This window comes from Cygnus atratus, chromosome 5, assembly GCF_013377495.2.
Source record: "Cygnus atratus isolate AKBS03 ecotype Queensland, Australia chromosome 5, CAtr_DNAZoo_HiC_assembly, whole genome shotgun sequence".
NCBI lineage: Eukaryota > Metazoa > Chordata > Aves > Anseriformes > Anatidae > Cygnus > Cygnus atratus.
The window spans coordinates 59,438,291-59,711,081 of NC_066366.1; the positions used below are offsets into that span (position 1 = coordinate 59,438,291).

The 272,791-nt window shown below is 45.6% G+C and overlaps 6 protein-coding genes across 9 annotated transcripts; 3 read left to right on the top strand and 3 right to left on the bottom strand.

Annotated features, from left to right (window-relative positions):
- Nucleotides 1-21,342: 21,342 nt before the first annotated feature.
- Nucleotides 21,343-66,593, bottom strand: SLC38A6 (solute carrier family 38 member 6). The gene is made up of 16 exons (XM_050711139.1): nucleotides 66,399-66,593; nucleotides 66,178-66,290; nucleotides 65,392-65,465; nucleotides 61,200-61,252; nucleotides 58,114-58,153; nucleotides 47,164-47,242; nucleotides 42,203-42,285; nucleotides 41,674-41,732; nucleotides 36,792-36,857; nucleotides 36,529-36,582; nucleotides 34,717-34,796; nucleotides 33,902-34,002; nucleotides 29,440-29,564; nucleotides 28,419-28,563; nucleotides 28,206-28,300; nucleotides 21,343-27,045 (listed from the first exon to the last, which is right to left on the bottom strand). Exons 1-16 carry the CDS (start codon nucleotides 66,591-66,593, stop codon nucleotides 26,965-26,967), a joined length of 1,443 nt encoding a protein of 480 aa, XP_050567096.1. The 3' UTR covers nucleotides 21,343-26,964.
- A 105-nt stretch (nucleotides 66,594-66,698) lies between these two features.
- TRMT5 (tRNA methyltransferase 5) lies at nucleotides 66,699-71,858 on the top strand. Of its 4 annotated transcripts, none has more exons than XM_050711275.1 (5): nucleotides 66,699-66,795; nucleotides 67,888-68,537; nucleotides 68,922-69,046; nucleotides 70,564-71,218; nucleotides 71,559-71,858. In XM_050711275.1, exons 1-5 carry the CDS (start codon nucleotides 66,791-66,793, stop codon nucleotides 71,621-71,623), a joined length of 1,500 nt encoding a protein of 499 aa, XP_050567232.1. In that variant the 5' UTR covers nucleotides 66,699-66,790; the 3' UTR covers nucleotides 71,624-71,858. The 4 variants fall into 4 exon arrangements, with proteins under 4 accessions (XP_050567232.1, XP_050567233.1, XP_035406995.1 ...); XM_050711276.1 differs by having other exon boundaries at nucleotides 66,734-66,788; XM_035551102.2 differs by lacking the exon at nucleotides 66,699-66,795 and adding an exon at nucleotides 66,951-67,582.
- A 2,811-nt stretch (nucleotides 71,859-74,669) lies between these two features.
- On the bottom strand, nucleotides 74,670-198,532 carry MNAT1 (MNAT1 component of CDK activating kinase). The gene is made up of 8 exons (XM_035551101.2): nucleotides 198,380-198,532; nucleotides 162,744-162,896; nucleotides 160,988-161,061; nucleotides 151,757-151,860; nucleotides 147,429-147,569; nucleotides 141,765-141,890; nucleotides 112,349-112,470; nucleotides 74,670-75,151 (listed from the first exon to the last, which is right to left on the bottom strand). The coding sequence occupies exons 1-8, from the start codon at nucleotides 198,466-198,468 to the stop codon at nucleotides 75,031-75,033; spliced, it is 930 nt and encodes a 309-aa protein (XP_035406994.1). The 5' UTR covers nucleotides 198,469-198,532; the 3' UTR covers nucleotides 74,670-75,030.
- A 739-nt stretch (nucleotides 198,533-199,271) lies between these two features.
- SIX4 (SIX homeobox 4) lies at nucleotides 199,272-210,876 on the top strand. Its single transcript, XM_035551100.1, has 3 exons — nucleotides 199,272-200,379; nucleotides 201,862-202,553; nucleotides 205,064-210,876. Exons 1-3 carry the CDS (start codon nucleotides 199,487-199,489, stop codon nucleotides 205,858-205,860), a joined length of 2,382 nt encoding a protein of 793 aa, XP_035406993.1. The 5' UTR covers nucleotides 199,272-199,486; the 3' UTR covers nucleotides 205,861-210,876.
- Nucleotides 210,877-228,093: 17,217 nt separating this feature from the next.
- Nucleotides 228,094-231,130, top strand: SIX1 (SIX homeobox 1). The gene is made up of 2 exons (XM_035551244.2): nucleotides 228,094-228,861; nucleotides 229,855-231,130. The coding sequence occupies exons 1-2, from the start codon at nucleotides 228,302-228,304 to the stop codon at nucleotides 230,141-230,143; spliced, it is 849 nt and encodes a 282-aa protein (XP_035407137.1). The 5' UTR covers nucleotides 228,094-228,301; the 3' UTR covers nucleotides 230,144-231,130.
- Nucleotides 231,131-260,479: 29,349 nt separating this feature from the next.
- On the bottom strand, nucleotides 260,480-261,936 carry SIX6 (SIX homeobox 6). The gene is made up of 2 exons (XM_035551319.1): nucleotides 261,365-261,936; nucleotides 260,480-260,648 (listed from the first exon to the last, which is right to left on the bottom strand). Exons 1-2 carry the CDS (start codon nucleotides 261,934-261,936, stop codon nucleotides 260,480-260,482), a joined length of 741 nt encoding a protein of 246 aa, XP_035407212.1.
- Between the last annotated feature and the right edge of the window lie 10,855 nt (nucleotides 261,937-272,791).

The window sequence follows — 272,791 nt, forward strand, 5'->3', positions numbered from 1 at the left end:
GGCTCTGGGAGCGGGCTGCACTCACCAGGTCTGGTGGCTGTGCTCGGTTCTGCTTCCAGGAGGTCAGCAGCGTATCGCTTACATTTACACAGTCACCAGTAACACAAGACCTGGCAGGTTCTCAAAGATGAGCAGAGGTTTGGAAGTCAAAGCTACTTTTCATTCCCAAGCATTTCCTTCAGGCCACTGGGAGTATATGATTGTACTCTGCAAGCAGGATAAGGCAAGCAGTAGTGTGTAAAAGTGGTGGAAAAACACCCTCCCCAATTTGACATGGCTTTTTTACCATGTAATAGAGGATGGCCACACTCCCCCTTAAAATGTGCATTTATTTCATAATAGAAATACTTCATTTCTTTCCTTTAAAAGCCATTGGAATGTGGACAATGAACAATTTCACATTTAGAAGCCAATTTTTCATCAGGGCTTATCCTTTTGATTTGGAAACTGGCTCATTTATGCTGGAAAATTCTGTGCAATGTTGCAATAAAAGAGGCTCTATTTTTGCATTAGCTAAAATATGCACACACAGAAACCCAAGCAATACAAAAGCAAGCAAACAAAGAAGTGCCCAGCCCATAAGCTCCAAGCTGCCTAAAATTTCTTATTTCAAGTACAAATGCCACAAAGACCCTTGCCATCTCTAATAAGAAAGCAAGCTGCCACCCAACAGCAACATAACATTTCCACTAGGCAGTATGTTTTTCCCTGTGAAACATAACTTAGCAAATGTGGCTTCAGCTGCCTAAATGTCAGCTCAATCTGTTGCAATCTGTTGTAAACTTTGGAGATACTAATCGTATGTCATATACTCACAGCAGTTTCTGGATTTGCTTTGGGACTAAAATGTTCCTGAGCAAAACAATTCACTAAGGGAGAAATCCTACCCTTTGGTTTTTTTCCTCCTTCCCTAGAAGTAGCTTTTCACTGATTTTTCCCCTTCCTGGCCTACTTTTGTACATGCTGTTTTACTTTATAAATCAGATCCATCCCAGTTCCAGCGGACAGAAACGGGGGTATCTTGCTTTTCTATATTGCATAGCAGAGCAGTAACTTCACATACTGTTTGAGAGAAAAGGAGAATCCAGATCCAGGATAGGCTTCTGGCCAAACCAGCTCAGATTTTCCATCCCTTCTGTAACTGAGACATGAAAAGTGCAGGTTAGGACTGGGCAGCAGCCACTGACATCAGAAGCCCTATTTCTGGCAATCTTCTTTCCCAGATTTGTGTCTGATTCATGTTATGGCTTTCAGACCAAATACAGGAAAACTAGGTACCAAGATACATTCAGACACTGAATCAAAGTTTGAGGGAAGGCTAGGGTTTTCTACATTCATATTAAGCCCACATATACTTGCTGGCAGATATTTATAGAGCATGACAGTATTAATTCTCATCTGCAGTCAAGAAGTGGGATAAGTTACATGAATTCAGTGCTGCCAGTCCAGCATAATTGCCTTTCAACACCATGACCAAATTGCTGCACTTCATTGCCTTGATTTTCACACCTGTAAAATGGAGATAATACTTATGCCTTTTACAAGGGATAATGCTATAAACATTAGTTAAACTATCTGTGAAAATGCTTTGGAGAAGCACCGACTCCTTACTGTACAATGACTTTATCTGTACTGGCTGATATCAGACAGGAAGAGCTGAAATCTAAACCAGGAAAGTGAGGGGGAAAGGAAGCATAATTTCCTGTTTGCATGATATACTCTGCAAGTGCAACTGAGAATATAAGGCTGAGGGATCTTGCAAGAAAAGGCTTTTTCAGCCAGCTCCCCCAGCTTTCTCCAGGCTGTGCTCATGCAATGCCACGGTCCTCAGTGAAGGCATTCCTAATTTGCCCAGCGTGAGAGGAGGATCCAGTCCTTTCACATAAAATTGATTTTCTTTAAATTCCAGAGCAGATGTGGTGCTGTGTGCCAGTGACCCCCCCCCCCAATCTCGCATGCCCGTGCTGCACACGGTGGTACCCTCTGGTTGCATAATAAACCCGAGTAACCACCACAGTGCAGCTGAGAAAGCAATGGAAAATCCAGCCAGGCAGGAAGCTTTTTCTTCTTGATTTCTGTGAAGTTCTCCAAGTTTGGCAAGCTTTGTAAACTCAGTAGCGGGAACAGAAAAGGAAAAACCATCACGTACAATTTTTCTGTGGATTGCAGAAGTGAAATAAATCAAAAGATAAAACGGCAAGGCATCTGTGATACAAGATTTATTCTGTGAATGCTTAAAGTATTTAATCGCTGTCCCTGTGGCTTCCAATTCTGTTTGCTAGGGCCACATTATTTTGCCTATTTTGTAAGGTATAAGCACGTATATCTCAAGTGCTTTCTGGCTGCGTTCCATATTCTCCTCTTCCCTGTTGGTGTTAGTGCTTTCCCTTTTGCATGGCTTGGATAACTCTCCATAGTGCTCCCCATCTGTCCCTCTTTTCTGCCTTCTGATTTAGCATCTGATAACTTTCTATGTGACACCAGTGAAGTCCTCCTTGTCACCAGTGGGACCAGCTGTGCCATCTTGTTCCTTCCACCCGCTGTGGTGCCTCATCGGAGCTATGCCACAGGTCGCTGTCGGAGCCACTGTCCCTCTGTTGGGGCAGATGGATGTCCCCAAGCCCTCCCATCCATGGGTCAGGCATGAGGTGAGCTTACTATTGCCATCATGGTCCCATCCATCCATCCGCTGTGCCATGGTACATCTGGTACATCCCCTTTTCCATCTCTTCACCCAAAGCAATGACAAGTAGAGGGGCTCAGGTTAGCACAGGAGATGTGGGAACCACCACAACCCGAGCACGAAGTTGAGGCACCCCCAGTGGCCCCCAGCCCTGGGGTCTGCTAAGACAGGACGAGCAAAGGTAAGCAGCCCAGCATGTGTTTGCAAATTGGAAAACCTGAAAACGTCCCCGTCTGTCTTGCCTGGTTCAGTCCCACAGAGACCCCCTGTGTCCCACTGCATGTCCAGACCCAAAAGCTGCGGGGGTGACAGCGGGCCCCCTGCCCCAGCAGGGCTCTGCGGTGCCTGTTGTTAGCTCTGAGCCACGGCTGTTGAATTCCCATTAAATAGCTGAGTCTCCTTTAAACTTCATCCAGAACAAGGAGCTTAAGCCTTACGGCAGCATTTCCTAGGAACTCTCAGCTCTCCTTTGGGGACATATTTCTTTCTGTTGAAGGGAAGATTTCACAATACCTCTCTTCTGCTTCCAGGCACCGCGGTGCTGCTCTCCTACCATCTCCTAAGAGACTCGCACTCTCGACTTTCAGTTCTTCTGTCTCGTTCCAGCCTGTCTGCTAGGATTCATTCAAAGGTGTAGGAAAAAAAACCTCCTGGGACAGCCTGTCCTGCGCCGCACCCACCCCTGTAAAACCCCAGCCGGAGCACCACTGGTTCTTATCAGCCATCACACCTTAAAGTATAAAAGGTGTGCCTAATATTAGCCAGGAAACGTCGTGGTGAAGACCTGGACTTTTTCAGCTAATCGGTATTAATAACTTCCTATGCTTGAAGACAGCCCATAGGAAATGCAGCCTGACTCATCTACCCTGTAATTAGATGAACTCCTCGAAAAAGTGCAGGTGGCTGCACCGCAAAGGCACATTAGCCAAGGTGCAGAATATGCTTCTGACCAAAGGGCAGATAATAGCAGCAATAATTTCCTCCACTGATATAATACAAAAAAGCAGTATTTCTGACAGATTTGGCATCTGGCTGAGGCTGGAAAGTCAAGCAGTCATTTTCTTTCTTTCCCTCTCCCTTTTATCTCACTCAAGGGAAATCTGTAATATGCACAAAGCCTTGATTTATTTTTTACACTCTCACAAATTACTGGAATAATTATGCAGAGAAATTTCACAAAAAAAAAAAACAGAAGATATTCAGGCCTATTTGCTACTTTGGTTATACGTAGACTGCGATCCTTACCAAAGATATTTGCTTCCTGTGTTCTCTTTTTCTGCCAAGTTCAGCCGTATATCACTTTTATGTATCTGAAGGCCGCAGCGTAATGCAATATGAAGCTATGAATGGGATAAAGTTACATATTCTCCATTGATTTTCCATTGTACCCATTATCTTTAATGCTGGAACGCGGGATAGTGCGAGGGCCGGAAGCCTCCGCACCTCCACGCTGCCTGGTGCCGTATGAAAACCATCCCCTGGGGGCAGATAAAACCAGCTGCGAGCTGCAGAGAGGAGACAGGCGTTCCCTGAAGCGGCCGGCGTAATGGGGGGAGTGGGTTGCTCACCCGCCAGCAGGGGAGAGAAAGGGAGAAGCCAGGAGCAGGAAAGGGATTAGGGAGGGGGCATGCAAAGGGCCAGGAGGCAAGAGAAGGGCTGGCAGCAGGGAAAGGGAGCCAGAGGAAGGGCCCATGACAGACCTGCCTCAAGCCGTCTTGGCAGTGGACGAATACTTTTTGCTTCACAAAAGAGAAAGGGGAAAAACAATAAGAAAAAAAAGTTTTGTGGTCCGTGATGCTGCCGCTGCCCAGGAGCACAGGGATGCTCAAAAGCCTTTGCCCCACTGGTCTGGGGTCTTGTGGAAAGCAAGCTGAGGGCTCGCTGCCGTGGCTGCCCGGCCCCATGGCTGCAGGTGTGTGGGGAGAACTCAAAGGCTGAGCATTGGTGCTGGGGGGCAAGGAAGATGAGCGGGCTGGGAGGATGCAGCTGCACGGGGAGAGTGGGGCGCATGGGTGGCCTGCAGCCCAGGCAGGCCTAGTTGCGCTGGGACTAGATGTTAACACTAGCTCTCTAACAAGCTTCTCCAATCGCATTTTTTAAGGCCGTGTGTTAACAGAAAGCAACTGCGCAAATGCAGCAAGTTCCAGCACCGCTTCCACCCTCATAACGACAGACACCGCTGCGATGCGGTTGTTATTCCTCTCGCTAAGGGTCAGAGCGGGGAGCTGGGCAGATGATCGCTGCATGCGGTCTCACTCGGGTCATCCCAGTGGGGCCCCTGCCTGCCCCTCCCAGGCGGCCAGGGCTGAGGGTCCGATCCTAGCAGCAGAGCTCTCTGCCACCTCCGCTCTGCGGTCACCGCTGGTGCCCCTGTCATGTATTTTTCAGATCAGAATGCTTCTGAAGGACGAGCGACCCGCTCATCTTCGCCTGACCTTTACTGCTCTGGATACTCGTGTTGACATCTGTGACTAATTTGTGATCTACGAAACCGAGCTGTGACCAATACAAAAAATCTTTATGAGAGCCTTGCCATGTTCACCAGCAGGTTTCCTGACCTTGCTGCTCCAGAGCTTGTGCTCTGGAGAAATCCGCGGGCGACATCTCCACCTCCAGCATCCCGCCCCAACCTCTTCTCCACCACACCAGCTCTCAGCTGTGGGCACGGAGTGCAGGGACCCTCAGGTGAATTTTCCTGTGGTCAATGAGGAGCAGAGCCCACAGTGAGATCCCCCCATCCCAGTGCAAGAGAAATCTGGTGCCTCCTTTTGCGGCTCCAGTGGGGCAAGGATGTGAGCCAGGCTCCTTTGGGGCTGCCCCACCGCCACATGCGTGTGCACGTGTATGTGCTGCGCAGCAGGGCCCCGCTTCTCATTTAAACAGCCAATTAAAGCCTACTTTGGCACTTAGCACATGGCATCAGCTTGCAGTACTTAAGCTGCCTAGCACAGTGTGAATTTAATTTGATAAAGGGGCAACTAATAAAGATCTTGGAAGGCTGGTTAAAGTTCATTAAGCCCTTCCTTTCAAGGTACACTTCTCTCCCCTGCAAAAGCTTGCGTCTATTTTTTTTTTTAAAGCTGTGTTATATCCTGCCACCAGAAAAAGGTGCCTGTGTCACACTCTGACAGGGTATATTTAAAGTCTCGCTGTCAAAATCATGTCAGATCTTGATTCCTTGCCCAGAAATGTGCAGAAAGAAAAACTAAAGCCCCCTTGCTCAAGTGCGGGGAGAGGAGTGCACGACGGGTTCGTGCAGCTTCTGCGAGGGGAGCTCGGCTTCTGTCACACTGCGCTACATCCATCCTATTTCTTTTGAGCGATCCGGAATTCCAGATGGCTTTCATAAACAGGTGAGGAGGCTCCTCCGAGTTCACTGGTTTAATGAAGCCCGTATGGCTGACTCATGTAATAAGTATTTAATCATGCTGATGAAAATCATTTTAAAAACTTCCACCACACACAGTGCTGTTCCCCGAACAGCCGCGGAGCTGATAACACAACATCACAGCCAAGGAGCCTCCATTCTTCAGAGCCTCTCCAGTTGCCTGCCTCGACTTTCATTAAGGAGTTATAAATGTGTGCACGTCTGCGCATTGCCACCCTCTAACGAGGACCGGTTCGTCTTTGCAAATGCTCATCAAATCACCTATGTGAGTCCCACAGGAAGATTTTTGTTAAGCTCCACATTCCCCATGCAGCTGTTTTCAGAGGTCACTCATGGGTTAACACTTTGGTGTTTATATCTTCTCGTTAGTTTCAGTTTGTGCTCTCAAATGCCCATACTTGCTAGTTTAAGTGCTCTCCATTTGTAAACATAGGAATGCCAATACCTTGTAAATACTGAGTCATCTTAGGTGGAAATCTGTCCTCTGGTCAGCAGAAGTCCCGGACAACACCACGAAGAATGTGGACTTTCGTCATTTTCAGAGCATGGACCTAAATGAACACATGTAAGTGCATCATGTGGCCACTGGTCTCCCACACAATCTTGGTACATTTCAAGCTACCTCGTCTGTCCTCGTCTCCTCCAGAGCAAACCCAGAGCTGGAGGCCACCCTGGAGCTGCTTGCACACCGAGGGTGGCAGTGACCTCCCCAGGGCAGCGCTGGGGGGCTCGGACATATCCTGGGGTTATGTGGTCACCCAGACAGCGCCCTGTGAGGGCTGGAAGACTTGCTGGAAGATCTGAATGTATTCCTTGAGGGGGAAGGGTCCAGAAGTCACTGCCTTGCAGGGTCTGGGTAGGCTGGAAAAGCCAGTGGAGTTCTGAGAACAAGCGGGGCGCCTTGCGTGGGCTGGAGCACTGAGGAAGCTGGAGACACTCTACCAGATGCTCTTTGCTTGTGTGAAAGGCTGAAACAAGGCACGTTGACTCCTAGGTCTGGATTCTCATTGTCATGTTTGTGCTTACCTTTACAACAGGCTCATCGCTGCTCAGCAGGCCCAGGCACTTCTGGGAGCTCTGGCAAAAGGAAGAAGACAAATAACATACTGTTCTGCACAGGCTCCCAGCCACACATAGAGAGGAGTCCCTGTTTTTTTCTACAGGGAGTTTTGTGGATCAGTCCAAATTTCATAGTCAGATATTTTTTATCATCAGATGAATTAGTTTTACATGTTGGGGACAAGGCCACTTGAAGTTTCCAAATTCTAGAAATGTTGAAAGCTCAAGGCACATTTGCACTATTATCAGTTACAAATTTGCTTATATCCTGATGGGGAAAAGACTTGTTTTCTGACATGAGACCAAACAAAACCTCCACTTTCTGTCATTACAGCTAGTTCCCTTTGGTAAGCAATTTATTGTTCAAGCCACTGACGTGTAACACAGTGTTCATGGCTTGGGAAACTGGATTTGTTTTAATTTCCCTCATTTGATTTTACAATAGACGTTCTTCACTTCTATACATGTGCATATGTTGAAAACCTACTGCTACAGACTGAACAGAAAGCTGAGTGTGATCCTGTCTCTTACACTTACAAATGGTGTGCCCAGGAATTACCCCATGCTTTCTGAATGATTTAAACACCCTTAGTGCAGCGTAGGTGCTGCTTTAAATAGTTGTACCTTGGTGGCTAGCATTTAGATCTTCAAGACTGGGAAGTCTTCTGGTTAACTTTGAATCATATTGCTGCAGCACCTAGACATATGCAGCTGCAAATAACTGGGGCATTATGGTCTTTACAGGCTCAATAATGAGATCCAGAGTTCACTTTACACAAGTGCTGCATCCTCCCATGTGTGGGCTTAAGAAGTTTGGAGCAGCAGGATCAAACTCTGCAAGTAAAGGGATACTGCATCCTTTCTTGTACCCCACTTCAGAGCGCCCAATTAAGATGTCACCATGACTTTTCAGAAGAGCACCTTAAATAGAAAAAACACCGGGACAGAGGAGAGGTCTCAATTGCCGTGGTTACGACTTCAGACTCCGGAGCTAAAGGATACCAAGAAGAGAGCTTAATGCCTATAAATCTTCCAGGGTGACCTGATTCATGACTCAGCCAAAGCGCCCAAGTCCCTAAGAGCCAGGAGAACAACAACTGTAAAATACAGTTCACTACTCTTGCTGGAATCTGTAACCCACTGGTTTCACACTCAGAAGGTTTAAGCCGCAAAAGGCAGGAGAGGATTTATGTGCTCCTCTGAACAAAATACATAAGGGTAGGAAAACTTGACCCGACAATTCTGAGACATGCCTGCCGTAAATAACCAATTGATTGGCTGACTAGCAAAGCCATTAGCGGGCGTGAGGTGCCTGCTGAGATTCAGACACCGCATAAAATGCTGGAGGTGCCTGCAAAATGGACACGGCAATTGGCTACGCAGTCATCTGCTTACGAGCCGCCCACAAGGGCTCATGAAAAATGGGGTGGCTTTCATCTCACCCACTTGACACCAGGGCTCTGGAAGGGGACCGTGCGTGGGATCCAATCTGTCACGGGCAAAGGGGGAAGAACACAGAGGTAAAATGACTACCTTGTGCTTGAGTAGTAAATCATCTGGAGGAGTAAAAGTATTTCAAATTAAGTTGGAGAACCTGCCTTGACAGTTGCAGACAATGAGTCTTTTCTGCTGTAAATCACCACAGCTGCCAAATGGCACTGGTAGGTCTGAGCTAATGGGGCTTTCCACCCCATGAAAAGTGGCTGCAGCAGGTATAGGAGGGGGGAATTTGGTGTCTCTGCTGATCACAGGCTGTCAGGTGAAAGGACTAGAGGTTACATTTTACTGTCTGAGAAAGGGTCATTTTCAGCTTTTCCTTCCATCCCATTCCCTCCCAGTGAATTTATGCGGTACACCCATCTTCGCGCTCACTGTTGTGGCCAGTTTCTGGATTTGGATTGTCTTTTTGTGCCATCCCACCCGATGGCATAGGAACAGGCCAGAGCGGTGGAAGGCCCCTGAAGCTCTGCCTACCAATTCTTTCACTGAGAAGAGCAGGCCCTAGGAAGCTGAGCAGACATAATGCTGGGCAACTCCAGACACTCCTTTACACCAACTTGAGACATTTGCACTGTGCAATTAGGTAGGAATCTTGGTCTGAATGGCTAAATAAACAGCAACGTAATGACGAACCAGAGCCAGCTCCTCAGAGAGGCCATCACTTCAGGCATGAGGCTGAAGCAAAGGCTTCAGCAAGCCTTTGCTGAACAAGCAAAGACGTGGCCTTGTTCCAGTATCAAACATAAGATGAAAACTGACATCTGGGAGATAAAAGGCAGGTAGGAGAATGTAGATATGTGAAACTACATTCAGTTTGATTTCACTCAGTTTCAGATCTTTCCAAGCTTTCCTACCCAAGAAGATAGTGGCTGGCTCACAAGAACCAGCTCCCTGAGCAGGCATCACTCCCTGTGCTAGATTGCCTCTTGCACTGTTTTTTATGGGAGTGGGAAAGTCCTTGGCCCTGCCCCTGTCTCCACTCCAACAAACCAAGCTGCTTGTTCACAAGCAGAGGATTTCTCCACCACGTAGCACTCAGTTCCCCAGACAGTTTTTCATTTTATGGATTAGACTAAACAGTTGTGTCGTTTTCTTTCTCCAGAGAGTGAAGGGCTGCAAGGTAAGAATTGGTTCCAAATAACTGCATTTACACATTAGGCAAAAACACACTGGCTGAGTATTGACATGCTTCTGCCCAGGTGGTTCCTGGTGTCTCCAAACCCATCAGAAATGGTGAGTACCAGCAGAGGATTCATCTGCTTACAGGAATCTGGCCCTATTCCTACAGACTACAAGATTGTACAAGCATGACTATGCCTAATGTCTCACCAGCTAACCTCAGGTTCTATTATAGCACCCTGCTGCTATCCCAGCAATGTCTTTTGAAAGGCAAAAATATCTCACTCTCCCCACCCAGCCCTAGTCCCCCCAGTTTAATGCCACCGAGATACGTATCTGTAGGCAGTGCTGTCAGAAGTAGCATCTGCTCCAACAAACTCTCCAGCAGAGCAACCTGCAGGACAATGAACATTGTTGGAGCGAGGGCCTCATCCATGCTCCAAGCACATCCCCAGAACTCACAGCATTGCTTTAGTCAATACATTCAAAATGTTGAGGGTTGATGTTGCTGGAGACCAGTCTCCAGGACCCCAGTATTCAGGATTCCTCTTCACGCTGGTTTGGCCTGCAGTCTCTAACATCGGAAGCAAAGTAAAAGACACAGGAAAAAAGAAATCAGCTAAATATTTCCCAGCCCTGGAATACAGAAAGATGGGGGGTTCTCTCCCTGTGAAAGTTTTAGGCATCACAACATCCATCCACTAGGTGTTCTGCAGTGCCTTGAAGCCTGGTGGAATAGGGTCTCCTTTTGCTTGCCTTAAGCTTGCCATTGGGCAGTTTCATTAGGCAGCGTCTAGTTCTGTTTTTATGAGATGACAGTGAATAACAGCTCCGTGGTCATTTCACAGCTACGGAGGGATCAATCCGTATCCCCTCCATGGAAGCTTCTTTCCAAGAAGTGCATTACTCTTTGGGCTGTCCATTTTTTGGAAACCTAACAGTGCATTCGGTACAATATTTTGCTACAGGAGAGAAAGTTCTTGATTTTGGAAGTGTCATTTTAGTACACCCAGTGCAAATGTTTATAAATACATACCTGCACACAGACACAGTGCTTGTCCAAACACATTCAAAGGATACCTAGGTTCTTTCATGTATTACATACTCAGGGTGAAAATAACCAGCTATATTTAACCCAGATCCAAGCCTAGACTAAATTATTTTAAAGGTCACTTAAAGAACAAAAAATCTTGGTAGTGAAAAGATAAAAAGCTCCCATTCATTTGCCATTCCAAGAGCTTTAACAGAACCAAAGCACAGAATGAGAAATTACAATTAAGTAGGATTTTATATAAAAATCGGTGACAACTCCAAGTTCCTATACCTGCCAAGACCTGAATGCAGATGACTGAATTTGGCTGACAGCAGTTGATGGAAACTCCATCACTCACTGCGCTGATGTAGTTGTTTGGAAACCAACGGCTCTTGGCAGAGAAAACACATTTCAGCTTCTGTTGAATGACTGCACATATGATGAGCAGAAGATGAGATAGGCCAATAGCCGGTGTTCAAATCTGGATTATGTTTTGGCTAGGACTTAAAGTTCAGGTCTGGGGCCAAATGAAGGCTAGAATTTAGCCTGAAATATAATCCTGAAATCACATGGGCTCTTCTCCTCAGGTATTGGACTTGGCGGCAGGATCCTGGGGATATTTTCTCCCTTGCAATTGCTGGTCCACCCGTTTGGCAGGCGCGGCTGCGCTTGCTGCATTCCTGTTCTTTGGCCCTGTGTGAGTCGGTTCTGGAAAACTCTTATTTGACCACAACTGGAAAAGAAAAACTAAAAGGAAAAATAAAACAAACACACATGCACACAAAAACCCCAAGCCCAAACCCACAGATCAAATTTGCAAGATGGGTCGGAACCACAAAGCCCAGATTTCCGCGCCAGCAGCCTGCATGAGTTCAGCTGGGAGATCCCAGAGCAGATCCCATGAGGGCCACCAGCAGCTGGGTGGGCCATGCGGGGCCAGGACCCGTCCCGAGCCAGAGGGGCCACAGGCATCCCACGGGGAGAGCAAGTGCGGCCAGCCAAATCCCCCGAGCAGCACCAGGGTTTGTTCTCTGGCTGCCTCGAAAAGCTATTTCCAGAGCTTAACTCAACACCTTCCTTCAACCTCAGAGCACCTCCCAGAGCAAACATAATCACCTCCCAGGTTTGGGCCTTACGCAGAAAGAGATCCATCTGCACAGGAATGATATTTAGCACGGGTCACAGTTTAAAATGCCATCAAAAATACCTGGAAGGGCAGTCATGGTTCGGCTCTGCCATCAGCAGTGAGGTGAGGACACCTCGGTGTGTCTGCTGAGGTAGGTGAGTGACGTGCACCAGAAGATTTGTGCAATAAGCAGGAACAACAGCCTGGCTGCACTCCTCACCATTTCTTAATGTCTGCACTCCTTGCCATTTCTACACACTGGGAACCCGTTCGAAAAGCAGCGATGGAAATCTTGGAAAGCGAATCGAAGCGAAGAAAAGCCCTTGGTGTAATTTTACAGCGTGTGAAAGACTTAAAGCAAGAAACACAACCAGATGCCACAAGGAAACTACTTCCAATTAGTTCTGCTTTGTGTTATACCTACTGATGAAAAATAAAAACAAATTCATTCTGTCAACAGCTCTATCTATAGCATAATCCTTAAATGAACTCATCCGTCAAACCGGTCTCCTCTGGCAAAACACATTACAATCCCTGTTTCTCAGCTGTGTGAATCAATCATCTGTTTCCCAAACCCATTGGTCAACATCTTAGGAACCCAATATATTTTTATTGCGCTAAACAAGCCAGTTGCAGGGCACCGACCTCACCACACCACCGATGTACAAAGTGTCCATCTACTAGCAAACTTGGCGATTCTCGGGGAGCTGTTTCCCTGTCAAGGTTACAGGGTGAACGCACTGACCCAAACCGAGCAAACCTCAGCCATCCTGCCCCGGCAGCGTGGTCGGGCTGTGCTGCTGCTCACGGCTGGACGAGGTGAGAGAGCACCGAAGAACAGACTGGATTTTCTTCTGGGTGGACAGTTCAGATAGTGATGTTTGAAAGGGCATGGTTAGACTCTTTAGAAGATAAAGATTTTAAGACAAAGCTAATGGTTCATATTGAAGGGTAAGAAGTTACAAGTCACCTGTCACCAAGGTCTGAAACGTACCTCAGAGAAGTCCTGTTTCCCACCGACACTCAGTCGTGCTGCGAGCAGAGACGTGCGGTTGATGCTTTGGGCTTCACTGCATCAGCTGATAGAAAATCTACCAAAAGTGTGATGCGAACCTGGGAGTTTCTTGCAGATGTATTAGTTCAGACAGACAAACTACAGCGGCGGTTTTACCTGAGGCCACTTCATAAAAGTTTATTACTTAGTTGTATTTTAACTGTTAAATTGACAACCATTATGAGTTTCACTAGGGAATCCCTCAAAATAATCTACAACACAGTTACCAGGAGAGATTATCTAAGGAATATTGAGCAAAGAGACATGGCAAGGGCACCCTGGTCTTATTGTCCTTGCAATGGTACCCGCTGGTGTTACAAAAGCAGCAATATCCCCCCAGTAGCATCCTATTCAAGAGATACTTCATCATCTCCCATGGATTTCAGTTACCTGGCATATGTTTGGGATGTTTTGCTTCTGAGCTTGACATTTTTGATGTTAGCCTTTACAACGAAACAAACCTTTCAGAAAGGTCTGAGTAACACTTCCTTGAATCCTGGGGTGCACGCAGAACAGTAGAAGACCACCAACAAGAAGATCTTGTTGCTCAAGATGGCCAAACTCAAGGAATCCGTGTGCTCACTTCGGCAGACATTAAGTGTCTGCTGCAGGGGACCATTCAAGCAGCCCATCGATGTATGTAGATATAATTAAATTTCCCTGTGGATACAAAGGCAACAGGATTCATCATTTGATGTGGCTTTTGACAGCTCTGATGTGCTCCACTCAGGGCTTCCAGACCTGGCTGATCTCAGTGCTGGGCCTGGGAGCCAGAGGAGGAGGAAGAGAGGAATTCATCTGAGCTGAAACCAAGGTCAGCTTCCCTGAGGACCTAAGCCATGACTCCTGGACACTCATGTACTGGGGACTGGCAGGTTGCATGGGGCTGGATGGGGAATTCTGTCAGTTTAATGTCTCCAGCACCAACATCCTTGGGAGGAATGAAAAGTTGCCAGCAGGACTGTCTAAAAAAACAAAGCAAACGAGACACCTTTCACTGGAGAGTCAAATAATCCCAGTGCAGTGCGCAAAGGCACTGTGAAATCCACCCATGGAAAACCATCTGGTGTTCATCTTCCCTAAACCCAAACATAGCCACCCCAAATCCCGAAGCATCCCAAGGGGAAGCAGCCTCAGCCAGAAGAACCGTACGGACAGACACACAGACATGGACACAGCCCTGTACGCAGCAGGACGGATGCACCTAGCTCTGCTCAGAGCTTGCTCCCTTCTTCATCGAAGGACCTGCTGCAGTCCCCAGCCCCGTACAGTGGGCTGAGGCCATCCTCCCCTCTTGCTTTCACCAGCTCATCATTCAAATGTTTGTCTTTAAATGAAGCTGAAAGAGCCACTACAGCATGGCCAAATCCAAGCATTAGAACCCATGAGTCAGCCCCACATCCTGTTCATGAGCTGGCGTTGAACACCACAGGGGTTTTCATGATGCACTGAGCACGCCTTTGCTTCGCTTTTGTATGTCCAAGGTCTGCTCTACAGTCACAAAAAGTTTTTTCTTTTTTCTTTTCAAAGGTGTCCACCAGCATGAGCTTAGAGCCTAAAGCTCCTGCCCAAACATCAGGTACTGCTAATTCATAACGTGCCACTAATAAGTATTGAGCAGGTACTTGAATTTGGATGGACAACAATCTGTTGTGCTCAAAGAAAGGCGAAAAATAGATGTGAACCCTAGATGTTCACAGCTTTCTCAAGAAGAAAAATCATTTATTTAGACAGGGCAGAGAGAAGAACAAGCATGACACCCAGCCCCCTGGTCACTTCCCAGAACTCCCGAGGAAGGCAGCGGGTGCTGGGGCAGACGTGGGCCTGGCCGCGGGGCCGGGGCTGCTTTGGGCTTTTCCCACCGTGGCGATGCTGTGGGCAAGTGCAGCGTTTTGCTGTCTCTGACCAAACTTTGCTTAGCTGGGGGGTTTGGCATAACCCGAAAGGCCCGATCCAAAGCAAGCCGTGCAATCCTCGAAATCAGCTCATACAAACAAGAGGACAGCTTTTGAGCACACAGCTGTGCTCCTGGCCAGGAGCAGAGCTCCGCAGTGCCTGGCCAAGCCAGGGCATGGCTTTGGGGAGCACCCACCGGGGCCTGGAGCTGTGCCCCAGGCATTTCCCCCTGCTCAGCTCCCTACACACCGATGGAGGGCTCAGGGCTCACCCCATAAGGATGTGGGGCACCTCGCTGCAGAACCCTGACCCCAACATTGGGATATTTGCACTCCTGCTCCTCGCATGCCACCACCTTGGGGAGCTGCCCCGCACGCTCATGCCCTTCACCTCACTGGAGCCTCTGCTCACCCCCAGCGCTGCACCACGCTATAAATATCCCTCCCAACCCCTCCTCATCCACTGAGCCCCTGGCACCCTGGGGCAGGGAGCAGCCCCGGGGCCACCACCTGCTTCGCCCACCCTGCGGGATGGCGCGGCCGCCCTGATCCCCGGGAGCCGGGACATCCCGGCCGGCTCTCCCCGAGGCACCGGCAGATTAGCGGCTCTATTTTTCAAGCTGCCCCTCTCTCACCCCCTCCGGCTTTCATTCAACTCGCAGGAATTTAAGGCAACTTGGCAGGGCAGGCAGGGTCTATATATAAACCCTGGTGGCCATCTCATCAAGCAAAACGCGATGAGCAAATGGCCTCTGTACCTGGAATGTGGTTTTGTGCAAGTGACAGGTCAGCAAAGCAGCTGACATCTTTCCTCGCAGCACAATGGGGATAGCAGGGATGCCATCAGCACTATTTTTTTCCTACCCTGCTGTGCACTAAAAAATTTATTCTAAGAACATTAGGGAGCAGGGGAGTAAAAATAGATCTGCAGGTTCAGCAAATGGCTCTCTCCACTCCTTGCGTTTCAACCTTTTTTGCAGAGAACAGAAGCAAAAAGGGTTGTGCTGCTCTGTTGAACTCTGTGTTTGCCCAGCAGTTCCTGGTAACGACACCACTGCTTTCCGGGCTCATTTAAAAATGCTTCCAGCAACCTGGGCATTTTTGTGGTTCCGATTAAAACATTGTTGACATTAACCACATGGTAAAGAAACTTGGAAATAAGGGTGACCTCGATCCAAACCCTCTTGCCAGGCTGGGAGCAGCCTGCGGAGCCGTCCTGTGTGCACACAGCATGCACATCTCAGGGGCCTGCAGTGGCCAAATTTGCCTGGCCCCCAGAGACATGGCGGTGGTCAGATAATCTCAGAGTTAATGCTGGTGGAGACATTTCCATGGAGCAGGCTGGGAAGTGCCACGACAGCATGGGTAGGCAGCTCCTGCTCTTCCCAGCTCTGCGGGCGAGTCGCCTGTGGAGAGGTGAGCGTGTTTACGGCCAAGTCATAAGCTGCTGAGTGCAGGCTTTGACCTTGGGCTCTCCTCTGGTTTCCTTGTAGGCAGAGGATGAGGACACGAGATGGGCCACCACAGCAGGACCATCTCTGGGGTGAGGGCAGAGCAGGCAACTGTGCATGTGGGGAGGCGCAGGCTGCCAAGCCTCCGGGCGGCAGGGCCGATGTCCCCATCCCCACCCCACAGTCCCCTGCACAGCAGGGCTGGTGCTATGTGCTTTCAAACACATCCCCCAAAGCTAACGACGGCCTGGGGCTGGGCCATGGGATCTCTCTAAGGAGCTGTTTTGGTGGGGTAGATGATGCCAGCTTGACTAAGCTGAAACATCTGGTGTGAGCACACTTGGTGTCCCCTCCAGGCGCCCAGCGGGGAGCGGCACGGAGCTGTGCACCACGCTCCCATCAGGCACAGCCCAAGCCCTGGAGCAGGGTGCTGCGGTCCCTGTCCCCACAGCAGGGACACCCAGCACAGCATGGGGGGGCACTGTCCCCAGCTTCCCACCACAGATGTCACTCCAGGACCAGCCTGGCTGTGCTAGCAACCAGAAAAGGGAGTGCCTGTGAACCTTTCTGGTTCCAGCTAAACCCAACTTGGCTTCAGCTGGCTCTTGGGCCTTGATTAAGGTTTCCAAGCTATGGCAGCCTCCAGGCTGGAAGACAAACATGCACATGGCCTCCTACTTGCCCCTCACCAGCTGGTGTTAAAGGCTTGAGGGATGAAGTACCTCTTTCACTGATTTACACTAGTGAGACCCCATGCATGGGTGGCTCATGGCCAGGGGTAGTCCAGGGCAGAAATTCCTGCTAAAAGAACCACCCCACCACCCTACTCCCAACCCCTGAAATTTGCAGACACATCCAAGTGATTTAAGGGCTGGGTCCTGAAGATTCAGCTTTCATTAAAGCCCTTGGCATTTAGGCTCCTGACCATACCAGAACAGGGGACCGACCCACAGGTACACCTGTCACCCTCTGGTGCTGGGCAGCATGGGACAACCAGGAGCTGTCAACTTCTCGGGGTCCCCAGCAAAACCTCACCTGTTTGTAGAAGCAGTATCCGTGGGGCTCTGCTTTTTAGACCTTCCCGGTTAAGTGAGTTCCTTCTGCAACACAAGAAGTGACTTCAGCGCTCAGCTTCTCAAGAGCTCGTTTAACAGCGTGCTGTGGGGATTAGGGGGACGACAAGGAATTTTAATAGAAGGAAAGCACTTTATAACTCACTTCCAAGTTGATTTGTACAGCCAAAGCTGCTTTGTTATTCTTTCACAGGGGAAAGATCCCAAGAGCAAACACCTTCAAAGGAGCAATCCAACTCTCCCTGAAGGCAGGAGAGGCAAACCCTGCAAGTCAAAGCAAGGGCTGAAATGTGCCCAGAATCCCCAAGTCCCTCAAGATCTCCATTTGGCAGATTGCTGCAGCATCCCCTGAGTCTCAGAAGCTGGAGCCTCATGGGTGATGCTGAGCTATCAAAACACTGATGTAGGTGGAATTTTTTTATACCTAGAGCAACGCCATGCTTAGGATTACATCTTTAAAAGACTCTTTTCTTGGTGCTAAGGTTCATTTCAAAAGGGGAAATTTCTCTCCTAGAACCTCTAAACCCCTTGTGTTTGCACTGCACCCTCACACAGGGTCCAGGGGCAGTGGGGAAGTGCCCAGGCCAGGACTTGGCTTGGCTTGGGTTTGGACAAGTTTAGACAAGACATGGCAAATGGAAGGCCCCTGGCCCAGGAGGCCAGCCTGGGTGGCTGAAGGGAAGTCGAATATCAACCTTCAGAATACCGAAATTTGGGGGCAGAGGGATCTATCCATGATTTCCATGTATCTCGAGCCTGAGGCTTTGCATCCCTTGGGCAAGCGTCATTCCTTGGCTTCCAACCCACCGAACTGAACAGTCAGATTAAGGAATGACAAGACAGACGACATTTAATAACATTTGGCAGCCAGGCTGAGACAACGTCTCTCCACCGTCGTTCGAGTAATCTCCCCTTGGAAAAGGCCCAGATGAGTGTTCCCGCTGCTCAGATGTTTCCAGAAGAAACGACTTGTAAACAGCAGTGGAAACCGTGCCAGGAAATACCAAAAGAAAAAAAAACATGCCGTTTCAACAATGATTTCAGAGCCGGCTCCAGCAGCGATGCTCTTATGAGCATTAAACACGGCCATCCCTGCGCAGCTCCTGAGGACGGGCTCCTGTGAGGGGCCTGCTCACCTCAGTGGCGGCACCCAGGCCATCCGCACTTGCCTCCACTCTTGACCCCTTCCAACACTGATGAAACCCACAGCGCCATGGGAATGCCTCGGTCCTCAGCACCCAACAAATGTGCCGGGGCCTGCTTTTGAGTGCCACGGCCCATGGGCGGGTTTCTGCTTCTGCCTTTCCTCATCGTCAGCACCCTGCACATGGCGGTTCGCGAGCAGGGCCTGGCTGTGCTGCAGTGCTCCTGGAGAGAAACAGAGGGATCAATGTCCTGGGGATAAATACCATTTGAATTCATTGAGAGAAATCTGCCCCATGGCCCCGTACTCCATCACGTACACAGCATCAAAAAGGCAGGAAAGGCCGCAATTCCCCCCGGAGCCTGGGCAGAGGAAGGCACCTAGGGAAGTGTTGCAGCTCAGGCGCTTTCTAGCAGCCACAGCTCCCCCTCTTTGAGCAAAGTGGCTTCCAGAAAGATCTCACATTGGCGACCCTTGCCTCCCACCTGGGACTTCTCCTACAGCTCTCCATACTTCTGAGCTCCAAGCCTGAAGGACTCAGCCAGCACTTGGCCAGGGAGTAATAGAGGAGATTTCCCTGCACCTCTCCTAAAACTCGGGGTTGAGGAGCCCCCCCACACACACAGGCTCCTGTGACTGCACAATGACTGGCAATTAACAGGTACCAGAGGAAGGCGAGGCCAGTATTCTTTCAGAAGTTAGCCTCCACGCCACCAAGACAGGGCTCAAGAGGGACACTTAGCACAGATGTTGTCCAGACTGCCTCTGTCTCCATGCTTGGTGTTCACCGACACGAGGCCAGACTGCTGACTCTGCCACACGGGTCAGGCCTTTCAAATGTTAGGTCTAAAGGATCAAATAACAATTTATGCATTTGGAAAAAGAGAGGTGAACCGCAGACAATAAAAAGCATGGATTCGGTCATTTCTCTCTTTGAAAGCAGTGGAAGTTGTTCATCAAAATCCCCAAGCAAAAATCTCACTACACGTCCTGTGAGCTATCCCCAGTGCCAGATCCGTACAAAGCTGTAAAATACACAGGCTTCTTAAACCCTTCCTGCAGGGAGATCTGCAGCCACGGGCTGCACAAACCCAGCTGGGAAAACGCTGCATTAAATCCTCGCTTCCGGACCGAGGTTCAAAATGAAACAGCAGAGCCAAGCTTGAGGAGGTGAGAATAGGGCCTAAGGTTTTCATGGTCATCAACTCTAGGTTCTGTGCCGTGATAAGCATGTCCTAGGTCCCTTCTAGGTCTCCATGTGTAAATCCTGTAACCTGCCTGGGAGGGTGGCTGGCAGCGCTCCCCGCACACCTGGAAGGAGCAACCTCCAGCAACCACCCAGCTTCCAGACCTCTCAGCTCTCCTCCAACCAGACCCACGATTTGCTGCGTGACAAAATGGAGCGATCGTTTCCACCCCGGTCTCCAGAAAGGTAGTTCGGCAACCCAGGCTGATTAGCTACCACACCAGCCTTCTGTTCTTCGTATAAATCTAGTGCCTTTGATTACATCATGCCAGAAAACTGAAATGTAAATCAGATGGTTAAGGCATTAATGGCTGCACTGTAAAGACTCAACAATGCAAACCTTCCCAAAATGAACTGTCTTGACCTTCACCATGCTGACAATAAAAGTGTGACATCATGTGCAAACGAGCTTTAAATTTAAACCAGGTGCAGCAAGCTGCCTGGCGTCTTAGGGCTGCTGTGTAAACCACTAACATGCAAGCAGCTATGCTGGAGGCAAGCGAAATGCCAAGCCCGGACAGGACCCACTCAGCAACAGAAACAGGTATAAGCAGCTGGTGTGGTGCAGGACAAAATAAAGCATCACACTTGAAAAAGGCAGCTCTGGGGCTATTTGGTACCAATTCTAGTTGGGGCAAATGTTATTAAGTAAACACAAATTTGCTGATGTTCATTTCTGTGTGACGAGCACACTTGCATTCATACAGCTCTGGAATCAATGGAATCAAGCCAGTAGTACACTGATGAGGTTTGTCCATTTTTCTCTCCTATTCAATTCAAGACTCCCTTAGACTTTGCAGAGTGCTTGGGGTTGTGCTCGCAGGTTGTCAGCCTGGACAGCAATGAGAGCTCTGTGATTTACAACCCAAAACCATGGCCCTGCTCCAGAGCCCTTCCAGTGCAGCCGTCACCCCTCCTGCTACTGCTCCTTAAAGAAATGTTCTGCCTTCCCCGGCCGCCCCTCACCTTGCTGCACAAAAATGCCCTTCCCACGTGGGTTTCTATGAGCAGTTTTCCACCTGCTTTGCCCTGCCCGGCTCCCACCATCCATGCCTGGAGGCAGCGCTGGCATGGGGCACGCTGTGTGGCTGTGGCCACTCACATCTCTTCTGCTGGTTCTCGTTTCACAGAAGCAAAACAGACGCAGGGTTGCTGTGGATGAAACCAATACCTATGAGGAATCCTACTGCAATTCTCTGCACCCTTTACATTTTGGAGCATAGTTCAAAGAGTAAAATCAAACTCTGCTGAGAGCTGACAGGTCCTGGAGGAGCAATGAGCAGCAGCCTCCTGGAGCACATCTCACATTCATTGCAAGCTGGGTGCTGCAAGACATCGGTGCTCGGAATGAGGAATCACAGACGATTACACAGGAGAACACAGCGAACCAGGAATGATTTTAAGGAAATCACCCTTCCCTGGCTAGAGAAATGCTACAGCCCGAGCTGGAGCTAACAGCAACGCCATCGCACTTCAGGAACCGAGGGCAGAGAACCCAGCACCAAGTTTGCTTCGCTAAGCGGGCAGGCTACGCACACGGCATGGGGAAGGAAAGATGACAAGCAAACAAGTTATGCAAATACTGTTCTTTATTTTCTGCTTTTTCGGAACATACCCTAGCTGTTCCACAGGGAATTCAGAATAGGAAACATGTTGCACAACACACAGGTCAGACATCAGCTAGGCCTTTTTTACATACAGATGATTTTTATTTTTTATTTTCAACAGAATTTCAACTCCACATTAAGCACGGTTGAATGAGCACTACTGAAACACAAACACAAAAAACATCACCACAAACTGTAGAAGTTAGGCAGCTCTTTTTTAATACTGAAAACTGTCTGCCACTGGCAGTCATTAGGCAGTGATATGCCTCATGGTTTCTCAGTATGCAGAACAACTATAATGAATGCTTTCAACATTGAAGTCAACTGTAAAACAACAATTTTGGGTTAAGTGTTAAATCTAATTAGGAAAGGAGTTCTGCAGCAATCAATGCTACTTTAGCTCCTGGGCTGATCGAAAGTTGAATCTCTGAGAGCACATTAGGATGCCCACTACAGAGGTAACACTAATCTTCATCCCCGTAGGGACATTTGGAAACAACTTGATTATCTTCAAGCATTTGCAGTGATGCAGTGGTAAAATGTCCATCCCCTTCTGTTGTTTATACAAATATCAATGTAAGCCAAATAAAGATCCCAGGCTGCTGAATTAGCAGGATTCAGAATTTTGAACCTCACTTTGGCTCAGTAAGAGCTCGGGAGCTGGCTTACGAGAAAGGTACACATCTGCATCGATGACAAAGCAATTAATCGTATTAATTGTATCCAAAACAGGCACGATTCTGTCCTCACATATCCTATGTAATACTGAAAGAGCATCAGCTGATGCTAATGAAAATGGTTCGTGTTCTTTACGATTAATCCTAAAATTAATTTTAGGAATTTATTTTAAACAGAACTGGCCATATTGGGTCAGGCAAAAAGCCCACAGTAATCCTGCTCTACCGGTGCCCAAGGGAGACGCCAGTGGAGGTACTTGCAGCCTCCCTGCACTGCAGCTTTTGGAGCACTGACTTCCAGATCCATACCGAAGTGATTATTTGTGCAGCACCAGTAATGAACATACTGTTCATACAGTAATTAAGTACAAGCCCATATCCTCCCTCATGGAAACAATGCGTTTACAAGCTGGGCAGGATTTGGCACTTGCCCTAGCAGCTCAAGTGGACCATCACGCATTTTTCCTCATTAGGAGGATTGCAGGGGCAGGAAATATGGCACCTTGAGTACATTCCGTCTGACAAAAATGATTTAAGAACTCCAGATCAGCACAGGCTTCCCCTGTTACTAAGTTATGATATCTCCATGTTCCAAAAAGACAAATTCTTACAAGGACAGACATGACGGGCACACACCAAAAAGGCTTGCCTGCATCTAGCACTGACCTTTGGCAATGACCAGCTGTAGACACCTAGTGAAAACCAGAGCCACAAGGCATGACTAAGGGCAGACCATTCACCCACGCTGCACTCCCCATAATGACCATGTGGAGTGCTCATAGTGGCACGTTCCTGCCCAGAGCCACAGAACTGGCCTGCTCTAAGGAACCTGCTTTGGCAGGGGGGTTGGACCCGATGATCTTTCGAGGTCCCTTTCAACCCCTACAATTCCGTGATTAATGCAAAACTGAAATGGAGGGAAGGGGAAAGGAGTGACAGAGAGAGCAGGATGGTTTCAGTGTCTCAGTTTTCACTACACAGGGCCATGAAAAAATTTTAAACAAACTTACTGCAATGAAGGTGAGTATTAAGAATGCAAACTGCTTAGAAACATGGGAGTAAAACAGGAGCATTTGCCACAATACTAAGACAGGTTAAGAACACTCTTGTTTTGCAGTACTCATTTCTGTAATGCTGCTTGCACACTCTCCGCACCCAGTTTACCACAGTCCATCTGAAATGTGAGCAGCTCTTAAACTGGCAAGGTATGGAAATAGGAGAATGAGTGAAAACAAATCAAAGGCTACCAAATAATTTTCATCTCTACATTGTTCCTCTTGTTCATCTGGGGAAAGGCAACGTTGCCAAGTGAGTTCAGAAATGGTAGCTACAGATAATAAAGTAGAACCACTAAAATTTAGAAATGTGGAAATATAGCCAACAAAATCTGTACACAAGAAGAAAAATATATTTAGCAGCACATGACTCAGCAGAAAGCTCCAGAGCGGGTGTACATTCAGCTCAAAAAACCTCATGCTTGTGTACAACGGTAGTGAAACCCTTACACAGCCATAATGAACAGAAGAGTCTGTGGGAGATTCAGAGGATAAAAATAGTGTTCTTGCTTTGTTTTTTCACAGTGGAAAATGCTTGCACCTTTTTCTAAGCCCTTTCTCTTTCTGCCCCCCCCCCCCCCATTTTAAGTTATGTATCATCCAAGCTTCTTAAAAGTAGCAGTATTTCCATCTCTTTTCAAGTGGAAGATAACGCATTCTGCAAAGCCATGTGCTCCTATCCTTCCTGTACTGCAGCCAAAATGTAATAACAGAGCTCCAGCAGAGGTGCAAATTGCTTCCCTTCATCCTCACAGTGTATTAACTTCACACACTGGTATTCATCATTCCAGAGCCTACCTACCAGGACAGTTAGTTAATAGCCAGGCTTGCGTACCCACGGATTAAAAACAATTGTAGTGATTTCCATAGCATTACAGGGATCAACTGTAAAACTGACACCTTATTTCAGGTATTCTGTGAGTCCCCATTTTTTTAACATGATGTACAAAAACCCAGCTGTCTGTGTACGAGCAGAGGATTGCAGTGCAGGGCAAGACTCAGCTTTTTCAGGAGAAAGTAAGAGCAAAGGCTTAGCAAAACTTTGTCAACTTTCAGCACCTTCACAGATGATATAAATCTTCTTTGTTAAGTCCTGCTGTTTAGAGTTTAAAATAAAGTGACTGCAATGATGTCTTACAACTTCCACTCAATAGTAAACTACAAGAGCATATGATAAATGAGAAAGAATTTCCATAAAACCTCCCAATTCTAAGAAATATTCCTCCTAATTCCTAGCATCTGGAAAAAAAAAAAAACACAAACAAACCCCAAAACCAAAACATCTATACTTCATTGACACATCTCCTGTTTTCCTAAAAAGTTTTGGTTCAGTCAGAAAATAATTTCTTGATCTACTGCTATCATCGATTTCTCAAGATACACTTTAAGAAAGTAGATTTTCAGCTTCTTACACTACTGTCAAGAGAAAGCCAGTGTGGATGAACCCCTATAGTTCACCTCTATAGTGAACCCCAAAGCCCATCAAACAGCTATTAGAGGGTAGCCACAGCCAGTAAGGTGGCTATACCTGGTTATGCAGAGTTGAAAAAGAACTGCGAGAACAAAGGCAAGATGCAGAGCCTCAATCCCTAATACTCACACAATGATGAGAAGCTGTCTGACTGACCCCTCGATCCCAGGAGGCCAGAGACCTCTCGAGTTGGAGGCATGCTCTGTGTGCACAGATTGCTTCAGCAGGTCAAGTGTGAGGTTTGTGAGAAAAACACTCATCTAGTGGCTGCTGCTGCACAAAAAGGAAGTCCTACTCCCTCCACCCTAAAAGAGCTCACTCTTTTTTTTTGGCAGATAACTTGTCACATCTCCTGGTCACACAGGCTTTCTGCTAGTTAAACACACTGAGCAGGAGCCACCGCCAGTGCTGGTGCCCTAGAAGGAGTTGTGACCTTCTGGCCAAGAGTGGAATGCTGTTTCTGGAAGTGACAAACTCTTAGATGGCTCACCTTGCATCATGAAACCTCTGCTAGAAGCTTTGTGATAAAAATGACTGCAATCTTTTCCAGAATATAGTGTACCAATTCCTACAGAACGGGGATTCAACAAAACTTCTGAGTTACTGCCTGTGCCTCACCACTCAAGTCTATTTCTGTATTAAACTCTTAAGTAGAAGAAAATTCCCGAGGCACAAAGGATTCCTGAAGCAGTACCAAGCTGCACAACCAACACCACCTGGGTGCCTTCAGGCCATCTATCAGAAGTGAAAAACATCTTACAGATCCCGAGAGTTGAGTGATCTGTTTGCACTGGAGCTCAATAACACAGACCTGCTGCTAAGAAGTTAGAAATGCCAATTTACTGGGGCATCTTCCCTATCTCAAATGATAAAACATACATCAACATATTAACAGCATTGTTTCAGCAGGATTTTCCAGCTAGAGAAAGGTGTGCTAACTGTGCACCTTATGGACAGAAAGAAAATATAAATGGCACTTACTAGCTGCGTCCAAATTACATAGATAAATTACTTTGCTATGTTTTGCTTGTGTCTTATACCAATTCTCAGATGTAAAAGTGCTAACCTAAATTAAAAGAAATAAAAGTGCTAACCTAAATTAAAAGAAATACTGCATCTGGAAATGATGAAGAACTTTCCCACTCTCTAAATCAAGCCATTTGAGTCTGAGGTCTAATTTCTTAACTTTACGCAAGCCATTCCTGTGGAGGTTTAACTTCTTTAGGGCATATAGTCTCTAAAGAGATTAGGTTATTTTAAAGCCATACTGTTCCATCTGATAGTAACAAATTTAAGAAGGTTTACCATGATATTAGTAGAATGAAAGCAGTGGAAGATATGAGGAACTTTTGCGGTGGGCACCCAATACCATACATACCAGAGCCCAGTTGGTGTTGAAAATTGCAGTCACATTCCATTTAGACCAAGAATTACAGAAGTGTACATTAAATTTTAGAGATTTGGGGTAAAACTAAGGTCCCATAAATGTAAAATTTCCTTTGACTTCAACACAGGCAGAATTTCACATTTCAAGCCCAAACCTCCTCTGACACACAGCAGTACATAACATATAGATATGCTCTATTTCAAACATGAAACACTAGTAGAAATGGGAGTAAGAGAGAAAAAGAAACATTTTCCACCATCAGGAATAGTGAGGTAAATTGAATAACATTCAAAAGCAGACATTAATTGAGAGATATCTATTTTTAACTTGAAAATTGAGACTTCCTAATGCTACTAAAACCTATTAAGCTAGATGGGCAAAAGCTTCTAATTTAAAAATTACTTCAATATGATTCAAGTACACAGAGGTATAAAACTGTATTCAAGAAAACAATTACCACGATGTGCCCATTAAACTGGGCTAAGGCTCTTGGTTTCTGAATCCATATTTGGATAAATTAGGGTGAACATTTGGAATCAGGAAGTTCTTTATATGAACTGGCTGAAGTTTTGGAAATTATTCAAGCAACAGAAGTCTTTCACTGTTAGGATAATGTGTGGCATGCACATCATGATTGATATAAAATCTGTCCATATCATTCTCTCTAAAAGAAAAGTTATTTCAAGGTTCTGCTTTTGTTCACCATGTGCACTAAACTGTTTTTGCATTGCAGAAATTCTCAAGAGATCTTTTTACCTGTCATGATTACATCATTAAAAACTAATATTTTAGAATGGCAAAGACTTATTGTGCAATAACTGAAGAGAGTTCCTTCTCAAGATTAAAGAAAGAACCTTACTAATGGACTAAAAACCAGAGGATTATTTCTTCAACAGTGATTTCTTTAGGATGTTCAGCATTCATTTCAGTAGTTTTGACATATCTCTGGTTCTTGATGTCCTCCTGAAGCCCACTTCAGACAGTAACAATATGCTGTTACTGATTAATCCAATTGAAAATTATTAGAACTAAACTGAGAAGACCAACACAAATGCCAAAAATAACCAGTGCACATGCCTGTGAATAAAGAAAGAGAAAAATTAATGTTTTACTGAAGAAAGCATTTTACATTTCTAAAGCTTATGACTGATGATGAAAAAACCTGTAAGGACAGGTTTAAACAGTGTCTTTTCAAATAATCTTTTACGCTGCAATTATTCAGTCTTCAAATACAAGGTGTCTGCTTAGGGTGAAATGAAACTAAGTCTGCCCTGAGATGGTTCCTCTGGGAACTCCCAGAACAGTTTAGTTTGCTCGCAGTATCAGTATGAAAACTGCATAGATGGACATGCTTGGAAAAAAAAAAAAAAGAAGGAAAAAAAAAACATAATTAGCCCTTTAGAGCTCTGAATGAATTAAGAAACTGAATTTGTATTTTACCAAAATTTAAATGACAATGGATTCTTTATATTTCTGAACAGCCAGGTTACAATAAGGAAACCACAGTTCAAGATACAATAGATTGTGAATTTCTAACAAGGCCCCCAATTTTTTGTGCCTACTTAAGACTTTAAATGGTCAGAAGAGCCTCATCACAAAATTTTCTTTCAGGTTCTCTAATTTATCAACACAAGAGCAGCCCTGTGAATCATAGGAATAGCAGATAATCTACGTATAAGCAGTTTGTTGGCATTTTAGACACTGTCACAGAGTTGTTCTGCTGAGCAGTGGTTAAAAAGAAGCAGAGTTATAGCGCAAAAAGCAGGCTGCTGCACAAATTCCAACTAGAGCTTAAAATACTGTGCCAAAAGAGAAACCATAAAGGAAAAAAAAATCACCATGTTTTTCAGAAGGCTTACACAGAAAACAAGCATAAACACTGTTTCATTTAAATGCAGTTTGGCTTTGTCCCAGCTGCCCAAACAACATCAGAGTAATGCGTAAAAAACAAAGAGAAACTGGATTAAAAGTTGACATCTGAAAACTATAGGGAAAAGCATGTATTCAGATCAGTGGTCCAGCCCACAGACATACTGCTACTCTAAGAGGTCTTGTAAAAAAGGAGTTTCAGAAACAGCAGAGCTAACACAAACGATAAAAGAAAATGCTCACAGATTTTGCAAACTGCAATGAAAACAGGAACTTTGCCCCTTGGATTACATGCTCTACAGTGCATTAAGATGTATCTAGAATAAGCTTCTTTAAATATAATTAGCACAAGTTGAAAAAAAGCATACCCCAAGTTTCTGTGGTGATAGAAAGTCCTCTCTGCTAAGCTTCAGATAAAATAGTCCAGGATATATAAAAAGCAAACATGTTGACGTGGTTGAACCTTTAAAAAACAGAAAGTAAGATTTTACTTGGAACAAGATTAAAATATACTAGCTCATCATAATACTGAATTTCTTGAATAAAAATAAAAATAATAAAAAAAACAAACAACAACTTACCAACTACTCCAAACATGTTTTTAATGTCTGGCACATACATTGCAAACAAAACAACAATTGTATTCAGTGCTAAAGTGACAAAGATATGGCAAATCCATGACACAGGAATATGAGAGAAAAATAGCATCAATACTGCTTTCCTTGCCTGCATAAAAGGAAGAGAAACATTGCATGGCTAAATAAATGCATATATTTTAATCTTATTTCAATTTCATAAACAAGAATTGTATCATTTCAGATGTGAAAGAACATTTTAAATCAAATGCAAAAATAATTTGGTAATAGTTAAATGAAGTTTTGTCTTTCTGTAGCATGGAAATAACTAAAGTATTAAGGCAATATTTATCATGTGGGCCCTTAGTCTTAAGGAACAATTCCTTATTTGCATGGACAATAAAAGGTTTGGGGATAATCTTATGTCTCTGAGCATGCTTGTTAGGAAGTAACACTGCTGCCAACTTGTATGTAATCTATACACTACTTATATATACATAGTTTTAACTGTTGCTTTTTTATTTTTATTTTTTATTATTTTTTTGTCATAACCAAATGAATTCTCTCAAACCTACCATGGTATTGATAAGCTAACGTGTTTTTTTCTCCAGTGGTGAAATAAGTCAATATGTGTTTTCAATTTACAATGAAATTGAGTTTTCAAGTGTGAGTTTGTTTGTGTGCGTGTGCGTGCATGTAGAAAGGAAAATCCAAGTCAGCAAAACTCAATCTAAGAGGAAAAAAAAAAATCAAACTAAATAAACTTTAGAAGTTCTGAATTCTCTAAATTAAAAACAATGCTGTGGGCTAGTTTTAATCTGAAATCTGTCTCAAGAGCACAAATTAGCTTAGTGGTTAGTTGTTATTTTGGAGCTCTCATGGAACATATGCAAATATGTGGTCTTTGATCAATCACTTGACAAGTGAATAAGATACACAAGACTAGATGTGACTCAAATATTTCAGTCTGCAAAGCATTAGTGTTACCATTGCTTATGCCATCTTAAAAATGTTTAGGAGTACTTACTGGGAAGTGGATTAGAGGGACTGTCAAAAGCACAGCAAACAGTATGGCTAATTTAACAGTCAGGATGACAGTATCATGTGGCAGGTACTTGTTGTAACTTTGCAGCAATTCAGAGTCCACTTTGTCTGAAAAACAGAAAAATTAATTGTTTTCTTAATCACCTGAGACCTAACAGTGAAATAATTAGCAACGCATATTAAGCTTACATTCAAATTGATCATTTTGCTTGGAACTAATGCAGAGTGGGAGGGGGTGCACAGAAGTATCACTGATATACCAGCTCTAACTGATACATAACCCAGAGAAAACTTAAAAAAAAAATAATAATAATAATGATAATGATAAAACCTTCAAAAGGCAAGACCCTATAAAGCCTCTGCTGAATCCAAAGCCATCTAAGAGAAGATACAAATATGGAGGAGGAAGTATTAAAAAGATATTCCAACCTCATAGATACGTGTTCTGAAACTTTCAATCCACTCACTATTCAGGCAATGTTTAAACTTACCTGAATTTTGCCACATTAGCTAGGCTTAAAATAAAAGACAAGTTTTAGTGGCTTGAAACGATGAGCTAACAACACAGGTAAAGTCTAGAAACCTCCTGAAAACATCTCACACAGAACTAAAGAAAACATACAGATATTGGTATCCACAAGTCTTAAATCTTTTCTATGGGAATATTTTCAACAGATAACAAAAAGCACCATTCACAAATTAAAACGTGGGTTTAGTCAGAGTCTGGACTCCCAGTACTGACACTTGACAAAGGGCCTGAAACTTAAGCAGGGGCTTCATTTCACTAATAAAGAAAATGCAACTTGACTGATTAAGTCTTTACATAACTCTTCCAATCCTAACATGTCAGCAATACTGTAACCTCCGGATTCACTTTTCTAGGCTCCAAATACCTGCACGGAGGCTGCTAGAGTTCAATTTAGAGACTTGTCTCAGTTAGGATCTGGTTTGGTACAGATGCTGTACAAACCTGTTGACAAATACCATTTGCAGAGTAAAAAATCTTCAGTAGTGTGAAAAACAAATTGTATTATTTTTGCTGTCTGCTGTCTTGCCGAGTAAAGAAAAAGGATACATGAAACGAAGCCAAGTATACAGTACTGTAAAACTTGTTCTGTTTGTATGAAACACATAACACCAGATTCTTTTTGTTCAACTAGAAACCAGGAACAAATTCGCTTTGCTAAATTGACTGAAATGCATTTTCCCTTTTTTTTATTTTTCCAGAAACATTAAGTGATCTGTGAGGTAAAATTTCACGATTTGAAAGAAAAGCTGCAATTTAATTTAAAGGAAGAAATGTTCGGGACTATGCTTGGGTGTGTGCTTTTCTTATCCACTGCCTATATATATATATATTGGTGTATTGCTGGATGACATGGAGAAGAATATTTAGCATCAGTTATACTTCTAAAAGGTATTTCTAACAACAACAAAAAAATCTATATTGACACTTGAGACTGATTTTCCTCCACGCCAAATGGAGGCAAAGTGCAAAACAATGACACTTAAAGGCTGGCAATTTGGTTTCCTACAGCACCCAGAGAACAGAGACTGCGCTGGTAACACAACTAACCACACCAAAAGCTTTCGTATCACAGCTCTACTTTCTTCAGAGTGTGAATCTAGTGTGATCTCCATCACGTGCATATTTAGCTTTGCAAAACCCAGTCTACTGTGGAATTACTACGGTATTGTACACCGTGCGTACATCTTCACCACAAGTTACTTTTGTACTACTCAAGGCAGAAGTGGGACAGTGATGAATCAGCACCTGCATCCTTCACCTTTGTCTAAGACATCTGCCCTTTTAACCTGAAAAGCTTCACTACTGCTAAGCTGACAGCAAAAGTCAGAGTCCAGAAAACAGCCTACTCCTTTGACTATGTGTGCTTTTTTGGAGTTCAGAATGGACCACGTTTTCAAAGTCTAGTCAGTGTATGAAGTTTCAAATCCACAGAAAACAATATAAAACTTCTGAGCCACAGAAAGATGAAATATGTCTCATTTCAAAGAGGAAACTTTTTGTTTGTTTGTTTGTTTTCAATTTAAAATAAAATGGTTTGCATTTTCTTGGACTGGTGTTTTAGGAACAGAGAACAGATTCTCTCTATTTAAAGAAGTTAATTGAACAAGACAACCAAAAAGTTAAAAAAGGAGCAGAAGCTTGCAAGGGAAAGAAGTAATATCTTACAAACATTCACTGTTGGTTCTGGTGTTTTAGGCTCTTGAGTCAGTTACTAAAAGAAATCAGGCTTGCAGAACACCAGAAATGTTCACAGTGAAACGGACTAGAAATCTGCAGTCAAAAGGCCTTGCCCCAGAGAAACCATGACAGTGAAGGTGACAGGAATTGGGACTGTTTGTAGGACTCCCTTTTTTTTTTTTTTTTTTTTAATCTTCCTGTGGAGATCTCATCTGACTCTCTAACAGTGAATCTCTCATCCTGAATCTCTCACAGCGGCACTTAAAATTATATTTTCCTACAAATCACATGGAGGCAGTTAATTAAATTAGGAAACAGTAACAGCGGCCTATACGCTATTAGGGGGTTTCAAGACTCCCCATGTAATTTTTCAAAGGATTCTGAGTATCAAGGGAAGATTTTCAGACAGTTAAGGTCAGACATACACTAATACTCAGAAAACAGGTGCAAAATTTCCTAGAAATCTGGAATTGCTAGCTCCTGAAAGCCAACATTCTTGCTGCTTTGTCAAGCACTATCCCAAAGCCATGATCGAGAAATGTAAAACACTCCGAAAAGGAGAGGCAAGTCCTAATCAGAATACCTCAGTGTTATTGTCTTACTGTCCTTATAAGAATTTTTATTCATTCCAATCCAGACAGGCTAGCATGTGACCATCCCATATGAAGGGTGAGTTTTCAGAAGACATCAGAAAAATCCACGTAGATGACTGTGATGCACTTACATGATGTCATTTGTATAATACAACTGCGGAAGACAGATCACTAAGAAGAGGCAACTCAATCTGAAAACGTGTGCTACATTAAGCATAACACACCATAACAAATTTAAAGCAGGATGCTTAGAGATAAATGACATTTCCTAGAAATGGCACCACTGTGACATTATATGACAATAATGAAAACACTCTCAAACTGCTAACCATTCAGAAGATGACAAAACAGCTGCTAGCTCTGTTATATAAGACTGCTAAAATTGCTTTATGAAACAGACACACACCTACTTCTGCCAAGATTCTGATGGACCTTAAAAAGCCACTATGTAGATAAGAGTTTGGAAATCTGAGTATTTGCAAAACATGAGAATAGCAGTCACCTGCGTTTAAACTCAACTAAAAAACTGCTCCCAAAAGTATACAGGGGTCCCACGTAGGGTTATTAAATTGGTACTCAAGTACCTTGTCATGTAAGCTCTATAGCAAATGGAACTGGAAGATATCCATACAATTTAGTAGGGACAGTTTCACTGCCACTTTTCTGCTTGGTAAATAGAAAAGGTATATTTACTTTATCAGGTATTATGTCAACAACATCTCTAAGAAATGTGTGTTTCTTGCTTCAGAACATGTATCAAGCAGATACCACCTCCAGCTCAGGAACCACATGGAACACAATTTATTGAAGATTGGAAGCATGTACTAGGAAGACCAACTCAAATCTTACGCTTTGAATTTTTTTTTAATTCTTCCCTAGCCTTTTTCATTGCCCTCCACTGAAGTCAAGCCACAAAATCAGATGGACCTTTCGTCTGATTCAGCCCTTTTAATTTTCTTATCTTCCTTGCCTATTTTTTCTGGAGTCCTCTGGGTTATCTTCACCTTGTGCATGAAGAAAAGGTATCACAAAGAAGTCGCTTTGTGCAATCCTTTAAAATAAAACTTCCTGTTATTTTAGGAAAGGAACTAAACTTCCAGCAGATTTTGAGTGAAATAGCTAGTGCTAGTTCTGAAAAATTTGTAAAAAGCATAAAACAAAACAAGGAAGCAATACATGCTTTGTAGCCAAGCTGTATCAGACAAGGCAAAAATGACTGCAAAACTACATGTCTCCATGACATCAGGGCTAGCTTACTGAAGGTCACAACCCTTTCAAAAAAGGCAGCAGCCTCAGCGCTACTGAGAGACTACAAAACAAGTGGGGATATCACAGGGTTAACAGGCATGATGAATTTTGCTAGAAGATACAGCCTTAGAAGAGAGGTTTCAAACCTGCTGGACCAGCAGACTCTGCCACCAGATCTCAAAATTTCTCTCACAAACCATGACTTTCACTTACACTCTGAGAAGTCAATGAGACTGTAACACTTTGCAGTATCAGGCATATCCTTAAGTCTTCACAGGACCAAGATTTCTGAGAATTTAAGTGTATCAATGCATAAACAAGCCTGAAGTTCTCCAGACAATGCATGCATCATTTATTATTAGCCTGCATTCTAGAGAATACTTGGAGAACATACTTACCATAAAATGTCAGATACCCAAACAAAGCAGACATAAAGTAAATTAGGAAACTCAGGCCAATTCCTGTGACAGTTACATTCTGCATTCTACTTTTGGATGGACTAAAATGAAAAAAAAAAAGAGAAAAAAAGAAAATGAGTGTTGTTTAATGTGAACCATTGAACACCATGCAATCTACATTATTAAAAAAACATAGCAGCTTGCCTTTCATAAGAAAGCATATTCTTAATTTATGGCCACACTTATTTGCTGAGTCTATGTTCTCAGTAACACTTGTTTTTCTTAAAAGTATTTTTAATCTTGCAATTAAAGTGCACTTTCCATGCAGACAACAAACACTGTCCCTATGTGGTAGGGAATTTAGACATGCCAGAGTGATATATGTGAGTGTATATATATATATACATATAAATTTATTTTGTTTTTTTAAATCAAAGTTTTGATTTATAAAGGATGATAAATATCCGGACACAGGAAGGCAATCTGGGCCAAAATCCACTGAATCTAGTGAAATGCAGTTTCAGTTACAGCAATAAAAACTAACTAGTAAGTACCTTAGCAAATGACCTTTTTTTCTCCAGATGGCCAGGACAATGTACTGACATTGCTGATGGAACCATATTTTCTACTTTTCTCTCCTGTAAGAGAGGAAAAGCCAGTACAGACTAGAGCTGTACACCTCCCAAAAACATGAAGGCTACCGAGTTTGCATTGCTTGACAGCATTGACTTCGGAACATTCAGGATTAATTTAGGGAAAATATTGCAGGAAAGCTACCATAACATATTAATGTTGCCTGTGTTTTCATGTATTACCTCTGGAGCTCACAGTAAATCGGCAAAACGGAGGTATGGCAGAGAAAAGAGAAGGCCATAGTTGGTATTGCATAAGCACTCTAAAATAGAAGAAGAACATATTTTAGATTGTTTGTTATTACAGATGGTTGGAAAATTATCTGAATGAATTCAGAGTTCAGTACAAGCCTTGGAAGACAAAATCTTTCCATATTAATGCTTCAAGATAAATCTTCACAACACAAAATGGTGCCTCTGAATCGTTCCACAGAACTGGACCTTTTCAACTGGTATCTCTTCAAGTGCTGTTCCTAGCTCACTATTTCATGATCAGAAGAGGTCATCAGACAGCATGTCAATCAGCTAACAAGTCAGAGGCTAAGAACTTAAGAGTAGGATTTGCCCCAGAGTCCGTGTATCGACCATGGAATTTTCTAAGAAGTTTTCTAAATTTCAATATTCATAGCTACCTATCAAATTATTTACTCCATTAACCCTGGTTTCACTATTTTCTCATTATTTCATAAAAAATTGGATACAGCACCCAGAAAACATAACGTGCTTTAGCATCCGAAGTTTTAAGATAGTCACATAATTAAAGTTGTAACCACACAATTAGTGGTATGTTATTTCAAAAACTTCTACTAGCAGAGATGAATCATCTCCTATAGCTTACTTTAATTGCCAAGTAGCAATTAAAGTATAAAATAACCTAAACTACAACAAGGCCCATGCTGGTAAAAAAAAAAATATGCCACTTTCAATTGATAAAATTAAAAAGGCAAAATGCAGTATAGGTTCTACAAAGTACAAAAGGCCAGACCAAAAGCTGTAACATCATGGTAGATGCTTCTGGTCAAAACAAAATTTCTTCTTTGATCTACATTTACATTTGTCTGATGTTTGCATTGCCCAAGCTTTCTTTTTTTTTTTTTTTTTTTTTTTTTTTGGGGGGGTGGGGGGGGCAGATTTTGTTCTTTCAGACAAATGCAACCAACTGCAGCCCTCTTGAGTTCCAATACGCTATAGGCCTGTCCCAAACTTATTCTTCTCTTTTCCCCTTCCTCTCCACCCAGCAGAGACCAGAGTGCCAGGGGAGGTTTAGGTTGGATATTATGAAAAATTTCTCCACTGAAAGCATTGTGAATTGTTGGAACAGGCTGCCCAGGCTGAGTCACCAACCCTTGGAGGTATTTAGATGATGTGCAGATGTGGTGCTTAGGGACGTGGTTTAATGGTAGGCTTGGCAGTGCCAGATGAACGGTTGGACTTGATGATCTTAGAGGTATTTTCCAACCTAAATGATTCCATGATCCTATAATACTTCCTCTCCTGCAAGACATAGCAGGTGGTGACACAATTTAAATGCCAGATTAATTAACAAATACCTGAGCTGGCATCCAATGAAATGCACAAGATTGCATTAGGCCTGAAGAATTAGCTTCAGGTAAGCAAAAACTAAGATTAGGTCCAGGCAGTTTCAGTAAACCTGTTCTTCAAGGAACTAAAAGTGTCCATACAGTCAAGCAGCAGTGACTTCCAGCACATTAAGTTGGCTGGATCTGACTGCATCATGAGGCTGACCACCACTGGATCCGTTACACTTAATACTTCAGTCACATTTGCAAAATGTTTTCATTAAATGCTAACTTGGACACCCAGCCTTCATATAAAAAATGAAAGAGAGACTGGATAACACTTGGCAGTAGGTATAGGAAATATTTCAGCAGCCTATAACTAGTTTTACAGAAGTTTAGCTTACCCTGGATAGAGATTAAACCCCAATTCTTTAACACCCTCCCCTTTAGTTAGCTTACTGTTAGTAGAGATTACCTCTTTTGAAAGATGAAAGAGCTTTGCTTTACAATCTGCAGTAGAATTTGAAACCTGTAAGACATACATGCAAAAAACATGACATAATGAAAGAAGGAGCCCAAACCACAGACGTGAAACTTTTTGGTTTCTTGATAGTAAAACTGAGATGGCTAAGAAAAGAAGGAATTTAAATCACAAGTAATTTTGAAAGTGTTAATGTAAAAAAAAGCATTCCAGTTATTAATAAAATTAGAAGAACTTCAGAACAGCATGTACTTTACCTGTAAAGGTTCTATTGCACTCTTCAGAGGTAAAGGACAAGGGATGGACCACTTTTTTATCATAACCTGCAAAACACCACATTCAATGTATGAATGATATCCTAAAAATCAGGCTACATTTAGATATACATAGGGATAATAACGGACAGTTGGTGTACAAAGCGGGCAGCTACACCCACAGTAAATCAAGCAGTTTGACTAGTAGATAGTTGGTCTACAGAAAGGGGGACTCGACAGAAAAGCCTGTCCATGCCATTCCATCCAGCTGCTCACTAAGCACAGCTGGCAGCCTTATGGCTTGCCCGTCTGGAGGTGCTGTACTGAAATGAGCTATGACATTAACAGAAATACAACCAGTGCTCCGCATTCACTCTCTCTGTGCTCCACACTAACTGCCTCCCATACAGAATAGCTGCTGTGTTAGCTATCCCAGGCTCTTTCACTAAGTAGACAAGCCCTTAACAGAGATAGAGCAGAGCCTAGGGCTAATCTTAAAAGGCAGAAACATATGGTTTGGACTAGAAAGCAAAGGAAAAACAATAAATGCAATTATTGTCCCAGAATGTCATTGGGGCTTTAGCTACACCCTGCTGGTTTAGGGACTGCCAAGTAACAGTGCTGAAAATCAAAGGGAAATTAAAGTAAGAAACGTTACCTCTTTTTTCAGGAGGCTAGTTTGAAATGATAGTTATATTGCTCTCGTCACCCTAATTAATTTCCTATTGTAGTTGCTTGGCTTTAGAGGTTATAATTCTTTTGAAGCCTAGAGCAAATAATTAAAAACTTAATTAAAGACTCAGATTCATGAGAAGAACAACATGGAAGACAATGTTTCTTCTGGCTCAAAGAATTAACTTTTTGCTTGCAGCCAAGTGGTGCTTCCCAGAGAGAAAGGATTAGGTGCTCCCTCTTGCCACCAGTGCCAAGAGAAGCATGGGAATGCTACCTTGGGACAAACTGTGGGGCATGGAAATAGCAGGTACACAACATGCCGAGTGTTGTGGCAATAACACACAACTTAAATTGAATAAATGGATTCAAACAAATTGCAACTCAAGATATGGAACTAGGAGGCAGCTTGCACAACAGCACTCTGTAAACTTTGTGAAAAAGGATTAAAAGTGAAAATAGGATTCCTCCAACCACGTCTCTGACACTAAACTGGCAGTGCTTCGTATCAGGTCTGTTCTTCTTCGCTTCCTGACTGGCCTAACTGCCTCCCTCTGTGCCATGTCAACTGCAATGCCACCCAAGGAAAGGTGGAAGAAGGGAGATGACACTGCTGGTACATCAAGAAGCTCAACCAAAGAGTGAGCATGGGAGAGGAAGGAAAGGACCAAACACCAGAACATGACTTGGGCCTTAACACACACCTATGTATGCCTCTGCAACATCTCTTCCTTCCATGCAGTGAGCAGAAATAACGAGCTTGGACACAGATGCAGACTGCTGCACCACAGCCCTGGATGCGCGGCAGTGCTACCTCCCCAGGATGCCTAAGGCTCTTGGCTAGCTGAAGGCATTTATGAGGCTGAGCAAGAAGGCAAAGTAGTTTTTCAAGGAGATCTGTATATTTAAAAGGTACCTATGTAGGGAAAATAAGGGAGAGATTTCAAAGGCTCCAAAGTAAAAGGCTTTGTTTTTAAGTAAAGGGCTTTTAAGTAAAAGGCTTTGTTTTTTTAGCTCTGGCTAAGGCTTGAATAGGCTTCCTAAGCAATGAAAAGCTGCATGGAGCTGAGGGGGGAAATAAGCTGTGCTTGGCAGCGGTGGGCGTGGGTGCAGGGCTTCCAGCAAGCCAACAAGCAACCTTACATATATATATTGCAGAGGTCGGGGGGGACAAGAAAAACCAACCATAAAAGCTGGAGCACATTCCTCTAAAATGAAATGGATACGGATTAAGAAGAAATTGAAATGGAAACAAAAGAAGACAATGCACTAGATGCATTCCAAATCTGTAACTTTATTTGCCTACCTGCTTAATTGTTCAGATCTGTTCAGATTCCTGATTGCAGTATGCTCCTTATTTCTAACAAAGTTGCCAACAGGAAGAGATTGTTAAGCTGGCAGCACAGCTCAGTTATCTGAGCAGGCGTGCAGGCAGCACAGACAATCCTCCTCTGGAACTTCAAGCCTATTCCATATAAACATTGTCTTTTGAGTATAACAAACATTTGGTTTTAACTTAAAAAAAAAAAAAAAAAGAGGGAAAACCTAAAGACAGATTCTAATGGAAATAGGGTATTTTCAACCTACACCAAAACCACTGCTAAAAATAAAGCCAGAGGTCTCAAAATGTTCTAACATTCTCAGGGGGTGCTGCTTTTTGGTATCATATGGAGGGAGAACAGGAACCCCTTTATTTCGAAAGTACTAACAGCATTCAGCAAAGAGAAGCTCTCTGTGTATAACATCATTCATTACATATGGCAGGTTCCCAATCTGCCTCACATTTTGTTCTGGGAACGTAAACAACAGATTTAGAAAAATACCACCAGGAATCATTAACACCTTTGTTGAACAAGCTACCAATAGGGCTGTCTCCATAAAAAAAAAAAATCTGTCTTTACTCTTCACCAATATTCGATGCAGCAAGGGGGAAGGCAATAAAAAAAGTGCAATGCTCACATTTCATTCCTCTTCATTTAGGATTCACATCAGGAAAGTATTCAACAATCAGAAAATAGAGAAAGTGCTCAGGACCTCACAGAATCTGGCTTTCAATTAATAGTTACATACATACGTACTTTTTCTTCCTCATCAGTTCATCTCAGTGTTTTCATTTTTTCTAAGTGAAGACTATAAACAGTATATTAACTTTACAGGAAAAGATGCTGAAGCCCAGAGAGGAGATATGTGACCTGCCGAAGTCCCACAGCAGAGCACAAGAACAGTCTCCAGCCCTTTTATTCAGTGCACTCACCAGACCATAGTGACCAAGACGTGCTGTCTATAGCACCTACCTTTTCTGCATGCTGTATTTAAACTGTGGCTTGCTGGCAAAAAGCTTAACAGATGGTATGCACATGAAAATGCATAGAATTATTGTATATGCAAAATATGATTGTATTACTTCCATATGACTAACACAGCTTTCTTCTGGAATAAATTAAAGCATATCTGCCATACAGAAATTAACATTGTGCAAACTAAAACACCATTTCAACAGCACGTATCACCCACTTCAAAGCAATTAGATACGAAAACTAAACCACAGTTAACTCCTTTGAGTTTCAGTGTCTGAAAAAGTCAGATAAAATACTCTGTGAATAGTATTAGTTTTCTCTAAATATCCATAACAGCTTTTAATTATTTTTTTTTTTTTTACCTCAATTAGATTTTCAGTGGCTCTTTCTTTGTCATTTAACAACAAAGATTAAGCATACAATTTCTACCATTTCATAAGAAATGTGCCCTCCTTCGTTAGAACTCCCTGCATGCTTTTCTGTTACAGGGAATCAAATCTAAACCCTTGCTCGAATCATCGCAGCTTGTCACGTCTGCATGCAAGCCTTGTTTACAGACTTGCTTTCTCTGAGCCCAGAATTACTTTCAAATGCAACCATGCGCTAGAACAGCTTTCTTCAGACATCTGTGCAAATTCACAATGAAATATAGGAATCGGACTTGTTTTAAAACTCTTGCAAATAGCTTTGGCCCAAGACCTATTTCAGCATTACAGTTAGAACTTCGTTGTTGCTGTTGGTAATGGTTTTTTTTTGTTGTTGTGTTTTTTTTTTTTTTTTTTTTTTTTTTTTTAAGATAAAGTTTAGGAAAGAGGTCAAAAGTTAAAGTAATTTATAAATATTACAAATGAATTTCCATTAGCTCTGGAAAGGCCATGGCTGCTCCTCAATGCTAAACTTTGGAAGAATACTTCCCAAGGTCCTACAAACACTGCAGCTCTCCAGGGATACCCTAGGGAGATGTTTTGACAGCTTTTGAAGTTTGGTTTTATCACATGGTTTAGTTCCTAATGGATTGCCTTGGTCTCCTGGATGGCATGTTTGTTCAACTTGCCTTCAACTCTGTTTATCCCTTTGTAAAACAGGTATTAAACGCAAGTCAATGCAAGCCAGAATGACAGGCAAGAGGGGGAACATTTTTCCAGGCTCCCAAAAAAGATTCTTGATTCTATACCTAGATGACAGTGTGAGTTGCATGGTTGTACTACATATTACACGTGTGCATTAACATACTTCTTCGCTGTAAAAACGAGAAAGGGTGCAATATTTTTCCTCTTAGATCTGCCCAGTAAGTCTCACTTCAGATATCTGGAAACATCTACCTCACAGGGGCCTTGAGAGGGTGAACATCAGGGTCAAAAAACCCATATGGCTCAGAGAAAAGAACTTTTCCTTTCAGCAGGGAAGAAGAATAAGGTCATTGACGTATTAATGAATCTTGTAAACTGCCTTAATGAAGTTCTAGTTTTCCTTGCCTTTTTTTGAACTCTGTCACTCCATTGTACATGTAAATTTAATTTATTTGGAGTATATTAAATTTTCTTCTATGCTAGTTGAAGTAAGTAATAGTTAGAAGCTAAGAAAACAGAATTCTATTCCATTACTAGTAGGGAAACAAAAGTATGTGTGCCAGCTCCCTTCACTGCACTGTCAGCAAAACAAAAATATTGTTACATTTACCAGTCCAAAATATAATTATTTTAAATCTTTTCACATGCTTGAAAGTTCATACACATTTCCATGCCTCAGCAAAACAAATGTAATCTGTCCAAGCAGGCACATACTGAACTCAAAACTCTGAATTCTACATAAAATGTAACGGGGGAAGGGAAGACAATTCATTTCAAAACAGACTTACGAAAACATTTAAACAATAAGAAAAAAAAAGATAAGCTGTGCACTGATTTTTAACTTACCACAAGAGCAAAGTACGCCATAAAGAAAAATGATAAACTACTTGTGTAGCCAAGAAAGCCTGTAAAATAACAGTAAAAATAAAAGAGAATTTATAAGGAAAGTGATCCTAATGTACAGCTAAAGCTTTACATTTTAGGCATGTTTTCTATTACAGTGCTTGGTATCTGGGGCTTAGGACTCAGAATAACAACATTCCAACTGCCTGTCACAGATCATTTATGTAGTTTTGTAGGGCAGAATTAGAACTGGCTTACCACTAATGGCATGCTGTAAGTAAATGCAGCTCTTTAATGTTCTGCTGTAAAGATTTTATTTTAGTATTGCAGACAAAATACTACTGCAACCCAAGTAATAGGTTAACTAGGCAGGGCTGGAAGGCAGAACATACTACAACAACTTAAGTAGTCCCCGCCATCACCAGCCCCCTGCCAGTTAAAATAAATAAATAACCCATTAAGGTTTTAAAGTCTTCAATTGTAATTGCTACTAAAGTAGAATAATATTCGCTTCTCTCCTTTAATTACTCACCAATTTTAGGAAGAAGTGCAAGGGGAAAAACAATGCAGACCGAAGTAATGAGAAGCAGCAGTCTCCCATCAAGGTACCAGGACCTGTTGGAAAAGCTACTTAGGACTGATCCAAAGTTCATGAGTCCTAAAAAGCATGTTTACTTTAAAACTGTGAACTTAGACAAAATATTCTCTAGGATAAAAATAAATAATTTCCAGTTTCAGGGTTTTACCCCCGGTGTCTGTACTGTGATATAAAATAGAGCTCCCAGATAGTAAGGAAGCAGAGCACCATCCCATAATGAAGCAGCACGGCAGGCAATGTTCTGTAGGCAAGTGTCTGCATGAAGCAGGGGTCTGATGTGTGCAAAATTATTTCTCAGCAGCACAGTATGCAAATCCCTGCCTTTATTCAAACCAATGATCAGAGTGCCATGAATATTCCATTCTCTATGGATTTCCAATAGAAGTGATTACATAACATGCTACACATATCTCAAGTTGGATTACATCAAGTTGTCTATTTCCACTACTAGAAGAAGTGTCAACTTTAAATCCCACTTACTGAAAAATCTCCTTTCAGTTTATCACTCCTACATGACTTAGTTCCTCAACATTTCCAAGAGGTATGATGCATAAAGCTAACTAACCAAAAGTCAACCCACTGGTTTAAAAATTCCATTACATTTTCTAAACATGGCAACTTTCCCTTCTGCCCAAGTTTCATTATTCCTATCACCCACAGGGTTCAAATAATAGAGGAAAACTACAAGAAAATCAGCTTTCAGGTAATTTGAAATGTTTGCTGTCCAGAGGTAAAATGAGAAAGAGCAGCAATAAAAAAGACTTCCTTATTTTTAATTTTGCACAGTGATCCTTCATTTGTTGCAACAATTGGGGGACAAAAGAGATGGAAATTATTATAATGAAATCTGCTACAATGCTTATACATAAAAACATACATATAGAAAGCACCACAGAGGCATGTGAAGTTTTAATGCAGTAAAAATCTCATCTTCAGACAGAGGAAAGTACAGATGTGTAAGTTGTTAAGAAACAGAAACATCTTGAGGGTGGCTCCCCCAAACTTGGTAACCACCATATCCTGTACTGATAAACATCTTGCACATCAGCCTCCGACTTTACTACCTATAAACACCTTGGCCTTTGACCTTCAAGTTTATTTAGTCCAGGATATGGTTAGCACCTAATAAACAGGCAGCACCTCAAGTTATCATAAGGAAAGCAGTGTAACACCTGTGTTAAGGAAAAATTACCGCATACACGTATGAACGACCGTCATACATGGTGGCCAACCACTTGCGTCACTTGTTTAAAAAAATATAGGTAATGTAAATGAACAGAGGAATTTCAAGGCTGAGGAAATCTTGCCCGTCTCTGAATCAAAGTAACTCTTAAGTGACAATATCTATATTAAAAATAAAATATATCACTCTTCAAAAAATGTATTACTAGCCTACGCATGCTACTGCTACAGTTAAAAAGCAGCTTTGCCAAGATCAACTGTCTGCTGTAGTATTGTTAATATTGTTGAAAGTAATATTGTTGACACTTACGGGTGACGTTTTTAAACTTTTTCTTTCTTTCTAGTATGGTGGATGTTCACACTAGGAGCAACAGAAGAGCAGGCAAATCATAAAGAATGCTGCTTTATGCTTAACGGTAACTAAAATGCCTCAGATATGTACACGTGAGGCTTCTAATTTAAGTCACCCAATTCACGACATGCAGCAGATCCACACTTCCTCACGAGCTCAACAGGCCCAAGGAAAAAAATGATTTGGGTTACTTTATGGTAAATGAAAAAAAAAAAAAAAAACCAACACAAACATTTGTGGTGGAAGGGAAAGAAGAGAGTAAAATTGTAGTGAGGTGATGTGAAGGAGAAAAAAATAATTGTGTTTACTTTTAGAATATCCAATTCTTTTATTTATAAGAGCTCAACCTACTTCCCTGCCCTCTACCCCCAAAAAAAACAATGACAAAAAATCCACCCGGAACAGTGGGCCAGCTATTGGTTATCAAAATGTGTGTCTATTTTCTCCCAAAATACCATTGTAGAAATATATTTATTTTCCAAAGGCAGAATAAATGTGTTTATATTTCCTTTAAAATCAGTTTAATCTGCAGATATAATCCTACATGATAAATGCATTCCAAGTATGAAATTCAGAATATAAATCCTTGCCTCTACTGAAAATACTTTGGCATGCAGATGTTCCTTCTCCCTCCCCCATATTTTAACTAAAAGCAGACATTTATAAATTGCTTTAATTTCATTCCTGAATGCAACAGGACAAGAGATTCATATGTTCTAAATTAGGATCTTACTCTCAGTCCGTATCAATTATATAACACACAAGCAAGACAACTTAATTGCATCAATCATATCCCCCTGACAGGGTCATTAAATGTTAACAGAGGGCTCACAAATTACAACTTTTTAACACAATCCTCATTTGAAACTACGTTCATGTCATCAAAACTATGCGCAATTCTTGTTATGCAGAGAGAGTGAAATATCTCAGCTTCAATTAACAAGTGTTTATATCATATGTTTTTGTTTTTTAATTAAGACATGAAGGTATATTACACACTGGGTCTGATCCTTTCAAACACATGCACACCTGCTTACCTTTAGCTATAAAAGTAATTCAATTTGCAAAACATTCTTTAGGTGACTTTCCTGGAAGTATGCTTCGGGATGGCATATGAGTATGAAACATTTTTCATAGATAGTTTAACTGACACATCTGACAAATTCTAACTACAGTGAAAGACAAATTCTGTACCCAAAGGCATGCCTATCAGATGCCATACTGACTTAAAACCAGAGCAGTTGTGCAACCACATCTGGAAAAAAGCAGGCCAGCTAAAACAGTTTAATCAAAGCAGGCAATACTTATGCCCTTTGCATACATAAGCTGCTGCTTTGGCTTGATAACTGATTACCTATTTGTGTTGGAAAATTTCGCACAATTTAAAAATCTCTGTTAGCAAAAAGCTACTCTAATATCATGAAAATTATATTAGAATTGATATTCCATATAAAGAAAAGCATGGAAACGAAAGATTACGATCCATCATGGCAACTAATATGGCAACATAATATATGAAATATGGATGTGGGCATACATGGACGGTCGGCTATGCCCATACAGCTGGAGTACTGACTGACCACTGCATTTGAATTATTTGCTAAGGCAAAGAACAGAGGAGTCAAATTGTGTCCAAAGAACATCAATCAATGGAAGAACTCCCAGTAACAGATGCAGAGACAGCACAAGACCTTGGCTGAAAATTAACTTACCATTTGAGCTGTGGTTAGTATTCCGATGGACAATTTCAGCTCTTTCTCAATGCAAAATTGAGCTTCATTCCCAAACTGTAATTTCAGCTAAGGAAGAAGTATGGGTAGTGGTAGTGCTGACAGCGCAGCGAGAATTACTGTGGCTCACATCATTTGCAGTAACTGGCTCAGCCACTGCAACCTGTCTGCGTGTTCAACCAGTGCTCTCCTCTCAAAGATCTGCATTAGGACCCTGATAACACCAAAAGCTGATGGGAGCATTATCTAATAGGTAGTTTAATAAAAGAGTCTTTTATACTGCCTTTTTTAGACAGAACAGTATTTTGGCCAATATGTATGCACGTGGGACCTCCAAATTCTACCTGTTAAGAGTGCTCATAAGCTGTTTAAAAGTGTATTTTTGTTAGAAAAAGTCACTTTGCATTAACAGAGCTGACATTAAATTAAAGAAAGAACAGTTAAGTGATGTTTTATGCTAAAAATACGGGAATGGTCAGATGGGAACACACACCCAGCAGATAGAGTAGCAGGCTCAACATCACTCTGTATGAACAGGGGAGTTGAAAGTGCAATTTTGAAGGAGTAGGTGATAAAACCCAAATGAAATGCTGATGACTATCACAGCTGGAAAAGATACATTAACAGACTAAAAATGACATTTACATATGAAACGTAATTGTTTATTAAAGCCCTCTACTAAATATATATTATTGTGAGGGTATAAGGAAGGCAGGAAGATTACCACCACGTAATTTTTCAAGTCATATGTTATAAAATTGAAAAAATATAAATGAAACATATAATTTGAACTAAAGTAACTTTAAAAAACTAATTTCAACTTAAAAAATTCAGCATTCAAGTACAGTACAAGCATCAAACAACCTTTACAGAATTTCACCAAATTTCAATCCAGGGAAAGTTTTGAGTTCAAAACATCTGAAAATAGCAGCTTGGAAAAACTGCAGTAACACAGTGCAAGATACACTGTTATGAATGACAGCAGCACTGGAACAACTTGAACAAGGTATTTCAGTGCTGAAGCTGCAATGTTTGTTTTAGCGCAGGCACAGATTTCTTGCGACAGCTCTAATAGAAATCTGAGGGACGCACTCATTACATACAGCTTTATAGCTCAGTTGCGAAGAATAATTTCTTTACTGAGAGCCAAGTTAAGGAATTATAAACTGAGTCTGGAAACCTGGCATTTTCCCAAGGCAAGTCCAATTACTGGAGCAAGACAACAAAATATTTAAATTTAAATGTCTGCTGGATTTTGTACTGTGGTTTTGAAATATTTTAAGTGATAACATGACAGCAGTTTAAATGTTTCTCCTCCTCTCCCTCCTGTCCCCTCCTGCTTCCCCTTTTAAATTTTTACAGAAGGGAGACTTCTTTAGATGGGAGTTTTGCCACTGACTTTAAGGTCGTCTGATGGGAAATCACTATGAGGAAAGAAATACGCTCTCTGTGTGCGCGCAGCAGAAGGTCTACACATGCCAAATACTTTCTTATTCCAAGAACTCCTGTAAATGACTAATTTTTTTGGCATGTGAGATCAGAGGGAAGTGTCAGTACCCATCTCCTTCAGCAGTCCTGAACCACTTTCTTCTTCAAGGTAAATATGTAAGGTTTGAAGCATTTTTCCTTACCCGCTCTCGTCTCCACTCAAGAAGCCCGCAACAGCACCAGGAAGTTCAGACTTAACAATTAAAAGATAAGATGACATAGCTGCAAACAGAAGCAGAGCAGATTTAGTAGAGGAATACCAGTATCTCTGTTTGTAACAATTAGCATGGCTTAACCAGCATGGTCACGACTGGAACATCTCAGCCACATATTAGACACCATGGCACCAGGGTCAAAATTTATTTTCTCATGCGCTTCCTTTAAAAATAGCTGCAAATCCCTGAGTATTGTACTGGTGATAGCTAATGCCTCCAAAGAGGCTGTTACGATGTGAGCCTTGAAACAAGGAAAATAGAAGACAAGGGACTAACAAAACAACACAGAACACAGGACAGACCTTTTACCTAGGAGTACGGATCTACAAGCCAGAGACAGACTTTAAGGCTGCTGCACTTCTCCTTCTCTACTCTTTATTAGATGTTAACAATGATGAGAGTAAATCCTGAGATTTGCTTATCAATAAAATAGATTTTTCATAAAGACTCGGTTTTTATTATTGTTCAATTGCTGCTGCGTTAAAAAAAATGTATGACAAATATAAACACAAGAATGGGACTTGAAAGGTTCTGCATATACTGCATGCGTAGATTTTCAGGAACTGTGAACATGAAGAGAAATTGTTATCTACTCTTAAGGGAATGATGACTAATTGTTTATATTTCTACTCATAAGAAAGCAATGATGCATATAAATAAATCCAAAAGCTAATTCACAGTATCAATTTTCTCTTTTACTCCATAAAATGATCAAAGGCCTAAATAAGAGTTCTTACACTTTTATTACAACTGATACTAACCTGATACCTTCACATACTGCTCATGTCACTTTTTGCTTTTACATAAACATCAAGCATTTATATGACCCAGAAACCAGCAGAGAAACACTCAAAGCATCAAGTTTTACAAACAGATTCAACACATATCAAAGCCTACTTGAAACTTCCATCAGTCAGAAACAAGTAATTTTAGCAACAGGCCTACAACTGCCTTCAGTTATGTTTAAAGCTTGACAAAAATTAATCTGTTGCACTCAAATTTTACTGTTTTGCATTCAGTAATTCTTTAGCATTTTAGTGTGGCGTATTTACTAACGCATTAAAATAATAACATTTTTTTTTTAAAAGTAAGACAGCAAACTTCCATAAACTAATTTTTGAAGAGTGCATTTAAAAAAAAAAAAAGGAGTATTTTGAACCCTGGAACATATGTGGACTCTGACATGGCTGTACCACAGCAGTTAACGTTAAATCTGAAGAAAGGGACTGCAGTCCCCATAAAGTAAGGGAATTGTATTAATACAGAGTGACATCTACCTACCGCAAGGTTAAATTAAAAACAGTTGGTAGGTCACTAAATAAGGAAATATTCACTGCTTTACAATTAAAAGCTCTGATTTTTCTCTTATTTTAGTATATTCCCCTGTTGACGTGTAGCTGTTGCTTGTTGGTGGTGAGATATTTATCTGCTGTCCTGATTTTACTCTCCTATTTGCATACTGGAGAATGGAAATTCAACCACACAGATCTTTACAGCATGTGCATTTGTACATCACCAGAATTTGTAACAAAATCAGCACACTTTCTCATGCTAAAGACAGAGGCAGATGCATATTTCACCCTAAGCAAAGATGTATTTTCATAATATTGTGTGTGGAAAAGAGAAAAAATCCTCTAAATTTTAATTCAACTTTATTTATCCTTTAACCTTCTTTCTCATATTATACACTGCTTTTACACAAGCAATTCAGAACTTTGATATATTTATGTACTTCAGGAAGATTTTAAAATTAGTTCTTTTGCAGGCTCAGCTGCAGAAAGCTTCAATTTAATTTCCAGATCAGATTTCCTCCTAATATGCAATCTGTCACTCTTCCCTTGCATTCCTATTAGCCTCTGGCTAATCATTTGATCACTTATCCTTTGTTGTGCACTTACTCTTTGTTTTTAAAAGAGGAGTCCTATTTCACTGAATTCCACTCCGAAGTAGGGAACCAATCATGCACTAAGAAACTTGCACATGCTAAACATTTGTATGCATCTTTCTTCCTCTCTCTGTGCATATGGGAAACAATCTCACATAGTAGGATTTTTTTTTTGTCAGTTTATCTTCTCCTGTTTGTTCTATAAGATGAAGACGATAAATAAAAAAGTAATTTACAGCCTGATGCTCAGATAAGACATGAATCTCTTAAATAAACTGGGGCAGGATGCCCTCACTAAATACAGTTGAAAAAGTCAAATCCTTTTTTTTTTTTTATTTACAAATGCAGCTGTACCTCTCATGAGAAACAGATCCTTGAAATTTTGCTCAGCATGAAAGAAGTAAAAGACACTAACCACTGTATGACACTCTATAAACTATGAATAAATAATATATAATAAATTATAATTATAAATTATACATTTCACTACAAAGTGAGTGCAGAACACTGGTTGTTTTTGAAGTTGAAATCAAAACAGAGAAGTAACCTGAAAAAGGACGCAGCAACTGAAATATTATCTCCAGTAGGAATAAAGTGCTTATGGTATGCCAGAGAAAAAAAAATCATTTCTTCCACTGCAAAAAAGAAACTTTACGTAACTTCCCTGATGCCCACCATGACCAAAAGCATGTCAAGTTATATCGTAAAAATTAAATGTCAACTCCCCTTGGCAGTCCTGATGTAAAACGGAAGGAAGAGATTACACAGTCACAAGGCTAAACTGTGGCACAAGTGAACACAACAAAAAACCCATCTTGGGCTTTGATTTATTCCACTTTTGAAATATTGACTTCCTGTCACTTGCAAAATAGTTGTAACATTTTAAAGGCTAACTTTTAAGGCACCTTTTATCATGTAAAAAGAAAAAACAATGTTAGATCTACATTATTCTTTAGAAGTCAAGTGCTCAAAAAAAAAAAAAGCAGATGTCAGGAGTAACATTCCCTTCGGTTTGCTCCCCTTTCTCGTACGTAACGTGAGAGCAGAACTTACTGCTCTTGCATCCCATTTCATCCCCTAAACTCAAAAATAATAGTTTTTCTTCATGCTGCCTTCTCTTTGCAAGATGAGACACCTATCTTTAGCACTGAATGAGACAGGTTTCCTGCAAAATGAAAGGTGTACAGTGATGTAACTTGAGATTTTAGCAACATGCAGATGCAACGAGTACAGACTCCAACTACTTTAGCAACCTTAATGCAGTCGCTTCCTAATTTTTACGTTCTGACTTTGCATATTGCAAGTATACACCAAGAGCTATTTGATGGAAAACTATGCAGGTCTGAACTTCTGCATTCAACAGAAGCCAATATTCAGACACTAAAACATTATTCAGCAGAAATCAAAATGATATTAGTACTTTATTACTAAATAGGTTTACCAGCGTCTTGAAAGCAGTGAGAAATTACGTTCTTAAAACAGTTATCACCTTGCAATATTCCAAAAACATTGTATTGACTCTGATGAAAAAACAACAAAATAAAGGAAGTGAAATATAAAATAGGGCACTCACATTAAACTTTCATTATTATATTATAACTTGTTTTTGCCAACATCATGTCCTTTTTGTACTATAATATTGTTTCACACTAATAATATGGGCCCCCACCAGAGAGAAAAAAAAAAAACAACACCTTTAGCTGCTAGAGAAAAGAGAAGCCAAGGTTGTTTTTAAATTAGTCTCCAAAACACCTCTTATGACACAGCCTCAATTTAAAATCAAACGTGTGATTGGCTTTTTGGTCACCAGAAAAAGAATCGCAACTTTTCCTTACTATCCTACCCCAAAAATGATCAGTTGCTGAAATCCACAGTAATGATACAAGAGAATATATACATGTTTATGCATAAGTTTAATGTAAGTTATTCCTTTCTTAGAAAATGGCTGGTGATAAATCCCTTCATTTCATTGAAGGGACTGAATCTAACTCTTCTGGTTATTTTTTCCTAATCTACCTCTCTAGTTGATCGTGTTAAATCACTGCAAATATGTCTCACGCTATTAAGCACTGTGCAAAAATGGATGCAGGCTGCCCTCCAAATGCAGGAGAAGGCAAGGGGCTGGGTAAAAATAGGCTTTATCAATACAACTACACTGCCTCTTCAGCTTCTACTAAAAAAAGGTGTGCTGATCTGGGAGTTGGGACAAGCAGACAGAGCAATCTTGTTTTTCATCTTGGGGGAACACTGGGTAAGACGGAGATTCTTCACAAATGCCTACAAATCATTAAGATAAATGAAAATGCTCACCGTCTAACTCTCTGAAGAGTTCTGGCAATAAGACCCCTGCTTTTTCCCCAAATACTGAAAAGATTAGAGGCCGAGAGCCAGAAATAGCACTAGAATAAACATTATCGGTCACAGCACGCTCGAGCCAAGGAGAGCTGGATCCTTCATAGCAACCGCTTGTGACAAATCCATTTGGGCTTGTGCCTCCCTTTGTTGGTAACGGAGGCTGTTTAAACTTGAATATGCCCTGATCCAGACAGGGTGACAAAAAGGACAACAGGAAAGGATTTCAAGAAAGAAAGTGAAACTAGAGAGCAAAATACTGGATTCTGGGCAAGTTGTTCATTTTTTTTCCCTCCAGTCAAAGAATGAGAACAGAATAGCAAGGTCAGAAGCGTTTCAATATTGCATCAAGCTCCTTGTAAGTAATTCAAACTGCAAAAACATCAGGAATGATGCATGGATGCCATTTAAAACCACCAATTATTTCGGCCCCCACATCACATATCCTTAGGAGCATGCTCTTTTGTTTTTGTTTCACAGTGAATCCCCCACATATTCAATTTTAAGAAGTTTCCCAATTACTTTATGCATTGTTCTTAGGATTTCCTCTTAGCGGAAGCTTAACGTCTTTTTTTTTTTTTTTTTTTTAATAGAAGGGAAATGTAGACTTCAGTGTGTGAAAAAAGATGGGATGCTTTATCATATAGCAAGTTCTGACAACAGAAAGAGGTCGTCAACTTCTTTGCTGATCTGTACTTTATGACACCCATCCTGCTGAATTTCTTCTCCCCTACCTCCCTCTTCAAGTTTAGCTTTTATCTGAATTACACAGGAAACTTACCCATAGCAAGCTTCAAAAAAAAGAAAAAAGTTATTCTTATTCCCCAGGGAACTCATAGACAGCAGATTTATTTTAGTAAAATTTCACTAGTTTAATTGTATTTGCACAGTTATGCTAATATAACTGCCACGTAGCTCTTCATATCTCAACGTATAGCTTCAGGTTGGGATTTTTGTTATTATTTTGTTTTGTTTTTAAAGCAGGGTTAATATTCTTTACAATACCAAGCCTTTCCAACAACCATTCACTGCAATATGGAAACATAACAGCACGGGTCATTAATTGTTAAATTAGTACGGGAGCAGACAAACCTGCCCTTAATTAAGGCAGCTTTGCACTGGAAGTCCTCACTGTGAAACAGCAAGGATAATTAGGCTTTCAGGTTAAAAGCAAACTGCACTGTGAAAACAAACACTGAGTTTGTTTGAAAACAGAATTAGACTTTCCATACTTAATGGAAGCCCAGTAATTTCTTAAGGTATTAATGATACAGCTTGTTACATGCTGAGGACTGTATTTTATTCTTCATGATTTACACTTTTCAATTATTTTCAGTCCGTAGAGTACTGTACTCTGATTAGAAAAAGAAGGGTTTTCCAACATAGCCCTCATTCTCTCAAAATATTTGCTCCAGTTACATTTGGGACAAATCTTGTAAATACGTTTAAAATTAAATTGCAGAACTGAGGAACGCTGAGGAAAAAAAGCTGGCAAAACAAAAATGCCCAATTAACTTGGTAAAACAAGGTCGTTGGTTACATTTGATTTTGTTTTGGTGTTGTTTTTAAATACGTGCAGAGCACTTGCAAGTACTGACACAGGAAGCACACACATACCCCCCCCCCCCCCCCCCGACGAAACAAATTCAGGAGTCAAACACTTCAACGTCCATCTCCAAAACAGAAAAAAGGAGAAGAAGAAACAGCAAAAAGCAGCCCAGAGGGTCGGAGGCACCGGGCAAGGCCAGCAGGTGGTGGTGCGGGAGCACTGCAGGCACCCAGCACGGCCCCATGCGATGGGTATGAGCTCGCCAGACTTAAAGATGCAATATAGTTAGGATTGATTACGTTCGGAGCAGGGTTTCCATGTGCTGTCCATCATGTTGAGTGTATTAATGGGCTGTAAAATCCAGCTGAAGAACTGCGTCTCCCATCAGGACTAATCCTAGAGCTCCTATTTACCACCTGCAGCGCTCAGGCAGAGCCGCGGACACAGCAGTGCTCGAGGGGTACAGCACAAGTGCTTCTCCTCACAACTGACTATTACAAAGAAGAAAATCGTGTACCTTTGAGTACATGCTAACTGCAGAATACTGAAAGGAAATCTGGAAGCACCAGTTAGAGAAATTACACTTAATTGAACTCTGTTTATACTAGAAACCCTACAATTCTTTGTAAAATCAGGGCTGCTATCTGGAAAGCGTGTATCCAAAGAGAGGCTGCAAGGCCCATTTGGGTACAGGCCAAAGCAGGCCAGTTACTCGCACTGATCCTCAGCAGGAGAGCTCTGTGCATCTCAGCCTACTGCAAGAAATTGAAAAGAGAAAGCCCAGCGCAAAAAAAATCCTGCTACAGACCACCTATGCTACACGGCTGCACCACATGTTCTGCTGTTGCACTTAATCCTACTGCTAATAAATTTTAAATAATTAAACTCATGTTCTCAGCAGTTTCAATTTATGTTTCCATGCATCGCCAGTACCCGGCGCTCTGCGACGAGCCGCATCTCCCGACAGCGGTGACCTTCAGCTAATACCAGCCCGCAGCCCAGAGAAGTATGCTGTAAAACTCTCCACAGACTTCCTGCTAGACCTCAGCGCTGAAGATTTGTTAGTGTTGGCAATAGATTGTGAGCTGCTCTTGTGCAATGCTTTATTGTGTTTGTCTCCATTTTCCACCAGCCTCACTGAAATAATTCCTGCTCCAACTTCATTACATTATGTTTTGAGATTCCTACTGGTTTTCTCCTGGGTACGGTGGTGAGGACTGCCCTGCTTCTCAGTCAGATCAGCAGTGACAGCTCTAGGAGAAGAAACTCCTGTCCTTGCCCCTTAGGAGAGCATCCACCAAGCTCGCAGAACCTCCCCGACCAGGCCAGGGGAAGGCCTGAGTGGTGCCAGGCCAGGGCTTTGGCCCGCTGCGCCTCATCCATCACTTCCTAGAAGCACAGCGCTGTTAGGACAATAGCAGGGACTCGGTCCAAATCCAGTTGCTCCTGGGAAGGATTACATAAAAGAGGCGCAGAGCCACGTACCGGAGTGTTTTCCATGGCAGCCTCCCTTGCTCCTTCTACGCTTCCAGGCATGCAACTGCACCAAGGGCCCTCTCTGAGCTTAGGAGCCGCATGACAAGATCCAAAATCCTTCAAGATCTTCGGCATGGCAGGCAACAAGTGGATGTTTAGAAGATCACTCACAGAGCTGGGGTGAACAGGATGGGAGGAGGGGATGAACAAAGTAACAGCCTGGTAGCATGCAGTTTGGCAGTCATCATTTTAGCGTCCTATTTGTAACCCCACAGTCACACTAACCAGCTTGTAGGAGAAAAAGACAGCTCACGTAACTCATCATGTTATTTAGACAAATGAGCTGCTGGACTGGGCCAAAATACTGACAAATAGAACAATATAAAACGAGTAATTTTGGCCATCCCATTCAACCTTTCCCCTTATTAACAAATATCTGTACTGCAAGAACAAGTGCACATGGACATAAGGGAGGATAGACAAATATTCTCAAAGTTTAATCTCTCTCAACTAACTCTAAGCTAAGAATTTGTATGAATTCTGTGAAGTCTTTAAATCACAGTATTTTTGAAGATGACCTCAGTTCACATTTGGATATTGCAAAGTCAACACATTCTCTGGATACATCCTCAGTTAACCTTTGGTACTTAAATAGATTTTGGTATGTGTTATGTTTATCTAAGTAACACAAATTAAAAAGTGTTCCAGCACAGCTGAAAATCTGCATGAAAGTTGAGTGATCGTGTTAGACATACAGGTTGAAATTTCCAGGCAATGAACTTGAATTATTTAAAACAAACAAACAACAAAAAAAGAACAGAGGTATTTTACGATTTATTCTAAGTTTGGACAACTACTGCTTTCCTGTAGCTGTACGAAATTAATGTGTTTTTTTCCCCCCTTTGGCTATCCTGCTAGTAGAAAAATCAGCTTCCCTATCTACACAAAGCTGTAAGTGTGGGCAATTAGGATGTCAAATGCAAACCCGCAGCTCAAGTTTTCTTTTTCAGAAAGCAAAGATGACAAATTAGAAAGCAAATAAATGCAAATCACTTCCACACAAAAATTTTAGAAGTGATCAGACCAAACTTTAAAACTGCCAAGACTAGATGCTGCTAGTGACAATAACCCTAGTGAAGTCGTTTATTTTAATCACAAATCATCATTCATTATTTCATGTTCTCCAATCACTTTTGAAATAAGATACTATATGATTCAATGTACCCAGGTCTGATGATGGAGGAGGTAACAGAAAACAATTTTATTTTTAGCCTTACTCTGAAATTAAAGATGTTGACAGAGTCTGGAAGTCTGCCCAACAGACACAGTGCTGCTAGTTCCTTCAAACACACATAAAACAAAAAAAGAGGTGAACGCCTAATTGTGCTACGGAAAAGGCGAAGAACGTAAGTTTTATACCTAATTCCAGCGCAGCTGCCTTTCAGGACAAACTACACTCCACAATTTCACCATTCCCATTTAAAATCTGTAGAAGGAGCTAGAAGAACAAGAAAAATTTCCTTTCTTTCTATGCATTTTTTCAACAGCCCAGGCTCACTGTGAGATGAGCTCTTCATCTCTCTTATCTTTAAGAGCCTGTTACACTGGAAATGACTATTCTGCAATGATCATTCCTGCCACAGTGCTGCTCTGCTAACTTGGACTCTGCCGAAGTGAAAATGGAAGTTAAGGAGAGAAACACCATAGCTGGGAGCTCTGACCCCAGACAGAAACCTAAATACCAAACAGAAGCTGTGACAGCTCCCTGCAATGATAGCACAATAGATCTTCTGTACGGAGGAAGGCGCCAAGGAAGACAAAGTTGCACGTGAAAACCCATGTTTTCACAGGGTATGCTTCATGATAGACTTGGGCATGGTTTGGTTTTACCAACTCTAACCAGTTCAGAAAAAGGAAAGTCAGCTTTCTCTTTTCAGTGCATTTGAAACCAAGTGATTCTGCAAACAAACGCAGAGGATGCATAAAGTGCTACCATTCCCTTAAATGAAAGACACTGCCCTTAGAAACAGAAGAAGCAAAAGAGTTTTGAATGCTTCCATTAAAATGAGGTCAGTTAAAAATATCTGAAAGAGAAGTTTCAATTTGCAGCAACCTCCTTCTTAACTAGTTAAACAGAAAACCACCGGTTGGCAAAACAGGCCCTACTTGTTGGCAGAGAAGCCCACTGCAGAAGACAGAGTAAGTAGTTTGATAATATCCAGCAGACACTAGTTTGGGCCCCTGCAGTTACTGAATTTTATTAAAAATGACACCGAGAAGGTTATGAACTGCTGTGAGGAAGAAACGAGAGTCATATTTCCTTTGACCACAGTCTTGTGCATGATCCCAGAGTCTCCAGAACCTGCACTGTGTATCCCTCCTTGTCTAGTACTGTTTATTTAGAGGTCCACTCAAACAGGAAAGGAAATTAAAAAAATTTGTTCTTGCTACAGAACAACCTCTAAAACCCATATGAATAAATAATCCTTAACCTTGGAATTAGTTTGTTCACTCCTGCCTGAAGTTAACGCTAGGGTTTTAACAGCCACTTAAATTAAGCAGTTTTTATTGCTGTACAACAAAGGATTCCAGTTTTATCCTACAAGCAGTAACTTGGTCTAGTTCTAGGTCGCTATGTAGTGACAACAAATAGTGATCGCTGAATTGTCTGGACTTGACATGTAATGCCGAAGGAAAGAACAGCGCTGGAAGGCTGTTTCCTTTTGGCATGGTAGGTGAACATGTGTATCTTAGGTGTGGTGGTGGGGAATGGAAAGGAGGGAGCTTTCACACAGCTTCCTCATCTAAAAGAAAGAATCCAAAAGATCTGAAGGAAATAGCCAAGGGAATTAGAAATTGTTCTGTTAAACACTGTCAGCTTTCAGACAATTATTTTCTAAGGGCACTACTATTCAGTAACTCAAGTGTTTTATGCAAACATACCTGAGTAACAGCTCAAATGCTTAGATTATTATTTTAATGAAAACACAGCTGGTGTTATTTTATTGTTATGCACAAAGGAAGACAAAATAAGAATAGGGCTGGAGAACCCAGCATATGACGTCGTAGATTATCAGCCCACATGACAAAAGTCAGCAAACCGAAGCATGCACCTCCCCACCTCAAAAACCCAAGGTATTGAACTAACAAAAAAAGAAAGCCACTATAATAAAGCAGATTTGGAATTCCACAGCTAAGCACTCCGTTGTTACACAAATCACTAAAACGCATTAGTGCTTTCCAAAGGAAACAAACAAAACAGATGATATGAAAAAATGCAGCAACGAGATGCAAATGTACAGAAGAGAAGGGAGGAGATTATGCCTCATCAGCCCCTTCCGATTAGCAATGCCAGCTCTGATGGATATGCTCCATGTCACGCGATGCAGTCAGCACCAGGCATACAGTCCAGCCCCCATCAAGTTCCCCTTCTACCCCATGACTGCAGTGCTTGAGCTTAGCATGACCACATAAGCCTTTTCTGCAAGTCTTCCTCTTTTTAATCAAACTCTTAAAAACACTCGCATTTAATTAGTGCCTTGGACGTTTGTGGAGTTGTGCAGACTGTGGAGATTATATTCCATTCAGTTAAAATTGAGCGTATGAAGTTTCTTACCTCCTATATTCTGGATAATTATTGTAGTTGCAACAAGGACCTATAAAAAAAAAAAAGATTTCTTTAGAAAAGGTAAGGATAACTAAAGTCATATGTCTGTCGCAGTCGTAAAGCACATGTATCATCTTAAACAGACCAGATGTAGAAGCGATGACTGGTACTGAAAGGAAGGGCATCTTCTGTTTAATGAAGAGTTTATAACACACGTAAAGCAACGCAACCTAAAATGAATACAAAAGCAAAAAAAAAAAACTTCCTGAAAGACCACATTTGCATTCTAAGATGACAAAACAACAGTAGTTACAGGGTGAAGCTTGTTTTGCAGATGAGGTTTGAAATCACTGAAAACACACAAATGCACTCTAATTGATGTTCACCTCTGAAATGGCAATCAGCAGAGATTTATACAAACTACTTCCTCACTCCGAGTAACTATGAATATTTAACTGTCATGAATGTCATTATTCTTTTAAAGTTGTGAACTAGACAGACACTGCTTTTTCTTTAGTGTTTGCGATTATTCATATTGGACCGATATGGAAGTAGAAGTGACCATAGGCCATTAAAAATATTCGTCTGAATCTCTGCAATTGTCAACTCCCAACTGAAAACCCTAGAAGTAGCGTCTAAAGTTTTCCCAGTGTTGTTTTCATTTCGGTTCTAAAATAGCAGCATCATCTAGAATAGCACAGTTTTTCTTTCTGTACCCACTGTTCCTCATTATGTAACAGGACCTTCCTACACGAGTGCTACCAGAAGTCAGCTTGGAAAAAATCAAGCCACAGCTATGAGAAGAAAAACAAAATTGTTACTTTTGAATAAAATCTGAAAGGAGAATTGCCATTTTTTCAATTGATCAGTTAGAAAAACGTATCAGATTTGTAATGAATTGAAAGCTCACAAGTCAGCAAAAAAAATATAGTCTTGTCATTTGCCATAGATGGAAAGAAATACTTCATGCCTTTCGAGAGGGAGAATCAGCAATATTCCAATGACAGAAAACCTCCAGTCTCACAAAACACAGAGAAATATTTTTGACATGAAATCACCGTAAGGTTGAATAACTGCTTTACTTCAAGAGCAGTTACCAGTAGTTTACTGTCAATCTAGGATGCGAGTTCAAGCAAGGTCCTGCAGTGGTCTGGCTGTATTATTAGCAAATGACTTGGATGAGAAAAGAACAACTTTTAAAAAATAAAATCAAAAATAAAAAAAAAAATTAAAAAACCTGCCATCTGCACCCAACTAAGCTGAAGAAAGTTCAGGGTCAGGACTGGAATTCAGAATGATTGTGATAAACTAGGAGAGTCTAAAAAAAAAAAGGAAATCAATAAAGCCAGTTAAAAGCAATGCATTCGGGAAGTAGAGATCGCATATACGACTTACAGTTATTAGATTGCAAGTAGAGGGAACAGGCTGAGGTAAAACTACCAGCAGCAGCCACAGTAATGACAAATCTTGTTTTAGGATGCAGTAACAGGCATGCTTGATTTAAAATATAGGTAATTGCATTTGCTGTTGCTGTCGAGTTGTTAGCCAGCTTACTGCATTCCCTTTTGCAGTCATGTTTTAAGATAAATGTATAAACATCAAGGATATTTCAAGAGAGAAAAAACATCAGTTCATCGGGAAAGCTTGGTGAACTTTGTTTTATTATTTAATCGAAACAACAGCTTCTCAACCGAGATATATTCCAGTGATGGAATGCTCTCCATACACACTGAAAATGGAAGACCAGACGATATTTTTAGAAGAAATGACTGTAGTTCTTAAAACAGAACTACTAAACAGTAATATTGAGGAGAATAATAAAAATAATTGTCTACACAGTGAAGCTGTGAAAACTCTTTAACTGAGTAACATTGAGCATTCACGGAATAACAGATTCAACAAATGCCTGCCAAGAACAGCTTATATATGTTTAGCCCTACTTCAGAGAAGGGGCAGACTTGGTCACATTTTAATACTTCCTTAAGCTCTACATTTCTATGGCTTCTGCATCAAGCGGCTTGTGGTTAACATGTACAGAACAGACCCTCCGAAAAAAAAAATTCAATACATTGCTAATATCAAGATTTATCTTCTCTTGATGTTGATCACATCTTAATTCTGATCAATAAATATTGATCCACGCAGACTAAGCTCATTATCTGCTTATTAATGCTAATGGAAGAATTACACCTAGTAGCTCAGATTTAATTCTCTGTTACATTAAAATAGAATAAATCAAACTCTGGTTTGTTAAGCAGAACTCGTTTTTAAATTTATTTATTTTTTTTAGAAAACCATTAAAATTGCATTTCTGCATGGTAAACCTGCTTTTAGAATCATTCAACTGAAACAGACAGAATAGTAGTCTTATTATTATATGTATTGTATTCACTATTAGCATTTCCTGTGTACCCACTATTAGTGAACAACATCGTCTATTAAGAAAAACAGATCGAGTAAAACTACTAAAAAGGCTTGGCTTACATGCTGAGTACTCTTATACCAAAAACGGTTTATAATTTTTTTTAATCATAAGATAAAGTAACAAATGTTCATCTGAACAGCTTGTTAAAAAAAAAAGAAAAAAAATCAACATGCACAAAATATATTCTTGTTTATTTATTTTGTAACAACTACATGAAAGGCAAACACTTATCTTAGATCTCTATTAAACACTAAAACAACACCAGTAAATCACTTAAGTGTCTCTTAACAATTTATAGCAACAGTACAACGGGACTATAACCAACCTGAAATGGATCCCTGAGCCAACTTGATGATAAAGCCAGTGAACACGCATTTGTGAATACAATTAAAAAGTGAACGCACTCACAGGAAAGCAGCACAAAACCTTGCATTTAAGAAACATCTATTTTACAGTTAACTGATCTTCAGGCTTCCATAGACCACAAACACTAACTGAAAGGTAACAAAGAGTTGTTTTCAGGAACTAATGGATTTTTTTTATTGATACTAGACCTTCTCTAATTATACTACATATTTCACCTGTATATCTTGTCTTTGCAATGAACAGTTGTATATATTGGAAGTGTGAGAACGAAAAGAAAAATACACTGATAAAACCAGACACTTACCTTTCCAGTTGATCCAAATGCAAACAGGCCAAGGTCTTCATAAGACATGACAGCTGTTAATGAGAAAAAAAAAAAAAAAGCTAAAATATTTCTAACTCCAAAATCACCTAAGAGCTCCAGTTTTGTCTTTTTTTCCCTTTTTAAATGAACACAGTTGAGAACCAAATTTAGGGAGTATTTTATATTATTCACTAAACAGCTTTTATATACACCTGTATTCCAGCTAAAAAATACAACTAGATGTTCAATCATTCACAGATTTTCCAGAAATTCACTTTAATATTAGAAATAGTATTATTATTTTTTTACTACTACTACGCTGGCAGCAAATTACCTTCTCCCAACCCCTTTTGCAAGTGATACTACAGACGAAGAATTTTGAAATTAGTCTCAACAATTAGTTGCAAGCTATCATTTGTTAAGTATGCACTTGCTTTTAAATGAAGTCAATAACAGAAAATCTGTTTTCATCTCTCTATGAATACAAACATCAATTATCACGTTGCCAGCTTTTAAGAACTCGACACTACTCGTTTCCAAGACAGCTGAAGGCAAACACCTTCCTGTGTTGAAATCTGTTATAAAAAAACAAACAAACAAAAAAAAAAAACAAAGCACGCCAAAGCAAAGACAAAAACAGAAGAAAACAAAATGCCTGCCCTTACTTGCACCTCACTTAAATAATTACATGGAAATAGGCTGTGGTTTCCTGTACTCTTTTGTTGAGCTTTAGCTGAAGCTCACTTCTATATTGATGGTAACTCAAAACAATCCCTTCTCAGAAGGGAGGAAGTCCTGTTAAAGCCCTCTATTGTTGTTCTGCATTTTGTTATTAGGAGCTCCTGCGATAGCAAAAAGATTAAAGCTCCCCGAGAAACACCCCTCCCTTTCTCAGTATATAATAAAACGGTCCAGAGTTGTAAATGCCTCAAAGGGTAAAATTAATCCCCAAACCACATAATTGTATTGTCATAACGCTTGCTTTCCCTCCCTAGGTTCTACCTGGTACACGACCGTTCCTGCTCCCATCGCATCCTAATTGAGGGTGCAGCCCTGCAACTCGAGCTGCTCGGGGCAGACCTTCACACCTGAGCGAAGCTGCTCTGAAATAAACGAAACGAGACCTGGGAGACCCAGGCAAGGACCAGGATCAGATGGCAGGACTGGACCCTCGCACTGCCGGCCGAGGTATTGTCCCTTCGCTAGGTACTGCACACATCAGGTCAATGCGCTACCGAAAAAAAAATAAAATTTCATCTTCTCACACGACTTTGTCAAGGACGACGTTCCACATTCTGCTCTACGACTGACATTAATACGCTATGAAAAAGTAAATTAAGTGACAAAATTAAATACGCCAGAGTCTGCTCACAGCAAAAACCTGGAAAATTCTCCCACGTCTGCCGTTACACTAAGTTATATACAGATACAATTAAACAACTGATGTGTTATCAAATTTTACCCTGTGTTTTTCTTCATTTATATTTACAAAGCAGTTGACCACGAGAAAAAAAAAAAAAGGCATTTTAGAAGGCCATTCCCAATGGCATCAAATATCAGCAAACTTTTAAATGTGTTTAGTAAAGAGCTGCTTTTACCGCATGGGAACAAATACAGATAAACAGGGAGTTACCAATAAAGAGAACAAAGTTTCCAGGCGATTCCAAAACAGCAAAATGAAACCTTAGAAGAGTATTTTCTGTAGTTATTCTGTTTTTGTAATCAATTTAGTTCTGTGAACATTGAGGAAGCCTTAATCACATTACTTTTGTAATTTCAAAAATACACGGAACAAAATATTAGGCACTATGGATAGAAACACATTCTGCCTGGTTGGCTTAATTTCAAATATGTTATTAATGCCATAAAGAAATTATCCATTTAATCCCAAAGTGAAATTGGAAAGTATAACACTGGCAATATTCATGACTACCTCCAAAATGGAAAAAACAAAGCCACAAAACTTGAAAGTATATCCCACTTAAATTCCCAATTCCTCTACTTTACTGAATGGGTTTAGCTTTTGTCAGCCCAAACCCTACAACAATTTATGTAGTACTGAATTAACACAGGGAGAAAACACTGACTGATCCAAATCCAACACTTTACACGTGGCAATATTAGCTTTCTAATTCTTTTGGTCTACATAAATCATTTGACTTTGACAAAGTCACTCTAGATCAACATCATTTTCAAACTGAAGGCACTTCTTTGTTTTTAAACTACAACTAAAATGCCTGAGCTTAATAAATTTTGGTCTCTGTTTAAAATGGAATTAAGGCTTCCTTTTTGGAAGGTATTTTATATGTCAACTCTTTCCTAGGATTACTTTTATGACTTGAATACCTGAATGAATAGCTTACAAACACTCCCCAAACTGTTTTTATTTTTTTACCTTCCACCCATCAAATTTTCCAAGCTCATTTTTTATAGAAAACTATGAAAATCCCTAATTCCTTGTCATGAATTAGGCTCAATATTGTAATACTGTTCACAAACATCTGCATGTTTTACATATTAAAAAAAAAAAAGCTCTGTTATCTACTTTGGAAGCAAGCATTTATACTGATTTTACTTTGCAAAGGCACAACTGGTCATAATTCTGGAATGGTATTTAACATGAAATTAGTTCAATAATTTACAGAAATTACAGTAAAATCTCCCCCCAACCCCCCCCAAAAAAAAAAAAAACACACACACACAGAGAGGGCAATAAAGCCAGCAGATATCTCAACATAGTTCTAGTGCTAGTATGACCTGTCAACATTAAGTGATAACCAATTACTAAACATAAGGTGCTAATTTCAGGCAAAATAAATACTTTACCCTGTCATTCAGTATTATTTTTTTGGTTTTGGATATATGTGTTTCAAAAATTCTTTCTGGAGGTAGAATTTTGCCTTTGAACAATAAATGAGTTAAATCATTCTTGTGTAGCTCTCTCTAAGTTTAGTTTTCCCCCCCTCCTTCCTTTGCACTATCCCCAGCAGTTCTTTTGCAAGGATATCTTCTTTTACAAGATAACAACGCAATACTACCTAGGTGTCTATGTAATACAGAACCTCAGATCATTTTTTTGTGATATTTGTTCACCTCTTATCTCAAACTCCCTTTTTTTCAAATATATCTTTCTAGCTATTTATTTCAGGTCTTGAATCTTTTCTAATAAACAGAGCTCCAAGAGGGAAAAAAAGAATGCCAGAAACTTGGTCCCAAATCATCAAACAGCCACCGATATCACACATTAAAGTAGCCCTACCTCTGAAGACTTTTTTAAAGAATGTATGAAGAAGATCACTCAACAGGTGAAGACAGGAGCAGCAGATCTAACAAGAATCAGGAAGCAATCATCTGAGAGACCAAAGCTAGCTATAGAAAGCACAGCCAGTAAGGAAGAAATGGAAGCCTTCTCCCACCACCTTTGAAAAGAGGGGAAAACAGATGAGATGGAAACAATAACCAGGTGACTGGAAGAGATGGAGACTTCAGTAACATCTTTGCATACCAGAACTCAAGGAACCAGCCCAGTTGTTTCGGTAACAGTTTTTAAAAAGCAAGAATTAAAACATTAGCAGCAGATTAGAAATCAGATGTTAGAATCTACTCTTTAGACATTCTTAAAGCAGTACAATTTCTAACTAAGGACTGCGATATGACTTCACATTCAGTATCGAAAATGCTGTAATAACACACATCTATAGAGTGCCATGGGAATTAAAACAACTCAGTTTGATTACAAAACCTGACAGGTATCCATTTTGAACAGTGAATAGTTCTATACAAGTAGAGTAATGAAAGTTGGCTGTTTATGGATCTTACTTTGCTGAAAGCAACAGTGAGACTGTGCATAGAGACAACCACGCACTAAAATGGTGTGGTCCAACTGGCACCAAATCAATTTTGCTACAGACATACAGGATCTCTCTTTTGGAAAGATGAGAGATGTATTTTGAGAAAAAGTAAAACTGAAAATCTAGAAACCAGATAGTTTTGCACTTCCTTTTTATAATACATTTTGAAATCACAATTCTATGGCAATGAGCAATCATTAAAAACCTAACGTATTTCAACAGCAGTGAAGTAGACATGGCAATATGTTAACATGTTGTTAATTATAATAATTATATGGGTTCATGTCTTTGTACTACAGGCAAGGAAAAATTTCACTGTTAGATAAATCCTTTCCACTTACCAGTCTGAATGCACATACTGAGCAGAAGAAACACAGAGTAAGAGGCAAGGCTGGCAACTATCAGCAGCAAGATGCTAAAAATACATGAGGGTGAAATTTAAGGCATTTTTACAGGTCAATGCAGTTTCTTTTTTTTTTTTAAAAAAAAAAAGATTCCATTGCAAACAGTGTATCACAGGACACGATTTCCTCATTTTATGGGTTTTCTTTGCTGACTGCGGTTCACTTGGTCGCTGACTGTCCCAACCCCTGCTAAACCCCACTGCTTCTCGTATCGTGCACCACTGTGTAGGGTGAAGACATGAATCGCAGCGAGGACGTGACACGGAAACATGTGCACACAGAAACACAGAGACTAACTTGAAATAAAGCCAGGTTTGTGACCAGAAGGCGGTGAGAGCTGACAGCCCCGGCCCACTCCCAGCTCGGCGCACACACCCGGCGGCAGCACCAGTGGGTTCACGCATTTGGGTGGGCAGGCACCCCGCTCCCAAAGGCCCATTTCTGTAGCACGGCGGTGCTCGGACATAAATATATCGGTGCAGAGGGATGTAAATATATGGGTCCGGCGGGAGAAATGCCCAATAAATCACCACCGAGCAGCAAATATCAGTGCCTGGGCAGCGCTCGCGGTGGGCCAGACGTGAGCAACCAGAGGCATGAGAGCTCACCCAGGGATGCCCACAGCACACGGTACTCGCTGCTCCTTGGGTCCGTGCCCCTGTCCCTCTCCCTGTAATTAATCACCCCCCCCTCCCCCCCCCCGTAATTAATCCCCCCGCTCACCTGAAGCCCAGGACGCCCGTGCTGGCCATGGCGAAGGACAAGCCCAGCGCCCCGCTGCCCATGATCGCGTTCATCAGGTTCAGCACCGCGCAGCCGAAGGAGGAGCCGGGGGGCTGCTGGGGAAGGAAGGGCAGGGCGGCGTGAGGCGAGACCCCGAACCCCGACCCCAAACCCCTGCCCCGAGCCCCCCCGGCCCCTCCCGGCGCCCCCCTCTCACGCACGCTGCTGGGCGGCGGCGGCAGCAGCGGGGCGGACTCGTCCCAATCCCGGTCCTGGTCCTGGTCCTGATCCCAGTCCCAACCCCGGTCCCGGTCCCGGTCCCGGTCCCGGTCCCGGTCCCGGTCCCGCTGCCCATCCCCGGGCCCCGCGTCCCCCGCGCCCCCCTCCCAGCCCCGCGCCCCCCGCGGCTCCTCCATGGCCCCGCCCGCGCCGCGGCTCCGGGAGGGGCGGGGCCGAGCCGCACCGAGGGGGGCGTGGCTATAGGCGGATGGGGGCGCGGCCTCGACGCAAACCCCGCCCCCTCCCTCTCGGCCAGGCGGAGCGGCCTCGACGTCACGGCGCGCGCGGCGGCGATGACGTCACGGGGGCGCCGGCGCGCGCGGCGCGGCTCGGTATGAGGTGAGGGCGGGGTGGGGGGTGGCGGGCGCGCGGTTGCCATGGCTACCGCTCCCCCCAGCTGCCCCCTCCCGCCCCCGGTTGCCACGGCAACCGCGCGGCCTACCCGCGGGGCTGCCCCGGGCCGGCCTGGGCCTAGGCCGCGGCCGGGACCGGGCCCTGCTGGGGGAGCGGCTGCGGGACCCCCGCCGCCGTCTGGGGGTCGCGGCCCCCGGCGGGGCCTCGCCAGGCCCTCCCCAGGCACCCCCGGCCCTCCGCGGGGAATGCGGTGTTCGGTTGTGAGCCAGCGGGGCGGGGAGAAGCGCCCTGCCGGGAGCTGGCTCGGAGCCGGGTTGTCGCCGTCAGCCCCCGGGCGGAAAGCAAACTGCCCAGGCAGGCAGGGAACACATCGGGCTCCAACCCTACCGACCCCGTTGGTCCCCGTCAAGAGGGAAAGGCAGGGCCCCTCGGGCTGTCTGCGGCGGGGGAAGCACTTAAAGACGTGCGGAGCTACTGCTCAAGTCACCGTGCTCACGAACGAGCTGTGGAGAATGGTTCGGTCTCTGAAGAGGCATTATTAATTCTTCCCCGTACCAGCAGGAGAACTCTGCCTTTAACCCGTGGTCTTTCTGCCAGCTGATGCGGTCCGTGAAGTGAAGACACTACAGAGCGTGTAACCCCTTACGCTGGGCTACAGGAGGCAGGAATTGCTACAGACCAACAGTGACCGCTGTTGCTGATAACTGTTTTCTAGCAACCGCTCCTTGGTAATGCATCTTATCAGAAGAGATCCAACAGCAGGATCAAGATGGTAGAATTTTTTTATTTGGCTTGCTGGGATTAATACTGCATTTATTAGAATAGGGAGAGGCCACTGAGTTTTGGCAGGAGAGGCTTGTCTCACTGCTTCAAGTGAGTTAAAGTTTAAAAATATGTTTGCAGAAGGACAGAAATTCGTAGGGTATAATTCATAATAAAGAGTTTTTACAAAGCTATTGTGGGTTCTTTGGTACTAATGGAAATTCTAGTTTAAGAGACCAGCAAATCCATGTGATTTGCAGCCTTTTTAATGGAATGATTACATAATGTCTATAAAATGAATAATTTCTCTTCTAGGACGTTATGGAGATTTGGATACTCTACCAGACTACTGAAAACTAATCATTCTAGGACAGCTGCATCAAATACATCATTTCCAGCAGTTTGGATGCTATTGGCGCAACATTCTGGCAGAATACCTGGACTCTCTGCGGTAGCTCAGAAAGCCAGTTTTTGTACAATGCGTGAAACCGTGGAGGATAACGCCAACCCAGACCTGTACTCGCCGCATCCCGAAGTGCGTGGGATGACCCTGCTCAACAGAGAAGCTTTCAAAAGGACGGTCGTTGTTCCGGTTCTCAAAGTAAAGAAAGAAATCGTACATACTTTGATGAAGTCCCTGAAGCACACGGTACTACAGCGTCCTGGTCTAAAGCGAGTGATTGAGGATCCAGGAGATGAGGGCAGTAAACTTGTTATACTGGATCCTCATAAAGTACCAGAATTCTCACTGGGACAGGCAGAGCAGGAGGTATTAAAGCAGCTTAACATTCCTCCTGAGGTATCCAGGTATAACTTGGAGCTGACTTACGAGAATTTCAAGTCAGAGGAGATCCTCCGGGCAGTCCTTCCTGAAGGCCAGGATGTCGCCTCTGGTTTTAGCCGCGTTGGTCACATAGCTCATTTCAATCTTAGGGACCATCAGCTCCCTTACAGACATTTGATTGGTAGGTAAAACGACTCTGATCAGAAAAGTAATTTTCTGATATTTCTACAAGTATTCTACTGATAAATTACTACTTGTACAAAGCAAACCTCAAAGCGCTCTTCGTTGCTTTACGTTTTGGCTTTAAATAGCTTTGTGCAGATCTTTACCTGTACACAAAGGGCAGTTCTTTCCTCTTACGGTAATTGCAGTCGCACTTCACTGAGCATGGGATCAGGGTAAAGTATGTGCTTTAGTAAGATCCCGCAACATCTGCAGTCGTTAGAGGGAGGCTGTTCTAATACACACTTTTATAAACGTGACTGTAAACTGGCAAGTTTGTATCTCTTAGAACATTCACAGGCTGCAGTCCCTTAACCAGCGTATCTCGTGCCCTTTCTTTCAGGACAGGTTATAATCGACAAGAATCCAGGCATCACCTGTGTGGTGAATAAAACCAGCATTATTGACAGCACGTACAGAAACTTTCAAATGGAAGTGCTCGCTGGAGAGAGCAACCTGGTCACTAAGGTAGAGGATTTTTTCCCCTTTTATTTTAAATTTCATGTGCTGAAAGCCGAAGACGTGTACTAGAAAGCTGTGAGGAAGAGACACTGATAACACCATTTATTTGCACGGTCCCTTCCTCACACCCCTTTTGGAGTGCGAGAGTTGGCAGTTACTTCTGTCTTCTTTTGTCCTGCTCTGCCACGAGCAAACTCACAGCCGTAGGGAGCAAGAAGGTAAGCGTTCTTCCCAGCTCACAGCCTACGTTCAATAACATGTAAAAGCAGCTGAAGTAGAGGTTTCTTAGCAAGATACTAGTTACAAACTTGAAGGGGGTATTTCTCGCTCCGAGGCCGAAACATTTAGTGGATTTGATCTAAAAAATAAAAGTTTCTTAATTTTACCAGTCCTTGTACTTAAATCTGTCTGGCTTTGCAACTTAGGCAAGAGTTTGCCTGATCCTGTTTCTTTTTCTGACGGCTAGAGGACAAACCTCATCTCATTTATTTTGAGATTTTTCATGTGAAAAGCATTATTAAACTGCCAAGTATTCTTCCCTTGGGGTTCTTGTCGTTAGCTGGAACCTTGGCCGCTGGTTTGACCAAAAAATATCTTTCATAGCTGTTAGCAGTTTTATTCTTTTAGGAGAGAAAATATGAGGTTACCAAAGTAAAAAGTTGAATAGCTCGGTGGCAAAGAACAGCCTGCACATGGACACAGAAGGCATTTGAACCGGCGGGTCAGAAGGGACGATCAAATATTTTGGAGATGATATTAGCTCGTTACGCACACATCTGGCGTACCACCGGGCTGCGCGCGGGGGAATGCCAGTACACCTCAGCGTGTTCCTTCCTGGCAAAGCAAACGCTGCGGTGATTTGGGTCATAAGTTACTGCAGAGTCACACCGTGCGAGTGTGGTAGAGCAGAGTGGGTATTACCCTGCATCCCCCTCTCATCTGAACAGGCACCGTTTCTTTGTAGGTCTGTTTGTGGGATAGCGGCCATCGCAAAGGCTGGGGTTGGCTCTGTTTCCAGACTCCCGTCACCCCGAGAGATAAAACGCAGTATTTTTTCAAGCTGCACAATTGGCTCCCAGCGGCTTTGAATTTGGCTGAGTGCTGCCGTTCTCGTGCTGCAGCATTCTCAGGCACTTACTGACTGTGTAGACGCTGTGCTAAGGAGGGTTTGAGGCATCTTCCCAAGATCTGCTTTCAATAAAGGAGTTTTCAGACAGCCACAAAGCGTTTGGAAAGCCTCAGGTTTTTATTTTATGGTCATTCTAAGTTGCTGCTTTATTTCCACCTGGTGACTAAGACATGCGTAAGCCAGCCGTGTGGATTGACAGTTGGAACGTTCCTGATGGCTGCTTCTGATGAGTAGGCCTGTTTATACAAGATTTCTGTACACTATTAATGGGACAGATGTCAGTGTACACATTTTGATAAAGCACCTTGTTTTTTAGCCGTCTTAATTATTGATACTACTTTAACATGTCTGGAATTTGAACACAGAGGCTTAACCAAATGTTTTGGACTTTCAGGTCAAAGAAAATAATATCTCATATGACTTGGACTTTGCTAAGGTGTACTGGAACCCCCGTCTTTCCACAGAACATGGCCGTATCGTTGAGCTTTTAAAGCCCGGGGATGTCCTTTTCGATGTCTTTGCTGGGATCGGACCTTTTGCTATCCCAGCAGCAAAGAAAAAGTGCGTCGTATTTGCAAATGATCTCAACCCTGAATCCTACAAATGGCTTCTGCACAACTGCAAGCTAAACAAAGTAGACAACAAAATCAAAGCATTCAACCTGGATGGCAGAGACTTCCTCCTGGGGCCAGTAAGAGAAGAACTTAGTAAAGCGCTCGCGCTTGAAAAAGAGGAGCAGAAACCCGCTGTCCATATAGTCATGAATTTGCCAGCTTCGGCTCTTGAATTTCTGGATGTTTTCAGGCATCTCTTGGTCGGAGAGCCCTGCAGCGCTGCTGTCCTTCCCACGGTGCACTGCTACGGCTTCTCCAAACACGAAAACCCAGCCAAAGAGATTCAAGAACGGGCCGAGGCTTCGCTGGGAGCCTCCCTAGACGGGCGCTGTTCTACGTACCTGGTGAGGAACGTTGCCCCGAACAAGGAGATGCTGTGCATTAGCTTCCAGGTTCCAGCGGATGTGCTGTACAAGAGGCCCTGCCCTGCTGAAGGTGAGGAACAGCCCTCCCGCGTGGCATCGGGCTGTCAGGCTGCACCTTTTGCCCTTTCAGGCCAGTCCCACCTTGTCTGTCCTGTGTATCAGTGCTGTTACGGTGTGGCACCCAGACGCAGGTCAAAATGTAGCGTGGTGCAGGTCTTTTGAAAGTCCTCTTTGGCACTTGGTAAAGAAAAGACCTCCCTTACTGCTGTAACAGTTTTCTTTGTGACCATTAATCCTGATCCTAAGCCCCATCACTTCTTGTTAAATCCCTTAAGCGTTGCATGGCTTGTGGTTCAGTTCCGTCTGTTTACGGTATGTTAACTAACTGAATTTTTCTAACGTTCTTCCAGAAAAACCAGCCTCTAAGCGTCTGCGTACCAGCAAAGATTTTACTGAAGAAAATTTAGCGAGTTGAAGACCAGAGTTTGGGTAACAACCTTACCAGTTTGTGTAAGGTACACCTAGGTTACGTCTTGCCGACCGCTTGAATTGTCTGACGAACACCAGTGTTACCTGCCTGAGGTGCAGAGATGCACAGTGCATGTCGCAACTCTCCTTTGTGAGCATCGCTTCCTGCATTTACCGTTTTTAATTGTGGGATCAATAACCAGATCGATATTGTTCAAAAAAATAAAACAGCTTTTTTGTAACAGTGTTTTGGTACTCTCCTGTCTCACACCCTGTGATAACGCAGTGACACAGACTGGGGTCGTTTTTAGCAGTGCTATTTTTGAACGTGTGCAGTTTGTCGTGCAAACAGGTTTTTATATTTTGTGGGCCTGGCAAGATGACTTACATGGCCCCTGCATTTACAGTTTAGAATGGGATTCTCTTCGACAAACGGTTTTGGTGGTTAAGAGTACTGGGTTACTGTTGGCAGATGCACAAACAGCTCTTGTGTAAGCAAGATAACCTCTCAAAAACTTGACCTCAGGTAGAAAGAGGCACAAGTAGCCGTGTATACTTGCTCCTGGGCTTTTGGAGCAATAAATGCTTTTTACCGCGAAGGGATTTAGCTGGGGATTAGTTGGCTCCTAGCTTAGTGTTTGACCGCAGGTAGAGCAGGAAAGGCTCTGATGCCATTTGCACACTTGCAGGTTAGGCACACACCCGTTAAAGCACCAGACTGAAAACCAGCGCATGGCTGATCGGGCCTCTCGCCTTCAGACCTTTTCCTCCTTCGACTCCTGTGCCTCTCTTCTCCGAGCTCTGCCCCACCTCTGGCTGCTCCTCTGATCAGTCCCTGCATGATCTCGCTGCCTGGCTGCTTGCGTTCTGCAGGGAGCTGAAAAGCCTCTGCCTTTGATTTGGTTTTCTTCCCCATCCAAGCTATTGTTGGGTAATGTCAACCACAAATAATTTATTTGGCCAGAGAACTCCCATCGCCCTCAGTTTCAGATATTTTCCTTCAGCCCCAGCTCAGAGCTCCCGCCTAGCAACACTTACCACGCGCCCACCTCCCTCCCTGGCCCTGCTGCTGCCGCGCCATCGCCGGGTTCTGGGACCCGCTCTCCTGGGTCTCACCCAACGTGCGGCTGCGGCCTGTGGGTGAGGTCTGCTCAGGGGCTCTGTCACAGCCTTCCCCTTGTTTTGGGCCAGGCTTTCGTGGCTCGGTTCCTGCTGGAGCGCCTTTATCAAAGGGGGCAGGGGGATGACCGGGACTCACCCGTACGATCATGAAAGCAGCTGTACAGATTACGTCCCCGACCTGCCACTCCTGCCCGAGCATTCCTCCGCTGGCCTTTAAAATGGCATCACAACAGCTTTAACCTCTTTGTCCTTTCTGTCAGTGACGGTCACATCACATCCTACCGCTCACTGCCCCTCTGAGAGCAAGAGCTGGACTCTCGCCTCCAGCCCACGATGTGCACCCGGGAATGATGCAGCCACGCAGTGCCCTGCGCTAAGCCCCGGCCGGTAACGGAGGGGAAACGCAGCTCGCTCGGTGTCTGCAGCTTCACAGCCCGAGCTCAGGGCTTGGCACTGCTGCAGCAACAGCAGCCTGGCTTCGGTCACCGTCTTCGTGTTGTGTTTAGCGCGTCATCTCCGTAACGCCGAGCTTCTGTACGAGACTAAAATACCCCAGGGCAGGGAAGAAGGGTTTTAGTACTGGCATTTTTTGTTCGCTGAGGGATTACACGCCACTGTTGTTTTAGCAGCCTGACCTTAGTTACATGCAAGTCAATGGAATAAATTGAATTGTATTCAATAGCAGTTTTTTCCCCCGTATTTGTGCGCAGCTGCCACTTCCGCATATAAACCACATCCATGAGCAACAGCTAGCCAGTGCACAGACAAGTTGTGTATTTACACGGTAGGTGTTAATAGCGCACACAGTTCTGCACTCACCAGGCTCATCAGCTGCAGCTTTACCGGCCGAAGGGAAACCAGGTATCGGCGAGGTCTGGGTGAGCGCGGCATCCTATGGGTGAGTCGGATCCCGGAGGGGCTGCGGCCACCCTGATGCGTGCTGGGAAGAGGAGGCTGCCTGGCAGGTGTCTGGGATGGAGGCAGGGAACTCCCAAAGGTTTTCTGCCTCAGGTCAGGGTGCCTGCCCAGCAAGGAGCCACACTCTGCAGGCTACGTACGGCCCTTTACACCTCAGCCTTGTGCGCGGCGATACCTGTCAGCAGCTGTTCTGGGCACAACACAATAGGATTTCAGAGAAAGGGAAATGTAAATTTGGGCACCTCCCTCTCCCTTCCTTAATAAAAGAAGCACTGAGTCTGGAATAGAGCTTATTCTTCTCTTTATTACAACATAGCAAAAAATACATTCATTTAGTACACTCCTCAGAGCAGTATTCAACGACCATTAATGGATGACCTATAAAACGCGGCCCAGGCTTTACTCTAGCGGTGCTCATTGTCCTGAGTGGTTTCCAGCCTCCTGCAATTTATACATATTCATGGAAAAAACATCCCGAGACAGGAACCCCGCTTCTGCTGCAATCAGTATACGTTCTGCCACTAAGTGAGGCGAGGGGGTATATCAAAGCAGCAGCTCAAGTGGGAAGGATTATCCCAAAAGCCAGACAAAGGGATGCTCCTGCCAAAAGAAGATCCCAAACACTTGACAGAGAAGTTGCAAATGGAGCTAAATAGGGAGAAAATAAACCAATTTTGACTACTTTAATGAACCAGCTTTATATAAAGGCATCTTAGATTGCTTTAGAGGAACGCAGTTGGAAGACTTGCAGCTACAGGTTTTGCTCGTTTTCCAGTCAAAGGTAACAACCAAGTGACATCAAGATGGATCCTACATAACACTTGTGTCAGCACAGTTCCAGGGTTTCTCGTCTCATCCAGCTGGCAGGAGGAAAAACCCACTTGCCTGAACTGGGGAAACTAGTTTTATGGGAAGAAAATGTAGGCTTGAATATTGACACTAAATGTTATAATCAAAATGGCATTTAAATGCTTGTGCAAATAAAACCCTGCAATAAGAATGAAACCACAAACTTTAATAAAAAAGTCTGGCTTTATTTAAAAAAATTTACAAGTGTATTTTTTTAAACCTCAAACATACACAGCTGAGTTATTCACGTCTTCCATTAGATGTGGCTTATTGCTTCAGCCTCCCTCAGCAAAGTGCCACATGACTAACGAGTTTCCCCCTCCGCAAAAATGTATCTACCATTTTACAAAGCTCTCCTGTAGACTTTTTTTTTCCCTTTAACACTTAAACACAGCTGGTTTTACACAGAAAAGTGACTGCAGCTTAGCCATTGTGCAGATGGCAGCAATTTTACCCAACCTTTGCTGGCTTGACTTGCTTCCCACTCCGTTTAGTGTCCCTTCATCGCAGGCTGGCGTACGCTGGCTAACTGGGGTGCCAGAAGAGACCACTGAAAGCATCCTGTAGGGCTCGGTGACACGCCAGGGAAGAAGTGTAGCCCCCAGCAAGATCCTGCGAAGAGGCGGCTCGTACGTGGTTGAGATACCTAAAATAAAGAGAAGCATTACTTCAGCACAGAAATAAATATGTCAGACACCTGCACAGTTCCAGTACGGCAGGGCTGAGGCTGTTTTTTGGGAGAAAGCACGGAGACAGAAGCTGCGAGGCACTATGGACGTGTCAGTACTGAACTTTCCTTAGTCCCACAGAAGTGCTGGAGCTGACAGCTGACCTTCGGACGAGCTGCACAGCCATAGCACTGAAAAAACTGCGGCCTAACTTTCTGCTCCCAGGCCCATCGGTATCTGGAGTAAGTCCACCGACACCAGGCAGTTACATCAGTACGAGGCTGTCGTCAACATTTTGGCTAAAAAAAACCCTCCAAACCCCACCATTAATTCATTAAGCACCATGACCAACTCGCAGAGCCGTCTGACTTCCCCCAAACCAGCCAGACCAACGATGTGCAGCTGAAGCACGGCACCCACGCTGCTGCTCCCTCAGGCCCTCGGCTCCCCGTCGCTCCGAGGGCCCAAACGCAGTCGCTGCACACAGAGAGCTCCCTTTAAAGCTGTCTGCTCGGCGGGGCTTCAATGTTTTCATTCAATGCTGTAACCCTGCAGTTTGTGCATCCCGCATAATACAAACATAGAAAAGGATTCTCAGCTAGTTTTGCACCAAAACCCCACCGAATAATGGTTAATAACCAAAAAACACGGGCTGTGCTTAGCACTATCAACACAATGCCTCAAGCTTTGAGCACCAGAGAAAATGCCATAAATGAGAACTGCTTTTCACAGTCGCAGTGCAAGCCACTGAGCTTCAGCTAGCTGTTTTGATTCATCACTTGGTACATGTTGCTCCTGGGAAGGTTGAGTCATTCCACCTCTGGCTTGGCAATTCAAGCATAAACTTGCAAAACGCATACAGCCTTTTATAATGTTATCCCAAGAAACCTAAACCAGCTGCACTTCTGGCAGGAAAATACAGGACCACCAGTAAAATATCCAAAACAGTTGCATCTTTTAATTTATGACTATACATTGTTTCCATAAAGAGTATATAAAACAGGTCAGATTTTATAGGTAAGACATAATAAACAGTCATACCTATTGATGCCATAAATGTGTAGAAAAAGAGGTTACTTAAAAATGATTAATTACAGTTTTAAAACTATTTCATGAACCTAATAACCGCAACAGGCAGACACAAGCAGCACTTCTGAGTTACTGTGAGGAGGATGCTAAAGCTGAGACACAGTTTGCCTCCTGTGACCGAGTGTACGTGAGCCCTGCTGCCCGGTACCACCTCGTGATGGAGCACGGTCCTTACGCTGAGTGCTGGTTCCCCTCGGTGCGGACACGGACACTGGGGGAAGAAACCCGCTTCTGACAGCATTTAGTGCAAAGGGAGCTCCAAACGTAACAGCAAAGCTGTTGGCACCTCAATTTGTAAGGACAGACAGTCTGCAGAGAGCTCCTGTTCTGTGGGAGAATGCATTTAATAGATTAAAAAAAAAGAACATTCCACATTCCTGTTACTTGTCCCCTAGTATTTTAGGAGGAAAATCTCACCCTTCCCAAAGGCCTTTTACAACTGCTGTGGGAAACAGGAGCTTTTCCCCCAGCCAGGAACGATGAACGGATACTGACTATAACAAATAATTTCCTTCCAAACACTGGTGTGAAATTACCTCCACCCTCCAAGACATAGTCTTATAAAATCAATTCCCATCACAGTCCGATTTTACTCCTTTCATGTTTATTTCGTCGTACAAGCTTCATTTTCCACTCACGCGTGGAATAGCCCAGAGAAAACAGGGGATTAGTTTGTGTTTTCTATATTAACAAAGGCTGGTTGTGCGTTTTTTGCTATTTTTCTTATATATCACTAAAAGGAGGAGAAAGGCAGAGCCTATTGTTTCCCCATTTTAGGTCATCTGAAATTGAGGCATTAGGCTCGTAGTAAGGCCTGATGTGCAGATATTACAGCACCTCTAGTTACTTGCTATGTGACCTCTGAAGCAGCACAAAGTCGTTATGGCCAAAAAGGCTCAGACCAACTTCTACTACGACAACCCGCGTTAATTCTCCTCGCTCCTGCGAAACAAGCACGATGCACCGCTGGCTGTCAAGTGAGGTCTTTCTCTTCTTGTTAAGTATCTGAATTTAATGCTCCGGGCCCATTTAATGACTGTGGCACACCAGGCAATTGCAAGAATCCGCTAGGCTGAAGCCACACAACGAGAAGGGAATGAATGTTTCGGCGGCTTCTCCACGCAGCTCCCCGTCTGTGCTGCCCGACTCCTGCCATGCCATCGCTGCGGCATCTCGGAGCTGGATTCCTGGGGTTTCTGGCAGAGGTCAGCACGGCTTTTCATGTGCACCTTTAGAAGAGCACCAGGAAGAAGCGCGTGCCAAGTCTTCCTTCCAAAAGGCAGGCTCAGTTAGGTCTCGGGACCTGGAGGTAATTGCTCTGACTAGTTAGCAAATTCCAGCACACTGGGTCTGTTTTTCATAGGTTTATTTTAAGTACCTGTAAATCTTATAAGCAGAAACCAGGAAAAAGAGGTTTGCTTTTCTGGTGTACGCTCTTTTTTTAATGTGACTTGTTTTTACTGAGGGCAGACTAAACTGCAGGTAAAAAAAGCCTGCTCTATTATTTTTGAACCAGGCTGAAGAGCTGTGTGTTCCCTGCCCCACGGCTTCACGCTCCCCGACCGGCGCGGTGCCTGCGCCGCCCAGAGCAGCCCCTCTCCCTCGCTGCAGCCATTCCATGTTGATCTTCCCCATTAACCTTTCACGTGGGTTAAAACACGTCGTATTTTGTTCTTCATGAGCCTTAAGGGGGTTCATTCCGGACCTTTGGTTTCTCATCGCCGTGCGAAAGAAAGCCTCCTGTTTTCAAGGGAAGAGGTGTAATTTACCCTGGGTGCAGAGCCTCAGAACCGAGCTGGCCGTTCCTGGGGGTGGGTTTCCTTCACCTTTTCCCTTTTCCAAAGGCCGTGTCACCGTCACTTCATCAGGAATGACTGGAACTGCTGGAGAGCTCCGCGGAGGTGCAATCCCCGCGACTCCACCGCCGCACAGGTGGCCTCGGCACCGCTCAGCGCGGCCGTGTCGGAAAGCCAGGGGGCCCGGAGTCACACAGCAACACCTGAGATCACCACCAAACGCTCTCGCTGCTCAGTGGGGCAGTCCACCCCTGAAGGCAGGCGGAATGAATTTTTTTTTTAATCTGGTCAGATTTACCGAGGCTATTTCAGTAGGTCTCCTGAGACCTTGGCTCCCAAATAGGCGCTCGCTTTTCTCTTCCTCGCGCTGCCTTTCTGCCTGATGGCAGTGAAGTGGTTTCTGGAGTCTCCCAATAAGCCGGGGTCTGGCTTGACCGCCCGTTGCGTCTCCCAAGCAGCTGAGCAAGGTGCGGGGAGCCTCCAGGGACCGGCCCCGCTGGATCCAGAGCCAGGCCAAGCTCCCGGATCGCTCCCTGTCTCCCCCAGCCTCAACACTGCATCAGTCCTGGCTCCCGAGTATTAATATTCAGGATAAAATATTCTGTACCCTCCCTTTTAAAATGGAAATGCCACAAATACAGCATTCATTTCACTGTATTTGAAAGTGAGGTACAAGAAAACACGTTCTGTAACAGTTCTTAAATAAACCTGGAAGTGTAAATCAGGAGGCTCTCCCGGACACCTCCCCGAGGCTGTTTAGAAAACGCAGCCAGCAAGTGCTGACACCGGGCTCCCGGTGCTCTTCCCATCCCAATACGGCCCAGGGCCCTGCTGGGTGCTCTGCGACCCGAAGAAAGGGAAATCGTCTGGTCTTTTCAGCAGGAACCACAAAACCATCGTTACTGACCCAATATTAGGGGAGCAGGGGCTGGATAACCTCGGCTCAGCTCTCTGGGCTGGACACGGATGTGGACGCTTCCATGCAGCCCCCACGGCCCAAGGTGTAAGCTTTGGTGCTTTTTTGGGGGGTGGCACGAGAGGAAGGAAACTCAGGAAAAACTCCCAAAATCACTAAAGGAGGACCAAGACAGCGCAATCAAACAAGCAAACCAAGCTAAAAAAACATCCAAAGGACAAGCCCAAACCCCCAGCGTACTTCCCTCCACCCACACAACCAAACCCCTTTAATGTATTCAGGACCATTTCACACAATCATCCCTTATCTACCCAAGATAAACACACTCCCGGTGGTGTATCTGCTGATGCGTTACTGAAGGTACACGCGGAGCACTGTGTATTTGGCACACAGATTTCTTTTTTTTGATCTGTTAGACACTTTAAGGAGGTGAAGAAAAATCACGGACAAGTTGTTTGAGGAAGAAACGATAATGTAATTCTGTTCTACGGAGTAGATTTACTGTTCATCTGATTATCTGCAGTATCCAAGAGAGAGAGTACTGGGGCAGACATGAGATCTGGGCTGTTTTCCAGAGTGAGCATTTACATAATGCATACTGGTTGCATGAAAGCAAGCAAAATACTTCCAGCCTGGAAAAGTGTGTCAAGCATTAGTAACACAGCAGCACCCGCTGCATCCCTGTCTCTTTCTGAAGACGGCGTTTTCATTCGATTTACCAGGTCTCTGCGATAAGCTGCTGATGCATTACTCACAGAGTCCTTGCAGACGCTGGTTTTATCGGATGGGAGATGCACACCAGAAGCCGGATTTTCTCTGTGGGATTTTTGTTGGTGAGGAATGTGTGGCCTGGGTTACTCGGCAGCCTCTGAGCAGGTAAGAACCGGGCTCTCCGCTCACCTCCGCTTTGGTTTGAACCAGTTCTGTGACACGGTCGGTCCACGCAGCCCAAACAAAGCACGTTGATAAAACAAACCAAGTTCATTGCTGTTCTTTAATAAACCTGGGAAATCCGTTCAGGAACCGGCCTTTGCTAGGTGCTATTCAAACGCACCTAGGCTCTCCCTGTCTCAGAGGCTGCAGTGCCTGAGCACAAAACCACGACGCACAAAGCTGCTGCTCGAAGCAGCAGCCCACAACAGCAATTCATCCCTCCACAGACTCGCTGCAGACCTGCTCCCAAACCCTCCAGAGTCAAAAAGCAGTCTTTCATCTATTCTAACGGAGACTCTTTGGGCACCCCTGTTACATTCAGACCTTAAAAACCAAACAAGCTATTACCGGTGTCAGAAATTCCTGCTTGAACGACAGCCAGCATCGCCTGTTGCAACACACAACACAACCCGAATGCACCTACTCAACTCCAAACCTTCTGCACTCCCTGCACCATCAGCTGCTCCTCTCCTCTGCTCCCCAGCTGGAGGCACCCCCCATCATCAGCTGCTCCTCTCCTGGGTCCCCCGGGACAACAAGGACCGAAGGGCAGCGATCTGGTGTACAGCTGAACTGGGAGAATCGTGCTCTGGAGAGGAGCAGGTCCGAGGCTGTCTCAAGGAACCGCGATGTCATTTGGTTGATAAATGTGGCGTAACCGTTTTCATTGCTTCAGTTTGAATGTGACTAGGAAGTCAACAAAATGGACAACAAATTACCGTGGTGTGGGGTTTGCTGCAAGCAGCAGCAAACAGGCAGGCAGCCACCCGCTGCAGCAGCCGACGGCTTTTTCTTCTTTTTTAATGACTCTGGATAGCTCTGCGTACACAACTGCAGCACTCAGCGTGAATGTCAAAAAACTGCTGAGCACAAGGAGGTCCAAATATGACAGATCTCAGGGCAGACATTAAAAATATATATTTTTAACCAGATTATGTCACCTGTTAGTCTTGCAACAGGACAGGACCAAGTACAGCCTATAAGACAGGGCTGCAAGGAAAGGTCAATCTAAATACCAAGGAAAGTTCGGGCTACAGAAAAAAAAAAATGCCAAAGACAATAACACAGGGCTACCACAAACACCCCCCTTGCAGCCTGGAAACCCCAACAAGATTTCAGTCCCATTTGCAGGCAGCAGCTCTACCAGCTCAGATTCAGCTCAGTAAGCCAGTCTGGGTTTTGATTATTAATAACATTGTTTACCTAAGCTAGTTTTCTGCGGGCCTGGGGAGCTGAAATCGCTTATCTAGGTGTCAGATGAGTGCCAGACCCAGCACAAAGGGTGCGGAATTCACTGCTGAATGCCCTGCTCAAACTGCGGGCAAGCCATCCGGTTCCAGCAGACGTTACCTTTGATGACATTTCAAGGGGCTCCTCTGAATTGCTTTGAAATAAACAGATCTATACCTAGGCGATGATTATTTTTTATCCCCTTTACTTAGAGGGAAACTTCAAACAACTTCTGGAATAAGGAAAAGTTAGAGTCCTCATCTTGCAACAAACCCTTCAGAGTCAGATGCCTATTGACCCGAGTGTCCCCCTGTTTGTTATAAAGGAAGGTTTAAGAAAAATCCTCTCAGTTGGGAGTTTGAGTTCCTGGCTCCTAGAACTTTTATTCTTCAGTTTTTGGTCTTCAAAGAGAAGAACTCCTTTCTACCAGAAATAATTCTTCCCAGTAGAGATGCCAAAAAAAACCCACCTATCAAATCAATAAAAGAAACCTGGGTCCTCAAGTTGTTCTTTTTTCACCTCTTCCATCTGCTTTTTCTAACTATCGAATTGCTACAAATGCTGTTGGTGTTTCTGGACAGGAGCTGCACATCAACGGTGTGTGGTGAAACACGGTTCTTTAAAATTAAAATTGTATGGGTCTGCCACAGCATGCCTCAGCTAACGTGGAACAGCACAGAGGTCTGCTACCGGACACGAGCAGGGAAGGCAAAGCCTAGAAAAGTAATATTAACCGTGAAACAGCTGTCTCTGATAAAGGCGGTTCTGATTCCAAAGGTAGAAATCCTCCCTCTCTTCCTCCGCTCCCTTACATCAAAGGGCAAACATTTCGGATGCTGGCAGCCCGAAGCCATGCGCCGGCTGCAACAGCAACCCCAGCAGCCCCGTGCAGGTTCTCGGAGCTCCCTGATCCGCCGTCCTTCCCGGTCAGCTGCTGCAGCGGCCCATAAAGGGATCTCTGGAGTGTTTAACATCAGAAGTGAGGCACTTTTATTTGATGTTTCGCATAAACTGTTTCCTCTTTTAATGGTGAAGCACATATATAAACTGGAAGAGATCGCTAATTACCTCTGTCTGAGGTTTTATTGCAAATTACCTATGACACTGGTGAGTACAACTGTGAACTTCGCAGCTGAAATATCTTTAAATTCAAAGACACAAAGTCAAAGAAGCCATCCTCTTTTAGACATTGAGACACGAAAGCCTCGGGGGGGGAGAAGAGAACAGAATCAAATTTTCCCATATTACTTTCCCTGAAAACTTTCTCTTTTTATGATGAAATCCAGGCTCCACAGACCAAGCATTTCCACTGAAGAGCTAACATATGGGGGGATGGGATGGAGGAAGCATCTTCCTGTGACAGCTATCTCAGAATAAATCTGCAGTACTCATAAGAGAGTGCATCCTGATAAGGAAAAAAAAAATCACTTCTACTTGTAAAGGTTTAAAAAGAAAAATCTGAGAGAGCACCTGGTTCTCCTGCGTTTTCAGAGCGCTGCAATTGTACCGGTGCTCTGGTTTTTAAACAGATACAGGACCATAATCAGGTACTCACATTTATTTAACACCCAGATAAACATTTGCCTTTGGAGTAACTGAGAAGCCAATGCTCTTGCCTGAAGGTAAGATGAAAAACTAGGGAGAAATAAAGATCAAAGAAGCGAGGAGAAATGCCTTCTGACCCACAGAAACTATCTGATGTAGTTTTAAAAGAAGTGGATGCTTTCAAGTATAAAGACAGGAAACTAATGATGAAAAAAGGTTTATTGAATAAAGAAAGCTTTGCATTACTCTGGCCTAATATGCATTTTGTACGCTGCTGGCTGAATGACAGCCCTGGGATAGCAGGGGCAGGCTGCGCACGGAGGTTTCTGCAGGTGCTGCCCTTGCAGCTGGTTTTAGGCACCTCCAGCCCCACTGCAGGGTCCTACCAAGAAGGCAGCAGCCTCGGTGCCATTATTTCATGCAGAGAAAGACTGTAGACAGAAAGCACTACGGACTATGGACTTAAAGACCGTAGACTGAAATGGCACATAACCCCCTTATAAACAGCGCTGACCTAGTCTCACTTTCAAAAGGAACTACAAATCCAATTACACCTGTAGCAATATGTTAAAAATGTTAACAAAGTTCAGTAAAGCTCCTTTACCACCGAGGAGTTATGCAAGCTAGAGATTTACATTCAGCAAGAATTCATGTGTGTAAATCGAGAGCATGCTCGATAAACACATTTTGTACTTCATGTGAGCCCAGAAATTGCCATGGGTGTCTGCATATTTACCCTGATAACAATGAAACGCTACATTTAATCACGTTCTCTTAATATCTCTCCGGACAGCACCACTTCAGACAAAGTGCAACACAATTTTAAGTCTAGAAAATGTAAATAGCAGTACAAGTGAGCAGACATCCCTATCTTTGTCACAAACTCAGGCACCTGAGCTAATGTAAGGAATCTTGAAAGCACTTTCAAAAGTTAAAGGTATGACAGAAGCCATACCGTGTTTGTGGTTTTTTAAAGCAAACAACGAGAAAACTTGAAGCAGCCAGAGTCCACCGCCAGCATCAATTACCAAACTTTAGAGAAAGGAGCCATATTCTCACCTGGTGAAAGCTGGCATTGTTTACAGATTTCTGTGCTGTTACAGGGCAAATTCAAGGCAATTATTAAAGTTCTCCCATTTTAGCATGCAGCTACATGTTTAAAAAGAAAAATGGGAAATGGAAAGCAGAACCTAGAAACCATTAAGCCTTTGCAAAGAAAAAAAATAAAGCTTTCTCAGTTACTTTTTGTTCACATGCTTTGACTCTATAAAGGATATTTTATAGGTGTCGTATGCTAACATTTCCTTATTTAATTGTTTGGGGGCTTCCTCACATCCCACTTTCCTCTCTGTAACGTATTTAGTCATTTTTAATAGCTCTGCATGTGCTGGTCAAGAACCTGCATTGATTACGTGGTGTAAACAGTTTGCTTCTTGTTGCTCACCACCCATCCTCTGCCAGCATCCAACGCTGCCTCCAAACAACGCACAACCACGACCATTTGGATGACCATTTTTTCCCTTCAAACTGAAAGGGCTCGTGCTAAAATCCTTTCCCGAACAGCCACCTGAATTAATTACCCCCGCACACTTAGCCGGCAACAAAAGGTTACCGTTTATTTCTAGAAGCGGTGAGGCTGCTCGCAGGAAGCCTTCCTTTCGCATGAATTACTTCCGTAACCCGCGCCTGGGCGAGGGCGAGGAGCGCCCCGGGATGAGCGGGGCACCTGGTCCCCCATTTGTCATCCTCCCGAGGTCACCCGCCAGCTGTCTGTCCTCTCAACACCCAGCCTCGCCACCGCCGCCGAGGCATTCTCCCTCGCTCGGGTTTCCAGGTCTGAACTTCCAGATCCAGTAAATCAATCAGCCGTCGCAGAAACTCCTCAAACAACTGCAAGTAAGCGTTTTGACACCCTTGAGCAGCCTCGCTGCGTAACAAGGACACTGCAGCCCTCGCTGGAATCCAGCAGAGCGCTCGCTCTGCATGACTGGTGTGGATTACATGCGGGGACTGCAGGGCTGCAGCTACATTTAGGCTATGACTAAATCAGGCTCCGCTCATGCTTGACCCTGAGAAGAATGTCATTGAACGCAAGGGACTTTGCTCAGCTATCATTTCAGATTTTCCTCTTCGAAGGCTAAAAAAACCAATAAGCCGTCATTTCTGTAATCGCAAAGCCACTCGTTTTAACACGTGGAAATGTTTCGGCACGGCTCGGTCTGCAGGTTTTTCATTCCCCCCCTGCCCACCAACTCTGCTTTTTCTCCTGCAGGCTACATTTAGGACAAAGGGCACCAGAAGAACACAGATATATTTAAATAATAATTATTACTCTGAGGAAGCTAACCATTGTTTTGAAACTTGCTGCCCGAGTCAGCATTGTTTCCACAGACTTATCTTTCTTTTAAGGACAGGGTAAGTTCAGTCCAAAAAACATCACCGTGTCTTCCCCACGGCCACCTCCCTGGGTTCACCTCCTGGCAGCTCCTCTGCAGGCAAGGACAGAGAACACAGCTTTTATTCTGAAAGAAAGTTCTTTCTGGACACAAGAGTTCTCCTTTTAGGATCAAAACTCCCCGCTGTTCCTCCCTCTCTGCCTTTTTCTCTGACTTCCTCACACCCCACCGCGTGCCATAAATCCCCCCGTGCCCGACGAGCAATCCATATTGATGAACTGGGGCTTTGAGTAAGTGACATGAAAGAGATTCCTCCCGAACCAGCCCCATGCAAATTATGCAGCTATGAAGCAGACGGAGCCCTTTCCAAACAGAGGGCTCAGTCAGGAACACCTCCAGAAAGAGGATGGGGCTGCAGGGAAACTTTTTTCCTCGCCTTTCGGTGCCTTTTGCTGTCTGCGTGGTTCTGTAGCAACAGGCTGCAAGGACGGCCGTGGCTCTGCCCCAGTGCAAAGGACAGCCTGCCACAGGCAGAAGGGACAAGTTTTAGCCGAGGATTGGAAAACGGACTGGCCGGCACACTTCTAGAGCCCCTTTTCAGGCTGAAGGACTGTCCAAGTCCCAGCAGGGCAGGACAGAGCCGCTGCGTGACACAGGTGCCAGCTTTGCAAGAGAGGAGGGAAGGAAGCAAGCTGGAGCCAGGGGCCAGCAGCCTCCTCACCCCTGAGCCCTCCCTCCTGTTTGCCCCCTCCACCAACCAGTCCTGAAACGGTGCTGCAGGACACTGATCCAGTATAGGAAAGGGGAGTCTGGGCTTCAGCAGGTAAGAAACATCACCTTTTCCCCCCCCAACAACATAAGAGATGGAGTGCGTGAAAACAGCACAGGAAATGCATTTACCCCAGCCACAGGATTTGCTCCCAGATCACTTCTGATGGAAAAAAAAGAACCATCATCTGAGCAAAGAGAAAAACGTGTATAACCTCAACTTTGAAAATATTGCCTCCCTGGGTCAGCTGGTTTGTTCTGTTTTAGCTGCGATGCGGCATCCTCTGCTCTGACAGAGCAGCAGTGAATTCATGTTGCATGGTATTTCCAGCTTAATATGACTCAGAAACAAACCAGCACAAGATGCACAAGAATTTCTAGACGTTTTTCTAACCTCTGATACTAATCAGATAAGTAAGCAGCCAAACCTAATAATTATCTTGAATGAGGAACTACAAGCATAGAACAAGCTAAAGGAGAACCCAAAGTTATTTTCTTTAGGCAGTATTTAAAAAGCATAGATGTCAAAAGCAAACAGACTGTACTTTGAATGACACTATTTAAAGAAGTTGAGACCATTCAGGTCAAAACAAGGTGAGAAAGAAGAGCCCGCCTGTTATCACAGCTGACTGGTGCTCTACCGCGTTCGACCCTCTGCTTCTCGTTCTCTTTGCTGTGATCAGGTCAGAATTTCAAACTGATGGCGAGGATCAAGTTTACAGCTCCCTGCCATGCTGGCATTTGCTCCTCAGGAAGGCCTGGAAGATGTGGGAGAGAGAAAAGAGGAGAGCAGGAGCTAGTAGTGAGGGCCTATCCTCCAAACTATGGCTGGGCTAAGAATTAGATGCATCTGCCTAAGTCATGTGCACCCTTTTGGCTGAGCTCCCTGAAACGACAACCTGCAGAGGAAGCACCTAGCCCCAGCCTGGATCACACAGCACTCAAACACAGCTCACAGAGGTGGAGGGGAGAAGGGGAAGGAGCTGCTCTGTTCTCTTGGGAAGATTTCTGCAGGGAACGAAGGCGAAAAAAAATAAACCCACACTCCTTCAATCCTAAGCAGTTTCTTCCTATCTGTCAACATAGGGTAGGAGCCATTATTCTTTGGCTTAAATATAAAACTTCATTAAGCCTATTTTTCCATTTTAAGTTTGACATTTCAATTGTGAAATCTGGCTGTAATTCTCTGGATTTTATTGTCCTTTTTTATTGTGCCCTGGTGGAATTTCTAGAGGGGAAAGAGCTGTGATGATGGGAGATTTTCATTTTACTCTTCTAAAAAGACAATGAGTTAAGTGTCTAAACAAAACTGTTCTTTATTTTATATAATTTCTGTTGAATTATTTTTTATTCTCTGCTGCTATTTTCAGTCTAATACAATTTCCTGAACCAGGAGGAGCACGGACATCAAAGCAGGAGTGTGCTGAGTTAGGCAGAACCCATTAGCTTCACCTGGGGGAGAAAAGTGCTAGCGCAGTTGTTACACAGGAGTGACATTCAAAGTGACTGAAATTCTCCGTGGATTATTTGTGTAACAGTTTGACCTACCTTGCGAACTGCATCGCCCATAAACATATCAAAAGAAGTTGTGCATGGTGATCGGATTGATTTCAAAACCCTCTGGTGCAGAAACTGCATCGCTAAATGTTTGCAGGGAGCGCTTAGTAATTGTGGGGGGGATTATCATTAATAAATAATGGTATTTAATAAATTATCTAGTGATACCCCACTGAGGAAAGAACTCACATTAACACTAGGTGGCAGAAGGCTCTGTCACATTGTAGACACCTGCAAGCACATACACTCAGACCTAGGCTTAAGCTTGATAGCCAGATTTTAGAAAAGCCAAGGGAAAAACAGTTGAAAACAAAACAGCTAAAAAAGATACTATTTTCCATCCACTCTTTCAGTTCTAATTATGGCTCTGACATCTTCACTGTATATCATTTCACTGTTTAAAAGATTGCTGGCTATCCCTGAAGCTGAATACACTTTCTGAACTTGAAGCTTGAATCACATGTTATTCACTTCAGGTGAAATTCTGTACGTGACAGACAAGCTTTAATTTAAGTAAAAGAAGATTTCAATGTTTAAGGACAAACGGCTACAAGGACAACCAGACAATAAAACCATATGGCTAACTACCTTGAAAGATAACTCGAAACCAAACTTAATGCACAGCAAAATACACTTCTGCAGCTGAAAGAAAACCAACAACCTACAAAATCCATTCAAACTGCTCAAGCCTCACTGCAAAGGGGCTCTCCTAAAAATAGCAGTTGCTCATTCACGGAGAAACATTTTCAGGAGATACTTCTGTAATTACATATAATCTTCCATGGTGTAACTGGTTTCTTCTATTTTTATGTATTTGTCCCTCTGAAAAATGCTTATGCTTGATTTTCTTCTGTTCTGGCCACTTTCTTTTCATCTACTCTAAGTTTCTCTCTCTTCTAGTCTAAATCAAATTAAAATACGGAAATAAAAAGTTAGATTTCTAGTAAAAAAAAAAAAAAAAAAAAAAGACAGGCAAAGAAGCATCAGCAATCACAACTCAAAGTCAGTACATGAAGAAGAATTTACTGTGGGCTCTGGCAACCCGGATAGAAAAGAAAGCAAATGTCAGTATGAGGAGGAAGCTGTGAACACAGCAAGGCAAAGTGGAAGACGGGCAATGTCTAGATGTTCAAAACCAAAAAGAGGTGGGGGAAGAATGTTAGAAAAGTTAGAGTTGACAGCAAAGATTTGTTCCAGATCACCATGGCTCCACTGCTTTTACATTTGCCAACCAGTAACTTCCCAGGTTTACAGCGCTTGAGGAGCGGGTTCGGCAAGCGTAGCTGGTGCCCCTGAAGAGCTCGGTAGCGTTGCGGTAGGTTGTTCTGCACCTCTAGACATGGAGGCTCTTTGTGTTTAAATATAGTGTATTTTATCATTCGCAGTTGTCAGCAGTGGAAATTGTCATCTAAGCAGTAAAAGATGCTGTTGAAGAAACGGGAGGGGTTGGTTAGAAAGTAAAAATTGTTTTGGCTGTGATGACTCATCTGACTGCCCATTCCGAGGGTAAAGGATCAAGCCACCCATTGCAAATTGCTGTCTGAGAGTCAGAAAAATCAATAGTAGGTAGGAAAGCCTACTTGCCAACGCTACAGCCACTGCCAGCAGATTATTAATGCATCTGTCTGCATTCTTTAATGTTTCCTAAGAAGCAACTATGTTAACTGAAAAGGTGCGATGTGTCACCAGCCCTTCTCTTCTCTCCTCTTCATTTTCTTTCTATATTAAAACCTTGGCTACCAAAGAAAACAATCATGTTTCACCTCATCTTTTCCCAGCTTTTCTGAAGTTCAGTTTCTGCTCTATAGCAATATATACAGTCTAAGTACTGTCCCTGACAAGCTGTTTGACAACCCTAAGTTGCACATCTATTTTACTCCCCGTGCTTTGGAGTTGGTAGGGCTTAGATGGGAAATGGAGGCCAATTAAAATAAACACAGACAATATCAATGAATTCTTCAGAAACACACAAGACAAGCAAAATGAAACACTACTAGCTTTTGCCCACAATTAGAGTTCAGCACATCTTGCATGCCGAATGCTCTGGCTGAGAGCCAGAAAGACACTTAAGCACATGTCTTATTTTAAGCATGTGAGCAGTCTCATTGATTTTTCACTCATGCCAGTAAGAATATTCAATGCGCTTAAAGTTAAGCACATTGTTAAGTGCCTTCCTGGATCAAGGCCAGGCTATTTAGCCCTTGCAAGAGTTAGTCTACAGAATATTTACCATTATTTTAACTTCTCAAGTCTTTCTTTGAGATAAAGTTTTATGGTGTATGGAAATACTTCATTCATCGAGGATCGTACAAGCAATGACCGTTTTAGAGCAACCTTCAGGGAACAAGTATTCTTCTCCTTCCCACATCTTCTTAAGTAGTAACTGGAAGGGTAATCAGGACACGCGGGCAAATACACCAATAAAGAGAATTAGTTTTGAAAAGGAAGCCAGTGGTCTACATTGCTGATCTGGAAAGCAAAACTTGCCCCATACTGAAAAGCTGACAGACATCAATTTTCAGTGAAAACTAATGAAGTAATTCATCAATATCTCATTGCAATACCAAGTCCCATTAAGGATCTTTAAAGAACAAGCTAACTGTTGACTGAAATTCACTATCACAATAATCAAATATTAAATTCTGGTTTTCCTTCCTTTTATATCAAGTTGAATACAAAATTCAAGGAAAGACCAGTCAGTGCTTCATCAACATGATCTCATCACATCAGAGCACTTTGTATAGATCAAAGGCACAATGAACTCTTGCTTTTTCTACAAAGAAGCAAACACCATTTACTTTGCTACGGACAGTACAACTGGATTAATTGCCTGGTATGCATTATCCAAGTTCAGTACTGTACCTGGAACACGAACTACAGAAAGGTGCTTCAGACAAGAAGAGCTGTACTGGGTGACACCAGTGCTCCTTCCACCCCAGCAGTCCCTGTCCAGGAGCAGAGAAGGGAGCACACGGGAGCCTGACAGCTCCAGGGACACCAACAGGACATTTTACTCCCATTTTACAAGCAGATGTATCTTTTTTAGTTCAGCACTTTTTTCTCCCTGGAATGTTCAAACTCAGTAGAGAGAGTAAAAAACTGACTGCGTGGTAAATGAACAGAAAGCCAAATCAAAACTGTATTATCTCTGAAACCTCAGGTTGACTCAGCTGTATTACTCATCATGCTGTACATCTGCACAACTCCACCGGCTTCACGTCAGCAAGGCCACACCTGATGGCGACTCAAGCCTCATAGCATCCAAAATACCACTTTAGAAACTTGCGGACTTCTTCCATGGACAACCACTGAGTCCTCTGCAAAAAGTAACTAAGAAGATGCAGCTTCTCTGCTGACAGACACTTCCTGGTAGATTCCAGCTTTGAAGTCCTTGATGTGAAAGAAATATTCTCTCTTTTTTTAAATAGAGATATTTTACTTATCTTGATGCTGAGATTTGATGCTATCATTGTGCACAATCAGAACAGATGGCCATAAAGGTCACCACAGCAGAGAAGCACTGGGGCTGGAAGGCCCACCTGGAAACCCTTAAGGCCCTGCTCAGGGCAGGGTCGGCTTGAGCAGCTTGCTCAGGGCTGCGTCCAGTCAGGTTTGGAAGATCTCCACGGCAGAAGACTCCACAGCTTCTCTGGGCAACCTGTTCTAGCATTTGATCTCCTTCACAATAAAAATGTTTCTCTTTTCTTTTAATGGTATTCCCTGTATTTCAATTTGTTCCCATTGCCTCTTCTCCTCTCACTGGGCACCACTGAGAAGAATCTGACTGTCCCCTTTACTCCCTGCCCTCCGCCAGGTATTTACACACAAGATCCCCTTGAGCCTTCTCTTCTCCAGGATAAACAGGCCCAGCTCCTCTTAATCTCTCCTCATATGGTGCCTCTCCTCATCGTGCCCTAAGTCCTTGATTGCTCCAGCGCTTCCATGTCCCTCTTGAAGGGAAGGACCACCTTCCTCATCCTACTCTGCCCAACTCAATCCAGGAGGCTGCTGGCCTTCTTGCCCACAAGGACGCGTTGCCAGCTCACATCAGGTTGGTGTGCCCCAAGGTCTTCTCTGCAAAGCTGTTGTTCCTCCCCGGGTGCAGGAATTTGCATTTCCTTTGGCTGAACTTCACGAGACGGCTGCTGGCCCATTTCTCCAGCCTGGCGAGGTCCCTCTGAAGGGCAGCACAACCTCCTGATGACGAGCTACTCCCCTGAATTTCACATCATCTGCAAACTTGCTGCAGGCACGCTCGCTCCCATCGGCCAGGCAGCACTGGAGAGGCTAAGCCATGTGGGCGCTGGTATGTCCCCTGGGGTACACCTCTAGGTCCTGTTTTGAAATCCACACCACAACAGGTACGTTAACATTTATATATTGTGTTGGTTTCATTAGTCCCCATTTAAGATAGTTAAATGAGAGTGCTACTTTAATGGAGACAAGAACCAAGTCTATTTCTAAACAAATGTCTGCTGGCTTACATAATTCTTAAAGCAAACTTTATTTAAAAAAATAAAAAACTATGACTTCAGAGGCAAAAATAAACTTTTCTTTTTGAACTGCTTTGATATCTAACTAACCCAAATGATGGACTTTATTATCGAATCATTTCTGTGGACAAAATTTCACCTTCACTTGAGACGAGAGCAGCGAGAAAGCTGTATTCCAGAACTGGGATTACAGCCAGTTTATGATGGAAAAATATTGAATGCTTATGGCATAATTATAATGTTACAACATTTGCTGTCATAATTAGAAAAATTCTTAAAATTATGCCCTAAATAGAATGTTGTTTAGCTAAAGTGAAAACACATTCCAAGAAATGTGAAAAAATAAACTTACCATTATTTCAAATGTAAATTATGCATACTAAGGGGCTTGTTTTAATAAAAACACATTTAGTGGCAGAATAAAGTTCTCAAAAAATGATTTTAAAGATAATGAATGCCTGATGTCCAAAGAGTGCCACATTAAATTTCATCGCTGACTTGTGTAAACTAACCTCAAATTTAAACAAATGCAACTGTGATCAATACTGTGTCAATCTGAAAATACCTGTACTTTTAAGGCAAGAAAACCAGATGCAAGGATGAGTAAAAAGTTGGAATCCACAGAGCGAACGGAGATCCTTGCCACTGAAAGGGCTGGAACCGTTACACTGACAGGGAGAAACCAAAACATTGAAAAGCTGTGATAGTATTGCCACAGTTAGCAAGAAGAGAGTCAAGTGCAGAAAGAAAAAAGGAGCCAGTTTGAGCAGCTTGTTACTTTTACGTCGTATTTAATTTATTTCTTTTTAAAGATGGCATCCTCCACTTCTAGGCAGTTTGCAGTATGGACTGTTCTGCCATACACCCTTTAATCACCATATAGTGTCTAGTATGAAAAAAACCCAACCTCATAAAATATAAACAGAATTACCAGCATACTCAGAAAAATGCTGATCACCTAGCAACTTTAATAAATGCAACCACCCTCAGCCCTGATGACTTCAGGGGCTCACGCAGTCAGAAAGAAACCCACCCAGTGGACAGAAACCTAACACAAAGCAGACAGTCACGTATCTTCCTAGCCTGTAAGAACTTCAATTCCTGCAACAGTTTTATCTTTGTTCTGCTGCAACATGCAGCCACCTGTAGTACTAACTGGAGAGAGGGAATGCAGTCTGGTCACCCAGTCTGACTACACATGAGCTTTATATCACAGAGGCATAGACTCTTTTAATTGCACTGCAGATACCTTTTTGGATGTGCCATGTATTTGTATATAAAAGCGTGCATTGGCTTCATCATTTCTGGGCAACACCACTTATCATGAGTTGCAGTGGTAAAACCTGCTGCAGGTTTCCTCGCTCGAAAATTGAACTGAGGGAGGAAAAGGTGTCAGAGTGGAGAGAATTGGGTTTTATCCCTCAAACAATAACCCCTACCATGGCAGCCTTTCTGGCTCCTCCTCCATGGACAGGAAACTTCTGTTAAAGAATCATGTGGTGCTGTAACAGAAAAACTGCAGTTTCATATATGAGACAAACTATAGTCCTGAGCAGGGATTAAAGAGCAAAATAAACAGCCCAGTCGTCTCTCCTTTGCCTTTCAAACACTAAAAGCTCAGAATGTGACAGAAATCTGTAGCCTCTGAAGGGGTTTAAATCATACCAATGTGAAGTCAAAGAAGCAGAAGAACAACTAAAACCAGAAGAAAAACAAGAAGTCCAGGACTTCATTGCCTCACAGTGTCCTGGAAGTTTGTATCTTCACACGGAGACTGGAAATCCTAGAGGACCACAGATGGGCAAGGGGTACATGAAGCCAGAGAACCCCAAAACAAAGATGCAGTTGAGCTAGCTCATTTTATTATTTTATCCCTGAAAGCTTAAATTCAAAAATAAGTAAATAAAAAGCACAGAAAGCACCTACTGGAAAAGCACTATGTCAGTATTGTCCTTAAGGCATGTTTCTCTCCCCACCTCTGAAAGGCTGTCTGGCATTTGACATAATTGGGAGGAAGAATTTTCTCCCCTGGCTAAGTCAATTACCTTCACTGTATTTGTATAATCTGTCATAGCCGAATCTGCTATCTTTTTAGCACCTGACACAAGCTTCTACACCTACTTGAAAGATCAAACAGGTTTTAAAGAAATTGCTGTGCTTTAAAGGGAAGTTCCATGGCTACATTAGCTCAAAAAGCTGCAAGACTTTTGCAAGTGGTTATTATATTAGTATGGTACATTCCCCTAGAATATTAAAATGCACCTTTGTACTTGAGATCATTTTAACTTTTTAATGCAATTTGCTATTTCATTATGAAAATCATTTAGTCTTCAATCATCATAAACATCTGTATAAAATTAAATTAGGTAATTTCAAATAAGGTGATTTCCCTACTTCGTGCTCTCAAAGTGCTTAATTTCTCATATTGTTAGGATATAAAAACTTCTTCTTATAAGGAGGAATATAAGAAAAAGTGTGGCTCACTGCTTTGACATGCAGCCATGAACAGGTATATCCGTGCTTTTACATGAATAGGCACTGGATGGTACACCAAGCTTCTTTTTAAAAAAAAGAAGAACACATAAAATATTAGTGCTTTATGCAGCACCGTACAATGCAATGTCATTAGATTACTGGTCATACCACCCTTTGGCATTCTTAAACCAAGTGCCAGATCTCATCATATTTTATGGTCACTACTCCTCAAGTCCAGACTCATTTCCCATTAGCCCCAATTTAATGTTTGCGTTTGTCATACAGCAATGTATAAACCTCCTAATTAAAGGCAGCAGAGCAGGGGAAGGTAACACATACAGTGTGCTTACTGCATTTCTTCAGTTAAAACACAAATGAATAGATGGCAGCATGGTAGGTAAATGCAGGTGTTGAAAAAACTTACGAGGAAATGAATTTCCACTGAGAATGGGCTGTTAAAAGCAACTCGACCAGTACCTGAGCTCTCCCCAGCAGCAACTGGAAGCTCTCACTGGTATATAACTGGGAACAGCATCAGGGGCTCTGCGGACCCGTGCATTGTGGTTCTGAAGTCCCAAAGCAGAAAAGCGCCTCACCAGAGAAAAATGGTCACTTTTCTTTGAGCACACCTCTATTCTGAAATTAAAAGCTGTATTCTACTCATCAAAACCCCTCTGAAGTTCTGGTGCAACAAAAAAAAGGGATTGAATAAAGTCAGTTTACTAGCGAAAGAAAGCTAATAATTTCTAGCGAGTGGGTCAAGGTAGCGCAGACCATTGCATCTGACAGCTTGCGAACATGGTTTAAGGGAAGAGAGCAAAGGACCGCATTGATTTCCCTCATCAGGAGGACAAGCCCGCTAGTAAGTTCACTTAAAGCAGCTACATAGAAGTACTGCATTATCTGCCACACAACTGCTATGGAGGTTTTCAAAGACTTAAGTAATAGTTTGGCGCACAAACCTGCTGTAGACTAATGTGATGCTGGCACTCGATCCCACCCGTGACGAAGAATTTCTCGTACTGCATAGGTTCTGTTAGCTGGAGCCTCAGAAGAACAAAAAAACACAGCAGAGCTGGCTCTGCCAGACCACCTCTGTGTTATTCCAACATATGTAGGAGCTCAGGCAAGTCCAAGCTGCCCTGGAAGCTGTCTCGAACACAGCCCCACACTTTACCATGAGTGCGCTTTTAGACTATTTCCTTGTAACTCCTTACAGGAGGGTTTAAACCTGTATCTATGCAAATTCCTCACTTTTGCAAAAAAATATTCTTTTTTTTTTCCAAGAAAAAAAATATTTAGTAAGATTTCAACAGGAATGCTATGTCTTCTTCCTGATTTAGTTATCTTTTCACATCTGAGTTACTGTCCCTTAACCCCACTAGAGTGCAAAAGCTCCCGCTGCATGCCCTGTCCATTTAATGCACTGCTGGTGAATCTGTTCCACGCTGCCCTACAACACATTTGTTTAGCCAACACTGGTCTCAAATTTCTTCCTCCCAAGATCCAACACATCTCTCACTGACTCACCTCAATGAAAAGGAAAGATGAAGTTCACATTTAGGTTTGTAACAAAAACAGGTCAGCTTTTGTTTTTTTCTGAAAGTGCCATATTCAGAATCATTTCATAGGTGCTACACTCAAATATATTTAAGCACAGTTTGCACTGATAGATCACAAAAAACAAGTATAAATGGGCATTTGTTATCTGATGAGCTATTTTCCCTGCAGGGATCTCATTTTATCTCAGTGATACTCAACAACTTTCATCTACGATTTGAAAGAAGATATAAAAATCACTGCTTGTAAAGCGTGCAGCTGTCACAAAATCTGAGGGGGCTGGCAAAACAGATAAATTATTCAGACTAATCCGTAGCACTTACCAACACTGACTTCTTCCTACTACAGACAGCTTAATAGCAAAGGTCATGCAGCCAGGAGCAAAGAACATAGGTCACACAAGACACAGCACTACATAAATGAATTAATAATGGAAACAACAGAGATGACAGTGGCAAACTTACAAAACGAGCTCCAGTTACTTCTGCAGCCTGGGAGGTGGGTATGTACACAAAATAGTGCCAAGCAGGAGAATGGGGGGTGGAGAAAGAAGGATTTACGTATGGACTGAAGCCAAACTCCAAAGGTATTTGGTACTTAGCTGCCTTTGAGGATTTTAGCCTACCTGATTTAACAAAGGCTATATAGGAATTGTGATAAGAACAGATCTGATTCCCCTTCCTGCATGTTCCATCTATTCTACCTACTGTGCCTTTGCTGCTGTGCCCCATGCATTGATACATCCTTTTATACTAACACCTTTCCTCCTCTGCTCTTATTATCCTTAGCTAGTGTGTTTTTCAAATCAAGTTAGGGCCTAAATTTCATTAAAACTGGCAAGACAGACTCCTCATTCAACTAGCTGCCCCTGAAAATGTCACCTTCATCTACTCAGTGTTCAAACTGTTTTTCTGTAGTAAGTTGTCTGAGCAGTACCTTCTGTCTTCTAGGGCAAAACACCTATCTTAATCTGTAGCTGCTAAAACAGTCAATGCGCTGACATGCCTACAGGAACACCTAATAACACAACAGCAATAATAGCAACGAGTTATTTTGTAAATGTAAAATGATATACAGATGTACATATATGCACACACACGAATAATTCCAGCAGGAATTACAGCTTTTCTGGGTGCACAGAGCATGCCTCCAGGGCAGTCGTTCTTCATCACCCTCTTCTTGAGGGAAACCAACAGTGCCACTGCAGTTTCTTCAGCACTTTGCAAGGAAGTGGAGAGTTTTGGGGGGCTCTCATTCCCCCCCAGCATGTGGTAGCTATTCCATTGGGAGCATCCAAGCCCTTTGCCAGAGGAAAAGCAAAATTTTTAGAAACAGTTCATTAAAAGAAAATGTAAACTATTAATTTGGATGTGGGATGGGAAAAAGGGGGGAGGAAAGAAGGTGAAGGGAAGATAGGTGTACACATACTTATTTAGATGACATTTTCTCATTACTTAAAAAAGCACTAAATTTAGTGTGTCTTCCTTTTTGTTTAGCTTGTTTGTTTTTTTGTTTTGTTTCAAACATCAAAAGTATTTTAAAGCCTCTCCTTTATTTGTATTTCTTGCTTTACATACTGTTTTTGCTTTCTTAAGGAAACTGGCAGCTCAAATGCTGTTTTAAAAACAAGTCACAAACATTTAGCAGTGTTGCCATTTCAAACACCAGACTCAGCTGAAACTGCTGTGTGGCAAGACTGTGCTGTTTCAGCTGCTGGAGCCCTCAGAAAGGGCAAAAAATGCTGAATAAAAACAAAATATAAGTCATGAATCAACAAAACTCTGGGGTTTGTCACAAATAACCATCCTTCAAAGCAGGCCAAAATACAGGATGCGCTATTCTTCGAAAACACCAGTAGCCTGTTATCACCTCCACCCAGCCATTCCAGCTTATGTGGTCCCCTCTTCTGGACCGAGCACGCACTTCCCTGTGCCGAACGGTGGCATTTCAAAGCAGACATTCCTTCCCATTTTACAGATAACGAACCAAAGCACCAAGGTCCCTAAGGAGCTCAGAGGTGTAACTGCACGAGATTTTGGTGAAGATTTGACCGCACCTCGAGCACTGTGTTCAGTTTTGGGCCCTCATAACAAGAAGGACATCGAGGCCCTGGGGCATGTCTAGAGAAGGGCTATGAAGCTGGTGAAGGGCCTGGGACACAAGTCCTGTGAGGAGCAACTGAGGGCACTGGGGGTGTTCGGTCTGGGGAAGAGGAGGCTCAGGGCAAACCTTATTGCTCTCTGCAGCTACCTGAAAGGGAGGTGTGGGGAGCTGGGGGTCGGCCTCTTCTCACAGGTAACTAGCGATAGGACCAGAGGGAACGGCCTCAAGTTGTGCCAGGGGAGGTTCAGGCTGGAAATGAGGAGACATTTCTTCTCAGCAAGAGCAGTCAGGCGTTGGGACGGGTTGCCCAGGGAGGTGGTGGCGTCACCGTCCCTGGGGGTGTTCAAGGAGAGGTTGGGCCTGGTGCTTAGGGACATCGTTTAGTGGTGACATTGGTGGTAGGGGGATGGTTGGACCAGGTGATCCTGGAGGGCTTTTCCAACCGTAATGATTCTATTACTCTTGCTGCTGCTTACAGTAGCCTTCTCACGCTTTCAAAGACAGCAACAGGGGGGTGAAACCAGCTGCCTCTCCTGAGGTCTGCACCAGAGCCTCTGCTGTAAAAATGCCATTTGCATTACTGTACCCCCTCATCGCTCCCACTGAAACAAGAGGTGTGCACGTGCACGAGGAAGGTATGAAATAGTACTGGCATCTCCACATACTTGCTACCCTCATTCACAAATTATTTTTCTAGGGGGATAAAAATAGCATTAAGAGCCACTGATTTTCTTCTTAGGGACAGATTCTGATCTAAAAATCTCAGGGCAAACAGCCTGTAAATCCTGTTACCACAGTACATACGGGCAGTTGATCTTACCAGATAGCTCCAGATGGTTTTTCAGCATTTCTGTTTTGAAATGCAGGAAAATCAACTAGCAACAGCTCCCAGAAAAGCCCCGTCCCTGGTAACTTGGCCAGCCTCTTACCATGATGATCAGCCTGCAGCATTACTGCACTGCTTCGCTACACAGAGACTGCCATTCAGGCACCCGCGTCCACTTGCTCCACTTGCAAACATCCCTGAGCCATGTGGTGCCTACTGCTCGATCGCATGAAAGCACCTGGGAACACTCCTCCTGTTCACACTGCTCATCCTCTCCGCTGCCACGCAGAAGCAAGCAGGATCCAGAAACGTACTGCCCAAGGGCAGGAATGCTTCTGCAGGCCTAACTGCTCCAACCGACGCCACTACAAATGCCCTCTGCCAGACCCGTGTCAGACTTTTATTCACACAATTATTTTTAAACCTCTCACCCTCAGCACATGAGCAAGTTCAGTGCGAATTTTTCAAAATGCTGTTTTGACACCGGAGCCAAAGCCGTGCTAGGGAACACGTGAACAAGATGCACCTACATCATGGAATAAAAAAAAAAAAAAAAGGGCAAGATTTTCTTTCCCTATTTCAGATTTGCTTGCAGGCTCGGTATCTGCAGGACTTTTCATTCCAAAATTAACTGCGCACTGAAGAGCCTGGAACAGCAAAGGCTTTATGTTTCCAAGTTTTGAGATGGCCTCAGAGTCCAGATCTCCCCTTCTCTCTCATTTCTGGAATACTTTTTGACAACTAACAGAATCAGTGACCACAGAGCAAAGAAGTCTGCCCAATCGATCACGGCCTCGATGTGAAAAGAGGTGGAGGAGACAGGGAACCTTCTAACGACAGGAAGGGGAGAAGAGGTGTAGATTTTTTTTGGCTTTATGCACAAGCATTTCCTCATGAATTCTGGAAAAGCATCAGGGAATAAAGATAGCAGCCAGCACTCACCTTCTGAATCATTTTAAGGGAGAACTAAAACACAGGGGTAGCAAATAAAGGAAATAGAAATACTCTGTGCAAGGCAGATGATACCCCAGTACACAGAGCTGGCATAAAACCAAGGAAAAGAGGTTCTTTGGGAAATTCCCAGTAAGTACAAAAATATGAATATGGTAATATCCACATTTTTTCCAAAGCTGATAGAAAAATTAAAGCACAGGTTGATGCTTCTGAGAATGGAGGGATCAGTAAGATTCCCACGTCTGTGGGGGGAAAGAATGAAGAGATGGAGAAACTACCTCTTATGAGTCTCAATTAATGTTAACAGACTGCAGAGCAAAGAGAAGAGCCACCGCACTAGAGTCAGGACCACAGCTCCACTTCTATCCCTCCAGAAAGGCTCACTTACTATTTTGAAATGGGAGCAGAGGTGCCTGGAGTGGTGCCTAAGTGACCAATGCCAGCAATACCCAAGAGATGGGACCTCCTCTTTCCACAGAGTTCAAAGAATGGCTCACGTTGGAAGGCAGCTCTGGAGGCTGCCCGCTCGAACCATGCTGCTCAAGCAGGGCCACCCAGCGCAGGTTGCCCAGGGCCATGCCCAGATGGCTTCTGAAGATCTCCAAGGAGGCTCCTGACTCCTCACGTTCGTGGCTACCATCCAGCCTCTCTCCCTGCTGTGAGCGTTTCTCAGCCCCGTTCCCAGGAGGGAAAGTCACTGGCCCTTTTCCCCTAGCACACCCCTGCACAGCTCTCTGCAGCCCAGCCCCAGAGCTGCCTGCCCAAACATCCGCACTCTGGTAGATGGAGAGGAGTCAGGAGGCAAGGAGCAAGGAACGAGCATCCCTGCCTGCCAGCCTGACACCACGACATGCTGCCCACGACCCTGCTCACCTTGCGAGCCACAGCCACGCTGTGATTTAGGACAGAAGCTATTCAGGGCTGTCAACAGAGGCAGCCCGACGTGTCTGCCCTTTGCGCAGCTAACATAAATCCTAGTTAGCTGCTCTATGCCTCTCACAGAGCTGTCCGTTGTGTCAGCAGCTACCTGCAAGGGCAGAGGAGAAGGAAAGAACTGAGACTACTTCATTTCCAACAGAAGGTAATTACAAACGGGAAGAGCAGACAGAAGGCAGCAACCACCCCCTGACATCAAGAAGAGCCCAGAGGACATGCTCACCCGATGCAGCATCTTAGGAGCAGCACCACCTCTCCACCAGGACAGCTGCATATTGGATCCCTGAGCACAACACCCTATCCAGGCAAACAAATCTGAACTGCTGGGTCATTAAAAAGAATGCCTAAAATAGACTTTTTTAAAAAAAAATTTCCAGAAATATTTAAAATACAGAAAAACACAACTCATTCCAGTGCAAAAGTAACCAAGAATGTAGCAACCGTATTACATCAACTGAAATAATAAATCTAACCTGCTAATATTTTCAACACCATACTTTGTTCTCACACGCTTTTGAATTACTCTAACACTATTTCTAAATAAATCCATTCAGTGAAGAAAATATCAATATATCAAAACTATTTTTTAAACTAATGAGCTTCCTCTTTTGCAAAGCAATTATTTTAAGCACTGAAAAGGTTTCCAAGGCACCCTCCACTTCCAAAAGACAAATATCAGCAATAGCTGGCTTTAAAATAAACAAACTGAAAAACTCAAATCAGTGGCGTTTGACTCAAGGAAAAACATTAAATATTTTCAAGGCAAAGAATTGAAAAACTTATTCTTTCTTGAAGAAAAAAAGTACGCACACCTGCTGTTCTATCAATCTAAGCAGGAAACCATTTCACTGCTGCATCATAAGTAGAAGAAAAGTGCTTATTAAAACATTAATCACAGTCCATTATATTCTGACTCCATGCCAGAAGTTCCCATTACATCACTGAAAATATCTATTAACCAAAACCTGATTCTGACAAGTTACAGAAGTGTAGTGTTTAGGATTTAGTAATGTAAAAGTCAGTTTTAAAAGAACAGTTACACAATTGATTTTGCAGTGGCAAGCAAGTATAATTAATTGTTTTTGTGACATTTATTACTGCAATGGGGTTGATTTAACTGGTGTTTCTACTGTAAAATTATTCAAAAATTATTTCAAACTTCATCTACTTTTATTAAACACATTTATTGTGAAGGTATTTAATACCCAGGGCTGGCTAAACAATTTTAAAGTGTGCTGGATATACTAGTACATGTAAAACTGTATTGTCTTGTGTAAATATGGGCCTTGTTTAGAACTACGTCTCACAGGAAATTATGCCAAATGAAAACCATCTCCCCTTCTCCTCTCACTGGAAAGGATTTATGTTTTTACATTTAATACCAGTTAGGCAAAGAAACAAAAATATGGTGGCGTTGCCTTGAAGCCTGAGTAATAGTTCATCTGTGAAGCATGATTATGTTCAAGCCGCTGTTTCGTTATTACAAACATGGCCTAACACGAATACCTCAGTTTTGAAGAGCGAGAAGCGAACAACTCAGCTCTTTCTGGAAGCCTGGCACAACAGGGTTTGTTTACCTAGAACAGTTTTCAGCTTACCATTACCAAAGCTTTTAAAAACAAAATGATGAAAATCAGTTCCTAAATGTGTATATATAAACTGCAGCCAACCGACTTAATTGCGGGTACTTTCCTCAACCCACCGCAAGTAGCCCCACTCCAAAAAAAAAAAAAAAAAGTAAACAAAAATCAAAGCCACAGAGCATGACACAAAACACATAACCCTAGAGAGAAAAAGAAAAGGCATATTTCCAAAAATGCTGAGTTAATGATCACTTCTGTAGTCTATGTTTAGTGCCACCAATCTTCAGAAAGATTGCCGTGCACTTGGGGGGTCAACCCTTTCTTTTTCAGCTCGAGTGGGTGCTGCTGAATGCCCCAGGATGGCAGCAGACACCTTCACTGGCTGTGGTGTGGGGTTTGCTGGCCAAGGCAAAGCGCTGTAACTGCACCACAAGCCAGCTTTGGCATCGCCGGTGAGCTTTCTGCAAAACACTGCATACAAGTGGGTGTCGAGTAACCCAGTGACATCTCATTCATTTAATGTAATACTGATTTGAAATGAAAGCAGAAGATGCTTAGAAACGGCTAACATTTAGAGATCCCAATGATTAGATGCCCATCCTGCAAACACTGGCTTTTAAGAGACTCTGAATTAAAAGCACCTCATATCATTAGTGTCTGTGATGAATAAAAGGTCTCTGGGACACACGAAGCTACGAACAGCTGTGAGTTCTGTGTTTGGGTGGGTGGTTTTTCAAAGCCCTGGGTGCCTCTCTTCTGTCCCTTTGCCCCCAACACACTCAAGTCTCTACATACAAAACATGCCTGAGCTAATAACCTTCTACCTGTCCTTGGACAGCTTCCAATTTCAAAGATCCAAAGAGCTTCAGTTTTCCTCTTCTTTCTTTTTAAGTAGTGCCATACACAACTAATTTGGCCTGGCTTCCGACAGCTTGGTCTTGTGGGTGCTTGCAAGCTCGGACTGAAGCTTTTCTTCAGCAGGCAGGACATTTAGGAGGTGTCTCACACCCATGCAGATCCTTTGGCGTTCAATAGGTTTTAAGCTCACCATGCAGCCTTTTTGTCAGCCAAGGCACTTTTAGGGTCCCCCTCCAGACCCAACCATTCCTTTTCACGCAGCACCTACAGACTTACAGCCCTGAAATTTCTGCTGCTGCATTGTGACCGAAATCAATGAACGGACGCAAAAACTGATGAAATGGAGGGTGATACAAAATGTGTCCCCCATTTCAGATAGGTTTGTAAGACTTGGCTTAAATTATTTTTTGAAGGCAACCAGAAAAAAATACAGAAGTGAACAGATGTGGTCAGATACCATTAACTCTCAGGAAAGTCCTCCAGTTCCACTTTTCCAAAATATTCCTCTGGTGTGGTCTACTCTGGGGATCATCAGGGTTGTTTCTAAGAAGCAAACACAGCCTACCAGCCCAGCCCTTAAAAATCTTGCCTTCCATCATATCGGGTGTGAAATCAGTTACATACATAGAATCGAATTTATGAATGAGATTACTAAATTTGGCAAATGGCATCCTCCTCTGGGAGGACATCCCTCACTCCAACCACTTCGCGCTCTTCAGACAAACTTTAAACATTGTTGACTTGTGATCGCTGTGAGAAACACCACCCGCTAGGAATAAAGCTGAACAAAGCTATCTGAAGGGGGTTAAAGAAGAATCACGAGCAACAGCTTGAAAAGCTGTTTGAAGCTTTATGCAAGGCTCTCCCATGTTACTCTCTGCCATTTCAGGAAGCTTGTAATTAATCATCTTTTTAGCCAGTTAGTACATGAACGTGGAAGGCTGCATTACAGCTATGTTTATCAGCATCAGAGTCAAGAAGATGCATCATTTCTGGCTTTGTTTTCCTCTTTTAGGGGTCTGTTTCGCTGGCTGTCCCACACAGTCCAACTGTTTCCATTATATATTACTCACCCCTCTTGAAACAAAAATGTTTGCGTTTTTAGCACTCATTGGATTTTTACAAATGCCTTAGGAGGGAAAATTCAAAACAGGATGCTCCTTGCCTTTGTAGTTCAATGACATCTGAGACTAAATCATTAATTTAAAAAATCAGGCTGTCTAAACAGGCCCTTCAGAAAGCTGGACAGTGTTTGCCTAGGCTGCCCCAGAGCAACTCCTTGACATGACATCTTTGCAGTCCCTTACGGCAGCGTACAAAGCAGGAGTGATTCTCACATGTCAATCAAGACAAGCTCTTCCTCTCACCAGCAGTCCTCCATGAGCTTCCAAGCCCTGCCCTCCCATGCTCTCCGTCACTCGACTGACTTTGCTCTTCTTGCTCCTCATCCCTAGGCGTTCCTCCCTGTGAAGGCTGTCTACCGCTGGGCTTCAAGAAAGCATTTTGAGGCTCTGGCCTGGGAAGAGCCACAAAAGCTGAGGACACTGAGGCTGTCCTGTTGCTGGAGTGAGAGATAAGCAGGAAAAATTACTTGTCTGTCCAAAATGTATCACTCTCCTTGTAGTAACTGCACTGTTCCCAATGCATAGGAGTCAGAGAAAGATTCAAAAAGGCAACACAGTGGAGGGCAGGAGAAGCAAAGAAGGAAAAGCAAAGTAAAGAAGAGCACAGAACACAAAAATTACTGGCCTCAAATTTACCACGACTTCCAAGAAGCATTGGGAGATCTAAACCTTAACTTCCACAAAAAAATCTACTTTTCTAAGCAGATGGAGAACAGGGAAGGAGTGAAGTCTGCGGACGTATGAAGTCACGGGAGAACCACACATAAAAAGTGATACCAATGTAGGGGATGAAGGGAAGGATGAAAGCAGAGGAAGGCTTTCAGATAAGAACTATCACAGATCACAGACCACCAGGTATGTTTAAGTGGCTAGTAGTAAAAAGACGTCGATTTGGTGAGACACGAGAGTGCAAAAACCAGGGCATTTGGCCCACACACTTGCAGGATGCCTCCTGCCGCATTGCAATCCATCATCAGACAGCTTTGCCTGCCGCTGTTTCAGCTGCCTGCTTTGCAGCACTGCCTCTACACCTGCAGGGAGGGCTCCGGGTTTGCCTCCTATCAACCTTCAGCAATAAAACCAAGGTTACCATCCTGATTTTTTGGAAGCCATTTTAAATATTTGCTAGTTAATCCTGTAGTAGTTTGCCAGACAATTATTTCTTCCTTACGTTAAGGCTCTGAGATACTTATATTTAATATTACACGTACTTTAATAAACAGCATGATTTAGTATTCTGCAAGCCCACACTACAAAAAGACTATTCTGGAATAAATGGTATAATTACATTTCCTACAGCGACCTTGTAATCTCTTGAGTATTTATTCTAGACTAAACAGCCTTACTCAGCTGCCCTGTGTCTGATTGTCGATGAAAGAAGCTTGTTTGACAACTGCTTCGAGCAGAAACATATTTTTTCCATGATTGCATGAAAAAGTAAAAAAACATTACCAGGCCAGTATTCTGAGCACAGAGACTCATGTTAGATCGATGAGTTAATTTTGAAGCCAAACGCCAACAAAAACAATCACCATGGACATTCTGCTGTCATGGCCAGCTTTTGAGGTTAATTTAGTGGTACATATACAACTACAGCCAACTTTAAATATAAGAAACGACATGGTGTGTGCAGGCTTCCTTCTTTGTTTCTTTATATATTTTCCATATTCTCTGCTTTTATAACCCTCCCGAGACCTTTTACAGTTACAGAACCCACACTATACCCACAGGTGGGCGGGCAGGAAGTGAAACTCTCCGTTTCATAAGCAGTCCACTTTTAATATATTCAATTGCTAATGACCTTGACAGAAGAGCTCCATGCAAAACACCATATACTTTAGGGTGTCGTTTGAAATGTTCATAGACATTTTTGCCAGAAAGCTGATTTCTTAAACAGTACAATCTCAGACTTACTATAGGCTGTGCTCCTTTGCTCAATTTCCATTCAGTTGGAAAAAAATCAGTGCTAATCTACCTACTCCATATTAAATTTGCATCCTTCCAAAATCTTACAGTGAAGCCTGCAGGATTTCTGTAGTATGCAAAAACAATACAAGGCAGTTTCTACATCAAACCAAATTAAGATTATAGACAAAGGTCTATTTCCTTGTTCCATCCTCTCTTGAAAAAGATAGCACATTCATCCATACTCATTATTCAAAAAAAATGTACCCACAGAGTGCTATTACCACCATTCATAAGTCTTTATTCAATTACTTATGGTAAAATCAACAAATAAGAATTCACTTTAACAGGCTATATGTAAATGGCATTGTGTCAGTAAAGCAATAATCACTTCTTACCTGCCAATTCTCATTCATTAAGTGTCTTATTCGAAAGTCATCAAAGCCAATAGAAATCTTTCTATTGACTTCAAAGAAGAGAGGATCAGGCCCTGCAACAGAAGACACTGGGAAATTTAGACCATATGCCTTGGTAGCCAAGAGAATTCCTTTAAGAACGAGCGCAGCCTTCTCGGTGTGCTCCAAAGCAAGACAAGCTTTCCTTGCTCTTACTCAATCTTTTGATTCTGACTGCTGAGCTTATTGAGAAACTATATTCTGTTTAAAGGAGCAGAATGAATTCAGTGTTCAAAATCAATGGGCCAAGACGGACCAAATAAGTCCTTAATTTGTGGCTTTTCTCCTTTTCCAAGATTCAATAAATATCAGCATACCCCAATCACAAAGTGAGCTGACGTGAAAAATCACCTGCTACAACTTTTAAAGCCCAATGTTCCTGTCACCCATTCAAAATCAATTCTCAGTTATTTTACTATGCTGTATGCAAGACAGAAACTGACAGGGTTTTATCAAAAACTAATCCAGCCAAAGACCTGATCAGCAGTGGTTCAATAGTTTGGAGAGCATCCTCACTATTCCTCATTTAAAAAAATACCACAGTGATTGACAGCAAAGAAGTTGCACTAGTCATTTCTGGATTAAGTGCCAGAACTCTACATGTGGTTCGAATTACACTACAACACTGTACAACAAAGAAATATGCAGAAATTTTCCACTTGAAATGAAGGCTAAAAATTAAATGCTAACAAAGCTGTAACAGATATGAAATCCAGCCTCCTCATCTTAACTCAAAATTTGAAACGACTAAGCTGTCCTACACTAGGGAAAAAAGGAATGGATCAATCCAGTTGCTCCTTATAACAAGCACAGTGGACTAAAACATGTTCATTCTATGTAGAAACTTCCTACAGAGCTCTGATTTTCCATCAGAACTTAACCTCAACTCTCAAAATGGGATTTTGCTTCGGCTTAACTTTTAAATTAACAAAGAAGGTACTTTACCTACCCTCGTTAGTGTTTGCCGCTGACATTTACTTTTGCATCATACTTAAACAACACACTAAATAACTCGGGTGCTCCTAACAATGTGGTTAGAGATGAAAACAAGTCGATACATCAAAGGGAAGTCCCATTCTTCCCTACAGAAAAGCAGATATTTTTGGAGCAAACTCAACTGTCATATGCAGATGTATATATTCGGGAGGCATCTCTGCAGACAAAGCTAAGTAGGCAAACATTATTTTATTTTAAATGGAGCAGGCTTGACTTGTTTACAAGGTCTGCACAAGAGTTCTCTGTTAAGGCTGAAGATTTTTATGCGGAGTGCTAACAGAAATTTTAACTCATACCTGTGAATTACCTCTAGGCTGTGAGAATGGCGTGAGCAGGACTGGCGCTGTGCTGAAGAGGTCTTTGGATTTGGATTACAAGGACCGCTCCTAAACTTTAAGACATGAAATTCACCCATCTTTTCCCACAATGTTAATCACATACACAGGTTTTTGATTCACAGTAAGTTTTTAAGTAGCTTGTGCACAGCTCTTCCGCAGCTGTAAGTACTCGGTGAGAATGCTTTGTGGCAGCTCCTGCTGGCTGTACATGTGTCCGAATAATCCCAAGAATGCCTTTACATTTTTCAGGACCTCAAACAAACACCACTTTGAACTTCGGGTTTTTTTGTTTGTTGGTTTGAAATCAAAACTACATAACAAGCATATATTTTTAAATCAACAAAGCTATTCACAGGATAAAGGCAACTCATTTCCACCCCCATCCTGTTTTGCTCTTTCACTACTTGGCATGACGGAGTTTGTTTTATTTTTCATTTCTTCTGTTTTGCAGTAAGAAAAATCCTATCTATTCCAGACCTCTAACCACACAAATTCAGTGTGCTCAGCTAAAACATTAGCAAAAACAAAAAACGGGGAGAAAAAAAACAGAAGACAGACCTTCTTTAGTTCCCTTTAGGAAAACCTGAGGTAAAGCAATGGCAGCGAGTGCCTGAGCATCCTGGTGCTCTTGGTCTTTCTCAGCCACACGATTCCTCTCCCTGGAAAGCCGTGGTAGGTCAAACAGCCTTGCAATGACTTGGGCAGTTGAACAGATAAGTCAAATGACACCGATCTAACAGCTTCTGGTGACCGCAGAAGCACCAGCAGTGCCTTTAATCAGACGGGCTCTCCGAACACAACCCCCATCATCAAGTTCCCTTCGACCTCACCCAGAAGCCTGGGACTTCCCGATGTGTGTCACCAAACACTTGGGTAATTGGGAGTAGCAACAAAAATCGCGCAGACACAGGGCTACTGGTCATCACAGAGCACACAGCAGCTGTATAACCTCCCTGCAGGATGGGTAAAAGACCATGATCCTAGACCCCATTTTTCTCCAAGGACAGCACTGCAGGTTTGGGTGCTCATAGTCATCTTCTCCACTTCTTCCTTTCAAGCCCCGTTTCCATCTGAGAGGTGCAGGCAGGCACGAGCTGGCCTCACGGGCTGCACGCCTGCCGTGCTCTTTGCCACCAAGAGCAAACCATCACCAACCTGGATGCAGCGTGTCCGGTGGTGGTCACGGGACCATCGCGGGACTTCCTTGCCAAAACCCCACAGACACGGGAGACAAGGGAACCTCCATCACACTGAGGAGGTCTCCCTCCCCCTGCCAGAAGGTTAAATACTGTCTACAAATCAGTGCGACAGGCATTGCTCCTAGAAAGCCATGCAATTTTCAAAAAATGTGAAAAATTAAAAAAAGAAGAAAAAATGAAGGGGGGGGGATAAGAATGGGACGGGACACGAAGGACACAAAACCCTACACACAGTACCGCTCATTTGTATCGGAGAAAAAAAGGAAAAAAGATTTTTCTTCATCATCGTCAAACTTCCAACACAACCGCAAAAAAAAGCATCATATGGATGTTAATGCTTTTCTGCAGTGCACAGAATAAAACAAAATTTACAGCCCCAGGAGAAACTGAAAACAAGTTTCTAAAAACATTTTGAACGTAATTTCCTTATTTGCAAAACATGCAAAATCCATATAGAAGAGCAGTGGGAGAACACAGAATCAGCTTATTGGACTACACAGTGTCTTTTTTTTTAATTCTAATGAGCAAATAATATAAGTCAACTTATAAAGCTAGCTTTTTAATTAAAAAAAAAAAAATCCTAGCAAACGTTCTCAATGATCCCTTAAGAATTCACCCCTTTTTCTTGCTCTTTGCTAGAAACCTTCTTGCCAGCTGTCTCCTCCATTACAGCAGTTTACCAAGAAATAGCAATGTTTATGCTGCAACCTAAGGTAAGTCTTGCAGAAGGTAAGAGGTTAAGATCTGAATATTCAAAAAGCTCTTTCTGTTGGGTGTTTTGAAGACAAACTGCATCTTACCAAAAACTAAAGTCAATAAATTATGCTGCCAGATGAAAATTCAAAGTCTCCAGATTACTGGAAGTCTCCAGGTTGGCAGTGTCTTTGCAATAGTCTGGCTCCAGAAGCTCAGATGATAGCAGCCTGCACATTTGAGGGAACTATTTAGCAGTAATAAATGGCCAAACTTTCATCTGCAAAATTGGTAACAAGAACATGAAAGGTTGCTATACTTTACAACTAACAACAGCATGGTCAAAGTGAACAAAAACTCACAAATTTGGAAGGACTATGGAAAACTTCTTCCCTTCTTACAGAAAGATGATGGAAGTGGGGATGAAGAAGAAGAAGGAATGAAAACTACAAATTCTTTTAGATTTAACCTGTCTCTGTACAAGTCCAAAGTAAGAGGAAACTAAAAATCTTTAGCAGGAGTGGTTAACATTGTGCCCAGCTCTTCTGCCTCTCTCAGGCAGCTGTATGCAGCTGCCTGCAAAAACCCCAAACCAGGGACCAAAGCACATTAGTTAAGCATTCATCAACAGGAAATGCGCATGAGTTCATATAAACACAGAAACACAAATATATATAAATGAATAGCCTTGCATGGTTTAAGGTATTTCAGACACCCAATGGAATAGGGTTAGAGTCGTACCAGCTGGGAACCCACAGCATCGATGTATTTGTTTTGGAATTGCAAACAGCCTCAGGACTCAGCAGAACTCTTCCGGTGGGCACCGCGTGCCTCCCCTTACCGCGTGCCTCCCCTTGCCGCCACAGCCACCCAGCTGCTCTTAACTCTTTCACCACCTGCAGGGTCAGAGCGGACAACCGGGGCTGTTCGGGCTCAGGGAAGTAAAACGAGGCGCGTGTCAAAGCACCTCCAAGAACAGACCGAGTGCTGCTTGCAAATCCTGCTCCGAAGACTCTCGCACGCACGCAGACACGGCGATGCACGGCGCTGTTTAAGGCACGTTGTCCTGCAAGGTGCTGGGCTGCCTCCGGAGCAGAGCCGCGGGCGGTCAGATGGACAGCAGGGTTCCTGCCTGATGCAGGTGCCAGCACTCACCTTACGGGGGCACGTGCAAAGGGACAGAGGCTGGGAACTCTGCTGGTACAAGCCATCTTCCTCCCCCCAAGCTGTTTCACTTGCCATAAGGCTTAGGGCTGAGAGGGCCCCAAGGCTCCCATCGCCCCGGAGGTCCCTCACAGCTGTGCTCCATCCAAACAGGTGGTGAAGGCCGAATCTGGCTCTGCCCAAGCTTAAACTGCTAATTAATATTTGGTCTCAGAAGCCTGATATCAGATAATAAAAATTACAGGCACCAGGAGGACAAAGAAACAATAAAAATGGAGACAATCTCAATTCCAGACAGCCTTGAATTTTCTAAAGCACCATTAGGTTGCTTATTTGTTTAAAAAAGTTCATCTACCTCTAGCATTTTCTGTGTGAGATGCAGTTCTGCCCGTGCCACCAAACTAAACAGGGTTCGTGTTAGGATTTCAGTGGTCTCTGAATCTGCATCCTCAAGTGTCTCAACTTTCTTCAGTACTTTCTGGCTTCAGTTTCCTCCATTGGGGTAAAGATAAACATATTATTATTATTTTTAAACTCTTTCTTGCCTTGACACTCTGTGCGTTCATTCTGCCCCACCGTTTTCCAGGTGCTGTAGGTGCTTGTGACCTTGGAAGCCCGGCCACAACCAGTTTGGGGACACTCCCTATCCCAGCGGTTGGGCATTTTCAGGTTGCTTTTCAGCTGTGAACACCCTCCAGCGAGCAGACGTGTCACTTTTGGCCTTCCCAGCCTCCATTTTTCAGGCACAGCAGGCTCCCTTCCAAACACGACTGCGCACCGTGATGCCACCAAGCTGCTGGACCAGCCCTACATTATACTTTTTGACAAAGTTAAGCTCTGTGCTTCATTTCTCACAAACGCAGTTTGACTGTAGACAGCAGTCGACAAGTAAATCTACCCTTTTCCGTGGCAAAAGGCCCAACTTTAATATTTTTACTGGCTTACAGCTGGGTAAATTAGGCCCCAGATTTTTATTTATTTATTTTTTAATACCGTGCAACTGAAAATGAACAGCTACTTCACTACGACTGCCAAGGACAACCTTAAAAACGCTAATGCAATCCAGTCCAGCTCTCAATAGATCTATAAAGGCTTGAGGACCAAAAATTTTAGCTATCCACCCAAACAAAATGTTGGTTGGTTGGGCAGGAAGTCTAATATTTCATTAAGATCCTTTAAAACAAAACAAAACAAAAAGTCCCTACATCCTGGCAAAGTGAAGATGGTAACAGTCCCAGCTACAGCCCTGTGAAATGGGAATTAAAACTTGCAGCGTTACTTACCCCAGCCTTCCCAGCATTTCAAGCTCTGGAACTTGTGGTCCATATGTCTCCACTTGCAGAGGTTGATACTCGTACAAAGCTTCCTCTAGCTTTTGCATGGGAGCTAACGAAATATGCTGACCCTGTTAAAGAAAAGAAAATATATGGTAAAAATTGCTAAAGAGCAGGTCAAGGTTTTATTTAGATTTCTTTTTTAAATGCTTTGCAAAAACAAGTGTACACCATTAAGCTGGTCTGGACAAAGACCATTCCCATTAAGGACATGCTGTCTACTACACCACTCACTTCTTCAAGATTTAAACTTTTTACTGTGATCTACAGTTTAGAATTAATGCTTCATTAGCTGCAACTATTTGGACATGGTAGAAAAAAAAAGGGGAAAGTTTTACTGAAGGCAGGCTTAGTGTTAGAGAAAGCAGCTGCTTCCAGTGCCACTAGTAAAATTATTATTAGGTAAAAATTTCATTTATCAGAAGTAATATCAAACAAATGTCTCTGAGCAAGCCTATTAGATTCTGTAATCAATGATTTCCTGAAAGCCCTAATTAGAAAGAGAAGCCACTTTCATTTCTCTCTGCAGGCTTTGTAAACTCCCATATATAATGGCTCTCAAGATACGACTTTTACAGTGCAATACAATTAATTCATTCAGCAAATTCCCATTTGTTTCATAACCAAAAATACAGAAACACACAAACATAAAATTTTAATTCCAGATGGTACTTTTGCAAGCCCTTCAGACCACTGAGAAACAGCTAGACTTTTTTCCCCCCCTCTCCAAGTCCCTATCACTCCAAGCTCTCACAAAACAGGAGACTTGTGGCTGCAAAGGAGGGGTCAGGAGGATATGAGATAGAGCCAAAGTTAACAGATGTTGCTGCATGACATTCTACACTGATTTGTTGATCTTTCACACAGTTTCAATTTTCTACTGTATTCTATGGTGCTCACAAAAATTAGCAGCAGCAGCAAAAAAGACAGACCACGATGATCTCCCCCAAAACAGCCTGGCTTCCCCTCCAGAAACTGACCTTCACATCTGCAAAACGCGGGAATTTGGGAAAGTAGCAGGATTGTTTGTGTAGACATTTTGTCTGCAACGGGAGATCGGAAGCTTTCCATGGCATAATGCTGCGCATAACCCGGGCTCCCACTGGTGAGCACTTGCTCTGCTTCAGTTCCCGGGGCCACTCAAAGCATCTACTCCCTCAACAGGGAGCTGAAGGCTCCTAATGCGGGACACTGGGTTAAAATTAACTAAACGGGGGGGAAAAATAGTCAGTAGAAAGGGAAAGCTGCTAATTAAATTTCTGGTTGAGGACAATGACCTTCCTGAATTAGTAGCGTGGCTATTTTTGTTTAGAGAGTTGCGGAAAGTGGATAACAAAATTGAAGATGCAAGTCCTTGAGAAGTGCTATCGTGGGGCTAGGCTGAAATAAAAGCAGCTCACATCCTCCATTGAAAAGGCTTTGTGTTTGTGATGAGAAAGAGTTGTGGCCTTTTTCTGCACTGCTGACGAGCCTGGAGGGGCTGCTGCTAGCAGTGCTCCAGTGACAGTGGCTCAAAAGCAAAACGCGGTGGAGAAAGTTCCCAAGTCAGCCATGAGTCACTCCAACTTCCAAAGCTACTGCACGCTGCTATTTCTACGCCGCAAGCTGTTGCTGCAACGTTAAAACCAGGCGACCACACTTAAAAAGTAGGAAATAAAGGTTAAAAATTCAGCATTGATACTGCTTCGTGATATTTTAAGGTCTTTTTATATTGCTATGCGTTGTCACTTTACAATCTATTCAAGCTCACGAAAATATTAAACTTTGTAGCTACCCTGATGTGGGCACGTAACACCCAGTGTAAGAAATGAATGCTTAAATAAGACTTTCAGATTTACAGCTTTGACAAACTTTGCATCTCTGACCAAACTGGAGGGAAAAGATGCCTCATCATTTTATTTGTGAACACCCTCATCTGGTGAGTGAAAAGCCTCAGTCTTTCCAAATCCAGAGGAATTTTGTTCCAGCCATAGAAAAGAAAATTCAGTTTCAGGCAAAGATCAAAACCATGATAAATATTTTTGGAAATTACTTGTGTGTGGAAAAAGGGAGCAGCTCAGATTGCAGGAGCCACATCTCTGGAGGGCATCACCAGAACAGCTGCTCGCTGTTAGCAGAGTTGCCATTGATGCATTCCTAACACTTTTTTAATGAGAGCAACTTCTGCTGACATTGGCCATGGGACGCAGGAGGGCCCTCGACAAACGGACGGGGCTCATCGCCAAACTCTTACCCCACCACCGCTTCTGTGGCTGCAGATGCCCATCTCCGCCTGCGGACTCCTGGTCGGATGGGATGAAAATATTTCATTTGTCTTCCTCTGGGGCATTCCCAAGGTGCCAGAGGCCAGAAGGGATCGCGATGGTTATTTACTCTCACGATGCCCAACTGGTAAGTGCAAGTGAGCTGTGCTTGGACGCTGGGAGGCTGACTGGTCAGCGTGCCACCTGCATGGCAGGCACTGGTGTACGCATCACAGGGAAAATTTACCTTTCACCTTTCAATGAGGATGCCCTAGGACTGTCAGCTCAGGCAAAGCACCTTCTTTTGAAAGGCATCCAGTCCAGACTCGGAGATTTCAGGTCATAAAGGTCCAGGCACATCCTCTAGGTAGGTTATTCCAATAGGCAATTATTTTCACCATTAAACACTGGCAGCTCGTTTCTGGCTTATGGTGCTTAGTGTCAAAGCAGGGTCTCTCTCCTTTGTCTCTGTTACACCCTGGGCCAGGGTACAAGCGTTACGAACCACTACACACTTCTGCATGGCAAAACCACCGTGGTGCTTTGGGCCCAGCAGCAGATCCGCACCTCAAGGAGCCCGTGCAGCTGTGTGACACAGCTCATTTGTTTTCTTTTCCCCAAATCACAGCTTCAGCTGATGGGCTTTGGCAACGTGGATTAGATTCCACTTAGCAACAGGGAAAAAAACACGACTGGCTGCGGCTCCAGCCCTATAGCTGTCTGACCCTTAGGTAAAGGCTTTTTCCTACGAGCTGGCATTTAGTCTTCCTTGAGCTGGGAAAGGGCTAGATGGAAGCACGGGAATTACAACATACGTTCCCGGATGAATGGGGCTGCATCTCGGTCAAACCCCCGCGAGCACAGCAGCTCTGTCGATGCTCTGGGTAGGAGCTGGCCGTATGGACGCTGCCGACCCCATGCCGTGCAAGTTTAGGGCTTGGCCAGGCGGGCTCCTGGGCAGGCTGGGTTCCTACTCCTTCAGCCCCGTGCAGGTTACGTGGAGGTCTCAGCACCGAGAGCTGCACAGATCCATGCAAAAAGCTGGCATGGAAACCACTAAAGTTCACCGTTGGAAAAATGCTGCTTTTCCCCTTTGCGCTGCTGTTTGGCTAAGGTGCTTTTGCAACAAACCTTGGTGAAGTTAAAAGGTTCAGTCTGAGCGATTTGTCCAGCTAAAAGCCGTTTGACCAGCAGCATCTCCCTTTTGTGTCTGCCCTGCGGTCCCCAGCCACTTCAGAAATGGCTGCTATACAGGGGAAGCTGTTGTGTAATTCGGAGACATCACATGAGACAATAACTATTACTTCGGACTTACACAGCACTTTTCCAGATCCAAGAAACATTTCACATCTATGAGGTAAGACTTATAAATTTTCTGTATTCCACCTAGACAGCCGGCCTTATCTCTTAGCCAGCCTTACCTCCTTCCAGCATTAGGAGACAGTTATTAGCACGCTAAAACCGAGATGAAGGCAGCGGGTCCAAGCTCCTGCTTTTGCATTACTTTCTCCCGACAAACCTAAGATCTGACGTTGTGGTCACGGGTAAGTATTTCTAATTCCCCTCGGATGCTGTAATGTTTGTGTAAAAGAAACTGACAGCATCCAAATGGAGACAGAAAAGGTTTCCAAGAACACAGACAACAGATTTTCCTGCCTCTTCTCCCTCCCACTCCCTATCTTCATGGCATACATGTGTTTTCTCTGGGATTATTTTAGGCACTGTAGCTGCCTATTGCATTTTGGAATGTATGGAACCGCAAAAAACACTGCTAATTAGAATGAAGGCATTTGCTTATCCGTAGAACTTTGTTTATTTAAAAGACTGCACAGCAGTGGATTTGCGAGCAACTGATTTTCCATTCATGTACTGTATGGTTTTAGATTAAAGGAGTACAGGATTAAATTGGGGGGAGAGGGGGGATAATGTCTTTGCATTACAAATAAAATGGACTGTTTAAAATGGACTGATTTACTTCTCACTGAGATGCATTGTTTGAGCTCTCTCTCAGTTTAAATAGTAAGAAAGAAAAAAGTAGCCAATTTTTGTTTCAGAGTGTGATGCAAGATGGCATTAACTAAAAAAAATAAAAAGGATTATATGCACAGATGCGAAGAGCTGCCCTTGCAGTGACACTGAGCTTATTTTAAACAAAAAGGCAGTAAAATCCAGTAAGGTCCTTTTAGGAAACATCAGAGCCCACTTCAGGCTATTAGAGCACCAGAGCTAGTGTATCACTGCACCTCTCACACAGAGGCTCGGCAAATGCCAGGTGTATTGGTGTTTGCTCGCTAGCAGGAGGAGGTTATTTTAGCACAGACTCCAGAAATACCAGCTCGAGGTGAAGCGTTCAGCCTTCCTCCCATCCTTCCGTCTCTTGCTTTTCCTGCCTCCAAGACTACACTGCCTTTCTTCACCCCCGTCCCTCTGCAGCAAAAAGAAAAACAACCAGCAGCCTTCTCAGAAATCTCCAGTGCCAAGGAGGAGGGGAAAGGAGAATGACAACTCCAAAAATGCACTAGTAGGGGAAAGAGGAGGAACAGCTATGCCACAAAAACATCCCCAGGCAAGAGACAGAAGCCAGAGATTGGGGTCATTAAAACATGCCCAGACAATGCCTGTTTCTGTGCTGGAGGTGGCTGGACCAGACGACGTAGCTGATCTTTTTGCTTTTTTTCATCTCTCTGCGCTCAGGAACTTGCCCAGGTCTGCTATCACCGCACTAAGAGAACACGCCGCACACGCCGGATAACAGAAATAGCAGATATGTGCTACGTCTCCCGAAGCCAGTTTGCAGCAGTGCTGTCTCTGGGGGTAATTCTTTTCGCCATCAGGTCGCGCTCCCTGCGCAGCCAGAAAGGAAGAAACTGCTCCCAGCACAGTGCCAGGGCACGGCTCTGCTAAAACGCATCCCAAGCGTCGGCTCCATCGCACGCAGCGCTGCCGGGAGGGTAACGAAGACCCTTCCTGATACACTGTCACTTGGGTTTGCAATGACCCCAGTGCTTACCAGTGGATGTTAGAACAATACTACAGACTCCTTGAATTTTTTACTATAAGTTGTCTTAGAAAACCATCTTACTTTTAAGCTCATGACAGAATTCAGGTGTTGGAAAGATGTTTTCATGATAACAGAATTTCTTAGAGAACAATCTTAATGCAAATATCCCAGGCACTCGGAGCCAAAAGCTGTTTTTTCAGTTCCCACCCTCCCCATTTGCTATTGACAAATCCGTGTCAGCAGTGCTAATATGGCTATCTGATTCTGATTAACTACTTTGTTTGACTACAGTAATACTCAGGAAAAGGAGAATGAAACTGATAGATTTGGAGGGCTCAGTTAATATTATTTTAACCTTTACCCTCCCTGTCTTCCACAGCTTTTTTAAATAAACAAGAAAAATGTCAAACTAAAATGCATAATTCCATTCCCTAGCCTAAAATTCCTGTGCCAGTGAGGTTTTTTCCAAGCACTTAAACATCTGAAACCAACTGCTCTTTCTTCTGCTTTCAAAAACCAACAACAAATCTAATTTCTTTACACAATTACAAAAAGTACTACGGGGATATCCCAGTAACTAAGCAGAAAAAGAACAAATGATCTGACACAGAAATCATCAGGATCAATTTAAGTTTTCCTATCGATCTCAATAACAGAATCCGACCACATGTGGCAGGGCGAAGATAGAAGATTCACACCCCTCTTCTCTTGGGGGTAGATGATTTCAGATGCCTAGCACCAACCTGACTAGATTTAGATTTCCCCCCCCCCCCCACAGTAAATTGAATTTTCAAAGCCAAAATGGATTTAAAAAATGTGCTTTCTTTACGAATGGCAGAAATACAGCCAGAGATCAACAGCACCAAAGAAGTTATTAACAAAGACGGTCACATATGTGATTTGTTACATGAAAACCTGTATCTGGGAAATTAACCACATCTATGCATGTGCTCAGCTATACTTGCCTCCAAAATTTTCCTTTTACAACCTTCTGACATAAATAATTACCTGACCAGACTTATCTTTAAGCTCCTGCCAAAAAGCCGCATTTCTCTAATCTCTCAGCAGAAAGCCTACGTCCATCACATGCTGAAAGAGAATTCTGCTGGTTCAGTGCCAGTAGCAGGATTTAGTGACTACTCTTTACAGAAAAGTCTTTTGCCCTTTCTTCACATCAGTGGATGACACTGCCTGTTTGCCCCTGTCATCTCCCAGCGAGCTGTCGAAGCACAGATATGATTCAGGGGATAGTCTGGATGTTTGCAGGACCGCGTCACGCGCTCATTTTCGGCAGAGACTCCAGAGCTCTGCCAAGCTTTCCTCAAAATCTCCGTCACCGTTTAAAGGACGGCACTGTACGCAAGACAGCACCGTTTCTGAAAACAGAGAATTAAAACACAACGACATTTTCACACAAGTAATGAGCCCACATGTCATCCCCTGGTTTTCAGGGCTCATTTCACAACCTTGCTCCCAACTCAGCCTCAGCCCCTGCGTGCTTACTCCGTGGTTTACAAGTGCATCGTGCTGCATGCAGCAGCTCAGCCTCCTCTGAGCCTTCTGCCCTGGCCCGCAGAGCCTTGCCTAGCACGATTCCTCTGCCTTGCACGATTCCTCGTGATTCCTCTGCCTTGCACGATTCCTTGTCGGCATTCGCAGCTGGACCGAAGAACCATGCCTGAACCAGCTGCTGTGGGGGACGCGGATACCTGGCAGTTGTGACTGCAAACCTCACCATCAGCTCGACTGTTCTTTGTCCTACAGTGGCTTCAGGGCTCGACATTGCCCTTTTCAGGGTACACCTGCATCTTCTTTCTATTTTTTTGTCGAGAGGCTTCACTAAGGGTGACTCAGAGTCCACGTTAGTTCAGTTTGTTGTGCTGTTTCCCAGTGTGCTCTGTCAGTATTACAGCATTAAGCAGAATTAAGGAAACTTTTGTTGCATTTCTACCATCAGACTTCTGGAGCCTTGATCATTTTGATTTGGCTCTCAGCAAAGCACAAGCTCTGCTGTAGCCAGTCTAATTACAGGATTATAGGCCTTAATATAATACGGTTTTAAATGCCCACATTAAGGGCCTAATTTTTCAAGGGATGTGAAACAGAAATCAGTTTGACAAATGCCACTTTGTGTATCACAACAAATAACATTTAGCGAGTGACAGACGTACCAGCAGAGATCACAGCACAGCAATAGCCGTGCATCGCTCACCAACCAGCAGCAATTGTTCGAGTCTCGGTACAGCTGAACCTGCTGGGGTTCCTGTTGTGTTGCAGTAAAGCCGGGCGTTATGCTGATAAGACTCCTCGATTATGCAAGAAAATAATTTAGGAATTCCTGCAGAACAATGGAACTTGCAAAACTTAGCTGCTTTATTGGTGAACCCGTCACAATCTGACAAACAATGATACATCGCTGTACCCACTGCCTGCTCTTTCCTAGGATTCCCTAAAGCAGCTCCCCCCAACCCAAATACCCACAGCTAGACAATATCATTCTTAAGGAATGTAGAGTCTGATGGATGATTTAAAAAGAAAGACTGCTTAAACTAACAAAACCGAACAGAAAGCTGACCTCAGTCTACAGAGGATGAGAAATTCCGTGTGTGAAAATCAGACATATTCCCTATTTCACTGAGCATACAGCCTAGACCCAGATAAATGTTGATAAAGATGCAGAACACCCCAACCAGAATGGCTTGTCTGACTGATAAAGAAATAAAGTGAGATTCCTTGAATAGCTAGATTTTAAGGAGGGACTGCTAAAACGTGATAAAACTCTGGCAAAAGAAAGCATGGAAGTTTTTTAAGCCATGGGGACAAAATAAAGGAATAAAATATGAAAAGGACAGTAAAAGCAGATGAAAAGAAGAATGTGAATAGAATAGGAAAAACAGAAGGAGAGAAAGTCAGAATGAATTGTCAGAAATAGGCAAAGAGATAAAAAGGAGGCATTTAGAATAACTCAAGTCCAAAGCAGAAAAATGAAGAGAGCATCACCAGGCATTTGCAGCACATGACACCTCCCGCACAATATTTGTGGACTACTTACTATAAATTTTAAACACAACCTGAAACCTGTTAGCAACATATTTAGAAATTATCGCTTTTAGAATAAAGTGCAAAGCAGTTTATTTCTAGCCTTTTTTCTCATTTGCATGCAGAGAGCACAAGAAGATGTGAGCTGATTATCGTGGTGACAGGAAGAGACACTGCAAATGTAACAGTTCATGCACTGCTTTGAAAATACACATTAATTTTGTCAAACTAAATGAAACACTCCCTGGGGTAGAAGCAACTGTGTTTTTCACAGATCCTCACAAAACATGCTTTTTGTCCTTCCAGAGAGGTTTAGTTTTTTTTCCATGCAAGTTTCAATCTCTGTTTTAACTGCTTACATCAAAATGATGCTCACACCTGAATTACAGACACGTGACAGCTTTCCCAGTGGTGCACACTTCCAACAGCACCTGAATTTTAGCAGTACAGGACAGGATACCCGGAAATTCACAGGATCAAATTCTGTTTGCAAGCCCTGGCTGATCCCCAGAGCGCTGCAGAAAGACCCCTCCGTGCACCCAAGCCCTGCCACGGCCCCACCGCATCGCTGCGGTTACAGGGGCTGCGGCTGTGTTGCTCCATGAAGCACAATAACCAGAAACATCTAAAGCATTCATAGCGCAAGCAAAAAAGGAACGGTTCCTGCTGGGAAAAATCTACAACCTCACTTAAGAGAAAAATAGAAGCTGGCAGCAAAACTGCAATACAATCGCACATTTTTTTTCACTTAGTCCTAGAAAAATCCTATTTATCTGTTTATAATATAAGGAGATGCTTCATCTGTTTTACCTCATTCGCTGGCTCCTTCGTGAGCCCTTTTGCTAAAACACTTGTATTCAAGTACAAAAAAAAAAAAAAGCAAGTGTCGCCACACATTCTGAAAGAGGAGACTGCTGTGAAAGCAACTGCAGCACAAACGTCAGGTTTCGAGCAAGTTACAGAGGCTGCATGAGTATTTCCTGCTACATGCTTGTAACAAGACAGCTCTGCCTTAAAAACAACATTTCCATTGTAGAAAGGGAGATAAGCTCTGACAAATACTGGATGAGCCCGCACCAGCAGCATGCCCTGAAATGTGGTGATATACCAAACGCAGTGTACTTTTTTACTGCAATTGCACGCCGCAGTTATTTCTTACTTCTCAGTGAAAAAAAACACAGACGAGCTGTAATCCAAGAAAAAGGAAGCCCCAAGAACAAGCATTAAAAGCATTTGTTAATCAAAGGACTAAACATATAGGAAAGTTTTCATTTCTTTGACTTTCGTATGTTATTTCCATACAGGAAAATAAACATGAAGCTCTCCACAGATGATGCAAATGTCTTACCCTGGCTCAGGACAGCTGCTGTTCTGAGAAACAAACCAAAATGAGCTGATCATTTGAATTCCCTTAAAACTCAAAATATTGGGCCAAGTAAAGCAAAGTAGAGCTTACAGTACAGTTTAGCAGGCCATGCCTAACATCTTTGTGCACTTAAAATTTTTAATTTAATTAACTTTACCTGTTAAGCTTACAGGAGAGAAAAAAAATACAAACTTATTTTCTCCTAAACCCTGAATTATCAAGTCCAAATCCCTCTACAAGAAGTAATAAAAATAGTTTGGTTTCTGGTAGCAATAACAAAAATGAGGGCAAGATTAATTCTTACACTTTTATGGCAAACAATCTAAAGCAGATGTTTGAGAATAAAAGCGAGATGTCAAAGTAGTTAATAAGAGCTTTTCAAAACCAAACACAACAAGACAACTTGCAGCTTTATGTGCTTATATAAAACTCTAAATCATCTCAGTCAGCTTCCACCGTTAGCCCTTCTCTATTCTCTGGAGCTTCACAATAACCAAAAAAATGCTATATTCAAGTCTAAACTACTACAGATCTACACCTTCCAAAGGAAGGTACAAAGCTGCAAGTGAGCTTTGCTGATTAGAGATCAACTGCTGAATCAGGGCCTCTGTGAGCAGGAATACATTTCCATCGTTTGAATCGTCACAATATCCAGAATAAAGTTCCTAAAGTTTACAAGAACAGATTTTAAATATATCTTTAAAAGTCCAGATCATTTCTTCTAGAATACTCAGTTTTAAGACAGAGATCAAACTTCACATAGTAAGGTCAAAAATCAACATAAGCATTCCTTAGAATCAGACTTCAAATATCTATTTGAAGTTATCCACACTTTGTTTGCGAGTTCAAAGAATTGCTGATCATAAAGCAAACTGGAAGATATTAAATCTTCTAAGTACAAATTTCACAAAAGACAATGCGTGCATGCAGGAGAATTGAGTCCTTCCACCTTTAATATGGCAAAAGTTTGTGTAAGGTAACCATAAGCACACCCTTTTCAAATGAAACTAGCTTTTATTGTGAACACGAAAGACACTGTGTTAACTTAAAACACCGTTCACTTAGATGTGCTTTCCAAAACGCCTTAAGCGGGATTATATTGATTTAAATAAAGTAAATTAGGCAAGTTTTTGCACTCAAGCTTCCCACACAAATAGGATTTGCCAAGCCTTTTGAGTCTAATCAGTGGTACAATCATACAGGTACACAAGAGACTGACTAAGCACGCGCACACATTACTGGACTCACCAGCACGAGCTGCTTTTGGGCCGACTACGAAAAGCTGCCTCGCAAGCCAGTCAGCCTAAACCTCCATCTACCTGGAAGCCATCCATCCAGCTACAGTGGGCTACTGCGCATCTGCATCGCCGTTCCACTTCATTACATGAAACACTAACCCCTTCTTGCAGGCATGGGGGTAACTGATACCGTATCAGTGAAGTCCATGGGAGCAGATCAGAAAGCCTAGAGTTCATATGAATAATAATATTTTGTTGCATTTCCTTTCCCAAGTGCAGGCAGTCGGGGGGGTATTCTCCTCCTCCTCCCCAGCCACCTTCACTGCTGGACTATAACCATGTTAATTCCCTCACGCCAAGGCAAGCTGTTCAAGAAGCTTTCAGCATGTTTGGCTTGATAATCCAGGGTGGGATTTTTCTTATTTGCTTTTTTGATTTAAGCATCCAAGATTTAACAAAAGAGAGAAAGGTAAGACGTGCAACTCTCATGAAAATTATATTTTCAGCAAGAGATAGCAAGTCCATACCTAAAAGCTTTTAAAAGAACCCAAACAGCTTAAATCACCACCAGCCTAAACAGCTTTGCCCTAGAGCTCTGGACATAAACTTTTACCAACCAATAATAAAGTGAAAATCATGTTTTTGCCTTCGGTTTCACATTAATCTCAGGTCGCAGTTAAACCACAACACCGCATCAACTTTTCTCTCCTGTCTCCTTGTCACAGCCATCGCTGTGTTGTAGAAACACTCATTGCTAGGATGGAACATTGGCACCTGGTGTGTCCGAGATCTACAAGGAAAAAAGACTGCCAGAGCTTAAAAGCAGCTCACCTTACGAAGCCGCCTAATCCCCAGCCTCGGCTACACGAGCGGCCATGCCAGCCAGCTCCGGGGCATTAGCAGAAGCAGGGAGTTGCAGCAACTGTTTGTGCTATCGAGAGGAGGAAATTCAGACTTTGTTCATTCTTTCATATCTTAGATTTAAACCAATACCAAAAGGCAACCGTTCAGTGATACAATGCGCACCCTATAATTCATACAGCCAGTTGACTCACAGCAAACCGGCAGTCCAGCCAGGATAATGCGTCACAGAATGTACCTACATTTGTTTCTGTCAAGGGTTACAGTTTGCTTTTAATCATTTGTAATGCCTCGCAATGTACTTGGATGTGTATACTGTACATACACACAGAAGATTTAGTTTAAAAAAAAAAACGAGTCTCAGTAATTAGGGACCTGATTGCAGTGCTCAGATGCTGCATTTTTAAATGAGATGCTTTTTTTACTCACGGGTGTTTGTTACATATGCATATACACACACAAATAATCAAGCACGAGAGTTAAACAGCTCTTAACAAATGCTATCACTGCACGTTTTGCAAGTCTCTAACGCCCCGATCATGTGTGGATTTACGTGCAGGTTTCATTTACAGGCACATCAAGCCAACAAATCTATTTGCTATAAGGGAATTTCATCAGACACCTATTTGGGGCTTAGACACGGGCTCAGCAGTGTTGATCCAGCTCCAAAAACCACCCAGCTTCAAGCACCGGGGCAGCCTCTCGAGGCGAAAGGAGCAGCCCCACAGCGGTCGCTTTGTCTGGATGGCGGCCGGCGAGTCCGGTCCAACAACGCCCAGCAAGCCTAAACGTGACTGCGTAAACCGAGCCCATCCGTTTCGCTGCAATTACCTATGGCAATAAACACAATGGCCTAGGAAGCTGAGGCTTGCAGAAACAGGCCTCGAGAGAAGCAGCCAGCGCCCTGACAACCCCGACCTCGGCTCCATGTCCTCCGGCAGCTCGCAGTCAGGGCCCGGCCACCGGCACCTGCCGCGGCCCAGCCCGCGGAGCCGCCATGATCCCTCAGCAGGCCATGGGGACCAGGCCGCGTGTGGCAAGGACGAGTAACAGAGCGGGGAGCCGGGCCAGCAGGAGCACTTGCTTGCCTCATCTGACAGCACGTGCTTAAGGGATTTCTGGGTCAGGGCCAGGATGAGCCCTATCCTATGTGACCAAGCGCCTCTTTCGGTTTTGGGTCATAATTTTAACATGGCTATTTCAGTGGTAACGGTAGCTAGTCCACGAGGGCAGGCTTTTGTTCAGTACTCAGGAAGTGTATAGTAAGATGAATTTTACCAGATTACTAGGCCATTTTTGAAGCAAACATCCATTGGCATAAGGATTTTAAAAAAATATATTTAAATGAATGCTTGACCATGCCTCTTTAACCGAAGGTGGGCATCAAGAGACTAATACAACATAAGAGATATAAAGAAGTATACAGGGCTTCCAAGTACTCTCTCAAGAGTAGTTTTTAAAAAAATATATTTTATATTTTTTTTTTACATAAAACATTTTAATTTTTATTATCTAAGCCCCAATTCCTTGGCCTGCACAAACTGAGAAAATAGTCCCACTAGGGACTATGGATAATTGGGTCCATTACTCATAACAAATAGATCAAGCATCCTCAAATAAGCTAATTTGCAGAGATAGTTTCCAAATTTCTCTACTCATGTCTTTAAAACTTTAAAAGGAAGATAGACAGTTATAAATCATACAAACACACAGCCTCAGTGATCCATACCATTTTAAGAAGTAGACCATAGAAGCCGTTCACTGTCATAGCCACTGAAGTAATTGTATTTACTTCAGTGTCTTATTTGAATAAATCATATCTCAGCATTTGGCAGTACACTTGACATTTGCCTTTACAGTAAAAGAAAAAATTGCAAAATGCAATGCAGACAAACCACAATCCTCTGTAAATTGATGTTCAGGGGCATCAATATGGGATGCACCTAATCACATCAAAACAATAGAAGAAAACTTGCTTTCTTTCAAAATCCACATCAGATTTCTTTAATTTCTGTATTTACTAAACTGTATAAACAGAAAAACAGTGGTTCAATGCAATCAGTACAGTTCCATTTAAAGAATAACACATCACAGAACTCTTAAGTCTTTTTGGAAATACCTCTGCTGCTCAGAAGCACTGGCCTTCCACCAGTTGCTGCTCCACATGCTATTGCCAATCAGCTCCATTTGCTGTAGCGCATTCCAAAGTTTACTAATTAATCTCTGCACTAAACCCCACCAATGGCTGGTTGCCATTTGAAATGATCATCATCTTTTATTTAAAGACATAGTGACCCTATGGGCTAACTCAGACCTTATTTGAAAGCAAGGTGTTGCAAGTTTCAGGTAACTAGATCCACTTCAATATCAATATCAAATATGATGTTTTTTCTACTGGACAGAGAAAACCTCTTGATACAATTGTTAATAGTTTGAGTGCCTATACTAGACGTACTATGTTATTTCAACATTAACTGTCAGGAATCGAGAAAAATCTTACGCTTTCATCTAGGAGTGACATTCAGCAGAGAGTACGAGATGCAAAGTCCTGGAAGAGAGCACTTCTCTCTTGCAAAACAATGTATGTGCTTTGAAGTCATGTGTTTTAATGATTCCAGCTTATTGCTACATTTCATATGAGGTTTTAAATATTGATTTCGCACAGTCCAACCACTCGCACTATTGTTGTAGGCTGCTCTCATTCAGCAGTGCATGCGAGCTCTGTGACCTTCACAATGACCTCTACAAAAGCAGTTGTGCATTTTAGTGTGGTGTAAATCCTCACAGACAAGTCGAACCTGTTCTTTTTGGCATCCAGCCCTTTAGATGAATACTCTGCTGAGATTTATTATGAAAGGGGAATGAAGGGGCATTATTGCACAACAGCCATCCCTCTCATACAGAGAAGTTCTATCTTTTACAACTTCTAAAGACTTTTAAATAAGCGGATCCTCTTAATTACACAAATCCTTCTTTCTTCTCACCAATTTTCTGCAATTAAAATTCACTGTGATTTACAAAAATGTAGACATGCCCAGAAAAAGCATGTGTGCTAAGGTGTTTTATATTATCATTAATAAGTAATATTCATACTTCCTGTTACTATACACGAGGGATTAGTGTTTCCTAGCACGCCATTCAGTTACAACACTGAAGTATTATTCCACATTGTAGCAACATACACTGCCCTAAAAGGGTCCATTAATTATTTTTGTAATGCCATGAAGTTGCTGCAGGATATTAGACTGTCTCCCTAAGAAATACACTCCAATAGTAAAATGATGAATGACAACATTTGCAGGTTTTTAATTAGATTCCAGAGGAGTAAGAAAGCTTTGTCAAAGTTATTTTCCATGGCCTTAGTTTAATACTTTGCATGTCCTTATGCAAATTAAAAATTAAAAACAATATAAAAAAATCAAGATTAATTGAATTTAAAATATAAAAGTATATAAAGTATAAGAGCGACAGATTCTATAAATTCAATCAATCTGCTGGAACGGTCAGAGTAGTAACCATAGCATTCACATTATCCACGTTCCTTATGGTTTCCTAATTAGTTCTTCAACAAAACTTGTCCTAATAGGGAAGGTGGGGAAACCAAAACAAAAAACACCCAAATAAAGTTGTATTCATACTCTAGGCCAAAAATTCAAGTTCAAACCGGCTTTACCTGGCAGTCAGTTGGTATCAACTGGAAATGAACTGTGATCGAAACAAACGCCCCCAATCTAAATCTCTCAGTTCCCCTGAAAACCTCCTTTCCTCTGCCAAGTGACAATGCACACAGACATACCTCAGACTGGAAAAACAGAGAACTGCTGTATCCCTCTCCCAGTCTCACACACACATTAACCTATGGGCTATGTCAGGTATAAGATCTCTCTCCCATTTCTCTAGTCTCAGCTGGCCATTCCTTAGCTTTCTTGCTCCTCCTTTTCTGCCAGCAAAATCACAATAGTGAAGACTTCCCAATACAAGTAAAAAACACACTGTCACCCCACCTTTCCCAGGTCCATATTGCACTTTCACAGCTCCAGAACTGCAGAGGTTTCTCTAACAGAAAATGCAGCAACAATTTTTACCATCTAAATTCACTTCCTATCTGTAGGTCCTGCATCTGCTACCTCAAGCACAGTCCACTCATTGACTTCCAAACCTGATACCACCACTAAGATGGATCGGAGGTAGCCTAAAAATAAAAGACGACAAACCAGCGTGATCACACGGTGTTGTATTTAACAATTATGTATCCTGAGTTCTAACAAGACTTCTTCCTAACGAAGGAATTTCACATTTTGAAAAGCTGCAGTTGCCATGTACTCTTCATAAATAAAAACAAAAATGCAGCTATGTTTATACCTTGTTCTTCATGACCAACAGAACAGCACAGATAGCACCACTATTTTATTTCTGGCCATTAAAAAAAAAAAATCCCAAGGTTTTCAATCAGGTGATTAACACTTATTAATGCCAAGGTTGTACCTGGCAAACAAGCTACAAAGAAAGTTACTTACGTGGAGCTTAAAAGCAACCAACAGCTAAATGGATACAACACTCCTCAGGCATACTTTTGTATTTTATATTTTGCTCTAAGAATGAAGTATTTGTTTAATTTTGTATGTCGTATTCACTTAACTAACCAGATACAAGTTAGGTTAAAAATTAGCATTAAACAAATGCTGTACACAACGCTATCTGTAAAACTAAACTAATACAACATTGTGCTTTAGTATATCCTGCACCTTCAAGGTGTTTTTTATCCCTTATTCCAAACAGATTTTAGAACTGCTTGATTTGAGAGAAATTCTTGGCCTAATCCTGTCTAGGCTTCAGATCCTACAGAAGTTAAAATGGGTATTCGACCTCAAGACATCATCCCACAAAGAGATACTTAGGGTAGATAAATGAAAACTGAATGGTTGAAGATGAAGGAGGCAGACAGTTTCCACTGTAATCCCCTGTACATCCTCCAACCAGCTCTCAAGTCAAGCCATCTTCCTCCCCCCACACAATGAATAAAACCCTAATAATGCTCCAGTGGGAACAAATGCAAAAGGGAATCCTTGGTATGCAGGCACAGCCAAGACAGTGCCAACAGACATTAAGCACCAGGATATAGATGTTGAAGATCTATGCCAAGTTCTCTTCTGTCAAGCAGACAACAAAGTAGCCCCCCAACTCTATCTGTGTTACAGCGTCCATGTGGCTGGTGGGAAATCCTTACAATAAAGCTCCTCAGCTTATCCCTTTTCTGGATTGTAGTCATGAGCTGGCTCAAATCTTGCTCCAAATGAAAGCAGACTGCCAGCATCCTTACTGCTGGTGCCACTGCCAGCATCCTTACCACCAACCTCTTCCAGAAACTGCTTACTTGGTGGAAAGGCAGAAGCTTCTTTGAATATTTACAAATTGATTATTCATCAAACTACACTCATCTAAACTCAAAGGGCCTACTGCAAGGCAGCACTACAAGCTGGGCATCTTTACATATATCCTTGGGACACACGTGGCTTTTCTTTTTATGCTAGCCATGTACTCATGCCCACAGGTACACAAACACAGGCAGCCCCGAGCCCTGGTGCCAAAGACCGCCTAACGATGGCAAGGATCAGATGCCTACATCGATCCCGGTTAGATCTGTCAGCAAGTCTACGCAGCACAGAGCATAAGGTCTTGTTTACTTGAGTACTGCTTATGACAGTCTCGCAGAGGATCACATTTCTGTGGTTCTCTTTCTGTGCTTTGGAGAAGAGAGTACCACTGCATTTATTTATGCCTCTCTTTCAAGAGATGAAACAGGAGAACAGACCTCAGACCTAACAATACGTGGTTCTTTGTTCCTGTCGGCAGCCCGCCATTCTAAATTCTTACTCCCTCCAACCTACTCACCTGTTCTTCCTTTTTCCACCGTTCTCCAGCAATTCCCCAAGCACCACCTTTAAATGTACTGTCTGCCTTGTCCAGGATCTACTTCACTGTCCCACAATAACACGAGAATCGTTCTACTTACACAAACCCATCATTTCATTTCCTAGTAATCCTTGCAAATGTTGCAAGTTCCAGTGTCCTGGCCTCCGTCCAGCTAATTTAGATGGATGGTTCCACATGTGCTCTCTGTCCCTCCGCTTCCTGCCCGTACCACTGCGCGCATTTGTCTGAGCGAGCCAGAGCAGGTTTCTTTGTTTCCACAACATTTCCAATTATTTTATATTTTAAAGGACAGCCTGAATAAAAGGACAACATTCATACCATGATAGTATCCTCTAGGCATGAGGCAGGGGATGTTACTGCTCTGCTACACATTCTGCACGCCTGGCCCTCCCATTTCCCCAAAATACCGAGTTACCTGTGAGGCAACTGGAACAAAAACTCCAATAGTCAATTCTCCACTCTGATATATTCCATATCTACATTTTTATTCTTTAAAAAAAGAAAAGAAGAATAAAGACAAGCCGAACTTTCAAAGATCAATGCACTTCTTCATGAGGATGACTTCTTTCATTAGTATCCGGTGCTGACAATATTCCTTTCCAGCAACACCCCGACTGACACACTGAATCCAGACTAGGTATGTATGGGGAAATTCACCTTTTCATGTCCAACACTGATTGCCTAAAACAATATTCCCTTCTCCCACCCTCTGCACCTGAACAAACATTCTTCGGGAAAATTCTTATTGAAGTCTTCTTGGTAGAGAACATTGTCTCTTTGATCCAAAATATCTTTCACTGCAAGTGCCCTAGTACAGTGAGTGCACCTTGGATGACTACTGACTATTGAAAACTAACACCCTCAACACACCTTTGAAACACATCTTTATTTTTAAATGTATTTTTAATTTGTGTAAATGTGCTATTTTAAAGCTCAAAAGTTGACTCCTTCGAGACCTTGTAGCAAGCACTTATTTGTCCACTGTGCTCATTTAGGTACAAGTATAGATGTGGAGAGAAGGTGATTAATACACACGCACACCCAGCATGACCTTAATCAACACGCTGAACATTTCTGCTTCTTGTAGAGGATTAATAATATTAATAACCATGGGGTATCTCATAACAGGGATTTAATCAAAACAGAAGATGCTGTGGGGAACAGAGGTCCTGCATACATGCCCCTGCCTACAGCCAGAACCCTTGTTAAGAAGTACATGGGGCATCACGTTCAAAACCATGTACACGTGCCCACAATCCTGCTGCTCTTGGAGTCCAGACTTCTCACACGGAAACTCATCCAGCCAGAGGACTGCCAAAATGCTTGTCCCGGTGTCGGCTGAGAGTTAATTTCTTTCATAGTAGTTGGTATGGGGCTATGGTTTGGATTCAGGATGAATATAATATTGATACCACACTGTTTTAGCTGTTGCAGAGGAGTGCTTACACAGTGCTGAGGACTTTTCAGCTTGTCATACTGCCCTGCCAGCGAGGGGTGCACGAGGAGCTGGGAGGGGACACAGCCAGGACAGCTGACAAAGACTGGCCAAAGGGATGTCCCACACCATATGGCATTGTGCTCAGCAATAAAACTTTGGGGGATTGGCCGGGGGGGGGGCTTCTGTTTCTCAGGGACAGGCTGGGCATCGGTCAGCTGTTGGTGAGCAATTGCATTGTGCATCACTTGTTTAGATTTGTTTTGCTTTCTTCACCCTTCTTTCTTATTAAACTGTCCTCATCTCAACACATGAGTTCTTGCACTTTTTGTTTTTCAGTTCTTTCCTGAAGAGGACTCTCCATTTCTCAGAATTACTGCACCAGGACTCAATTGTGAACTCCCCACCACATCTCCTCTAGTGACCTTCTCCCACTACGATCATTACTCTTGGCCCTCCTCGCATGACATTTTAACTCTGGCAAGAATTTCAAAGCCAGATGTTGGCTGTACTTACCCAAAACTTGTCTGAAGAAGGCCCTGAGAAGAGGCAAAGAAGAGAATATAGGCTTACAGGAGATCTTCTAACCATGCTGCAAGGTGAACAGGCTTTATGACATCAGCAAACAGACAGTTCTGGTTCACTAAGAAATGGAGTAGCCAAGAATAAAAGTGATCTGTGAGATAAGTCTGCACACATGTGCCTAACAGGCAAGTGTCTCAAAACCAGACACAATCCAATTGACAGCTGACTCGGAGGAATCTGTGAGCCCATTAGCCCAGCTCTGCCATCCCAGACCACCAGCCCTCCATCAGGTAAACAACAAAGAGGATCAAGGAGTGACACAAAACTGCTTTGATCAGCAGCAACAGAAGAAAAGATTAAAAGCAAACCTGTAGTGTTTTCACAAATGCAGACAAGTGCTAAGAAAATGGGATCATGGCAGGAAGATCACACGTTCTGTGCACAAACACAAATTCACTCCTCTAGCTTGCCTAAATGGCTCTAAATCCTCTTTGCTCTTACTGCAGTTCCTTAAATACTCTTATTTCTCTCTTTAAATGATTTTTCCTGTCTAAGGAAAAAAAGAGTCCTTTTATCAGTTGATGAATAAATTTCACATCTAGTCTGTAGACTGGAGACAGACTATCAAAGATTTGCAGAAGAAATCAATTCTTTTATTGTTAAGCAACAATTAGGATGTCTGGACTATTTCTCTAGATCTAAATTCTAAAATATTTAGTTCTGTGAAGTCCTCTTACCTAGTCGTCTCCAAGTACATAACAAGTTTCAGCAAGGAGGCTGAGAACAACCTGCTTTCTGCATCTATGGACTGCCATCACGTCAAGGTAACACACGGTTACAAAGCTCCCCCTAAAATGTAAAAGCAAAGGCAGTGAAGCACTGTCAGAGACTGCTGGGGAGCCTCCATCTTAGGAGGTCTCTAGGAACGGGTCAGCCAAGTCCCTGCCAGGACGAGCTGAAACCTCACCGATGCCGCCTCAGAGCAGGGAGAAGGCCTCATGACCTCGAGCCCCCCACCCAGCACTATGATTATCCAATTCCCCAAATAACCACTGCAATTTCGGCATCAAAGTTGCTTATTTTATTCCTTTTTTTTTCTTCCCTGGCCTAAAAGTCCACTCTTTCAGCGGAACTTTGGCCTTTCTTGATTTTTTGTATCATCTCTACCAAGATACAACAAGACAGGTTACGCTCACGCTTTGAAACAAGGAACATATTTACTTCTGTTCCTGCCTATCCCTACCTTCTGGGATGTTGACTTTTAAACAGTGCACCAAGCACCACCATTTAACAATTTTTTTGCTTTAAAAAACGTGGTTCAGTAACTTTGCACCATTCTTTCAGCACAAACTTTAATATTGAACATTTATGATGTATGCAACTCTTGGCCAAAGCAGAGCATCAAAAGGACATATATGTACTAAATTGCATCTTGTTAGAAAGAACAGCAGCACCAAAAAAGTTATATTGGAACAATCTATAAATGTGTTTACATTATATGAATGATTTGCTGTTCCTTCACAAGGCATGTAGGAAGTCAGCACTTCTCAAACGTGTAAAGTATTTCCATGTGCTTAAAGCATGATCTTTCCAAAACAAACAATGATTGAGAAATTTTTTATTATTCTTTATTTCCCTGCCAGCTGTTTTTTTGGACTCTCCTTTCAGCCACCTTCTTTCTTTCAGTCAGATCTCTCCTTATTGCTCACAGTAACACCTACTCAAGCAATAGCATTTTCAGAGCTATGTAAGACTCAGAAATGGGAAGATCTCCGCCTGATTTAAATGTCACTTGCCTTAGGTCAGTTTACAAAGCGTCTTTGTGCTATTGTAGCAAGTGGCAGGTCTGGCTGCTGGTGAGGGTGGAATTTGGGCACCTACAGGAGGACCTGTGAGCCAGTTCTCGCCGCCCTTTCCCGGTGACTGCTCCAGGACAGGCAGGGGAGAGGAGCTGGCAGCCTCCTCCCTGCGAGCCTCTTCCTAAATAACCTTCCTCATGCAACCAAGACATCGTGCTGCCTGACACACAGACGCACTTCTGCAACCTGATGGCAAAGAGGCAAGCAAGCCCTTGAGCAATTACATAAATCAAACGGGAGGAGAAAAAAAGTAAAAGACCAGTTCCATTCCAAAAAGAGGCAGATAAAGGGAAGATGTGCTCCGCTGCTGGCTACAGCCACCAACTTTACTAACATACACATTTGTCTCGTTGCTCACTCCTGTGCAATTAACAGCTTTGGCACTATTTCATTTACTGAATTCCAGTCATTACAGCTGTGCAAACTTACGGGCCCAATTCCTATTTATACTATATGTATATATAAACATGTGCTGCCTTAGCCATGTAAAGGAGCCTTAAAGCAAATGTACAAATATTTATTCTAACGGAGCAGTATAAGAGAGTCCTGCCATAAAACAGAATCGGAACAAGTGGTTCTGATTATGTCTGTGCACCAAACTGTTTAATTTTGACTATGGCATCTTTCCTAAGGCATTCCAAACAGTAATCCTGCAAAGAGATACAGGGAGATGCATAACCGCATTTCCAAAATCCAGTCTCTTTTTGCAAGTCCAGCACTGTATAAATGAGGGGAAATGACAAATAATATCATTTGCCTTGCTTTTTTTTTCCCCTAAAAAATCTTACCTACATTAGGAAAAACATTGAATATAACTTGCTTAACGTTTACACACTTTGATATAATAGTAATTACACAGTAAGCCCAGAACCCAATTAAATGTTTTAGACTTGAGTCTGCAGGTTGGAGTGCACAGGAAGCGTTCTGATGATAGATCACTTTTAAATACAGTGTATCTGGCATACACTTCAAAAACAAAGTTCAAATATTTAAGCACAGTTCTGCATGTATGTGCTCGAATCCTAACACAACATCTTTAAATAGCAGGCCAGAGATTTAGTGAAACTAATATATTTACTATTGCTAATCATTCTCCATCATGCCACTCAGACGTCGCAGGCATATTGTGAACATAATCCTATGAGATTTAAGTGAGCAGCATGTGGTCACAGGACTCTACATCACTTCTAAATCCAGGTTGTTACCTCTAAACTGAATTCTGCCATTCAGCATTTTTGGTGTCCTTTCACTCGTGTCTGTATCTGTATTGTCAGAGGTGGTTCACATCCAGCAGCCACAATTTCTTCTCCCTTTTTGCTTTTCAGAAATAGATATCCTTCTCACCAAATCAATGCAATTTTCATTGCTGAAAACAACCTATTGTTAGTGACGACAAAAAATCAAAGCTAAAACAACATGCAATATTCTCACTGGGAGACAAGAAAGTGCTCAGAACTGCAGAACCCCACGAGCAGAGCTGGTGTTACAGAGCTGTACACATGCACCTGCCCTCCAAATGTGCAACCCCCCTAAAATCTGCACTCCGAGGAAGCAGCTTCCATGGTTTGGCCAGCAGTGCTGCTTCTCTCAGCATGGCTGAGCACCACAAATCCCCTCACCAGCACATCTGCATTTCCTCTGCAGTGGGATGCTGCTTCATGGGACTGCTGCCCAGCCCGGTGCGTCCAAGCACTCAGCTGGGATACAGCTATCACGCACGCAGGCACCGCGACTGCAAGGGGAATGCAGAAGCGTCGTAGTATAGATTCAGCCACTGACTCCTGCTGGAGGTCTAGATAATGCTCAGTGTCACTGAAAATTTTACCTTTACATGCACGCTCTCTAAAGGAAGCATGCCTCTTCTGAGCAAATCCATACATCTAAACACTTCACCTCTTCTTGAAAATCCACGTTGTGATTCTAAACTATATAATCTTGTGAAAAGGGAATTATTCCACCCAGCTGCAAAAGAGACAAGCATAGTGGGAGCCTGATGAAGATTAAAAACAAAATAGCAATTAAAGTCAGGCTGGCATAGATTGCAAAGAAATCAATTCCATCTGAAGTGTTTCAGCCTAAAGATATACCAGCTGAGCTAACAGCGAGGGAAGGAAATGGGCTGGATTTTATTTTATCTTTTAAACTTTAGGCAAATTCTAAAAGCGCTTTAGTAAAACCAGCAAAACAACAAACAGAAACCCAAAACAAAACAGAGCAGTAAAAACTGGGAAGGCAAGGCTGGGAGGCTGAAACAGCTCCGCTCCCTGTCACACAGATGGGACGGCAAAGCACTCGCTGGAGCTGCAGAACAGTTGCAGCCTCAACAGCAGTGCTGTGCTCCCTTCACTTACCTCCAAGTACCTGGCATATGTCTAGGGAACTTTGAAGGAGCACAACTGATTAAAAAAGTATTTTGAAAGACTTTTTTTTTTTTTTTTTTTTTTTTTTGCGTTTGGAACAGGATTTTGGATAATTACTCCACAAGCTATAAAAGAAACAGGCTGAAAACCAGGAGCCACCGCTGAAGAGTTGTTTGCACAGGAAGCAATATTGTAGGAAAAGGCAATAACGAAGAACAGTTAATTTGACCTGAGCTGATGAGGTCAATGTTTTAAAAGAAAGAGCTTCACATAATGTAAAATAAGACCGTTCTTTCCCATTAGAATAATAGTGCAAGTGTAACGCTGCAAAAAATCTATTCCCTAACACGTGTTCTGCTCAGCTGAGTAGTAACGTGCATTCCTGAGGTGTCCTAGACATCCTGTGTCTGACACAGATTCATTCCGGTGAAATACTGATTTGACTGCTCCTTCCTGCAAGCTTCGGCTGCTTCAGGCTGCAAGTTGCTCTCCCTGGCTTCCAGTTACCACTAGGCTCAGCCTACAAGAACTGGAATAAAACCCTGACGACATTCAGACACACACAAAGTTAAATGCAATGACGCTGCTGTGATTTAGACAGGGAAGAAGCTGAAGCAGATATTTCACTCTCCATTTGCTGCCATTCAGGGGTGCTGTTGACAGGAGATGGAGCCCAGCTTGGCCAAGAGACACCAGGTTAGGAATTCAGTAGGGCTGGATCCTATTCCTCCTTCCGCCGCTGGTCTGCTGTCTAATCCTGGGCGAGCACATCGCCTCCGGGCATCTGGTTCCCCTCCCTCCCACATCTATTTAAGCTGCAAATTCACGGGGGTAATGACCATCTTGGTAATGACAAAGCATGTCCTACATGCACTAATACTTCTATTAATAAATACTCCCACTGCTATTAAGTAATAAAACAAAACCAATGGCAAAGATTGAACAGTCAATGATGCACTATATTAATTTTGAGGTATTTGGATACAAAACGCAAAAGGAAAACTCTCCCAAGTGGTAGCTGACCAGAGGACACCTATGTTCTTTTCCTGCGCATTTGGGCAATCCAATTAGAGGTAACTGAGTTTTGAACTGCATGAAATTACTTCAAGAATACCATCACCAGAGGCTAAGCCCCCTGGGAGACAAGGGGAAGGGAGCAAAAGTACAAAATAAAACTGGAAGCAACAGGGCATACAGCCTGAAAGAGACTGAAGATAGCACGCATTCGAAACAGTCTAAGGGTTTCAGACTTTCACAAATGTGTAAATAACTGAGTCAAAAGTGTGCATGTTCCCAGTTTCCAATGAATTAAAGAGGAGCTGAATACTTCCACGCTTCCACACATTTTTAACTACAAGGGTAATGTAAAGCACAGAACTACAAGCACCAAAAGGTTCCTACGGTCCTGCGAACACCAGGGGCACAAAAAGAAAACCAGAATTACTGTAACATAATGGATTCCTGCTTGCATTTGCAAGCTGCCATTAATGTGCAACGCATAAGAGCACCTCTTAGCTTCAAAATTAGCTTCCAGTTAAAGCCATCTCCCAACCAGAAATGGTCACTATGCTCACCAAGAAATGGAGGAACGGTTCTATTCCCAGACATTACGTTTGTTTTACCCACCCCAATAAGCCATAGAAATGCTAAAAATGGCATTCATTTCTTATAACCTCTGCTCTTTTTGACTAGTACTAAAATGTAAAGTACGTGCATTGACAGGAAGCATTCTCAGTGCTATTGCAATAAGTATAATTAAGGTTATTATAATTTCTTTTGTAGCTTTACCCTGATTTGAGATTAGATATAATAAGACTAATATTTTAAATATTCATATATGCTAAAAGCCTGTTCCTTAATATGATGAGCGGAAAACTCTGAAGTGCTTTCTCCCCCACTTAGAGAGGCTAAATCAAACTGACTGATTAGGTGTGTACGCTTCATACATGGAAGACATAATTTACTGAAATAAATTTCAGAAGTTAATGAGAGCCAGTAGAAGGCAACTAAAAAGCAGCTCCTGTTTGAAGGGAGCAAAACAACAGTTTAACAAAAGGAAAAGCGAAGATGGAAACCCTACCTCCCTGATCTAATTGTCTCTCTCATGCTATAGGGGATGCTCTTGCTTAGCTTACCGGTTGCAGACATTCCCTCCTCCCCCTGTAAGCACAGGAACTCCACAGCACTCACACGACACCTTACATGAGCCAACTTCCTTGAGCTTTGCCGGGGAGACTAGAATGGGCATGTCTCTTAATTCAGAAACAGAGAAACTTGTCCAATTATCAGTCAGGCAGAAGAACATCTCTGACCAAGACCATCCCAGGAAAACCACTCGTGTTCAAGCTGAAAAAAACAAGGACTGCCACAACTGGCATGTAAAGCCTTTGTGTAAACACCAGCTCTGGATTTGCCAGCATCTCGGCTAGCTTTATCTGGATTCCCTTCTTCTGAACACAATTAAGGAAAACATCCACCAGAAAAGGTCAGCGGCCAAACTACTAGGAAAAAATAAACACACTGGTGAAGAACATACGTGGTCACTTATTATCTGCATGATGCCAAAACTCTTTACTGGTGAGCCCAGAAGGGAATTCTCACAGAAACAATAGTTCGTTTGCACAACTGTAGAGCCAAACAGAGCATTAATTAGAACTTAAAAATATCTATATCTCCATATTACCCTACAGCTGCCCCACCAATCAGCGGTGCAAACCCCATGGCTTAGAGGAACAAAGCTAGAGCACCATGAGGTGCTGCCCATGACAAGCAGCACAACAAAAGCTCTACCAGCTCCACCTATTTCATGTGTACAATTAAACAAAGTAGATGGCCTGTGCATCTCAGGATTTTAGAAAAACTCAATTGGAACATATTAAGTATTTCATAAGGTGAGCCTCAAGGTAGAGGAATTCACCCAACGCTGTCACTGGGTGAACAACTGCACTAAATCTTACACGACGAGCACTGTTGCTTTCTACAAAACCCCATTCTGAGCTGAACAACTTGCATTCAACTACAGTAACTTTTCAAAAGGCATCCCAGTCCTGATCTGAAACCATCAGGAATTAGAGATTTCATCACATTCCACTGTCAATTCTAACAGCGCGGCCAGCTAACCACTGGAACATTGTGAACTTTAAGGTCTCCTTTCTTCCCTCAGTTCCTATTTGTTTAACTAAGGTTACTGGTTCTTGCTACATTTGCTGTTGTGCTGTTCAGAACTGGCATTTTCTATATTGAGGAGGTACTTAATGTACATTGAGTCGTGTCTTAACCTTCTCGTGAACTAGAGGCAGAACTCACTACAAAGCATATCCTACCACCTTTGGATGAACCTTCGTTGCTTTTAGTTGTTGTCTTTACGTTTTTCCCTTTCAAAATGCAGTCAGCAGAGCGCTTCAGTGCATGAGTCTTTCCAACACTGCCTTCAGCAGTCCCTTCCTATTTGCTGCACTACTATTTATATATCCAAGGCTTACACACATGCTGTGGTTGAGGGTCAAATTCATTTACATGCTTAGCTAAACTTCCAAATACTCCTCACAGAGCCCATTATTTATTATTCTATTTATAATTTTGCATTTAGCCATATTAAAACATCCCATTCAAAGGAGGCCAGCTTTTCAGAAATGCCCTGTAAAGCGCCAACTTCCATGTCATCCACAGAAATTCATCATCTGCTTCCAAACACTGAACCGTGTCCTTCCATGTCCCTTCTGTACTTACCCACAGAAGTATTCCCATGCTTGTGGTAACCAACCACTACTTTAGGAATTACAAGGTAGCCAGTTAATTCATTTAGTGTGCAGAATATCAATATTGTTATTATTATATAATGTCATTTCTATAAAATTTTAAAAACCAATGTCGGGTAATAATTAAATGAAGCACCCTATAAAGAAAATATGGAGAGAGTCATCATTCTCAACCAAACCTGTATTTTTATCAGTGTAAAATCACTTTTGCTAATCCATTTTCCTTAAGACACTAGTCACAATCTTCAAATAGTCCTAACGTTAAACATTCAACTTTTTTTTTTTTTGTCTTTTTAATCTAAGACTATGGTCAGTAGAGGAGGGTTGTTTGTTCATCTGGGACTGAACAAATAAAATTACTCTTCTACTCACACCTTCTGAACACCAATAAAACAATGATCAGTTACCTGGAGTATGTCCTCTTATTCCGAATGTTAAGATTTAAATGTCACGATGCTAGAAATTTCCTCGTCCCAGTCTTTTATGTTTTTTGAACGAAGTTTACTTCAGGCTGCAGATTTGAAATGTTTGCTACTACACAATACTATTTAAAATCCATTTACAAATGCAATGGAAAGTATTTCCACTGTCCTCATCATGCAGCATAAGCTACATGGAAGCTTAACTTAGCCCTCCAAACTAAGCTGGAAAGACCAACAAAAATCTAAGAATATATTCTAACAGCTAGATAAAGTAGAGGCACTCAGTTAGAATATTTTTTAAGCAGAACGCCTAACACTTTCTGTCTAGTAAATGTCACAGCAAAAAAAGAAAGAAGAAAGAAAAAGTTAGAAGATATAGTTTGTACTACAGAAATATAAGAGAACAATCTGCACAAGTTTGCAAGAGCCAACACTACTTTTGGAAAAGCAGGCTGCAAATGCAATTATATTGTAAACTCTTCGGGGGAAACAGACACAATGAACACAGCACAGATATCCCTGACAAATCAAATTGATTAATTGATGGGAGACTGGTTTGATACAAAAGTTGTTGCTTCGTTTACTTTCTGGTTTGTTAGGGGAGGTAGGGAATGTTGGTCGTTTTCAAGACATCATTTAGCATTATCAAGTCTAACGTATAAAGTCTAAGAAAAGTGCAGGGATTTTTAAAAAAGCAGGGGACAAGTAAGGTGCAAAAAGATATTAGTAATTCCCACTCCCAGCCCCAGCCCCCCAGATAAAACTTGAATTTTATTATTATTTTTAAACATTCCAACACACCAGCTTATGTGTACTTGTGCCACGTTGGGATAAAAAACAGGAATGCTGACAGATCTTCAGCTGTCACTACAGAACTAACACATTTGAAAAAATACTTGTTGCTTCCTAGATTCCAAGAGCAATGAAAACAGCATCCTTAACCATTTCCACACTGTTTGTCTCACACTCAGACTATTTCAGTGCTCCAAGTAAACATTAAAAAAGTGCAGTCTTGTCTTGAGCTACCAAAATTTCAACTTCCAAAACCGTTATACAAATGAGAGAAAAAAGCATTCAAAGTACAGCACCACTTTGCAGGGAAAAAGGTATAGCTTGTTTTTGGGCAACTACGCAATGAAAAGGTTTCATGCATTCTAAGTAGCAGAATGATGAAATACTTTGACTGTTCTCTTCCAAATATATAATTAGAAATTCATCTGTTTCATATAATATGCAACTCAGGTTTAAATAACCTCTAAGTTTCATGTTAGGAAATCTTGGCTCTTTTGAAAGGTGTTCAAAAAAAGAAAGAAGCAAGTCTTACCATTTTGATGCCAGTGGAAAACGTGACTGGTTTGACAGGTTTGGGTTTTTCCAGTTGCATTTCTAGCTGAGTAGATCTGTCCTTATGCTGAGCTAAAAGCAGCGAAGCAGGAAGGCTGGAGCTCTCCTGCAAACATACAAATAACAAAGCTGAGGGCTAAAACAAACTAAATACAAATTAATGCTGCATCTACTTGAAAACCGTAAGTTGTGTCTGAAAGGCCATCACCAGCAGTGAAGTGTAATACTGAGTATCCTCTGTATGAAAAACAGTTTACAGAAAACGATCATTTTCAGTAATAAGAAAAAGCTGCAGTAACCCCATAAATCAGAGTAACCTGCAAACAACCATTTTTATAGAATCCACATTAAAGACAATATAACAGGCTCCTTATTCCAAATAGCCAATGCAACTATATTTATTAAAATTATAAAAAAAAATAAAACTTAATCAGAGAAGGAATAATACAAAGTAGTATAACTTGGATCAGATGTTTATCTAAGACACATTCTTTCTACCAATGAACTCAGACCAGTTTGAAATTGTTTCCCATTAGATTTCACCTGAGGCCGTTTGGAAATGATCCTTGCTCTGCTTTGCACAATGGCACTATTGTAAGTGCAACCAACAGCATATTTATTTTCTCCTTCACCAACTTATTTTTAGGGAAGCCAGCCAATTTTTTTAAAAATATATAAAAGTAATAAAATGAATAGTTAAGCAAATTAACTGCTAAAACTCTCGTGTTTAGGCTACAACAGAATGATTATTAACATACATCTACGTACCACACTCTTGAGAGAGTCAGAAAATTATTGGCCAAGTAGGTTGCTAATAAACTAATGCGACTATCCACATGCATACTGAGTTCCTCTAGATTTCCTAGCTAGCACAAAAGTAAAGTTGAGAGCAAAGAAGTTCAGAATGGATTATGCCCAGAGATCTGTAGTGCAGAGTTTCTCATAAGGCACTCAAACCAAGCAAATATTGAACTATGAATCATATTTGCTACTCACCAAAACCAACCACACTGTAATATACTGTACTGGGATTTATTTACGAACTTAAAACAGTTCGGGGGAAGGAGTTAGGAGTTTTAATGCCATGAGATGCCTTGCTGTTCTCATAGTATCCTGGAAAAATCTCCCAATGTCATCACAAAGCTTGGTTATGCTTTACGCCTACTTTGCCCAACGCTGTCACTCCTCTTCGCACGTTATTGTTTGTTACACTCATTTTGTCTTACGACTAGATTGCAAGCACTGAAAGCAGGAAAATCTCACATGAAATCTGCTCCAGAATGACCAATAATGTAAGACATGGGATCCTACTGAAATTTCTGCAGTTCCCCAGGTGGAAAAGGTTTAAAAATCTAAATTGTAATGGTAAGACACATCTGATTCCTGTACAACCGAGAGAAAGTTTGGACCACAAACACATTAGTTGACAGTTTTGTGTCTTCACAACACTGTACACGTCCATAACCACCAGGCAGACCCTATGTGCTGCTTGCTGGCAGCAGAGTTTAAGGATGCTGGTTTCTTTTAAATTTCAGATTTAATATTCTGAAGAGTGGGAATTATTCTCTGGTTTATTTGACCCTCTCATATTCCTTAAACATTCACTGCATTTCTAGCACAATAACTAAAGGAAGCCGGTTTTTGTACTAACTTCTCAACAGTTTCGCATTAGCACAATGGTCGGCAACCAGATTACACAACTGTGGGAAATCAACACCGTGCCAGCAAGCCACCACATTCACGGTTGTTTGTCCTTTCTAATATGCACATAGTCCTCCTGTTAACTATTAACGCAGAAATAGACAGAAATCAAAGATCCAATCCTGTAAACATTTGTCCATACCAGCAATTTTCTGTATGGGAAAACAAACCGTGTAACAGCATGAACAAAGCCATTTACACACAAACATTTCTGAAAGATTTCTCTCAAGAACCCTGAGGTTCTGGCAAAAATAGGGACACTTGACATCTTTAAGGCACCCTGCCCTTTGTTTGTTTCCAAGCTAAGCCACGGCCCAGGGAAAACCTGCCTCTTTGTCAAGTGCTGCAATGCCATTCTGCTCCTGCCTGGGAAGCAGAGGCTCTCAAAGAGGTAAGTCCAAGTCCCACAACACAGAAGACATCTAAGAGCAGTTCTATAACCCTTTGTATACAGATGAGTTTATACAGTAAATAAAGGAAGTGCTTTAGTATTTTACTAAGCCCTTATTACCCACGTTTAGAGAGTTAGAAAATAAAATAAACCACACATCCCTTGCAATAAAATGTAAAATACATTTGAGACTGCAAGTCTAAATTACAACAAGGTGCCGTGCTTTTCAAGTGGGAGGTTATATTGTAAAAGGGGTCACTTATAATGAGGGCAACATAAAATCTGCTTAACTGAGCAGTGGGGGGCAAAACGGACAAGAGGTAACAGAGTAGGACTGGGAGCCAGGGCACCTGATTGCTCTTCCAGTAGCCTGGAGGGCCTGGGGTGCCTGAAAGCCTCGCTCGCCTTTCCAGCACATCACACTGGCCTTCTCCTTCCTTCCCAGCCAAGCTCTTGGAGCCTGGGTCTTGAGGCCAATCCTTTCTGCAAGACTACTGAGCTCCCTCTCCCCAGGCTGACCATTATCCAGAGCCTGCTGCACGACATCTTAAACACCAAACATTTCTGTGCCTTTTCCCCTCCCCCTGGACTCACCGAATTATAAGCACCTTGAAAACAGGACAGTGCACTTGCGCACTGTTTTGTAAACAGCTGAGGCCTTTATTCACTCTAACACAATAAATATGTATTAAAAACCATGGATCGCCTCAGTCAGGGCTTAAGCACCAAAGGCAAAATTCTCCTCTTGAAAGTGCGTGGGGGTGCTCAGTCCTCACACTCTTCTCTTACAAGCCCACAAGCTGTCTGCTAGTGACAGTTTAGTACCTGAGGACTAACTTGACATCTCTACACACTACACAAGAAATTTGCCCTAGATTTTCTCTTAATGCCCAGTATGGGAGAGAAAAAAAAAAAAAATGGAAAAAATCACCAAGAGCCAGGTCACAGTGGCTGCAGGTTCCAAACACCAGGTGATGCACCCAAAAGAGAAGATTCAAAATCTAAGGATGAAACGTTGGCCTTCCCACCTTCCTCTGTGCTCACAACCCTGCCAAGCCACTGCTTTTGCCCCTGGTATCATAGTACCACTGCAGCCAGAACTTAAACCTTGCGGTTTTGGTACAGTACCAGCAGGCAGAGATGTGAGATTTTTAAACTGTAATTCCTTACATTGCTCCTTATGCTTGCTTTTGCTGCGTTTCTCAAAGAGAGCACACATTTCAGCTTTACTTATGATCAGCTTCATTTTCAGATTTGTAGCACAGCATTAGAGGGATTTAAGAGACCATAGGAAATGTTTATTTGTTTAACAACTGCTGGTTTTCCAGAGACTTTGTAAGTCATTGTACAAACACTTCAGTGCTGGTTTTATAAACCTTTAGTATTACAAAACAAGTTTAGGCCCAAATCTAGGGTGACAGTGCTCCTTCATAAACAGAAACATAACTTAAAATTGCCCAGTTTCCTTCCTCAGCCTTTAAAATCACCTTTCTGTAGTTTTTAGAATATTAAGAAATTTTAATAGCAATACATATGCAATCACAGTTAAAACTACCCATTTTGGTCATGTTTTAAGGATTATTTATAACCATTCTTTCCCAAGCCACCTGGTGAAGTAGGTTTCCAGTAAAACCAACTGCTCTGTTAAAGAATAACACTGATCTCTAGTAAATTAAGAGCGTGTTTTAGAGCAGGATTGTAGTCAGTCAGAAACCAGTTCAAAATCCCTTTTCTGAGACATTAAATATCCTAGTGCAGCTTTTATGAATTGATCCATTACTTAAACTATTCCTAATTATGTGGCCTGTAAGCACCTTGAAAGTGAAAAGAGACTGCTGGATGCAAAGTTACGGACTTGCAGGATTCTCAAGGAACCCTTCTACTTATCTCTGCTTCTGTCTACAAAGTATGTAACACCAGCTCCTTTCAACAAAACCAATGAAATGCTGCCAAGTCTCCTGGCTTTGAAAGCGACAGCTCTTCAGGAGAGCTCCAGAATCTCCTGAATTGCACATCAGTGCTCTCTCTTCAAGTCAGCGCCTTCTGTTTTGGTTCAAAGAGGAACTATTTTTCCTGGAAAAGTAGAAGAGCATCTACAGCTGGAATAAGAACTGAGCATACAAAGTAGGAATTAATGTTACGAGATAAACTGAAATAAGGGAAATTCTGAATTAACATCTGCCATGCAGCTTTCAACCACATACTGACAAAACTGCACACTGTGTAACTACATGCACACATACGTTGTTCTGATTTGCTTCAATGTTACACACCGACTGTTATCGTGGGTGTTAGAACGTGTGTGTATGCATGTCTACACACACAAAAAAAAAAAAAACCTGAGATGTGAGTCTTGTTTACAGAACAAGTATTTACTGAGCTTCTCTATAGCCACACATCGTCAGTGGATTTCAAATACAGAATCAGTAGCAAATTAAGCCAAAAACAAGATTAAGACCATTTCCAGGAGTAGCTAAGTTCCATACCCAACCTATCATTTAGGTGCTCTGACTTAAAGAGTTGATTAATGTTCAATTAACTCATGAGAATACTGTCCCTTGTTTTTTACTCCTCCACTGCAGAGGTGATTGAGCTCATGGAGCAGCTCCTGATTACTGCTTTGCTTCAGCACACCAGACTGTCGGCCACAGCAATTCAGGGCTGCTTAACAAGCAAACAGTGGTAGAACTTCACATTATGCCTGAAGCAACTTCGGAGCTCCTCTCTACACCCTCAAACTCTGTGATCAGACATTCACCACAACATATGCAACCGTCATCAGCTGAAGGCGATAGAAGTAGGCAGTTGCATGGGCTAACACATGGCAGAACTCATTCATTATACATCAGGTTCAAGGTGGAGTAGTAAAAGTATCAGCTATGCTAGGGCAAAGCCATCCTGGATCACAGTCAAAGCCTGGGGCTTTCATATTGTCGAACTCAGTAGAAATCTAGACTTTCATACTAGCTCTTCTTCAGATAGTCAGTGAAATATCAACTCTTAAGTAAACCGTAAGGTGGTTACACTCACTAAAGACATATCAGAAATACACCTCTGCGTGTCAAACAGCAACAAGTAAAGGGCCTTCAGTGGAAGCTCACGAGGGAAAGAAAGAAAGAAAGAAAGAAAGAAAGAAACAAACAAACAAACAAACAAAAAAAATACAACTGGCAGAACCAGGAAATAAACCTTCTTCTAAATATCCAAACAAGCCTTTCTGCATCTTATCCTGGATTAATTTTGTGTTGAAGCAGCCAAGAATGTTTTTCCCTATAATTTCCAAGCACCATTGGACATTCTGGACAATGATTCCATTCAGCCAAAGAACTTGTTGTGATATCCCAGAAGCACTCTCCCACCAGTTCTTGGCTTACCAAAATTATTCAGAGTTCTTTGTAGCATTGTAATAAGTGATAGACCGAACAGTCGTACAAAATTGGCAAGATAGGGAAACAGAAAGGGGCAGATGTGTTAATTACACAGTTAACTGGAAGAGATGAATACAAACATACCTGCTACAGAGCACTCAAAGCCTCCAGTTTTGTTACTCACCAGTTCATCCAAGAGTGCCTGTTTATTCTTCCTTTTTATCATCTGTTGTAGTTGTTCTTCCTTCTGTACAAGCAGTCGCCTTTGTTCATTTTCTTGTCGTTCCACCTCTAAAGCTTCCTCCAATTCCTCCTGCTCCCGCGTCTGAAACGGAAACATTAGAAATTCACTCACAGCAGTCTTCGTCTTTGAGTAGACAGAGTTCACCCACAGCTATATTGCCCATCAAAGGACCTAGGGCAGACCAAGTGATGGGAAAGTAGCCAAATTCTACCTTTTAAAGGTCATTATGGATGATGATCACACTGGACAATAAGAGGAGTTAGGAAGTTAGATTTTTTTCCTTGCTGCAATAGAAAAAGCATCCATCTAGATCTCGGTTCTTTAAATGTTAGAGAATTACAGTGGCTTTTCCTTATCTTAGCTCATTGCTCCCACATATCCTATTTCCCAAGAGCTACAATAAGTGACAGAAAATATAATTCTCCTACACAGTCCCTGATCAACCCTCCTAGATCAGTTGCATCTTGTACGCAAAATACACTGTGTGGTTATCACTAGTGTAGAAGAAAATCTCTCTGAATATTGAGAAGTTTATGAACTAGAACATGTTTAAGCATGAACTGTGAACGTGTCACATTCCCAAAAAATTAGGTATTTTTCCTACGACTTGGATAATACTTGTGTGCTAACAGAAGTAGAAAAGAAACAATTTACTAGGACAAGGTGACTGAGGTTTCGTTTCAGGATTTACTTCTTAAGTCTTTTTTAACCTGTAAACTATCAAGTCAACTGTATTTGGAACTTGGAGTGGAAGAAAAAAGAGGAGGGCTCAAAGACTACAGAAGCACAGACGGGGGGGATAAAAAAGCATTAAAGCTGAACAACTTCGTACTGAAGAGACAATCAAAAGCATGCTAGTTTGCAGGTAAGATGGGACAGGACAATAACATACAAAAACATTTTCCCAAATCATCCTCCCCAGAAGCACTGAAACAAAAGGAAATCCAAAATAGAGAAGTAGAGCGCTAACATTTTATAAGATTTAAATGGATGATTAATCCATAGAAATAGTTTAAGCAAAATATTATTGCAGCTTAATAAAATCTTTTTGTTGTTACTAGAAGACCCCAAGTTATATCAGAAAGCACAGTGATATGATATATGCCAGAATATGCTGAAAAACATCCCTTTAACAGGCAGATCAAGCTGGTGGGTCCCAGAGAGGCCCAGTTACTCCTGGATGGAAGAGCTGACAGATCTCATCACTTGCCCCTGAGTCAACCAAAGATGCCTGTATCCTGTAAGTAGCAGTGACACGGGTGAACAGGTCACCGACCAGTGACCAACTGGAACTGGATTGTCTTTGCATTTAACCAAAGGAAACAAACAAAACTCCTCAAGCTGTTAACTGAGGTTATTTCTAAGAACTAAGGGATCTAGTTAGTTCAGTCATCAGAACAAAGAGCTCAGTCTTTTAAGACATTCCAAGCCTCTTCCTTGCTTATGTATAAAAGAACTTTGCACTAAAACAAAAGAAAAAAAAATGTAGGAAAGTGCTAACCGATCTAGTCTGAAAAAAACAGTCCAGAAAAAATGTAGTCAGGAATAAGTAAACTGATATACAAACCTAAGCCAGATCAGACTGCAGCAATAACAGAAGAATTATCACAAGTCAGATCAAATTCTTTCTGAACAGACGACCAAATAAAACAGTTAAAAATAAGAGAGCTCAATAGGCAGCAAGGGTTGTGTCAAGCCTGAAGGTAAACTAGACAGTTTCAAGATCGAAAGAGAAGAAGATAATGTTGGTGAAGCCTGGAACAAAGTCAAAATAGCAAACAGGAAGAAATAAATAGAAAAAAAAATGCCACATTCAATAAAGCAAAATCAAGAAAATTTATACACATTCACACCACAGAGTCTGGACAAAGCTATGTCAAGACTGAACAAAGCAGCAAGTGAAATTAAAAAACTAGTACCAAAGCAAAAAGTAAGGTTATACTATGACTGGACAACAGCAGTTGTTTAAGGAAAAAGACAAGTTTGGAAAAACTGTAACCAAGCTGGTCTTTGAACTCAGAGTGCAAGGCATTTTTAAAATATACACAATATCTAGTCATCATTATTTTGTTACAATAATATTTTATATTTATATATAAATACAAAAGAATGACAAGAACCCTTTCTCCAAGAGTTCTTCAGCTTTTTCCATTAACCTGTGTACTTAAACTTTTTCTCCACATGGCCTGGCACCAAATCCAGAGATCTAACAGATGGGTTAGCATACAAGTAGCAAGATCATGAAGGCTTGTATTGAAAGAACAACAAGCAGTTGTTCAAGTCCCGAGATGACTAGTTCAATAACTTTGGATTTGGATTTGTAAGAAAGAATGACACTCCTGACAACAGGAGTGACAGAATAGAGACAAAAACAACTTACGGGCAATGGATTTGGTGACATTAATTCACTAGTTAGAAACAAAACAGGAGACAATGTGATGCACTTCTTGATCACGATTGATTTTGAACCTCTTGTATGGCAGTGCTACAAGAGACCAACCACCTTAGGATGACACGTGTCAACGTGTTTCTAGCAGAGATGGGAAACCGGTGTTACTTTGTAAGAGGCAGTTAAGATCTCAGCTATAATACTGCTTTCAACTCCGCTCCCTTCTGCCTGCCAAACAAATTCAAACTGGAACAGACAAACAATTAAAAAAAATAATAACACCAAGAGCAACAGAGAATATCCGTGTTTCCGCAGGAGCAAACCACTACAGTGGATGCAATTATTTGTCAGTCCAAGAATGAAGGGATAATGACTGACCATAAGAAGTTTAGGCTAGGAATTAGGACACCCTTTACTATTCAAGGAGTAAAGACAGTCCAGAACCTGACAAAAAGAGCTAGAGAGAAAAAGTACCATTTCAACTTTTGGGAGAGGGGTAAATTTATAGGGAAGATCATGCAGTTTTTGTAATACCCACTGTGGCAAGCCTATTATTATGTTTCAATCGTTCAAAAAGAAATTAATCCAGATTTACTGGAGATCTGGAGACATGCAGGCTTGCCCAGCTTCTACAAGTCAGCCTCTAGCACAACAAGACCGTACAGTACAGAAAACAAAGACCCGGGGGCCTTGGGTGGGCACAGCGTACTGCTGTGCTGCTTGGTATGATCATGCTGTGAGTGCACGTCTTTCTGCAAGTCAGGTAGATGAATGGAAGGTGGGCTGCAGGCAAAGCACCCTGTTATTACGGTGACCCTGGAGGTTGCGCCTACATCATAAAACAAGACGTAGCCGAAGATTTGGAAGGTCTCTTCAAGCTCTGAAGCACAGGACATTGCACAGTGTCAGACACGGGATAACAGATCAGAGATGGACCCCTAGGGAAATTTCCTTGCCTTTAAAAGGAAGAGGTTCAAACAAACATTTTTCAGATTCCAATCTCCTCCTGTGAAATCCTAGTGCTAAAGAAATCACTGGGAGTTTTGCCACAGACTTCAGGGGAGCGAGGATTTCACCCCTACTGATTTGAAAGCAAGTCCTTAGTGCAACTGGAATACAAACACAAAACCTTGTTATGTCACACTCTGGGCAGACATTTTCCTTCAAGAACCGATAACAATGTGTATTTTTATACTGAAAAAAATACTTAACAGATTAAACTTTTCTTACAGAAAGAAATGCTTGCAAGTTTATTTTTAAAGAACAAAATGATAACTGAGCCATATTGTAATGAATACATCTTCAAAGAACCATGTGTTTTGCATACAGATCATGTATACAATACTCCTGATGTTATTGTTACCAGCTCTTGAACAAAAATTTGAATGTTTGTTTCAACATCTTTCATTTTAAATTTTGCATAAACCAGACCTGTGCTTTCCTTCAGTTTTACAGCTCTCTCTTGGGAGCTTCCTAATGTCTGCGTCTGGATTCCCTTTTCCCTTCGGATGAGAAAGGAATGGTTGTCCTGGTGTAGGAATGAACTTGGTCTCTCCTGGATATTATCCAACGACACTGCCAGCATGCATGCAGTAGTGATGTATTAGATGCAGACTTTACTGCTTGTCCCTCTTTCTAAGTCCTTGCCAAAACAAAGGATAATTGCATTTCAACTATCAATTTCATCTCTTTTAAGCAGCCCTAAATATCAGTATCACAGAATATTAGTATACTATATATTTTTGAATACAAAGTGAAGTATGCATAGTGCCTTCAGCTTTGACTTGCTTTTAAGATACCTCATAAGCGCTCCACATTGAACAACCTTTAATTCTTTAGCTAATGAATAAAAATTGTAAGGGAGAGAAATTAAACTAACCAGTTTTATCTTGTTTTTCTGAATGACTTCTTTGTTATCCTTCTGGTACAGCTCCATTTTCTTTTTGGTGTTCTCCAAATCCACATTGTTAGTCAAGTTAAATACTGCATAAACATTAGAAAGACAGAAAACAAAAGTATTAGGTCGGCATGCACTACTACAACAAAGAAATACAAATCATATTCTCTATCACTTCCAGAAACAGACATGAACATCACAATAATAGAATTTACTTAAATATGCCTTGAAAAGCAAGATACAATCTGCTAAATTCCTGCAAACTTCAACAGAAGCCAGTGATGTTCCTTTAGATTTATACATCTGTAGCAGATGAAAATTTAAGTTTTGCATCCTATTTTGTGAAACCGGTAAGGACATACATGAATAATCATGATATTCTCAGTAAAACACTGACCTTTTTAAGACCTAAGAACACGGTTATTCCTGTAAAATGAAGTTAGACTAAAACATATGCATTGTAAGAAAAGGTTAGAAATTAAGCTGTTCTATTCCATAAGATCATCTAGTGCACAAAGAATACAGAGATTGAATTTTCAGGTACACATAAAATTCCTGTAATTTGATGACTTAAAAGGCACCAATGTACAATTACCTTTATTATGAAGAATCTGTAAATGCATCCAGATTAATGGGCTAAAAGACATTCTTTTGATACCTCTTGGTAGTGACAGACTATCTCACATAATTACGAGCCAGCAGGGTCAGCCAGCAGGCTCCATAGTTCAGCAGAACATTCCCAATTATCTACATATGGCACGGCATATACCTCAAGAAATTGAACAGTTTCTATAACCAACAGCTTGAAAGATGTAGATGGTTTGGATGACTCGTAATTCGATACAGTGCCTGAGCCTTTCACCTCCAGGTCACTGGTTCAATTGTGGGTCAAGTGAATTCCAACTGAAAGCCATTATCACTGTGAAGGTGCTTGGTGTTTGCCATCCAGAGCGGATGCTGGGCTCACACCCACATCCCTAAAGCTACTGCAGACCACGAACATACAGCGTTCTCCCCCAAAACCTCAATGAGCTTTGGTTATGTGCCTACAGTAAGGTTACAGGAGCAGCAGAGAAATTCGCACGGCCGTTGATAAATCCCTCGCAAGAGAACGATGGCACAGGGATTGCGAGAAGCCAAACCCTCAGGAAGAGAAAGCGGTTCTAGTGAAAACACCAGCACAGGGCCTGGAAGACTTTTATTCACTTCTCTATTTCTGGTTTCTCGAGTGACTAGGGCCAAATAAACCCTGGGCACATACACAAGAAACTCTGCAGCAGTACAAGACCAATAGAGAAAAAGAGAAGGAAGAAACATGAAGTCTGTGTGACCCATGAGAACAGCCCCCATCTCAGTTTGGTAAAGATTGACAACGCTTATTCTTTTCTCCTCTCCACAGGTAACATGGCAGAAATTAACTTTCAGGAGGGTTCTAGGTAAGAAACCTCAAATAGCCTAGACTAACAAACCAGCTGAGAGGAACTAAACAAAGAGCAAGAAATCAAAGCAGAGATCAGTTACTGGGGGTGAAAGGGGAAGGCTGAAAATGCAAGAGCCGTGAGGTTCAGCTCGGAGCAACGCAGCCACACAGCACCTCAGTACTGCCAAGCAGCGGTGGTCCTGCTCCCACGTCCATCCCAGGCGCAGGTCTCGCCTCTGCTCCGGCTGCAGGACTCTGGGTGCTCTGCGGTGTCAACAGAAACTTCTCAGTAACCTGAACTGGCTCAGCAAAGGGGATGGACGAGTGCCAGAGATGGTGCAAGGGAAGTAATAGAAGTGTACAGATGGGAAATAAGAACGCTCTCTTTCCAGGAGTACAGATGCAACGTTATCTTATTTCTATCAAAAAGTATTCAGCCTTTCCTTGAACCACAGCAAAAGGGTTAGGCGGGATATAATTGAGAAATTCCTAACCTTAAAACAAGCAAACAAAATGCTCTATTTATTATTTTTCCTCTTTTCCAAACAATAAGCAATATCAAAAGGACTGACATTTTAATTCAGCCTGGCTCCTGCAAAACAGCTCAACTCCTCCAGCCCCTACCCCACCGCCCCAACTTCAGAAGGGATGCGAGAAGCAGGTTGGTTTTGTGCCTTAAGCATTTGATCGGGAATCAAAACCTGGGTTCAATCTCCAACTTGGCTACTGTTCCAGGCTAGATCATTTGCCCTCTGAACTGGGGGAACCACATCTGTAAGAACTACAAGCAGGAGAATAAAGCTTCTTTTTTCCTATACATATTCTCCTTTATCTCCTTACTATAGTTACTTGCAGCACCTATCTCAGTGTTGTCTTGATCTCAGGTGGAGTCCCTGGGCATCACTATAACCCAAAAACACCGTGCTGAGAGTCCTGTGACTTTCAGAGCTCAGCTCCTTCGTTTTTGGAAGCAAGTTACCCATTTCAATTTTTTTTATGTCCCTCTCCAGAAGGTATAAAAACATTTTCCAATTTGGTATTGCAATAAACATACACTTTCTGGATATGGCAGCATTCCCTTAATAAAACACATTATTTCAGTCTAAATCTTTTGTATTTTAGTGGAGATTTGACCTCCAACTTTCTAGCCTACAGCCTCCAGCTGACAATCAGCTTCATATTTGAGTGTGATGGCAGAGAAGAATTGTCATGTGAAAATGCTGGCATACAACCAGGGCTCCGCAATGACAGCAGCTGCATGGGAATGTCAGCACTTCCTACAACTTAAATCCACACACCAGCTCCCTAAACTCTTCAATGACGACACGAGAAAGAAATAGCATATGAGACATGCTGTGCTAAGCAGGATGTCCAGATGCCACCTTCAGGTGCAAGAGGAGGAACACGATGAGATGCCAAATGCCTTTGGGCTGCTGAATATCATGGGTATTTCTCTAAAAATAATCCAGCAATAAGCTGATGACCAAAGTTTTTGCAACTATTGCTGCTTGAAACACTCGGGTTTTTTTGTTTGTTCCTTTCTCAGTTATTGTTAATTACTCAACAAGACACAACCTAGGTTTGTAAAACACCAAACATAAGACTTAAAACTCATACTGGGGAAAGCAGGCAAGTTTTAGACACAGGCAGATGCCTGCCTTTATTTAGAACTACACACAGAAGTGAGTATATCTTGCTATTCAATATAGCAAGTGTTTATTTCTTAAACAGTGTTTAAGAAATCATCAATATCCACCCACGTAGATTCGCTTAAATGCTCGCTGCTCTGCTCACGGCAAGGTGAAAGGTTCCTTTCTCCTTCTGTTCCCCTGCTGTGGCTGGAAGCCCCGGGTAAAATCCTCCCGGCAACTGGATCTCCTTGCACCATGCTGGTTCTGCTCCGCCAGTCTTACTCTGTCACTTGAGGAGATGGGAGGACAGCAGCAGGCAGAAAGATTCAAGTTTCCTACACCCTCGAAGACCAGAGCAGATTTCTCCCATTGAACATTGACTTGCAGCCATCAAAGAGGAACATTATCTCAGTCCTACACATCCTTAGCTGTTGCTCTTCAACAAGCACTAAGTGGTCCACGTTTCGAGATTTAACATACCAAAGAGCTACATTTTGTGGGAACAGTGTTAGGACCTGGATGTCTCTATCCCAAGATCAGTGTCAGCAGCTGTCCTTGAATAAACGCAAAGAATTATCTTCCCTCCCACAATAAACATCCTAGCAGCAAAACAAACCGTGTTCTTTGACGCTGCACAGTTATCAGTGGCCACCCACCCAGCGAAAATACCTGCCAACGTGTTTTCATGAGTTTCAAACGTCTCTCCATCAATATTTAGGGAATACAGATTCTTGCCATTCTATCCTCACAATTAAAATTGTCAAGCCCATTTTGTAAGGGGGACTAGCCATGAAAGATAACTGAAAAATTATTTTTCTCTTCTGTGTCCCCTCCACAATTTACCTGGCATTTGATTTGGTTTGATTTGGGTTTTGCCAGAAATTTACTTTTAATATAATTCTTCCAGATATATTTAAAAAAGGAAACATATGTAAAACTAGAGGAACCAGAAAGAGTTAAAAAAAACCTCACATGCTCTACCTACCCTGAAAAAACATTGGTATAGGTCTGAATATGACTGGCAAAGCAGATGGCTAGTTTGAAAAGGTTTCAAAGAGAAGACAGACTTATTTTTGTCCATGTTGAAATATAGCATAAGCTGATATAAGAGGCCTGAAACCCTTCAGGGAAAAGAAACAGAAGCTGTTTTGTATGCAACAATTATTTATCTACTTATCCATCTCACACTGGTTGGTTTATAAATTGACTTGCCTTGAGACATCTGTTGAAGTACAACAGGAAGACTATTGTGTTTTCCTGAAACATTTCATTCTATTTAGGTAAAACTCCCTGCTGCTGAAATTCAGCCTTTACAGGGAGTACTTTGCTGCTGTAGAAAAAATAAACTTTTATTGTGCGCTCCTATTATAAATGCAAAAGCATTTTCCTAATTATTATAAAGGAAACAAAAAAAATTGAGGCAAAAGTTTGGATAACATGGCATAATAAGTTGTCCAGAGATGCAGCAGTATGAGTGCATGTTGCTCCACTGCACAACTGCAAATTAAATCCACCCAAACCTCCTCTGAGATATTGCAAGTTTTCTGAGATTTCTCCTCCTAGCTCCTTAAGAGACAGTGATGTTACTATGTTAAAATATTTGCTTTTCAAATATTAGGCACACTGCCTCTCTGCCAAGATAGATGATTAGTCCAGTGACCTCGAAAGTCCATTCCTATGTTGATCCTTTCTCCTCTCAGGCACAATCCACTTAAAGCCTCCACCTTTCACTCTCTCTACTTCTAGCTGAATCCAGCTAGTGGGAGACACAGACTGGGCACAAGGAATGGTCACTCCATGCATCGAACTCTCCTGTAAGAGATGTTAATGAATTATGGATGACTACAATTGCAAACAGAGGAACAAAAAGAACAGTAAATCATAATATATGTGCCAGTGTATGGCTGACACTACTGTGACAGTCAAATTATTGTAAGCTTTATGAAATTTTGTTATTCGACTGGGATGGAGTCAAGATCAATTTTTATTTCTTAAGGAGAAAAAAATGATTGTGTGCTACTGAAGCAATAAACCACAGTAAGTTAATCAGCTCTCTCTTCCAACCATTAACACTTCTCTAACCTCCTCCCCCTCGCCCTGTCCACAGGGCACCTAACCAGAAAAAAAAAAAAAAAAAAAAAAGAACAAAATTGCCTGTGATCACCTTGCAAAATACAGTGTTTGATCCACACTGTTGGCATGAACCAGCCCTAAAGTTAACAGATACTTAGTAATTTTTATCAACAGTATTCCTCCCACCCTACCACAAACAACCCAGCCATTACCATCTCCATAAATAGCCAGCTGCAGACTGGGACTGGCAGAAGAGCAACTGCTTTGGGCAGAGCACTATGAATGGAGGCACAACCACGTCCCCCGTCCATGCAGGGAGTCCAAAGCTACCGTGGCACCTTAGGTCAGTATTTTCCATGTCTGAACCTACCCATGTCCCCATACTTTTAAGAGGAGTAGTCTGGAGGGAGAGGAGATGGACTAGATCTTTAGAGGTCCCTTCCAACCAACATTTCTGGGATTACTACAAAGCAATTGTCAGGAAAAAATAAAAGCCAAAACTAAGCCAGGAAAAATCTTGTTAGGCATTATTAGTTATTTCTGTTTATCCTCAGTTGTCTCTTATTGCGACAATTTTCCAGAAAAACACCCTGGCATGCTACTGAGTGATTCAAATCCCTCATCTCCACCAGATCTAAGAAAGATCGTTTTGGCTGGAACGGCGCGGCACTGAAATCTTTGTTCAGATGAGATGGCTGAAACGGACCTTTGATAAAGCTGCCCTTTTTCATACTGAGTTATTCCCATTGTTAGCAGCAGCAATACCATCTTTGCGCGCACACACGGAGGAAAAAGACCACAAAGAATAAACAACATAACCCACAAGCGATCGGAGATGATAAAATCCTGCCTATCCGAGGATCACTTGTCTGACAAATGTTCTGAGCAAGACAAGCCACCAGGCAGCTGGGATTGCACAGTCTCAGAGAAGCAATGAGGTACTGGAATCCGAAGGGCACAAACACGGTAGCCTCCTTCCAAGTTGAATGTACTGAATGTTTTAAAAAGCAATAATTACTATGAGGAATCGTGTTGCGGTAATGCCTAGAGGCCTCATTCAGGTATCAGGAGAACGGTGCCAAGCAGTGTGTGTACATGGGCTAGGAGGCGGGCCCTGCTTTGGAAAGCTTTCACACCAGGTTTGCAAAAACTGGCTGGGAAGATACCCTGGGGAAGAAGAAAACCTCGTGGAAAACACAAGCAAAGTTTGCATGATGTCCAGAGACTGCAACCTGTAGTACCACTCGAAGGTTTAACCTTGTCCCTCTCAGGGACACAGACCTGCCTTATTCCAGTAGATGTTGCACGTACCTTTCCCTAAAAACAGGTTTTAACCTTTTCACTTTATTTTTCTTCCTAGTGTTAATGACAACAAACTGTTTACAATGTTCTCAAATTGTCCAACTGATTTTTCTTCTGGGGAAAGCCTGCTTTAAAATGTGGTTTCTATTTAAAGCCTTGTATAACACATTTTAGCCCAAAGCGTTATTTAGTGGCTACATTCTAAACCACTTAAAAATGTGTTCTTTATAATAGAAATCTTAAGAGGTGACTACCCTGATGTTTGACCTTTTCCCCCCACCTCTTTTGCTGTACCACCCAACACTTTCCTTTAAACAGAAAAGCCTGTAGATATAATACACCTGATATGAAGGGGGAAAATGTGTTTCAAGTGAGACCATACATCAATCGAACGAGACGCTGCAAACGTTGGAGCTGATCTACCTGAAACATTTGGAAAAACTGTCAGAATCGTGCCAGGGTCACGTGCAGTATATGAATACAGGATGTTTACATTTTGTCTCTGCCAAGCTAGCACTTGATTTTGATCCCCCCCCCCCACACCCCAACAACAAGATAAGAAACAAAACTTACAAGCAAGCAGAAAACGGGGTAACGCTGCACTTTTTATCACTTCGACCTTCTCAAAGGAAAACTGGAAATTTGCAGCAGGGGGAAGCAAGGGGAAATCTGGTTCTCTGCTGCCCGGCTTCCTGAGCTGGCAGCCCCACCACCCGCCACCAGCCTCTGACAACCTGCTGCACGTTGGCCCCACGAGGCAAAGCTTTGCTCCGCATGACTACCCTCTTTCTTTCCCTTCTCACAGCCCAGTTTCCCATGTGCGCAAATGAGCAGGGAATTCACACACACAAAGAAAAGGAAATTACTAGTCCTACTAGCAAAATCTGAAATACCCACAGAGTTGAAGACGCCTCCAACACGTCGTTCAGCCGTGCCGCACGCAACACGCACAGCAAAAATGCTGGAAGAAGTCTGGTACGTAGCAGTAGTGCGACAACTGTCAGGTGGAGAAGAGTTCAGGGAACCAGGAACAATCACCAAAGGTTGAAAGGAAAATACGTGCAAGGAGCTTTATCACCAGCGAAAGGAGCACAGGGCTTACATTCTTATCAGAGGTGGTGTTCTTGAATCTAACCAGCCCTCTGGCTTCTGGATCTACCTAAGCACTAGATCATAAAGTTAGTAGATCATAAATATCTCCTTAGACTCTGAAAACTTAGAGCCTTCTGACTGCACCCCTTCCTTCCTCTCATCACCCTGGACAATGCATGAAGAAATGAGGAGGTACCTGGCCTTCCTAGTCCTTTTAGTAGTTTAGGTGTCACTTTCCAGCAACTAATTTCAATTCCTGACAGCTCCATTTATTGAGCTTCTATGTTATGCATTTGCAGGACCAGCACAATCACAGATAAATTCACTCTTCTTCACAAGGTTATGAAGACCAGCTGTGAGCTCTGCTGCTTCGAAACCAAGTTGCCATCAGAGGCTCTGGAACCGTTTGAAATTTAACAGCCTAATCCCAAGAGCAGGAGAATCATAACATTCTGCACGAACTGATGAGGTTCAGGCAATTTCAGGCAAAGCTTCAACTCCCTCGTTGCAGATACCAAAAGCCCATGTAAGAGCAGTAAGTGGGAAACCTGTATTTAATGCTACATAAATAAAAAGCAGTTTTCCTTTCCATGAGCACACAGCCTCTTCCAGGATCGTCTGGCTAAGCTGCAACCATTCTTTCTACTCCCTCCCTCCTTCCCATACACCATCCAAAAAAGTATACAAACAGAACTACACCCACTCTCCTCCAGATATTTGGACCCGTATGAGTGTGCCTGGTGTTTCCCAGCCACACGATTTAGCTCTCCAGCCTCAGCCTTCTGATGCCAACAAAAACATGACACATTACTCACAGCAGTAAGCGTACTGGATACATTGCTACAAAACAGCACAGTGCAAAAATGAGCAAGGGCTTCTTTGAGAAGCTGAAAGGGAGTGGCATCTCCATGTTTTCCTTCAAATTGCATTCACTGCCTCTTTTGCACTTTCTAAGCCATCTCTTCTTCTTCCAGGACTGAAAAAAAGAAAAGCCTCAGAAGCTTATATAAATCAAGAAAAAAAAAATTAGGAGTCACCCGTTTGAACACATCCATGTTTTCCTAAGCAAAATCCATCACTCCACCATAAATCACAAGTCACCCTAACGAAGGAGAAGAAAATAAACTCCATTGACAACATAGTCCCTTTCCAAAGGGCAAAGTTCTACTTCAACTAATCCAAAGAGAAAGAAATCAATGTCTCTTCCTAAACCTCCTTCTTCTACACAGCAACAGAAAATGCTACCACAGTGGTATGTAAGGTCATCAGCTTCAAAGCAGCTTCAACTACTGTAACATGCAGAAGCAAAAATGACAAAAGACACCATATGGCTTCTGTCATGGTTGATAAAGCTAATAGAGGCATATAATGAAAATTTGAATTTCTCTTCTGTTTAATCTTTCACAGTGTAGCACTGACAATGGCCTTCAAGCCTTTCTTTTCCAGCTATAAAGCACTACTTCCTCTTTGAATCATGTTTTTCCTCTGGCAGATAAAACATTTTACTTAACGGTGTCCTACAGTTCAGCAAATAGGATTGAAACGTACAGAAAAAAAATAATTAGATAAACATCTGACACTATGATAAATCCTTTTACAGAAACTCAGCTTAGACATGCTCACAGGCAGTCAAGTCAGAAGATAAAAGCCTCTCATGAGCACAGCGCTTCAAAAAATGCAAGCATTAAGACTTACCAATTTCTTCTATTTCTTCCAGGAAATCATTATATTCACTTAGACTGGGAAAGTCATCCTCTCTTTTATTGTATCTTTGAGAAAAGAGAAACAAGCATTTATATAACACACACAGATGAAATTTCAATTCAACAAGGCTCTTGCTGCAAGCATATTAAGTATTGACCTAGTTTTATCAACAATGTGCTTTGTGACTCCCACAACTGACCAGCGCACGGTCTTTAACAGGAGGCAGAAGTGCTTGTTATAAAGGAAAGGAGCTGGTCTGGTATAAATCAGTGCTATCTGTGCCTACTGTTTGCAGATTATTCTTCCAGTGTTGCAGGTAAACAGGAGCCCAGAGACTATTAGTACATAGTAATTTCCAGCCAGGGCTTCGCCATGAAAAACCTGTTAAAGGCAGAGACAACAGTAACGCCCACAAGAAAAGCTTTTTCTACAAGTATCAGAAAAGGGAGTTTGGTTCTTTGCCAACCACAGAAAGCTTATGTCAGCAGCAAACTGAAATGCTACGTGATTATCTTACTCCCTATCAATAGATCATTCCAGAACTCATTTATCCAGCTCCTGATAGCTGGAAGAAGTAAAGAAATGAAGGGACAACAAGTCTGGTGAGAACACGGACAGGCTCTGAAAGTCAAGACACACAGGTTTTCTTCCCAAGAAAACATAAAGCTGAGATTCTGCCTGCTCTGCAAACCAAGATACATGACACCCAGGAGTATAAAAATCAAATTCTGAGAAGTCAAGCAAAATTCCAATTTGGAGGATTTTTTTGCCTACTAAAAATTAATCTGGCAAATCCAAACGGGTCAAATATTTTACATTTTCTGTTCAAAATATGCTTTGTGCTTGGTCAACTAAGCTGACTTCATTCCAGCTTGACTTTTATTTGCTTCAGTAGACCTTATTATCAGACCTTAAAATTATTACTTTCCACATCAGCATCTTGGTATCCAAGAAAACAATTTCCCTACACCTCAGCAATATCATAAGATTCATTTTGCATCATACTAAGTCTCAGACAAAGGCTGCCAAGCTTACAGTTTACCTGCATGTTTAGTTTTGTACAAGCAACTCTCTAAGTTTGCTACATTCCATTAGGTTTTCTTTTAACAATGCATCAACTGGCCTGCTTATTTTCCTCATAAAATGTTGTTTCATGGCCACAAGGAGTGAGACGTAATTTTAGATGTAATTTATCTCAATTGCAAGAGCTCTTAAATCTGCCTGACACAAGGCTTGTAAGCAAGCATTTCCACTAACAATTGCTGTGTGAAGTAGAAAACAATGTGAACATGGCTTCTCTTTTGTCCATTTTCAGTCGGAAGGGCGCTAGCCTTCAATTCTCAGAACAGGTCCCCAGGCAACAAAACAATCTCGGTCCTGCTTCTCGCCCTACTCCCATGTTCACCCCCTCCAAGGGAAAGCAGCTGTAGTCCTCCATACATAACCACCTCCACTTCGAAGGCAGGTCTTTGCCAAAAGTATACCACACAGAAACACCCAACGTTTTCTACTGCTAAGCAGGAATTCCTCTAGGCTACGTTGAGACTTCATTCCTCAGTTGTTGCATAGTCAGATTCTCTGAAATCCCTCCATATTAAATGGAGTCAAGCTATGTGATGGTGGTGGTGGTTTTTTGCGGGGGAGAAGGGGGACGTTTTTTAAATAACTACTGGAGGAATAAGTCAATTTTTGGAAACGATGACCCCTGAAATATTCACGTTCCATTCTTTGAACTGGTGACACTCACATTTTCAGCACCTTCTTACGAATTTCCACTTCCTTGTCAACAGCAGGATCCTCAAAGAGCTGTACCCTGAAGTTACTTTTCCGCAGGGGGGTATCGCACTCGTGGCAGTTCCCAGCCCCTCTTACAAACAGCAGCTCCACGCAGCTCTCGCATCTGAGGAAGAAAGGAAGAGTAAAAAGGCAGGCACATGTTAAACAGTAACTGACACAGAGGATTGTCCCCCCCCTTTTTTTGGTGCTCCCACACGCATTGCATCGCCCCTTTCTTTCCCTTTTTACACCCAGTACCACCGGGCTCTGCAGCCCTTCCCGCAGGTACCCAACAACTGCAACGAAGCACAGGCTCTCCCCCAGGGCAGGAAGGAAACGACCAACCTCAGCAGCACCATGGTATTTACTCGCCCTGCCCAAACAGCTTGCCTCTTTGCTCTGGCTCAAAGTTAATCCAGGGACAACGATGTTCTTTGCGTCAAGGGGAAGTTTGTTCATGGACACCGCCAAACTCATCGCACACGGACTAGACGGCAATATCCTTATTTGCTCTTATTTGCACTACCTGGCAGCACAGAAAGCCCCAGTGATGTTCTCAGTGCCATCCTCAGTGCAAGCAGGGATACCAGATCTTGCTTCTCAAGATCTTCAGATCTTCCAAGCACCCACTGCTATCACCACGTTACAACTGTTACAGCAAACCTGAGCTAAACTCCAGCCCAACACAACTAAAGGAATCAAAAAAATTCTCTATACTATTTTTACCAGTGCCCAGCTCTCCTCTGCCTTCTGCAAAGACTTTTAAAATGGCACATAAATGCACTTCTTATCCAGGCTGCACAGAAATAAGGCAATACTACCTTTCTGGCTTTATTTCTTCTGTCTTAATGAAGATTGCAGATTTTAAGACAATGCTTGTAACAAGTCAGCTGGCGCTAAATAAAGGGAGAACACACAAAAAAGCTAGTTATTTTAAATAAAAAGAGAGCATTTGAGTACTAATAAGCACAAATTTCCAGCAGAGGACAACACCTGCTGCAGTCATTTCCTGCTGCTACGGGGGCAAGAGGGTGTCTATTTATAACTTTGGTATATCGAAGCCAAGACAGTTGTACATTAAGGGCTAGGCTGCATCGCACCTTCACAAACTCAGCACAAAACTAAACAAGTTAAGAGAAACAATACTGACAAGGCTGCAAAGGATCTTAAACAAAACCCTCGCCCCACCGACCTACTCCCAACTCGACTGGTTCCAGTACGCTCAGAGCAGAGCTGGCCAGAGCCAGCTAGTTCTGCCCAGCTTCTGTTTTCCAGATTAGAAAGCGCAAGGCAAATTCAATTGTATCTTACAATTTAAAAAAGAAAAAAAAAAGTGCAGGTTTTTTTTTTTTGTCAACAGCAGCAGAACTGCAGTTTCGTAATGCATCTCGCAGCTGACTGCACCAAAGAGCGAATCTGGGATTTACTTAGACATTTTCCAGCCCAGGAATTCCTCTAGTGAGAGGAACAAACACATTTAAATATGATTTATCTGTGAAGGGAGAGATCAAACCTTTTGGCACACTACATCTCAAAGCCAGAAGACGTCGGGACATCAGCTCAGAAGCTGCCCTTCTCTGTGAAAGCCTTTTAACTCGCTATCATGGCAGAAGCAACACCGAGTGAAAGAGAGGGGGAAAGGAAGGGAAAGGCTCTCATCTGCTTCCCCCGACCAGTCTGTGCATGCAGCAGCCCTGTACCTAAGGACAGTTTCGCCATCTCCTTCGTTTTGGCAGCCAACGCTGTTTGTACCTCTCTCAACACAGCAACTGAAGTACTGGGGGGGGGGGGGGGGGGGGGGGGAAGCCTGTTTTTAAGTTATAGAGAAGGGAGTGCAAGGCTCCAGAACTTGGCAGGTGGATCCAAGCGCAGGTGTTTGTATTGTTTTTTAGCGTGGTGTTGCCTAAGGAGCAACAGAGCCGGGGCTCCGTGCACAAGACATGAGCACAGACAGAAGCACCTGAAACTGCTTCGTTTTTTTCCCCTTTTCCCTCAATCAAAGACATTTCAAGTTTACACAGGACTTGACTAAGGACAACACCCCTCCTTGCAAAAGCACTCCAGTGCTGCGGTGCCTTCCCAGACGGGGCCTGGTGTTTCTAAGGCTAGAGGACAGCCTGCCACGCACAGGAGCCCACACCTTGCTACAGGAACCCCGCATCGGCCGGCCGAGCTCGCTCTCATTCACTCACGCATGTCCACCCGTGTATTTACCCACACATGGCTCCTCTGGAAGTCAGAGGTGGCTATAGGAGACATGTCGAGGGCAGGACGGGACTCGGCCCACACCTCGCCTCCTCGCCATCTCCCGACAGATTTAACGCACACGGTCGGGTGGATCCAAGCTTACTCCCTGGCAGACCTGTCATCCTCGTCCCCACAAGCTGCAGCTGCTTTCCCAGAGATGACAAGCACACTTGGTCACGGGTTTCCATCTTACTCCTGGCGAAGGAGAAAAGCCACTTGCAGGATTCCTGACAAACGAGCTCCTCGGGGTCCTGCCGCCCACTGCTAACTGCAACGAGCGCGGTGCTCACGTGAAGAAACCCCCCAAAACCCCTGATCTCACACCGTGCTGAGCACAAAACCAAAACCAAGCTGCGCCTCACACTGAGACCGTGAACAATACCACAAGGCTCTGCAGAGATGCAGCAAAGGGCCTCAAGTCTGTGATTTTTTTTTTTTATTTATACACATACACATGTTTATATACATGGTATGCATCTGTGTTACAAGTGTTCTTGCTTAAAAATCAGTCTACACATTTGGTCAAAACTTCATACAACTGGTTGAAGAGAACAGCTTCACATGAGATCTCAACACCAATCGCTGGTTCTCGTCTTCATGAAGAGATAGTATGGCCTCTGGGACCTGTGTTTCATTTCACACATTCACTAAAATATCTCAATACCTTTTAGGTTTAGCTTTTTATTCTGGTAATAGGTGAAGATAACAAAAAAAATACCCCAGGAGTTACTCACACGCAGACAGCAGGGGAAGACTATTAGTAATGTCACCAACAAAAGCAATCGCATCATCTCCAGGAATAAAGTCTCCTGGTCCTCCACAGCAGGACAATAAATAGCAGTACACTCGCTTTCATTTCCGTGGACGTTGGCTTGATCCGTCTTTTTCTTCTTTTTCATCGCCATGAAATATTAAATGAATGGCTCAGCCTTAGCGGTCTACAACAACGCCACATTTTTGAGGAAAACAAGTAATAAAGCATCTAGATGGTCGGCAGCACCAATGCTCAAATAGCCCTACATGCCTTATATACACTTCATGGTCAAGGACTTCAGGATCCTACTAAAAATGCTTCTGATACATTGCGGAAGAGAAGCAGAAGTTCCTCTCCAGAAAAAATAAGATATTTAACAACTAAATTACACTTACTGGAACCTCATGTGTGTTTTGGACAAAGTGCCTCCAAAGGATAAAAGATTTGTGCCCAAATCTGCATTCCCTCACCCCACACACACGCAGACTTCATGTAGGAAGGATGGGAGACGAGGCATCAAGCCTCTTGGACATCTGAACGGATGAAAACATCTCACAACATTAGCATAGCTTGATGGCCCCACTCACTTTTCTAGCTCGGCTGGCAACAGAACAAACAAAACAAAGGAAGATTTTCACAAGCAGGAGAACTAGATAACCCTTTCTTAAATTCTAGATTCTGCTGAGCATAGCACAAATTTGCAGGACTTAGATATGCAGCCATTAATCATTTCAGAAAAAAACCTTTATGGCTTTTGCTGTTGACTAGGATTATTACAGAATGAGTTACTACCCTTCTTTACAAAGATTATTTTTAGTAGATACAATTATTAAACAGAGTCAAGTATTTAGAATCCCTAAGACCCTCTTCTCCAGCTTTTATAACCAAGATGTTTCTGTTATTTAAAGTAACAGGCAAAATAAATGATCCTCTCTACTGTGGAAAAGTTTAGATTACAAACATAATACAGACTTCAACGTATAGCCAAGACTTGAACTACAAACAAAAGGAAGGGACGGAATCAGCAAAAGAGATATGTTTTCACTTGTTCCTCAGTTCTGATGTCAGAGGGAAATTTACTTACAGAATCAGAACGATCCTTGATTTATAGACAGGGAACATGAAAAACAAACAGAAAACACACACAAGAAAGGTTATTGTAGAAAGACATCTCGATTTTTCAATCAAAGATGCTTCTAAGGACATTCGCAGGCTTTTTGCTTAGCTTGGGCTAGACAACTGCGTCTTGCACAAAGATTCTTGAATTGGGGTATGAATGGCCCAACGTGGAGCAAGCAGCTGTCAAACCTGTTTATTTCACAACCTTCAGTACATTTAGCAAGTACTTATAACCCACGGTGGTTTCTGCTGCATAGCCAAGAGTTCATCTACTATTTGCAATTGGCCATTGCAGGTTTGTTTTCCAAAACCAGGCTGAGGGACCAACAGGCACATCCTAGAAGGCAGGTTCTTCCTCGAGCATGCAGCAGTGATGAACTCTCCCTGATCCAAGAAGCTATGGGATCTGAGTGAAAGCAATTGCTTTCTTCCACATTACAGGACAGGGATCACAAACAGAGGAAAAAGAAGCACGACTGCGATGATGCCAAACACTTCTGAGAGCCTTGGAACAAAGGACCTTATGAGACCAGTAGCTCTCAGATGAGAAGGGAGCTGGGAACAAAGTAAGTCTCTTTTCACAGCTCAACTTCAGGAATTTAGAAATCCTCATTAAAGTACTTGCTGAAGGAGCTGCCTAGTCTTTTGGGCCATCTCTACCCTTCCGTGCCCACAAAACACAAGAGGGAGCCTGGAGAAGATGCTCATTGCTCCTTCCTTCCTCTGCTGTTCAGATTCTGTACAGTCTTAAGAATGAGAATTTTGCTGTTCTCACCTTGTAAGGAGACAACTTCCGAATGCTCTCAAAACCTTATTTGGCCGGAAAATCCATGATGGGTCTGTCCTCAACCAGTACACGAGCAGTTCTCACAAGCAGTTTACGTGCCATCTAGAGATTACAGCTCGTTACAGCAGCAAGGCATTTCACGTTTCAGGCAGAAATCACAATTCTAGCCACCAACAAATGAGTTTTTTTAGAACACTGCTTATAAGCTATCTTCAGTCTGCAGCTCCCCTCTGCTCAGCCCACAGTAACATGCACTGCAAGACAAAACCTCAGAGATCACTTTGCTAACATTTACATTTTTTTTTCAGAAATACCTAGACTCCAGAGAGCTGATCTTAGCTTCTCCTTTAAATAATAAAGCATAACCAAAAAAAGGCTCCAGTACTCTGTCTATATCTGTATTATGTCAGTTCTCAGCATCATCTGCCAAGCTGCTAAGCATACAATCTTTCCTTTAGACTATTTATATCTTTTGGGAAAAGGATGCACGCGTACACTTTTGTTTCATTTCTGTTCTGTCAGACGAGTTCTGCTCCATATTGCAGAAAGGAGGAGGTTAAATGAACCCAGACATCTCAAAAATTCATAAGACACTCAGCCACAGTTAACCCTGTTTTCCAAACACCCATATACATGCCCTGACCATCCTGCAAACACTACAGACCAGTACATCTCAACTGCACTTACCAGAAAGAAAGCAGACCAGGTAGTGGTTGAACTACAGTCTTGAATGACTGGCATTTAAAGCAAAAAAAGACATACTGAGTGAATTAATAATAAACAGAAACATTCCCGCCACCCATTGTGTTTCAACATCTCCATTACAAAACCATTTCAAGTGTCTTGGACCAGACAAGAGGATTTTGCAGCAAGCTGAAACTTAACTCACTCAGTACACAAGCCTCTTCTTTTTCCTCAGTGCCCCTTCAAAAATTAGAGAAAAACCTTTATGATATTAACTATGGATAGTAAATAGAAAATATTTTACAGATATTTAAATAAAGTGGTTCTTCACAAGGTACTAATGCATACTCAATTAAGCACACAATAATAAAAACATATCTTGTGGCACATTTATCTCAATTGAGTCGAAGTGACAGGCCAATGCTTGACAGGCCAATTCTTGACAACTCAAGAGCAGCTGTGTGGCATTGAGAAATAAGTTTTCACAATGACTAGGCATACCAAAATCAATAGAGAATTTACCCAATGTACCAGAATAACTACTTCAAGCCCATTACAGTCTACTGGGCAAACACATGCGCTAAAATAATAATCCAGCTATGTCAATAACCCCTTTATTCTGTTTTATTCTCTTTCAGTAAGAACCTTTGCAAGTTTTTCAGGTTCTCAACAACCATCAAGCTTGGTAGCTTCCAGGATTTGCAGCTGCCCACAGCACACCTAAACCTAGGAGATGATTACAAAATTCTCCGCGTCTGCCTTAAATTTAGGAACTGCACATTTTTCAGATGTGGTCCAGCTCAGTGGTGCTCATTGGCTCCCAAGACCCAGGACAAACATACTTATCGTTAACAAGTCTAAGATCTCACACCAAACTCCATACAGGACACGTTGCTCCATTCTAGTCCCATATCCATTTGTGACCTTGGGAGAAACGCGTGCGCCACTGTGTGGGTTGACCTGCCCCCAGAGCCTGCAGACCTTGTCAACTCAAGTATTTTGAGCATTCACTTGCTGTCTTATGAAACACCTGCAAATACCAGAAATCACACGTGAAAAAAAATAAAACACAGATAACAGAAAAATAAACGCTTTAGGGACCCAAAATAGTCAAGACAAATCTTTCACTTGAGGTTTCTACCTTCTGTTCTGTCCTTTCAATGCATTTTACAGTGCAACAATGGCATGTGGAATCAAGACAAGGAAATAAGGCTGTATGGTAAAAGGGAAAAAAAATTTAAACAGTATTTATGGCATGACGGGATATCCTGACCACAATACTGAGGGCTTGTCACAAGACACTACCCACATTTCACATCTAATCTCAGAAATAAGGAGATAAAGTTGATAAAACACACATCTGGAAGAGAACCAGGCACATGACCATGGTTTTCCACAAAGACAGCGGTGGTTTGGGGTCTCAATGGGAAGCATGTAAGCTTTTTTAAAGCTCAAAATCAAGACGACCTCTCAAAATCAAAACCTTTATCAATCTCTTGTAGACATACCTGTTGAATGATCTGCGTATGTCGGCTCATCTCACTCAGCCTTCAGGAGGAATCAAGCCAAATTTCTGCCAAGAGCACTGCCTTCTATTTCACCCTAAGCATAAAAGTACACAGTCCCCTTTCCTTAATCCATTCAAACACAGAGAGACACGGTGGGTGCATGTAAACACACTTAAAAAGGTAAAAAGAGCAGTCTATTGGAACAATAGCTACTTCTTCCATGTTCCAGACAGCACTGGAAACATTGCCAGGGCACCAAGAGCTGTATGTAAGGAAGAACCATGAAGTTTGCTTGGTTTGAAAAGACTGAGAAAGCACAACCTGTCATGAAAGCGCTGCATGCTAGCTCCAGCACACATCGTGTTTTATGATACAAGGAAGTCAACTATTCCCTTGCAGGTAAATAATTTTAGGTAAACAGTGTCATTCATTTCAGTTGGAAATGAGTGACCAAACAAGAGGTCGGACATCAGCTCCCATTCGCACAAGTAGCAAAAGTCTTAGCAGCCTCGGGCTTGTATATTCAGCCTAGGAAAACCAAAATTGTATTTATACAGGTTAAGCCAGGACTAGTGCCAAAGCTGCTGCTGCTCTCATCTCCCTTCACACCGTTGTACGACCTCCTTCCCTTGCTGTCGTCTCCTGCGGGGCAGAAACAAACATTTGTGCAGCCACATGGTTAGTCGCTGGGTTATTTTCCTGCCAGATGAACTCTCCCATTTGGTTCACCACATAATTCACAAATGCTTACACCAGCACATAGCAAAGGGCAAAGTGAATGTAGGAACGAGCAATGAGGGTGAGAACGCTTAAGCAGCGTGTTGCCAAATACAAAATCCCAGTCAGAGCAGCGAGCACATCCCACTGCTGCCACGGAGCCTTGAGAGCCAGACACATTTAAGGATCGCTTGTTCGGGAAGCTGAAGCTTGAAGAGAAGAGGGGCTGTGTGCAGTACCAGGCGATGCAGCGAGGTGCCCAGCAGCACGGCCAGGCGCTGTGAGCAGTGCCATGTTCCTCAGTAGCTTCGCAGATCCCATCTGGAAGTAGAACCAGGAGAGCTCTCGAGTGAACAGCAGGACCCAGCAAGCCCGGCTGCCAGACTTCTTGCACCCTTCAAACAGGCAAGAGCATCCCGCAAACAACGACCCCATTCAGGCCGCTTCTGCCACAGCGTTAACACAGGGGTGGTTTTGACATGGTTTTGACAACAGTGGGTCCCCTAACTGCGGACATGCCCGTGACAGGAGCACCAGCACCAGAGAGAGGGCAGCGCCACAGCGGGCAGCCATCAGTGGCGTAGGCCGACGTGGGATCGCATTCTCTGGGAATAAAAGACCCGCCCCAGTGTCCAGCACAGGATCACAGACTAGTTGGGGTTGGCAGGGACCTCTGGGTCCACCTGGTCTGACCCCAACTCCAGCAGGGCCACCCAGAGCAGTGAGCCCAGGCCCACAGACAGGCGGCTTCAGAAGCTCTCCAAGGAGGAGGCCCCACCACCTCTCTGAGCGACATGAACATCACCTGAGGGAAGACAACTCAACCCTTAGAGAAATACTTCCCCTAGAAGGCTTCTTCACAGGTAACCACAGCAAATCAAACTTGTGGAGGTGCCCGGCAGAGCCAGGGCCCCAGGGAGGCCTTTTCAAGCCAAATAAGATCCCAGAACTAAGTTACAGGGAGAGCCTCTGGGTGGGACAGCACAAAGAGCTGGTCCTCTCTTCCCAAGCTCTGAACTCAAGAACACACAACATTGTTTACTAAATTTTGTCCTTCCCTTCATCCTTACAAAACTTTTATGACGTTATTTCAGCTTGATCCAGAAGTATAAGGAGACAGAACACAACCCAAAAGTGTCCTTCATGATTTCAGGGTACCCTAAGCCACCTGATCACCCCACCTCCAGAAGGGTGACAAAGCGCGGTTACAACAAGCCATACAAGAAGAACAGGTGCAGTAGCAGACAAAGGATTAGAACTATTCTTCAGAATTGCTAAAAATAAAAGAGCCAAAAAGCATGTAATTATTTTAGTATATCTTAAACAATGGATACAAGATCACTTTACAGGCAAGTACCTCCACAGCAGAAACTGAAGGCAACGCAACCGAACAAAAATTCAAATGTGAAAAAAGTGACAAAGCTACTGCGAGCTCATCATTTAAAAAGTACCAAGAAGCAGGCAAGGCACCTCAGTACACTAATTAAATATTAGCTTATGGTCCCTCCGCAGCGCAAAGCAGCCAGGAAAAGGCATGTGCAACCCAAGGATGCATCTGAACAACTACTGCTATCAGACAGACGGTTACCACCAGGATCTGATGAGACTTCAACTGAAATCACATTTGCAGGGCTGGTCACTCACACTCAAGACAGATGAGCTCAGCCTGGAAATGCAGAAAAGAGCAACCAGGATGATCACAAGCTTGGGAAGATAGGCTTATCGGAGCAGAAAGAACAGAAAAGGTACTTAAACCGAAACTGACAGCTCTAACCAGTAGCATACAAATTCATACTGGAAATTGTAGTTTTTAACCAGCCACAACAGTAAGTGTGGAACCACCTGCAATAGGAGCAGCAGGGCAAAAAATCAGTTTCATAATGAAGTTTAATAAGCTCATGAGGAAAACTTTTTGATCTGGATGTCTTCAAAAGGTAACTAGATAGCCAAGAAGGGGTCTTCCACTCCTATCTATGTTCCTCGCAGCTTGTTCTGAATCCTGAAAGCCAGAGAGAATAATGACTGAAGAAGAAAAATAAAAAAGGATTTTAAAAAGCTAATTTTGGTGAAGATAGATATATTACATGCATCTTTGCATATTGAATTTATTTCTCTTCCAAAACAACGGTGTGCATGGCACAGATGTTCTAGCATCTGCTCCTTCTGCTCGTAACAGAAATAATTCTTAACGCTCAATCTTAAATCTTAAGAAAATCTCTTTCTTAAATTACACAGGTTCCTGTTCTTCTACTGAAAACCAGTTAATTTATCTTATCTGGCATAAAACACAATACACGTATGTTTTCGAGATCCAAATTTTATTCACTTGGGTCAACTTTTTCATCTTTTCATCATACCTTTCTGTTTGTCTGACTTTAACAGCTGATACAATAGCACAGAAGAAAACTAAAGAATAAGCATTCCCAGTTTGTCTTTTTTCAGATAGCACGTGCAATTTAATATGTACATAATATGGATATCTACTCTATTAGCATATTAAAAAGAATCTCTGGTAGAAAGTATGTATTAACTGATGCATATTTCTGTACACCTTGCGCTGTGACATGGCTTAGCTCACAAGTAAAACAAGTTTAGAGGGATGACATCTCTGCAGCAAAAAGTGGTGGTCGTGATTCAACAAGTTGTCATTCCTTCTTTAGCATCAGTCCAACGCGGCCTTAGTGAGCAAACTGCTTCCCAAGCTGCTGGCAGTGAGGCAGACCGAAGGCCCCAGCAGCCTTTGAATAGTAAGGACTCGGTAGTATTTTTGTTGTAGACAGCACTCAGGTTTCCCTGACAGGTGTAGGTAGCTTTACATCATATCCTAATTCCCTACTGGAATTTCAATTGATTCAGCCATTCTTAATTTCCTGACCTAAAGCACTGTACAGAACAGCTTGCTAAATCTCTGTTGCCTTTACTAAAACAGTGTGAACAGCTGAATGTCAGAGAAGGAAGAATGATCTCTGCTCAGTCCTTAAATACCTCACAGAGCTGACTCTAAATTATTGTTAACATTAAACTGCAAAAAGCTCATCAAAAGAAAGACTCAAGAACATTTTATTGCCATCTTGCATCCACATTCAGATTTAATCCTTGAAGACAGAAGCCTGGGCAAGTATCTTTTAAAATAAAAGATAAGCATTAAAAAGAAAAAAAATCATTTGCAAACAGTGAAAAGTTTATTTCCGTTTTTGAAAATGCAGACATAAAGCGTAAGAGGTAATCTTTGACATGCCAGATTCGTATCAAAAAATTAAAAATAAATCTAACAATTCATGGCTTGCTGAACCAATTCACTTCAAAATAATCACGCAGACAAACAGGGCTGAAAGGGACCACTGGGGTCACTGCCTGCATTTTCACGCAGCCAGGCACTTGACAGTCCGGGGAAACCTGCAGAACGTCTGCCCCAAAAGGGCCACAGGCCACACAGAGAGCTCTGCAACCCAGCGCCAGGCTTTTGGCAAATATACATATACTTTTGTGTAACCTAAAATAGTTGAAGGAGATGTAAAGTATGAACCCCAAACCAAGTAAGGCATTCTCCTGTTGCAACAGGTCACTTATTTAGGAGAGGTGACACTGCTGGAGCTCCTGGTATTAGCATCCAAGGGCCCTACACATACTGAGTTCCAGGCTTGCTTTTAGTTTCTGTAACCAAACAGATCTTAGTGCATTTTTTTTCACAAAGCTTCTTTATCTCACTGATCCTCATTTCCCTCAGTATACCTGCAAAGGAAATACTCTTGAGAAAATCCCCACAGTAGGAATTCCAACAGCTCCCCCGCTCCCTAGTCTCATCTGGGAATCTCCTACTTCCTACCAATTTTTAAGGGTCATTCCTCACTCCATTTTCACATAATCCCTAAACAACCATTATCACATCTTGACTCAGCATGAGATAAAATATAGACTGTGCTTCGTAAACAGTGGAGACCTTAAGATTACATTCTTAGTGGGACGCAGCACGATAAATATTTCAGGGATGTCTTGAAATACCCTACAAAATACAACATGTGGCCAGTGGAACAAGTCTCAAAACCAAATATATTTTGACTTATTAAAAAAAGGAGAAAGGAAAGCCCACCAAAACCTCCTCCCCCACATCCCACGCTGGCCATTGAGCAGGTCAGGCTGCAATTGATCCTGACCTACTTAAAGCCTGGGAGGAAGCATTTTTTTTTGCATTGTAAATTTAATCACTCAAAAAAACTTTTTTCCTTGAGCTTAAAAATAAACAGCAACTGCTATTTTAAAACATATTACATATTGCTATTTTAATATAAGTTGGTAAACATTACTCAAACTTTCTGAAATTAAGTCTTACGGTCACACTCAGTGCAACTACTTCTAGAGGAAGGTATTAAACAAAAATAAGGAGGACGTGTCAGACCTTCATTAGCTACGCTGGCATCTCAACCATTTCCTACAGATTGTAGGGAATAAAAACCCAGCCCTATTCCAGTGAAGCTGGAGGTAACTTCAAAGGTTATCAAACAGGACTCAAAGTAAGCAAATACATTACTTGCCAAAGAGGTAACACAAACTGTTCTTCCGAAGTTTCAGCACGTTTCAGACTATTTAATCATGGTTAAAATTTGTGCTATGCGTCTATCCCCTTGCTTGAGGGGTAGAGATGAAGAGAGTTGGTTGCACAATATGGGAACAAGAAGCAAGACAACATACGGATGATCAAAGAGGCAAAAGCAAAAAAAAAATACTAATAATCTATTTTATCAAGATATATTATATTCTTGTTTGTATTTATATCTGCACCCGTTATGCCACGAGCCACACAGATCAGAACAGCCCGGTGTCGTTATTCAGCGGTGGATGCAGGCACTTGGACAAGAGACACAGGGTACACGGAGGAAGACGCACGGCTGAATCCCCACATTCATAAGCTGATCACATTTGAATTTTCATCAGCAATTTGAAGTAAGATAAATATCCACAAATCTGTTCTTCATTACACGGAGCTCCTGCCATGCACAAGCACCAAGCTCAGAGCACAGATCCACTGGGCGCTTGTGTGTGGCTCTTATTAGTGTGCACAGAAATAGCTTGGAAGAAGTATTTTTAGGTGTCTGTTTTATCATAAACCCCACCTGCCACCCTCTGTAGAGCTGGCCCATTTTGCAAAAATACTCATTTTGCACAATATTTTTGTACGTTCCAATCTGTGTAACATCAACTGAAAAAAAAGTTCTCAAAATTTCCATTCACACTTCACACGGCACCATTTTCGAAGGCAGCTGAAATACACAGCCAACCCAAACCCACCGTTATCCCAGGCTACAGCCGCAAAGAAGGAAACAACAATCCCAAGACACAGATGATCAGTTCTGGACAATATTTGAGCCTACCTGTTTTACCCAAACATCAGCTGAGAAGCACTCGACAATGCTGCAGGTTCTCTCATAAACACCACGCTGCTCTGTAATTACACGAGACCTGTGCACCTACTCAAAAGCGCTGTTGTACTAGGGTCACCACAGCTGTGTTAAAAACATTGTTTCTGGTCTGACAAACAGGGACTAGTATTTCCTTATCCATAGAAACCATGCAATAATAGCTTGGTATTATCTAGCAGTACTAAAAGCAAATTAAAAACACATCAGGGGAGTATACCCTTGTGCATGCACCCCTAAAAAGACTGAAAGCCTCTGAACACAGAATTTTATGTTTGGTTGGGTTTTTTTGTTCTGTTTTTTGTTTGTATGCTCCTGGACATATTTAAATAATAATCTTACACAGAAGTTGATAAGTTTATTTCTTCCACCTCCCCATCCCCAAATCAAAATAACTACTTCACCAGGGAATTTTTGATTCTGCAGACCCTCCAAGAAAGCAACAGCCACCCTAAATTCCAGGGTGACCATCAGTCTGGGTGACCCAGTACAGAAACCCCAAAACCCAAAGGGTAAGTTGTTCACAAAACATAGGACCCCTTCAGTTGCTAACATTGTGGAGGTGCCCACTTAACATCGACCGTCTTCCACCTTCTTGGCCAAAGCAGACTTTGTACACACAAAACAAAGTTTTCTTGACTATTAAATCTCTAAGGAGATCCCAGACTGAATTATTCACTATCATCATTTTGGGGAATTACATATTACTGTGAGTTATTGGGCTCAATCCTGCAAGCTTTATGCACCAACAGCCATTAATGTCCCACAGGGACAAGCTGGGCAAACAAAGCTCCATCCACAAGGACCTTGGGACTACTTTTCAGAACAGCTGGGTGAGGTTGTCCCTCTATATCATATTCCTGTCCCTGAAATGATCCCCTTGAAACTAACCCACATCCTTAACATCACAACTTCCATCTAAATGCCCATCCAAGCTGCATCCACCCCTCAGAACCCCAGGCACCATTTCGGCTAGAGGCATAAGGCCTTCTACCCTTCACCAGTATTTCCCCCAAGAAACACTTCGACGCTCCCCGCAGGGCGATCATCTTACCTACTTCCACAAAGGACGTAAGCCAAAGGGATCCAAACATGAGAAAGCTGGAGGTTGTGGATACCGAAGGCGACACGTGGGCTACGAGCCATCGTGCAGCCAGCAGCCAAGCGCTGAGAAGAAGCCAAGAGCCGCAGGCAGGGCCTGCAGCTGGTGACCACCGGTGCCATTGCGCAAGGGCAGGATTGGAAAAGCAGCCGCAAGCAGCCTCCTGCCTCCGCAGGGCATCGGCCTACAGAGGGCAGGAAACACCACCCTGGATGTTTTTGTTGGAAAACCCTGTAAAACAAGTTTGGTGACACCCACTGCAGCATGCCCTGAATCCGACGCACGGATTAACCAGTCGAACAAAATTCCCCAGTGAAAAACACGCTACGGTTGGGTCGTGAAAATTCAGAGAGCAGGCCACATTGCCAGAGCGGCTGACCTCGATACAGGAAGCAACACACCTCTGTTTGTACTGGCGAAGCATAACCATTACCCGCTGTCCTCCCACTACTCTCTTCGTCATCTACCTACCTGGGAGGCTGGAGGGGGGTGCGCCAAAACTGCAACCCTGCCGTCAGGGATTGATGTGGTCATCAGAACAAAAATACATGTGTAAGTGAATTCGGTGATCCTACAGCGTACAAAAGGTTCTCCCTTCTTTTTCCCCCTTTTAGGCCTTCATGTGTCACCTTATGCTTCATGCCCTATCACCACCGTCCTGACATGCTGAGTCTTCAGAACTATGTTGTATTAAAAATAGAACGCATAACTCAGGTGGTTTAAGGAGGTATATGCTTACTCATAAAAAATACTCCCTCCCAAAAATATCACCTCTGATAGCAATTTGTGTCATAGTCCGCAGAACTGCCAAGCAGTTGGCTGCAAAACTTTCAAATGATGGAACTGAGGCACCTGCGAAATACAACGTTTTCTTTAATGCTGATTTTCTGTAGTTCTTACTAGAAATATGGGGCAGGGAGGGAATATCCTTGCTGATCAGCCCTTATGTAAATGTAATGCACCTGAACACCAAGACGATCAATCTCCACCTTTGATCTGAACGTGCTCACGTGGAAGAAGGACCTTCTCCAACACGAAGCGCAGAAACGGCATCTCCTGGCGGCCCCTCCGTGTGGTCCAAGACCTGACAATACCGATTCTCACACTCACTTCTCGGGCCAGTCCCCCGAAGTCACTCGGATGCAATCACGCTGAACTCTTATCAAGACTCCGCGGGTGGAATTAAGCCTCACTCCTAGGCTTTAACCGATAAAGTGTTAAAACTGTGGGAATGCGCATAATAAAGGTAGCTTAACTGTAATTGCCTAAAGAAGTGAATGCACTAATAAGATAATGGTATGTTTTGGTTCTGCTAGCGAGGCAGTCATTTCTCACTCTGGGCACAGAGTCAAACAGAGCAAACTGTCACCAGCACCTGCACCGTGCCCCCACCTACACAGCAAACAGTTGACACTGAAAGGCAAACCCGTGTGACTCCTGCACGGCAGCTTTTAGCAAAACCAGTTTCAAGTGAAGCTAAATGGTCCATTAAATGACCATACCAAAAGTTGCTCTTTGTTTTTGACAATATACAATTAAGTCACTTTTTCCATCCCCAGGGTACCCACTCGAGAGGCATGTTAAAACTCAATGCCTCACCACTGGCTGCGCAACCGTTTACAGCCTATACACACTTTGTAACTTACTTTTTTTCAGACATAACATGTCAAAAGTTGAATATGTTCAGGTCTTTTTTACTATAGGGAAAAAAAAAAAGGTCCAGTCCTCCAGGCAACTACTCCTGGAGAGGAGAGCTTGCTTCACAGCCCGCTGGGAATGGAGGTCAAGGAAGGCAGGGAAGCAAAACCTCAATATCTGGTGGGCTTCAAGGACGTTTTGGACTCGGCTCCATACTTCTCATTGGAACAGTCCCACAGGCATCATCAGCGCACAAAATCACTCTGTTCATTACCATGCACAAGATCAGGCCCTCCAAGACAAGGGCCTACTGACAACACACAAACATCTACTACCCAGAAAGGAGAAAAATCAAAAAAACAGATCCAGACACCTGAGAAGATTCTTATTAACCCTAGCAGCAAGGCCATACTTACACCAGATATTGTGGAAAACTGGTCGGGAACTACTTCTCACTGGTTCTTTGCTACAGAAATAAATATTCCTGAGTTCTTGTTCAAAAAGAAAGACTATAAAGGAGTAACAGATTATTAAAGGGAAACTTGAGCACTCTCTCAGAGAAACGAGAGCCCAAACTTGACGTAAAACTCAGCACAAAAGGCTACAGCTCTGCTCTGTTCCACTAGCAGGGGTCTTTTCACCACCAGGGAAACAAAAAGTATCATCTGTCTGCTGTGCTGGAGGAGTGACCATTAAATTCACAGAGAGCAGAAACAAGGAAAAGAACCGCACAGCCCGAAGACCTGGTTGGAGACATGGAGCCTTTCATTGCCTGTCCTGGGGCCTCAAGGATACATATTTGTGTTTTTGGTACCCTGCCCAAAGACGCTCACCCTTGCCTGCCCTACCTGAGGATCACCCTGCTGCAGAAAGCTTCCTGTGTATTTCACAGGCTGCTGATGCCACCTGGGGAAAATGCGTCAAGCCAGTCACTCCCAGAGCGTTAAGGAAAACCGGTTAGAAGACAAAAGCCTTCCTCAGCTAGCAGGAGTGTTTACAAACGCGCTGAATGCCAGAGTGTGTCCGAGCATGCCAACTTGAAAATAAGTCAAGCACCTGGACCTCAAGCACAAAAGGCTGACTCACCTGCATGGCATCTATTATCCTCTGAAGAGACCCCAAGTTTGGCACTCCAGGGACACAAAGTGCTTTCAGGAGGCCGATGGGAGCGTGACTTCTCCACCTCCTTCTCTCCACCTGCGCGCAGGGCAGACAAAAGCTGCGGGATGGCTTCCCAGGCTGAGGCACAGACGGACCTACAGACACGAGCTTTCATACGGCACAGATGTTCCCCGGCACCAACCCACCTACTCTAATCCAAGGGTAAAAAAGAACAGCACGGAGATTAAGACCCACAAATGCAATTGCTTAAACTCACACTCCAGGAAGCTCTAACACCAATTTTGTTCCCCATCCCACCCTGCAACTCCTGAAAAAACAACGCATTAAACAGAGCAAGCACTTTAGTATGAGACACTGTGTTAAGCAAGTCATGATGAAACCGTGCTTTTTTTGTTCACATTTTATCCTCAAAGTTGTTTGCTTTTCAGACTACAGCTAACTCGAGGACATTTCCTTTCCCTGTGCAGAACTACCATGAGCTGGGGCTGCAAAGTTTTTTTTGGCTACTACCAATGTGAAAGCTGCTTTAGAAAAGCAAGCAAAAATAATGCTTGGTGATGACAGTCATGATGCAGCAAACATCAAGCTTGCTTCGAGGTCATTCCCAGCACCATCAAAACACATTTTGCTTTGCATCGCCTTCACTTCCACTTACATATAGAAGAAAAATACACAAAATGAAAATCATCACTCACATGAAGTATGGGTTGTGCAGTGATCATCCTCCTGAGCAGCACCTCCTGCAAGCACCTCATTCACACCAGTGACAATCCTAGAAGGCCAGGGTAAACCGAATCCCCCTGCCCGAGCTTTGAAAGGACTACAAGGAGACCTGAAACCTCTCGTCCCACCTCAAGGAGAAAAGCTGTATCCTCCCCAGCACAGCTCTTTTCAAATTGCAGCACTTCTAGTAATCCACAAGTGATCCTTTTATTCTCAGGAACATAAACTTTACATAATATGAAGAGACAGTTCCTTGTGATTTGTTTAAGCTAAATCCAAATCCAAGCTATACGGTGTTCGAGCAAAAGAGAAACGGAGCCTCTGCATGCTCAGGCTGTCAAGTAAAGCAAACACATTAACTCCCTCAGTATGTATTGGGGAAATTGCGTGGGATCATCCAAGATCAAAGGTTTTTTCTGCATGGCTGCCACATACCTCCGTGGCTACTTTATGCTGTACGACTGCTATGAGGACAACCATTCTCCTGGCACACTGCTGAAACCAGCAACCATGAAGCATGTGAGCATCGCATATAGAGATGTATTTATTTATTTTTGCCAGCACTGCATATGGCTACACAATTGCAAGGTATGGTCTAGCCCCACAGTAGCTTATTCTGCTTTTAAATCTGTGCTCCCAAAACAGCACAGCTGCCTGGGAGCAGTACAAGGAGCTAATCCAGTTGAAAACAGCTGAAGACCCTAAGCTGGATCACCTCCCTGAACTGGCTCGCCATTCAATGTCAAAAAGGAGGTAAAAACACGTGGATTGGGCCAGCCATGTGACACTGGGGACATCTGGACTGCAATTAGCTGGGGCTACCATGAAGACTCAACGGGAAGTCAGCACATGTGGACAGTCATTTCTTGTTTTTACCAAGCCACCGCTCATCTTCTTTCTCCCTGTCACCTTCACACATGGCATGGGCAATGATGTCTTCATGCACAAAGCATAAAAACATTTTACACTAGTGAAGCCAGTCACAAAGCTTGTACCTTCTAGAAGCCAAGGGCAAGCAGGGACGATACCACTCAAACGGCAGGATCGCAGATGCTTGGCAAGGCGCAACCTCTCCGTTCATGATTCAGCTTAAAAATGCCGAGACAAAACCTGCACACAAAGGAGCAGGTCTGCCAAAGCGTCTCAGAAAACATAAAGGACCCACAGAAAAGATACCCGGGGGGGTGGCCACGCTGCAGGTTTTTTCTGGTAGCGTCCTCGATGCTGCTTATCCCCATTTCCTCCCTGTACCTGCACTGGCATCACAGCTTGCTGCCTCTCGGGCGTGCTGATACAGCTGTTTGGGGAACTGGGACATAAAGCACAACAGAAAAAATGAAAGAATGGGGGCAAAAAAAAGAGATACCATGCCCCCAGTAACCCCATTCTTTTTTAAACTCTGCTGTTTCTTTTTATATGCAGTTTCCCTTCCTCCAGGACCAAAACTTCAGTTTTAATATCATGTAGTAGCACTGAGATGATTCTGTGGGTTAGCTGCCCAAACACTGGGTTATTCAACTCACCAGTCATCTGAGCTCAAGGCTGTAACGCAAAATAAAACCCTTAAAAAACTCCAAAACTATACTGCAGGGCAAAGGTGAAATATAATTACCTTAACAAACGCAAATACCTTTTCTGGAATGCCTGATCGCTGCTCAGAGGATCGGCACAGACTAAGTTTAACACTTTTCATTACAAGGCTCTCAAACGGCTATTTTTGTTTGCCGTGGAAGCAGGTTGTTTGAAAACAAAGGGTAGCTGGCAGAAGTTCTGACATTCCCCTTACAGCACACTTCTGAAATGTAGAGATCCCTGCAAAATCTTGATTATTCCTCTCATCAGTTACGTACACTTTTACATCACAGGAGAAATACACAGGCACAGAAGGGTTTGTATCCCGAGTCATTTAGCACCATAAAAAAGGAAGAAATTAATGAGTCTGTTATTCATTACAGCTGCTCGATAATGTCCAGTAAGTAACTGGTTCATCAAATAAAGATGAAAATGTTCTCTGAATACGGTACAAGACAAGTCCTTGCAAGATGAAAAATAGCGTTCTAGGCGAATAATCGTGTTATCGTACACGCAGGGGAGCCAGCTAAAACTGAACAAGGAAACCTTTTTCTGGCATTTTCTAACTTCTGAGAGCAAAACTCAGTAACAAAACATGGAATGTAGCTTTTGTGTACTGTTTTTATATACCTCAAGATACTCCAGGCAAAAGCACTCAAATCAACTTTAGAGCATCTGAAAAAAGCCTGCAGAAATTAGGAAAGTAAATATTAGTTTTACTAAAGACGTTCCTCCAAATTTGGAAAAAGAAAAAAAAAACATTTTTCTCATCATGAAATTAAGTTGCATTAGTGCATTTGTTACAGACCCTAGTGAAAAGTTGACCCAGACAAAAGAGATCGTGCTTCAGACTGGCAACTAAAATATCTGGTGTCACTCAAGTGGAGATGTGAGAGAGTCATTTAAGACCTTTGAGCTGGTAATATCATTTTTTTTTAAATAAAAACCAACCTGTCTATCTCAATCACCTTCACTCTCCAGTGTTAATAGTCCAAGCCAAACACAAAAAGTGACTCTGTTAAGACAAATTACTTATTTAAGAGAAGTTGATAGAAGCAAACTGCATTAAGTAAACAATTTAACAGAAGTGTGACCATCAGAAAAACTGATGCACACTTTTAAAAAGTGAAAATAAATAGTATGGCTTTGATCATGAAAGTCATTGTCACATGAGGAGTCTCATTCTTCCTATGGAATATCTGCACAAGTGGGACTACGCTGACATTCAAGCACCTGATGATCTGAGCCCAGCTTCTGAAACAAGTCTTGTTATGCAGTTCTTTCCTCTGTCCTACTGTTTTCTGCACAGCTAGGAAACAAGAATTTTCACTAGGAATTTGTATTTTTTTTAAATTAGCCATGATAAATTCAAGAAATACACAAATCTATATGCAGTGGAAGTGTCCACCATTGATACATACGTGATGTTGCCCAGCAGCTCCATTAAACGCCTAAAGCAGATGAGGTACAGCAAGTGATTTCACTTTCCTGCCACACGAGACATCAGATTCACTTGCCCATACCAGATCTCTTCTATTAGGGACAGAATCTCAAAGCCTTAAAAATCAGGTAGGGCAGAATTCAGAAGGTGAAAAAGCCATATTCTTGCAGGGATGTGCTCGAGGGACCGGGAAACCACCAGGGCCAGGGACTGCAGGGACTGCAGGCTGCAGCGCATTTGCTGCAGCTTCCCCAGGCAAGGGCTTAAAGCACGGCAGGACAGAGCTGGCTGAGGAGCCAGAAGCCATCCTCGCCGGCTGCGGGTGACTGCTCAGAGGCTCCTGGTGAGCCCGTGCTCTGGCAGCTGCGAGGACACCGGCCCCAGAGCTGCACCTACCAAGAGATACCGGCCTGACAACTCCTCTCGGTCCTCTCTGTGGAGAAGCCACGAAGGTCAGGTGTAAAGTCTTGCTAAAGGCTGAAGAGAATCCTGGGGCTGCTACACATACCTGACACAGAGAATATCCACGTAACACGCTCAGCAGACACTGTTCTGTTCCACCTGCAAGGCCACTAAAAGACGCGTTAAATGTTGGATTAAAAAAATGTGGGAGAACATCCTGATTAGCCCTGATAGCGTAATGCACTGAGTAAATTAATGCAAGAAAATATGAATAGCCAAAAGCAATCAGGACACTAATACATGCTATGCAAGCATAAATTTATCTTGGTATTAAAATAATCAAGATTAGTTAAAATAAAACAAAACACTTTACTAGATTAAATATAAAATCGCATACTGCTGGGAAAGGGGGTGGAGCAAATACCATTCTCTACATTGCCTTTTGTATTATTATATGTACTATACGTAGTGGAGAATGGTTCTGGCTATTAAATTTTATGTTTCTATATTCAATGGCATCACGTTATATATGGCCTTTTTCTGCAATTAACCTCCAAAACACAAATTAAATATTAATGGATAAACGTCAATTATGATTATGAGAACCAATAAAAGGACCATAAATTAAAATAATGCAGATAGACCAATAAAGTATTTGCACGTCATCAGAACAGTGCGTTAGTGTTAATGTTTTCCTATTCTAATTGAAAATGTAATTATGCATTCATAGGTGTTGTTATTGCATAAAATTTGGTAAACAATACCATCTTTTCAACATTATGATCCACTCCCAGCGAGCAAAACAAGCCCTGTTGGGCTGCTAGGCTGGGCTGGGCGAAGCAGCATTATCTGATGCTTCACAGAAATCTTCTCTGAGACTGTCCAGAGGGCAGTAGGATGTTTTCACAGTTATTCCTAGACTATTTCCATCTTCTGTAATTAATTATACACAATTCTATATTTTGCTCTGTATTACCAGCTCTCCCACACATACAAGAAAATTTTCCCATTATTGTACTTTTTAACTAAGAAACCAACCTTAGGCTGGCTAAGGGAAAAAAAAAAAAACCACCACGCAGCAGAAATACTTAGAAATGTCACTCAGACAACAGCCTCATTGCTTTAAGGTCACTGCTTCTGTTTCCTCGGGCTGGTTTTTATGAAAAAAATAGAAGTCTGAAACAAAACATTTTAAGCCAGCTACCAAACGTAGCCAAAAGCCAACTGAAACAGCAGCTGTTTGACGCGGAGACGTACGCCAGCTCCCATGCTTTACCACGCCGGTCATCAATGGCTACCTTACGAACTGTAAGTGACACGGGACGTGCTGTTCGCAAACAAATCAGATTTATGGTTATATTCAGCTGTTCCTGTTACCTGAAATTAGGATTAGAAGCTCATTAAATATGAATACGTTTCAGAGAATGTGGAGGCACTGCGCTGTATCGATGAAAGCTTCATTAAATTTTCAATGATGGAGCTGCTTCTGTATTCGTGAAGGAAGGACGCGGGGTAAAAAGAACCACGTTGGGGCAATTCTCCTCCGGGCAACTTTGCATCTTTTTACTATCAGTAAGAACCACGTGATTTTAAAATAAAATATCAGACTAATTAGGTGTCAGACAAAGTGATTGTGGTCCATTACGTTCGATGATTGATTACTTTCAGATCAGCATTGACCTCGTAGATGTTTGCCAATTATGTAATTGATGCTCAAGAACGAGAGAATGGGTAGAACACCAGAAAGGGGATCTGAATGATCCAGCTCGTAGAAAACACAGACTCTGTGTGGGTTCTCACCTAATGATGCAGATGTCTTTTTGAACTATCCACTTCAAGATGTGACGCGAGTTTGGGAAGTAAAGTCTTACCTAATAAATAACAACTGCTTTGCAAGTAGAAACGTAAGACTGCACCCGAAGCAATACAGCCTTAGTTTTGCTGCGAAGACTGAAACCAAGAGAAAGGTCAGTGACAGAGAATGTAAACTAGACACCAGCCGACCTACTTAACTCTAAGGCTACCGTAAATAAGTCAGACAATTAAGGTCTCCCTGCGTCACCCATAACCAAGCCACACAAATCCCACTTCAGAAGCGAGAACTGAAGCCTGATCCCTCTTGCGGTCGGCGCTCCGAGATGAACTTCTCCCTTCGGAAGGAGGTGGGCACCCAGGCTGTGGCCCTGTGCCCCAGCTCCGCTCACTCCCACTCACCTTCTCAACCCCCCCAGGCCTCGGTGCCGTTCCTCCAACACACCCGCACGGCAGTCGGCCTGGGCGCTGCCTTTCTTCCCTCGGAGCTACGCGCTCGGCCTGCCAGGAGCTGAGGCGCAGGGCTGCTCTTCCCAATTTGGCAGGACCTCTTTCAGCCCTCTGGGTAGGCGACGCTCAACTGATGTGTGTGCAGACAACGCCATTTTATCCTCGGCCCTTGTTTATAGCGGCCCCCGTTCAAATCCTGCTTCGACAAGTTTACTCTTTCCCTTCTCTCCAGTTTTGCTTGGCATGCAGAGCGAGCACTAAGTAACTGACCTCCTCCAAAATCACCATGAGGCAGCGTTATCCCCACATTACCAGATAAGGAAATTAAGCCACAATAATGCCTGAAGCATGCCCAAATTTCACATTCCTGATCTGAGAGTGATCAGCATTAGCACTCCGTAGGATTTCCTCTGCCTGAAGCTCAGCTCCCGAGGAGCGCAGGAGCCTTTCGCACAGCCCACGCTTCTGCGGGGCCGTCTGACCAGCAGAGCCCCTGGAAACACCAGGCTGCGGGAATTTGGCCAACTCCGGGGCTCTGCAGAGCATCTCTCAAACCCCAGGTGTGCTCCGACCCCAAGTGGGAAAGCCAGAAATCAGTGCCAACCCCTCCTGTCTGCTTCCTTTTTTTCCTCACCCATGACTTCTTGACCCAGGCATGGCATCCTTGCTCGGATAGCATCCAACCCTACACCTATATCCCTCCCACAAACACACGTGCCTGCTGTCCTTACTTCTGGTCTTCCTGTAGCCCCCCAGTGCATCTGTCCTTCCAGAGCCTCGCTCCTCCTTCCTCCACGGATCTGCAGCTCCAGTTCTTCCTCACTCCTCCTCTTCCTCAACCCTTCCCCAGCCATCGCTTCTCTCAGGTCCTTGTGCAGTCATTCCCCTGTCTCCAGCCAGGTTCCCCTACACCTTTGCTGTTTCCTTTACTGCCACAAGGTAGGATGGGAATCAGCCTCCCCTTTCCACTCCACTACAAACATCCCAGTTCCCCCAGAGCCGCCCCAGTCACACGCTCCTTGCAAGAGAGAAGGATCCTCTCCAAAATCTGTCTGGTGGCAGCAAAGGTTCCCAAACGGACCCCAGACAGTCTGCATTCCCTAACCTCATCCCACTGAAGGTGTCTCACAGGGGCTGTGCACGGATGCATCCAGATACTGCCCACATGGCAGCAGCTAACTCTAGCCGCGTCTGCTGTTCCTTCCCGTATCGCCTTTCCCCAAAACCAAACAGACAGAGTAGAAATCGAGGATTTGCTTAGCAAAATTTTAGGTCAGGCTTTGTTGCAAGACTGGTAACAAAAAGGTTCAAACAAATACAGTGACGCTAGACTAAGCTTGACCTCCCCAGCTCCCAAACTGCTCCGGCACTGCTCAGGTGACAGCATTCACGGCGACACCACATCACCCTGGCATTGCCCTCAGGCCCAAATAACGCCCTTCTCTCCCTTTGCAGGACACAATCATAGCACAGACTGGATGAGGTTGGAAGGGACCTCTGAAGATCACCCAGTCCAACCCCCCTGCCCAGCAGGATCACTTCGAGCACGCCGCACAGGATGGCATCCAGGCCGGTTGTGAATATCTCCAGAGCAGGAGACTCCACGACCTCTCCGGGCAACCTGTCCCAGTGCTCTGTCACCCTCAGAGCAAAGAAGTGCCCCCTCATACTGAGCCAGGACCTCCATCCGGTGCTCCAGTCCTCTCATCATCTTCGTAGCCCTCCTCTGGACTCGCTCCAGTAGCTCCACGTCCCTCCTGTACCGGGGAGCCCAGAGCTGGACACAGCGCTCCAGGTGAGACCTCAGCAGGGCTGAGCAGAGGGGGAGGATCACCTCCCTTCACCAACATCCCCAAACTATCGGTAGGTCCCCCGAAACCAGGGGCCCTTGGGGATTTAAGGGCAGCCTCTCATCTGCAGGTCACAGCAGATCAGTCCCAGGGTTATCCAGCTGCACAACTGCCACCGACGCCAGCCAGGGTGAGTAAGGACTAATTTATTTATTTTTGGTCTTCTTAAGCCTGTAGACAGCTTCCCTAAGAAGAACCTGAACCCTTCTCTTTACACAAGGCTACTCGGTTACTCACTCTAAAGATTACCTAGTCATCAGGCGCACATGCAGGGCGCTCAGCTCCTGATCTCCACGAAGACACCCATTTTTTTCGGAAGGCACACAACACACCGCCAGCAAGGACGACGAAGCCGCCACACGTTGCTCTGCCTGGACTTGCCGGTGCCAAAGAGAGGCCTTCCTCCTCGGCCCGGCACCGCCAGCAGCTCCGTGATGCAGCCTCCTGCCCGGGAGACCCAACGCCTCCCGTGTGGCTCAGAAACCTCAAGGTGACACCACCGCCGAACCTCTCCCTCGCCTTTTGCTGTCTAGGAAAGGCAGTAAATCCCTGCAACCCCAGCAGACGGACTCACAGCCCAGCCACATCGCTTAGCATTAATAAAAGCCGGGGAGCAGCACAATCTTTGGGCTTGGGAAGCCGGGCCTGGGGAATTTTAAAGAAGCCGACGCGCTCCAATTCTGCAAATGCTTAGAGGTGTATTTAACCTCAGTGCCACTCATTGGAGCAGGACTGTGGTAACAGCAAAAATCATTATCTCCGTGTTTCCCGACTCGGAGCCAAAATATTTATCCGACCAGATTACTCGCTCATCATTCAAAACCAAGCAGGTGTCATTACGGAGGCCAGTCCGCTCTCAGGGCCAGTATTTATGACTTTTATTACGGCCAGAGCGGCCTTCCTGTGAAGAAGCACCCCCTGCCTCCGGCGTGTCAGTGAGCCCACGAGGGAACTGGCAGCGAGCAATGTGCCCACAGCACCAGCGCAGCAGCTTGTCCCATGGCCTGTTGCTATCAGGGAAGGTTTCTTCTTTTTATTTCTTAATTTCCTAACCAGATCTGAACACTGGAGTGCTCGATTCAATTTCCAAAACGCTGACCCAGCTATACTCCAAACTTTACCTTCAGCTGTCCTTGGGACAAAAAAAAGCAATCCAACCAATGCCTCAAACCAAGAGCCCACGGACACAACTTCTGAATGTGGCACTGTCGGTTCTGTTCCACTAAGAAGTCACAATTATCCGAGACATCCTTTTGCAAGGACTCAGGAAGATATTTGCTTAATTTCATAAATGTTAAATCCATGCGTACCACTCAGTGCTTCACAGCTAATGCAACCACACCGAAGTCAAACGCCCTTCTTGCTCACAAACCCACAGAATTACTAGCTTGAATTATAATGCAGCAGGTGCAATTAAAAAAAAAAAAAAGTTTCTAGTATCTAATTGTTTAAAAGGCTTTCATGCTTACCTTCTTTTTTGATAAGTAATTTTACCACGGGGATTTCCCGTGTGTCTGTGTCGGCCCCCTACCATGCCGGACATTTATCACGACTAACCCGACAGGGCGAGCACTTATCCAGGGGGTAAAAGGGTTAAGCGTGGCTGGAGATGCCTCAAGCTGGGCATCAAATCCATTAGCCTGCTTCAGATCTCAAGCAGCAGATTGAGCCAGACCAAATTATCAGAATCAAGGAAAAAAAAAAAAAAATGACTTTTCAATTGGCTCGCCGGAGATCCAGGACACAAACAATAGCTTGCCTTTCAGAGCAGAACCACAATTCAAACTTCCAGAAATGCTTATGAGGAATGAAGATTAGAGCTCTGCAAGCCTTGCTGCGTGGACAAAAATAGTGTTACAAAGCAGACATCCCAGCTGTGAGCTCGACAGAAAAAAAAAAAAAAAAAAAAAAGATAAGATTTTCTAAATATTTAAGTTTTAAAACAAAAGGAAGAATCTAACCAAAACACTGATGCCATTTCAACAGGAGTATGAAGGCCATGATCCAGAGCCAAATTTAAAAGCAAATATTCACTGTCAAAGCTGGATGGCAGAAGGAAATAACCTCTTGGGTATTTCAGCAACGATTTAATTACCTCCCATGAATAAACTGGAGAGACTCTGGAAGAGTAATGGGATGGATCGGAGTCCAAAGACCATCTAATCCCAATTAATAAAAACAGGAATAACTCCAATAAGATGAAGAAAGATGACCTAGATTTGTATACCCTAAGAATTCAGCGGAAAGGAGCCTGCTTTCTGAGGGAATACACCCAGCTAAAAAAATAAAAGTCATTTGCTTCTTCCTTTGAGGATAAATGGGCTACGATCGTGCAACTATTTCAAACCAGCGGCAGTTAACCCAATTTCCCATGGCAGGCCTGATGAACACGAGTTAAAAACTCCCTGATGTGTCTCCCAACTCACCCAGAAGAAACACTTGGAACAAAGCACTTCACCTAGTATTTACTGTTGAAGTCCTGAAAGCAAAGCAAGCATTTTTGGGACCACACAAAGTTCCTGCTCTGGGGCTACGCGCAGCTAAAAACCTCAACTTTTGAGATGTTTGGGGGCTTTAGCCCACCAAGCCCACTTACGTTTGTTCATGCAGGCAAGGACCCACGCCCAGGAACCTCGTTTGAGACGTGATACAGCAAGTCGCAAGAAAACAAGCAGACTGAGGGAGACAAACCAGAGCACCTGCTCTCCGAGATAAGGCAGCTATTCAGGCACGCAGCCTCACAACGCGGCGCGCGCCAAGCTCAGGCTGCCGCAGCGGGACCTTCTTCAGCCCTGTCCCGCCGTGCCTGCGGACGCCCGTTCCTCCAGGTTACCTCGTGCCACCTCCGATGCCTGTCTAACCTTCCGTAAGCCACTTCAGCTCACTAATCCCGTGCAAACATCACCGCAGGAACCTAACGAAAGAGCTGCTCGTTTAGTGCCGGGTTAGCAAACTGGATCCCGGGGGTAGCAGCGCCTGCAGCCACACGCACACCGCTAAGGTTCAGCCAGCGCTACGCACGCCGCTAACGCTCACGAGCCCAAAGCTCCGCTTCCGAATGATCCAGACAGGCAGTTTTCTGCTACGGTAACAGGTTCAAGCGCTCCAAGGGATGCCGGCCAGGACTAGCACCAGGCAAAGCAGAAGGCGGGTGGCCAGGAGCGGAACTCCCTGGGCCTTGCAGAAGAACAGCGCTGGCGTCTCTGCCAGGAACAGGAACCTGGTGGCCTTAAAAAATCATCGTCATCTTCATCGCCATCATCCAACACAGCGAACTTCTAGGTTACAAATGGCAGCCCTGAACACAACATCACTGTCCTTGTGTATCGTGATTTAAGATGCACTGTTCCGAAAAAAGTTTGCCGAATAAGAATCCAACACATATTTAAACGCTTAATTCCCACGTACCTGAGTTAAAACTACAGGTTAAAAATTGACAGCTCCTCACTGCCTGCCTCTAATTAGACTTCTTCAAACTCGGTTGGCTTAAACACAGCTTTATGTTCTTTTCCACAATCTCCGGGGCTCCCCCCCATCCTAAAAGAACGGCATTTTCTTGAACCACACTACAGGGAAGAATGCAGCGAGAGGCCAAGAGATCCTTTCACTTGGAAGGAGATTAAACACTATGATTCCAAACTTTTTTCCAACGGCTCCAGCCCCACATGTTGGCATGAGACCCCACTGCGCTGAACTCACGGGGGATGCTCCTACGTGCAACTCCTGGAGAATTTGACAGCCACAAAACTCCGAATGCTCCTAACATTAAAATAAATAAGCAAATAATGAAACCTGTTTCTTCATTTTAGCAGCCGTTAGCACTGCAATTAGAGTTCTCCAAGGACGCACTTACCCCCTAATGAATCCCCGGAAGAGCCGTAACGGGGTGCAGGGCAGATTACAATCCCCACGGCACAACCTGGTGAATTGATGTCTCCCCTGAGCGGCACAAAGCTGGGCCTAGAGATCGTAAGCGTTGTTGTGCCGTCTTCATTTTGGAGCCTTATTAAAAAATTAAATGAGAAATAAACACATCTCCCTCTGGGAAAAGGAGAAAAAGAATTAAATTTTCATAAGGAGCCTAGACAACTTTCCCTGAGCCTCTTGTGGACAGGAAGACGACAGCAAAAAAGTTTATAATCGAGCAAGTTCATTAACTACCATCAGTGATTGCAGCAGTACATGAACAAAGCCAAACCCTCCGTAGGGGCCAAAGCAGCAGAAATTGAGCAGCAGTTCCCTGCAGAGGCTGCTCTGGTGCTGTGCCCCTGCCTCCCCGAGATGGCAAGCCCCGGGAACACTTTGCAGAGACAGCGCAACAGCTGGCTGCCACTAGGGAGGGAAGGGAGTGCCTCCGCTTTTGGCAGCCTGCAGGCATCATCCGCATTTTCTCCCTCAAGCTGGGACAGGCCACAGGTAGCTGGAGCAGCCCCCCAGCCCCGAGGAAGGAGGTTTACACACCAGCTTCCCTCCTCCTCCTCCCTGGAGCGGGCAGTGGGACAACAAAGCCGAGCCAGGAGCCCCAATTAACTCCTTTTTTACCTAAGCCTTTCGTGCCTGACTGTTGGGGACCATATGGTCCAAGTTTACAGCCAACAGTAAATTTCTTTACCCAGCCCTGTTTGCAGCAACTGCCTTAACATTCTTTTAACGCAGTTTTGGGTGGGTGCATTTCCTTCCCTCTTTCTGGAAGTAAATCACCGGGATATGCTTACCCTGCCTCCTAAAACTCTGCACAGGCAACGAAAATCCAAGCAGGCCGAGCAAAAGATAATTCACGGTCTCAAACGAAGCCAGGTGGATTACAACTCCGTCGGCAAGCACGCCCCCAGCATCTGCACACTCAGAAGAGGCAGTGGGAACCATCTGAATTGTCAAAAATCGTCACGCGTGCACAAAGGCTCTGGAACACAACTTTTAAACGAAGGCAAAGCCATCGCTGCACCTTAGGAACTAACGCGCTGCAAAACTTGAATCAAGCGCTGCTCCATAATTAGACACGCCTTCCCGCCGCACAACAGCATCTTTAAAGCCAAGTATCTGATGACTTGAACCTCTGTTAGACTTAAGAAAATAAACTTAAAAAGACATTCATTATTCTTGAACCGAGCATTTCCATACTAAGTCCCATCTTAGAACAACTTTTAACTGCTAATTTATCATCCTCCCTCCCGGTGACAGGGAAGATTTATAGTGGAAAAGGCTTATTTAACAGCACTCTAATGCCAAAAACACATGGTCTTACACTTTTCCTGATATTGGACAAGAAGCAATAACTAAGGAAAATCCTAAAAACCAACCCCCCCCCCCCCCAAACCATTCCCGTAGCCGTACGGCTTGGCACGGTTCCGTTGGAATAAACTACGGCGGGGGCCCAGCTCGAAGGATGTTTACAGCAGAGACCCCACGTCCGATTTCATCCTCCCGCGCTCCTCTGCTCACCCCTTATCTCCACCGTGCTGCTTATCAGCACACCGGCCCCTGCTCCGCCACCGGCGGCCACGACCACATTCCTGAGCCCCTCCGGCCACCGGGAACTCAGCAGGAAGGGGGAAGCCTCCGAGCTGCTCCGACAGAGCGTCAGGCTCCCTGAACGTATGCAAAGGACGGAAAAGAAGAAATGCCGTCTGCACATATAGGTCCTGAGATGCAGAATGAATTTCTTGGCAGGGTCTAGGGCACAGTGAAAGAGAGATGGGAAGCCAGCGCAGGTCCTATAACACATAGTACCTGCTCCACAGCCCCGGATCTGAGAGATTTAAAGTGGCAAAGCGGGGAAGGGGAGAAGAACGAGCAGCAGGATCGCCAAAGCACAGCACTTCAGAGCAGCAGGGACCTTCACTGCAGGCATCTGTCAAAAAAAAAAAAAAAAGGAGGAACAAACAGGACACACATTGCCCAAGAAGTTCTCAAACACTTTGAGATTAACTTTGTTTATACAAGAGGTGGGAAAAGAAAGCTATAGAAGGAAGGCCCTTGTAGGGTTATTCCAACCAAAGGAAGGGAACTGGCTAAGAACATGAAAGCAGAAAGAACTTGGTGACAGAAAGCATGGAAAGGCACCACTCGCCATTCTTCAGGAGGGCAAAATAACGAAAATTAACTAAAGGTAAAACAACAAGCTATCTGAAACCCAAAAGAAGATCTGAAGTGTACTGACAAGCCATCTCAGCCAAGTATAAGCCCTTTAATGACTTGAAATTCAACAGATTTTGCACTTTCTCAGTTTTGTGCAACTCCAAGTAACTGAAGATGATGAAGAGAATAGCACAAACAACAAAATACAAAAGGTCAAAGCATTAGGAAAAAAAACTAACGGAGGCAAGCCTCTAGGTAATATGAAAATATTCCTCCAGGATGCACGTGGTGAAAGAGGGAGCAGTTGAAGAAGGAGTGCTTTAACCCACGGCTCAACGGGAAGGAAACCTCCAACAGACAACGCCAAAGGACTCGGGGTGTTTTCTGCATCGGTCTTCCCCAGGTGAGATGAACTGGCTAATGAAGCTGCTACCGGCACGAAAGGAGCGGGAACACAAGCTAGAACTGGGAGACGCGTTAGAGCAAGTGCTTCACGCCTCCCAAACCAAGAGACCAGAGTCAGGACCCAATATCTCGCGCGTGTTTATCAGTAAACTTCAACTAGAAAACACAATAAAGGCAATACAGTCCTGCAGGCTACTTATGAAACTTCACCTCTGGACTACTTTCAGGGGTTACCGCATTAAAAAAGTACTGCAAGGTTTCCAAACCTGGTAGACAAAACAATATACACCCTTTGAAAACTGAGAAAGGCAGCTATCAAAGATCAGCTCTGCTCTCCACATCAAGTCTGAAGAAGGGCAGAAGCACCTACCTGTACGGAGCAGGAAAACGAGCGGGCAGGGAGCGGAGAGCAGAGCAGCCCGGCTTGCCGCCGGTCCCCGGGATGATGCTGGAATAGGATCAGACAAGCACCTATCTCCCGCGTGCTTCAGATAACACAGCACTCAGGAGCCAACACGCCGTTCAAGAACAAGCCGTACCAAAGGAGTATAATTTCCTTCAGTGACAGAGTAGCAATGTAGATAGGGAAATGCCAACTCGAGGCAATACAGTTTGGATTTAGCGGGACTTTTGACACTTAAATTGACAGTCATATAAACTGAACAAATACAGGACGTGCTGGAGTACCGAGAGATTGCTAGGAGCCCTACCCAGAGATAAGTTATCATTATTTCAGTCAGAGAGAAAATAGGTAGGAAGCATATTAATGTGGCTCTAATCTTCTTTAAGTCTCCACTACTATAAAAAGTAACTCAAGGAAATAAAGATTATTTAACAAGGAACTTTCTGTAGGCAACTCCGTGTTCTCCTCCGCCTCAGTTCTTACGGCTACAAGCAACAACTTTGAACATCTCCCAGACAACACCTTGTCAACAAATTGCATATTATAAAACATCAGGACAGAAAGGTTTTGTTTGCCTAAGTTAACAGACGGCATAAAGCTGGGACAACTGCAAGCACTTTGATGGATGGGCTCAGAATCTAAAGTCACGTGAAGCAAGTGCAAAAATCATCTGAAATAATGTAGAGTTTGATAAAGCAAACAGGTAAGAGCAGTCAGCTGCTTAACAACTTGGAAAACAAGGTTCAACACAGCTCTGCACAGAGATATGCTGTGTGGTGAGGTGCTAAAGAATCTGGGGCTTGAGCCAAACATAAATCAACACGTATCGCCGGAAAAAATAAAGACATGCATAGATTCATCTGTCCTACCGAGATGCATGAAATGCCAGTACCATATGCAAGGCACATGAAATAATTTTGACTCTGCCTGTGGTTCTGAGGACTCTGAGGATTATGTCCATTTCCGAGCACTCCAAGAAAAACACAAACCAAGTGGAAAAAGCCTCGAGAAGAGAAATAAGCCGAGGCCACAGATGTAAGTGAAATATCACTGAAGGAACAGGACTTGAGTGTGGAAAACACCAAAGAGAAAGGCCCCAAAGCACGCAAAATGTTCCTGCAAAAGAGGTATAACAAACGCTTCGCAAGGTAAAATGCATGTTAGGATTCTTACATGCTTAAGTTATTGCAAAGAAATTTAGATTAAGAATTGGGAGAAGTATCTTCAACAGTAAGAAGAGCAAACTACTATAAAAAGGGTAAATTCCCACCACAAATTTATGTTGGCTCATTTGCTTTGAAAATAAGTTAGACATTCTTTCCCTGTGGCAGAAACATGGTAAATTTATGAAAGAACAAATGCCAATTGCCTCCTTTTACCCCTCATACTTCACTTGCAGGTGTCTCCACTGAGCTTCCAGCTTCGAGACCAGTTATTATGAGAACACACTGGCCGTTACCAAGAAATGACTTCCAGTATGGAGGCTTTGTAACATCATATGGAAGTAATAATAAAAACACGTTAAAGGCGTTATTAAAAGGATATTTCAGAGGGAAAGTGACCCGCTTGAACCACATCAAGACGGAGAGTCCTTGATTTCAAAGAAGGTAAAGAAATCCAGAAATCCTACTTACACAGTGACTTCAACGTTACCCTCAAGGGTAAAGTGGAGCTTTAAAGCTGTGGTTCCCTGCTGCAGAGCCCCCCTTTGCAGGGAAGGTGAGGGTGGGACTAGCAGACCTCACCGGATCCAGGCAGGGTCTGTCTGGCTCTGCACAGACCTCTCCCGGCAAGCACCCAGGTTGGCCCAACCCAGGGCCGCACAGATTCAGACCAGCTCTGGCCTTGGACAAAACAATTTCAAACGCAGAAGTGCAAACAACAAGAGCTGGAAGGAAGACAACAAGAGCAGAGGAAGTCCTTGAACAGCTGGGAAGAAACAAGGAAAGCAAGGCAGGGACATCAGTCCCAAAGAAGATGTCAGCAGCTGGACCCAGAAAAGCACAAAACATGACTAATTTTCTCAAGCAAAGCTCAGCTACAAAAGAAAACACTGAGAACCAAAGAAGGAGAGCAAACTGAAACATGCTGTCCTCTGCTGGAAGTGGCTCTGGAGGAGCTTGAAAGCAGAAGATCATGAAGACCACTAGTCCTTTGATCTTCACTGGAACAGAAGATAGAAACATCATTTTAAAACTGCGCTGCCTTGCCCAAAAGCGGCTGTTAGCTTTTGAACTCCAGCTAACGCTGCACTTTTACACAGCCAGCACTGCTGTCACCACAGGGGCACTCCTGCTGCTCCCCTCCTACAACAGCGCGACCCGGGGAGCATCTGCTGCTCTCCCACATGCCTTCCCTGGCAGCAGTGCAAGTGCTTCGTGGCCAGAGGATGGGATCGGGGAACTGCACTAAAGCTAACCCTTTATTTCATAACTACGTATACATACGCACGTCCTCTGTTGCAATCCAGTTCCTTCATCCTGATCACTTACAGTGGATGCGCACATAGGGTTAAGTAAAGGTTTCAGGCTGTCTTTTAAATGTAATTCATGTGTGGTTTAAAAACAAGCATCTCAACGTAAATGTCATGGGAAAGATGAAGAGACAACAAAAAGAAAGGGCTGCTACTGCAGGGGGAGACTTCTATCGCATAAACCTAGAAAGAACTTGAATAGCACCTTTACAATTTCCATGGAAAAGAAGAAAGATCTCCAGATCCGAAGGTGAATGAGTGCAGACACATACATTACTGAGCTAATTCCCACTGCTGGCTGCAGCTGATACAAGCGTTCATCTTTGGGGAAAAGGAAAAAGAAGCGGTCACAACCCTGCTGTTGCAAGAGATAACGTAAGGAACAAACAACGCAGGTGGCACCGGCTCAGAAGAGGCTTCTCCACTATTAAAAGCAGCATCAACCCTTCGGAGAAAGCACCGTTCATTAGGAGAACTGACAGACCAATAAACATATAGGTAGGTAGATTAGGACTAGGATTTCTTCGTTATCCAAGCACAGCACTGAACATAGCAGACGTTTAACCAAGAAGCCTTGCCCTTCCGTTCTCGGTCCTGCATCCTGACACCCCACAGCGTTTCCTGAGTCTCAAAGCCCCCCAAAAACCCCTCACAGCCCCTCACAGCTCCCCACAGCACCTCACAGCCCCCCAGAAACCCCCGCGGCTCCCCACGGCCCCTCACAAACCCTCACAGCTCCCCCAACGCTCCTCAGCTCCCCCCACAGCCCCCCAACGCCCCCCACAGCCCCTCAACGCCCCCCACAAACCCCTCACAACCCCCCCTCCGGGGCCGGCGGCGGCTCCCGGCCGGGCCCCAGCGGGCGCTGCCCCGCTCCGAGAGGCGGCCCCGAGGCCGGGCACTCACAGCGTGTGGCCGCAGACGTTGACCATGAGCTTCAGGGAGGGGTTGCGGTACTTGGTGGTCTTGCACCGCGGGCAGCCCTGGTCGTCCATAGCCGCCGCCTTCTCTCTCCCCCCCCCCCCCGGCTCCTTCCCTCCTTCCTTCCGCCTTCCGCCGCCCGGTGCCGCCGCCAAAGGGCCCCGCCGGCCCCGCCCGCCGCCCTGCGCGTTCCGCCCGGCCCGGCCCGGCTCGGCCCGGCTTTGCCTCGCCTTCCCCGGCCCCCAGCAGCGCCGCCGGGCCGGGCCGGGCCGGGCCGAGCAGGTACGAGCCGCCGCGGGCAGCACCTGCCCCGCACGGCTGGGCGGGGGCCGGGCCGAGCAGCTCCGGTTGTAACGGGGGGGGGGGGGGTGAACCGGGGGGGGAATTGGGGATAACGGGGGACAAGGGGGGGGTGGAGGGGGGTGAAGTGGGCGAGGAGCGCCGCCGCCCTGCAGCCAGCAGCGGGCTGAGGTGAGCCCCTGCCCGGCGGGGCAGCGCCGCCTGAGGCGCCCTCGCTTTTCCTCTCCCCGAGCGGTTCCACGTCTTTATTTTTTTTTTTTTTTTTACTTTTTTTCTCCTTTCACTTCTCTTTTATTTCACTCCTTTTTTATTACGTTTCTTCTCCCTTTTATTCCTTTTTAATTCCTTCACGTTTTTCCTTTCTCCGCCCGCGGGGCTCCAGGTGGAGGTGCCCGTGAGGAGGAGGAGGGAGGAGGGGCGGGGAGGGGGGGAGCGGGGCCGCTTGATTGACGGTTGCCATGGGGACGCGGGAGGCCCCGCCCCCTCGGTGCGGCTCAGCCAATGGGCGGGCGCGGCCGGGGCAGCGGGCGGCGGGGCCATATAGTGTTGCGGCGGGGCCGGGAGTCACGCTGGGGGGAGCGGCGGAGCGGAGCCCGATTGCACGGCTTGGCCATAGCAGCGGTCGTTAATGGTCGGTGCGTGGCCGGGAGGAAACCTGATCGGCTAGAGCCGGCCGAGAGCAGGAGGAGGAGAAGGAGGAGGAGGAGGAGTGGACTTTGCAGAGAGAGAGGAAAAAAAAAAAGGGGGGGGGGGAAAGAGGAAAAAAAAAAAAAACAAAAAGGAAAACAAACCATGTCTTCTGCCTCCCCCACGGCCGAGATCACGAGCGCGGTGGAGATCAAGCAGGAAAATGTGATGGAAATGCTCTCCGAAGCCGTGCCCCCCGACGGGGCGGCGGCGGGAGCCCTGAACCCCGCGGCGCCGCCGCCCCCCCCCGCCGCCGCCGCCGCCCCGTTCCCCATGGAGCACGGCGGGGAGGAGGCGGCCGCCGAGCAGGTACTGCTCCACACGGAACTTCTGGCCAGGAACCACCACGCTGCGGCCGCCGCCTCGCCCTCCTCCTCCTCCTCCTCCTCGTCGTCGTCCTCCTCCTCGTCCTCGTCGTCCTCCTCGTCGTCGTCTTCCTCGCAGACCCCCCTGGCTTTCTCCCCGGACCACGTCGCCTGCGTGTGCGAGGCGCTGCAGCAAGGTGGGAACCTGGACCGCCTGGCCAGGTTCCTGTGGTCTTTGCCCCCAAGCGATCTGCTACGTGGCAACGAGAGCCTGATGAAAGCCCGGGCGCTGGTGGCTTTCCACCAGGGTATCTACGCCGAGCTCTACAGCATCCTGGAGAGCCACAACTTCGACTCGTCCAACCACCCGCTGCTGCAGGAGCTCTGGTACAAAGCTCGCTACACCGAGGCGGAGCGAGCCCGGGGCAGACCCTTGGGGGCGGTGGACAAGTACAGGCTGCGGAGGAAATACCCTCTGCCCAGGACGATCTGGGACGGCGAGGAGACGGTGTACTGCTTCAAGGAGAAGTCCCGCAACGCGCTCAAGGAGCTCTACAAGCAGAACCGCTACCCCTCGCCGGCCGAGAAGCGCAACCTGGCCAAGATCACCGGGCTGTCCCTCACCCAGGTCAGCAACTGGTTCAAGAACCGCAGGCAGCGGGACCGCAACCCTTCGGAGACGCAGTCCAAAAGGTGAGCGCAAACTTTTTTTTCTTTTTTTTTTTTTTTTTCCCTCCCCGCCCCCCTCTCGCCGCCTGCCGCCTTCCCTTTCCCGGCTCTTTCTTCCCTTCGCAAACATGGCGCTTACCTTCGCCGTGCCCCGGCCTCCCCTCCTTCCCCCTCCCCGCTCCCCCCACGCCCGCCCAGCCCCGCGGGGAGGCGGCACAAGGAGAACTTCTCCTCCGGGCCACCCCCCCCGGCCCCCGGGGGGGAGCCCCAGGGGGGACATACACACACACACACACACACACGCTGTTTGTTTCCTCGTTGTTTTTATTTAATTATTGCGCCTGACAGAGTTAATCATTGACGCGCGGGGGTGTGGGGTCCCGCTCTGTTTTGAAACCTGACTCGGGAGCGGGCCGGGCTCGGGTTTCAGAGCGGGGGGAAGCGGGGCCGGGCCCGGCCTGAGAGGAACCGCAGCGGGCCTCGGGCCTCCGAGCAGCCTCGGACGGCCCCCCGGGGAACGGGAGCTTCCCCCGGCCCGGCTCGGTTCGGCCGGGGGAAGGGGAAACTTCTCCCGGTCCCCCCCTCCCCCGGGTGGCGGTGGCGGAGCGGCCGGGGGCTCGGCGGCGTGAGGCGGGCAGGTGGAGGTGACCTCCCCGGCTCTCCCCTCCCTCTGAGGGGAGGGAGAAAGAAAGAAAGAGCGGGGAAAGGAGGAGGAAAGGGAAAAAAAAAAAAAAAAAAAAGGCAGCGGCAGCAGCGAGCGAAGGGCCCCAAGGCATTTCTCAACCAAGGGCGCGATTGTGCAGCCGCGGCCCCCTCTCCTCGGGACACATCAAAGGGCGGGTGGCTGCGGAGGGGGAAGGGAGGGAGCAGCCAAAAAATGCGAGCCCGGGCGGACAAGTCAGCAAAAAAAAAAAAAAAAAGAAAAAAACCGGCGCTGCCCCGGCAGGAGGGGCTCTGCGGGCCCCCCTGAGCCTCCCCCCCGGCCCCGCCGCCCCGGCTCTGGGCCCCCCCGGCTGAGGCAGGGCCTCCCCCGCCGCCGGTGGGGCCTCCGGTCGGCCTGCGGAGCTCGGGGAGGGTCGGGCTGGAGCTTCCTGGCCTGCTTCTACCTCCCGAGGCTGCCACGGAGCAAGTTCCCAAATGGCTGCTCCCGGGGCCGCCGGGTTTCTTTCACACGTGTGGCACCGTGCCTTGGGGCGGTGGGCCCGAGGCGGTCGCCCCCAGGTTGTTTGGGTTAGCTGACCGCTAAGGGGGGATTTATTTACAAGGCTGTAATCCAGTCTGTAAAGTTTCACGCTGGTTAGTGGCCGGTTTTGACGTGTTCTTTTCTAAGAAACCTCTGCCTCGATCTCAGATTGCCTTTAAAACACGCTTTAAGGCAAAGCATAGGAAACAAATATGATTTGGACAAACTCCCCTGACCCGTATCGAAGCAAGGCGTCTCCTTTGGTCCAGAGCTTGCTGGTGTGCCCTGGTAATGCAATGTCATCTCTCCATCTCTTCCACTAGCGAGTCAGACGGCAACCCTAGCACGGAAGATGAATCCAGTAAGGGGCAGGAGGATTTATCTCCACATCCGCTCTCCAGCTCGTCCGATGGAGTTACCAGCCTCAGCCTTCCCAGCCACATGGAGCCTGTGTACATGCAGCAGCTTGGAAACACTAAAATAGCCTTGAGCTCATCTGGTGTCTTGTTGAATGGAAACCTTGTGCCTGCCAGTACTTCTCCTGTCTTTCTCAATGGTAGCTCTTTTCTTCAGGGACCCAATGGTGTAATTCTCAATGGACTCAGCGTGGGGGCTTCCCAGACAGTAACTTTAAATTCACCCAAAACCACTTCGAGTGTTGTGAGCAACGGGGTATCCATTACTGACATATTGTCATCATCTTCAGAAGATGTTAAGGACTTCAAACTCCTTCAGGCTTCAGTCCCTAACACAGCAGCAGCCGCCACGTTCAGCCCCAGCAACATACCGGTCTCATTCCCAGGATTGATACCAAGCTCAGAAGTGAAAAGGGAAAGCGTAGAAACTGTTGCTTCCCAAGATGGAGGCTCTGTAGTTACTTTTACTGCTCCTGTCCAAATAAACCAGTATGGCATTGTCCAGATCCCTAATTCAGGAACAAATGGCCAGCTGCTGAACGGAAGCATCGGTTTTTCTTCTCTGCAGCTGCCTCCTGTTTCTGTGGCAGCTTCACAAGGTAAAAGTTTTGTTTGTTACAGGGAAAGCTACAAGAAAAAATGGGGGTTGGGCACACTTCATATTTCAGGAGCTGTAATACTTTTCCTGTCATGTACCATCATTGTACCTTGATCCCAGCTGCACACAGTACATCAAGTAATGTTTTGCGTTCCTTTATAATGCGTCCCGTATCCTTCTCTGTGGATTATGCTCATGGGTAGGCTATTACATGAGAACCGAGCTTCTTTACCAAGAGCAGGGAAGGAAATCTGGTATTTTACACTCTTTTTATCTTGTACTGTTCTCTGAAGCCTATGGTATTAGTTTTCACAAATATTTGTCAATTTTACACGTTTCAGTAATTCAAAATATTCCCCATTTGCTGTTGAATTTTTTTTAATGAGAAAGTTTATAAAAATGAAAACTGCTGCAGCTGGAAGCTGTTACCGTTGTTGTTCTTGTGGTGGTTGTCTTGTGTGGGTTTTTTTTGTTTTTTTTTTTTAACCAAACCATTTCATAAATAAATTTTAAATGACTATAGACACAACAAGACCAAGCAGTTACACTCATAGGCTTTCTGTCCTATAATTAAGAACGATTAAACTGCAGGGAAACAATAGGAGTATGTAATAGCTTGTAGATACAAAATGCAAGGGTATTTGGATAGAACTGCCCTCAGTCCAAGGGAAATATGTCATCGCAGGTTCACATGCCAAGTGTGCAGGCTCCTCCCCGAGTTTGCCTTAGAGTTTTTCTTAACATACCATAGACTGAAGCTTCTGGCCAGGGAGGAAGAGTCTTAGGGAATGCAACTCCAGCTCTGGATTGTTATTTTTGAAGCAGGTCAGTTATAAAGCAGAACTGAAAAACTCTGTTACTTCATAACCAGTGTATCTTTGGTTATGAACATGATTAAACTTGAATGAATTGCTGTATTTCCAGGAGCCGGAGTACTACAATGAAAATCAAGTGGTGCTCACGTTAGCTTATTTCAGTCAAATGTGTGCAGGGAGTTAATCGGTTTTGCTGTTAAAATAACATAGATAGGAACGGTGAAACTGTACAGACACATCTTAAATGGGTACAAAATTACAAAATCCTAAAATGCAGCACTTATAGTCACTGGAAATTACTGGTAATTAGTTTAACCAAGATTAAAAAACATCAGACGTTTGGTCTGAATACCACCTGTAATTACAAAGGCCGTTTAATCCACATGCTCCAAGGTATAAGCTGACAGCCAGCAGAGCTGAGAAAGAAAGTTCTGTCCCTTAATATGGGACAATCAGTGCATAATAAGCCACTCGCTGAAGATTTTCCCCGGTGTTGAAAATAACAATTCCCACTGGAGACTGGTCCGCCATATGTCTAGTCTGGTGCAGAGAAAAGTCAAGAGAGCTGGATTTGCTGCTTTGATTTCGCTCATTTTTTTTAACGTGAGAAGGATGGATAGCTTGCTGCGTGTTCCAAGCGAAGTGCATTGCAGACTGTTTTAAGTAAGCTACAGTAAATGATACGTTATTGCCAGGTAACCTTCAGTTGCCTCACTTTATTCTCCTGGTTTACGCATGTGAGTAAATCTTTCAAAAAATCATCGTGATTGATTAATGGAAATGAACAAGGACCTAAACTGTTCCCCTGGTGAGATGCATTTTCAGTGCTATTATAAAAAAAACAAGGTTTCTCCAATTGTAGTCTCTTAAATATAATTATTAAACAGCTTTTGAGAAAGAGAGGTGTTCAAGGTGAGACCCTGTCCCAAGAGCCAGCATATCTTATTTTAGGAATGGTCCTAACGACAACTTAGAAGGCATGCCCAGTGAAACCAGCTTCAGGCCTTGGCTGGCCACCTGTTCTTGCCCTGGTTAGCTAGGACATCACACAAGCAGTCCCTTGGCTTTCCGACGGGGTAGCTGCTCGCTGGGTGGCTTTACAGCGTTCGGTGGCTGTGGTGGGGTTAGGCTTCTAGAAATAGGCGATGAAGCAAGGTGAAAGGCACTACATCTAAATGCCTGACTGACTACAGAGTCAGCCTGGTCGAAGTTGTTTGAACTTTTCCCTGCAGGTTACTCAGGTAGATTCTGCCCAGCAATAGCGTGTTTTATGTGACGTGTCTACGGTTTCCCACACACAAGTTGTAGTCTGTCACCGAACTATCTTTAATAGCTTTTCATGCTTCTATTCTTAGATAGAAATTGAGTGGTGGCAACTAGCGAGGGCCAAAGCACGTTCATTTTAATCACGTGGCTAGGGACTGTTTGCCCCTTAATGAGAGTCTGAAAGAGACCTAATATACCAGAACCATTTTTTTTTTCTTTCTAGAAGCAGTTTCTATTAACAGAAGCTTTTATTTCTTCATACTGAATTTTCTCTCACCTGTTATAAACAATGCTGTTCTATGTTGCATGAAACATTAGCGTATATACGTACTTCAAAGATAAGAGGACCAAAGTGTCTTAAGAAAATGACTGCAGAGCTCCCTGCCAACTATAATCTGTATTTTCCTCTCTTTTGCTTCCCTTTCCCTAGGTAACGTTTCAGTAAATCCTAGCACATCCGATGGGGGAACTTTTACGAGCGACTCTTCAACGGTGCAACAAGGAAAGGTTTTCTTCAGCCCCCTCACTCCGAGCGCAGTCGTTTATACGGTTCCCAATTCAGGTCAGACGGTAGGATCTGCTAAGCAAGAAGGACTGGAAAGAAGCCTTGTGTTTTCTCAGTTAATGCCGGTCAGTCAGAACACGCAACTAAATGTAAACATGTCTTCTGAAAATATATCCAGCGGAGGACTCCAGTACCTGGCCTCCTCGTTAGTGAATGTAACGCCCTCACATAATTTTTCCCTCACACCACCCACTCTTTTAAATGCTGCAGAACTGAACTCTGGTATCTCAGAGAGCCAGTCCATGTCATCACCCGTAACCAGTACCTCTACCGTGATATCTATCAGCAACACTAACTATGCAACCCTTCAGAACTGTTCGCTCATTACCAGTCAAGATCTGTTGTCCATTTCTACAGCACAGCCCGCACTTGGAGAAATAGTTTCTGCAACCGGAGACCGTGTCAGCCACCCGTCTGCACAAGTACATCAAGATTTTGTCAGAGAGCACAGGTTGGTTCTGCAGGCTGTACCCGATGTCAAGGAGAATTTCTTGCCTAATTCGGAAAGTAAGTCAACTGGCAACTTAATGATGCTGGATTCAAAATCCAAATATGTTATGAGTAACATGGTTGACACGGTTTGTGAAGAACTGGAAACGGACAAAAAAGAACTTGCCAAACTGCAGACAGTTCAGATGGATGAAGATATGCAAGACTTGTAATTTTTTTCTTGCTTTCTATTTCACTAGCTAAGTCTCCTGTTGAGGCCCTAACAAGCACCAAGCGGGGTGTTTGTTTGTTTTTTTTTTTCATTTAAAGAAAATAGAAGAACATTGACATGGTCTGAATTAATGTACAGAGGAAACTCCGGCAATGGAATTAGGTTGCCGCACTTGGTTTGCATGCAGTATTCTCTTTTAAGCAGATTAAAGGAGAAAGGAAACGCCAGGGGAAGTACCAAGCGAATGGGTACAGGTTTGGCTACCTGCTACTACGCTGATAATTTAAGTAGACTCTCCATAGTGCAACATGCTCTCAACAGTAAGTATACACTCCTAACGTTAGGTAGAAGACAAAAATCTCACTCCGAAAAGGTAGAAACAATGCAGTCATTTTCGCTGTTTACTTCTAGTCCGTGGGCATTGAAAAATTTTTAAGAACTCTAGACGATACCTCACAGGCCACTTTTTTGTTGTCTGAGGTTAAGAAACGAAACAAAATCATGAATAATCTTGTTACTGGTGTGTTTGCTTTTTTCCAGCAGACTTGTGTTCATACCAAAAATCTCACATCAAACACTTACAGGTTTCTAAATGCTACAGCTAGCATTTTGTCAGTGCACCAGAAAAGCATCATCTGAAACTCTAATTATGCAACTCAGAAGCTTTCTCTCCAGTATGAATGTAAATATTGTTTCAGTTCTTATAAAGGAGACTTTTTTTAAATTAGTACAATGGATTTTATTTATGGTTTATGTTCCCTTTTACTTTAGACACAGTGCATTGAAAAGGAAAACGTTTTCTGGCTGTTTAATTTATTTTTATTGTTTGAGCAGGAAGTAAACGTAGTTATTTCTGACAAGGTTTTACTTTTTTGTAGTTTTTCAAGCAATAGACTCTAAAAGTAAAATGTTAATCACACTGAAACTAGAAGATGAGCTCCCAGTCTCACAAACCCAGGAGGTCCTTGTCTCTACCCCCTCTGTCTTTGTGTTCAGGGGTTTTTTGTTTGTTTTGTTAGTAATTTGCAAATTAGTTGAACCTTTTTTGTGTATTTTTTACAGAATTCCATGTGCCTTTCTTCCTAGTGGCCTTATCTTTGTTACTAAAGCACAGTAGCAGGAGGAATACAAACACTGACTTGCAACTATCCGTCCTCAGGGCCAAATCCTGATGCCTTACTTTTGCAAGTAGACCTGCTGACTTCAGTGCCCCTACTTGCACGAGTAAGAAGAGTTAAAGTCCTTTGGTCGTGGTGGGTGACATTTACCAGTGGTGCGGGGAGCCAAAGATAGGTCCTCTGCGCCGCGTAAGCTGGGCAGGAGGAGTCGGCGGAGAGCCCACGGGCAGCGCAGCCGTGCAGAGGGAAAGATCTTGGCTCCTGCCTCGGGCAGATGAGTGTGAAAGGTTGGCTGGGCGGGCCAGGGAGGGGAGTCCCGTGTTTACACGGCCCCCTTGGCCAAATAGCCCGTGTGGGAGAGCTTCAGCTGCTCTTCAGCAAGCAGGCCCCCATCCAGGAGTGCACTTAAGTGTGTATTTATGTATCCTTCCAGAATAAGCAGCGCAGGGGCTGATGGTGGGGGCTGCAGCTGCCCGACAGGTCCCTCCCTCTTCACCCCTCCGCCGGGGCAGCACGAGCAGGCAGGCTCTAGGCAGGCGGAACACATTTCGCCTTTCCTCCAGAGGAATTTTTGTAGCATGGAAAAGCACATCCTTAAGCTTTAAGATAATAATAATAATACTACAGGTGTATAAGAATGACATGCTGTTAGTCTTTGTGTTTCTGTTTTATTTGTATCTCTTATTCTAATGTGAATATATACAGTAGCTAAGGCATGTATTCATCCTCATCGGGGGCCTGGTCCGGAGCCTTTGGAAGGCAATGGGAACATTTTTCATCCACTTCCGTGGGCTCCGCATCAGGCCCAAGACAAAAAAACACTCGTAAAGGACAAAAAAAAAAAAAACAGGAAAGAGAACAGAGGTAGCACATCCCAGTCTGTTTCTGTCTTGGTTTTTACCTGGTTCCGTGGAACGACTTTAAGGACCGAAGCTTTTTCCTGCGCGCCATGAGCGTGGCACGGACATCCTCGCTGTTGTTTTGCACTATATCGAATGCAGCATGTTTTGCAAGGTATTTTCATGAAATCTCAAAGCTGAGCTCTGTTGGTAAGCGCTGTAGTTTTACACTGCGAGCCAGAGAGTCTGGGGTTGCAGGGAAAAGTGCAGAGAAAGGGAAGAGCAAGTGTGCGAGGCATGCACTGTGCAGCTGTAAGGAGTCACCAGTGCTTTGCAAACAGAAGCAGCCCATAAGCAGTTGGCTGTCCCCACGTGCACCCAAGCAAAAAGGGTGTCCAAGGCAGGCACTTTAAAGTGGAGATTATCACAAGCAGAACATGGAGCTGCATATTCCCCTGGCACAACTTCCTTGACGCTCAGGAGATCTCCGCGTGAGCAGGGAATCGGATAGTCCAGAGCTCTCCTCTCTGCTCTGGGGGTTTATCTGAGTACCTTGCTGGCTCCAGCAGGGACAATATGCTCCCCACCTCTTCTTCACCTGTAAAACCAAGATGATGATGGTCACAGTAGCTGTATCTGCTTTGCATTAATTGATCAACTGTTTGGAAAATTGGAAGGACCCTGTGTTGTCACGTTAATGGAGAACGTGTGCATGGAGCAAGAGCTGTGCGTGGCTCTGAAGGGGTTGTTCAGGGCTTGACGTCTGGTCTGTGAAGCTCAGATTATGTTTAAAGGCAAGCTAGAGAATATTTCAGAGCACTCTGTCAGTTGTTGAAGCAATCAGGTCCCATAAATGAAAAGACTGTGGTGTTACACCAGTACGTTACTTTTTTTTTTCCTCCTTTGCATTCATTTTGTTACTGAGGCTCTGAATCCCATGGCTTTGCAGCACAGTTGACGTAAAAACTGTGTATGTTGTTACAGTGGTGCGTATCTTGGAGTGTCTGGTACTTCTAATAGGAGACCTCCCATCCCTTTGTGGGAGCGGAGGATGTACGTAAAAGCAGCGGTTTGGGACAAAGTAAGATAAATCTGTTCGTCTTCCAGATATCAAGTAACTTATTTTGTTATTATGTTCTACTCTTTCTCCCACTGAAAATAAGTGTCATTCCCTCCAGATGATGTAGGTATAACCTCATGTTTTCTGCAGGTACATATGCACAATATAAAGACTCATTGCACGGTACAGTGTTTCTAAAATAGATATTTAAATAGTAGTTTTCCTCCTACTGTAAATTAAGGGTCGGGTTTTGTGGCCCTCAAGCAAGAAGGCTAACGGCTCTACCTAGACAGTACACAAAGCCCCGAGCAGCATCTGGGGCCAGATCTTCAGCTGCTGTAAATAAGGCATTGCTCCACTGCTTCCTGACTGAGGATTTTACGTGGTGTTTAGGAGATACGGATGCTCATCTCCCACATGCATTAATGGCAGTGAGCGTCTGTATCTCACAGACAGTCCTTATTACCCCGTTCTGTTGTTTAAATGGAAACTATATCTATCTTGCGTAAATACTACTTCTCCTCCCTCCCTGTTACGGATGAGAATAAAGGATCATTTCAACTTCACGTATGTTTGTAACTTGTAAGTCCACTGGAAATCTTACAGGAAACGTTGCCAAATTCTCCTACTTTTCTGGTCCCAGACTCAGCTTGGAAAAATATGCTTAAAGTTTAAGCAAATTCCTACAAAGCGTGAACGTTAAAAAAAATATCTTTGTTCTTTACTACTTTTAATTAAAGCTGCCTCTATTTCACCCAGACTTTCGCAGAGAACCAGAAATGTACTGAATCACATGCTCTGTCTGGACTATTTGCAGCATTATTCCTGTGGTCTTACCTAAAAGGACATTTCAGCCACATAAATGGTGGGCATCTATCGGCCAGGTCCTCGGCTGGGACAAACGAGCACAGTTCCACTGACTAATGTCATTTCACCCCAGCTGAGAATGTGGTCCATGCATTTCACTGGAGTTGGGTCAGGGACGGATTTGGCCCAGTACGCAGTGGCAGCACGAAGCAGTTCGCTAGGCTGATACTCAGACAGCTATAACTGAACAGCAACGATCTATCCAAGCATATACCTCTTTCCATTTATTGCTTTACCCTGCCTGTGGATTCAGGAAGACGCATTCAGAAAGCTATTTTCCCCAGAAGTAAGGCTGGAACCATTTTTATAGTTGTCATTATCAGGATTAATGACGATAATGGAGAGATTCACCGCAATAACCATTTTCAGTTAAATTAAGCGAGGCAGAATTTGGCCCCATGTGCACAGGAACTTTTCCTGTATGTAGATTTCCAGTGCCTGTGCACTTTTCTTACCAAGGACAGACGAGCAACCAACGGGGTGCATCCCTCCAGTTTCATGTGAATCAAATGTGCAGAACTCCCAGGGGCATGAATCCTGTAGCGTTTGTGGTCAAGCAGCATCTCAAATCATAAAAAGAATAATAATTCTAGGAAGTCCAGAAACAAAATTAATGACGTTTTACAAGCAAGGAGACCTGAAGTCTTCCTGTATCTCCTAGCAGTTATTATCTTGAAGGATATTTTATATCTTACTTGTATGTTTCATATAATTTAAAACTAGCTTCTTACATTTCTGAACTCAAGGAGGAGGGTGAATCTTCTGACTTTCGGGATTCGCGTTCAGAGGATGTTTGTTCTTTTGCTGCATGTACTGTTTGTCCAGAACTAACCAGTTATTTCTGTGATATGGGTTTATTGTGCCTTACAACAAATAAGAAATTTAAGCGGAATGTACGCATTAGAGGAGGGAATAATCAGAAGTCTTTACTGCACTGTTAGATGATGCCGACCCAGAGTATCATCAAACGTAGCTGTGCTTAATTACCCAACCAAAGAGATCTAAAAATGTGTATGTTTGTTGTACTGTAATAGGGGTTTGTGCCTGGACAATTAAGTGTTTTATTTGTATTCTGAGATGATGTGAACTTATTTTTCTAAACACTATACTGAATAAACTTTATATTTATACACACCTTGTGTAAATATTTCTCTTTAGATACAATATCTGAGGGCTTTGAATTTTGCGTTAAAAGAGCAATCTGAAGTAGAAACTTTGCTGTTAGTGACTCACTGTGAGGGCGATGGCAATTGAACGCCTGTGCTCAGCAGAGAATTGATCTGAAGCCTCCCTAAGCTAGAATGAGAGTTTCTGTTGACTTGAACGGGTTTTTTCAGACCCTAACTTTGCTTCTAAAATATTACATTAAAAAACATAAACCTATTTCGTACTAAAACCTAGGCATTAAATCTGTGTCTCAAACCAAATTTATACTATAATTAAGAAAATACTGTTGTAATATATTCCACACACTACTTAGGACTGGTCGGTATTTACTCACAGCGTTCTTGGCAGTGGGGCACTTCCTACATCAAGGTTTCTTTCTGGATAGGTAAATCCCTATTTACTAAATTTGTTGAAAATTTTCTTGAAAACATGGCACCTGGTACCAGACCTGGCTTGGGCAGACTTTAGAGAACAGCTTGAAATTTATTCTTTACCCTTGACACTTAAGGATTTAAATAAAATATCTTAAAAATAATTAAAAAAAAATAATCCCTGCACCAAGAGCTAGGATCGCCTAGATGCTGTTTTGATGCCAAAGTGAGTGGCACTAAGTTCAAGCGAACTAAGCTGTACATCCAAATTGTTTCCCTCGCTGAATCTGTATGCCCATTACAGATCCATTACACATTTCCACCCCTTAAATCGTATTTGGCCCCAAGAAGCAAGATGAGGTCTGCAAGATCTATTTTTTTAAGTAGTCGGATCCAGTTGGGTATAGCTATTACATTTTCAGTCACCAAGCCATTACCTTTCCTCACCTTTGTTCACAATTCCTCCGTCTTTCCCGTTGATCCAGCAGTGGCACATGTCTGGCTCACTCCACGAGCACCGCTGGTCGCAGTCAGGAGGCGAACGGCAGCGAGCAGCCTCCCAAACCCGAGAGCATCGCCCTCCCTCGCTGGCCTGCGGTTCAGCCTGCGCGCACTCTGCAGCTGCCGAGGTAAAGCCACTTCGGGAGCAGCCCGAAGGTAGAAAGAGACAACTGTGCTGTTGCCCAACTCCTTTTCCAGCGTGCGTGACTCAGTCCTGCTGTTCGTATCACTTACCTTTGGCATGGCAAAGGTTTTGCCTGAGCGGTAGGACTGTAACAACATTTTCCTGCCCGCGGGGGCCGGCTGCAGTTCCCAAATACCTGATCGATCCCTGGACAGCAGCTCTGTTCCGGCTTCGCTTGGAGCAGGGACTAAGGGTCTGAAGCCATCCTTCAGTGAGCAACTTCTTGCCTTAAGCTGTAGCATGGCCCCTGGAGCTCACCTGTGGCCCCTTTTAGGTGGCAGGGCAGAACCACTTGTGCTGGGTCGGCTCCAGCTCGGGGAGATCCCTTCTGGCTGCGCAGCCCCCCTGCTCGAGCAGGCAGAGCGCAGGAGTTGGAGGGCAAGCGAGAAGCGGAAAGTCTCTGCCTATGCAAATGTCAAAATTCTCCCTGAGCAGCCACCCATGCGGTATGCAGGATGAATCATGTCCTAACGGAGCACATTCCTACTACTTTGGAGGGCTTTGCAGATGTGTTCCAGGTCACCCTAGGCGAGAAAACCACACACAGCCACGGTTACTTGTTCCCTGGCAGCTTGTGTGCAGATGGAGAAAGGGGGACAGCACCTTCCGAAGGGTGGGCAGCCTGCTCCCCAAGCCAGATCCTTTTACACAGGGCCAAGGGGTGCTGGAGGGAGGACCAGGGGCTGCCAATGCAGGAGGGAGCTCAGCTGGGAGAAAGCTGTGCTCGGGCTGATGGTAGGGCTCGGCGAGACAGGCTCTGATCTAGCAGGGAGAGTAGCTGGGAAGGGAGGCAACGCTGAAAGACAGTGCTTTTTATCCTCTGTTTCTGGCTGGGTTTTCCCTCCTGCGAGATCAGAGGGGAATTTTTGCTGCTCTGAGGCAGCGAGTGGGTCAGTAAAACAAGACCTTAACGGAAGTGCTCGTGGCTCGGACAGCGGAGGTCTCCTCACGAGGCTGCATCCCCCTGCCTCGGTGACCTCTGGCTGCAGAAATCTTTGGGCTGGAGGCGCAGGACAGTATATCTCACTTATGGATACAGATCACATTTTTAATATAGAAATACATTTTAGAAGGAAAATGATTCCCAGAAATAGAAATTCATCTGCCAAACAATGTGCACATAACTGACTTTACACTCAGAGGTGCCAGAAAGTTCAGGAATGAGACCAACAATAAAAACCAACACACGTGTGAAAAATCTACTACATTAAAGCCAGATTCAATAAAAATAGCACCTACTTTATATGCTGCAGAAGCTGGCACGAGCCTGCGAAAGCAGAAGGAAAAAGATAAAATGTTCAGAAGTTGCACACAGTCCAGAGAAATTGAGCAGCGCTGGCGCGGAGCTGATGGTTACTCAATAACTCATGTACAATATTCTCCTGTGTAAGTACTTTAATTCTTCGTCCTGCTACTTCTCGGGCAGAAAGACCCAATTTGGAATACTCTGGGCTAATCAATAAGCTTTGTTGTTGCAGCCAAAGTGCTTTACGATATATCTTACATTACCCGAAAGGACCCAAGAATGCTACAGCACCATTTTCTTCTCTGTTCTGCAGACTGACATCCAATTATTTCAGCGTGGTAGCGGTGTCCCTTACACCGCTCGCAGCTGTAAAACGCAGCCCCTCCCCTGAGGAGCTTACAGTATGCAGAAACAAAAGAAACGCAAGCTGGGGAGGAGGGGAGACGAGGGCAGAGAGAAGAAATAACTTGCCCAAGGTGATGCTGGAAGTCAGTGGCAGAGGCGGGTTGCAAACCCAGGTCTCTGCCTCCCCCTGTTGCTTTGCCCACTGGCTCACGCCGCCTCCCGAGGAGCCAAATCCAGCTCCGATGCAATGCCCCCTGAAAGCAGCAGGAGGACTTGCTGCTTATGCCAAAGCGGAGCCTGCTCCATTCATTTATTCACTATTTACAGCCGCCTTGCGATGCCAACCGACAGCAAGCCTCGAGCGAAGCCCTCGCGATAAATTGGCTGGCCCTGGACTGGGATCGCTGAAACCGATCAGAGACGGAGCCTGCAAACAGCTCCTGAGCAACTGCTCCTGCACGGATCATCCCGCGGAGGTGAGGTATGCTCCAAAGCTCCCTGCTTCCACGTCAGGGTGGCCTGGGAAAGGCTTCCTTCATCTCCCCCCTAGCCCAAGGAGCAGAGAGAGAGAGAGGCTCTCGGGAGGTGAGGTGGGTTAGGCCAGAGTCCCAGCTGCATGTGTTCTTGCAGTGGTTGCTGAAATAATAAATCAAGAAGAAATGACCACTAAGAGCCTACCCACATCCTGGGAAGGTGTGGGGATTTTGCTATTCGCCGCTCTCTGAGCGAACAAGGGCAGGCAGGGGAATCAGAGGCAGTTGTGGAAAGCGACACATCACATACCAACCCAAAGACATTTCCAAGGGACATACAAACGTACAGTTCATCTGTGGTAAAAAAGCGAAGTCTGTTGTGCTGTACGCATGCAGTGGGCAGTGACCAGATTAAGACTAAAAAAAAAAAAAGAAATCTCTATTTTGATTTCTCCCTTATGCAGGGAATGGCGTTATCTTCCTAAAGGCTACTATAAACTTTTTTCCCCCTCTTGCCTATGGATATAATAATGTTCTTCCCAGAGCTTCTAACCCAATTGTGTGCAGCCAGCCTTGCTACATCCTGCATCACCTGCAGGTCTTTATCTCCCCCGAGTTTCTCACAAAGGCAGCCCACACCAGGCTGGAGAAATAAGGCACACTTAAGTCTGTCCAGGAGGATAAGGACTGGGCGAGAGACCCAGCAGTTCCAAAAACAAGGGTACCTGGAAGCCGGATGCCAACATCAGCCTATTTCCAGGTATTTCTTTATCAAGACCACTCTGGCTGTCCTGGAAGCGCTCCCAGGAGCGGGGCGTGCTGCGCATACCGGGCACGGGCTCCTTGTACCCGCTGGAGAATGGCCCCCGCCTCACTGCGGCTGCAATTTATGGGGTAGAGCAGTGCCAGGCTCAAATCTGGCTGGCCTTTGCTTCTAGGAATAGCTCCTTAGAGCCACTGGGTTTTGTGCGCGTGGGTTTTTTGGTGAGGTTTTTCCCCCCCCCCCTTTTTTTTTTCCTCTTTTTTTCCATGCAATCCAAAGGCAGGGCTAGCCCAAATGTCAAGGGCAGAATAGCTTCACCCCATTTCTTCAAAACCTCCGTCCCAGACCATGAGACTCCTTAACCAGTTGCTCTCGGTTTACATTTGCTGTCTAGTTATAGCAGCAGCCATTTCCAGTGTACACATAGTTCTGCAGTGCTCCTGTGCCTTTCAAATTTCTTCCTAAAGATCTGGATCTTTACAGTTCAGGCTACAAAAGCAATACTTGTTCAGGTGAACAATGCTTACACAGACAAGGAATAGTCATTACAGATGGACAGAAGTACAGTACAAAGCACATTTCACGTCTTAAATGTTCTCAATTCTTAGGATCTTTTTAAAAGCCATTATAAACTCAGTATGGCTGGGAAATAAGCAGCTGCTATACACAGAGATTCACAAGACTATAAGGCAATAGAAGAACCATACCTAAGCACAAAATGAGACAACACTCCAGCTTAGGCTTTGCCAGAGCTGATTCCAAAAGAAGTGCCTCCTACCCTATGAGCTCAGCAGTTAGGGACAGCATGCACCTCCTTCACAAGAGCCTGATATCACTTGTTATTACCGGCCACCACATTTAAGAACCCATTGCTCCACCTCTGCAGCCAGCTGCTCCCCATTTGCAATTTGGGTGAGCAATTGTTGCTGCCCAGGTGCCCACTGCATGTCCCCACCAAGCCCCCCAGGTCCCCAACCAGTGACACTGGTGCCTCCCAGGTTTTCCTCAGCTGGGTGTAATTCCTGTATTTAACACACACACCCTCTTTCAAAGTCCAGGGTGTTACTGAAAATACTGATTATATATACGGATACATATATATATATATATATATACACACACACAGATCCTCGTGTTTTGACCTGGAACCATGAGGTCATCCCAGCTTCAGAACAATTTCCCACCCATCCTGCAGTGGCTCTGCCCAGATTGCATTTCCACAGTTCATTTAGGCATGGAGCAGCATAAAAATGTTGAAGAGTGCCAAGCCATTCCTTTCCCAAATAGCACGGCATGCCATCAAGAACAGTGAGGCTGGCAAGACAGAATATGAGAAACCCACTTTGTACCTGCTAGAAACCAAATCCCAGCATCTTGTTCAGTAATGATGTTCCATGGAACTGATATACCAGGTACTGATGCACCAGGTAATACCATTTCCCAGTCTCCTGGCCCTCAACCTCAAACCTAAGCAATGCTCTGATTTGCCAACTTTCACAGTTTATGAGATTTGCAATATTTAGTAACTGGTGAGAGAGAGGAAGTAGGAAGGGGGGTTTACAGCCACAGCTTCCTGCTCAACTTAAGAATTATGTTCCTGGTTTTTAAAAATAAAAATTGGAGGTGTTGAAGGCCTCCAAACCATATTACATATACACTTTGGTTTATTACATTTATTCACCTAGCCGTGTGTAAGCATTTTATCTAAAAGCTGGTGTCGTGTTTTTAGGGCCAGCCTCATGCTTTGGGTTGCTAACAGGCCACAAGGCACTTCAACAGAATAAACCAGGATATCAAACAGGTACTTTACAAATAAAATGAAAAAACATAAACTTAAAAATAAACTTCTGGGTTAATTTACTTGACAGTTGTAGTCTGATCAGTAAAGGTACCAGATGAGTTTTGACAAAACTCAGTATAATTCAAATATTTCACTGGCCTAAAAAATATTTTAAAAAAATAGAATACAAATGTATTTCTTCAAATCAGCACCTCTAACACCAGCTTTGTTTTCAAGGAACTCAAGAAAATTCCTATTTACATCCCTGTATAAAGCAGCCAGGATTTCCAGAGCATCCTGTGCCTGTCCTTAAACTAGTTTATCATGAGCAAATGGCTCCCAGTTGTAACAAATGGTTCTCAGCTGAGTTACCACTGATAATGAAGACAAGACTAACCTCAGGGGTTGTGGGAAAGGAGAGAGATGTTCATCATGTGCCTTATATTAGCAAACACCTTAAACCCTGTTCTAGGAGAACTCTGAAGCATTCGTTCTCCCAGGTAGAGACCTGAAGACAAATTTAATCAACTCCAGGATTTCTATTTGCTGCAACATTACAGCTGCAAGAAGAAAAATTGCTGAGCTGCTCAGCTCACTCAGAGTTTTAAAGCTTTGGCTAAAAGCAGTAGTTTGAACCTGGCTGAAAGGGTAGCAATGTTTTTTTTTCTGGCCCTGACTACAATGGGTGTTGAAATCTTCCAAATACTTGTATTTTTACAAAATAAGAGGGAGCAGGGAGGGAAAGATGGATTATTCTATATTTTTGGTCTGACTCCTAGGCAGCCTGAACTGTAGCTATCTCCCAAGCTGATGATAATCATTGGGAACCAAAACCCCAGTTCCTAAACATCTGGATTTCCATTTCCCCACCTGTACAAGGGAAGTCACAGCACTTGTCACCTTGAGAGGAGAGGCACAGCCAGGCTGCCATTCACCCAGCCATGACGGCACAGCCCCAACGCTGCGGGTACGTCCTGCTGATGGAATAGACATCTTATTTGGATAACACAATATTAGGATGCCACTGAACTTGCTCCTCACATGGATGAATTCTCAAAATCGGCCTGGCTGCAGGAGAGGGCAGTAACAGTGCTCAGTGGAGCTGCTGCAGCTCTTCTAGAAGCCGCTTCCCATGGCAAATAAATTGCACTCGCACAGCACTGCCTGGAAAGTCTGCATGGTATGTGGCTTAATTTTCTTTTCCATAATACGAAATCCAATCTGAAATGCACAGATTAGTTTACTAATCTGTGCAAATCCTATTAATAGCCCTTACGCTGCTGCGCTCCCATTCACATTCAAACAAATCTGTTGCGATTGGGTTGGTTTCCCCCCATCTCCGGCCAGACCGTCACCACCTGGTTGTGGTCATGTCTTTACGAAATGGCTGGCCACAAATGGAAACTTCTGCTTTACGATCTTCTCTCATAGTTTTCCTCCTGTCCCATGGTCCAACATGCTGTGGATCAAAGCATTAGCTCTGTAAATCACCGCGGTGCCATCGAAGCTAAAGGGATTACGGGAAGGATCGCTCGGCTTTCGCGGGGAAGGGCAGAGCCTGGGCCCTCCTTCCCTGTAGCATCGCTGCCTTCTGCGCCAGCTGGGCCCCAGGCACCTCGCTCAGAACCGAGCTGTGCATGAACCACCTAATCCCCCTGTACCTCATTTCACTGTTACCCCAGTGTCCAAACGCTTTTTGTTTCCACCATTGGCAGAAGGAGGGTACCACGCCATTACCTTTGGGTAACGGGGACCCTCACACCAGGGTTCTGGCTGCTGGAAGCGGCCTGTGGCCCTCACACCAGGGTTCTAGCTGCTGGAAGTGGTCCGTAGCCCTCACGACAGTCTTCTGGCTGCTGGAAGAGGCCCATGGCCCTCACACCAGGGTTCTGGCTGCTGGAAGCGGCCTGTGGTGAGGGCCGGCCGAGCTGACCACCCTGGCCTTGCCTTGCACCTACAGCCTGCATGGCGATTCCAGCCCCTGAAGGCCTCGCTGACAGCATTATGGGTTTGTGGCCCCTCTCAGCCATCACTGAGCTGCCCCCGCTCCCCTTCCAGTCATGGGGAGATTTTCTCTCATTGATGTAGAATCTGCTCAAGATACAGCTTCGCCGCCTCACGGTTTCTCCTAAGTTGTTTTTAATGACCTGCATAATTCCTGCTGTTTTGCATGAAGATTAGCTCAGGAATTGTTTATAATTCCTCAGCGTAGTGGAAGAAATGTTTTAAAAGTATTGCCTGCACAAGAAATTCTCCCCAAATCCTCTTTACAAGGGGGTTGTGGTTGTTACCTATGTTAAAGCCTGCCTGTGAAGCAGGCATTTGTCTTTGCATCTTCAATCTCTTTCTAAAGGTGCCTGTTGTGCCATGTTGTGCCTGTTAAAATGCCACAGAAGAAAAAAAGAAAAAGAAAAAAAAAAAAGCGGAATTTTTAGAGGGAGCCGACCAGCCAAATACAATATGTGGCCAGACAGAATCAGAAGCGCTGGCTGCAGTACAAACCCAAGAGGCTTCAGACAAACCAGCCCAGCCACAACGGTAACGGTTCACCAGCAGAAGGAATGCAGTAAACAAAATGGGGGGAAGCCCCCCGTGAGCCCCCTCCTTCATTCCTTCCCCCCAGAAAGCTGTCTGGCACGGCAGAGGCTAACCTCACGGAAAGTGGTGGCTTAGATGCTGAGGCAGCATGGGAGCACCCTATGTCAGGCCCTCTGCACATGTACTGCGCTCTTGTTGAAATCAGTGAGGTTTTCCAGGCTGGCTGGTCCCAGCGTCAGGCTTCAGAAACTCAGGGCTCAATTCCCACTGCAAATTTTGGTGTTAATGCCTGCAGCTCGCTGCAGCCTTTTTTGCTTCTCACAGCATGCACCACTGGTGCACAGGTACAGGACCCTATCCTGAGTGGTACCTCCATGTCTCACGGTGATAAAACTCACTTTCAAATGAATTTTAAAAGGAGAATTTGAAATTGGCTGCTGTGTAAAGGACCACAAGTCCCGCACCTTGGTACATCCCCGTCCTCTGTGCATAAACACCAGCAAGCTGCCAGCTCGCTCCCCAAGCACAGCCTGCAGCTCCAGCATCCTGCTGAGGTTTGCAGACCTGGGAAGAAGCTATGGGGGTGCCAGCAGCTGCCGTGGCCACCTTGCCTTCACAGCCAGGATGCCTTGGAAAGTGATCCTGTACAAAAAAAAATATAAAACCCAAACCCCAAATCTTTCACACTTCATCCTCCCGTTTAGCCGAACAGCTTCTTCAGGGACCAATCTGTTTCATTTAGTAATAAAGTTCTGCCATTGCCACCCCACCTCAAAAAGTGTAAGAGCAGAGAGAAGGACTTACAAATATGTTTTGGAAGACACTGGTATTGCCAAAATGCTTCAGAGTTAAAGGGACTTCAACTTATATGAAAGGAGACAAAAAAAAGGGGAGGAGAGAGAACTACAGCCATCAGATGGATGTTGCAATCTGGTCCACTTGTGGCACAAAGGATGTAAAATGAAACGAAACCAAAACTCAGTGGAACTGAAATGTAATGAAACCAAGACAGAGCAGACCTCTCTATAATTAGCCTACAGGATTCACAGCCAGAAAATACCAGAGGAGCCAAAAGCTTTTCACAGAAAGACTGGAAATATACATGTATTTGCATGGCCAGACATATATGTGTATATAATAAAACTGTGGTGTCTCAGGGCTGGAGAGGACCTGACATCTCCATTCAGCCTTTTCCTCAACTCCAGGACAGGATCAAATGCACGGCGGTATTTTCTGACAGATGTTTGTCTAGACCTGTTTTTAAATGCGAATCTCCCACCTCCTCGGGCAGTTTATTCCAATGCTTCCTTTTCTTCTTCAGCTTTATGCACACACACATGCACGCACGCACACACGTGTATCTGTCTCAGAAGGTGAGCTGAGCTGTCTCCGATGACTTGCACATCAAAAGGCTTGTAAAGTCATTTCTTGTGGCAAGATCTTTATTGTGAATGATGTATGAGCCCAAAAGATCCCATCTTGACCTGACTTTACAGGCTGAGCTTGGGGGACCAGCAGATGGGGTAAGGGGGGCAAATGGGAAAGGAGGGGGAAAATCATTCCTTTCCTTATTAACTGGCCAGATTTGGTCTGCTGATAAGACACCCACATGCTGCTTTTGTATACTCAGGTTTTAGACTCGAGCATTCAGTTCCTCTGATTTGGGTAAAATAAATACACTTTTGGCTTCTTCAGCAGCCACCTTGGAAGAGTTGCTGTCCTGTCAAACTCCAGGAACAAAAAGGACGGATGAGGAAGGAGGCTGTGCATCTGGATATGCAAATGGCATGATGCAGAGCAGCACTTTTCCAGCGTACCCTGGGTATCTATTACCCTGACTTTTGGACTGACAATGCACCAAATGTTTCAGTGCCTGGGGCCTTACAAAGCTGACTGGCTTTTTTAGCTGAAAGCACTAATGTAGAAAGGCAATTGGGAATTAATTATTTAATGCGATCCTCATTGGTAGTAAGCTTCTTACTCCTCCTGCATCTCGGCTACCATTATACATATGTTGCTTTCTTCAGACTACAGTGATTAGACAGCAGCAGAAAATTATGGCTAAATCCAGTCCCCTCTTATGACGAATTCCATTTAAATCTGCAGATTTGCACTCAAGTAACTAAGAGCACAATTTAGCCCCATGCTATGAAAACGTTGGTCGTGACAAAACCCGTAGGCAGGTCTCAGCGTCTCCATTTCTGAAAGTCAGCCATCTCATACCTCTGCTCCAAACACTCCCTTTGACAGGCAGTGGAAGACTATTCCTGTTTAAAAATTAAAATACGTGCAAGAAGCACTAGTATTAGTAGGAAATCAGGATGAGATCCCTTTAGTGCGGGTGCCCGGATGCCTCGCTCTACGCAGCGGAGCTGAATGAGCAGGCAGGAAGGTGAATTCCTGAATCTGCGCCGCACGCTGCCTCAGCTCCCGTTTCTCAGGGATCCTGAAGATAAGCATCTATTTCATTTGGAGTGTTTTTAGTGATGACCTGTGTAAAAGCAAATGTCCTTTTGAAGATCGCTGAGCAACAGCTGCATGCCAGAAACTCCCATTCAAGTTACTTCAAGAGCATAAGAATCAGGCCCCGTGTATTTAAAAACAAAAGTTTGCAAAACAAGATGCTGCAGGAGGGCTGATAAGGGGCACAGACTTACGGTGTCAGCTGTCATGGATGGTGAAACGGTAACTTCCCCGCAGCCACTGCCTCCGAGATGTTCAGGACGAAGCCTTGACAGGATCCTACCGAAATTCAATGCAGTGAATTAAGCCAGGCATTAATTTAACGTAAGGTGTGGTATACTCCCAAACACAAATATATTGGTTTTGGGTTTTTTTGTCTCTTCAGATGAAAGAAATACAACTGTACAGATGTGCTTTTCTAAGATCCAGTGGCATGAAACCTGAAATACCCCAGCAAGATTCAGGAGTGAGAAGTTTTAATCACCATGGAAGCGAGACATTTTGAAGGTCTATGAAATTATATACCCGGCTCTGAGAACGGTAAACTTATCCGTCAGGACAGATCTGCTGATAAACAGATACAACTCATTTTCTCCTGGAAAGCTGCTTTATATGTTGCTTGAAAAAATAATCAGTCATGCAAGACAGGTTTATGCTGGGAAGAGAAAGGAGAAAAAAAAAAACAACACAGGGCTCACAGAGACATTCTCTAAGGAAAAGGCGAGGCGGTACGAAAGTAACCGCTTCATTTCAGTGACTCCCTGCGAATTTAGGGGGAGGAAGAGAAAAGGGGCTGAGCATCTCTCAGGGCCAGACGGAGCGAGGCCGGCGACGACGGAGGCATATGGATGCCCACCCCGCGCGCAGACAGAGGGGGGACCCCCAGACCCAGCTTACGCAAGGTGACCTTTCCCCTCTCTAAAATTTCAAAGCTGGCGTTGCCGGCACTGAACAGACTGCGTGCCATATGTAACGTGACCTCAGCTCCGCTCTGCCAAGCCACTGATGGCATCACTAATGAGAGGTGAAAGGTCCCTTTCTCGCAGCGCTTTCGGAAACCCACCGAGGCGGCGGGTGCGGGACGGGCCCCCTCGGGCTCCCAGATGCCCTCCCAAAATCTTGCCTGCACCCAACCCACAGCCTGAGCTGCATCGGGCACGGTCCCCAGGCAGAGGAAATATTTGCTCAGTGCCCAAATGCAAAAAGTGCAGGTAAACAGAGCCATTTATGTAAATCTTGTACCCATTCTGCCCCGTGTGAACCCCATGTGTACAGAACAGATTATGCGCTTTGCATCGCCCGGGCGGGGAATACAGATTTGTGCTTTCGGACGGCCAAAAGGGAGGGGAGTGCGGGCCCGGGCAGCTGTAGGTGCCAGCAGGTAAATAAAGCACCCTGGGAGAGATAAATACCGAGAAGTGTTGGGTTTGTCCCCCCACCACAATGCTGAGGCCCTTATGGGTGGGACTGCAAGTCCCACAGCATGGACACACCCAGGTGACCCCACTGGGGGCAGTGGGAAAAGTGGCAGTGCCCATCCAAATTGTTTTTGTTTTTTTTTTTTTCAGTTGTAATTATTTTTCTTTTTCTTTCTGCAGGATTTTTTTGCATTTTTTCATATTTTTTAACTTTTTTTTTGCATATATTTATATTTCTTGCACAAAAAGTATTGTCATATCTTGCAGAAAGAAAGAAAGAAAAAAAAAGCCACATACCCCTCTTGGACAAATACTGAATTTTTGCTTTTTCTTCTCGCCGTTTTCCCAGTGCCCAGCGCCCCCCTGCCCCCAGCCACCCCCTAGGCAATGCACGGTTGGGGCTCACCTCCCCCGAGCACCCGGCTCCCTGCCCCGGACACGCCTGGGGTGACCCGGACACGTGCACGAGTGGGTGGCTCTGGCATGGAGACACGCGTGGGGTGCGCACGCGGGTGGGGATGGGATGCGTGCACAAGGTGTGCGTGTCCCAGGGGGTGCGTGCACGTGGGCGTGCGGGGTGCACACGCAGGGAGCGGTGCACGCACGCGCACGGGTGCAGGTGCATCCCTTCGTGGGTGCACCCGGGTGGACAGCGGGGTGCCCACGCGTGGGGGCGTGCAGGTGGGAGGCGTGGGTGGCTCAGGGGGACACAGGGCTTTGCATGGGGCCAACTGGGGGCACCCTCCCAGGGCCGGGTACCTGGGGCTTGGGCCAGACACGTTCCCACGGCCACGCGTGTCGCGGTGCGGGAGGTGCGGGCAAGCTTCGGTGCAGCGGAGGAGTTAAACCCCGCCGCTGTCCTTGGGTTTTAGGAAACTGCTCATCCAATTCGGTTCCAGATTATTCAGGGGCAGGCTGACTCGCTCGCTCCCCACACCAGCCCGAACATCTTGAAGTAATCAGCAGCTGAGAACGGAGACGTCCCCCTGGCATCTCAGGTTAAAGAAGGAGGTCCAGGAAAATGTGGTAGAGCCATTACAAGAAACCTGAGATGCATTCATCAGAGACTCCAATTGCCATCGCATTAGGATTGATTAGAGACCAGCAGTACCGTAATGACCCGGAAAGAGGGGCATACGGGGATTATTAATATCAGACTTAAAGAAAAAAAAAAAAAAAAAAAGGAGGAGAAAAAAAGAAGGGAGGAGGAAGGAGAAGAAAAGAAATCGCATTGCAGGGCTGCTGCTGCTGCTCGTATACAAACTTACCTGGGGAGTGCGGGCACCGGAGAGCCACCCGGGCGGCCACCTCGCCGCTGCGAGAGCACAAACGGGGTGGCACAGGAGCCTGGGGCCCCCCAAAATCGCCCGGGGGGGCCCAGGCTGCGGGGGGCGGCTCGGGGAAGGGGTCCCCGCGCCCCCGGGCCGGCGGCAGCAAGGACGAGTTAAGGAGGCTCCGAGAGGAGCAAGGAGACCTCGGCGGCTCGTCTCCTTCTCGGTTCCCTGCGCCAAAACAAATCAGCCCCTCCTGGTCTGGGTTTAAATGCAGCTCACTGGATAATTAACTCCATCTTTCCAGCCCTGCTTTAACTGTTTATTTAGTGTCACCCCGTATTACCATCACTAGCACTTTCCTCTGAACAGGAGGAGCTGGAGGGTTTCACCTCCCAAAAGGAAATTCTTCCTAGCTTAAAAAGAATCAGCATCCCGGAGGTACGCGAACGAGCAGAGAGGGGCTGCGGGGGGGGGGTCCCAGGGCAGGGAGGGGGGACGGGGACACCGGGCCCGGGTCAGCCCACGGAGAAAAAACCCACTCGTGGCCAGCTCCCGTCCTTCGGACAGCGTGCCGGTAAGTGCGCGGAGGAAGGGCCCGCTGCGCCCCGGTTGCGCGCCGGTTGCGCGCCGGTTGCGCCCTCCGTGGGGTCCCGGCTGGGCCGAGCCGGGCCAGAGCCGGGTCCCCGTCCCCTCCCCGGGGTCCCCTCCCCGGGGTCCCCTTCCCTCGGCCCCCGGCGTTGTTTTTACAGGTGTCCGGAGGGCGATTTACCAACACGTAATTAAAGGTTGCGCCGGTTTGCAGGCGCTCGGGGCCAAAGGCTCCTGCGAGACAAGAGGGATGCATATGGAGAGGGGCTTGTCCCTCCTCATTAAAAAAAAAATAGAATAATAAAGGGGGAGAGAGGGAGAGAAAGCAAATACAAATCCTTTATTGTTTAGAAATACGCCAAGGAAGCTGGCTGTCTCCCCTGCGCCTCGCATTCGGCAGGGAAGGCAACACGGATCCGGTATCACGTTGCAGATTCTCACTGAAGATAACGAAATGTGATCTATTTTTCAGAACAGCAAGTGGATGGGAAAGGAGTCCTCTACAACACAAACCTCATTGACTAATGGGCCGGTTTTGGGTTTCGCCTTCGAAAGGTTCGGAAATGGGCAGCGTTGTGTTACTGCCCCGGCGGCTCCCAGCCTCCGAGGCAGCACACGGCTTATTAGCACCGCCGAGACACGGCTCCGAGATAAAGGGGAAAAAAAAAAAAAAAAAAAAAGCGCTCCTGCTTTTATTTCGTCGCGATGCTTGCTTCCCCAGACCCCCACACTTCGAGACAACAGCAAAACAAAACAAAAAAATAAAAAAAAAAAAAAAAAAGAGGAAGCAACAAAATCAAATTTCTTTTAGGAAGAGGGTTATTTCTAAGGGGAGAGGGGACGCGTGTTCTGCCTGTTGTCTCCATAGTTTTGCTGTTTGTTTTTCCGGCGAAATCGATGAAAACCCGCCGAGTGCCTTTGCACGAGCCCCGTCTTCCCCCCCAGTTCCTCGCCGCATCGAAAAAATCACGAAAATAGGAAAATTTCCAGCGCAAACGCCGCGGATCCGCGCCCCGGCGGCGGCCGAGGCAAAGCCGGCGGGGAGAGGCTCCGGAGGCTGCAAAGCCCGGGCTGTGCCCAGGCTGCGGGCTGCTGCCCCTCGCCTCCCGAGAAATAAAGGGGCTGGCGGCTCCCCCGAGCCGCCTTGTTGTTCTTTGGGTGTTTGCATCCACTTCTGTTTTACTTCTTCTTTTTTTTTTCATTACGACTGTTTTTATGGTTTGGTTTTGTTTTTTTTTTTTTGCGGCTCGAAACCGTTTCTGCGTGATTTTGAACGGGGGTGAATGGCACGGCGTGCCTCGCAAATCCGTGCCATTTTCCCTCTGCCCGGGGTTTAAAGCGAAAGGTTTCAATTTTTAGGAAAAAAAAACAAAAAAAACCAAGCCCCTGATAATTAACACCCCCCACGAGCGGCTCCGGGCTGAGCACAGCCCCCAGGTGGAGCCCACCAGCGGACCGCCGCCGGCCCCTCCTCGGGCCAGTTTCGGGGAGCCTGGAGGAATAAAACCCCGCTCCCCAAAATCACGGGGAAGCCTCTCTCCGGCCGCCAAGGGACTTTTTGCTTCTTCCCAGCCACCGCGGTGTTTATTTAGGTCGGCCTCTTAAAGGAAAGAGAGGAGAAAGGCGAAGGGGGATAGAAACCAAGCAAGGGGCTTCCCCAGCCTCTTTTTTTTTTGCGTTTTCCTCACCCTCAGCCCGAGGGTACGAACCCGTGGCTCGGCTCTTTCCTATCTTATTCGAGGCTAGTGATAAAAATAAAGGGAAATAAAGCGAAAGGAGGGCGGGGAGCCCGTCCCCAGGCTCGCAGCTGGACATGGCACCGCTCGTCCAGGAAGCGGCCGCGGGAGGCTGCGAGCCCATGCGCTGTAATTCTGCGCACTTGCTCCAGACTTTAGGGTATTAGTTGATTTTAGAGCCGGGTTTTAAGGCTCCGTTCCGGTCCCCACACAGCTGCCTTGTCAATAAGGATCTGTTCCAAGCAGACATTCCTTCTGGGAGGACATTGCAGCTCTTTAAGACTTCATCTGAAACATCATAAGTACTAAAATAAAATGGCAAGGGAAAATTACCAGACACATGGTCACGGGCACTGCGCAGACGGGGTGGCAGGGGCTTATTTTAAACGGCCCCGAGACGCGAAATACACGGGGAAAACAAGCTCCGGGGCTCGGAGAAAATATCTTTGGGCACGGGCCTTTCCCCTGCGCGGCCAGGAGGGTGGAGAGGTCCCGGGGGTCCCCCCGGATAGGGACAGGGGCAGGGGCACCGGGATGGCCGCCGGCCTCGGCCCCAAACTGCTCCTAAAACCCAATAAATGAACCCGGAACGCTTCAAACCGAAGAAATCAGCCCGGCTTTAGCGGGGGCAACCAGGTTTTAAAGAGCCCCGTGAAGCCGTTCCTTAACCAGAAGCGGTCTGAAGTGTGCTTAAAACGCCGCAGATCGCGGAGAAATAGGGGCAGGAGGACCCCCCCCCACCGCTCCCCTTATCTCAGCGCATTGTCCTCCTCTCCCAGCCCGTCCCGGCTCCTGACAATAGCTTATCTTTGTTTAGGGAGCCTAATTGTTTTCTAATTTTTCCTAAATAATTGCTTTGGAGCGAGGTGTGCAAATGAGGATTAGGGTAATTAAAGCGCCGCCGGTCGGTGCGGTTTGCGCTCCCGCTTTGCCCGGGGGGGGCGGGGGGCAGGGGCTGCTCCCTCCGGGCCCCCCCGGACCATTTGGGGTAAAACTGGGGGGCAAAAGGGGGGGTAAAAGGAGGGGGTAAAAGAGGAGGGGGGAAAGGGGGGGGGTAAAGGGGAAGGGGGTAAAATGGGAAGGGGGGTAAAAGGGGAGAGTGCGGCGCGGGGAGGTTCACTGCGCATTATTTATTCATCCCCGGCATTAAGGTAATTAAAGACGGGCTGGGTGCACGGGGACGGCGAGCGGGCGAGGAGGAGGGGGGGGGGGTGAAAAAAAAACTTAAATAAAAAATAAAAACCGATCAAAATAGAGGGGAAGGAAGGCAGGAAAGCCCAAGCTCCTTTCCGAGGGGGGGTCCCCACCCCCCCAACCCCCCCCACCGCACCCGCGCAGAGGCGGCGGAGGGAAGCGCAGCCGGGGCCGCCAGGCTCCGCCCGCCCGTGCCGAGGCTCTGCCCGCCGGGCCGGGCTGGGCTGGGCCGGGCTGGGCCGTGCCGGGCCGTGCCGTGCCGGGGGCCGAGCCGCGGGCGCCCAATCAGCGCGGCGCGGGGGCTCGGGCGCTTTAAGCGCGGCGGCGGCGGAGCGGGGACAAAGTCCCCCCGGCACCGCACCGAGCATCCCCGCTCCGGGGACCGGGCCGGGACCGGCAACCGGACCGGGAACCGGGACATCCCCCCCCCCCCCTCTCCTCCCCTCTCCTCCTCTCCTCTCCTCCTCGCCTCGCCTCGCAGCCCCTCCGGCCGTGTCACCGCCTCGCAGCCCCGGCCATGTCGATGCTGCCGTCGTTTGGGTTCACGCAGGAGCAGGTCGCCTGCGTGTGCGAGGTGCTGCAGCAAGGGGGGAACCTGGAGAGGCTGGGCCGGTTCCTGTGGTCCCTGCCGGCCTGCGACCACCTGCACAAGAACGAGAGCGTCCTCAAGGCCAAGGCGGTGGTGGCTTTCCACCGGGGCAACTTTCGCGAGCTCTACAAGATCCTGGAGAGCCACCAGTTCTCGCCCCACAACCACCCCAAGCTGCAGCAGCTCTGGCTCAAGGCGCACTACGTGGAAGCCGAGAAGCTGCGGGGCAGACCCCTGGGAGCCGTGGGCAAGTACCGGGTCCGCCGAAAATTCCCCTTGCCCCGCACCATTTGGGACGGCGAGGAGACCAGCTACTGCTTCAAGGAGAAGTCCCGGGGCGTGCTGCGGGAGTGGTACGCGCACAACCCCTACCCCTCGCCCCGCGAGAAGCGGGAGCTGGCCGAAGCCACCGGCCTCACCACCACCCAGGTCAGCAACTGGTTCAAGAACCGGAGGCAGCGGGACCGAGCGGCCGAGGCGAAGGAAAGGTACTTAAATCCCCCCCCCACTCCCCGCGCCCCCGGCCCTCCCCGCTCCCGGCCCTACGGAGGCAGCCGCCGATCGCTGCCCGGCTCCCGGCGCCCCCGGCCGGGGCTGGGGCTGGGAGAGGAGCCCCCGACCCCCTTCACCCCCTGCCCCCCTCACCCCCTCGTCCCCGGCCCCCTTCACCCCCGATCGCCTTCGCTCCCGGCCCCCTCGCCCTTTTTGCAGCCCCCCCCGCCCCCCAGCCGCGCTGCTGCCCCCCCTGCAAGCAATTCGGCTCCAGCCGGCTGGAGCTGGGGGTCCCGCATCGCCCCCCCCCCCGGGCTTAATGGGGCTGGAAGCCGGTTCCCACCCGGCCCCGGTGCCGATCCCACCTGCCCGGGGGGCAGCGAGCCCCTCGGCCGCCTCCCCAGGCCGCCCCCGCCTTTGTTCGGTGCCTTCCGCCCCCACCCGCCCGGGGTGGCCTCGGTGCGAGGCGGTGGCTCGGCTCGGCACGGCTCGGCTCGGGCTGCAGGCCGCCGGCACGGCCAAAGGGGGGAAGGCTCGGGGCCGGCACTCATCGCCCCCCGGCTTTGCGGCGGCCGCCGGCGGCCCTAAAGAGGCCCGGAGAGGAAATAGGGCCGGCCGGCCCCTCCGAGCCTTCCCGGGCCGCGGGGCCGCGCTTCGATTTTTTTTTTTTTTTTAAATTAAAAAGATGAGGAAATAATAAAAAAAATCTCGGAAACCCCGACCTGTGCTCCTCACCTAACTCACGGGGCTCTCGGGGGTATGCGGGGCAGCTGTCTTACCAGGGGGGCAGCTGCGGGGCCGCTCCGTTAGGAAAACACGAGGCGCTCGCTTGCTTTTTTTTCCCCCTTCTTTCTTTCTTTCTATTTTCATTTATTTATTTTTTTTTTTTACCGGGGGCGGTCGCGAGGCCCCGTCGGGGCCGGCATCCCGGAGCGCCCCCACCCCCCCGGCCCCCGGTAACGTCCCCGCTCTGCTTGTGCCCTCCGCAGGGAGAACACGGAGAACTCCAACGCCGCCACCAACAAACCCAACCAGCTCTCGCCCCTGGACGGGAGCAAACCCCTCCTGTCCAGCTCCGAGGAAGAGTTTTCTCCGCCGCAGAGCCCCGATCAGAACTCGGTCCTGCTCTTGCAGGGGAACCTCGGGCACGCCAGGAGCTCCAGCTACCCCCTGAGCGGCTTGGCCGCCCCCCAGAGCGCTCACAGCCTGCCGGGCCACCAGCTCCAGGACTCGCTGCTGGGACCCCTCACGTCCAGCCTGGTGGACCTGGGCTCCTAAAGGGCCGCCACGGGACAGGAGGCTTTGCCCGGGGACACGGACTCTCGGTTGTACGCAGCGGACAGCCTCCGGTTTCGCAGCTCGCCCTCTTAACGGGACTCTCGGCTCTTTTCACTCGACTCTTTTCACTCGACCCCACGTCGGTCCAGTTCTCCCCCCCCTCCCCCCCCAGCGTCTCCCACTATCATCATTATTGTTATTATTTTATTTTATTTTTTTTTTCCACGTAGCCAAACGCAGAGAGCAGCAGAAACCCTCGTCCCTTCGAGTTCAAACGAGCTGGTCCCAGCGGGAATTACAAAAAAATAATATTAAAAAAAAAAAAACAACAAAACAGCTGGATCCGATTCCACCCGAATAAATCCCAGCCCCGCAGGCGTGCTGGGGCAGGGGCGGCCGGGGGCGTCCTGTCCTTGTCCCTGTCCCCGTCCCCGCGGAGCTCGGACGGAGGCAGAGGGAGCGGAGCGCTGTGTCCTAGCGGGAGGAGGGAGGGGAAGTTTCGTTTACATTTTTCATATTTAGCGTTACCAGGAAAGATTTCGATGTAGTTGAAATTTTAAAAGAGGAGAAAAAAAAAAAAAAAAAGGAAAAAGGAAAAAAAAAAAAGCTGCAGTATTAGAGTTTTACCAAGTGCCTATGTCTTAACGCGGCGGTGCGGGGCTAGCGAGCTCCCGTGGGCCCGCGCTCCCCGGGCATCCTTCTCCTCGGCGGGGCAATGCTTCGACGTGGCTAAAAACGAGGAGAACAGTGCTGAGAATACCGCGAGTTGCCGGCTGTTCCCTCCTGAACGAGGATTTCTCGGGCTGCCCCGCCAGCCCCACGCTGCCTTCTCCTGCCCGTCCCCGCTCGCCGCCCTCCCGGTTCGGCTTGCGAGGAGCCCGCGGCCGAAGCTGTCTGTCTCGGGTATTTGTTCCCAGAACTAGCATGTGCTTTCAGGTTTCTTTTCTATTGTACCTAAAGAGGCTAAATTAAAACCGCGCTGATGGCAGAACTGCGAGGCTGCGCTCTTCTTTGCGGGGCTGAGCCCCCCGACGTGCCTCGGAGGCGCTGGGGGCTCGGGGGGAGCCGCTCTCCTTCCACGCAGCCCCTTTTGTTTTGCAACCGAGGGATGGAGGGATACGAGGAGGGCTCGGGGAGGGCACCCCGGGGTGCCTGGCCGCGGGGTGGGCTCCGTCGGAGCGCGGAGCCCGGCCGGGGGGAGCCGCTCGCCGCCCGCCCCGTCGGGGCCTCCGCCGCTGGCGGTGCCGAGCTCCCCCGTTAGCGTTTTGCATCATTAAACGCGTGTTTATTTAAAGTCGCTGCCGTGTTTGTTCTCGAGGTCCTGGGCCGTGGAGAAATGTCACCCTCTGCAGGAGGGTCTTCCCAGCTCCGCCGTCCTCCCCGGCGCATCCCGGGGGCGCTTCGCAGCTCCCTCCGGTCCCCCCGACGGGGCGGGGGGGGGGGTCCCCCGAGCCCTCCTCCGGCCCCACCCGCGGTCCCGGGGGGGACAAAACCCTCGGGGCCATCCCTGCTCCTTGCCGAGGCCCGGCACCGGCCGCCCCGTCGGGGCACCCAGCCCAGACCCCGCCGGGCTTCGTGCGCTCCCCCGGAGCCTGTTTCTTGGGGGGTTGCGACACGGGCAGGACAGGGCGAGATCCTTGTCCCTACGGCAGGACGCGCTGTGGGGCGGGAAGGGCCCCGCTGCGTCCCGATTTTCAGCGAGCGAGTGTCCAGCAGCGGAGGGGAGCAGGGCGAAAGGCGCAAATCCTGCGCTTTGTGTTGGATTTGTGCCCCGAGGGGTCCTGGTGGGACGGGACGTGCGCCCAGGTCCCCGCCCCAAGGTCCCCCATCGCCCTTCCCAGGGGACCGATCCGCCAAGAAGCAGCGCAGCCTCCCCGCCCCCCAAAAAAAGCCCCGCGGGCAGAACGTGGGGAAATGGGGGAGGTTTTCGGGTGAGCAGCCGCCGGGCTCTGCGCCCCCAGGACGGCTGAACTCCAGCTCCCGCTTTTCCCGAGCCACGGGCTCGGTGGAGAGGAAAGATAAAAATTGCCCGGGGCTCCGGCCCGGCGCGGCGCAACTCAGAGCGGGGACTTGCAAGCCGGTGGCTATTTTCAAAGCAAAGAGCGCAGAGGCGCTTCCTGCGCGCAGGCAGCGGCAGGGCTGGCTTCCAGAGGGGTGGCCGGGGGGGTCCCGCTCCCCCTACGCCCCCCTCCCCAGCTCGGTCCTGCTTCCAGGCCCGACGGCTGCCGAGCGGGGCCGCGCAAAGAGCGCGCAAGCACCGCGCACGCTGCGCCGCCGGCCGCAGAGCCCTGCCCGCGCCCCGAGCCTCCGCTTCCCTTGGCAGGGAGAGGGATGAGGCTGCAAACAGGCGGGCGGTGGCCGGCGGGGAGGGAGGGAGGGATGGAGGATGCTGAGGGAAGCCCCTAGAAGAGGAGGGAGGGGAGGCCGGCGGGCAGGTGGGAGCGGGGACGCCCTGGAGCGGAGCCAGGAGCAGGTCGCTCGGCTCTCCTCGGGGCAGGCTTGACCTCGCAGCAAGCTTTTCACAGCAAAGGCAGCCTGGGGAGGCAGCCCCCGGGTCGGTTCTCACCTCTCTCCGCTGTATTTTCATCGGCAGGAAGGAGTTAATCCCCCTCCCCCCCATCCCGCTGCCCCCTCCTCCTTCCCCCTCCCCAGGACAGATTTCACACTGTGTCCAGGTCAGCCAAAAAGGGGAGGAAATGGAGAACAGCAGAATGATTAATTCTACCTGCTTTTCCCATGAGTGATCACCTGCTTTTGGGGTCATGAATAGCAGGTAGCTCTCCTCGTCTCCAGCTCTGAGAGGCTCATTTGTTTGGTGACAGCTGAGTGACAAGACCTGAAATCTGAGCCCTCAACTTTGCCTGATGTGTGGATAAAACCCTGGATGTTCCCTCAAACATTTCAGGAAATGAAAGTTGTAACGCGATCCCTTGTGCGCCCACATCTCCCCCAGCAACACACAAAAGCTCAAAGGAACCTTCTCGGATTAAATTCAGCCTGGAGAGGATGGAAGGAAAATGGAGAGCAGGCTGAGAAAGCTGGAGCTGGCAGGCTTTTCTTCGGCACTTATTGGAAATGTCTGTCCAAAGCAGGGATTTAGAAAGGTCACCTCTACCATAACCGCCTCGTCCCCCCGCGGAGCGGGACTGGCAGCCCGCTTCTCCCCAGCCCACCTCCGCCTGAGAAGTGCTGGGGGTTTCGCTGAGATTCCCCAAGCAGGAAATTCGGTGCAGGAAAACAAACGCTGGGCAGGAAAGCCAGCCCCCTCCTCTCTCCTCGTTCCATTTCCTGGGTCACGTTCAGCGAGCGCTGTCCCGTGGCAGCGCACATGAGCCGCGCGCCTGCTCTGCCCCTGCCCTGCTGCCAGCTCCTCGTCCCCAGCCCCATCCCTGTCCCCATCCCTGTCCCAAAAAAGGGACAGGAATGGCCACATGCGAGCAGATCCGCATGAGGCCCACAGCACAATCTCACATCTGACGGATTTCAAGGCAAGGGTTTGAGGCCCTGCTACCAAATCTCCCCACCTCTCTGCAGCGCGTGGAGTGGCGGCGTGGGTGGCAGGTCTTCGTGCTCACTTGTCCTTGCAGCCCCCAGTCCCGGGCAGCCAGATAGGGCCAAGGCATCCGGACCGCCTTCCCCAGGCAGGAGGGTTTTATTGTGCTGCCTGTCAACCAGCAGCCAGTCCTCGCTTGCTCCCTTATCCAGCCCGAAGATAAAGTCCTATTTAACAGTTGTTTAACTGTTACTGAAGAGCTTAGGGCTCTGCGGACCCGTAAAGAAAACTTAGCACATGCAGCACGATAACGCTTCACCTTTGCACTTTCCTCTTGCTCCTGCTTCCCCGCAGCGAGCACGGAGCAGGGACCAGGTGGGAAGCCTCACGGGCTGCCTGCCGCCCCTCTGCTCCCGGGGGGTTTGCAGCCAGGGAAGAGCTGGAGCTGCTTGGGCTGTCCCTGCACACGCTGCCCTCGGGGAGCCCCTGAGCTTGACCACTGCACCTGGGCGTTGTTAACAGCAGGAGTAGTGAGGGTGCAGACACCGCAAGGTTCATCCGACTGGGCTGTACAAACCCGTCTCCATTTTGCTGTTCCTACTGGGGCCAAACCCGCCGGGTTCCTGCGCGAGGAGAGCGGAGGGGGCAGAGGCTGCACCTGCAGGGGCTTCGGTTCAGCCCGAGTGCACAGAGGGACCCGGCACGCCGTCGTCTGTCCCACCTCGATGTGGAAACAGTCTGAAACATAGAAGCTGAGCAGACTTGGGTTTAACCAAAGAGGGAGGGAGCACACTGCCAGGCTGCCCAGAGATCAGTCATCAGCAGCATGGTTCTCCCTGGAAGGCAGGGACATGGCCGTGCCTCCCCGGCTCACCTCTCTCCAGGCTGGTGCCTCGGTGCAGGAACATCTCCTCTCCCTGGCCCTACACAGAGGCTGAACTTTCCCCAAAGCATATAATCCCAATCCTAATAATAAGGTTAAAGAGGCAGATTTAGTTCAATTACAGTTTCCTGTTTTCACTTGGCTACAGCTCCCAGAAAGTGTCTCCATGGGCAGAGGCTCCCTTCCGTGCCCGCATCAGCTTTTTACCTACAGCCCAGTTCTGCAGGGCGCCAGGCTGTAGGTAAATGCCCACGCTTGGTTCTCAGGATGGAAGAAAAAGGGGTAAATGCACCTTTTCAGGCTTTGGGATGGAAAAGCTTGTAAAGCCAGTAGTTGGAGCGTGCACCGACCCTGCCTCGCAGCAGGGGAAACTGAGCCCTGTGGCCGCAGAGCTGCTGACGGGCAGGGCGAGGGCAGAGGACGGAGCCGGAGCGCACCCACGCTGCCTCCCGTTGCAGTCCCCATAGTAAGTCACCGCGGCTTATCATTATGTAATGCAGTATTCCTAATAATGCAGCACAAAAACAATTGAATAAAAAACAATGCCAAATGAGGCTTGTGGCTAACACTCCCTGAAGAAATTGTCCCTTTTCTGGAACTGAAAAGAAAAAAAAAAAGCAAAACCCAAACTCAAGAAAATTAGAAACAATTGAAAACGAAATCACATCTGCAAGCCATCAGTGCGCTCCTCCTGAGCCCTGGAGGATGCTGCTGCCCCTTTGCTGCTCTGGGTGCAGGGTGCTGGGTGCCAGCAGGACCCGAGGCCGTGCCCATGTGGGCACAGGAGGGGTGTGGGCAGCACTGTGCCTGTGGAAAGACAACCTTTGGTTCTGCAGAGGGGCCACATCCTGCTAGAACAGATCAGAGATTTATTTAGGGGATCAAGATCTTCCCATGCCTGATGTCCCGGAGCTGGTGGAGAAGGAGAGAGTGCATGCGAGAGAGGGAGCACCCGGCTCAGTGCTGCTCTCCCCATCCTCAGCCCTCGAGGGCTGGGCAGAAGCTCGGGCATGGGGAAACCGCAGAGCTTGCCCAAGCACTTGGCCCTCGGCTGCAACGCTTCCCACAGCCGGGCCTCTCATTGTGCTGCAGGGACAGGGCCTGACAGGAATCCTCCTACAGAGCAGCGATTATTTCCTGGGGGGAATAGCGCAGGTAAAGGACGTGGGGATGTCAGTGGCAGCGGTGCTGCCCCCTGGACACACAGTGCCTAACGCAGGGACAGGCGTGCTCGGTGCACTGTGCTGGCCAAGATGCTGATGCCATTCCGGGCCGTGCCGGCCATATCCATTACCCCATGTGTGGGATCTGCTTCCGAGGCCTCCAGGTCCGACGGGTGACTTGGATGAGGTTCAAAGAGGCCCCGGCAGTGCTTGGGGAGGGAGCTGCAGGATGCTTGCTGGTCTCTGTGGTCCCTTCTCATTTGCTAGTGTGTGGGGTTTGGAAAAGAGGTGATGTTACATGGTCTGAGTGCGTCAGTACAAGGGAGAGCTCTTAAAAATCTTTAAACCAGGAGGAAAAGAGAGAAAAATGAGCACTAGCACCTGAAAGCTGTGAATGGGACTGGGACATAAGGTGTTCCTGCAGCAAACGTAACTCGACATCCAGGTGGCTCCTCCGCCATGTAGGCCGAACACAAAATCCCAAACATTTTCCAAGAGGCCAATGCTGTAGGTATGTACCCACCGATGCTCCCCGATGCTTTGCCTTCACCCAGGCCCTCTCCATCCTCGCAGCCTGGCCCTGACAGCGCTACGTGGCCGCAGCTCCTTGCTGATGGCCTCCGGGGAAACCGTATATCCTGCCCCTGCAACCGGAGACAAGGTGCCCACGCAGCCGCCCCGGCGCTGAAAGAGGAGCCCGCGGGAGGGGACGAGGCCAAGACGGGGGCACCGAGGGAGCAGGGAACGTGCCCAGCTCCTGCCCTCACCCCAGGGAGAGCTGCTGCGGGATGGGGGAGAAAAATCAAGCCCCGTTTGCAGGACCCCCCCTGAGGAGACGTGCTTGAGGCCAGGCCTAAACGGGGCGTCCTGCCCAGCGATCCATGAGGAAGGCTCAAACAATGAGCGGGGAAAGAAAGCCGCGGTGATGGTCACCAGGAGAACCTGACACCCGCGGCGGGGAAAACAAATAAATACGGGGCGGGAGCCTCCTCCCGATGCCGAGCTGAGGCAATCTGTGCTTACGCAACCCTACCCGAGCTGGGTATCTGCGCCTCCGATCTGCGCTGATAAGATTGTTCTCCCCTGGAAATCCAAACCGCAGGGATTCCAGGCGGCTCCGCCGGAGTCAGGTTGTCCACCTGAGCACCGGGGCACTTTCATGTGGAAAAATAATCGCAGGGTTATTTTTTCTGAAATAACGAGAGGGGGAGGGAGAGACAGCCCTTGACTCTTTAGGGTAAAGGAGCAAATGGCGCCGGCTCCGTGCAGGGTGGCAGGAGACACTCCGGCCACCGTCCCATGCCTGAGGTGTCCCCATGGGGTGACAATTGCCACCTGCCATGGAAGAGCAGTGGGCTGTTGCACAAAGCTGGCTGTTCTGCAGTGAAAGCTCCTTCTTTTAGGGCTTAGGGTCTTGCAGCTGGCAGCTGTCGTGTGAGAAGCCTGCAAGGATCACGCAAGGGGTCTCGGAAGCGGTCATCGCCTGCAAGACATAGGGCGCTTCTGAAGTTTTAAAACAGCATGTAATTAATGTCTACACTGAACAGGAGACAGAATACATAAACAGATCATAGACGTATACATAGATATATAGATATGGATGCACTAGATAGAGCTGCTCACCAGAACAACTCATCTGATAAGCCATTCCCACGAGCAAGAAGTGCAGGATGAGATCCGTGTTTGCAGTTATGAAGCAGACATTGTGGTTTTGTGTCTATTGTAGTTCAGAAAGCGTGCTGCTGGGCATGTGCCTCGGTGCTTGGCTGGTCACGTCCCCTCTGCCCCGGACACCAGACCTGGCCTCCTCTCAAGACAAAGCTTGCAATCAAACCCTGGCTAGAAAAAGTCTTTATTTGGGGAAAATCACAGCAAGTTTTGCTTGGTGATGCTGGAGGGGGGACCTGCTTCCACCAAGATGGCAATGGGAGGGCTGGGTCCTGCACCCTGCAGCAGAAAAAGGAGCACAAGAGCCTGCCCAAAATGATGTGTGTATTTGTTTTGTGCATCAAGTACTGAACACCGACTGCTCCTGAGGTGGAAGTGGGGCTGTGTGGGCACCCAGAGCGAAATGTCCACTGGGAAGCTGGGTGGGACAGACTGGGGGACCGGAATCCCAGCCCCTGATGGATCCCCGAACTGGTAGCAGCAACCCTGCCTAATGCCTGATTAAAAAATAAAATCAAAAATAAATCTATATGAAGCTGTGTTTGCGGGTGGAACGTACCCCTTCAGTCTCATGGAGGTACGCGGCCTGCTGGGCAGGCAGAGCTGTGGCTGTGCACACACACAGACACACAGCACATAAATATAACACACAACACGGACACACGGAGTCGTTTGGGTGACAGTGATGGGTGACAAAGTCCTTCAGCCCTGCCCACAGCCAATGCAGCTTGCAGTGGCCTTCCTTCTCCAGGGCTTGGTGCTTCTGGCAAAGCTCATGCGAAACGAAAATGCCTGTAATTTTCTGAAATTCCTTAATCCTGCTCATTTTCTCCCTTTTCCCCGGGAGATCAGAAGCCACAGTGGTCTCCTCAAGCCCACCCACTAATTACAAGACATGAGCTCAACCAACTGCTGGCCAGAAACAACATCACGGGACCGCGCATGGCTAACCAGCCCTGCTCGGGTTTTGACTCCTCGGTGCTGCAGCTTGCAGCAAGCTGCTTGAAAGCAAATCACAGAGCTCAACAGCGCTGTGCCAGCCAAATCAAAGACAGAAAGGACATAAAATAGCCTTTCCTCCTTCCTCCTGCAGCGATCCCCGCTTGCCATGATCCCGACCAGCAGCAAAATGTCCGCGTGCTGCTCGTCTGCCTCGCCCCGGGATGCTCCTTTGGGGTCTCGCTCCTCTGCTCGGCTGCCACTTTTCTCCAAACTCGAACTGATTATCTTCCAAATTTGCTTGAAAAGGTCAACCACTTGGGCAGCGCTGGGGAGAACGGGAGCTTCTAGCAGGAGGATGGCATTTAGCAGAAAATCTCCTCTCCAGAGGAATCAGATCAGACAGAGCCCCAAGGAAGCCAGGCTAAAAATAAAGCCTGAGCTCGCCGAGCAGTTGTGCGATGGGAACCGAGGCTGTGATGCAGCCCGCGTTATATTCTTAGCAGGCACAACTGGAAATATCGGTAGCCAGATCCTTCACTGGCATAAATCAATGCAGCTCATGGAAGGGTGACTTTAAAAAAAAAAAAAAAAATCTGTGTTCAGATTCCCAGATTTACAGTAACTCAGGTTCCTTCCTGACATCAACCTGGTTTGCGGTGGCTGGTGGTCGTGTTGTGGCTGGCTGGGTACCCCAATTTCTTAGGCTGCTTTTCTCACCCTGCTTCCCTTGCAAGGAGCCGGCATGGCCAGACCCCCACCACCCAAAAAGCGAGGGGCAAATCCCTGTGCTGCCCCCCTGGGGAGCATCCCCGCACCCAAACCGAGCGCACGATTCCCCCTGGCCACCCAATGAAATCCACTGTGAGTGTGAGTGTGGGTTTGAGTGTGGGTGTGAGTGTGAGTGCGGGTGTGAGTGTGAGTGCACACACACGAGCACAGCTCGCCGGACGGCTGCGGCGTTTCTGGGGCTGCAGTGCCACCTGCTGTCACCGCTGCCTTTCGCCGGGGACCCCGCTGGCTCCTTGCGCAGGGGGACGCGGAGGGGAGAAGCCTGGGCTCTGCCCCTTCCCCAGCCCCTTTCCCCAGCGCAGATTTGCCTGCTGGGCTTGGGAAATATCAAAAGGCAAGAAAAAGGCGCGGGGGAAAAGCTGGAGTTGGGATGGAGGGATGGAGCCAGGAGCACCCACCAGGATGTCCCCGCAGTGTCACCCCCAAGGACGCTGCAGATCTGGGCTCTGATTTCCTTCTGGACGGTCCCCATGCTTAAGTTGGTCCTGCAGGGCTTTAGCCAGTGTTACCCTGAGTTATCTCTGCTCCCCACTGCAGGAATAATCTATTTTTCCCCCCCCGTGCTTTTGCTGACGTGGCCCAGAGCAGGTAGCGCAGCCCCACGTCCCTCGCTCAAGCTCATTTCAACCTAAAAAGCCAAAATCCCTTCTTGGATCACCCATCACTTCCAGCAGCCTCTCAGCTAGGAGGGGGAAGGAAATGCCAGCTCCTCCATTTATGCTGAAAAAAGGATGAAAACCTAAAGGAAGGAAAAAAAAAAAAAAAGAGTCGGGAGGTTGTAGCTGCTGAAAATTAAACACCGAAGGAAAAAAATGCAAGTGAAAGCCAGCTCCAGACTGGACGAGCAGCTTTCAGAAACAACAACAAAAAAGCTGGGAGGAAACCGGATACTCGCCATGAAAATTTGCAATTTTTTGTTGACCAAATGTTTCCATGGAAGAGCTGTGTTGGCCCGGCCCTCGCGCCGAGCCGAGCCGACGCCATGCAGCTGGGCAGGCGATGCCCAGGGGAGCGGCTGCAGCCGGAGCGGGGCCGGAGGCAGCCAGCAGAGCTTGGTCACCCTGCCTGTGCCTTTTTTTTCCTACCTGTACGGGTTATTGCATGAAACGCATTGATTTTGCACGGGAGAAGTGGGAAAGCTGCTGTCTCAGAGAGCTGAGAGGTGCCCGATGAACCAAGTGACCCTTTTTTCCCCCAGAGGAGATGTACGGCAGCGGGGCCTCGCCACCAGCTCTCCGAGAGCCAACCCAGCACACAGCCTGGTGTGTTTTGGGTTCCCTACAGCACCGCTGGGACTGGCTGGATGTGATGCCCCCACTCTTGGACTCAGACAAAATGAAACAGGGGAAGTAAAAACAGGGGGAAACTTGGCCGCAGCTGCTCCTTTCGCAGGCTCCTTGCGTTGGGTCATAGGAAAGCAGCCCACGGAGAGGCGGGCACGTTACCGACTGCTGTGCCGTGTCCTGGGGAGCCGGGGAAGTGGGCCAGGGAGAGGCCGGATCCTGGAAATCTGCCTGTGCTGCGTGCCAGAGGTCGCTGCCAGAGGTGGGGAGCCGGGGAGTTCATGTGCAGCCTCGCCACTCGTTGAGAGGAGACCCGCGGCTGCCGCCGTGCAGTGAGCATGGGGAGCACCCAGACATCTGCCCTGCATTCACATTTTGGCACTGAACTCTGATTTGGGCGTCTTGATCCCACACAGAGCAAAGGGTTTGAGGTCTTCACCATCTTTTGACCCATCAGCTCTTGGGACCGGTGCCGCTCTTGGCAGCCCCGTTGCCGTTTGCTCGCCAGAAGCCCCCTCGCCCTACATCTCCCCCACTCCAGGGCTGGTGGGAGCCCCTCTGCCATCAGCCCTTCCTCGTGCTCGAGCATCCCTTTGGGATTCACCCTTCTTTAGGGCCCTGGATGGTGCCGGCCCTTTCCCCACCTCCCCGTCCCCCCAAACACACCAAGCGCCTCTTCAGCGTGCCCCGCTCCGGCATCTCATCTCCATGGCCAAGCATTCACTCCGTGCCAAACTGGCAGGCGGCTCGCTTTCCTGGCACGTGGCCTCCTTGGCTCCCTGCTCAGACCAATGTCTTTTTTTTTTGTATATTATTATTATTGCTTTATTTCCCCCCTCTTTAAAATCCATCATTGGTTTTAATTAGGTGCCCACGGACTCGCAGCCCTGGTGAGGCCGGCACTCGTCCAAGAGCAGAAAGCGGAGGTGCGGGTGCGGGGCCGGTGTCGGCAGCACTGGCACACAGCACGGAGCAGCCCAAATGATCTTTCTTTCAAGAAAACCAAGCCAGGAGATGTTCAAAGCATTTTCTTTCGTTCCAGCGTGCTCCCGGTCTCCCTGCAGCTCCGAGGGGAGACCTTTCCTGGAGACCCACCGTGGCAATGCCACCTCGAGGAGAGCACAGGGGGACGGTGCCAAGGTGAGGGGGGCATTGGAGGGGGGCTGCCACTGTGGCCAAAAAGCTCACGGGGGTCCCAGCCCACTCCCTCCATCCTCCCCAAAATGTGGGAGAGTGAAGGGAGAGGCCGGTGGTGGGACTGAGCCCTGAAACCCCACGCGCCCCTCTTGCCTCGCCAGCCCCCCCAAACACCTCCCTGCCTCCACCCCGATGTTGTTCTTTCATTTTATTTTTAGACCTGCTGCTCCCGTTAGCTCTTTTCTATTTGTTTTTGGTTCTTATTATTCCTGGCTTCCCCCAGTGTTTTGGTTTCCCTCCTTAGCCCTCATCCGGATGTTTATTCTCCCTGCTTGTTTTTGTACTTTCCCAAGGTGCCTCCCGGTCCGGAGCCGGGCAGAGTCCGTGCTTGGGCTGGGTCAGAGCTCACGGCTCCGGGCTCCCAACACGATTCCCTTGCTGTGCCCGTGGTCAGGGGCTGCAGCGGGGCTGCAAGGATGCTGGGTGTCCACACATGCTTTGTTGTGAAATCCTACTTTTGCTCAATAGCATCTTTTTTTTTTTCTCAGCACAGGTCACCTGGGAGGTTTGGGGGAGGTCCTTTTTGTAGGAAAAGTGGCAAAAATGAGGACTGAATGTAAACAGGCAGCCACTGGAACACCGGTCCCTGCTTTTCCCCTCTCTCCCTATGACCTGGTTGCCAGTGGGGCACCCAGAAAATGCAGCATTGCCATGCATTGCTCCCACCGACAAAAAAATTGCAAAGTTTCCTCTTTGCCTCATTTTAGGACAAACACACCCAGGCTCACCCCTGCTCCTTCCATGCCTGGCTGGCTCTGGCTGTGGTATGGCACCCGCATGCACCTCGCTTCCCCCACCGCGGCTGCTGGACTCCAGCTAAACACGAGCACATTCCTGCGTTTGCTGTCCCGGGTTCCCCTGTTAAATTATTTATTCCAGTCCGAGGGCGCACATTTTTTATTTATTTTTATTCTTTCGGCGTTCATCTGCGTTCCTCTTCCCACGAAATTTGCATTCGAGACTTTAAAGGGCTGGCAGGGAGCTCTGTGCCTGTATATAGGGGATTTTTATTGCTCGACATCAAAGCGGTGCAATAATGGGAGCGAGCATGCAGGTAGGGAAAAGCTCTTTTTTCTTTCCATCTGCAAAAGTGTGCCAGAGGACACAAAGGCATCCCCACACACGCAGCGTTATGGGGGTCTGGGGAGATTTAAAACAGAGCGGGCCGAGGATTTTGCATCAAAATATTATTATTTTTGGATGGAAAAGCCAGCTTACACAACAGCCCAAACCGTCAGGCTCCTTTAGGCTTAGAGGGGGAAAAGTCAGACTAAAAAGCACTTTGGTTTGCTGAAAGGAAGCAAAACACAGCGATTTTGGGTCAGTTTGAAGCCAAAATCCTGCAGGGCTTCGTGAGAGCTGGGGTCCGATGCTAGGAGCATGAGCTCTACATGAGCAGGACCCCAGGTCCTGAGCCCGTCCTGGTGCAGGTCTGTGCCCAGCGCTGGGGGTCCTGAGCACCACGCTCCCATCTGAATTTCATCTGGCAGAAGAAACAGGAGTGTTTCACGTCCCTCCTGACCGGGAACCTGGCAACAAACCGGAGTTTTCTGCGTGTGTGTTTTTTATGAATTTTTCCTTCCACGGGGAGAATGGATGCTTTGTTGCCTACTCATGGCTTGAGATGAAAGCGAAGGTTGCGAAATCACGGGAAAAATGTCATTCATCGTTTAATGTGGAGAAATTTGGTTCTTTTGCAGTCGGAAATGGAGCTCAGCCTCCTCCGGGAAATCACGCAGAGCACAGGCCATCACCCTCAATGTGCTTACAGACATCCCACTGTCCTTCCTTGTGGAATAAAATGCCCACGTGCCTGACTCCCCAGCTTCTCTGCCATCCCTTTAGTTACCCTCACATACGGACCCACGTACCTATGCATATGTAAATACCAGGGGTATGACTTCGCCTGTGTCCCTGGGTAAAGAAGTAATTGGTTGCTGTCATTCAGAGCAGCTGAGGCTGGGCTTTGGTTTCCTGAAGCTGGAGCCTGCACGAGGGCTCAGAGGCACAAGGACATCAGCTGTCTGCCCTCCAAAGCCAGTCCCCAAAAGCAGGGAAAGGTTTGACCAGGAAGGATGCTGCTGCCGAAGAAAAGGGCTGTGCCTACAGTTTGGTGCAAAACAAAGTTTAAGGAGATGCAGGCATAGAAACTGCAGTGGAATTTGAGTGGGGTGAAATGGGAAATGACAGGATCTGAGACCAAAGTGCTGAGCTGAGCCAGCACCACCGGGGCAGTGTCAGAAGTGCCACCTGGAGCAGGGACAGCGGTGTGTATGTCCACCAGCAGAGGGGCTGTGAGACAGGAGTCAGCACAAGCAGCCAGCGCTGGCATGTGGAAGGATGCTGCAAATCCCAGACAACTTGTCCACTGCCAAAGGCGAGCCAAAAATGAGAACAAGTGTAGAAAAGTGCTTCTCACAGGGCAGGCAGCTCTGATTTCACTGCCTGCACCGGTGGCAGCCAGCGGGGCACACACCGTGCGAGCACACACGTGGCCAGACGTCCCCAGGGACATCTCTCAGAGGTCCTCTTATGCCTTAGGCTCTCGCCTCTGATTTCCTCACCACCACTGCAGAGGGCAGCCCCCAGAAGGGCACCCTCACACCCCATCTCCTCCATCCACCGCCTTAATTGCAAAAGGGAAGGTGGGGGATTTACTGCCCCTTATTGTCCCTTTCCATTTCATGGCTGATGCTTTCCCTGTATCTTTCAACATTTCCCTGTTTCTTCTCCCAGTAGCAGCTGTTTGCTGAGATCCCATCTCACTCACAGCCCACCGCTCCGGTTTTACACATTTGGCCCTTCCTGCAAAGCACTGGCTGGCTCAGGCTTTGCTCTCGGTCCCAGCCAGGGACTTTATACAAGGAGCTGTCTGAAGGATGTCTGCGTGGGCACGGATGTAAACGTGCATTTGGGCTGCAGTGTCCCATGACACCTCCTGAATCTGTTCTTCTGTCATTTTCTTTAGTTACAAACTCTTTTTCGGAAAGCCATTTTTTCTCAGGCTGGAAGGATGCTCAGGTGAAATAGTGGGAAGTCCAGAGCTGATCAGCAAAGCGTTGGCCATGGTGGTACCTGATGGCCCTAGGACCACGGTGATGTGATGGTGACACCTTCGTGTAAGGAGCCACAGGGCAGCAGCTGATGCATGGACCTGCTCCCATCCTGTCCCCTTCCCAGTGGCTCAGGGCTGCAGGTCTGCGTGCTGGGTTGGACTGGTGTGGACTGGTGCAGACTGGTGTGGCGCCATGGACCGGTCTGAGGAGCATCATGCAAAAGGGGCTGTGCCCCAGGCAGGCAAGGTGCTGGCACGCACACGGGGACATATTTCCATGGCAGGGGAATATCGCCACGCTCAGGAGGCAGCCACCATCACTGAGCACCTACAGAGGGAACAGCTGCTCTGATTTAGCCACTGAACAAATGAGACAGGAGGGAGAAAATACAGTTCCCTGCATCCCTGACAAAGCTTTCTTTGACAGATGAGCTCTGACCTACTTTGCACTGGAGCCAGATGTTTAAATTTATGGATGCAGACACATTTCTGCAGGCCTGGGAAGGAAAGTTTCGTTACTGCCTATGTGGTCTCTCGGTCAAAGGACCTGGATTTCATGCAAAAAGTCAGTTTGTGGTCCAATCCTGAAGGTTTTTAAAGGAAAAGAAAGCATGAAAACATGGCATGCCTTTTCAGTGATGTCCCAAAGGCATAGAACAAGGGGTATTCAAGTGATGATGTTCACATCAAGCTGTGAGCTGACCACTGCTAAAAGAAGAAATCATAGCCTGGCTTTTCAGAGGGTGACAATTTCACAGCTTTTGACTTGGCATTGGTTATGGTTTCTTCTGTGGGATTTCATACTCATTGGTGTCCAAACCATTCCAGGTTCATGACACAGGTCAGAATTTAGCAGATATTTCTTAATTCTCTCAACAAATCCCTTTTTTGACCACACGAATGACAGAGCAGCATCTCTCCTCCCGCAGCAGTGATCATGCCACTGGCTTTCCAGTTCAGCATCTGGAAAACAAAGAATATTTAGTTCCTGACTTCACAGGGCTTGTACTCCTCCAAAGTACCCCAGGCAGAAACAGAAGTTTGCAAGGGTGCCTTGAAAAAGTTCATTGCCGTGGATAAGACTTGGATGAAAATCAGCTGGATCCCACTGGCTTTCTTCAGTGTGGGCACCTGATTTGCTGTAATTTAATTCACAGCTTTTGTTGTTCTTGAAGTCACTGTGGTTTCCAGACTGTAAGCCAGACCACACCAACATAAGGGGAAGAGGTAGTTAAATACAGGGGAACAAACAAGAATAAACCACTTTATGTTCATCTTCCTATGTGACCAGACGTTAAGGATAGCTGTTCACAGCCCATCCTTTCCAAATTAAAAATAACATAAAGATATTTGCACTGGGTAACAAAAGAGATGCTGATACGAGCTGAAAACCAGCTGCAGATCATCGGGATATACAGGCTTATACCAACATATTCAGAAAGATTCAAGGCACAGACATAAGTTTTGTAATCTGCTGGGTGCCTGGTGCTGTGCAGAGGCAGGGAAAAGCTCTGCCCATCTTTCAGAGCAGCACCACTCGGGCACTGGCACAGCTGGCAGGTCAGCCAAAATCTTCCTGTGCTGGAGGCTGTAGGCTGTGAGCCTGGTGAGCCAAGAGTAGAGGAAAATCCCACCCTGGAGAGGATGCCCCCAGGGCATCCAAGCACCTGTTAACACACATGTTCCTCTGGGCCTCGTGATTCTCATCTGAGGACGGCTTAGACGTGAAATGTCTGAACAGCCCTGGGATAAGGGCTGGGTTTAGAAATGGGACACACATTTTTGGGCAAATGGTGAGCTTTTTATTGTTTCTGGCCCAGTGATTCCTGGTGTTGCTGTGGTCCAGGCTCACCACAGGAGGGAAGCCTCCCCTCCAGTAAACCCAGTATCCGCTGGTCTCCCAGTAAGCCCAATCTCCTGATGGCAAGGACCCTCCCCTGGGACGCACGGTCCTCCTGGGGCGGTCCCTGATGGCAAGGAGGCGCCTGGGCCTCCGTCCTGCACACACACTAACAGGTTTGGGGTGCTCCCCCCGGGTGAATTCCCTCTTCCCCTTCCCTGTGGGAAAGGACACGGCTGGGACTCGCCCCCCAGCAGCCTGGGGAGGAATTTGGGCCGGGGCAGCCTCCGGCCTTGCCAAGTTTTGTCTCTTCTCTCCGCAGCCTGGACGAGAGGGGCCCGGTGATGCCGGCCCGGGTGCGGGCCTGAAGCTTTCCACCAGGTGGCACCACAGGACCTGGGCTTCCCCTCCCCGCAGGGCCCTGGCTGGTGGGGAAGGGGCTGCGTGGCATTGCTCCTTCTTTTTTGGTGAGACACCAGGGGGAAAACAGCCCCACAGCTTCTGTAACAAAGCCAAAAGAAACCCCAGAGAGCAGGGAACAGCGACCAGAACATAGCTGGCCCCAGAGAGCTGTCTTCTCCTACGGGTCTGGCACGGCCCCGGGTTTTTATTTGATACACATCATCCCAAGGCAGAGTTTGTTTGCTTGTGATCCTGCTCAGGAGCATCCTACATGGGTGGTAAACCGGGTCCTGCACAGCTCTGGGGCTTCCCAGGGTGGGTGCCCACCTGGCCACGCGTGGCACCCAGCCGAAGGGTGGGCAGGGGTCTGTGGGGCACAGAGCAGCAAATCGTGTGTCAACCCCACGCACCCCAAATCTGTGGCCTTGTGCTCCCAAAAGGAGAAAAGGGAAATCTCCCAGCATCTGTGTCCCTCTGCAAACATTCAAACACGGGGTGAAAGAAAATAACGGGGCCGATGCAGAATTTCTGCAGGCTCTGACAAGGTGCAGCACCGCAGGCTGCAGTTCTGGCAATGGTAAGCATTCGGCTGACCAGCCCTGCGAGGGTCGTGCACCCCTGTTCCTGGAGAACTGGATAAGAAGTGGCCCTTTTAAACAGTGCTTTTTTATTTATTACCATTCTTCATTATTTTATTTTATTTATTTTACTTTACTTTACTTTACTTTACTTCATTTTTATGGTGTACATCAAGGCCTAAGCCCCAGCACCCAGCTCGCCGCACAGGGGGAGCTGTTGCTCCGTGCAGGACAGGGATGCTGCCGCCGGCAGTTTCTTTGCTCTGGCAGACCTGGATATCTGCTGAGCTGCAACTGAGCAGCGAAGGAAGGGGTGCAGACAACTGTGCACGGGGTACCGGCACAAGCACAGGTGTCCCCAAATCCCCACCCAAATTTACACTTGGTTTCAGCTGTGCTGTCACCGCTGTGCCCTAAGAGCTTGGTGCCAGCTTGGTGCCAGCTATGTGAGCCCGGCCTCGACAGCGGTGCGAGAGACCACGCATGGGGACAGACAGGCACAGCAATCCTGCTGGAGACCTCCACCACCAACACCACGCACGTCCTCGCTCACTCTTCGCACCTTTCCTTTCCAGTCGGGCGATGCGTAGGCGCTCAGAGGAGGCTGGGGATCAGCCCTGCCTTTAAATAGCCCGGCCCAAAGCCTCTCTAAGCAGCTGGCTTTGTCAAGCAGCGATAAAACTGCCTTGCTGTCAGCTTCTGCCTCCAAACATTTACCAGACGAACTCTCCTCCTCCTCACCAAGCGAAGGAGGAAGGCAATTCCCATCCCACAGGGAACGCACCACTGCCACCCACCCGCCAAGCCCAGCAGCCCAGGCCAGTGCTGAACATGGGCACCCGCTGAGTTTTCCCAGCGTTGATGGAACAGTTCAACTGGGAAGCCAACAGGGCATGAGATTGTGCTTAAATGCTTTGCCGGTTTGGGGCTCGGAATTATTAATAATCATCATTAATCTCCGCCTTGTACAAGTCAGCCTGCACACCTCGTCTCATTTAAGCTATTTAAGCAGATGGTTTGTTTACTGCGACCATCTCTGGGCCACCATGGCAGCACAAACAGCCCGAGAATTAGCAGTTACAGGTTATTAATGTTGTATGGCAATGCTCAATGACAAAGAAGCGATGCAAGTCTACTGGTCTTCAAAGGAAAACCTCACATAACCCCCATACCAAACCTGAGTGCTTCCAGCTTGCAGCCTGGAGTATGAATATTGCAGATATTACACAGCTTTGTATGCTATTTGTTAAATATTTAAGATCAGAGAAGAGATTTTAGCCTAAATGGCTGCCTGAAGTTGCAGCGTTAGAGACTTGCAAAACTATAGCAGGAAGACACAGATGAACAGGGGTTTGCTTTTGTGTAGGGGCAGGAATCGCTTCCCAAAAAACCCCGAGGCAGGTCCCAGCCCACCCCACCTGGGATAGGAAGGGATGGAGGAAGGAAGAGGTGTCAAGGGCACAGGAGTCCTGGTGGGCCTGCAAAACCCGGTATTCTGTGGCATCATCCATGTTTAAATGAATGCTTATTGTGTGCAGAAGATGGTTATAGGCTGTTTTTTTAAGACATCACCAGTGTGCATACAGGAAGCTGGATAGTTATTTGTCCCATCCATGCTTCTCACTGTCTCTCTGGCCAACACAGTCCCTTGTTTTTTCCTAGGAAAGCCGGGCAGGGGCTGCCCCAGAGAAGAGCTGCAGGATGGAGCCAAACCCTCAGGTTGTACCTGACAGTGGCTGGAGCCACATCCTCTGACACATTATAAAGAGGGGTCTCACCCCAGGACCTGTGGGGCGTGTTCACAGCCTCCCCTCCCCTCTCCTTGGGGTTTCAGGTGCGATGGATCCTGCCAACACCCAGGGGATTTTCACACATGCTCAGGAGCAGGGAGGAAAAGCAAATTCTGCCTGGCAACCCCATATGTTTTCGTCTTTCCCATCCGTAGCACCGGTGCCTCGGGGCTGGCACCGCGGCTTGGCTGGCAAGAGGGAAAAGGTGGCTTTGGGTCCCCCCAAAATCCAGGTGTGGGGCTGAAACCCAGCTGCAGCCAGCCCTGGGCTCTGGCTGGAGCTGCCACCCAGCCACCTTGGGCTGTTTTCCTCCTGTAGGCACCTTTGGGCCCTGGCAGTAATCTCAAAGCATCTGCTCCGAATCATCCAGGATTACAGGAATTTAAAAAAAAAAAAAAGGAAAAAAAAAAAAAAAGAAACAATTAGGGGCCTGGGTTCCTACAAGCACAAATCCGTTTAACCCTAATCCCATGGGGGACAGGGCTGCTGCCCCTTCCCAAAAGGTAAAGGGACAGTCCCCACTCTGCCTTTTTTCTTTTTTTTTTTTTGGTGAACTCCAGCACCGTCTCCTCTCAGCCCTTATGTACTCGTTTTTACCTGCTGATGCTTCCCGCTCACCGTCATGTCTCGCCCCCTGTCCCATCACAGCCACCTTCGTGGGCTTTAGGAGGCTCTGCACCCAGCTTGGGCTGGGGTGGCTGGCACTTCGCTGGCAATTCGGTGTGGAAATGCTCTGAGATACAGCAGAGAAAAACTGGGTATTTCTTCAGAGCAAGGTCAGACACCACAAATTCATTAGGAGGATCTCTCCTTCCCTTTGGAAGGCACTTCTATTTCTTTCAGTGCTGTTAGGCTTTCCTCCAGCTAGTTAAATCTTTCACCTGCAGCCCTAAACCCCTTAAAATTTAAATACATCACCCATGGAGTATGTCTAATGTGAGTGGCACACTCCACGGAAAACGTGCTTTAATCAATGCTCGATCTTTCCCATGCACGGTGGCCTTTGTCTGTGTTTGCTTGTGTATTTTTCATCAAGATCAAATACATTTTCATCAGATCAAATACAATTACCGCTTTATTTTTTAATAAATGAGGGAAATAATCTTTAATTATCATTCAGCTATTCATGGGGGTTATACAATTCTAAAAGATGGGTGGTTGTCACAGCAGGAGATAAATAAAGCTTTGTTAGTTTGACTTCTTTTGCATGGTGCACAAATGGCAATCAAAGCAGAGCTTCCAGACAGGTGATGCTGCAACAATTAGCACAGTTTGACCCATTAGGACGTAACTGTGTGTGTCTGTGAGCTAAACAAGATCTCATGGTGCTGAACATGAGCACCACGCTCAGTTACGCTGACTCAAGATGCTGCGGTTGGTAGAAGTCTCCATGATTCAAAGGGAGGTTCGTGGGACAGAAATCCTCCTGTGTCTCAGAAAGTCCCTAACCAAGGGGCAGCATCGTACTACTGTGATGTTTTTTCTGCATTTTCCTGGTGTTTCCTTTTGCTGCTGTCAGGTCAGACCCACCTCCGAGCTCCGTACAGTCAGGGCAGGCAGGGATGTGAAGAATGGGTGTGTAGCCTTAGCAGAGTCATCCATGTGGCAGAGCAGGTTAGCGTCAGCTCTTTTTGAGAGCATGGGAGGGAATTAGGTATTTTTTTTAATCTAATCTGTAAAATATTCTAAGTTATAAAACTTTCTCTCACCTTTTAAATGCTTATTTTCTTAAGTCACAGGAAAGAGATACAACCTTTCTGTGTCTTTATATTGTCTCCAAATTCCCGTGTCATCTCTAGTTTTACAGAGATGGAAGAGCGATTCATTTCTCTTGCATCAGATCTACCCCATATTCTCTTCATTGGAAGACCTTCTGTCTTTGTCATACAGCACTTGACCACTGGCAGCGTCACCAGAAGTTCTGTGGGATTTAGCTCTTAAATCTTTGATCATGGTTCATCTCACAGCACAAGAATGGAAAAGGGAGATTTATTACAAAAACTGATTATGAAGGATTTTCAATTTCCAGTAGCGCAGTAAAACTGCCAAACCGATGTGTCAGGGTGAGCTGGGGCTTCTCTCACATCTGGCACTCAGGAGTTTTGGTTCATCCTGTAATACCCCTCATCTCCCATTTCCCTGCTAAGACAGGGTTTTTGTCACGGACATGCCCTAGAAGCCTCACAGCTCGTTGGTACCCTGGTGTTTTGGGAAAGCCAGGTAAGGGCTGGCCGTTAGGAAGATGAACTGAAGAAATTGGGCAGCACAGGTGCCATCCTGTGAGATTCTGAGCTCCTTCAGCTCCTATTGTTAGACCATGTGTTCAGCACACCACAAGCATTAGGTATACATTAAAAGGAAGGGAGAAGGGGAGAGAAACCCTTGCAGTGCTTACATACTTGGAATTTTTCTACAAACCTCTATATGAAACAATATATATAAACTTTTATATATCTCTGTAGTTTGTACAGTCTTGCCAAAGCTATGTCCCCTTGAATGTCTCCACAGGTGTGCACTGCTTCCATCATTCACAAAGACATCAGCAGCTGAAAATATTCTCAAATTTCTGCTTGACGTCTAACTTTCATTTGACTTCCATACCACTCGGACTGAGAAGTCTGGGTCAACAACCTTTTTTGTTGACACAGCTAAAGACCTACCTGTTTTGACACCCAGTGTGAGACAGGCTCCTTGCAGCTCCTGTAGGGAAGCTGCTGCCCACTTCACCGAGCTCCAGGGAAAGGAGATGTTCTCTGGCTTTTCTTAACACTTGGCAGCCCACAGCCCCTTTCTGGCATGGTGAAGTAGAATTGAAAGCATGGAAAAAGATTTCTCATAGGCTCTGTTATGCATCTTGTTATCAAGTTTAATGTGCAGCTGATTAACCACTTGAAAATTGTGGTTTCACGTTGTTCTATCAAGGATTTGACCTAATGGCCATTAAAGTCAACAGGAATCTCTCTGCTACTCTTAAGAGTGCTTGGATCCAGCATGAACTGATAGCAAGATTCAATGCTCAGCAGCTCGTGCTGAAGGAAATATATTTATGCTACATCTATTTATGCTACAAATAAGTATTACCCTTCTATTAAATAAGTAAGTGAAACAGTTCATTGATGACACCCACTTTGCAGTGTCACCAAGGGGTCAGTCTGCTCCATAGCTGTTGGTGGCTTCTGATGCAGTACTGGTGCTCCCAGACACTCATGAGCTGCTCTGAGCCTTGTCCCCGTGGCTTTGCTGGAGACATAAGATGCAAACGGGATCAGCAATGCCGGGGTGAGCGCCTGGGCCAGGGCACTGGGGGCTCCCTGAGCTCTCAGACGTCTGCACTTGGAAGGTGAAACTTAAGAGACCTTGTAATGGTTGAGTCAGCCCAGTAACACAAACAAAACTGAACAGAAAAAAATGTATCCGTGTATGTACAGTGACATATAGAGGTGACATGTGAACAGCGAGTTCCAGTGCCTGGAAGGCCAGGAGAGCCTCGGCAAGGTGACTTCTTCCTAACAAAGCACAGGAAATTGTTCAGAGTAATAAAGATAACAAATGAAAGCAGTTGCTGCAGCCCTGTTCAGAACAGCCTTTCTCCTGTCACCCTGTCTCACACAATGCGGAGGTGACCCTGCAACCCCCCGATGCTTCTTGGCACAAAAGGCCCGCCGACTCCAGCAGGACCACTGGGGACGCCGGGGACTGCTGCTCGTGAAGGTTACACGTTGCAGGATCAGGGCTGCACGCGGTGACAGCTCGGTCCCACTTCCACAGTGCAGGAGAGCAGAAAAAAAAAAAGGCATTTTTGATGAAATAGTTGAAGCAGTGGGGATTTACTGAAACAGTGTTACGCTGTCCATACAGCTTGCTCAGTTTGCTGTTGCTAGCAATTCAGATATTGTCCGAGCTGTCCTGCTCATCAGTGCATGAACTCTGAAAACACTTAGCCACTACCAGCTCTGTGCATTATTTCAGCTGGAAGAACCATGGTAGGTAAAGTAACGATGATGGATCTAAACGATAATAAAGTCTCCCTGTTGAAAATTTAAAGTGCTATACAACTATTTTTAGTGACCTCTCCAGCTGAGATAATGCAGAAAGCTAACTAGATGTGAACATCCATCTTAGGTGAATTGATTCTTACAGTTTGCAAACCAAGGTGAATTGTAGGAGGTTAATGCTCATACTCCAATACAAGAGATATCAGCTATATAAAAAGGCGTATACTGCACATGTAAAGAAATAACCTATTAAATATCTAATGTGGATGCAATGGTTTTTTTTCTCCTTTGTGCACATTTATTTCTGTAATGGGCATTTATTTTAGCCCGAACACTAAGAGCTCCCTCGCTCATCTCCTCCATCTTCTCCCTCTGTGTGTGTGTGCGTGATGTGTGCAGACACAAGCAAGAGGGACTTTTGCCTTTTATTCAGGAAAGCAAAGGGTTCCTGGGTGCAGTGGCCTGACAGCACATCGAAAGAAAGGATTTAAATTTGATTTTCCAAAATAGAAAACATGAAAAAAGTTCTAAAGTGATTTTTTTCTCCATTCAAACCTGCCCCAAACGTGAGTTATTTGGTCAGCATTTTCAAATTCAGGACCTTAAAATGAAGCAACTGTGTCCATATTTTGTAGCTTCTGGATGAAAAGAGCTGAGCACTGCCTTCGCAAAATGTGGCATGTATTCCAGGACTGCTACGGCAAGCTCGTTACTTCTCAGAGCTCGTTTACCTCAGAAGGGCTCCACGTCCAGCAGCTCGGCCTGCTCCCCCTCCCCTCCCAACCCTCAGATGGCAATTAGCAACATCAATAAGTAATAGAACAAATACTTGTCTCGAAAAAAACAAGCCACAGACAGAGCAGCTCTTTCGCTTTTGCTCTTGGGCTGCATTATAAACCTTAATTTTTTATATTTCATCTGTTTAAAGCCCCACTCCTACAAACACTCTGTTTTGAGATGACACCCTTAGAAGTCAACGGGTGGTGAAGGCTTAGGACGGGTGAAAGGCAAGACCTGAAGCTGCAGGGACCAGGGGTGGAGAGCCAAATCTATCGAGCCCCACGCACACCAAGGATGCCACTGTAAGGAAGATTTTCAGGTCAATTCTTATGACTCCATTTAGCAAAGAGCTTTTGGAAAGGAGAAAGGAGCCTATTGTTGACCTCTTGGCTCCTGGAGACAGTAAGTTTCCAACAGAAGCAAGGCCAGAAGAAAGTGGCAGGGACCAGCTAAAATATCACAATAGGAATTTTTATTAGCATTACATAGCAATAAAATGAAATATTATTTATTACTGGGAACAACAGCTTAAAGAAGTTGGAAAGAGATGAGCAGATCGGTGGAGGAGCCATGAACTATGTGCTGACAAGTAGCAGTGTGATTCTGGTATTGCTTCGAGAGCCTCTCCCCGCAGGAGACACCCCACCACTAACGCCCTGAAGTACTTCTGACCCACGAGTGACCTGCCAAACAAATCTGCTGGGAAATACTCCAGCTAAACAATCAAACTGGTTAGCATCGCTCTTTCAACACTCGAGGATGTCAAGGGATAAAGAAGACCATGGGAAGAGAGGGAACAATACTCACAGAAGCTCAACTCTGGCCTCGGGAGTCTCACCTACCCCTGCAGTCAATAGACAGAGGCAAGCTCTCGCAGGCGGGGAACTTGATTAGAGAGCTGATCTCGGTTAAAGCCTCCTGGGTCTTCTCACCGCTGGGGATGGAGGGGGAGGAGGCTGGGATTGTCCCTCGGGCAACGGAGCCAGATTGACGGAGCTGGATTACCGCACTCGTGTGGGATTAGGTGCGCGGAGTCACCTACCCAGGCAAGGCCTCGCCCCTACTGATCGTGCCATGAATCTGAGGAGATCGGCCTCCTCCACGTCAGCATTGGGGACATCTCTCTGTCCCCACAGCGGCTGCCGGCCTTTGTGGAGAAGCAGAGGGCACAAAGTGCACGGGGAAGTGATTGCGAGCCAAGGTAATTTTGAAGAATGACCCACAAAGCCTTCAAATTGACTTAAAAACCCTGCCTGGCCCGCAGAGCGGTTTCCAATACAAGAGTCCTGATAGAGATGTTTACGGGAAGGCTTGTTGTTTTTTTTTTCAACTTACAGACGCAGCAATTTGCTCCCAGAAGAGCAATTCCATGTCCTTGTATTTCTTTGAAGTGTCTGAAAACACAGTAGCCGTGCGTCCCTATGTGTGGCTGGCTTCACTGCACATTTAATGGGGAATTATCCTCCAATACAGTGTTCCAGAAGAAGGGCTGTCATTCTGGCCTTGATACCTCGGTATTGCAGCTATGTGGTCTGAAAGCATTTCAAGAATTGCTTCTGCAGAAGCACATGGGTTTCAATAGGTAGCCCAAACAGGCAAAATTAGGAGAAATTGGATGTCTTTGTTCTGAGTGGAGCCACTAATGGTCATTGAAAGCAAACGTTTTCCAGCCAAAAGAAAAACCATGTCCCGCTCTCCCATTGTAGAGTTCTCCATTGCAGCCAGTGGGTCTTGCAAAAGAGAAGGTGGTGCTGGCACAAAACCCCACTTGTCCTAGTGAAGCCCCAAACCATGTGCATCACAGGCCATGTATCTCCTGCAGGACTCCATCGGAAATCTGCATTCAGCCCATGTGAAGTTTTCCAAGGGGCTGAACTTCTGAAGCTGCTGAAGATAAGATGGGGGCAATCAGAGCAAACGTGTGCTCCCTTTCTGCTACTGCCACTGGATTATGACAACCTCTTTTGCTGCAGAGCCCCTCCTGTTTGCTCTTTGGACACTGCCACCTGTTTGGGGGGGTAAGAGGGCTGAAGAGAGTGGAGCAGGCCATCCCTGCCAGTGGGAAGCACCACCAGGACGAGGCATTTATCAGCACAGACGTGGTGCCTGGTCCGTGATGTGTCTCTACGGTGACTACACTGAGATAAAACCCTGCTAGAGGTTTTCCAAGCAGGAGTCTGTGCTGGCTGAAAGCGTGTTTGGGCAGAGAGACCACCCCGTGGTGCACCAAGGGGCTGCGAGGGGAGGTTGGGGGGTGACTGGCACCATTTTGAGGCTTCCTGGGAGAGAAGCAGCCCAAGAGAGGTGGGCTGAGGCCCCAGGGCTGACCCCAAGGAGTGTGGCACCAGGTCCTCCTCTGCGGGGTGTGAGGGGACAAGGCATGAAGCACGTAGGGTTGTGGTGCCACCATGCCTCTGCCCAGCCTCCAGGAGACAGAGGGAACAAAAACGTGGGTTTGGTTTTGTGATGTTTGAAGCTGGAAACTGCCCTCCAAACCATATTTCTTGGAAGGAAGGTGTGTGCCAGAAGGGTCTGTGCTGCAGTTCAGAAGGTAGAAGGGTTAAAATGGTCTGCTGAGGGAATTTCTACATTTTGGGGGGGCTTGGACTGAATGTAGAAAATGATGAAGGGAGGGGAGCCATTCCCAGGACTTTTCCTGGGAGTCTTGCAGCCTGTCCTGAAAGAGAAGGAAACAAAACTCCAAGGGCTTTATCCGTCACCCCAATGTTGAGAATAGAGGACGAGAGAGTGCAAAGTGCTGTATCCCTCAGGGGATCTGACATGACTTGTTCCTTCCCTCTATTCCCAGCCACATCTCACCCCCCCTCCGGGGCGGGCACAGCAAGGTCAGCCCAAAATTGGGGCTCCTTGCAGAGAGGACGGGGAGAGAGCAGGCCCAGGCCATGCACGGTGCCCTTTGTGCCCTCCCACCCTCCATCCTCCCCTCCAGCAAAGGCGTTCGGATCTTCTGGAGGAGAAATAAATAACAAAAATATAAAAAAGCCAACGCAAAGCATTGCTGCGGGAGGTGTGCGGACATCGCCGGGGGGTGTTATGTGTTCTCTCACAGTATTGCCCCCGCATCAGCCAGGGGTAACTGGAGCTGAGATGGAGTCTGATCCTCCCGAGCCTTTAATTGGATGCATGAAAGGACCAAAACGCAACTGGCTCTCGTGCTTCCCCCACCACAAGCTGCACCAGCTCCTTGCCTCACCCAGCCTCCTTTCCAGCCTCTGGCACCGGCCGGCTCCCAGGCCAGCGGGCCAAATCCTTGCAGCCAAGCAGGGTGCTGGTGAGGGCCAAACATTGCACAGATCTCCACACACCCTCATTTTTTGCCTTGCCAAGGAAACGCCACACTCAGGCGAGGGGCAGCCAGATCACCGAGGGACGGTGCGCGGCGGCACTGGTGCAAACCGGAGCGCGGAGCTGGGCGTGTGGGGAGCATCGCCGGGGCCAGGCAGCAGCTGGGGCACAGCTCCTGGCCTGCAAAGGCCTTCCCGAGGTCTCCATGGCCTTCCCGAAGCTCCTGCAGCCCCCAGCCCTCCCTCCATGCCTGCTTCCAAACAGCAGCAGCCCAGCAGCCCTCCTCTGGAGCTCCAGGTTGGTACAAAGCGCCCGGGCTAAGTGGGCCTTCTGTCCCCAGCTGCACCGGGGCCAGGCTCGCCCCAACCTGCGAGCCTTTTGCTTTCCTTTTTTTTTTTTTTTTTTTCCTCTTGCAAAATCAATTTGCGGACGGCTCACTCCTTTTTCCCCCTCGCAAACTTATTAGCTATTCAGCCCCGGCGAGCACTCGTAAGCATCCTTTGTCCCAGGGAGGGCTGGAGCCCCCTTCATTAGCAGTGATTACCCTGAGCAGTTTGACAGCCTCCCAGCCCGCTTACAAGACTTTCCCATTCAGCCCTGCCCGGGGCTGCCCCGTTTCTCAAAAGAAACGGAAATATTCAAACATTTCTCCCCCCCCCTCCCCAGCTGAATAGAGGAAAAGCTGTTTCTCTTCCCCGCCCTCCCCATTCACTTCACTTTTGATACAATATTTTCCTTCTTTGTTAAACCGGAGAGAGAGGGGTCAAGGCAGACTTTTTAGCGCCCCTTTGCCGAGCGTTTTGTTTAATGTAAATACAGGCTCCCCCTGCCTTGCCCCCGATGATGATTATTATGATTTTTAAAACAGCCCAGAGCTCGGGAGGGCGACGGCTGGGGCCGACCTTATTAAAAAAGAAAACGGCTAAAAAAAAAAACGCCAGGGGAAGGGCATTCCCTCCCAGTGTGGGAAGGGAAAGGGGCAGAGGGGAAAACCAAACCCGATTTTTCCTCCGCGGGTCGCGGCGGAGAAGCCAAACGGCAGCGCTCGCAGCGCCCGAAGCCTCCGTCGAAATTCCGAATATGCGCCCTCCTTGCCCCAGTCCCATATATATATATATATATATATATATTTAGGTGAAAAAATCCCTCGTTCGTGTATTTGTCTGCCTCTGCACTTGTCTTTCCCAGGGCTTTAATTCCTAAACGCTAAGCCCGCAAAGCCCGTGGAGAAATCTCGACCCGCTGCACCCGTCCCCGGGAAAGAAATGAGATAATAGGGCGCATTTTAGCACATTCCGTTCTCGGGGAAAAAAAAATCGTATTTTTTACTTTATTTTATTTTTTTCTTTGCCCAAAACTCCCCGGTGGAAAGTGCCGCCCGTCCACCAAAATCCGGCCCCAAACTGGGTGCCTGGGTCCGAGCACCCCAGAGCGGTGTGCTGGGGACAAACCGGGGGCTTTTAGGGTTTTTTTTTAGGGCCGACAGAGACGGTGCCGGGCTGCAAGCAGGGCTCCGACCCCTCTCGCAGGTGGGGAAGCCCCATCTCTGCTCCCTCCCCCAAAAAATCGGGATTTACCGCACCCCAATTTGCCCTCTACCAGCCACCGCAAAGAAATCCAGCCGGGGCACCAGCTCCTGGAAAACAACCCTAAAAAAAACCCACCTCGCAAACCTCGGAGAAGCTGCAGCAGCCCCGGACCCATCAATCGGCTTAGAGGGGAGGCAGTTCCCTGGGGACGGGGGTACCGGGGTGGGGGGGGAACAGCGCCGGGACCCGGCAGCCAAAAAAAGCACAGCTCAGGAGCTTTAAAGATCAACGTCAAATTGTATAAGAGAAAAGCCTTCTGCCGGGAGAAAAAGCTTAGCCCTGCTCCTCCGAGCTGCCGTTTGGTCTCCTCCAGGAAAATCGCTGCGAAACAAAGCGAGGGGGGAGGACGGAGGGGACAGCCCTGCCCCGGAGCCGGGCTGGGCTTTTTGGGGTCTCTCGCCCCCCATCCGGCCCTTCCCGGTAAGTCCCCGGCTTCCCTTTGCTTTTGCCGGCTCGGGGAGGAAACCTGGCTTTCCCTTAGCGTCCCCGGCTGGGCTGAACCCAGCTGCTTCTAGCCCTTTTTCCTCTTTTATTCCTATTTTTCCTCTTTTTCCTTTTTTTTTTCCTTTTTTCTTTTTTTCCCTTTTCCTTTTTTTTTATTTTTTTTTTCATTTTTTATTTAATTATTATTATTTTTTCCCCGTCCCTACCCGGCAATTCACCACCGATAATCCCCAAAATCTCAACCCGTGGGAGACGAGAAACCGCGGCGATGCCTTTTCCTTCCCTTCCCTGGGCACCCGCATCCTCCAGCAACCCCAGCCCCTTTCCCATCGCCTCTTCCCGACCCCCCCGGCCCCCCAGGCCCCCTGCCTTGCACGGACTTCACCCCCGGTGGCGAGCACCCGGCTATTTCGGTTCCTCCCGAGCTGATGCTGAAACGCTCGTGGCCTCCGAGATCTGCTCCGCATAAACCGGCGGGCTGGAGACCGACACCGTCATTTCAAAGCAGATCCGAGGGTCGTTCACCAAATATTTTATTATGGTTTTAGGCTGCTTCATACAGTTTCGTCCTGCACATGCTCTACAAGTCACCTGTGCACATAGAGAACAAGCCAAAAAATAATAATAATTAATAATAATAATAATAGAAAAAATCTACCATAGCAATCCCTTAAATAAGTAAATAAACATTATATATATATATATATATAAACCCTTTAAAGTAAAGCAAAACCCAACCAAAAGAACAGCGTCTTTTCACCATGAAGCACCCCCGCGGGATAAGCGCAGGCGCTCGGACATTTTGCAGCTTGGCATTCGTTTTTTTTTTTTCTTATTTTTTTCTGTGTATTTTTTTTTTTTTTACGGCTTGTGATTGATTTACTTATTTATTTCTATTTTCTTTTTTCTTTTTTTTTTTTTTTTAGGCATGAACTCTGCGACTCCTTCGGAATAAAGGCGACAAGGACTTTTGATCCCGTTTTTGTGTGTGTTTTTTTTTCTGAATGCAGTCCGCTGCGGGGCCGCGCTCCGTGCCCCCCCACGGGCTGGCACCGGGGTGGTGGGGGGGGATGGATGGATGGAGCTCGACCTGCCGGCTTCCCACCCCCCCCCCCCCGGCTTTGTCGTGGATGTCGGCGTCAGATGTCACATTCACTGTCGCTGGATGTGATGGAGATGGCGGAGGTGGCCGCCTTGCTGGAGAGGCTGGCGGCGGGGCTGGAGGGGGCCCCCAGCGCCTCCCCGCCGCTCTCCTCCTCCGCTTGCAGCGAGCGCCCCGAGCCCTGCGCTAGCACCTGCTGCTGTAGCCTGCAAGGAAGGGGCACACACACAGCATCACCGCCCGGCCCCGCTCTCCCCAGGCCGCCCCCACCTCCAGTTCAACCCAGTTTCCCCAGTCCGGCGGCTCCGACCCCTCTCCGGCAGGGGTTGCGGGGACAGCGGGACCCCTGCCCGGGCTCCAAAACATCGGGGGATCCGCTCCCCCCGCCGCTTGTGCCGCTGCCAGGCGTTGTGGGCAGCTATTTTGTCCTTTAAGGGAAGGGAAAAAATAGAAAAGAAAGAAAAAAGTGACCCGAGGCACGCTGCCGGGTGGCTCCGAGGCTTAGTGGGGAAGAGCAGGGAAATGGGGCCGGAGCGCCGGGGAAGGGCATTGCCGGCTCTGCCCCACGCAGCCCTGTGTGAAATTGGGCTCGGTATGGCCGGGGAAAACTTTGAAGGGGGCTTCTCCCCGCTCAGCAGCGGCGAAGGGCCCTTTTTCCTCCCTCCAGGTTCTGCCGGGGTCACGGCAGCATCCCCAGCCGGGGGGTCCCATCATTAAAAAAGAAAAAAAAAGGAAACAGAAAAAAAAAAAAAAAAGGAAAATAAAGGAAAATAAAAGAAGAAAGGACCCCGTAGTGTTTCCCCCCTCTGCTCCTGCCTTAGCTCGCTGCTTTTCCCCGGGAGAAACTCCAGCATCACGGCGGGGCCCCCGGCGGAGAAGCGAGCTCGGGGCCGGGCGCCCCGACGGGGCGGGCAGCACCTACCTGTTCTTGGCGGCTGCCGCCCTGTCCCTTTGCCTGCGGTTTTTGAACCAGTTGCCCACCTGCGTGGGGGTAAGTCCCGTGGCCTGAGCCAGTTCCCGCTTTTTGCTGGGGTTGGGGTAAGGGTCCTGCAGGTACCACTCCCGCAGCAAATGCCTCGTCCGCTCCTTGAAGCAATGCGTCTTCTGCTCGCCGTCCCAGATGGTGCGGGGCAGGGGGAACTTCTTCCTCACCCGGTACTTGTCCACCGGCCCCAGGGGTCGCCCCCGCAGCTTCTCCGCCTCCTGGTAGTGAGCTTCCAGCCAGAGGGCTTGCAGCTTGGCGTGGGACTCCTTGGTGAACTTGTGGTTCTCCAGGATGTGGTAGAGCTCCCGGTAGTTCCCCGTGTGGAAGGCCACGATGGCCCGGGCTCTCAGCACCGACTCGTTCTTGTTGAGAGCCTCGCAAGCCGCGGGGGCCACGGGCAGGGACCAGAGGAAGCGCCCCAGGCGCTCGATGTCCCCGCTCTCCTCCAGGGTCTCGCATACCCCGGCGACCTGCTGCGGGCTGAAATTGAGGATGGGCAGCTGGAACATGGAGGCGGCGCCGGGCTCCGCTCCGCGCTCCGAGCACCCCGCCGCCCCCGGGCACCGGCCCCGCGGCGGGGAAGCGGCCGGCGGCGCCCCCCACCCCCCCCCCCCGCCCCACCGAGGCCTCCCCTCGCCCCTCTGCTGCCTTCTCCCGAGCCGGCGGAGCTGCCCCGCTGCAAGGAGGGAGAGGAGATGGGGAGAGCTCGGCAGCTCCGGCGACTGGGGGGCGGTGGGTAGGGGAGAGGAGGAGGAGGATGGAGGAAGAGGGGGGGGGGAGGGAGGGAGGGAGGGAAGGAGGGCGGGGGGGGGGGGGGGGAGGGATGGGAAAGAGGGGGAGAAAAAAAAAAAAAAGGGGGAAAAAAAGAAAAAGGGTAAAAAAAAATAGAAAAGGCACAAGCAAAGCTCCCCGTCGCCGCCGCGCTGCTGCAGGAGCGGCTGATTCGCTGCCGGGCTCGGGAGATTGGCTCCGGGTTTCCATGGCGGGGCTGCCACTCACGGCCCCGCGCTGCCAATCACCGGCAGCCCGGCCCCGGCGCCTCCTTCCCCGGCACCGACGGCAACCGGGGCCCCGGGCGGCCCGGCGAGGGTCCCCGTCCCGCTGCCCTGCTCCCCGACCCGCTGCTCGGGTCCGCGACCCGGTGTCCGGGTCCCCATCCCTCTCCCTGTACTCCCCATTCTCCCCGTGTCCCCATCCCTCTCCCCATGTCCCCATCCCTCTCCCTATATCCCTATCCCTCTCCCCGTGTCCCCATCCCTCTCCCTACATCCCCATCCCTCTCCCCACATCCCCATCCCTCTCCCCGTGTCCCCATCCCTCTCCCCACATCCCCATCCCTCTCCCCATGTCCCCATCCCTCTCCCCGACCGCCCCGTCCCGCAGCCCCCATCCCACGCCGCCCTTCCCATCCCGACCGGTGGGAGAGGCTCAAAAGGGGTCTCCGGTGGGGACCCCCGGGGCTCGGGGCGCTGTGGGGTCGGACGGGGGGGAAGACAGGGCCGACGAACCGGACCCAAATCGGCTTTTAGGGTCGCACCGGTGCGGCGGGGAGCGCCAGGGACAATGGATACAGCCGGAGGGCTGCGGGAGGAGCGGAGGTTGAAGGGAAAACTCTCCCCCGGCTCCCTATAAGTGAGACGAGGAATTATCTGTAAAGAGCTCATCGCCCCTCTCTGTTCTCCTAAAGCTTTATGATTTCGCCCCCCCCCCCCCCTAACATTTAAAACCTTATTGTTCTCGGCTGAATGGCCCCGAACAGACGCCGAGAACAGTGCCGGGGAGTGAGAAGTCATTTGTAGGTCAGGACAGCGACTCGAAGCAGATTTCGGGAATCTTTTGAAATATTGATCACCTCGTAGGCAGCCTCCGTGCGGGTTTATTTTTCACCCCGGGCCGGGAAGGGAAGCACCCCTGGGCTGTGAGGGTCCCAGTTGTTCTCCGGGAGAGGAAAGCCAATAGGCAGAAGCCGCTCTTTATTCTGCACGTAGCGGCTCTGTGGCAATTTCTTCCCGGGAACATTAGGGGCCATGCTTGGAAAGGCAGCACATATTTTGAATTAAGCTCAATATGCTCTTTCTTCCGCCTTTTGCAATGCACTTTTTTTTTTCCCTTTCTTTCTATTTTTTTTCTAGAGCACTTGTCAAAGAAATGCCTCCTTAATTTGATATCTCGCCGTTGACTCTTTCCTCCCCTCTCATTCCTTCATTTTTATTATTATCATTCTTGCTGGTTTTGTTTCCCTTTCCTTCTTTCAGAAAGCCCCTTTGCTAGCTGCCCACGGACCGAAATTAAACAGATTTATATTTTCTCCCATCATTTCCCCGCAGAAAGAAGCCGGGCTGGGGCTCGCCGTCTTTTCTTTAGTATCAAGTACAATTTGTCTTTTGCTTGCGAAGATTTGGTAAATCAGAAGGCAGATAGATAGCGCAGATGGTCGGAGGTGTCGGGTCAGATTATGGTACGCCTCAGTACAGTGCTAAGCTCATTCTGACGGAAAACCCTGATATTATTTTCACAGATCTACACAGTTCACTTGAAAAAAACCCTCCGAGCCATTTACATCATTTATGTGAGGCTCACAGCTAGCGGGATGGAAAAGCTTTCAATACTGCTCATTTTCATAAAACCCGACAGAGCCGGGGAGACAGAAAAGCACAGACAAAACTCACTAGTTCAGGGGCACACCGCAGAAACTTGCAAAAAAAATAATAAAAGGGGGGACTTTTCGGCTTCACTTTGCAGAGCCAGGTTAGGTTTCCGCTTAGGGAAAAGGGGGGGAAAGAAAAAAAAAATCAGAGAAGGGGAAAATATCTGCAAACATTGCTGAGGTTCAAAGGGTGATGGAGAGTCCCCTTTCTACCCCATCCATGTCCTCTCCGCTGGGGAAAAAAAGAAAAAAAAAAAAAAGAAAAAAAAAAGAGTAACTTGAGCAGCTCAGTGAAAGGTCCCAAATAACCAAGGGTAAAAAATAAAAGCCCCGAGCTCCTCGGTGTGAGCATCGGGCTTCCCAAGGGAACGGGTGGGACGGGGCGACCGCTGCCCCCGCCCGGCCGCCCCCTCGAGCATCCCGCCTGGGAGGTGGAAATGTGGAAAGGCTGTGCTGCTGGGTGCCTAATTCCTCCTGGCCGTGTGAGGGTGATGATTATTAATATCACTGTGGGATTTTTTTTCTTTTTTTTTTTTTCCTTTTTTTTTTTTTTTTTTAAATCGTGCGCATGATCTGGCGAAGGGAGTTACTGGGCTGCAGCCTAATGACCATGAACAGAGCGAGACAGGCTCCATAATGAAAGCCAGGACTGTAGGCTAAAGAAATGAATCCTCATTAAGAGGAGGGAGAGCAGCTCACAGGGGCGAGGGGCTGTCCCCCTGTCCCCAGCCTTTGTTCCCCAGGAACCGGCCCGGCTGGGGAGCGCTGGAGGATCTGCTGCGAGGTGGGGGGGGGGGGGGGGGGTGAAAGAAAGGAAAGGCAACACCGAAAAAAACCCTAGGAATCCTGCCTTAACCATTTAAAAGGTGACCCTTAACCATTTAGAAGGGGAAAACCAGCCCGGCTCCTGCAGCTCTGCGCCCTCTCCAGCTCGGGACCGGGGAAGTGGCACAGCCCGAGGGGGTCCTGGCCGGCAGGGGGCTTCGTTGTGTGACACCAGCACCCCCCCGGGGTGTGCCCGCTGTGTTTCTGTAGGTTTTTTCCCCAAATACCAAGGGTACCGTCCGTGACGTTGAGAGCCAGCACCAGCAACCTTAATTTAAGGCACGGCTCCGACCCCCGCTACAGGTAGCGTGCGGGGTTATCCCTGCAGAGAGGGATCCAGTGGAGGATGAGGAATAAAATTGCACATTAAAAATAAAGATTAAGCAAAAGCTCTGCACGGTGTGTCCTTTGGCCTGCGGACAGCGGAGCATCCTAGCCCTGGGAGCAGCAGAGCTGTGCCCCCCCGGCCCGGCAGCGCAGTCCCCTGCGGTCCTTTCTGCAGAAGCAGTTTTCAAACGCAGCCGAGGTGCGAATACACTTTTTTAAGCCTTTGATTGGCGTTAAGCATTGCATTAAAAAAAAAATCCCCCCCCCCCCGGGAAGGAGAAGCCCCACTTTCGAGGTCTCGGCGGGCTCGCTGCGGAAGTTCACCAAGTGATGCTAACCGGGTCTGCAGCGCTGGCTGAGAGCCCCTGGGGCGGGTCCCCGGGAAATCAGGCGGCGTTTTGTGCCTCGGGACCGGAGAGATGCTCCGGGTCGGGCAGGCACCGGGGAGCATCCCTGGTGGCTTTCCGCCCCGGCCCGGAGGAGCAGGGATGCTCGGCCAGAGCAGCGGGCTCGCTGCCTCTCTGGCCCCTGCAGGACCGGCTGGGGGCTCTCGGACCCCCGCTGGGGTGATGTGGGGGGAAACGCCCGGGTTTTGTTGGTTTTCGTGTCCTCGCCTTTCTTATTTTCAGTGTTAAAAGCGCCAGGTTTGTTGAAAAAGCGGTTATCAGTCTTTCCGTTTCTTCCTAAAAAGGGCTGTGTTTAAAGTCGTAATCTGCTCAATGTTAGAGAGAGTTTGCAGGCTGAGTCCTCACTTAAAGTTCAGAAAACCTTCGGAAACCCCGGAGAATCCCTTAAAATGCTGCCGGACAGACAGGGGTGTTTCCCCACTTTCTACTCTCACCACGTATTGATCAAGCGTTTGTCCTGCGGATTATTTGGGTTCCCCATAATACGAAGCATCAGACCACAGGCAGTGTATTTCATGTTAGAAATAAACACTGAGAACTTAAAAACCTGAATTATTTGGAGACTGGAAAGTGAAGACCCTCCTTGTACATGGCCCTGGCCAAGGCCAGGGCTGCAGGCAGGACGGATCTCCCACATCCGAGATCTCTCTTCAGTTTTCCTGAGGTTATGGGCCTGATTTAAGGTCCCCGATGCACCCGGATTTGTTTGCCCCCTGCCTTTACCCGCGGATAAATGCACACAGCACCGAATCTCTTTTTAACTGGGGTGTGTTCACTTAAAGCCGTCACTCCGCTTAAAATTCCTGTTTTCCGTCAGGGTTTTATCTGAAAATTCGAACAAAAGGAAACAAACAAACAAATAAAGAAAAAATAAAATGTTCAAATAAACACAGAAGTTTCTGCTCATACGTATTTCCTCCCCCAAATATTCCCTCTTTTACACCTTTTTCCCATAGGAACAGCTCCTTTGCGAAAAGAAGGTGCGCATGCGGAAAAATATTTCGTGTCTTTGGAAATGCAAACAAAATCCCTCAAATACCGCGTATTCTCCCAGGACGGGGACGAGGGCTGTCACCAAACCCCCTATTTAACGGAACGCAGCAATGGGGGCAATTCAGGTGTCTGGGGAAGCGTGAAGGATCAGGATGAGAGACCCTGGGACAGCTTGGTGCCCACATGCGTGTCTACACGTCTTCTGGAGTTGTGCACATGGGGCAAAGCTGGCTCAGGGCTGATCCGGGACCCCACAGGTTGCTCGCTGAGGATGGAAACTGCTCGGGAGCTGGGGTCCCTCGTTTTTGGCGAGGGAGCATCTCGGCAGCTCTGGGGGCTCTTTCAGCAGCAGCACGCCCAGGGCAGTCCAGCTCCGGCTCCAGCTCTGGCACCCCGGGCTCGGAAAAAGGATCGGGGACACTTGCCTGGGTCGCTCCCCCCTCGGCATCTCCAAAACCCTGCAGGCACCCCGTGGGAGCGCAGACACCGGCCGGTCTCCTTCTGCGGGAGGAAAACCATGGGGCACCTAAGAAGCAAAAGAAAACGTCGCTTCCCTACTTTCCTCTTGGGGGATCTGGCCCTAGAGATGTCCCCAGACTCGTTCATGGGGACGCGGGACAGGGTGTCCTGTCCTCCCTGAGAGGAAGGGCCGGGGGTCCTTAGCCCTTTGCATCAGCTGGAGGAGGCTGAGGGGAGCTCGCCGAAATGAAAGGGGCATGTGAAGCCCTAAGAGCAAGAGCTGGGTCCACAGAGAGGCAGTGTTAGGGCTCTCCGCGACGGGAGTCACAAGCCCTGGTGGTCTGCCAGCCGGGAGGGAGCTGGTTTGGGAGCCCTTTCAGAGCCCTGCATTGACCATATCTCTTTTCAGAGGAATGCAAGCCATTCAGCATTGATTGGAGATGATACTATGAAAGAGTCCTTCCTGCTTGCCGGTCGATAATGAAAGTAGTTGTTTATGACTTTGGGTTTCTTTAGATGAATGCTGTTGGGAAGCAAGGCAAAACAAACAAGGAGGAACCAGCGGGACACAAAGCCCTCGTTTCTGCAGCCTTCAGAAACCGTTTTTTTGGTGGGTGCACAGTGACAGCCTCAGGTCGGGCGTCCTTGTAATAAATAAATGGGTTAAAGGAGCTCAGGAGCCCTGAAGAACCCCAGTGGGGACCAGCCCTTGACAGTCCTTAGAGGGAATTAACCGGGAAGTCCCCGCTGGCTTTATCCAAAGCCTGTTGAAATGACTGGCACCCTTCCGGGTGAGCTCGGGTGGGACTTCTGGGAACCTCAGCCTCTCTTGGTATCGTTGCTTAAGGCACTTGGGCCATCGAGAGGTGTTAACGAACACCATCGCAGTATTAAACCCCTCTTTCTAGACATTTAGGGAGGGTCTTTAAGAGACTCGCTTAAGGTAGATTGAAGCTTTGAAGCGATTTCTCGATGGCTTTGTTTAACGATTTGTGAAGGGGGGGCTGCAAAACAGTAATTGCGGAGGCCCTAAGGGCATCCAGGAATTAAAGAGTCCCTGGGAGCCAGGCGGGGAGGCTGCTCTCCCCTCCAGGACACCGGGGAGATGCGGAGGGGGGAACAGCGCAGAGGCTGCTTCCACAGGGACACGCTGCTTTTCACGTGTCTCCCACTTTTCATTCCCCTCCGGCTCTGACCGGCAGCCAGGTAGGTCAGCTATTCCTCTTTGAAGCTGCATTTTTGTTGCTTCAATTCACTCTTCTGAAAGCAGCATCGCATCTGACCGATACCCGTGCTGCGGGTGGCAGAAATAGTTTTCTGTTTGTCTCTTCTGTCCTGTTTCTATTTTCTCTGTCCTTTCTTCTTTCATCCTCATTGCTGATGTCTTTTTTTTTTATTTATTCCTTCCCTCCACCCTGTACCCTCCTCACCTTTCCCATCTAGCTTATTTTCTTGTGTTTATTGGTAGCTTTAAATCCACCCTCTGCCTCAGTAATAGGGAATAAAACCCAACCCCATTGCTACTACAGTTGGTTGGAGGCAAGTATCAGCTTCTAGTCTCTTCCAAGCTTGGGCTGTGCATTTTTGCCGTGTAATGCTGCACATCAATAAATAAAGGCAAACAATTTTGTTAGCGCAACTTCTGTGCAGGCGAGCAGCAAGACCGTCAGCAAGGGCAGGAGCTGGTGGCATGAATCGGAGCTGACAGGGCTGGTGGCGTTCCCCAGCAGCTTGCCCTTCCAGCCCTGCTCCAGGATGTGAAGTATGACACTTTAATGCGTTTTCAATCCCTCGGAGGGCTGGGCTGCATCTTTGTAGATGTGAAGAAGGTTTTATGTGATCTCTGTTCGGCTTGCTCCAGGGTTAGCTAAGTGCAAAGCGGAGCACCCTGATCCAATCTAGCATGAGGGCACCTAGGAAAAATGATAACATGAAATCATTCCCAAGCACAGGATAAATAAATGTATAAAACACCAACCCCGAACAGATACTAGGTATTGGCCCGGATCCTCCAGTTACCTAACCTGGTGTAAAGTCGCTGACTTTTCCAGAGTTGCTATTGATTGCACCAGGGAAAGAGGCAAACGAACCAGGCAGTTTGCAGGAAGGGCCTGAACTATAACAAAGAAAAAATCAGTAAACTTGTGTTTTCAACGTTTTCTGGGCCGGGGGCTCCTCCAACACACCTACTACCCACCCGTGGGGCCAGCATAACGCGTGGCACCAAAAAAACCCTCTATTTTTTTGCAAGGAAAACGCTCGGGGCCTTGCAGCCCCCTCGCCCGGCCCGCCTGCGCGCTCTGCCCGGCAGGTGGAGCATCCTCATCGCTTTTCACCCGCTGGTCGCGCCCCGAAGTGGAGGGAAAGGCTGCTCCTTCCCTCACGGCTCGCCGTTCACGGCTTATTTTCGGGGGAGGATACCCGCACCGAGGCGAGGAGAGCCGCGCAGCGGCGGCGCTGAGGGGAGGAGGCCGCGGGGACAGGCGGGGGCTGCCCCGCCATTTTGCAGCCTCACTGGGAAGCAGAGGGGTGAAGCGGGGCTCGCAGCCGCCCCAGAACGGGCCCTTTGCCGGGTGCAGGGCTCCTCCCGGGGTAGGTTGGCCCCAGGTCGGCCCTTTTTTCCCTTCGAGACCGCGGAGGCGAAGCTGAGGGAGCGAGGCAGTGGCCGCGTCCCGCGCACCCTCCACCTGACGGCCGGGAGTCAGGCCCTCGATAGATGTTTTGGCGTCCCTCGTCATTCCCCTTCTGTCAGTGCCACTAACTCCGCAGGGCTACCACGTCCTGGTCACCTTTTAGGTGCCGATGTCCCCCAAAAAGGCGGAGCGGCCGCTGCCCGACCCGACCCCGTCGCCCCGCTCCAGTCGGGGGGACCCAGTCCTGCGCGGCCATTTTGTGGAGGTCAGGCGCGGGCCGTCAGGTGCCCCGCAAGGAGGGTGTTCCCCTAATATTTAGTCAAAAAACGGCTTATTTTTTTTATTTCGAGGAATTTGGAGAATCGTCTACGGCAATAATATTTTAGTTTGTACGTGCCCGACTAGGTAAAATGCGTCAGTCGAGATGTTTAACTGTGGGAGGACTCGACAGACGCGTTCGTAATGACAGACGCGTTCGGCATGGCACACGAGGCACAGCGACAGGGCGTTTTAAAAGGGAAGTGTTAGAAACAGCGAATTCAGAAATTTAGAGCCGTACAATTATGCTAACTCAGATGTAATAACTGTAGAATTGTTATCAGTCAGGAAAGGGCTTGGGTGTTGTAAGCAGTGAAAACAGCAGCAGTTGTCACCTTGAATGCAGTGTTCAAGTCTCATTACTGGGTTCCTCAAACGATGTAGCAGAAGAGGGGCAGAGGAGGGTAGCAGCACGATGAGAGCCACAGACTTTTTACAGACATAAAATTTACCCCAGAAATGTGAACTCAACTAAATTTCAAGAAGCAAACAATCAGTCATGTAAGAGTGTTAAGGGATAATGAACAACATAGGAGAGGTATGCCTCGGTCTCAAAAGCCTTGGTGGAGTTAAAATGATTTATATAAAGTTAACAAAAATAGTGGTTTTGCACAGCAATGTTTAGAATTGAGCGTCATAACGGAATTCTAAGGAGTATGGGTCATATAAATAACAAATACATCACAGCTTATTGTAGGAAGATAATACTTGTAAAGGATGCCCTCGTGGTTCAATCTGAGCGCAGGGCATTTGATTTTAAGGAAGGAATTTATCTCTTAGCTTATGGGTATTTTTCACCTTTTAATGAAGAACCAAGGCTGTTGTCAGGTGGGATATGAAACTACAGCTGTAAGTCTGCTATGAGATACTGCATTAGTGTTAGTATGGTGATAATGGGTAGATACTCAGGCAGATAATCAGGCAATTTGTTTGTGATTTCTGCACTCAATGCAATCTTGTAATGCATGAAACTTTATTGCCACAATTGAATTTCATATAATTGCGTTTATTAATGTGGTACAAAAATGCAGGATGTACAGTAACATTTTTCTCCCGGCAGCGTTCTGAATAGCACTGGCAGCATTAGGTGGAGACATCCATTAGAAATGAAGTATTACTGTTTGAAGCTGTTTAATATGTGTATTAAATATTCCTCACACTTTAGCATTAAAATACAGAAAAATGACAAATACATTGTTACCAAAGCTATCGATTTGATCACCACATCTGATAAAGGCTTTGATTTATAATTCCTTTGGGAAAAGTAAGTATCCCAACCTTTCCTAAAAACGCCTGATTTTTGCTGTAGCAGAAGTTGATGGAGCAATTGTTCTGCTCTTTAGTACGTCTTTCAGACTTAATAACAGCCTCATATGAGAACATCTTAATTTGTCATCCAATACTGGCTAATGGTTTGATGCATCTTTTCTCCAGTAGGACCAAGAATCCTTTAGGACAGTCATATCTCGAAAGTTATCAGTTGTCCAAAATCTAGATGTCTTTTGCCTCAGGCTGGTGCTTACTGCTGCTCTTAAAATCTACAGTAATCCTGTAGATTACCAATGTAGTTGGATCCCTCAGCCCTTTCTAACAGGGACGTGTCCTCTGAATTTATAACACAGGACAGCATTTATTATTTTTAGTTACGTTACTTCATTTAAACAATGTCCAGAATAGCAAAATGTTTTACATAAACATGCTTGCAGAATCACTATCATTTTCTGCAATTTTACCCTTTAAATAAATTGTATTGTGAAACCAGAGAGGAGGGAATAAAAACCCCTCTCCATTTAGTTCTGTTCCTCTCTTTTTCAAACGCATTCATATGTATCATAACTATTTTAAAGGAGTAAATGGTATGTTTCATCGTAATAATTAGCAGTTGCATAATCTGCTCTATGGGTGGACCTCGTGTTGTGATTTATATAGCAATGAGTAGAACTTCTTAGCTCTTACGTGTTTAAAGTCATGCTTCTGCTTTTTTTGTATGTCTGCATAACTTCTGTGTACGCCCCATTTTCTTGCAGATTTTATAGGAACTGTCAGGGAAACAACTAACAAACGTTGTTAAACTATTTCTAGAGAAGGAATAAACAAACTGTTAACGTTTTCCACGTGGTGCTTGCTGTTTGACTCCCAATTTACTTACAATACAGATTTCCTGAAATTGGTATGCTTCCCTGGGATATTTAACTAGCAGTGTCTACTTAAATACATTTAGGGTCAGATACACGTCAGTCAACAACTTACTGTGATAGTTTCATTTTGCATGCTGCAAACTAAACAGATTTTAAGATATAATCCCAACAATTTTTTTAGGAATTACTAAGGAATTACTTAGGATTCTTTTTTCACATCTTGCAAAAGCAAAAATATTTTGCATTGATGTGTGGTTTGAAGCACTTACGGATTTTTTCCTTAGTATTTACAGAAAATATTTTGTTTGCTATCAGAAATGTTTCCAGGCACCAGGAACTAGGTAGGGTACCAATCTTTTAAGTACATTTAGTAAAACTATTATCTCTTTCTCAGAGTTTTTATCACTGCCTGTTCTAATCCAGTCTCTTGGATTAGGTGTTCTGATCCTCACTTGACTGTTAGGCAAATTCATTTCTGTCAAACATCCAGCGTTTTAAATGCTTCCCCCCTTTCCCTCCCCACATGTTTTCACAGTCTCAGTGCTACAGTATGTAGTCTTAATGCCACTTTAGTTAAATTCTGCAGTTGTTTTCTGTTCCTCTTTATCCTGGGTTAG

Excerpts from the sequence above, each read along its gene's own strand:
- TRMT5 (XM_035551102.2), top strand. The coding sequence starts at position 67,542 with ATGCATCTTATCAGAAGAGATCCAACAGCAGGATCAAGATG. Across the intron at positions 67,583-67,887 it reads CCAACAGCAGGATCAAGATG|GACGTTATGGAGATTTGGAT; the intron begins GTAGAATTTTTT and ends TTTCTCTTCTAG. Across the intron at positions 69,047-70,563 it reads AGAGCAACCTGGTCACTAAG|GTCAAAGAAAATAATATCTC; the intron begins GTAGAGGATTTT and ends TTGGACTTTCAG.
- MNAT1 (XM_035551101.2), bottom strand. The coding sequence starts at position 198,468 with ATGGACGACCAGGGCTGCCCGCGGTGCAAGACCACCAAGTACCGCAAC. Across the intron at positions 162,897-198,379 it reads AACGTCTGCGGCCACACGCT|ATGCGAGAGCTGCGTGGAGC; the intron begins GTGAGTGCCCGG and ends TTTCTTCCTCAG. Across the intron at positions 161,062-162,743 it reads CGTAAGAAGGTGCTGAAAAT|ATACAATAAAAGAGAGGATG; the intron begins GTGAGTGTCACC and ends CTTTTCTCAAAG.
- SIX1 (XM_035551244.2), top strand. The coding sequence starts at position 228,302 with ATGTCGATGCTGCCGTCGTTTGGGTTCACGCAGGAGCAGGTCGCCTGC. Across the intron at positions 228,862-229,854 it reads GCGGCCGAGGCGAAGGAAAG|GGAGAACACGGAGAACTCCA; the intron begins GTACTTAAATCC and ends TGCCCTCCGCAG.
- SIX6 (XM_035551319.1), bottom strand. The coding sequence starts at position 261,936 with ATGTTCCAGCTGCCCATCCTCAATTTCAGCCCGCAGCAGGTCGCCGGG. Across the intron at positions 260,649-261,364 it reads GCGGCAGCCGCCAAGAACAG|GCTACAGCAGCAGGTGCTAG; the intron begins GTAGGTGCTGCC and ends CCTTCCTTGCAG.
- SLC38A6 (XM_050711139.1), bottom strand. The coding sequence starts at position 66,593 with ATGGAGGAGCCGCGGGGGGCGCGGGGCTGGGAGGGGGGCGCGGGGGAC. Across the intron at positions 58,154-61,199 it reads CATTTGGATCAACTGGAAAG|GTCCTTGTTGCAACTACAAT; the intron begins GTAAGTGTCTGG and ends TTTTTTTTATAG. Across the intron at positions 27,046-28,205 it reads TATCACCACAGAAACTTGGG|GCATGTGCACTGGTTATTTT; the intron begins GTATGCTTTTTT and ends CTTTATTCACAG.
- SIX4 (XM_035551100.1), top strand. The coding sequence starts at position 199,487 with ATGTCTTCTGCCTCCCCCACGGCCGAGATCACGAGCGCGGTGGAGATC. Across the intron at positions 200,380-201,861 it reads TCGGAGACGCAGTCCAAAAG|CGAGTCAGACGGCAACCCTA; the intron begins GTGAGCGCAAAC and ends CTCTTCCACTAG. Across the intron at positions 202,554-205,063 it reads TTCTGTGGCAGCTTCACAAG|GTAACGTTTCAGTAAATCCT; the intron begins GTAAAAGTTTTG and ends CCCTTTCCCTAG.